The sequence below is a fragment of the Martes martes genome (genome assembly GCF_963455335.1).
Source record: "Martes martes genome assembly, chromosome: 7".
NCBI lineage: Eukaryota > Metazoa > Chordata > Mammalia > Carnivora > Mustelidae > Martes > Martes martes.
The window spans coordinates 113,635,219-113,920,682 of NC_137894.1; the positions used below are offsets into that span (position 1 = coordinate 113,635,219).

The 285,464-nt window shown below is 47.4% G+C and overlaps 5 protein-coding genes across 10 annotated transcripts; 3 read left to right on the top strand and 2 right to left on the bottom strand.

The window, feature by feature from the left end:
* Window positions 1-10,335: 10,335 nt before the first annotated feature.
* On the top strand, window positions 10,336-39,261 carry PLEKHD1 (pleckstrin homology and coiled-coil domain containing D1; the record flags this gene model as incomplete). Its single annotated transcript, XM_080808073.1, has 13 exons — window positions 10,336-10,484; window positions 21,235-21,328; window positions 21,661-21,750; window positions 21,980-22,056; window positions 22,912-23,003; window positions 24,017-24,069; window positions 31,629-31,723; window positions 33,145-33,238; window positions 34,875-35,053; window positions 35,609-35,741; window positions 36,081-36,225; window positions 36,660-36,809; window positions 37,048-39,261. 13 exons carry the CDS (start codon window positions 10,336-10,338, stop codon window positions 37,215-37,217), a joined length of 1,521 nt encoding a protein of 506 aa, XP_080664199.1. The 3' UTR covers window positions 37,218-39,261.
* Window positions 39,262-68,926: 29,665 nt separating this feature from the next.
* CCDC177 (coiled-coil domain containing 177) lies at window positions 68,927-71,065 on the bottom strand (the record flags this gene model as incomplete). The annotated part of the gene is made up of 1 exon (XM_080808644.1): window positions 68,927-71,065. The coding sequence occupies exon 1, from the start codon at window positions 71,039-71,041 to the stop codon at window positions 68,927-68,929; it is 2,115 nt and encodes a 704-aa protein (XP_080664770.1). The 5' UTR covers window positions 71,042-71,065.
* Window positions 71,066-104,652: 33,587 nt separating this feature from the next.
* Window positions 104,653-202,173, top strand: SUSD6 (sushi domain containing 6). Of its 2 annotated transcripts, XM_080808583.1 has the most exons (6): window positions 104,653-104,761; window positions 149,271-149,476; window positions 190,689-190,886; window positions 191,877-192,015; window positions 195,330-195,757; window positions 198,107-202,173. In XM_080808583.1, the coding sequence occupies exons 2-6, from the start codon at window positions 149,356-149,358 to the stop codon at window positions 198,130-198,132; spliced, it is 912 nt and encodes a 303-aa protein (XP_080664709.1). In that variant the 5' UTR covers window positions 104,653-104,761; window positions 149,271-149,355; the 3' UTR covers window positions 198,133-202,173. The 2 variants fall into 2 exon arrangements, with proteins under 2 accessions (XP_080664709.1, XP_080664710.1); XM_080808584.1 differs by lacking the exon at window positions 104,653-104,761 and having other exon boundaries at window positions 149,260-149,476.
* A 40,798-nt stretch (window positions 202,174-242,971) lies between these two features.
* SRSF5 (serine and arginine rich splicing factor 5) lies at window positions 242,972-247,848 on the top strand. 5 transcript variants are annotated; one of them, XM_080808248.1, is made up of 8 exons: window positions 242,972-243,109; window positions 244,007-244,151; window positions 244,424-244,494; window positions 244,619-244,717; window positions 245,020-245,089; window positions 246,323-246,396; window positions 246,835-246,945; window positions 247,039-247,848. In XM_080808248.1, exons 2-8 carry the CDS (start codon window positions 244,026-244,028, stop codon window positions 247,304-247,306), a joined length of 819 nt encoding a protein of 272 aa, XP_080664374.1. In that variant the 5' UTR covers window positions 242,972-243,109; window positions 244,007-244,025; the 3' UTR covers window positions 247,307-247,848. The 5 variants fall into 5 exon arrangements, with proteins under 5 accessions (XP_080664374.1, XP_080664375.1, XP_080664373.1 ...); XM_080808249.1 differs by having other exon boundaries at window positions 242,972-243,105; XM_080808247.1 differs by having other exon boundaries at window positions 242,995-243,234.
* A 2,689-nt stretch (window positions 247,849-250,537) lies between these two features.
* SLC10A1 (solute carrier family 10 member 1) lies at window positions 250,538-276,057 on the bottom strand. Its single transcript, XM_080808246.1, has 5 exons — window positions 275,425-276,057; window positions 265,812-266,022; window positions 255,575-255,753; window positions 253,408-253,604; window positions 250,538-250,863 (listed from the first exon to the last, which is right to left on the bottom strand). Exons 1-5 carry the CDS (start codon window positions 275,778-275,780, stop codon window positions 250,634-250,636), a joined length of 1,173 nt encoding a protein of 390 aa, XP_080664372.1. The 5' UTR covers window positions 275,781-276,057; the 3' UTR covers window positions 250,538-250,633.
* Window positions 276,058-285,464: the final 9,407 nt, after the last annotated feature.

Genomic DNA, 285,464 nt, shown 5'->3' on the forward strand with positions numbered 1-285,464 from the left:
ATAGGTGTGGTTGAATGAATTGGTGTTCCCTGAGGGGGCACTTTAACCCGAGGCCGAGTGGCACTAATCTGTAGCAGGGCTCTAGCCAGCGGCAGAACCAGCTGCCAGCCCTGCATCTAGCTCTGCCCACGCTCACACTGAGGTGCGGAGTCTACACATGGGGCTGAGTGTACAGGTGGGAAATTAACTAAGTTTGGGTTCCTAACCCACGACCAGCTAATGTTGGTGAGATGCTGTGTGACTGACTGAGGGACCTGAACATCTGGTTCCCGTTTTGGGCTCCGCTCCTCGTTTCTGTTGCAATGTTCGCCATTGCCCAGTTTTCTAAAGTTGGATAGGAATGTGAGGGAAGACCTGTCCCGTTCTGACTGCGTTCTTTATGGAGGGATCCTGACAAATACGAGAACCATCAGAGGAGGGAGCCCAGTGGAGACAGGATGAGAAGCCATAGCGTTTGAAGAGATGTGGAAGGAACTGAATGTTTGCCTTCATCTGGAATGTTCTTGGGGGACAGAACTTGGTAACCACCATCAGATACTTCACGGGCTGTCAAGTATACGAGAACACAGATCCTATTTTATCCAGAAGGTGGAATGGGATATAAGCTGAGCCCTACCTCTTCTCCATTTACCTCTTCATTAAGCAGCGTTAACTCAGCACGGAGCCCTTCCTACAGACTGGGCACTCGAAGGTGCTGAGTGTTCAAAAAGGAGTAGGGGTCACTTCCAGTCCATAAAGAGCTTCTGATTCCAAGAGGGATTCAAACAAGAAGACACAGTTGCCAGTGGACCGGGAGGCAGGCACAGGGTGCTCGGGGAACGCATGGGAGCAAGGAACCCAGAGAGAGGCTTCAGGAACGACATCGAGAGGGAGAGGAGGCTTGCGTGAATCACCGGTGGAGCAGTTGGGAACGGTTTTTGGAGCAGGAGGACCTCCGTGGCAAAGGCCTGGTGGCACAGGAGAGAGAACACGGACTCTGCATAGAAGGTGCCATGAACTGGCTGAAGGACAGAGGAGGTACCAACAGGTGATGTGTGACATGTGTCCATTCCCTAGGTGATGTCTGTGCTTCCAGTCCGTGCAAAATTGCACGGATAACTGGGCCTAGCCAGGGTCTCTGTGATTCCCTCCTTGCCGACAGCCATCCCAGGCGCAGTCCCGGCTGACCTCAGGAGTTCTGTCATCACTTGGATCATTCATGGACGTGGTAGTCCAGAGACCCTTGTGCTCCAGAGGCTCCTCTGGCCCCTCAGGGTGGAGCTTGGTGACTTTTTTCCTTCCTCATCCCTGCTTGTCTCCCCCATCCCCACCCCACCCCCCCATCCCACAGTCGAACGTCTATGTTAGTTACAGTTCTGTACAGAGGACCAGGTGGAAGCTCAGTCTTCCTTCCATCCTTTGGTTCTACCTCTCTGAAAGTCCTCTGCTACCCGGCACTCCGATTTACCCAAGGGCACATGTCGTGGAATCTGGCCCCTCTGTGGTCACTGTCTGACTGGAGTCTCCACTCTCCACCTCTTCCAGCTGTCCAGGCCCTGTGTGAAGGTGGAGGTGGGAGCAGGAGGGGCAGGAATGAGAGCAGATCCCACCCCCCTCCCCACCGCGCCCCATTCTCTTCCGCCTCTGACGTTGCCCTGCTCGGTATTTGGAGAAACCAGAAAAGAACATCTGCTACTGGACCTGGAGAAAGCATTCCAAGGGTAGCACGATGCTGACAGTTGGCGGGACCCCTTTTTGATACATGAAGCCGCGAGGTCTTTGATATATGAAGCCCAAGGTCTTTAATCAAGTACAGGTGGAGCCCTTGGCACCTGATCTAATGAATTGCTAATTTTGTTCCAGATGAAAAGCCAGCCCCTTGGCTCTTCCTCAGAGGTCCTGGGAGAGTGTGTAGGATTGTAACAAGAAATGGCTTTGAGCCTGTTGGCCAGACTGAACACATCCCTCTCCCCCAGTGAAATGTACTAGTTCTTAGAAGCCAAAGGAAAGTATACATTTTAATCCGCACATCACCCACAAGGGGGAGCACCACAAGGGGGATACCTTCAGGGTTCCTAAGCGGTGTGCTGCCCACAGCGATGGCCTTGGATGCCACGGGACCATGTTAGTGCCCCAAAGCCACTGGAAGGCAGGAAAGTAATAAGTCCTTGGGCCCCTCCCAGAAACACTCCGACATTAGCAACCTTGGGTGTGAGCCGTCTCCAGGCAGAGAGAGGGCAGAAGCCTGGCCAGAGGTTGACCCTACTGATGAGAACAGAACTGTTTCGTGTAATGCAAGAATCTGCCAGCTCAGGCCATCTCAAATGTGGGACTGCCGGGACCCAGGGCCATTGGTCTGTGCCAGCACATACTCTCCTTTGACTCCCCAAGCCCCTTCACTTGGCCTCCTGGCTTTGAACATGCATGTGCTGCCCTGTACCCCACTCCCCTGCGGGGGCAGCCAAGCCCTGTGCAGGCAAAGGAGCCCGAGACCCATGCTTGGCCTTAGAAAATGCAGTCATGGGAATGCAAGTTGGTGCAGCCACTCTGGAAAACAGTATGGACGTTCCTCAAAAAGTCGGAAACAGAGCTACCCTACATGCCAACACCCCTGGGTATTTACCTCAAAGATACAAATGCAGTGATCCAGAGGGGCACGTGCACCCGAATGTTTATAGCAGCAATGTCCACAAGAGCCAGACTATGGAAAGAGCCTAGATGTCCATCAACAGATGAATGGATAAAGAAGATGTGGTATATATATATATAATGGAATAGTATGCAGCCATCAAAAAATGAAATCTTGCCATTTGCATCGACATGGATGGAACTAGAGGGTATTATACTAAGAGAAATAAGAGAGAATTATCATATGATCTCACTGATACGAGGAATTTGAGAAACAAGACAGGATCATAGGGGAAAGGAGGGAAAAATGAAGATGAAACCAAAGAGGGAGATAAGCCATAAGAGACTCTTAATTTCAGGAAATAAACTGAGGGTTGCTGAAGGGGAGGGGGGTAGGAAGGATAGGGTGGCTGGGTGGGGAGGGTATGTGCTATGGTGAGTGAATTACATAAGACTGAGGATTCATAGTACCCCTGGAACAAATAATACATTATATGTTACTAGAAAAATAATAATAAAATAAAAATTAAAAAAAAAAGTTGCCACATTTCCCAAACACTCTTTCAATCCAGTTGTGACTAACATTTTGGAGAAATAATTCCTGTGATAAATTCAAAGCAGTGTTCAATGTGTAAGGGTTCTTAGAAAGTCAATAAATTTTTACTTAGAATATTAAAAAAATAAATTTTAAAAAGGAAAATGCAGTCAAAGTGGAATACGATTCAATAAAAAGAGGTAGGTGGTCTTCTAAACCTCAGAAGGGGAGGCGGGTGTGGCTTCACAAAAGATGAGTCATCCGAGCTGAATCTTGCAGTCGGGATTTGGGGGAGATGAGAAGAAAAGCACTCTGGACTGAGGAGCTGTGAAAGCTTGGTGGCTTCTCAGAATATCAGACCTGGCGTGGCTGGGGCAGCATTGGGGTCAAGAGTGGAGGGAGAGCCCAGACGACAGGTTGGGATGAAGGAATGTGACCCAGTGGGGCTGAGAGAACACTGAGAGAACATCGGTGATTGTCCTCAGTTCACACAACTGATGGCAGAGCCTGGATTTAAACCCCTCTTAACACTAAAAGCAGGCAACAAGTCTGCCATCTCCAGATTGTTTTTTCCTATATTCTCTACCACACCAGGATCCCCCTTTTTTTTTTATTGAGGCCCGGGGTGGGGGGGTGTCAGGCTCCATTTGATGTGCAAACAAATAAGAAATTGCAGCCCCTGAATGGGGCCAAGTAAAGACTAATGGATTCAGTAAGCGTTTCTTGAGCATCTACTACAGGCCCTAGACTCTGTCTGTTCTCAGGGATCTCACCATCTGGAAGGGACGCAAACACAGAGAGGAAAGCGCCAAAGGAGGCAGACAGACCTGTACTAGAATGGGAGGAGGGGCAGAGTTCCACGGGAACCAAGCAGAGATAACTCGAGTGATGGTGGTGCGGTTCCTGCTGAATTAGTGCCATACCTTGTGGAATCCAGGACTGGAACCCCAATGATGGAATTAGGGTGGGAGAAGGGAAAAAGTTTCCATGAGATCTGATGCTGCAGGGGGGCCTGGCCTGGAGCCCAGATCTCTTCCGCCTCTTCGGGTTTTTGACCCCATAGGGATGCTTGTGCAGGGTCCAGCTAGCAGCCTGACATCAGTGCCAGGGCAGCCTAGGGAACCCAAAATAGGCACATTCCTGGGTCCTTCACTTGGCACCAGCCTGGCCCACCTGCCTCAGACTGGGGTCGGGACAAAGAGGGCTGGGAGCTGAGGAGGCTGCCCTATGGGAAGATCTGCTCTTGTCCCGGTTGCTGGGAGCTTTTGAGGCCCGATCAGGATGTGACTCCAGAGAGACCCTTGTCACCCTTTCCTGAGAATGTCTTCCTGCCCATTCCTGACTGGAGTGGGTTAAGGAAGACTCTGGCTCACTCTAGCTGAAGTGTAAGATCAGTGAGCTGCACCCCGGTCAATATTCACACATTGCCTTACCATGGGCTAGTCACGTGTTGTGGCCGTTCCAATACCTGCTTCATGCAACAATGGTGAGTATCAAGTGGGTGTGCAGACTCTGGATAAAGACAACATCATGGTAATGTATGTTCTTTCATACAGCCAAGGAAATCATCAAAATGGAAAGGCAACCTAAGGAATGGGGGGAAATATTTGCAAACCATATATCTGATAAGAGTTAGTATCCAAAATATGTAAGGAACTCATAACTCAGTATAACCTGATCAGAAAATGGGCAGAGGCCTGGAATAGACATATGAGTACCGAGGTAGGGCTGTTGGTATGGGTGCCAACCGAGACGCTTATGTGCAATGTAAACACACCCTCTGATGATTTTAAGGGACAAAATATACGGTATCATCCACCAGGGAATATGCCTAATCCAGGGGTGGTATTAGCTCATGAGGACCAAACCATTATTGTGTTATTACTAAATGAAGATTTACCTAAAGCAAAAGCAACAAAAGCAAAAATAAACAGGTGGGACTACACTGAACCAAAAACCTGCACAGCAAACCAGCAACAAAATGAAAAGGCAACCTATGGAATGGGAGAAGATATTTGTAAATCAGTGATCTGATAGTGATCTGATCTAATATCCAGAGAAGACAACTCAATATTTTTTTTAAAATCCAATTAAAAAGTGGGCAGAAGAACTGAATAGATATTTTTCCAAAGAAGATATACGAATGTCTAACAGGTACATGAAAAGGTGCTCAGCATCACTAATCAGGAAAATGCAAATCAAAACCACAATGAGATATCATTTCACACATAGCATAGCTGTTGTCAAAAAGGAGATAGTGGGGCACCTGGGTGGCTCAGTGGGTTAAGCCTCTGCCTTCGGCTCAGGTCATGATCTCAGGGTCCTGGGATCGAGCCCCGCATCGGGTTCTCTGCTCAGCGGGGAGCCTACTTCCCCCTCTCTCTGCCTGCCTCTCTGCCTACTTGTGATCTCTGACTGTCAAATAAATAAATAAATAATTTTTTTTAAAAAAGGAGAGAGTAAGTGTTGGCAAGGAGGTGGAGGAAAGGGAACTCTCATACACTGTTGGTAGGAATGTAAATTGGTACAGCCACTATGGAAAACAGCATGGAGACTGCTTGAAAAATTAAAAATAGAACTACCCTGTTATCCAAGAATATGACTTCAGGGTATAATATTCCAAGGAAGTATCCTGAAGAGATGTCTGCACTCCCATATTTGTTGCAGTGTTATTCACAACAGCCAAGATACGGCAACCATGTAAGTGTCTACAGATGGATGAATAAATGAAGAAAATGTGGTTCATACATGCACAATGGGATAGTATTCAACTGTAAAAAGAAGGACTTTCTGCCATTTGCAATAACATGGATGAACTTGGAGGACCTTATGATAATGGAAATGAAACCAGACACAGAAGGACAAATGCCCTCTGATTTCACTTACGTGTAGAATCTTAAAAAGTCAAATTCATCGAACCAGGGAACGAGCAGATGTTGGTCCAAGGGTACAAACTTTCAGTTATAAAATGAGTAAGTTCTTGGGGCACCGAGGGTGGCTCAGTGGGTTAAAGCCTCTGCCTTCAGCTCAGGTCATGATCCCAGGGTCCTGGGATTGAGCCCCGCATCGGGCTCTCTGCTCAGCGGGGAGCCTGCTTCCCCCTCTCTTTCTGCCTGCCTCTCTGCCTATTTGTGATCTCTGTCTGTCAAATAAATAAACAAAAATCTAAAAAAAAAATAAAATAAAATGAGTAAGGTCTGGAGATTGAGTGTACAGCATGGTCTATAGTTAATAATACTGTATTGTATACTTGAAATTTGCTGAGAGTAGGTCTGAAGTGTTCTCACCACACACAGGCACTCAAACAAAATGGTAACTGTGTGAGGTGATGAATACATTAACTTGATTGTGGTAAGCATTTCCCAATATACACGTAGTAAGTCATGTTGAACAATCTAAATATTTATGTCAGTCATGCCTCACTAAAGCTGAGGAAACAAATAAAGGCCAAAATAAAATAAAATATACATTCCTGTCACTTCCCTCATTCCACACATATTTGAGGGTGTCTCATGCTCCAGAAATGACTAGGGGAGTAGTAGACAACCTTTTTGAAAAGTAATAGACAACTTTTTGAGCTTCATTTTACTCCCCTGGAGAATGAAAACTAATACGTACCTCATTGAGACTGTTTCAAAAATTCAATGAAATGGATAGGATGTAAACAAGCTTCTTAGATCATCAGCTCTGGGGCTGAGCGTCTGCCCTTGACTGGTCTCACCCAGTTCCTGGTTAAGATTGAGCAACACCTTAAATAAAATCTTACAAAAAAAAAAAAAAAATTAGGGGCGCCTGGGTGGCTCAGTGGGTTAAGCCTCTGCCTTCAGCTCAGGTCATGGTCTCAGAGTCCTGGGACCGAGCCCCACATCGGGCTCTCTGCTCAGCAGGGAGCCTGCTTCCCCCTCTCTCTGCCTGCCTCTCTGCTTACTTGTGATCTCTCTGTGTCAAATAAATAAATAAAATCTTTAAAAAAAAAAAAGAAAAAAAAAGATTGAGCAACACCAGCCCCTGCTGGGTCCAAGGCACTGAATTGTCACCAGCTTGTTTTGTCTTCCTCAGAACCATCTGCCTGGCCTTCAGCACTCCCACCAGCGAGGGCAGAGAACACAATGGAAGCAGAAACGGCTTCTCCCAGGGCTCACTTGGTACGATCTGGGCTGCTTAGTTGAGGGAAGCATGCCTCAACCATCACTTAAGGTCGGGTCAAGTGTCCTGTGTGTAGAGGGGACCGGCAAAGATTGGTTTCTCTTCGTCCCTGAAGAAACTTGTGCTCTGTTTGTTCCAGTAAAGACACTGGACATTCCCCAGGAGCCACTTGGGCTCATTCCGCCCGGCTCCTTGGGAACAGTTTCCTTAAGAACGATTCCAGGTATCCTGCCTTTCTTCCTCCTGTGGCTCATGAGCTCAGCACTCGTCCTTCACAAGCAGCCAAAGCTGGTCCTGACCTGATTAAGCAGAAAAGGAATTAATATATTAAAAGGACATTGGCAGGGCTAGAGAACTAGACCTGACCAGAGGTAAAGCTTCCAGGAACGCTGCCACGCTGAGGAAGCCCGCTGATGACAAAGCTGCCACCACCACAGAACTCTTGATGCTGCCGTCTGCATGTCACCTGCCCAGGACGGCCACTGCAGCCAGTGTGGACACTGCTTGCTGCCTGGGGGGATGCAATCTTGCAGCCACAGCTGCCGCCCAGTCACGTGCTCCTAGTACCACCTTCCCTGGAGACACTGATGTCTCTGCAGGCTTTTTTCTTCTTGTCTGTCACCTGCATCTCCAAGTCCTGTCCTAGTACCCCCAACCCATGCACTCCACCCCAAAGGCTTCCAGCACAAGTTTTCTAGCTTCCATCTGGGAAAAGCAGGACTCGTAAAGTGGGAAATTTTCCCACTCTGTGGGACACTCTGTGTCCCAAAGAGTCCCGAAGCGTGTGAAATGTCCACTCTGCCCTCTATTCTAGCCCTGTCTCTTCCCACTTGGTGGACCCGGGCCCTGGGCCGGACCTGACATGTTTCGGCAAGGGCATGTGCATGAGGTGGCACAAGGGGATTCAGATGCGGCAGTTTGGACAATGAGCACCAACGTATGCAGCCAGGGCTTGGGAACTCCAGAGTTCATTAGGGGAAGTTGTGGGAGCCCTTGGGGAGACCCCTTCTTGACCAGACTCATGGAATGTTAGACCTGGGAAGGCTGTGGGAGCACGTAGTGAGGATCCCAAGCTCAAATCCCTACAGGGAGGAGGTAGGCAGTTAATAAATGAGCATGACAAGCTGAGCAAAGGACAATAGGGCGTGGTGGGTCTGGAAGCAGGCCATTTTAGGCAGCAAATTTTTAAAAACGTTTAAAGGTGTGCAAATGTTGGTAAGATAAAGCAGTTGCTTGGGAGGGGGTGGAGGATGGCAGTTTACTGGACAGGTGCAGGTGGGAACTTTCTGGGGTGATGGAAATATTCTGCATCTTGTTTGGTGGTGGTTACTCTATGTACACAATTAACAAAATAAACTTGGCCAGATAAATATTTAAGGTCTGTACATTTATCCTGTAACATTTTTTTAAAAAGATTTTATTTATTTATTTGACAGACAGAGATCACAAGTAGGCAGAGGCAGACAGAGAGAGAGGGGGAAGCAGGCTCCCCCGCTGAGCAGAGAGCCCGATGTAGGGCTCAATCCCAGGACCCTGGGATCATGACCTGAGCCGAAGCCAGAGGCTTTAACCCACTGAGCCACCCAGGCGCCCCTTATCCTGTAATAATTACACCTCAATTTTTTACTTGGGCAAATTAATACAGTATATCTATAAACCGATCTGGCTCTTAGGCGACCCATTGGCAAACTTCTGTTCTAATCCGACTCCTTTTTCTTACACAGGAGGAATCAGAGCTCCTGGGGGGCGTGGCGGGAGGTGGTTTTTCTCAAGGGCACAGAGGTGGCTCCTCCGCCCGGGAAGGGTGACTGCAGTGTGGTCTAGCAGGCTGCCTCTTACTGCGCAAACTCACTCCCCTGCTTTTGGAGCGGTGCCAGCGGGCCGCGGGGTAACACAGCCTTTCCGTCCGGGGTCCCCAGATGTTGGACAGACGTCTGCCTCGGCGTGGAGGCCAGCGGGTCACCCAGAGCCCAGGCGGAGAGGAGCGGAAGTGGGTGGAGCGCCAGACCCCCGCAGCACCCGCCAGGAGCGCAGATAAATCACGGACGCAAACTGCACTGACGTTCGGCACTGGCACCGAGTGCCAAGTGCCGACGCGGACAGCCAAGTTCTGGGAAGAGGAATCTGATCCGGGCGAGGCGGCGGCGGTGCGGACTGAAACCCACCCGAGGGGCGCGAGGAGGGCGGGGAGGGCGGGGAGCCTGCTCTCCCTGCGGGTGCTCCGGGCATTTACGGAATTCTTACCTGGCCCGCGCCCAGCCCGAGGAGGCACTGGCATCTCCGCTTTACAGGTGAGAGAAGCAAGGCTCTCCGCAGCTCCTCGGAGCTGCGTGAGGACTCAGCTGGGGTTCCAAGCCCCGCTAACACCAAACCCTTGCCCCTTGCTCTCCTCTACCCAGCTCAAGTAGGTGTCTGCAGGAGTGACACAAGCCTATCACAAAGCACACGAGTTCCCAACTTTGGTGAGGCCCTGCCCGCACGCCGGAGGGAACAGGAGGTGGCGGTGCAGGGTAGAGCGGGACGCGAGGGGTGGGGGTGGGGAAACGCAGAGGCCGCATCCCCGGCCGAGCGACCCGCCGGGACCTTCCGGGCGCGCGGAGCCCGGCCCTCCAGCCGGAGCCCGCACTGATTGGCGCTCGCCGTCGGCCTCCAGCTAGCTCACCTGCCCCTCCCAGCCAATCGGGGCTACCAGAATTGGGACTGTCGCGGGGAGCTGGAGGGAGATGCTGCCGGCTGGAGGCTGAGCCGCCCTCCCCGCCGAGTTCCAGCCGGGCCCGCCCCAGCCGCGAGTCCAAGGCGCAGGCTGCGCGCCCCGCGACCCTTCGGCGCCGCGCTTCCAGCCCCGCGCGCTTTCAGGAAGCGGGTCCTGGCCCGGGCGGCTCGGCGCCTCTGCGGGCTGGAACGCGCCCCGACGGCGCCCGGAGCCGCGCGCCGACGCCGCCTCCCCGCAGCCCTCCGTCGCGCGCCCGCCCTCGCTGGGAGCCCCCAGTCTGTGCCGGCCCCAGGGAGTGGGTGGGCCCGGCCCGGGGCAGCCCCGCCGAGGCAGGATGTTCACGTCCAAGTCCAACTCGGTGTCGCCCTCGCCGTCCCTGGAGCAGACTGACTCGGACGCGCTGGACATCAGCACCAAAGTGCAGCTCTACGGTGTGCTGTGGAAGCGGCCCTTCGGGAGGCCGTCGGCCAAGTGGTCCCGGCGGTGAGTGCGCCTCCTGCGCCCCGTGAGAACCGCCTGGGGAGGGAGCCCGGGGCCTAAGAACCCTGTACCATTCTCGCTATTGCCGTCGGCCTCTGACTTCCTTGGTGACCTTGGCCTCGCCCTATTTCACTCCTACCTTGGCTGTCCCTGGAAGATGTGGATCTCAGCCGGGACCCGGGCCATCCCTGTCGGAGTGCTGGCCCACCTGGGGTGGTACCACTGGCCCGGGGACCAGCGGGGATTCCTCTATGGAATGCATCTAAGTCTGAGTGGGGAGGTAGGGCGTGGGCCGAAGAGGTCATGGCCGTGGTCAGCGCCCATCTGGGTCAGGTTAGGTCAGACTCTGACTGGGAGGCAAAGATATCCAGCCAAAGGTATCCTCCTGGGATCCCCACGGACAATTCCATCATCTCCACAAGCCCCCCTCTCCCCCACTTCACCCTGTGATAGCTCCACCGTGGGCTTCTGAAAGACTCCGCCAGGAGAGAGAGGAAGGGTGAGGAAAGGTCTATGTCTGCCCCTGGTGGCAATCATGTGGCAACCCCTCCAACTCTCCCTTGAACTGATTTTTAGAAATCTGAACCTTAGGGAAGAGTCTCCAGTGCTCCGGCACAAAAGCCCGAGAGGAGGAACTGAGCTGAGGCAGAGATGCGTGGAGACTGAGGGGGCAGGGGAGGGGATGGTTTGGTCCTGTCCCAGGGATCGATCTGTAGGAAGGGGTGCTAAAGAGGGTCATAGCAGCCCCAGCCCTGGCTTTCAGTGCAGGCTTCCCTGTCCACAACTCAGAGGGGACTCCCCAGATGCCAGGCAGTAGCCACTTTCCACTTACAAAGGGGCCCAGAAGGTGCTGGAGGAAGGGGCTTCTTACAGGAGGAAGGTGTTGGGGATGGCTCATAGCCCTGAACTTGCGGGAAGCTCCCCACACTGGCTGCAGGAACAATGGGCCATCTTCTGGACAGTTCCCACCCTCAAGCCAATCTCAGTTCTGAGATTTGCTATGAGAATGGTCGCTAGAGCTCAGACCCTGATCCAGCCTCTCCCTGGAGGTGTGACCCTGCGGGGAAAGGAGGAGTGTGTGCAGACGCTCTTTCCCATCCCCCTGTGAGTCTGTCCTGGAGCAGGGCCTCAGATATCCCACAGATCGCAGAGATGTGGCAGCGGTTGGTTCTGATGTTCTGTTTTGATGAATAATTTAATATTTCTATAAGACCGCAGAACAAAAGGATCCATGGAAGGTGTTTCATGATTTACGGAGCTGGTTTCACCTGCCTTTATTGGTTCTGCCAGGTTTCTCTCTGGGATTGATGGGAGATAGGTTTCTCCCATTCCTCCAAAATTAAACTTCTCTCTCATCCCCTAAACGGAGGCCCAGGGCAACGCAGAGGGCATCTTCTGGGGAGCTTCCAAGGTTGGGCTAAGAAGCAGTTCCTGGTCTTTAGCAAGGCACCCTGGTGGGGAAAGGGAGTGGGAAGGTTGCTTGTAAATTCAAGTACCATCATCGCAGTGACCCCCATGCCCCTCTCTTCTGCCTCAGTTGCTCCTGGCAGCCACTGGTCCCACCCCATCGGGTCTGGCTCCTGCCCTGAGTCTGGGTCTCATCCTCCAAGACCTTTCTTGCCAGCCACTTGCACCTGATCACATCTTTAGTAAATACTAGGGGCCTGTGAACCCCAGAGTCTATCTCCTAGCCCCCCTCACTTACAGTGGTGGGGACCTGGGCCCTGTACCCACAGTTGTTTTCAGGGTTGGGAGGTGTCAGGGGCAAAGGATCCCAGCTCAAAGCCCATTGGGGGCACCAAGGGAGGCCTGGGAGGCTTTAGCTCCCCCCACCCCATACTCTCCATCAGCAGCCCCCACAGCCGCTCCAAAAACCATCCACTCTCATTGAGAACAGCGTGCGCTCTGCAAATACAGCTTCAGCTCAAGTCCTCCAGCCTCCCTCTAAAGGGGTTGTCACCTCTGTTCCCTTCTTTTATAGGAATTCTGGAGCTGCCACTTTATAAAGAGTCCCCCTCCCCTGGGGTTCAGGAAACAACTAACAGCCCACCTGCCATTTGGGGGTGGGGGAGGCCTGATGCTAAGCTTAGCCCCCTCTTGCTTCCCAGCAGGGCCCCCTGGGCCCCAGTTCCCCATTTGTGAAATGGAGTCTGGACTTCAGCTAATTAGTGGCCACAGGAAGCCTTGGGGAGGGGGCAGCCTAGGCCCGCCCCTGCAGAGCCTTGCCATTAAGGCGATCGATGCCCTGGCTGGGGCAGCTAAGGGGAGGGGGCCTGGAAAGGCTCCCGCCGCATCAATAATGGGCAGGATGGAACCAGCGGTGGCTGGCTGGGTTCTATAAAGCCTCTTCGGCTCAGTAGCTCAGGACCCATCTCAGGGCCTTTGCCTCCGAACCATACCCCACCCGAGCAGCCCTGCCCATCCTGGGGTGGGAAGATGCCCTCAAGCTAAAGGATCCGCTTTCTCCCCAGGGGCAACCAAAGGGGAAAGGAATCAAAACCTTACTTAGAAGAGAGAAGAGAACCTGGGAGAAGTGTCTAGAGGGTAAGGTTGATGACTCAGTGCTCCCTCATCTGTGAGCAGTGGAGATGCAGAGGCTGTTGGCAAAGACCAGGAGGAAAGGTGCCGATAGTGCCTCAGCCTCAGCCAGTGTCAGTTGCCGCAGGTCTGGACCCACAGGCAGGCCAGCCCTCCCAGAGTTCAATCCTCTCCCCAGCCTCTAGTCCTTGTCCCAAACCCTTCTGAAGAAATGCCAAGGCCCAAGCCCCTGATGAGGAAGGCCCAGTCAATTCCTGCAGCAGGGCCTTCTATACAGCCCCGGGGTCCTCCTTCCCCCCATATAAGGTGGCCAGTGGGGCGAGCTAAGAGTCAGTGTCCACTAAGTGCCAGGGGAACCGTGATACGGTGGCCCCACTTCCCAGATCTCAGGGCATAACCTGCCCGGGTGTGGAAAGATCATCTGTGGTCACCGTACCAAAAAGATCTGGGGGAGACTCTATTCCCACAGGGATTTGGGTCTGGGAGTTTCATCAGTGGCCCCAAGTGCTGTTTTGTAGAGATGACGTCACCACGCGGAGCTGGCCTCCAGGCTGAGGGGAAGACCTAGCATGTTGGCGGCACACGCCAGGCTCAGGCTCTCATGGCAGTGTGACTTGGTTTCGCTTTCTGGCTGACACAGAACTCCGCACAGCTGGCTGCGCAAGGTGTCCCACGGGCACAGCTGTAGCATTATTGCTCGTCTTCTCCCAGCTGGAAGGTGCCTGCGCATTCCTCTTCTTCTTCTTCTTCTTTTTTTTTTTTTTAAGATTTTTATTTAATTTGACAGACAGAGATCACAGGTAGGCAGAGAGAGAGGAAGGGAAGCAGGCTCGCAGCTGAGCAGAGAGCCCTATTCGGGACTCGATCCCAGGACCCTGGGATCATGACCTGAGGTGAAGCCAGAGGCTTTAACCCACTGAGCCACCCAGGCACCCCTGCACACTCCTCTTCTTATCATCGACTTGGGTCCTTCAGGCTTCATCTAGTGCCACAGTGTGGTGGGAGGTGGACAGGGGGCAGCTGAGGATCTCTCCAGATCCTTCGGTCTGTTACCCCTGCCCCTTTTGGAGGTGGTGGCATCCAGGTCCCCTGAGCCCTTAGGTTAAGGAGGTGGGGTGCCGTCTCACAGCCAAACAATGCAATACCAGCCGTTCATTCCGGCTTCACTGACACGTGATGATTCACGGGGACTTCTTTTTATTTTTTTTTAACAAACATATAATGTATTATTAGCCCCAGGGGTACAGGTCTGTGAATCGCCAGATTTACACACTTCACAGCACTCACCGTAGCACATACCCTCCCCAATGTCCATAACCCCACCACCCTCTCCCAACCCGCCTCCCCCCAGCAACCCTCAGTTTGTTTTGTGAGATTAAGAGTTTCTTATGGTTTGTCTCCCCCCCGATCCCATCTTGTTTCATTTATTCTTTTCCTACCCCCTAAGCCCCCCACATTGCATTTCCACTTCCTCATATCAGGGAGATCATATGATAGTTGTCTTTCTCCGATTGACTTATTTCGCTAAGCATAATACCCTCTAGTTCCATCCATGTCGTCGCAAATGGCAAGATCTCATTTCTTTTGATGGCTGCATAGTATTCCATTATATATATATATATATATATATATATATATATATATATATATCACATCTTCTTTATCCATTCATCTGTTGATGGACATCTAGGTTCTTTCCATAGTTTGGCAATTGTGGACATTGCTGCTATAAACATTCAGGTGCACGTGCCCCTTCGGATCACTACGTTTGTATCTTTATGGTAAATACCCAGTAGTGCAATTGCTGGGTCATAGGGTAGCTCTATTTTCAACTTTTTGAGGAACCCCCATGCTGTTTTCCAGAGTGGTTGCACCAGCTTGCATCGCCACCAACAGTGCAGGAGGCTTCCTCACGGGGACTTCTGAAGGGAAGCGGTTACCAGTGCAAACGAGCCCTGCCTCCCTCAGCCCCCCAAGCCCAGGAGCTGGGCCTAGTGGCTGCTGACCGCCTGTTTGAAAGTGGGCCTCCCCGGAATAGGGGTCAGACCTCAAGCAGGACCCACGCAGGCAGTTCAGGACTTGGAAATATGAAAGCGACTTCCTTTGAGAGTGGCTCTGGCTGTGCTGGAAAGCAAACCTAGGCTTAGAGGCGGGTGCTCGGAGTTCAGGTCTGGGCCTGCGGGGGGTCAGCGGCTGAGCCAGGCCAGGGGCCCTGCCGCATCTCACCTCACGGGCCGCCGCAGTGGAGGTGGGTCATGCTGTGGTTTTTCAGCTGTGTTCCTTGGAGGACTCTAGAGATCCCTTGACCATACCACAACAGGGTGGGCCTCCCAGGCGCTGCCCACTTCACCCAGTGCCTCTGCACTCTGATCGTTGTTCCACAGTAACCTTGTCTTTACTGTATTGTTTGAAGAATTGCGCTACCATTTGTGAAAACTCCCTTGGTCTTGATGATGTCTGCATAAACTCCAACTTGTCATCCCTGGTGCCCTTCACAGCGAGGCTTCCTGCTGTCCTGCTGTCCACACAAGTGGCATAGGCCAGGACAAGCATCCCCGGAGCCCACCGGGCCACTCGGCATGAACAGAAAGGGTCGTACGCCGGGGCTGTGTCCTTTCTTACCTTCCTTCTGTCACTTCTGAAAAAGGACACTTCTGACAAGCTATCCTTCCCCGGCTCTAGGATTTACCTGGCCCCAAACACCACACACCTGTTCTCAGTGCCTGAGAGTCAGGGATAAGGGAGACGGCGTGCTGGTCTATTCTGGAAGTTTGTGCCCAGGGAAGAAGGGGCAGCCAGGCTGGACATCCGCCTTCTGGTGAAACGGAACCCATGTGTAGCTCACCTGATTACTGGGCTCTTGCTGCCCTCTTGAGAGTGAGTTAACTGACCCGAGTTCTGATCCCACATCCTGAGGAAATCCACACCTGCCCCAGGCCTTCTGGTAATTTCCTTGTTCATGGATTACTGAGCGGTCTGCTGCAGGTGGTCCTCGTTGCAGCAGCTCAGCTCATCCCTCCGTCTCCCCACCCCCCTTCCCCACCCCCGCAGGAACATACCCGCCTTTCACACAAGGTATTTGTGAGTCTAGTAGGCTATGCTGAAGAGAAGGTTTGGCAATGAAAATGACGGAAGAGGCATTTAAATCACAGAAGTGTGAACCCTGTCTCATTGAATGCTGGCTCCCTGTTTTCCCAAGCCTTCTAGACACCCCATCTTGCCATCCTCGGAGATGGGATTGTTCACCACTGTCTCTTGACACTGTAGGACCCAGACTCTCACATCTGCCCTGGGTCCTCTCTCCTCTGCACTCTCCCATTCAACCCTCCTCCCCACGGCTCTCCAGGATTTCCCCTGGCTCCAACTTGCTCTCGCTCTTGCTCTCGCTCTGTGCTCCAAGGCCCTTTCTGGCCCTGACTCCCAAACTTGACTTTTGCCTTTCCAAAGAGGAAGGAGCTCAGCAGAGTGGATCCCTTTCGTAAACAGGACCTGCCCAACTTTGAAGATACCGTGGGTCTAAGCGTACTGCCTGTTCTCTCACTTCCAACTGGATTGACCATGAGGTCAGTGTTGGCCATGAGGCTCTGGCTGAGCCCTTGTTGCATTCAGAGCACTGAGGAGGGGAGTAAAAGGTGGAGACAAAGCTTAGGAAATCCCTCCCAAGTTCCCTTGTTTGTACTGGATGGCACTGGTGTCCACCCTGTCACCTAAGCCGGCAGCTGCCCTCACGGCAAGAAGCAGCCCCACCCTGCTCTGGTCCCTGCTTCTCTCTTTGACCTTCACTCACCCCCTACTGTCCCTCCCCCACACCCCAGCCTACCCCTTTTCTATTCATCTGCCAGTAATACCAGACATGTTTTGTTAACCTTGAACACATGATTCTTTATATGTGCTGTTCCTTCTGTCTGGAATGCATTTCTCCCTTTGCCTTCCTCCCAGAGTCCTGAGATACTCCTATTCAGCCTTCAAAACCCTGCTCGGTTTTCACCTCCTCTCAGAGAATTCCCTTGGCTGGACACCTAAACCATCACTCCTCCCCGGTCTATACTCTTCTTGTACTTCATACGAACTGGCAATGTGAGTGTGTGTCTGCGTGCTTCACAGTGTCCCAGGGTGTGCTGGTGCTTAGCCACGTTGCAGTGCCCCCCGGTGCCTTATAATCATCCCAGCTCCCTCACTTACCAGCTGTGTGACCTAGGGCATATGACTTAACTTCTCTGTGCTCATTACCTTGCCTCGCTCATGTGAGGAACGAATGAGTTAACACACATAATGATGTTACCAGAACAGCGCCTGTCTCGAAAGAGAAGCTCGATAAGCATTAGCTGTTTTTTTTTAAAGGAGTGATTTCTACCCGGTCTCTCCTGTATTCGACTCTAAGCTCCTCGAGGGCTGGGAGTCAGAAAGCCCCAGAGCCCCGCTGAGGACTTGGCTGTACCCGGTGATTCATTAATGCCTCCTGACCTGAGCTGACCAGGAGCTTGCCATCCGTCCCCCGAGATGAGGTCTAGGAAGACAGCCACTGCAGGCAGGAGGGATCGGGAGGGTCAGGCTGAGCCATGAGGACGGGGCATCCCAGAGCACAACAGTCGAGAACATCAGCTGTGTCAGCGGACGGAGCCAACTTCCCAGTCTGCCCCTCCCTTGCTGCTTGATCTCCCTGTGCCTCCACTAACTCACCAGCATCCAGAAGCACGAATACCTCCATCTCTTAGAGTCGCTGTGAGAGATAGAAAAAGATAATGCCGGTGAAATACTTGCCAAAGTGAGCGTCCTGGCACCTTGCAAATGCTCATTTAGCTGGACATGCAAATACCATCCTTTAGGGCCTGAGAGAGGAGGCCGTGGCCTTGACCGGACCCTTCTCCTCACTTACACGCTCTGGGCTGCACCCCGGTGGCGTGGGGCTTACTGGTGGGGCTGCCAGGGAGAGGCCTGGGGCTGCAGACAGAGCTCCGGCCAGGCCTGAAGTTGTTCCTGGATGGAAGGGTGGGCCTTGGACAGGAGGGAGCTGAGATGCAGGGAGAAGCCCCGTGCTTGGAGGACAGGGGCTGGCCAGCTGGGCTGGAGGAGCCGAGGGCTGCTGCCTGTAGGAGCCAGTGGGGTGGCAGGGGAGATGGGAACAGAGGCCGGGGCAGGCTGCCGCAGACCCTAAAATATAAATAATAATAAATAATATTATAATCATATTTATTATAACCATAATAAATAATAACAGCAGTAATAAAACTAAGCATTTATTGAATATTTACCATGTGTCACAATACACTACGTCTTTATGCGAACAAGCTCATTTACTTATCCCCCAAACCCTAAGAGATATAGCTGCTCTTATTGTCCTCGGTCACAGTTGGACCTGAGGCCTGGAGAGACCAGGTGACTTGCCCTGGCCACACAGCTGGTACGTGACAGAGCTCTGACCCCAGGCTCCCCAGCCTCAGCACCTCTTGCCTCCGGCTGGTGGTTTCCTGCCCGGTGCTGGCATGAACAGAAGCGGCTCCGCATGCGGGGCGGTGTGGGAAGTAGGAGCAGGGACTGTGGTCTGCAGCTCCTGTCCCAGCCCCATCTATGCCCAAGCTGGGGGACTTTGCCCACGTTATTTCTGCTGTGGGCCTCAGTTTCCTCATCTGTCAAATGGGAACAAAAGTCCCGTCTTCAGGATTGTGACCTCGGTCAAATACTCAAGCACACTCAGAACGCTAAGCAGGGGAGCCAGCACACGAGAACAGCTAAATAATGGGGGTTGTCTCGGCCCTGGCATAGTCCGCCAACTCCACAGGGCACAGAAGGAGATGCCTCTGGCTCGCAGTCAGAATGAGAGTGTCTGGGAGCAAGGGGATTTTGAAGAAAGGGAAGGGAAGAAGAAGTGTCCTTCTGTGCGGGGTCACTCAGGTCCTGAGCTCTCACCTGCTGAGAGGAAGCTGGGCGTCATCAGCAGGAGTAGGGGGCTGTCACTGAGACAGGTTTATGAATGAAGGTGGCTCCTGGGACCTGGAAGTGTACTGGCCGAATGCACACTTTGTTGGGCGATACTCACCCCTGCCCGCTGTGAGTCGCTCTCCTCCAGGTTCATGCTGGCTCCTCTCCCTTGACCTTCACTCCCACCCAAACCAAGCAGAGCAGAGCTGGCGTGAGGCTGGGCTTGGCGTGCGTGCTGTGTGGGCCCTTTGTGGGCCCTGTTATCGGGTCTTGCTACAGCCATGCTTTGAGCCTCGAGGTTCCTTCCAGAGCCCCACACGCTTCTCAGGGCCTTTGCACCTGGGGCTTCTCTGCCGGGAGCATCTTCTCAAACGTCACCTTCATGATCAGGCTCTCCCTGAGCACCGTGTTTAATATCGAAACCCCCACCCACCGCTCACCCCGTTACTTATCCCACTTTATTTCCCCCCGAGCATTTGTTGGTATCTGGTACGTGGACTTTTTCTCTTGCTTACTTACCGTCCGCCCCCCCATGCACACATACTCAACTGTAAGCTCTATGTGTCTCTGCTGCCCACAGTTCGCTCCCTAGCACCGAGAACAGTTCCTGGCACACAACGGGAGTTTCAGCAATGAATCTTCATAGCAGCCCCAAGAGACAAATATTTGCACCCCTCATGTTACAGAGAAGCTTTGAAAGGGAGGCTGAGCAAGGTTGAGAGCTCGCCTGAGACCGTGGCTTGAGGGATGGGGACTGTTCGACACCAGAGCCCCTGTTGTCTCCCTGCCCATTGTGGCCAGTGACCATCCACCTGTTGTCCCTCCTCCCCAGCTGTACCCTCGGTGGGGAGGGGACTCCGGAAGTGTCAGGAAGAAAAGAAGCTATTTGTCTTTGTTAAGCTCCTGTAACAAAACACCAGAGACGGGGTAAATAGCCACTTAAACTGTTCCGGCTCTTCTGGGGTAGGTGTTATCATCCCCATTCCACAGGTAAATAAACCGACGCTCAGAGAAGTGAGCTAACTCGCCCAGGGTCCCCCAGCTGGGACATGCCAGGTCCATCTGGTGCCAAAGCCTGTGTTCTTAACTACCCTGTGAAGTCTCTCAGAAACCGACAGGGGGCCTCTTCCTTGGCCTGTGGATTGGAGAGGGCATGCCCCTGCCCCTCAGGAGCCCAGCATCCCCTCAGGACAAGATGAACACCTGCGCATATGGGTGCTTAGGGCCCAGTGCACAGCCAAGTCAGCAAGGACAGGAGGAGCTGGGATGGCACTGTGGGCTGGGCAGGTCCCCAAGGAAGGGGACAGCCAGATGTAAAGCAACAGGCGGGGCTTTCTGGGGAGGACGGCATAATCTCCTTCGCAGGACTGTGCAAAATGTAGTGAGGTGCAGGGTGGTGAGGTCAGTGTTGGCTTGGACAGAGAGGCTGAAGGGCAGAAGCAGTGGGAAAGCCACAGGGGTCAGGGGCTGGAGGGCCCAGACTGTCCCTGCACCTGGGCAGAAGGTGGTATTGGTGTCCTTTCTCCATCAGGGGCAGAGAGGCCTGGGGGAGGAGGGCACTGGCAGGATGTCCACAGCTCCATTCGGTGTCTGGCTGGGCCAAGAGGGTTGGTATAAAGAACAAGGGTTGGTGATGGGCTCACACCACAGGACAAAGCTGAGCTTCTCTTTCCTGGGGGAGGTGAGGTGGCAGCAGTGGGTGCCCCAGGGACCCTCTCCCTGCAGTTGCAGCCTCAGGAAAGGTCACGTGGCTGGTGGGCCTTCATACCCACATTCCATGCCATCACCAGTTTCATGATTACTTGTCAGAAGATGCATCTTGGGATCTTGCACAATCTGTTAGCAAGGAGGGAGGCCTCCCAAAGCTCTGTGTCTCCTAGAACAGAGAGGCTGAGAGGCAGAAATGATGGGAAAGCTTTCTTCTTTCCCTCCTCCCCCCTCTCCTGGAGGAGACCCTAAGCGACTAGAGCTGTGGGTCAAGGGGTTGAAGATACCGGAGGGAAGGACTACAGGTGCCCTCCTGTGCCAAGGGTGCCGGTGTGGCAGGATGGAGGTAGCCAAACCTGGAGGCCCATTGTGGGCGTCCCACTTCCGCTGCCCACTGGTGCGAGGGTCAGGCTGTTCTGACGGTGCTTGCCTGGCCAGCTGAGGCCTTGGCCCAGATGGGGAACGTGAGTTGGTGATGAGTCTGAGCTGGTGTCCCCAGGGTGGCAGGACCTCCGAGGCCTTCTTACTGTCCCAAGAAACCTCACGCCTTCCCTCCTGGTTGCCCCTTCTTTCCCACCACCCACTCTAGGTTTTTCATCATCAAAGAGAGCTTTCTGCTTTACTACTCTGAGAGCGAGAAAAAGAACTTTGAAAGCAATAAATACTTCAATATACATCCTAAGGTGAGGCATTCTCCCCCCAGGGCCACAGGGGGGAGGGTCTTGTACAATGGGGGAGGGTATCCTGTAAGGGTAGAAGACCTTCTCTTTTCTTGCTCTGGTCTAGCAGAGTCTGGAGAACAAATCCTTCCTGGGGCACAAGACTCCCTGCCTCTCCTGGGCTGGGCCCCCACCCTCCTGGGCCCCAGAGCCTGCCCCAGCCCTTCCTCTTCCTTTTGGGAGTCAGTCTGGCTCCCAGCCTGGGGTGCTGGGCAGACCTGGCTTTGGCTGAGGGCTCCCAGAGGCCTTGAGTGACCTGGGCGGGGTGGGGGCTGCCTATTCTGGTTCTTTCCCAGGGCGTCATCCCCCTGGGAGGCTGCCTGGTGGAGGCCAAGGAGGAACCCAGCATGCCCTATGCCATGAAAATCTCCCACCAGGACTTCCATGTGAGTAAACTCTCCCCTTAGCGTGGACTTAGCAAGGCAGACCAGCCTCTCCGAGGACCTCCAGAATCCCTAGGGGTAGCCTGTCCAGTGACCTGGCCTGGGAGGGTGTCCGTGTCCTAGGGACATGTGATGGAGGAACAGAGTTGGGCCTCTGGGGCCTTGTGGGCGGTCTCTGACGTCCCGGGAGTGGCCTCCCCTCAGGGACACCTGTGGCTCCTCTTCCTGGCAGGGCAACATCTTGCTGGCTGCTGAGTCCGAGTTTGAGCAGACCCAGTGGCTGGAGATGCTACAGGAGTCCGGGAAGGTGTAAGTGCTCATAGGCAGGGGGACAAATCCCGAAAGGGAATGGTTATGGGCTGGGTCCACCCTGATCTCCTTGCCTCTCCACTGGGTGGGTACTGAGACCCCAGGAAAGGACAGGGTAGGGAGAAAAATGGCTGGGCCTCCTTGGAAACAGAGCTGTGGTTGCTGGTTAGGGTGGGGAAGAAAGGCCAGGCCAGGTTTAGAGCATCTGCAGGGGAATCTGCTAAGTGGGCTTTGAGCCCAGTGAGCTTGGCCTGTCTGGAGTCACAGGTGGCAGACGTGGACAGCACTTGTCCTGAACTCCTGGGAGCAAATCCAGCATCGCTCGGGGGACTTGGCTGCCTCTCGACGCCCATCTCACCTCCCCAGGCCCACAGTGAATCCTGGCACAGCCTGACGCTGGCGCTTTGTAAATCAGAGTCCAGATCATAGAAACCTCCAGCCTAGCACGATCTGTTTATACATAAACCCCCGTCCTGGCACCTGCCTGTTCACGCCGGGTCATGCTTTTAGTTCAACAAATAACACCGAGTGGGCCCCACACCAGGCCCTGTGCCCGGGGGTGGCATGCAAGGGTGTGGAAGGAGCCTGGGAAGCAATCTCTTCCCCGCTCCGCAAGCGCTGCTGGCCCTGTCCACAGTGGCCCACTTCGCAGCCTGGGTCAGCCTCCAGGGACGGTAACCGATCGATGCTGGTGGCATGCCCAGAACCACGGGTGCCGGAGTGAATGGGGCTGGGATTCTGGAGACGGCATGGGCGAGCACAAACCATGCCCAGTCTCCTTCTCTGCCAGCCTAACGTTGTGACGATTTTGTGTTTCTTCTTCTCTTCTCTGTCCCATCTGCCCTCCCTCCCCAGGACTTGGAAGAATGCCCAGCTGGGAGAAGCCATGATCAAAAGCCTGGAGGCCCAGGGGCTGCAGTTGGCCAAGGAGAAGCAGGAGTATTTAGGTTGGCTAGAGGGATGGACTGGAAGCTGAGGCTCCCTAGGTAGCAAGCACTTTGGGGCCAGGGATTAGGGCCGGAGCTTGGCGGTGGAGCCGGGGGCAGGTCTTAGCGAGCTATAGGGAGCCACAGACCAGCCAGAAGCCTAGAGGCTTTGACCTTGTAACCTGTGTCCTTTTGGTCAGCATGACAGGGGGCAGGAGGACCTGGTGGCCAGGAGCCTGAGCTCTGGCCACAGTTTTGCCCCTTCTCTGTCAGCTGTGTGTCCCCACGCAGTGTAGCCCCCATAAGCCTCAATGTCCTCATCCTTAAAATGGAGATGAGAATAGTCCCTAGGTTTCAGAGGTGGCGGGGGGCCAGGGCAAATGAGAACATGCCTGGAAGCCCTTGTTTCTTGCCCATACGGTATGGGCCCCATAAATGGAGTTGATGTTATCCTGCCGTGGGTCCCCAGGTCCCGGATTTGCCCCTAATCCCTCCCACCTGCCAGCTCACTTTAAACCTGACCTTGTGCTGGTGACTGGCTGGCCAACATGTTCTGTTTGGGAAAGAAGGTGAGACTGGGGGGTTGATACTTTACCTGGGATCCTCTCCCCTGCCACCTCCTTAGGCACTTGGGTACTCAGCACTGGTTCCTTTGACAGCCCTGTCCCCCCAGGACCTGCCCTCCCCCACCCGCCAGACACTAGTGCAGAGGGGTGGTGATCTGAGGAGCAGCACAATTAAGAGCACTTCTAGAGGGGTACAGACACCCCCCTGAGCTTCTGAAGATGAGGCCATGCTTGCCTTGTGAACGCATGAACAGGGACAGTGAGTGGAAAGGCGGGCGGCAGCTGAGGCCAGCACGGCGGCTTCCAGCCCCAGGAGCTGGCTCGGTTCTCTGGCTGGCCTGGGCTTGGCAGGACGGACCTTTTCCCTGGGAGATCCTGGGAGTGAAGGAGGTTCCTGGAAGGCACCAGCCCCTTCCTCTCCAAAGCTGCAGTGACCTTTCTGTGAGAGGGTGTGTGCTTGCTTTGCAGACAAGCTGATGGAGGAGACGGAAGAACTCTGCCTTCAGAGGGAGCAGAGAGAGGTAGGCGCGCTGGGCTGCTCAGCATGGCTGCCCCTCCCCAGCACGTCCCACTCTGGTGGCCCCTTCGAAGACTGGCCTGTGTTTCTGGCATTTGGGAATCATGCCGGGGAGCAAGGCCCCCAGAGAACTCGCTGGAAAGTCAGCCAGGAGGAGCAGAGAGGCCATGGGGTGACAGTGCTTGGGGCTGGCTTGGGCTTCTTGTCAGCAGTGTATTTCTTCTTGCCGGTGCCCAGGGACAAAAGTGAAAAGCGTAGGTGACCACTTTCTAGAGAGAGTCATCCCCAAATTGTATGAGCTACGTCAGTAGGTAACGAGCTGCTTGTCACTGGTAATCTTCGCGGGAGGCTGGCATGGCCTCTGTGATTGGAGAGGGGCTTCTGCATATCGGGGTGATTGCATTGGATGATTTCAGGGGTTCCTTCCTTCTCTAAGTGACACAATGGAAGTACCAAAAAAGCCAAGCTAATGGGACATTAGCCTGGGGCAGCCTGTAGAGAAAGGGAGACCCTGGCCTCATTGAGGATAGGGAGCCACCGAAGTCCCCTTCATTTGGAATCTCCATGCAGCCTTGGGCCTTGCCTGTCCCGAAGGGCCATCAGCACCCTGAAGATCAGAGACGGGGAGTGTTTAGCGGTACAGACTTGGAGCCAGGCTGCCTAGGTCTGTGTTTGATCTTTACCGCTTCTAGCTGTGCAACCTTGGACAAGTTACCTACCCTCTCTGAACGTCCATATTCTTACATGAAAAATGGAGATCATGGAACCCATCTACTTAGGATGCTGTGAAGATTAAGTGAGATGTTACATATAAAGTACTTGGCACATAGGGCTGAGTGAATACCTGTGTTTGTTAGTGTCACGCTCAGGTTATTATTAACTAGGGGCCCATCCCGCATGTGAGCTGCCCGAGGCCTGAGGCTGCAGAGGGCCCCGCCCACAGGGGGAGCCCGATTCAGCCCACTGCTCTTTGCCCCCTTGCTTTTCCTTGTCCTCATGGGGCCCGTCCGTCAGCCCCGGCTCAGTGCCCGCCTCTGTGACTTTCCTCTCTCCAAGCACCTTTCCCGACCACCCCTCCCTGGGCTCTGAGGCAGACCCTATGGTCAGGAAGTGTCACCTCCCTGGAGCAGCCTGAACATTCCCTGGACCCAGCACCGCAGCTGGCCTGGGGTGAGAGCTTGATAAATGCGGGATGACTCAATGAGTGAGCGTTTTTGATTCTTATAATTTCACATTACATCTTGATTTTCATCCACTGGGACGATTCATCCTCATTTCTCTCCTTCCCAAAAATGGTATCTGATATTCTTGCCCACTCATCCTTCCAGCTGGACTTGACACTCACTTTGTCAATGCACAGCAACAGGAAAAAAACCAAACCAAACCAAACACAAAACAAAACCCCAAAGCCAGTGGGGATTTGTATTAGGATTGCGTGGATTTGAGGATTGGCCTCGTGACAGCGCTGAGCCTTCTCCCACCCGGCGGGTGTGTGGGCCTCCCTGTGTCCCTGCTGTCATCCAGGTCCTGCGTGAGACTCTTGGCATTTTCTTCACACAGTTCTGTCACTTTGAGAAGTGACACTTCCGGTGAGTTGTCGGCAACCTAGAGACAGGTAATTGAGGAAGCCAGAGAAAGGGACGGAATGACAGACACAGCCACCGGCAGGGAGAGAGACAGACTTATCCATCAGAGAGGCTAAATCTGGGGCAGCAGTCAGCCGGAGGAAAATTTAGACACTCTATCTAGGTCTTTAGGCAGGAAATGAGGACAGCGGAGACCCACCGCACGCCGGCCTCACTTAAAGCCATAGCACGTTGAAGGAATGAGGCCTGACAGCTGTGAACTCCCTGGTTTTGTGGCCCAAGATGTGAATGTGACTCCCTCCGGCCCGGCTGATTCCCACAGCAAAGGCAGCTGTGGGCGGGCAGAAGGGAAATGTCCGGGGCCAGGAGACTCAGGTTGAAGCCTCAGCTCCATCACAGACTGCATGGCCTGGGGGGCCTCAGTTTCTCCATCCGTGATGCTCTGGTAAGAGTTAACGACTGTGCCCGCCCAGCTCCTGGGTTGCCTTGAGGCTCGGTGACTAGAAGGAACAGAGTGCATTGGGGACACCCAAAGCCCTCGCAGGTGTGTGCCGTGCGTGGTGGGGCCACGCAATCCTCCATAGGGAAGGAAGGCCCTGGGACTCTAGACGTGTGAGCAGAGAGTGTAGGTGGACCCACGCCCCACCCCTGGGCTCATCTGCCCTGGGGCCAGGAGGCCATGCCCTTCCCTGGGTGCAGATCCCTCCGAGGTCCCTGGCTCCCTGTGACCTCATCTCTCTCATCCCCTGGAGCAGGGCAGCCTGCCTACCTTTCCTTCTCTGGCTGACCTCTGAGAGCTCAGCCTTGCCTGTGAGCAGGCGCATGGGAAGTTAGAAATGCCCAGGGCCTGTTAGGCAGGCATCTTGCCACCCAGGCTGCTCCTGGTCAGAACAGACTCTGTGTTGGAAAGAACCTTCCACTTCAGGGCGAGGCTCTCTGCTCACCTCCCTGATGCTGTTGTGGGTAACTCACAAGCTCTGGAGCTATTCTCTGCCTTGCTGCTCTGTTGTTTGAAAGCTCTTCCTTTCCTTGAGCTGAAATTTGCCTTCGGGTGACTTCTCTCCAACCCCGAGCTCCTGCACCTTAGGTCAGGCCCGGGGGGTCAGAGGAACAAGCCCTAGACGGTGAAGACAGGCTTCAGCTGCTGTAGGTAGGTTTTGGCTGACCTCAGCCTGTGGCAGGGTTGCTCCAAGTGCTCAGACCCTCTTGGCTGCAGGAACAGAAGGTTCTGGGTGCTCCGGGTTTATAGATTCTGCTGTCATCCAGTCTTCTCAGGCTACACCCAGATATCAGTTTTAGTTAAGACTCACACAGGTGAAGTGAAAGTGAGTGACCGGGAAGAGGATTCTGTTTCTTTGTCCTCATTAGTACGTAACCTTCTTGTTAACAGTAGAAATCATGCTCTTTGTAGAACAGCCAGAAAACAAACGTTATCCTCGATCCTACAGTCGACAGACAACTGTTGCCAACATTTTGGTATTTTTCTTCAGTCTTTAAAAATACATATTATTGTAGGGGTGCCTGGCTGGCTTAGTCGGTGAAGCATCCGGACTCTTAGTTTCAGCTCAGGTCGTGATCTCAGAGTTGTGAGATCGAGTCCTGCAGTGGGATTCACACACCGCATGGAGTCTAGCTGACATTCTCTCTCTCTCTCTGCCTGTGCCCCTCCACCTGCTTATGCTCTCTTTCTCTCTAAATAGATAAAATATTTAAATACATATGTATTATTCTTATATATATTTTCAACATAATAGGATATTCAGTTTTATTTATTTTTTTTAAGATTTTATCTATTTATTTGAGAGAAAGAGTGAGAGAGACAGCATGAGAGGGGAGAAGGTCAGGGAGAAGCAGACTCCCCACGGAGCTGGGATCCCGATGCGGGACTTGATCCCCGGATGCCGGGATCATGACCTGAGCCAAAGGCAGTTGCTCAACCAACTGAGCCACCCAGGTGTCCAAATATTCCGTTTTATAGCCCGCTTTTTCATGATACCTTCATTAACATTGTACCTTTAGCAAGTTTTCATGTCATTCAACATTCTTCGAAAACTTCATTCTTAATGACCATGTACCGATTCATCCGATGTGATGTTCCACTTAACTACTCTTCTATCTTTGGATACCTAGACTGTTTTCACTATTTTTTTTTAAAGATTTTATTTATTTATTTATTTGGCAGTGAGAGAGAGAGAGAGAGATCACAAGTAGGCAGAGAAGCAGGCAGAGAGAGTGGGGGAAGCAAGCTCCCTGCTGAGCAGAGAGCCGGACTTGGGACACAATCCCAGGACCCTGAGATCATGACCTGAGCCGAAGGCAGAGGCTTAACCCGCTGAGCCACCCAGGTGCCCCTAGACTGTTTCACTATTATAAATTATGGCGCAGCAAACATCTCTACACACTTAACTCTTAGTCTGCTGTCTAATTGTTTAGGAGAGATTCCAGTGGGGGAAATCACTGAGTCTGAGAAAGAAATTTCAAGACTCCTGATGCATATTGACAAATTGCTTTCCAGAAAATTTGTACCAGCTTTCACTCTCCCCAGCAGTGTGTGGCCATTTCCTTCTTGCTCTACGCTACTACCCGAGTTTGAGTCCTTCCTTCATTATTGACTAGCTACGGTGTGGAGAAAAGGGAGGAAGACAAGCATCACTTTGAACAAGTTTCCTTGACCTTTAGGTACCTCTGCTTTTCTCATCTGTAAGATGAGGATAAAAATATTATCCACTTTCAGAGCTGTTATGAGGATTAACTGAGTTAATACGTGTAAAGTACTTAGAACAGTAAGCTCACAGAGAATATTATCCATCATTGTCATTATTGTCACATACAAGACCTGTTTCAGAGTTCCCTTTTCCGTTCCTTTGAATTGCTGTCTATCCGTGAACAGATACCACACAGTTTTGGTTTATAATACCATCTGTCCTTTATTAAGCACTGACTATGTTGCAGACAATTTGCATAGATTAGCTCATGTGATCTTTCCATTAACTCTACAAGGTAGTACTGCCGATCTCAAAGAGTAGCCCCACACCCTCTCTTCTCTCTGCACTACATCCAAAGGCAGTCGAGACCACACCTCCGGCTTCATTTCCTGTGTGCGTGCAAATGACTGCCCCATTGACAGGTGCAGTCCCTTTTCTCTGCTGAGCTCCAGCCCCTTAATATCCAACTGTTGACATCTCCAGCTAGATGTCTCAAAAGTACTGCAAACTCAGCATGTCCAAGGGCACTCATGATCTGCCCCAGCTGGTCGTCCTCCTCGAGAGCTCCCTATCTCAAGGAATTCACCACCATCCATTGTTGGTGCAGACTGGAAACCTGGGAGTCATGCCTCTCCCAAGGTCTGATAGCGTTGCCCCCACAAGCTCTTGAACCTGCCTGGCCACTTCTCTACATATCACAGCCCTGTTCTGGCTCACGTTACCAGGTCTTGCTGGACTAAGCCAATGGCCTCCCACCTGGGTTCCTTGTATCCCTCCAGGCCCCTCTTCATCCCTTTGCTCCATGCTGCAGCCGGAGTCACTGTTCACAATGGAAGTCGGATTCTGTTGCCCGCCTTCTCCCCTGCTCCTTGCCCAAAACCTTGCTCTTGCTCAGGAAAAAAGACCCAAATCCCCAGCATAGCCCAAAGCCCTGTGTGGTCTAGACTCCTCCCACCCACCCTCACTCTGGGCCCAGCTGTATGAGTCTGTCTTGCTTCTTTCGGGGCAGGAGGTTTCCAAAGGGCCTTTGCACATTATGATCCTCCTTCCTGGCATGTTCTTCCCTCTTACTTATCCACCTTCACCTGTTTGCTCAAGAATCTCCTGCTCCCCCCACTAGTCATACCCTCCTTCTTGTCCAAGGCAGCTTTCCATAGACCTGTGTCCCGTCCTGCACATCACGGGCCTTGGTTTGTAAACATACTCTCGTGTGTACTTATTTTATTAGTTTCTGATTCCTCTGCTGAGCCGGAAGCTCCGTGAGAACTGAGACATGTCTGGTTTTGCTCATCTTCCCATCCTCAGTGCAGAGCCTGGCAGGTGCTTGGCAATATTAAGCACCCAATAAATATGTGTGGCATGAATGAATGAAACCATTAAAAAAAAATCTCATTGGGATTTTTACTGAAATTGCATTGAGCCTGTAAATTAACTGGGAAGAACCTTTACTATAATCTTCCTAATCAGGGGCCTGCATTCTTTTCAAACGCGTAATTACTTTTACTGGGGATTTAGAAATAATGCAGTGAAGCATGGTGGGCAGGGATTATCTGGCTTGGAGGAGAGGAGACTTGGGGACAGAAGAGCTGTCCCCAACACCTGAAGGGAAAACTGATCAGTCTTGTTCTGTGGATCTGAAGGGAGAAGCCGGACCTGCCGATGGAAGTTACAAGAAGACAGCTTTGGGCTCAGATGGCCCAGGTGGATGAAACGGGCTGCCCCTTCTCCTAGGTGTACTTGGAGGACTCAGGGTGTCCACAAGTTGGCTGTGTCCTTGGCTTTGCCAGTCTTCTGTTTTGCTAAGCACCGTTCCCCAGCTCTCCCTTTGCTGGCTGGGGTCTTCAGGGTTCAAGGCTGAGGAATGGTAGCTGAGGACAGCAAGTTCCCAGCAAGGGAGGCAGATGCTGAAGGGAGAGAGTGTGGTCCAAGGACAGAGGTGGCGACAGGAGCACTGGAGGGAAGCTTTGCTCCATGAACAAGAGTCAGCCCTCTCCTCTGAACCCCGTATAACTTGTGGCAAATTCTGGGCCCTTCCCCAATGCTTCTGTATTTGTAGCTTTCAGAGAGGGCCCATGCTGAGGTCGAACCCGGAAGGAAGAGCTGTGAACAGGTTGTTCTGGAGTGAAACAGGCTGTCTGAAGGGACGAGTTCCCTGTCATGAGAGCCACTCGAGCAGAACCCGGGCCATCTCTTGGCAGGGAAGCTGATCCAGGGATTCGAGGGTCTGATGAAGACTAATGCGCCTTCTAAGTGCCCTTGACTGTAGAGGGCTCTGATTCATGGGTTCCCGTTTCTCTGACTGTCGCCCAGCACTCAGTGTGGGCCGGACCCGTGGTTACGGACTCAGGTGGGAAAAGCATGTATCACACAGACCTGGGGCCAACGCAGGGAGGAGGGGTACGAGAAGCCAGATGACTGTTTGGCCGTGTTATCTTCAGGAGCATCGGTTTCACTCTCTGGTTCTTAGAGGCATCGCCAGGGTCTGCTGGCATCTGAAGTGCCAGAAAATTCTATCTTCCCGCAGTGTGAACTGTGGAGGAGCAAAGCAGTTGTCACAAAACTGCTAACAGCTAAGCTTCTCTCCAAACGCACCCTGCAATCCCACCTGCCAGTGAGGCGTGGGAAAATGGGGCCCGTGGAGGGCACATACTTGTTGGAAAAAGACGGTGCTGGCCAGCATTCCTGACAGCACAAGTCTGGCCCTGCCTGGGGGCCTGCCCGGCGCTTTCTGGCTCTCCTGTGCCCTTCGGGCCAAGCACAGGGAAAGTTGCAGCCACTGGGCTGCTTCCTAGAAGCCCCGAGGTAAAAGAGCCCTGATTTTCTGGCTTTGGGGAAATGGCTTTTCTTTGCCACCCTCCACAGATGGCACTCTAGGGATCTTTGATGGGAAGAGACACTCATCCCTTTTTCCTCTAGCACTTCAGAGCCGGCCAACATGCCTGAGGGTGTTAGCGACTGGAGTTGTCTGGCAGAGTAGATGTCTAGAATGATCTCCACCTCCAGTCCCAGGGAAACGACGTTGCGAGCCTTTCTAAAGCCTGGCAGCAGCATGCCAGTGTGTCTGATAAGGCCAAACCCCGCACAGACCTTGGGTTTGTTGAGACTGGGTGTCACTGAGTGGGAACAAGCCTCCTTGGGACTTGCCCCCAAGTTTGCTCCCATAGAGCCTGGCCTGGACTGCATCCCAGGGAGCTCCTGGACAAGAGCGGCGGTTCCGACCTCAGGAGTCCTTCGCTGCCCGAGACTCTTCTCTTCCCTCTGGTTCTCCTCAGGAGCTTGAACGCCTGAACCAGGTGCTGGAAGCCGAGAAGCAGCAGTTTGAGGAGGTGGTGCAGGAGCTGAAAATGGAGCAGGAGCAGATCAAAAGGTAGGGGTGGTGCCCAGGAAGGGGTGGGAGGGAGGTGCGCCTCAGACGGAGGGTGAGAACCCATGTTTCCCGTCAGGCCTGGGGAGCTCTCGGCCAGCAGAGCCTCACTACATGATGGCTTGGTTTGGGTCTCTCTTCCCAGTGCTCCAGGCCTTGGGTAGCCCAGAAGGAGCTGTAGACCCCACACAGACTGGACATGAGGCACGGGCAGGTGCAGACCAGCGCTCCCTCCCCGCCAGCAACAATCCCCTCTTGCCTCTGTCAAGCCTTCCTTACCCAGGGGCAGACGGGAGGTGCTGTTAGCCAAGACCCCCAATATCCCCTGTACAGTTTCTTCCCGTTCTGGCTAATTCTGTCCCTTGGGATCTTTAGTCCTGGGTATGGTTTGCAAACCCAGTCGCCCAGTTGCACATTACGATCGTGTAACAGAATGACAATCTCTTGAAGGTAGGGCCCAGAGAGCTATATTTTCAAAAGCTCTCCAGGTCACTCTGATTCATACTATCTAGGGATTTGGAGACTAATGCTCTGGGTTCTATTGTGGGGTGGTTGTCACCCTTCTCCTCATCATCACTACTGATAATCAGTGTTAGCTCAGAAAGGCTTTTCTTGCAACAACCTTATAAAAGGAAGTCAAGTAGACAATGGCTGCGGGGAGGGAGAAGCTCTAAGAATCTTAACAAGTAAACAGCCAAGCACCTGCTTATCTTCAGAATTGTGCCAGATACTGGAATAGAAGATAAGTTCTCTTATCTAAAAGTGCAGATAAGTTCTCTTATCTTACAATTTGGTTGAGAAAACCAGACTCACACCCAGGAAACATCAACACAGTAATATATAATCAGCCATTAGGAGGCACAGTGCAGACTCCCTGTGTCATCGGAATTAAGGTATACATGCGATCCTCGTGGGAAAAAGAGAGGTTCGATTGAGCTGGACCTTGAAGAATGGGTAGGTTTTCAGAAATTGGGCAAGAGGAAGGGAAACCAGGAGTAAATGCCTGAGGGGGCCCAGGCTTGCAACAAGGCGATTATCACCCCAGAGAGGGGCCTCAGCCATGTCCCAATTCAGAGTGAGTAGGGGTTCTAGAAGGGTCCGTCTGTAGAAGACAGGAGGTAGGGCCAGGATCCCTATGGTTTCTCCAGTGCTTCTCTCTGCCTGTGGGGTGGTCCTGGGTTTATCCCACCTGACAGATGCCTGTGTACCTGGAGCATGTGACTTCAACCCCACTTGGCTGGCATCTCCTTCTTTCAGCCCCAAGTCCCTACAGCTGCTGTCAGGACCCTGCCACACAGAGAGGGACTGGCCTTCCAAGGACCCCTCTGAGCCATATCGGGAGGTGAAGCAGAAGCATTTCTGTGTGCAGAGGGGATTGAGACGGGGGGGTGGGCACAGCCATACCCAGCCCTCTGTCCCTGCAGGGAGCTTGAGCTGACCGCAAGATGCCTCAAGGGTGTGGAGCAAGAGAAGAAGGAGCTGAGGCACCTCACAGAGTCCCTGCAGCAGACGCTGGAGGTGAGGGGCCACTGGTCCGATGGTTGGCCTGGAGCCAGGCTGGTTGGTTGGGCCATATGACACTATTTTCCCAGCAGCATTTCCCCAGAGGGTTCTCCACAAAGGGAACGGGGCATCATGGAGTGCTGATCTAAAAGGTTTCTTCTCTGTGGACCAGCGAGCCCAGGAGGCCTAATGCAGGACCCAGAGGAGCAAATTCAAATTTGTCCTGCTGTGACTGTGGCCTTGGGAAATCCACCTTCTTCAGTGTTCATGTATATATATATATATTTTTAATAAACTCTTTTTTTCTTTTCTTTTTTTTTTTTCAAGATTTTATTTATTGGACAGACAGAGATCACAAGTAGACGGAGAGGCAGGCAGAGAGAGAGAGGAGGAAGCAGGATCCCCGCTGAGCAGAGAGACCGATGCGGGGCTGGATCCCAGGACCCTGGGATCATGACCTGAGCCAAAGGCAGAGGCTTTAACCCACTGAGCCACCCAGGCGCCCCCAGTGTTGATATTTTGATACCAGATGGAGAATGACTTCTTGTGGCTCATTCACATAGCTGCTCCTAGGTGAAACTGATCATGAAGGGAAATCAACTGTCATGCTACCTCCACTTGATATACCACAGAAACTGTGAGGGGGAGGAAGGAGGTGGCATGTACCAAGGACCAAATGCCAACTCTGTCCCCAGCTCCTCCTCCTTTGACTTTCCCTTGGTTGTTCCTCCACACCTTGCACAAAGACACTCTGACCCCTCCTCCAAACCGCTGAGCTCATGTGTCCCCGGGGAAGCCCAGCTCTTTCAGATCCTACACCTTTGCCCAGGCTGTTCCTTCTACACAGAATGTCCTCCCACCTCTTCTCCACCTGGAGAACTCATCCGTCCTTCTAAGACTCAACTCCAGCCTAGCCACAGCCTAGCTTTCCTGACTCTTCCAGGCAAGGGTTTGCTCTGAGCTCTAGGCTCCCGTTGCACTTTGCACATCTGTTATGGGACACTAGGTTGTGTTTTCCAAACTGTGAAGTTCACTAGACTGTGTCTTAAGGTCTCTCCAAGCCCAGCACTTAGCAGGAGCCTGGCACATTGCTAATGTTTACTGAATTCATGAATTGCCTTAAAGGCTGCAAGGTTTCTCTTTTCTCTCCACTGACTGGGGCTTTGTTTCTGGTGCTTTTATTTGTTTATCTTTCCACTTCACATCATGATAGATGGTTCTCGTGGAGTGTTTCAACTCCAGGACTTTTGGGTAATGCAAGACCCCAGCCTGATAAATGGGGAAGATGTCTACTTCTGTTCTAGGCTCACTCCTCTTGGGTGTTCTTCATGAGCCCAACACACTCCATCACTCGCCCTTGGAGGAATAAAGACCCCCAAAAGGTCATGGTGCCCTTGGGCCCCGGCTCTACAGGTGTCAAGATCCCTGGAAGCTGCATTGGGCTCCTCCCCGAGTCCCTTCGTGGAGGAGTAACCTTACCTCTATGTTAAGGAGATCTTGCTTGACCTTTTATCACCAGGGAAGAAGGAAGATATTTCAGGAAGGTTGACTGAGGAAGGCACCACTCCCTGTAATTGAAAGGCAGATGAGGGCAGCCGTGGTGGAGAGCCTAAATTAGGCTCTTTATCTTCCCTCCCTCCCTCCATGCCAGGAACTCTCCATAGAGAAGAAGAAAACCCTGGCGATGCTGGAGGAGAATGAAAACCAGCTGCAGACACTGGCCAATCAGAGTGAGCAGCCCCCTCCCAGTGGGGGTCTCCATAGCAACCTGAGGCAGATAGAGGAGAAGATGCAGCAGCTCTTGGAAGAGAAGCTCCTGGCTGAGAAGCGGTGAGAGGCCCTTCAAGCCCTGAGTCCAGTGTGATAACGTTCCTTGAACTAAACACCCACATTCTTGAGTTCTAGCTGGCATTGGCCTGATAGATCAATTACTTCCTTTTGCCTAGGACTCAGTTTCCCCATGAGGCAAAGGCAAAGAAAACTTTCACTACCGAGAGCTGACTTGATCATTATCTCTTGCAGTGGTGGGAACAATATGGACAGGCCTTAGGGCAATCGAACAGTGCTTTGTCACAGGCTGGGGACGTCTTCACCGCTCCTTTGTACAAATGAGGAAACTGAGCCTCAGAGGGTTGATAGGACTTTTCTGAAGTCACAGAACTAGCAAGACCAGGACCCAAGACCCCAGTCTTCTGACTCTAAGCCAGGGGCTTCCCCTCACTAGCCATACCACTCCTCTCATCCCCTGGGTGACAGAACCTAGAAAGTTCTGGGGCTCAGGAAGCCTGGGTGTCAGACTTCTCCAGCCAGGTCTCCAGGAGGGGCTGCCCTCCCACTGGAAAGCCCCCTCCATGAGGAAGCACTGAGCACCCCTTCGGCCCGCAGGATGAAGGAGAACGAGGAGCACTCTCGGGCCCTGGAGGAAGAGCGGGAGTTCTACTCGACCCAGTCCCAGGCCCTGCAGAACTCGCTGCAGGAGCTGACCGCAGAGAAGCAGCAGGCCGAGCGGGAGCTCAAGGTGTTGGCCAGGGCCTGCGGGGAGCTGCCCGGTTTTGCACCTTCCCTCTCACATCCCTTACCCCGCCACTACCTCAATTATCTCTGCCAGTCTGACCCGCTAGGGGCAGGCGATGGAGCCACCCCTTGGGGAGCAGCTAGCCCGCGACTGGGGTGCAGAGGCTGAGTCCGGGCCATCTGGTCAAGGGCGCCTACCCTAGGCAGGATATGGTAACTTCCATCCAAGTCCAGGGGCAAGCAAGCCCTCTTGATCCGGGGGGTGACCAGGGAAGGCTTCCACGGGAGATGGCAACTGCTCCCCAGGACCCCTTTTCTTCTGTTTTCCCTCTCCCCGCCCCAGGCCGAGGTGAAGGTCCGCATGGACCTGGAGAGGCGTCTGCGGGAGGCAGAGGGGGCCTTGCGGAGCCTGGAACAAGGGCTCAACTCCAAGGTGCGGAACAAGGAGAAGGAGGAGAGGATGCGGGCTGACGTGAGCCACCTGAAAAGTAAGGCCCAGCCCCCGGTGCCAGCCTCCAGCCCTCGGGCTCAGGCCCCGCGGGAGTCCAGACCCTGCGGAGCTGGGATCCGGGCCGGGAGCGCCGCACGGGGCCCGGGGCGCATTAGGCGGTCCCGAGCTACTGAGGGAGTTTCTCCAGGCTCCTGCCGCAGGCGCGTCCTGGACTCGGCTTCCTGGGGCTCTCGCACCCGGGTGGGGGCGCGGCGGGGAGTTCCGTGCCCTGCCCGGGCGGGTGGGCGGGGGGCGCGTGTTTGCGGCTGAAGCGGAAGCCGGGAGCCGGGAGCCGGGAGCCGGGAGCGGGCCGGGCGGGAGCGGGGAGCCGGGAGCCGGGAGCCGGGAGCCGGGAGCGGGCCGGGCGGGAGCGGGGAGCCGGGAGCCGGGCAGGGGCCGGGCGGGAAGGACGCAGCGGCACTGCGGCCGCAGGGTTCTTCGAGGAGTGCATCCGGAACGCGGAGCTGGAGGCCAAGATGCCGGTCATCATGAAGAACTCCGTGTACATCCACAAGGCGGCCACTCGCCGCATCAAGAGCTGCCGCTTCCACCGGCGCCGCTCCAGCACCTCCTGGAATGACAGTGAGTGCGGCTGTCCGCGCGCCCCTGCCAGGGTGGGAAGTGCTGATCCAGCTTGGAGGCCGGACTGGGCAGCCTGGACCTGGCTCCCCCGGCCTGGCCTCGGGCATCTTCCAGGATTCCGGGAGCCCCGGTGGGTGCCGAGAAGCTTGTGGGGTGGGGAGCGAGGGTCGCCCGCTGGGGTTGGGGACCCGGGCGAGCCTCGGTGGAGGGAGGCTGCTCACGGCCTCCCTCTCCCCAGTGAAGCCGTCCCAGTCTTTCATGACCTCCCAGCTGGATGCCAACAACATGGAGGAGCTAAAGGAGGTGGCCAAGAGGCTCAGCCGGGACCAGCGCTTCCGAGAATCCATCTACCACATCATGGCAAACCAGCCAGGAGCGCCGTCGGTGGTTCCGCGGGGTGGAAAGTGATGAGTGGGCCTCCCCTGCCTCCCGGGTCTTTCCTCAGCCGCTGGGTGGGCGAGGGGGCGGCAGGGGGAGGTCTGACTCTACCCGGCACCTCTCTGCTCCCCTCTGGGCCAGAGTTCCACCTGCAGCAGCCTCACCCTCAAAGCACAGGGATGGCCCCTCGCTCTCCCCCACCCCAGACCCTGCCCTACCCTGGCGTTTACATCAGGCCCAGTCAGGCCCCAGCTGGGTGCTGCCTGGTGCTCACCTCGGGCTCACTTGGTGAGGCCAGGAGGGGCCTGGCTGCGCTTGGAGACCTTTTGGTTGGGGAGTGGCATAGGCCGGGCCCACAGCCCTTTCTTGTGCCCACTACATCTCTCTGTGATGCTGTCTTCCTATCCTTGTGTATAAAGGCCTCCCTCCCATCACCTTGTCACCTGCTTGCCCCTGGGGTTCCTAACCCTGTCTTTGCTTCTAAGACCCATATATATAACCTGAAGCCAAGGCCCTCACTTTTACTACATTGTGGGGCAGGGAAGAGAGGGGCCTAACACAGTGACTTTTGGGTTTGTGGCATACCACACTTGCCATGGTGTCTCCTTTCCTGAGGTTGGGCCCTGACGGAGGGGCTACCCGCTCGCTCCCCTCCTCAGGAGACTTCACCCACCTGCAGCTTCAGGTGGCTTGGAGGGTGATGTGACCCTGCCCCTTTCCCCCCACGTTCCTCCTGTTGGGTATCTAGGGCCCAGGGCCCTGACTGAGATATGGGGCCAGCTGTGATTCTGAGGGCTCTCCCAGAGGACAAGTAGTAAGCTCAGGGGGTGGGACAAGGTGTCATTGCTTACTCCTGGTTGGATAAGGAGGTAGCTGCCTCTGGCTGTGGGGGCCCTGTTGGTCTGTGGGATCACAGCTGCCTCCCTCTGAGCTGCTCCTGCTTTAGCCACCTTGCGGCTTCCTCTCCCTGCAGAGGCTTTACCCACTGAAGCAATGTGACCCTGGAAGATGAAGGGCCTGGACCTGTATAAGACCAGTAGCCATTGGCTGGCCCCATGTCATTGCGGGTGAAGCTGAAACATCTTGCTGGTGGTCTGTGGGGGGCATCCCTCAGCCACAGACCATCTGCTCCTCTCTCTTCCTGGCCACACTCTCCAAAGCTGCCTGGGTCTGTTGATCTCTCCAGAGAAAGGGGGTCTACCTGGGATCAAGGTGCTCATGGTCACTGTTGGTATTAAAGGTGCTGATCCTCTGCTACTTGGCAAACAGAACGAGGAGCCGGTCTGAGCGGTGCACAGATGGCTGCTGGGCACGCCCCAGCAGAGGTGCTGCCCTCTCCCCCCCACCCCAATGCCTGCATATCTGCTGGATGGCCTGCCCAGGCCGGGCTGCGGTGCCCTGCTCACGGTGCTCACGACTGCCCGGTGAAGCTAAGGGGGACTCAACTAAAGCCCTGGGTGGACTCTGATGGCTTTAGCCAGTCTCTGTGGAACCTGGGTGGGGATAGGGGCAGAGACACTTAGAATCGATGCGTCTGAAAAGGGATGAGTCTAAATGTAAAAACTGCAAACATGTAGAAACCTGCATAGACTTGGAACTCATTTATCTAATATCTATAGAGGATGGACTTTGAAATGAGGAGGAAGAGGTATACAGTCATGATTACCGTGTTTTTGGTTTTTAAAATAATTCTGTTAATAATGGTTTGCTCTTGGAAAAAGATCTTTTGGAAATTTTCGAATGTGTTTTTCCCCCAGGCAAGCTATTAACCAGAAGAGAAAGCGCTTTTCCGTGCACATTCACCAATCCTTATTTCCTCTCCTCCCATTTTACCTTGTACTTTCTATACCTCAGGCAAGTCTGGGTTATCTGGTTTATTTTCAACCAACTGAGCCGTCCATAAGTATTTATTTGTTAAAAGCTCACTATGTCCCTAACACTGTAAATAGAAAAAGAGCAACATCTCTATATGAAAATATATCACAGTGGAAATTACTTATTCAAAACGTACTGATCTGATTTTTAAAAACAAAACAAAACCCATACTCCTTAGCCAATTAAATGGGTTTCTTGCAGTAACGCTTCTGGTGTGATCATTGCTGGAGAGATGTTGCCCCCTGCAGGCCAAATGTGGACTTGTGCGATTCCCCGCATGTAGTCTTTTTTATTTTTATTTTTAATTTTCCATTAACTTAGTGTATTGTTTGTTTTAGGGGTACAGGTCTGTGATTCATCAGTCTTACACAATTCACAGCACTCACCATAGCACATACCCTTTCCCAGTTTCCATCACTCAGTCACCCCTTCCCTCCCATCCCACCCCCCAGCAACCCTGTTCATTTTCTGAGATTAAGAGTCTCTTATGGTTTATCTCCCTCTCTGGTTTCATCCCATTTCATTTTTTCCTCTCTTCCCCCATGATCTGATGCCCTGTTTCTCAAATTCCACATATCACCGAGATTGTATGATAATTGTCTTTCTTTGAGTGACTACTTTCGCTTAACATAATGCCCTCTAGTTCCATTCATGTTGTTGCAAATGGCAAGATTTCATTTTTGATGGCTGCATAGTATTCCACTCTGTGTGTGTGTGTGTGTGTGTGTGTGTGTGTGTGTGTGTGTGTATCACATCTTCTTTAATCCATTCATCCACTGATGGACATCTAATCTAGGCTCTTTCTTAGTTTGGCTCTTGTGGACATTGCTGCTATAAACATTATAAACATTGGGGTGCACATCCCCTTTTAGATCACTACATTTGTATCTTTGGGGTAAATATCCAGTAGTGTGATTGCTGGGTCGTAGGGTAGCTCTGTTTTCAACTTTTTGAGGAACCTCCATGCTATTTTCCAGAGTGGCTACAACAGCTGTCATTCCCACCAACAGTGTAGGAGGCTTCCCCTTTCTCTGCATCCTCGCCGACATCTGTCATTTCCTGACTTGTTAATTTTAGCCATTCTGACTGGTGTGAGGTGGTATCTCACTGTGGTTTTGATTTGTATTTTCCTGATGCCAAGTGATGCCAAACACTTTTTCATGTGTCTGTTGGCCATTCAGTTGTCTTCTTTGCAGAAATGTCTATTCATGTCTTCTGCCCATTTCTTGATTGGATTATTTATTCTTTGGGTGTTGAGTTTGATAAGTTCTTTATAGATTTTGGATATTAGCCCTTTTTCTGATATGTCATTTGTAAATATCTTCTCCCATTTTGTCAGTTGTCTTCTGGTTTTGTTGACTGTTTCTTTGCTGTGCCAAAGCTTTTTATCTTGATGAAATCCCAATAGTTCATTTTTGCCCTTGCTTCCCTTGCCTTTGGTGATGTTCCTAGGAAGACGTTGCTGTGGCTGAGGTCAAAGAGGTTGCAGTCTGTGTTCTCCTCAAGGATTTTGATGGATTCCTATCTCACATTGGGGTCTTTCATCCATTTTGAGGCTAGTTTTGTGTGTGGTGTAAGGAAATGGTCCAGTTTCATTCTTCCGCGTATGGCTGTCCAATTTTCCCAACACCATTTGTTGAAGAGACTGTCTTTTTTCCATTGGACATTTTTTTCCTGCTTTGTTGAAGATTAGTTGACCACAGAGTTGAGGGTCTACTTCTGGGCTCTCTACTCTGTTCCATTGATCTATGTGTCTGTTTTTGTGCCAGTACCACGCTGTCTTGATGACTACAGGTTTGTAATAGAGCTTGAAGTCCAGAATTGTGATGCTGCCAGCTTTGCTTTTCTTTTTCAACATTCCTCTGGCTATTTGGGGTCTTTTCTAGTTCCATACACTGCATGTAGTCTTAATAAGCCGGCACGTTTGAGGAAATACTTCCCACTGCTGCCCCTCCTGAGAGTGGCTTCTTAATAATGAACTGAAAAATCTGTTTGCCCACCCTGAGGTCCTGGCAATCCCCATGTAACTAGGACTATGAGCTATATTTTATTCTGATTTGAGCACTGACCAAAGGGAGCAGACTGCATGAGTGGGAATAGCCTCAGGGGAGGCAAAGGACACCTGGTTTTATGGCTTGCTGGTTTCAGTGTCCCACTGGAAATTGGCAGCATGCCTTCTCTGCTAAGGAGAGGTTTGTGCTTTTGTTTTGTAATCCTGTATGAGAGAACAAGAAATGGTAATGACTGGATTCTTCTCCTTTTTGGTTTGTTTCCTCCCTGGGGATGGATGATGGATGATTGATCATCATGCCCAGGACTCTCCCGGTTTATATTGTTTCCCAGCATAATTTTTTTTTAAAGATTTTCTTTATTTATTTGACAGACAGAGATCACAAGTAGGCAGAGAGGCAAACATGGGGGACGGGGAGCAGGCTTCCTGCTGAGCAGGGAGCCCGATGCGGGGCTCGATCCCAGGACCCTGAGATCATGACCTGAGCTGAAGGCAGAGGCTTTAACCCACTGAGCCACCCAGGTGCCCCTCCCAGCATAATTATTAATGGCTCCCAGCTTAGGTGATACTTCTGTGGTCATCCTGGTTGTAATACTGTTCCCTGAGAGTATGTTAATGGGTGAGGTAAGAGATCTTAAAGCACTCAGGTCCTGACCCACTGTCCAGCTCCCAGGTCCCAGCTCCTGGGAAGGATCCACTGCCTGTGTTTGTCTCTGGAGAGATGTCACCCCCTAATCCTATCCCACCCAGCTCTGCATGACCTGTGGGTGATCAGGTACCATCTAAGTAAAATTTGGAGCCCACCATGAGTGAATGATGTTGGTGGAACAGAGACTTAGTCCAGTCTTAGGGAACCAGCCTGTGTCAGATTTGGTCACCATGGAAAGTAGTCATTGAAACAAAAGGGCTGGCAGCCCCTGGGGAATCATGCTTCTGCAAGGAGCTGGGATGGGCCTGCTTAGACTCTGAGGCTGCTGCAAGGGCTCCTGAAAGTCGGAAACCCTCACGGCATTGATTCTTGGGAGGAAAGCTACTGGCTTCTTTTACCTCTCACACCCCTGGTGAGTAAGGGTAAGGAGTGTTCTGGTTTCGCTTCTGCGCAAGACTTGGTGATCGGGCAGAGAAGCTGGGTTGAGACAGGGTTGCTCAAAGGCAGGAGGCTCCGTGTCAGGGGTTCCAGAAGATTGCAGAGCCGGAGTCAGCTGCCAGGGCATTTGGGGGCTCATTCTCTGCACTCTGTCTTGCTTCTCCTGATGGATCTGATCCCTGCCTCTACGCTGAGGGTCCTGCTATGAACAGATTCAACCTGTCCTGTTCCCTGGGCAAACACGGGAGCTGAGGGGCCTTGGAGTGTCGCTGATCACAGGAAAACCTTTCCTCTAGCAGAACACTAACCTGGCCACAAGGAGAGAAGGGAGGGATGTTGGACCCCTTGCACTTGCTGTGGGAGTGGAGTGGGGGGTCTCTGATGGTGAAAGGTCAGTTCTCAGCTCTGTAGGTTTTAATAAGTCACTAGTTAAGATGCCTTTTTATAGGGGCATCTGAGTGGTTCAGTCAGTCAAGCATCTGCCTTCAGCTTAGGTCATGATCCCGGAGTCCTGGGATTGAGCCCTGCTGGGCTCCCTTCTCAGTGGGGAGCCTGCTTCTCCCTCTCCCTCTGCCTGCTGCTCCCCCTGCTTGTGGGCTATCTCTGTCAAATAAAATAAAATAAAATAAAATAAAATAAAATAAAATAAAATAAAGATAAAATCTTTAAAAACAAAATAAATGCCTTTTTTTTTTTTAGCATTTCAATTAACTTTATCGAAAGGTATAGCCCTGAGTACCAAAACATAATGGTAGTTGGCTAGGCTACCTCCGCCAACTCAGAATTAACACTGATGTAGTCAAATTATTGAAATATATCAGCCTTTTGGGAAAACTAAAGTTATCCACAAAGCACAGTTCACAGAAGTATAAGATACATTGTGGTTTTTTGGTTTCTTTTCCAGTGCACATTTACCCATAATGTGATATCAAAACTGGGTACAGCCATCGTGGATGGACTCAGGCTACTTGTTGCACTGAGTAATGGTTTACAACACGTCTGATGCTGTAGATCTCCTTACAGTCCCTGACTTCATAGAAAATCTCGAATACTACCTTAGCAAGTTCATTATTATGAAGATGCCTCCTTACTTCTTTAAAGACTTTCTTTTGGCACAGGAGGAGCAATTAATGAAAGCATATTCTCTTTCTTTAAAAAATTCTAAATTAGAAGCAATAGCAGTTTTTATAAAAACAGCCCTTAGTAAAAACTTCTGGAGTGTTAAATCAGCAAGTTTGGGGGGCAAAGTTATCTTGAATTACTAACACAATAAAAACAAATTTTCTTGATGAGATTAGATGGAGGCAATAGATACTGTGTAAATGTTATCATGGATACAAATATCACCTGTTTTTTAGAAAAAATATTAAAGATAGCTTAATATGCTAAAATGACTAAGACTGTAGTTTTGCTTTTATAAAATGTCTTCACATTTAAGTGTAGTTCCCAGGTATCAATAAAGTCTAATCTTTGGATTATCTATTACTTGCAGTACAGGTACCAAGGAACAATTTTATTTATTTGACAGAGAGAGACACAGCGAGAGAGGGAATACAAGCAGGGGGAGTGGGAGAAGGAGAAGCAGGCTTCCCGCAGAGCAGGGAGCCAGATATGGGGCTCAATGCCAGGATGCTGGGATCATGACCTGAGCCAAAGGCAGAGGCTTAACCCACTGAGCCACCCGCCCCCCTCCCCAAGGAACCATTTTCACATAAATCTCTCAAATCTCTCGAGGCTGCTTGGAACCTTTGCAGTTCTCAAGTTCTATGAACTGGGAGAACTGGGAACCTGAAGCTCTGGGGTGAACAGAAACACGGCTGCCGCTACCGGGGCTGATCACAGAAATATGGTTCTTAGAGAGGAAAGATGTTCTGGCTCAGGGTCAACTTGATGCCATGGCATTGTCAGAAAATTTTAGTGTTGAGAAGAGGAAAGATAACTAATTTATCACCCCCAAAGAAAAGGCAGTGGTGATTAATCAGTCGCTTGGAAGGCCATCCTAGGAAAGGAAAGATGTCCATTCTCATGTTCATCCTGATGTCTGAGACCACCTGTCAGGCATCAACAGATATTTATTGGGATGCCATGGCCTGAAGTCAAGCACCCACCGTGTGCTTATTATCTCTATCACTTGCTATTATTTCTTTCATTGTGCAAAATATGCATAACATAAAAGTTACCAGTTAGGGGCACCTGGGTGGCTCAGTCGGTGAAGCCTCTGCCTTCCAGCCTAGGTCATGATCCCAGGGTCCTGGGATCGAGTCCCACATCGGGCTCTCTGCTCAGCCGGGAGCCTGCTTCCTCCTCCCTCTCTGCCTGCCTCTCTGCCTACTTGTGATCTGTCTGTCAAATAAATGAAATCTTTTTTTAAAAAAGTTATCATTTAAAAAAAAAGATTTTATTTATTTCTTTGAGAGGCAGAGAAGCAGACTCCCCACTGAGCAGGGAGCCCAACTCGAGAAAGCCAAGCCCAGGATCCCGAGATCATGACCGGAGCCAAAAGCAGGTGCCTAACTGACTGAGGCACCCAGGCGCCCCCCATTTTGACCATTTTTAAGTGCACAGTTCAGCAGTGTTGAGCGTTTTCACAAAGTTGTGCAACCACTTCCAGAACTTTTCATCTTGCAGAGATGGAACTCTACCATGAAACAGCTCCGTTTCCCCCTCCCCAGCCCTTGACAACTACCATTCTACTTTCTGTTTCTATCAATTTGACTCCTTTAGATACCTCGTAAAAGCAGAATCATACGGTATTTGTCTTTTTATGACTGGCCCATCTCACTCAGGCTCATCTGCCTGTCTTAAAGGATAAGAGAGTCACAGCTGAGGGGAAGGAAAGCTGGGTCCCTGTGCTTCCCTTTTCTTCCAGGTGGCTCCTCACAATGGCCTGGTCTTCAGGGATGCTGTGGAGTTCACTTCCTCCTTCTTCCCACCAGATGGCAGCATGCTCTGCTCTGGGCTGGCAAAATCTGGGGGCCAAGTGAGCTAAGGCTCCCAGAGAAGGGGGAGGGCTTGGGGACGCTGCTTGGTTTCTGCGTTATTGGTGATGAATCTCTCGGTTGTTCTCCCTTTTAAGATGTGACACAAAAGGGGCGCCTGGGTGGCTCAGTGGGTTAAAGCGGGTGGCTCAGTGGGTTAAAGCCTCTGCCTTTGGCTCGGGTCATGATCCCAGGGTCCTGGGATCGAGCCCCGCATCGGGCTCTCTGCTTGGCAGGGAGCCTGCTTCCTCCTCTCTCTCTACCTGTCTCTCTGCCTACTTGTGATCTCTGTCTGTCAAATAAATAAATAAAATCTTTAAAATAAAAAAAAAAGATATGACACAAAAGTCTCTGCTTCAGCCATCATTTATTAAGTCTGTTCTACATCACGTGCTCTCACATTCATTTGTCTTTTTGTCCTCACAACATTCCTCTCCTTGAAAGCCAGAGGTTAAGGGAGTTTGGTCTAAGGTCACATAGCTTCTAAGTGGAGTTTCAGGTATCTGAGTTCATGGCCAGTGTTCTTTCTAGCATATGTAAATATGTAAAATATCATATGTAAATAATTCCATGTAAATTATTTTTAGTGGTTTTCTTTTCTTTCCCCCTTCTTCCCCACCCCTGCCACTCCTTCCCTCCATTTCTTTCTTCCTTCTGTCAGCGAATATAAATATACTGAGTTCCTCTGTGTTCTAGGCGCCAGAGTCTGCCCTCAAATTTTTCCTATTATGCGTTCTTCAGGGCTTGACTCAACTGTTTGGTGACTGAGAGTTTCCTGAGAATTCTTCCATTCTGAAGATGTTAGTCCAACATAGCAGGCCCTGAGGGTTGGAACTTCTCAGCCTAAGAACTTTATAAAGTAACCAGGCCTTCTCTTGCTGCCTCCAACGCCTTCCAGGCTGCCAGTCTCTTGCCCTTCATCCTCCTTTGCCCTCCCCCACGCTTCCCTGGCCAGTGTCCTCTGGAGCAGAAGCATCCTCTCTGGGAGGAGGCAGCCAATGGGAAGCCCCTGGGCTGGAGATCTAGAGGGTCTGTGTGGTCCTGCAGAATCAGGGATTAATTCCAAGAGAGGGCCAAGCCATTTGATGCCCCCTTGTACAATGAATTAGATGTGGAATTAGATGCTCTCAAGAGCCTTCTACAATACTGGTGATCACACTTCTCTGCTGGGAATTGCCTTAGGGGTGGGCATGGGATAGCAAGGAGACTGGTCCTTACTGAGTCGTCACTGAGTTCACCAGTCCTGGGTCTGCCCTCTCTCAGAACTTCTTGTTATGTGATCTGACTTATCTTTTCTCATTGTTTAGGCCTTTTTGACTGGTTTTTCTGTTATGTTCAAATAAGAGCTGCCTCATTAATAGTCACCTTAGCTTTTTCAGAGTTGTTGTGTGATCCCCAAAGACTGAGAGTTCTTTTCCTAAGGAAATCACAACATTTCCAGTCATGGACTGGGAACTAGAATTCACCTACTCATCCAGTCAACAAATGTTTGTTGAGAACCCACAAGCATATTTTTAAAAATTCTAGACACACCCCCTCCACAACTCAAAATCTCTGAAATCGGGGTACAATTTAAATTTTTAAAATCTTCTTATTTTTTAAAGATTTATTTATTTATTTGCGAGAGAGAGAGAGAAAGAGAGCTCAAGCTGGGAGAGGGGTGGAGGGAGAGAGAGAAAGAGAATCTCAAGCAGGCTTCATGCTGGGCTCGATCCCAGGACGCCGAGATCATGACCTGAGCTGAAAACAAGAGTCAGCTGCTTAACTGACTGCACCACCAGATGCCCCTGAAATTGGGATATATTTCAGATTGCTACTGGTCACATGGCCATCTCCGTGAGGTTGCCACTGCCTTTGCAGACTTCAGACATCCCAGCATCACAAGTTGTAGACTGTGTGTCAACAGTTTGGTGAAAAAAATCCGCAAATACTCATGGAGCATACTCTTCATAAATAAGGGTCATGTGGTTGTCGGGGAGGTGCTGAATCAGACATGTTTGGGGGCCCAGAATCGTAAAGCTGGCTGCAGAGCCCAACACCCATGACACTTCGTTCTTTTATGGATTCTTTTGAGAAAGGCTGCATCATCAAGACTCTTTTTTTTTTTTTCATCAAGACTCTTGATACCTCAGAGGAAGAGACGGTCTTGTCTTAGTCAGATTCTCAGCCAGAGAGAGAGGAATCAGATTTGGAATGAGAAGCCCTAGAAATACCTTTGCCCATTATTTCACTTTTATTTCCCGATTTTATTATGCACAAGTGTGATTTACGATGAAAGTCCGTGACTCATCAAATCCAAAAGGACTTTTTCAATAAGTGTAAAATAAAAATCCAGAGTGAAAGCATCATGTCATAGTTTAATTGGCAGCACTTTTAATTTCTCAGTGGGACATAAAATAATGGTATGCCTTATAGTCGATGATGTCTTAAATTGGAGAATATGTACTCTGGGCCAACCTCTGTCCTGGCACCAGGAGATGACTGTGAACAAGACTCAGAACCCCCGGGGTGCCTGGGTGGCTCAGGGGGTTGAGCCTTTGCCTTCAGGTTGGGTCACGATCTTGGGATCGAGCCCCACATCGGGCTCTCTGCTCATCAGGGAGCCTGCTTCCCCCTCCCCCTCTGCCTGTCTCTCTGCCTACTTGTGGTCTCTCTGTCTGTCAAATAAATAAATAAAATCTTAAAAAAAAAAAAAAGAGTCGGAACCCTGGTTGTTCAGCTTGGCTTTGGAGAGTCCTTTCGATGTCAGTCAGGGACCTATAGGACAGCCACGTTTCTTTCTTTCTTTTCTTTTTTTTTTAAGATTTTATTTATTTCTTTATTTGAGAGAGAGAAAGAGAGTGAGAGAGCCCAAGCATGGGCAGTGGCAGAGAGAGAGGGGGAAGCAGGCTCCCCACTGAGCTGGGATCCCCCCCAGGACTCTGGGATTATGACCCAAGCTGAAGGCAGATGTTTAACCGATGGAGCCACCCAGGTGCCCCTGACAGCCGCATTTCCCCTATCAATTTGTGGCTTCCAAGGTTGCCCTTGAGATTATAGTCTCCAGCAATCCGTAAGAATTTCCCTTTTCTATTGTGCCTGGAAGGAGCCCTAGCACCTCTGTCCTCACTTAATTGGTAGAAACTCAGTCACATGGCCTCGTCCCCTGCAGGAGAGGCTGAGCACCCAGGGTAGAAAGTGACTAAGGATGGAGGCTAATGGGCAGCCAGCAGTCTCGCCGGGCCCTGTAAGCAGCACTGTGGAGATTGGGGAGAGTCGAAGCAGCCGAGAGCCTCCTCAAAGGAATCGAAAACACCAACGTGCCCAGTGCCCATCCTGCCGTTGGGTCTCTGGGGAGTATCAGGCACATCATTGCTTAGGAAGGTGTTCCCGACTCAGGATATTAGCCCATTGGTAACCGGTTTTTGACAGCTCTGATTACCCATGGGAGCTAATGAGGTTAAAGGAGTGTGTAGTGCTTCTCCTAAACCATGAATCTCTATTTGAGATATTTTTGAGCAGAAGAGATTTTTTCGGGAATGCCTGTATAGCCCCATCACTTAGCACTGCCAATTCCGCCTCTCTGCCTGCTGGGGGCGGGGGGGTGGTGCTGGTGGGGCTGAATGGTTTGCTCACTGGAATGTTTGCTAGTGACTCGGCCTGCAGGGCTCCAGCCTACAAGATACAGAACAGAGCAGGGCGCCTGGGTGGCTCAGCGGTATAAGCCTCTGCCTTCAGCTCAGGTCATGATCCCAGAGTCCTGGGATCGAGCCCCGCATCGGGCTTTCTGCTTGGCAGGGAGCCTGCTTCCCCCTCTGTCTCTGCCTGCCTCTCTGCCTACTTGTGATCTCTCTCTCTGTCAAATAAATAAATAAAATCTTAAAAAAAAAAAAAAGATACAGAACAGAGCAATGGTACTAAGGCCATCGGATGTCCTGGGGCAGAGTTCGGGTCTCACCTATTCCGTGCTGTGTGATTTGAGCACATTCCTTAACATTTCTGGGCATTGGATCTCTCCGTTGTGAATGTGCAGCCCACAAATGTAACTGTAGCAGCAGTGCCTGCCCTTACCACCTCACGGGGGTGTTGAGAGGATCCAGAGACCTGCTGTAAGGGAGAGCTCTGTCATGTGTAAATGCTGGAAGAGCTCTGTCATGTGTAAATGCTACGTACAAAGTGTTGGCGAAGAGAGCACGGGGTGGGGTGTGCACTGTGGGAATGCTCCTTGGGTGAGCAATGGTGGTCTGGCTCACTCTCTCTGATGGGACATTGGTTGAAAGCCTCTCCCTTTCCTTACACACGCGCGCGCACACACACACGGAACTTGTTGTGTTTGGTATTCAAGGTAAAGCCTCTAAGTCAGGGCTGAGGAACTGAGGCCTAACATTCGCGGGGAAGCCGGGGCTTCCTCTCCATGGCTGCCTCTCCCCTGAGTGGGAACTGAGTACATTTTTGGTTGGCAGCTGGGGCTGGCTGTGAGTGCCAGGAGGCGCCCATCCGTATGCCCAGGTTGGCACAGCGCACAACTTTGTCTCCCCTCTCTGGCCAGCTCTGTGCACAGGCTCCTTTCTGTCTCTCCACCTCTCTTCAGCGTGAACCCTTTCTGTCATCCTCTGAGTTCTGGGACACGTTCCCGAGTTCCGGGGCCTCTGGAGCTGTGCGATCTCCTCTTCCTCCGCTGTCGTTTCCTAGATGAAAAGAGGTTGGGAACAAGATGCTTTCTCTCCTCTTGAGAGCGATGCGAATCAAGACAGAGAAGGGAAGGCATTTCTTCAGATGCGGCAGAGAGAGGATGGGAGGCAAATGGGAAGAGTTCGCTTGGAAGGAGGGAGGGGCCGTCAGGACACTTCTGTTTGCCCCGAGAGAACATGCCGGCTCATGAGGCTGGAAATGTCTCTGAATCAAAGGACAGGCCTCGGGGCTTGGAACTGGAGACCGTGCCACCGGGGTGTTGGTTCTCTCTCTGCTTCCCCTGGCTTCTCTTCATGTGTTCACCTTGCCCTGTCTCGCTGCAAACATCTGGGAGAAGACCTAGGGCAGCCACAGGTTGGCCAAAGGAAGGAGAGAGCGCCTTCCTTGAGGCTGGCCATACTCATCCCGGGGAAGGGATAGGACCCGCAGCTCAGGTCCTGTGCCCGCTGCTTGGCTGAGCTGTACTTTCCCAGGCAATCCACCGGTCCAGAGCTGGGTGGGAAGGATGTATGCAGAGGATAGAGGTGGCGGTGTGTGTGCATGTGCGTGCACCTGTGTGAGTGTGTGTGTATGTGTGCGGGTGTGTGTGGTGCAACCTGTCTGCCAGGACTGTGGCATGGGGGAGTGCAATGCCCCAAGGGGAAGCAGCCCCGGCAGCAGCCGGATCACGTCCTCCCCGGGCTCCAGCGGCTTCCTGAAGGCGGGTCAGCAGCCGTCGTCATGGCAACAGCCTTGTGGGGAGGATCTTAAGGAAAAGACTGAGGCTGGAATGTTGAGAATATTTGCCTACAAATGAGTCTGTCTCTTGCTAAGAGCCAAAGAGAGACAAAGCCCAGCTTTTTGGGCATTCCAGTCTGAGTAGAGCGGTGGGCGGTGGTACAGGTGGGCTCAAATCTGAGTTTCCCTCCCTGAGATGGAGGAGGACGGAGGATGCCAGGGACTGGAGGACTCTTCTCTCTGTCTCTCTTTTTTTTTTTTAATTAAAGATTTTATTTATTTATTTGACAGAGAGAAAGATAGTGAGAACAGGAACACAAGCAGGGGGAGCGGGAGAGGGAAAGCATCTTCCTGCTGAGCAGGGAGCCTGTTAAGGGGCCCCCAGGAGCCTGGAATTGTGATCTGAGCTGAAGTTGCCGCTTAACGACTGAGCCACCCAGGTGCCCCTCTTTGTTTTTAAGATTTTATTTATTTATTTGACAGAGAGCCCACAAGCAGGGGGAGGGGCAGGCAGAGGGAGAGGGAGAAGCACGTTCCCCGCTGAGCAGGGAGCTGGACACAGGACTCCATCCCAGGACCCTGGGATCATGACCTGAGCTGAAGGCAGACGCTTAACCAGCTGAGCCCAGCTGTAGTACTCTCCTAACACAGTCGTGTGAATCCCATACCTCCTGCCTGCCCCTGTGCTGGATCATCTACCACAGATTATTGTTCTTCAAGGTGTGACAAGAAGGTTCCCAACTAGCATTCAGGCAGCTCGCAGGCAAGGACTGGTTTCATATACCCTGAGCCCCTCCCAGCGAGCCTACTGTTCCCCTGGGTATGCTCACTATCCATCTCCAGTCCAGCGAGGGCTCGCTGGAGTAGAGACTGGCCACATCAACAAAGGTCACCCAGATTGTGAGGCTTCTTGCTATAGGCTGGTTTTTTTTTTTTTTTTAAATTTAAAAAAATTTTTTTTCTTAAAGATTTTATTTATTTATTTGACAGACAGAGATCACAAGTAGGCAGAGAGGCAGAAAGAGAGAGAGTAGGAAGCAGGCTCCCTGCTGAGCAGAGAGCCCCATGCAGGACTCGATCCCAGGACCCTGAGATCATGACCTGAGCCCAATGCAGAGGCTTAACCACTAAGCCACCCAGGTGCTCCTTTGTCATAGGCTTTTACCTCCACTGGCTCAGCTTTCCTTCCAGTCAGCCCTTGAGGAAACAGCTGGTGCTTTACAGTTCTCATTTTAAAGATGAAGAAACAGGAAGCCTGGGTGGCTCAATCAATTGGGCGTCTGGCTCTTGGCTTCAGCTCAGGTCATGATCTCGTGGTTGTGGGATGGAGCCCCACGCTGGGCTCTGCACTCAGGACAGAATCTACTTTGGATTCTCTCTCCCTCCACTTGTGCACATGCTCTCTCTCTCTCTCTCTCTCTCAAATCTATAAAATATTTTTTTAAAAAGGTGAAGAAACAGTGGTCAGAGAATGCTGGCCTCAAGAGAAACCTGAAACCCCACCCTCTTCTCCCATCCTAAGGAGCAGGATAACACCCGGCCTGACTGGTTATGTGGGGAAGGAGGTCGTGTTCTAGGCCTGCATGATGGGGAGGGGTGCCCAGGGACTTCCCTCCCTGAGTAAGCGTGAAGGTGTGGAATGAACCTGCTTTGCCAGAATGTTGGACAGAAATTTTTGCTCACTTGTCCCGGGCATGCTTTTTGTGGTACGCCCCTTTCTTTACTAAGGGAGTGTTAAGCTGTTCTGGGATTCAGGAGAAACGAAAAATGGCCCCCTAAGTGAGCCCTCAGCCTACATTAAGGGGTCCCTTATATGGAACAGCCTCGCCTACCAGGGCAGAGATACTTCAGTAATAAAGGGCTTGCATTTCACTTGCCTCGGGACAGGGTAGGGCTGGAGGATATGAGGTCTCTGGCCAGATCCCGTTATCCTGTCACACCACACAGCAGCCATCCCCTCAAGGACCCACTGCCACAGAAGGTAGAATTGGGGCTGGAGCTCAGCCTTTGGACCCAAGTCCCCATCTCTTTCCTTCTGCCTCTTCTAGTCTTGAGACAATGCCAAGCCACAAGGGAGATGGTCGTGCAGCCTTGGGCGTCCCCGGGGGAGCTGTGCACACTGGTTCTGGGTTCCTGCTTGGGATCACCAGTCCCCGGTGGACGAGCTCCACACTAAGTCATCACATTCCTGCAGCTGCCCTGGGAGACCAGGGACATGTCACCGCGGGAGTGATTATGACTCTCTCCCCAGAGCCTGCCACCTGGCATTAGCTAAAGTCCTTGTTCTGAGATTGCTTGAAGGAGGCAATTTGTTCTATCACTAACTTCCCTTCTGCCTCCTCTCTCTCTCCCTCCCCGTCCACCTTCCTTTTATCCTTCCTTCCTTCCCTCCTCCCTCCCATCTACTCACTCAAATTTAAGCAGATGCATCCCCAAGGCGTGCTACCCACTGTCTGTCTCCTGTAGGTTAAAAAGCATCAGAAACCAAATACTTCCAGAGTTGAGAGCCATGCTGAATTATTCATAGACCAAATCTACAGCAAATTTCAGAGTGACTTTTATTCAAGGTTGAGGTTGTGAGGTTCCGGGTGAAAGGATTGATGACCACTCCCGACACAGCACAGCCCTCCCCGAGTCCATCCCAAGTCCTTCGTATCTTCTCTTGCCTCTTGCCCTTGACTGTGGTATATGCATAGACCATGCCCTCCCTGCTGTGATGGAAACTTGTAATTGTCCACTAGTGTCCATTCTCTTCTCTTTTCTCGTAGTTTTAGCTTGACAGATGGCTAATTAGTTAGAGACTATATTCTCCAGCCTGCCTTGCAGTCGGGAGTGGCCATGTGACTAAGCGCTGGCCAATGAGGAGGAAGAAAACCGATGTACACAGCATCTACAGGAGGAAACTGTTTGCCTTCTAGATCTTCTTTTTTCCTGGAACACGGAGATGGTGCTGGTGAGTTAACACTGATCGTGCAAATGAGGAAAATACCCTAGAAGACGGCAAGGTAAGACAGAAGGAAGCAGGACAACGAGTGGGATGGGGCCATCTACCCAGCCCGGACCACCTCCCTGCCCAGGCACTGGAACGCAACAAAAAAATAAGCCTCTGCTCAGCCTTGTGCTCATCCCAAGGCCTCACCTTACATGTGAGGTATAGGAAGCCATTTTTCCTAGGAAGCCATCTTTGAACCTCACTGGACCAGCACTTCCTGGGAGCTTTCCCCCATGCCCTCACTGGAGCACACACCAGAAAATCCTATAAAGGCTTGTCGGCTTGTTTGTAACATACACCGTGCACCTGGCCCAGCCTGGGAGTGCTTTGGGGCAGAGACCACAATCATACCCGCTCCTTTTGCTCGGGATCTGGAATACAGTAGGTGCATAGTAAATGTTGACTAGTTCGATGGTAGAGCTTTACACCTGCATTCTGCCTTAGTTCTCACCTACAGAGATTTGAAGCCCTTCAAGCCCAAACTGAAGAACGGTTCCCATTCTTCTGTCTTCCTACAAACACACGCAGGACTTTCCTCCATGTCCAGTCAGCCAGGCCAGACCCCAGGAAGGGCTGCTTCCCAAGGGGGATTGTTGACGATGGCCAAAGTGCAGCCCAGTGCTAGATCCCAATCTATGACCCCTGTTATCAGATGTGCTTCACCCAAACGTGAGGCCTGGCAGTGTTTTCAGTAGGTCCCTGACTTATAGCAGGATTCACCCTTCCTTGATTATCTTTGCCTTGAAAACCTAGGTAAAAGTTGTGGGTGTTGTGGAAATCAATGTATCACATTTGGTTGGAAAAGGTGTGCAAATTCTTTTATAATTTGTTTTCAATTCACACAACGATGGAGGTCTGTTTACAAATCTGGGATGGGGCAGCCCTGATAGATTTCTCTGGTCACTACATAGATGGAACCATGCACCATCTGACAGACCAAGGATTTGGCAGCTGCTCTGAGAGCTGGGGCTCTGGCCTCCAGCCAGCCTTTCCTTGAAGACACTTCCCAAGAGCATTGACCTTGGTAGCACTTAGATGTTGCTGCTTCCTTTCCTTCCTTCCTTCCCTCCCCCTCTCTTTCTCCTTTTCTTTTCTTTTCCTTCTCTCTTCTCTCTTTCTCTTTCTCTCCTTTCTTCCTTTCCCCTTTCTTCCTTCCTCCCCTCCCCTCCCCTCTCCTCCCCTCCCCTCCCTTTCCCCTCCCTTCCCCTTCCTTCCTTCCTTCTTTGTCAGACCATTCTTTGGGAGTTCTTTGTACAAACAGCAGTTTTCACTGTGGCCTGAGGGTTCAGAAGAGCACCGTCTGCCTGCCTCACCACCCCCAACAACCTCAGTTTTGGGGACCAAATGCACAGCATCCTTACATTCCCAAACAAACCTCCAACATACACATTGTGATCCCACTGCCCAGAAGGCTCAGAAATAGCGTCAGCTTTCCAAGGGCTCAGTGGGTCTAGTGATCTTCAACCGGGGGTATAAACAGGTCTTCAGGAATTGAGTTTGCCCCAGAGCAGAGGAATGTATCCTTGAGCCAAAAAAGAATGAGACTGGTACTTTTGACAGGATGGGCCATTGGACCCCGCATTTGCCTCAGGCATGTTCTCCACCGTGACAAGGCAATTTTAGTGGTTTCCTACCCAGCGTTTCAGCCAGCATCCCACGCTTTTCTGGAAAGTTATAAAATGCTGAGCTCCCTCGGGCACAAATTCTGATGCGCGATGCTCCCGTTTGCTCCCTAGTGGAGGACGGGGTGAAGGGCGATGGGAGGGGAGGCCACCCTCAAGTAGCCATCAAACAGGGGAGTCCTCTGGTGTCATTAATCCCTTGAGCACACCCCTCACGGGGTCACATTAGCTAATCCAAGTTCACCATTCCGAAGTTCATGTTCACCTTACTTAAATGTGTTCAGGTGTCATAAGATGTGGAAGGCATGCATCTTTGTGACCTTAAGCTTTAAAATACTCAATACATGTTGGCTTTCAATGGTCACACTTTTATACTACATTCCAGCATAGATATCCAGAAGCATGCGCCCAGGCCTTAAGGAAAACATCACTGGACATCATCTAAAATTAAGACAGCTTTATGTTTCGACTTAATTTTGTCTGTGAATTAAGACAAAAACTGCCTTTATTCAGTTTGAATGGATCACGGACACCTCCTGCCAGCCTTTCGGCAACCCTCCCAGCACTTTCTCTCCGAGCGAAGTTAAGAGAAATTGTTCAGCTAATGGTTACCTCTGTTTCAACAGAATTCAACCTTTAGAGGCCACTGATTTTTAAAAATAATGAGATTAATAATAAAAGCTATTTATTGAGCTCATGCTACCTGCCAGGCACTATGCTTTTTTTTTTTTTTTTTTTAGATTTTATTCATTTATTTGAGAGAGAGCAAAAGCAAGAAAGATCACAGAGGGAGAGGGAGAGGGAAAAGCAGACTCACCGCTAAGTGAAGAGCCCAACTTGGGGTTCGATCTCAGGACCCTGAGATCATGACCCGAGCCTAAGGCAGACACTTAACGACTGAGCCTCCATGTGCCACTTCTCTGCATGCTTTATCTCATTTTCAGGACAACCTGTCAGATATTTACCATTATTGTCCCACTTTACAGATAAAGAAACTGAGACGCAGAGAACTGGTATAATTTACCTAAGGTGACCCAAAGTCCAGGCGTGTTTGACTCTCCAGTTTTGTTTTGTTTTTTAAGATTTTATTTATTTATTTGAGAGAGATGGACAGCAAGAGAGGGAACATAAGCAGGGGGAGTGGGAGAGGGAGAAGCAGGCCTCCTGCTGAGCAGGGAGTCCAATGCGGGGCTCCATCCCAGGACCCTGGGATCATGACCTGAGCCCAAGGCAGACGCTTAACGACTGAACCAACCCAGGTGCTCCATGACTCTCCAGTTTTAACCACTACACAGTTTTGCAAGAGGGCTGGACCTCAATGATATGGGCAGACACCAGGTTCCCTCGCTTTGGGAAACGCTGTGTGTCCTCCCATCCATATCTGATGGTCCTAGAATAATACTCCCAATCCTTGCATTCTGTTGTAGGGAAGGATTCGGACGGGAACTAAATTTAAAAAGACAACAAAATAAGGTGTCTGAATTTCTGTCTCTTGACTACTACAAGTCTAAAAGTTTGCAATTCTAAAAGTCCTAATCGCCCTCAAAGTTAAAAACTTCAAAATTTTATCTCCTGGCATTGGGTCTACAGCCTCTTCTGCGAAGGGTAACAGTTTGGCAAATCCAGCTCGAGCACCTCGTGGGGTCACACGGGGCCCTGCACTTTGAAAGGCTTGTGCGTGGTTCAATGCTCTGCTGTAGCTGTCTTGAAATTGTTAGTAGTATTTACATTTTCCCTTTGCACTGGGCACTGCAAGTTGCATAGCAGGCCCTGTAATTGAGGAGATAAAAGTAATGCATTTTTGACATCAACTAGCTGCAGCCATGAACTAGTCCCGAGTCAAAGCTGACAAGCCTTTGGCACTCCCTCGTCAACATGCTCCTTGTGTGGAGAGTAAGTGACCAGAGGAAGCCACACGAAGGAAATGTCCACTCCTCTGCCCCACAGCAAGAGAGGGTGTTGACGGCAGAGCAGGAGCTCAGCGCTGACCCCATCAGAAGAGTAGAGGGCAGTTGAGAGGGAGGCACCCCTGATCCTATTTGAAAATCCCAAGAGAACAGGGATAGAGAGCTCTGGGTGCCCTAAGTTTGGGTTTGCCCGATGCCCTGACTGGAGGCAACTGGCCCGATTTCAGTGCCTCTGACATGAGTCTGTCCTTCTGATCTCCAGTTGGAGTTGGGGGCCCTTGCTACCCCCTGTTTTGAAACCCAGCTGTTGAACTGCCATACCATTGGAAAGGCTCTGCTTAATTAGGTGGGGTGAGGCTGGGGTGGGGTAGAGTATGCACACCTGGTTCCCCGCCAAAGGGTGCCCAGAGATCTGGAGGTCCTGCCTCTGGGTTAGCCACAGTGAAGCCCAAATTGAAGGGCAGGGTTGGGAAGGAGAGTTGATGCCATCTGGTTTGGCACCTGTCTTCACCCCTATTTCCAGCTCGCATATACGCCCCTACATTGCCTGTTTGGTTTTCTCACTTGTTTATGATTTTTCTCGATCCCCCGCACACTGCCAACAGTCAGCTGTCTCCTAGAAAGCATCTCTGTGGGTGCTGGGTCTCAAGGAGCCATCCCTGCTGTGCTAAGGTGAATGCTGTCATTAAATATTAGGGAGGGGAAGCAGAGATCCTAGTTCTTAGGCTCTGGCCACCCTGCTAGCAGCAGGGGCTAAGGGTGATATGGGCCAGTTCGGGGAGGCAACATCTGTGAGACACACCATCTGGACAACCCTGGAGATTTATAAAGAATTTATCCAGTCACAAAGCACCGGCAGCCCATTCTTTGCTGGATTCTCAGGATTTCTCTCCTCTTGTTCAGCTGTAACAGGAAGAAAGATTGTCCAAGCTGCCCTGAACTATTTGGCTTCAGTGCCAAAGTCAAGGTTTATGAGTGATCATTGCTGGGCATCTGGAGACATTTGCTCACTGCTTCCCCAGACCCCTTTCCTAGAGTCTGGGCATTAACTCCCAGAATGCAGTGCTGTTCGGGCCGACTTTTGGCATCCCCCACTGCCCTGAGCGGTCTCTCTGCCATCTGCCCTTAGGGCCTTTCTCTGGCTAGCTCTGAGCTGGCAGCCTGCTTGTGGCCCTGTGTTGTCATGGAGAAGGTTTTAGAAACATATTGTTGGATTGTGGGGCGTATATCTGCCACCTGGAAACAAGTGGGTTTGTAGAAGAGCCACCATGGAGGGAGGGAGAGGGCTCTTGGAGGGCGGAGCCGGTGCCAGAGTAGCCGGCTGGGGCAGAGGGACAGGAGCCCGCACTGCTGCTGGCTGTTTGGTATTCTGGGCAGGAAGCTGCATGCCGATCAGCTTGCTTCTGCAGGGCTTCTGGGAGCGAGCATCAGACAGAAGGCTGCAGACTCTGCAGAAAAGTTTGCAGATTCTAAGAAAATGCCCTGCGGTGCAGCCCACTGCTGTGGTGGGGGAGGCCAAGCGAGCTCCCATTTAGACACACTGATGTAAATTTTTGCTTCCTGCAGGTAGAGAAGCTGGCCTTTGCCTGTGCACACAAGCGGGCTGCCCTTGACCTCCCCGGGACAACTTCTGAATTCAGGGACATCTATTTTTGCATGAGACCTGGACACCCCAGCCATCTGGTCATAGCCTTCCTACCTCCACGCCCAGTTCCTGAGGGGCTTCTGACAGCCCATTTAGGGCACCAGTCACCTTGCTGTTTGCTGCTTTGTAGGTCAGAAAACAGTCGAGTATTGGCAATTTCATACTGTTCAGCCAAATTGAAAAGCTGCAGGGCAATCTGGCACCTTTCATCAGGATTGGACAATTAAGAACAGTAAAGAAAATCCATAGTAGATTTTCTCTTGCCCAATAAATACAATCTATTACTTTCTAAATCATTCTAAACTCCAGCACTTTGTGTACATCTCAAGTCTTCACCTTCCCAGTGATGCACTTTCTACCAAACATGACCTCACAGTTACGAAGCATACTGGCTTTGCCTTGAGCTTTTTTTTTTTAAATAAAGATTTTATTTATTTATTTGACAGACAGAGATCACAAGTAGGCAGAGAGACAGGCAGAGAGAGAGGGAAGCAGGCTCCCTGCCAAGCAGAGAGCTCGATTCGGGGCTTGATCCCAGGACCCTGGGATCATGACCTGAGTGGAAGGCAGAGGCTTTAACCCACTGAGCCCCCCAGGAGCCCCTCCCTTGAGCTTTGTATACTTTTTCTTCTGCTACTTGAGGTAGAAACTAGATCCATTCTGGGGCCTCTGGATGGCTCAGTTGTTAAGCGTCTGCTTTCAGCTCAGGTCATGATCCCAGGGTCCTGGGATCGAGACCTGCATCGAGCTCCCTGCTTCTCCTCTTCCACTCTCCTGCTTGTGTTCTCTCTCTCGCTATGTCTCTCTCTGTCAAGTATATGAACAAAATCTTAAAAAAAAAAAAAAGAAAAGAAAAGAAAAGAAAGAAAGAGACTAGATCCATTCTGATGCCCACGCAGAGAAGAGGCATCTCAAATGTACCTTCTAATGGATTCCAAGGATTTGTTAACTGCTTTAGTCACTGGCAGAAGAAACTGTACATGTTTCCATTACTTGTACATTCTTTTTGCTAGAAGTTTCGGCAACTTGAAGTCAGCTTGCCTACCTTTATCTATGTAGATCTGACATCTATGAACTATGACTGCATTTTGAGTCAGGACCCAAATAGCAAAGCATCAGTGTCTAAGGCACCTGCCCTCTCCTTTCTCCTCCCTGGGTCTTACTTCTGCTGCCTTAAGATGGTTCCAGTGAGGGGCTTCGAAGCATCTGTTGAAACATTGACTTATTTAGCCATGTTCAGACTCACAAGATATATATCCCGCCTTATTTTTCTGCCTATGGCTTCACTCTAGTGTGCTCTAGCCTCTCCTCCCTTCTTTTTATTCCTATTATTTCTAGGCCCTCACGGCATGTCATAGTGATGCTTTTACTTATTTTAATAACCCTTTCCCAGGCAGCCTTTTCTCCTCTGAAACAGTTCACTTCCCTCCCTCCTTGTTATTTGTTTGCATTTCTTTTAGTGGCTGCAGGAAACGGGAGTCCATGCAGAATTCTTGACCTGCTGATGGCAACAGAGGCAGACCCTGGAAAGTAAGTCCAGAAATTTTGGCTGGGCCTGTACCAAATAATTAAATGGCTTCACTCTTAATATCCTTTTTTTTTTTTAAAGATTTTATTTATTTATTTGATAGACAGAGATCACAAGTAGGCAGAGAGGCAGGCAGAGAGAGCGGGGGAGGCAGGCTTCCTGCTGAGCAGAGAGCCCGATATGGGGCTGGACCCCCGATCCCAGGACCCTGGGATCATGACCTGAGCCGAAGGCAGAGGCTTTAACCCACTGAGCCACCCAGGCGCCCCACTCCTAATATCCTTTTGTTGTGAATCTCAACAGGAAGGGCTGGTCTGATAAATGATAATGGGTGTATCAGGTGCGGTGAAGCCCACCCTATTGGATGCCCCTTTGCAGGAAGGAAGCAGGTAAACCACCAGGCTTTAGCACTCAAACCCCTAGCTTCACAAGACAGTGAAAGCAAGCACTTGCGCCTACGTGCAGGAGTAGCTGGTTGTAACTGGGAATGGTTGGTACAGGCAACTCCCAGAAAATAAAACACGGAGCTCGCAGCCCGGAGATGGAGGGAGCAAAGGAGAGAGTTTTATTGTTTTACTAAACTGCTCTAATAAGTACCTTTTTTTTTTCTCCTTTTTGGCAGGGCAAAGTCTTCTAGAAAACCACGTGCTTAGGGATAATTGGGAAGCCAAGTCCTTGACACCTGCAACTGTCCCAATAAGACCAGAATGAGTGGAATGGGTTAGAGCGGGAAGCCCCAGCAGAAGGTCTGACCAGGGCAGGGGACTTATTCACATCATTCAGATAGAGAGAGGGATGGACGGTGTCTAATTTCCCTTTGAGTCCTGAAATATGATCCGGTGGCCTAGGAAGTGGAAGCCTCGCCCCAAACGACCCGAATTTGTCAGGAAGGAAAGAGCTGCCTAGAAACAAGGAGGTGAGGTGGTGGGAGAATTTACCAATGGGAGTTAATCACACCTGCAAGATGAACTGGACTTGGGCTTGTCTTCCAGAGCAGTGGCTGTCACACTTTAAAGAGCAGCACATTAGGGTGCCTGGGTGGCTCAGTGGGTTAAGCCTCTGCCTTCGGCTCAGGTCATGATCTCAGGGTCCTGGGATCGAGCCCCGCATCGGGCTCTTTGCTCAGCAGGGAGCCTGCTTCCCCTCCTCTCTCTCTGCCTGCCTCTCTGCCTACTTGTGATCTCTCCCTCTGTCAAATAAAATAAAATAAAATAAAATAAAAATCTTTAAAGAGCAGCACAAATTAACTGGGAATCTTGCCAAAAAAGCAGCCCGATAGAACTTCCCGTGATGATGGGCACGTTCTACACCTCTGCTGTCCAATAGGGTGGCCAGCGGGCACGTGTGGTTACTGAACACTTGAAAGATGGCTAGTGTCACTGAGGAGCTAAATTTTTAGTTTCATTTCAATGTGACTAACTTATATTGAAACAGGCCGATGTGGTTAGTGACTCCCGAATTGGAAAGCATGGGTCTACAGCAGTCGTTCTCAAACTTAGGTGCACACAGGGATCCCCCGGAGGGCTTGTTAAAACACAGATGGCAAGGTCCCACCCCCACAATAGCTGATACTGATCCTGCTGGCCTATGACCACCCTTGGAGAACTGCCCTGGAACATGCACTGAGCTTCACGGTCTGCATGAGAATCTCTCATCTTTGCTCCAGGCAGCAAGCCTCAGTCGCACTCTCAGGGTCAGCACACCCGTGCATGGCACAGTGAGTGGTGAATTCAATGGCTGGCTTTGGAAGGCTCCAGGAGGGCCCCCTTTTAAAAAATATCTTTCCCACTGATGCCCGAGAAGTGATAGGACTAGACGAGTTACAAGCATTTACTGTACAGCCAGATGAACTGAAGTTCAAGCTTGGTTATGCCCAACACTAGACTTTGTGACCTTGGGCAAGTCACTTAAACTTTGTGCCTCAGTTTTCTCATCTGTAAGATGGGAAGAATAATAACACTTACCTCATAGAGGCCTGCTGAGGATTAGGGGCTTAAAACAGCCGCACAGTACGTGCTCAGTATGGATTAGTTATCACGATCCGCAATCCCAGCGTTCATGTATCATTCACTCCGGCTATGTATGCACTTTGCTCACCCTGCAGGCTCTCTTCAAACAAGAAGATACTCCTGGGAGTCACCCTCAACCTACCCTACTATTTTGCTGAGGGCTCAGGAAGCATGTAAGATCCACTGGGGCCTCCCTCTAGGGTGCCCAAGGACAGAAGAATGGTGACAAAGCAGGAGGGCACCTCGCTTTCTGACGTACATGTGAGAGCTGGCACGGGCCACTCGGCTGTGCACTGCTGTATGTCCAGAATGCGGACTTGACTTCTCCAAGCCCAGTTGTGCCACCAGCCCCCAGGCAGCTGTGTGCAGGGCCAGTGGGGCAGGGAAGGATAGCATTTTTCTGCACCTTCTTAGGAAAAGTCATCTGTTGAAGATGAAGCAATGAGAATATACACCCACCTCTCGCCTTCTGCTCCTACATCTGTTCCTACAGTGAGCCATCAGCACTTTCCCAGGCTGAGCTTGTCCCAGACCCCGTTTCTCATGCCCACGTGGCCATAGCAGAGACGGCAGCCCATCCCAGAACTGCTGCCAGGCGCCACAGCTTGCAGTGCCGGTGCACCTCCCACCTCCTCTTCTACGTGGTTCTGCTAAAGATACTCCTGTGGAATCTGGTACCATGACTGAAACATCCTTTTCCCCAAGAAAGGCGTACCCATTTAAAAACATTCGGTCGTCTTAGCCATCATTTAGGAAGTCTTAAAATAAAATTTTGAGAATTATCACCAGATGTCAATTTTATTGCCAAACATTTGGTAAACAAGGTAATCCCTCCCTCCCCCAAACCTAGCCTACAGCACATCACTAGGGGAACCGTTACTCCAGAGCCCCTTCCTTCAGATTTGTTGGGGGATTGTCACACAGCAAGGGATACAGACAAACGCAAAGGGCTACCATCGGAGCCTGGTGTCCGGTGGGACCACTTGGCTGGTGTTCGACCTACCTCATTCCTTCCCTTTCTACCCAAGTTCAGAATAACAATATCCATGAACTGAGTGTTATTTCCCAGGGACTGAGCTGCTTACCAAGCATTAACTCATTTAACAGCCGCCTACCATGTAGGATCTGTTGTCCTCGTTTTACAGATGACAAGAGGGGCCCATGGAACAGTAGGTAAGAGTCTGAATAAGTCAAGATACTTGCTTCTTTGCCAAACTCTTTGCCTTGAAGCTATGGCCGCCACATGGACTGGATGTTCAGAACTTTGTAGATTTTAGTCATCCCATCATGCTGACATGTTCTGAATGTCAACATTTTGGCATCCAAATTCCATTTCCCAGCCAGTCTGCCACACTGAGTAAGGGAAAGAAGTATGGCGGCAGTATGAAGATGCTTGGTCACCCGCGTGGCTCATTGCTGGGCTCTGGAAATATGGACACTGTGCTTACAGGCTGGAGCCTGAAGTAGCTCTGAAGCTGGAGGTAGGTGGGATCAATGGACCCCTACCCAGGGGCAGCTCAGTTTCTCCAGAGCTTAGCTTTCCCTGGAAGAATACACCCACCATTTCCCTCCCTCTGAAGGAACGCGGATGCTGGGACTGGTAGGTATGTGTGTGTGTGTGTGTGTGCGCGCGCGCGCATGTGCTCATACAGACACACTCAAACACAGGAGTGGGTATGGATCTACCCTCTGACAGTCCTATGAATTGTGCAAGTGTCTGACACAAGAACATGCCACCAAAACTGTACACGTGGAGAGGAAGAAAGGCATGAACACTTCAAAATGGCAGCTAATTTAAAAATCACTTTGGACTAAGTCTGTACTCACATGGGACACGACAGTATTTGATGAATCAGGAAGGAACAACAGGGCAAACAACGATCATCACTCTTTCTCAAAAGGAAACCACCCTCCCCTCTATGTCCTAACATTGGCTACTAACCCCACCTTCTGTCCCAGCCCTGACCTATGGGAAGCCTAAGCAGCACCAGGGCCCAGTCTGAAGGGACATGTGAAGGGATGGCTGGGGCTGGGAAGAGGTGCACCCAGAGGGAGCACCAGAGCTCTGTGGAACAGCAGACACAGGTGAGCAGACCAGGTGCTCTTCTATACAGTCCAGTAATGAAAGCACATGATTGGTCAGAATACAGCAGGTGTTGCATCAGACAACCGAAGCCAAATGTGGATCTCCTATGGGGCCCAAACCACATTTCTAGAACAGAGAGTTATCTGCTGGGTCCCTGAAAGCTGCTTTCCAGGCCCTGTCAAGAAACGCCAAGTTTCCCTGTGTTCATCTGCCAAATGTTTCCGGGGGACGTACGGGCTGGAGACGGCAGATGTATGGTGGAGAAAAGGCAAGTCTACAGAGCAACCTGCGGGCAACCTTCATCACCTGGAAGTCTTAAGAAGAATATTTACTTCACTAACCGTTCTCATCAATTTAGTATTGATCCGAAATCTCTTTCTGTTGGAACTTTTAAGCTGGAAATGCTTCCGAAATGTTGAGTTTCTGGTCTCAGCACCAACAGTTGAATGATGAAGCTGGTACCCTGTTTTGGTGATCTGGGACTCTGCACGGCCTGAGGCTCATTCTCTGACGATCATTACCTTTCTTTTTTTGACGATCATTGTTTATGCTGTCTTTGTTAACGTCATGACAAATAACATCCTTGAAGGTAATTATTCTCACTCTCTCTTGACTGTAATTTAAAACTGATTAAGTACATGACCTTATGAATTCGACCTGATTAATCAAGGCTCCTTGTTAATCAAGGGAAAGAGAACAACAGGGACTGAGTGCTGGTGTCATGGTTGGCAGATGGTGTGTCCTCAGAAAACTGAAAAACCTTGAAGTTACTGCCTAAGAGACCATCAGATCTGCCCGTGGATGGATACCAGGGTGGGAAGGTAGTTAACCCCAATGAGGACATACAGATAGATGTCTGCTCATGACCGTGAAGCATCAATGGTCCCTAGGGTCAGGGATGGGACTTTGTCTTCCCAGCATCAAAAGCAGTGCCCGGCACACAGCAGATGTTCAAAGTAAATTTGTCAAATGAATGGAGGCTTGTCCAGCCAATCTATCCTTCACAGATTTCCTCGGATCACCAGTCAGTTGTCCACCAGCCATCTACCATCTATCCCTCCCTCTCTCCATCTAGTGTTTATGTGTATACCATACGTGAGATGCTAAACTGTGAGCTAGAGGGGATTTGACGCTAAACAATATACAGCCCCTGATGCAAAGTCAGGCACCCCTGTTTCAAGGGACTTTTTAAAGGCGAAGAATGATAACTAGTGACCTTTACAGAGGAGCTTGAACACAAACTGCATTATGATATGACTTCACTCCGCCATCCACTCTTCACGTTTGGCAAATCCCTTGAAGATTCAGCCTGTGTGCTTCTGGAGGGAAACGTCCATCTTCCTGTCCGGAGGTGGTGTAGGCACTGGTCATTGCTTGAGCAGGGCGCTGGGCTAGCTTCACCGAGGTTTCTACCTGAAACAGTTTGTCCTGCTTGTTTCCTCGGTAATGAACCAAACAAAGCCTTCTTCCAACCCTTCCCACTCCTTCTTATTCCATTTCACGTTTTCTCTTTTCAGGGCCAGGGGACGCTCCAAGAAGGCAAATATGAAGGTCTGAGACGGCTTTGGGGCTGCAATTTCCTGGATGGTGAGAAAACTTCCAGCATGGTGCTCTGAGGTCAGTTCTGGGCACTTGTTAAAATGTTTACATTAGGAGAAATGCACCTTTCTCCACCCACCATCCCCACTGCCCCCCAACCCTCCAACTGTCCCTTGCTGTGGTTCAGAATAAGAACCACTTCTCTCTGGTATCATGTCAAAGAGAATATAAATGAAGGGCCCAACAAAGGATTCTGGAAATTGCTCCTCCTCAAAGGGCAACATGACCATTTATCCTAGGATACAGAGATGGGTCTATATTCTAGAGGATGGTCTGAAATTTAGAAGAATCATTCTTTACGATGACTATGTTTGGCTTCTGTTTTTGTTTTAGTTTTACTTAGCTGTGTGGATCTCTCTCTCTTGTTTGTTTTTGGGATGTTTTTGTTTTTGTTTTTGGAATCCAAGTTTTTTTTTCCTTTACACGGTGCTCTTCTCTTAAGTGCAAACCTCTAATTTGGTGACATTCAGATTCAGACCTGGGCCTTTGCGTCACATGTGACACTATGATCTGCAATTTGCTTTCTTTTTTTAAGCTTTATTTAAATTCCAGGTAGCAGCAATGTGCTTTTTGAGACCATTCTTTTCTGCACTAGATCACAACAGTACGTTATACTCTCTGGGCATAGTCCAGTCACATGATCCCTTCTGTCTGGCCATTGCACCTGCAGGTCTAAAGTCATAGGGCTGAGAAACCACTTGATTCTGATTCATCTTCACAGTGCTGAGGAGGGCCGAAGTCATGATACCCATTCCACAGGTGGGGAAACCAAGGCACAGAGAGGTGATCTATCCAGAGTCACTCAGTAAGTCAGCAAACAAACTGAACAGAGGGCAAGGTAAGATCACCTGTGTACCTTTCAGTGCGTTATCCAGAAAATCAGATTTTGTCCTTCTTAAATGAATGCACATACTTTGGAAGAAAGTAGTTTGAGGTGGAATTTTCTATTCAGGTTTCAAAAGCTCTCTAGGAAATCAGGAGCCACAGGTAAGAACCAGTAAGTATCAAATTAACCTTTTAGTTAAATGCCCCTGACTCACAGACAATACCAATTATTCCAGCTAGCTCACTGATAATCTGGTTACCGACAAGAAGAAAATCAGAGGAGAAAATTCAGCCATTCAAGAAATAAACCTTGGCACAGCTTCTGTGTAACACCGAAATATTGCTCCTTTCTACACAATGCTTTTGCACCTGCTGGCATGCAACTGGGGAAGGGGGCTATGGATGAAGTGTGTGTATGTGTGTGTGTGTATAATACCAGACATCTCAGGGACAATTCTGTCCAGCAGAATATACACGAAACATGTCTAATATAGTAGTTCTCTACCCTGATTCTTTTCTTATTTTTATTTTTTGGTAACTTTTATTTCCTGATCCTGATTTAATGTAAAATGTAATGTTTTCTGTGATGAAGGCAGAGTCAGCGGGTGGATATGGCCGGGGGCTAATTTCAGCTTCAAGGGGAGGAAGCACTCTAGACATTAAAGTTGCCTGAAGACAACTGAGTGGGACTTTTTGGACCAGGGAGTGGCCTGGTCTTGCAAATATTTTTCCCTAGAAGCTGAATGATTATCTGTTGTGACGCACTGCCCCTTCCAATGCCCAGGAATTCATGTTCCCAGAAACGAACTAGGCCAATGGCAGCCCTCCTGCCTCTCTACTCCAGGTCAAGAAAGGCACAAGGGAGACCAGCAAATAATACTGAGGCGGTGCTTTGGATCCAGAAGACCTTGAGGTACCAGGAGAAGAGTACTGACAGCCCCGTCTGGCCAGTGGGGAAGGTGAGGCACGGAGAGAATGATTCGACACTTTCAGCAAAGGTGAGGGGCAACCAGGACCTTAAGGGGGAACATTCTCTTTTTCCTCATGTGAGGGAGGAGGGCAAGCTATACTACCAACCATAGCGGCCACAACTCTCCACAGCAAAGCGGCAAGGCTAGCTACCACAGATTACCCTGAGGGCAGCTGGATGGTTCCTTCACCGAGGGAACCTAGCTCCATGCTCGCTGGGCCCACCCTCGGGACTGCACCCAGGGCTGGAAACTGAGGCAGGATCGGCCTGGGCAGGCACATAAGGTAGGTAGCTCTGCTTCGTAAGGCATGGCTGCTGTCTTTCGAGGAGTGGGCTCCACACTGGGAGGTGGGCATCAGACATGACCTCCCCTGAAGCTACCCTGCAAGAAAACAGAATCGGGGGGAATGATGCTGCCTAGGGAACTCATCGCCCCCAGGGGCTGGGGGCTTCCACTACAGCCAAACAGCATCACCAAACCAACCGATTTCTTTTGTCACTGGGGAGAATAAGGGGGGGGGGGGACACAAATGGATCATTATTTGCAGATGATTGTCTAACTAGAAAGCCTAAGGGAATCAACCGAAAACCTATCATAACTGAGACCAGAATTTGCTCAAGTGGCAGATTAAAAGTCAAACATACAAAAACCAATCACTTTTGGCGTCCCTTGGTGTGGTCCAACACCTTGGAAGAGCTGTGCTTTTCTGCGAGGCCTCTGAGCTTTGTGCAACTTGCCATTATTTAAAATGATGGAGGGGAGCCAAGGCCAGGCCACCTCAGCTGCAGACACCAATGTCACCCCAGACAACAATATGCGGAAGGTGCCTAGGCTGACTGCTGCAGAAGGCGGCGGCCACCGCTACACCCTCTCCTACAGAGGCCCTCCCCCACCTTGTCCCCACTCAGCCCCCCTCTCCCAGCTCTTTTTCTATTCCAACCCCAAAGACACACTGGGAAGCATGGCAAGGGCCGCTGCGGGAGCCACCCACGGTGGATGTGGTTAAAGATTGTGCTCTGTCATTTTCAAATGAAGTCCGTTTTTCTAAAAGGCGGTGGGCTGGCAGGTCTCTCTGTCCTGTCGTTGCCTCACTGGTCAAGACCCTGGCGAGGCTGGGGTGTTGAGCTGCAACCGAAGACTCCCCTATTCTGGTCATAAACGCCAAGGGAGGCCCCGCAGGGCTGAGCCTGGCAGCCTGGCCAGCCCAGGGCGGTGGTCATTTGCGGTCCAGGCTGGCGTGCAGCTGGGCTTCCCGCACCATGCGATCAAAGGAGCGCGTGTTGGTCTCCTCGCGTACCTTCTCCCGCACGTGGAAGGAGGCCCGGGCCGTGGAGCGGGCGGTCTCCAGTGCGCTCCGCCGCTCCCGAGAAAGCTGCTCGCTCCGCTCCAGCTTGCGCCCGATGGCCTGCAGCAGCTCCCGCCGGCGGGAGTCTTCGTCCCTCTCCACCTTCTCCTTATTGGCGCGCTGGGCTCGTTCCTTCTCCAACCGGCTCTGGCCCACGCGCCTTGCTTTCTGCTGCACAGCTTCCTCGGCTGCCTGCGTAGCGTGCTGCAGCCGCCGCTCCCCGGCCCGGGCCAGCGCCTCCAGGTGCGCCTGGTGCTCGCGCCCTTTGCGCTCCGCCACTTCCTTGGCCCGCCGGCCCTGGAGCTCCTCCCGCCGGGCCCGCTCCCGCAGCTCGCGCGCGCGCTGCTCCACCAGCTGCTCGTAGTTCTCCTGCGCGCGGCCCAAGCTGGCCTCTAGGGAGCTCCGCAAGCCCTCTCGTTCCGCGCGCTCCTGCCGGGCCCGGCCTTGCAGCAGCGCTTCGTGGCGCGCGCGCTCTGCCCGGCTCAGCTCCCGCTTCTCCCGCAGTAGCTGGCCCTCCTGCCGCTGCTTGGTGCGGGCCGCGCGCTGGGCGCGCTCCCTGCGGACCAGCTCGGCCCGCTCGCGCCCTTCCTGCAGGCCCTCCTCCCGCTGCTTCAGGTTCTGCTCCTGCTGCAGCTTGCGCAGCCGATCCTCCCGGGCCGCGCGCTCGACCCGTTCCCGTCGCAGCAGGCCCTGGCGTTCGGCCAGCTCCCGCCGCCGCTCCTCGCTGCGCTCGCACTCCCGCTGCCGCCGCCGCGCCTCCTCGCGTTCCTCGCGCCCGCGACGGCCGCGCCGCTCCTCCACCTGCGCCGCCCAGGCCCGGCGGCCCTGCTCCAGCGCGCGCTGCTTCTCCCGCTCCTCGCGCTCCCGCCGCTGCTCCGCCCGCACGCGCTGCTGCTCCCACTGGCCGTGCGCCGCGGCGCGCTGCTCCAGCAGCAGGCGCTCCTCCTGGTGGCGCGCCAGCATCAGCGCTGCGATCTTTCGGTCCCGGTCCGGCACCCCGCGCAGGCCCCGCTCGGCGCGCACTTGGCGCACGATTCGCTCCACGTGCTGAGCCGTCTGCGGAGAATGGCTCAGGTCACCTAGGCTGAAGCTGCGGCCTGTGAGCGGCACCAAGGCCAGGGCGGAAGGACGGCCCAGGGGGTTGGGGGCGGAAGACGCGGAGCCCGCCGGACAGCTGTTCCTGGCCGAGGCCCGCGGAGGCCAGCGCAGTTCCCGCAGGCTCTCCCCGCTGTAGGAGGACGACGACGCGCCAGACTCAGAACTGAGGGCGCCCTCGCGCCGGCGGGACAGCGAGTCTAGCGAGTGGCTCTTCCTACCTGCCCGCGAAGTCGCGGGCGGTGGTTGCGTCCGGGCCGGAGATGGGCTGGAAGAGGCCTTGCGGGTGGCGCGCGGCGCGGGCGAGCCCGGGAGGCTGGCGCTGCTGCAGCTGCTGCTGCTGCCGGCTGCACCGGGGACCGAGGCGGCGGTGGCCGCAGTCCCCAAGGGCGTGAAGAGGCGCCGCTTCTCCTCGCGCACGATGCGCTCTCGCTCGGCCCGGCACTGCTGCAGCTTGGCGCGCCGCTCCGCCTCGTAGGCCTCATACAGGCCGGTAGCCACTCGCATGGAGCGGCCCGGGGCCTCGCGCACCAGGTCTGCCAGAGCCCGTGGCAGCAGCTCCACGGGCTTGACTGCGCAGCGGGCGCAGGCCTCCAGTGAGCGGGGACTGGTCAGCACGTAGCGGCTGCCCTCAGCCTCCGGACAGTCGAAGTTGAAGAGGTCCAGGTGCAGCAGCGGAGACTGCTCTCGCCGCCCGCCTTCTTCCGCTGCGCTCGGGACTTCAGCCTTGCGGGGCGCCGCCGCCGAGGCCGAGGCCGAGGCTGAGGCCGAGGAGGCGGCGGGCTGCTGGGCCCCCTGTGCCTCGGGGGGGCCAGGTGCGGCGGCTGCGTCCCCATCCGAACCTTCAGGCTCGGCTCCCTCCTTTTCCTCTTCCGGCACCGGGTCCACCATGGCTGAGTCCTGTCCTTTTGTGGAGTCCCTGCGCAAGACAAGGTAGGGACATCGAGGAATACATGAGAGCAGTCCCCCCCCCCCCCGCCCCATTCACATAACCCCACCCCCAACTTAATCAGCTTTGGGATTAGGCTCAGAGGCCCGGTGGGAAGCAAATCATAATACCAATGCCCTGAAAACCCAGGCGAAGGTGGAGGGGGGTCCGGGAGAGGGGTAGGAGGGATGAGACTGTGCAACCGGAAAAGCCTCAACCTTCCTCAGCCCGGGCGTGCGGGGCAAGGGCCTGGGGCCCGGCTCCCCAGGGCGTCTGGCCCGCTGGATGCATCTCCTTCCTGCTGCAAGTTAAGATGAAAAGATCGCGGTGCAGGCAGTAGCCGGCCAGGGAGGCGGTGGAGGATTCCCGGGAGGATTAGTGTATTTGTTTGTAGCTTAGGCGGGGACCGGGGATGCAGCTTTGCAGGAACAAAAAAAAAAAAAAAAAAAGGCCTGTTCATCCTCAAAGTGCATGGCTGCGAGGACCCCATTTACCTAGGGAAGAAGTTTATTTGGGATTAGGCTCAGAGGCCCTGTGATTTGTATGATTAAATTTACATGATGTATATTACATGATTGCCCCCTGCCAAAGGAGACCCAGGCCCCGGTGCCCGGGGCTGATGGAAGGGCTGAAACAAATGCCTTAATTACAAAAGGCCTGCCCGGGAGAGGTGTTCGATTCTTGTTCTGTCTTTTGAACAGAGCTTGCTGGGAGCTATGCTGGCCCCCCTACCCCCACCCCCGGTGTTTGCTGGGGATGGAGAAGGCGCCTGGGTCCTCTCAAATGCACCCGATCTCCTCCAAGTCTGAACGTGCTAAAGGCACCATTCACCCCCATCTAAGCTCCGACACCTGCCCCTGGATGCCCTCCGAGTCCCCCTACCGTATCGCAGCGAGGTGGGCTCTGGGGACTCAGCTAGCCCGGCCACGCCAGTGCCCGCCGCTCCCGGGTCTCAGGGCGGGTTCACTCACCGCACGTCCGGGGCTTGGGCCCCGCGCCGAGGGCTTTTGTTCGCAGCTCGCCGCTCGCCGCTCTCCCTTGCGCGTCTTCAATCCCCGCGCCCGCGGGGTCGGATTACCGCCGGCTGCAGCCGCGGTAGGAGCCCGAGCTGCCACCGCAGCCACCGCCAGCGTCTCTCCATGGGGCCCGCACACATCCCAGACGCTCCCTACCCGCGGGAGGGGGAGTGCGACAAGGTCTCCCTAAAATAACGCGGCTCTGCTCCTTTCCCTCACATTGGTTCTTGAAAAAGGAAGCCGGGTTCCATCGCTGCTGCATCCCTCGCGTTCTCTCCAACGGTGAAGGTACCGCAGGTCTGGCGACGCCCCCGGCGCCTCCTGGTGGACGTTCAAGGGTGTTGGTTTGTTTGCTTAGAGGGCGAAGAAGAGAAATACATGTATATTTGGTGGAGATGGATATATATGTGTTTGGTGCGGATGGAGATCTATCTATCTCCATATATATATACCTCCAAATATATATATTTGGAGGAGGTGGATCTATATATATTTGGTGGAGATGGATATATATGTATATATATGTATGTATGTATATTTGAGGGGAGATGGATATATATGTATTTGATGGGGATGGATATATATATATATATATTTGGAGATGGATACACACACACACACACACACACACACACACACACACACACATACGGTGGATATATCTGCTGAAAAACCCTATTCCATAAACACCGCAACTGGGTAGAATGAAGGAATAGCTTGGCTTGTTTCTCAAGGGGACCCTGAGAGACATATAAACTTGATAGTGAATAATTGCATAGAAATAGGGTTCCTGATCCAAACTATGATTTTATTTTTTCAAGAAAAATTAAGAACGTTCAGGTAGGTTTGAGACAGTCAGAAAATGTGTGACTAGTGTTTAATGTAAATTTGGAGGACTTTCGGGTTCCAGGTAACACGCATTAGAACCAATTAGGGCTGTTTGATGAGTGTTATTCTGAGACACCTCCTCCCCACCTTTTTTTCCCATTTGGAGTGGCAGTGGCCATAGAAGACAGATGGGAGGAGGACTGGAAGGAGGAGCTCGGCAGGTGGGTGGGACATGATGAACTATGTTGTTAATAACCTAGCTGCTGTCAGATAGGCAGTGAGGAGCAAGTGAAGGATTGAAAGCAGGGAAACAACATGATTGGATTTATATTTTTGGAACATAACCCTAGCAACAATGGAGTGAAGGCTTTGTTGGTGGGGGGGGGGGGTCAACAGGATGCAGGAAGCCCAGTTAGCTGGACACTGTAGTCACCCAAGGCAGGAAAGATTGGGACTTAAGGGGGAAGAGTAGGCGTGGGTCTGGGTGACCTGGGGCATGTACAGATTCCTGAAATAGAAAAAGAATATTCAAAGATAGTTTGGCCCTGGGGGTGTGAGAAGCAGTGAAGGGGCAGAGGTGACTTCCTGGAGCAGCGAGGTAGCTGGGTGCCCCCCAGTGAGAGCATGGACCCAGGAGGGAGGATTAGTTGATGGGGAGGGCCTGGGAAGGAGGGGTTCCTTTTTGGACCACTTGAGTGTGAGACGGAGCGGCCAGCAGATGGAGCTAGAGTTTAGGACATCATCCCTGTGTACAATGTTCCTAAAACCAGCAGAGGGAGTGAGATCACCCAGGAAGGGCGAGCAGCGAGGGAGGCAAGAAGGATATTGATGAGGCTGCTCAAGGAGAAGGAGTCCAGGAAGGAGACCAATAAGGGCAAGCATGAAAGCCATGGTGACATCAACAAAAACAGGTTCAGTATGGGTATTGGGGTTGATGCCGAAATGCAGGAGATTAAGGGAAGGTGGGAAAATGAGCATTAGTAAATCTTAATTTTTTTCTTTTTTTAAAAAATGATTTTATTTATTTATTTGACAGACAGAGATCACAAGTAGGCAGAGATGCAGGCAGAGAGGGAGGAGGAAACAGGCTGCTTGCAGAGCAGAGAGCCTGATGCGGGGCTCGATCCCAGGACCCTGGGATCATGACCTGAGCTGAAGGCAGAGGCTTTAACCCACCGAGCCACCCAGGTGCCCCTAAATCTTAATCTTTTAGTGGGGGCTACTAGCAAACATGTTCAATCTTTACCCCAGAGGGAGGACAATATCTTCATCCTCCTGGACAGAAAGCAAGTCTTCTCTGACCGGGAGGGAAACTCTATCTCCCAGGGATGTTTGCTGTACACACTTCCTTGGAAAAATGGTCCAGAATAAAAGCCTTTACAAGACATCCAGAAATGCTATGGAGAACTACTCTCAATAGGGAAAAGGCGCAATCAGTCAGGTGGCGGGGGAGAGGCGGGGCTGGGATTTGGACGAGGCTCTATCTGATCCTGAAGGGGCCACCATGCTTCGTGTTTCCACAAGTAAAGTATATAGAGATGTGGATTTAGGTGCAGGTGAGAGGGCAAGCCAACCTCTCCAAACCTTGGTTTTCTCTTTGCACAGAGTCCCAGTCCATTGCCTACCTCAGAGATCAATAATGTCTGCTATGTAAATGCCACCTTTGTCACTGAGTTGGGACAATAATTGCTGCCTTCCAGGATTGTTGTGAAAACTGGAAAGATATAGGCACAGTACCTAGACCAATGTACTGTCAATAAGCAGTGATAAAAGTTACCATTCATTTTGATAAACCTCATAAACGTGTTCAAAATCAAGAAAGTAACAGGTATAGTGCCTGTAAGTTTTAAGGGGAAGCCCCACGAATGTCCCATGTTTGATTAAGGAAGGATTCATCAACTGGGAAGGTCACAGAAGGAGAGAGCATGGGAAGGGGACCCTGAAATAGGACACCAATCTTTAGCCAGCCACTTCAGCAGAACTGACTTGGCCAACAGTGTTGGTGGAGGCGGGGAGGGGGGAGGTTTCACCACTAAACACCCAGATATCTCTCATCTCTCATCTTGAAGTGCCTTGCACATTTCAGGAGCTGGGTTTCAAACAGGTTAAGTACTGATTTCCTTCAGGTTGGGAGTTCTAGCCTGCCCAAGGTCAAAGGTGTTAAATCCAAGTTTATTATGGTACCCAGTAAAGATAGGAGCCCAGTTTGGGAATGCACGCCTGCCCCTTGTGGGTGAGGCAGTGGACACGGTGGTGAGGAAGGTTGGCTTAAGAGTCATACAGACTGCTCGTTCAAATGCCAGCTCAACCAAGCTGTATGATTTTTTTTTTTTTTTAAGATTTTATTTATTGGGCGCCTGGGTAGCTCAGTGGGTTAAGCCTCTGCCTTTGGCTCAGGTCATGATTCCAGGATCCTGGGATCAAGCCCCATATCGGGCTCTCTGCTCAGCAGGGAGCCTGCTTCCCCTCCCCGCTGCCTGCCTCTCTGCCTGCTTGTGATCTCTCTCTCTCTGTGTCAAATAAATAAATAAATCTTTAAAAAAAGATTTTATTTATTTATTTGAGAGAGAGAGAAAGAGAGCATGAGAGGGAAGAGGTCAGAGGGAGAAGCAGACTCCCCGCCAAGCAGGGACCCTGATATGGGGCTCGATCCCGGGACTCCAGGATTATGACCTGAGCTTAACCAACTGAGCCACCCAGGCGCCCTGAGCTGTATGATTTGAGACAAGTTTCTTAGCTCCTCTGAGCCTCAACTTCTCAAAAGAGGAGGCCACAATGGAGACCGTTATTTTGCCTTGCACAGGCCTTTAGAGATGATGATTTGTTAAGTACCCTGTTTGATCCTTTAATATCCTAGCTCACGGGCAGTCTGGGGAGCTATAACAAATTACCTCGCACTAGGCAGCTTAAACAACAAACGTTTCTCATAGTTCCAGAGGCGGGGAGGTCTGAGATCAAGGTGCTGGCAGATCTGGGGTTTGGAGGAGAACTTCTCTTCCAGCCTTGCTCATAGCTAGCCCCTTGGGTTGGCTCCTCATAGCAGAGAGAGAACAAGAGGGCGCAAATTCTGTCCTGTCTTTTCTTATAAAGACACAAATCCCATCATGAGGACTCCATCCTCATGTCCTAATGACCTCCCAAAGGCCCCATCTCCAAAGATCATGACATCAAAGGTTAGGATTTCAACATTCGAGTTGGGGGAGACCCAAACATTCAATCCATAGCTCTCACTTAATTTGGACCAAAAAATCCTCCAACAATGTAGACATTATATCTCCATTTAAATTCGTTTTTCTCGGTGCCCACTACCAACCTCAGCTCTGTGCACTTGGGTTATCCCTTTTCTTCTCAATATAATTCTATTCACAGAACAGGGATTATTCAATCTAAAGCTCTAAGTCAAGAGTTGGTAAACTATGATTTGTGGGCCAGATCTACTCACTGTGTGTTTTTGCACATAAAGGTCTATGGAACACAGCTATGTTTATTTGTTTCTATGTTGTCTATACTACCGGTTGTGTGACAATATCGGAATTGAGTAGTTTTCACAGAAACGGTATGACTCAGAAAACTAAAATATTTACTATTGGGCTCTTTGCAGAACAAGCTTTCCAGTCCCTGTTCTAATGACTGAAAATAGCTTGTGCCCAGTGATCAATTTATTGCCTTGCACCTCCAAATTCACTCTTCAGGACCTGTTCTGGGAGAGGGGACTTGACGCATTTTTCTACCGGAGAGTAAGGACGATGCTGAGGTTTGCCAGTAGAGGGAGCTGGAGGGACGTTGCAGGAGAAAGGGGCTGCTCTTCCCGGTTGCTTTGGGCTGATTTGTGCTTTTACTGGTACCAGCTGCCTGATGAATGGGGCGGACGACCATCCTGCGACATCCTGCAACACCTGCATGCCCAGAACAGTCTGTGGCTTGCAGCTGGAGCCCAGGCCGGGGGAGCGCTTCTGGGGCAGACACCATCATTTCCTGCTTTGCGTGGCATCTGAGGAGCCGCCCCGCCCCAAACTTCTCTGCCATCCGTGGGCAGCAATCACATCCTTCCCAATGAGCTCTGAATCCCAATTGCCAGGCAGACCTTCCAAATTGCCCTTCCTGAGAACTCTAAGACTGTGTTAGGGAACCCTTGAGAGTTCTCTCCATATCTCTGTTTTTACTCTCCCTTTGTAGCTAAATGCCTCCTTATACCAGCTTTCTCTCTTTAAATTACGGTATCGTTTCTTTCTCCGAATTAGACCCAGAGTAATACACAGTGTAAAATGTAACCATTCCCAATTCTTGAGACTAAAGCCTGAAAGGGAAATTTAAGACACAAACGAGCAGGTAAAAGGTAAAATCTGTTAAAAATAAAGTATTTATTTTGTACTTTGTTAGGGTAATAAATGTCCATCACAGTAGGAAATGAGAAAATACATGGGAAAAAAGCAGGAAAAAAAGAACCTGTAGAAAAAGAATTGTCCAAAGACTACCAGCCTGGTTACAACTTGGTGTGTAGGTGGTAGGGACTTGTAAGTTGCGGGAGGAGAGGTCCGTATCTGTTTCTGCTCTCACTTGCTTAGGGCCTGGTCCACAGCAGACCCTCCTGCTGAATGCATCCACAAGAGAGGAGGAGTCCAACCGGTGTTATTTTGTTTGCCATATATACAAGGAAAGTGGCCTTGTCAGAATATTTTGAGCCGTTAAGCCACTTTGATGAGTCACCGGCGTTCAGTATGGTGAACAGGTGATGGTCATGTTTGAGAACTGTCCTGTGGGATAGTGGAGATCAGCCTGCCCTAGACCATGGAGGTGCATCAGCATGGGAATCTAGAGGGAATCTCACAGTGAATGTGATGGGGTTTTCTCTCCCTTCTGGAAGAGCCACACCTCATTCCATCTACCGCCCACCATAGCACTGGAGAAGTGCCCTTGTTCCTGAGTGTGACCATGCCCTGGGGGCGCTGCCTCAAGGGCATTTTGTCTCTGAACAAAATGGATCTGCTCAAAAGAGCAGGCGGTTGTTCACGAGCTGGCCTTTATTCCAGTCTCTCTGCCTATCCCCTGGGTTGTCTGTTTCTGGCACGAAGCCACTGCTGATCAGCTCTTCCACTTCAAAGGGGTTACCCTGCACTGGGGCGCTGCCCCAAGGGCAGAAGTCACAGCTTGTGTTCCCCCAGGCCTCTCCCCTCACTCTCTGCCCCCCCCCCACACCCTCTTACATATTCCTTGTTTTAAATGGACAGTCCTAACTTCAGATGTTGTCCACCATTACTCTCATAGGGTCTTAAACCAGTCATCCTGACGTTTATGTTCAGAGATTCAGAGAAAAGTCATATTCCATTACCGGAGATGGTGACCCCTTTTTGCACGTTTGTCTTGCTATTGGGCTCCGTTTAACCCATCCACATGGGTCCATCAATCACATAAGAGCAAAGCAACAAAGGCATCGAAAACTTCTTGTTACAAAGCCCCCAGCGGGGCTGGGAAGCCTGGGGATACTGAGAAGGGTGAGACAGGACCCTTGCCCCGTGCGCCAGTGGAAGTAACAATACCCAAACATCCCAGAAGTTCCATAATAGAGTTCAACCAGTTACAAGAGTCGGTAACCAACAGAAGAGCAATCATGAGGCAGAATGTCATTAATGTGTAGTAACAGGTGCATTACTGATTCTTGTACAGCGTTAGGTGAATTCTTTAACCTCTCTGAGTCTGACTCCCTTTCTGGATTGAATCAGTTTGCTAGGGCTGCTGTAACAGTTATCTCGCAGACCAGTGGCTTACCCAGCAGAAATTTGTTGTCTCATGGTCTGGAGGCTGGAAGTGCAGGACAAAGTTGTCATCTGGCTTGGTTCCTTCTGGCATCTCTCTCTCTCTCTGGGACATCTTTCTGTGACTCAGTCTCCTCCTCTTTGAAGACATCAGCCCACTCTGATGACCCTACTTTAACCCCTTCCAAGGCCCCATCCTCAGTCACATTCAGAGGTGTTGGGGGTTAGGACTGCAACATCTGAGCTATGAGGGGACACAGCTCAGCCCACAATATTGATGAAGTGGAAACAAGGGTTCCCGGCTATCTTCAGTCACTCAAATATTGATTGAGTGTCTATTGTTTGCCAGGCACTGGGATCACATGAACAGGGCCCCATTGGCATGGGATCTGTGATGGGGAGATGATTATGAATCAGTTACACCAGGGCTGGGAAGGAGAAGGGCTGCTGGGAGAGCATCAGATGAGGCACAAGACTGCCATGGCCTGAACTAAGGCAGCCACAGTGACAGGGAGGATAGAAAAATGTTAAAGATGGGGCCTGGGTGGCTCAGTCAGTTAAGGGTCTGCCTTTGGCTCAGGTCATGATCCCAGGGTCCTGGGATCGAGCCCCGCATTGCGCTCCCTGCTCAGCAGGGAGCCTGCTTCTCCCTTTGCCCTACTGCATGCTTTTGCTCTCTCTCAAATAAATTTAAAAAACTGTAAAATTCTAGAAAAATGTTAAAGGTATTTATGAGAAAGAATCAACAAAATTGGTACATGATTAGGCATGGGTCAAAATTCCTAGGTTTCTGGCCTGGACAACAGATGTGCAGGGAAGGTCATAGTATTTGCTGAGTAAGTTCTGGCAAAAATGATGAGTTCCACTTTAGACCTGTTTTTAAATTTTATTTTAATTTATTTTTCATCATGATAAGTGCAGTTTAATCCCCATCTCCATTTCCCCCATCTCCCACCCACCTCTCCTCTAGTGACCGTCAGTTAGTCTTCTATAGTTAAGAATCTGTTTCTCGGTTTATCTCTCTCTCTTTCCCTTTATTTCCTTTGCTCATTTGTTTTGTTTCTTAAATTCCACAAGTGAGTGAAATCATGTGGCATTTGTCTTTCTCTGGCTGACTTATTTTACTTAGCATAATACTCTCTAGCACCATCCATGTCATTGCAAATGGAACAACTTCATTCTTTTTTATGGCCGAGTAATATTCCATTGTGTATATATATCACCTCTTCTTGATCCATTCATCTATGACACACACCTGGGCTGCTTCCATATCTTGGCTATTGTGAATAATGCTGCTATACACATAGGGGTGCCCATATCTCTTTGAATTGGTGTTTTGTATTCCTTGGGTAAATATCCAGTAGTGTGGGATCTATTTTTAAGTTTGTGAGGAACTTTCATGCTGTTTTCCATAGTGGCTGCACCCATTTGCATTTTCACCGCCAGTGTAAGAGCTCTTTTTCTCCACATCCTGGCCAATGCTCGTTTCTTGTGCTTCCCTTTGGCCTGTTTATTTATTTATTTTAAAGACTTTATTTTTTTATTTATTTGACAGAGAGAGACACAGCAAGAGAGGGAACACAAGCCGGGGAGTGGGAGAGAGGGAAGCAGGCTCCCCCACCGAGCAGGGAACCCCACGAGGGGCTCAATCCCAGGACGCTGGGATCATGACCTGAGCTGCAGGCAGACACCTAATTACTGAGTCACCCAGGCGCCCCACTTTGGACCTGTTTAATGGCCATAGCCATCAGGTGTCTAACGTAATAGTTGAGATCATGAGTTTCTGAGTCTGCAAATCTGGGTCCAAATCTCAGCTTGTCCATGTCCTTGCTGTGTGGTCCAGGAGAGCAACTCAACCTCTCTGAACTACCATTTGTTTGCTCTAACCTGGCTAGCTCAGTTGGTGGAGCATGTACTCGTACTCTTGATCTCAGGGTTGTGAGTTCAAGCCCTACGCTGGGTGTGGGGCTATGTAAAATAAAATAAAATAAAATAAGGCTGCTGCTGAGACTTAAGATGAAATATGTTCAGCACATAGCACAGTGTACCTGTGTACCTGGTGCAGAATAAGCACTCAATAAGTAGCAGGGCATTATTGTTCCTAAATTTGGATGAGATGATGAACAAATCCAAGCTTTCTTCTGGTTGATTTCCTTTGCATCTGTAGATTATGTCTCTAACTTAGATTTCCGTTCTTCTGCTCCCTTTGGAAACATTGCCGTCCGCTTATTTTGCCTCTTGTTCCTGGAGGTGAGAGGATTTCCCTGATGCTCTGAGAGAGCAGGGGTAGAAGACAGGATTGTTTTGTTTACCCAGGCCAGTTTGAGAAGGGACCTCAACGATCACTTCACCTTCTGACCTCCAGGTGGCGCCGCTCCTCTGCTTAACTCGCGGAACCCGCGCTAATCCTCTGAAGTGAGAAACCAGGCAGGAAAACACCAAACGGAATCCCTAAAGCCCAGCGGAGTGCTGAGTGCCCTTGAAGGACAGTTTCACAAGGCAACTTGAAGACGGTGCCTTCCCCATTTGGGCTGTAGGAATTGACTCGTACGCACACTTCTCTAAGCAAGCCGTGGTATTTGACGCTTCCGCCTGTCTGCAAGTACTTTTTGCTGTACTTTTCCCATGCTACTCTGCCTCGTGAACTCCTTGCCTCACACGTCAGCTCACACGTCCCCTCCTCCGTGAAGCCTTCCCTGATTAGACCTTCATCCTGGGTTGGACACCTCACCACTGTGCTTTCACCACCCCCTGAGCATTGCGTTTGGATGGAGCTACAGTTATATCTATATATATTTTTAACACTTTATTAGAGAGAACTTCAAATATTAAAAAATGGAATAAGTGATCTAATAACATCAGTCTTGCTGATCTGTAATTTCGAATTTTCTTATATGGTTCCCTCGCTAGGCAGTGACCTCTATGAGAGGATCTGGATTTTATAGCATCTGGCCCCAGCCCCTGTGCTTGACATAAATATTCAATAAAGATTTGAGGAATAAGAGGAAGCATCCTTGGTCCCATTTCTCTAGTCTATTTCCCCCCTTTTCTTTTTGGGAGGCTCTTCCCACCTTGCCTTTGGTCTTCGAGGTGAGCAGGGAGGGGGCTGTGGGCATTGCCAGCGGCACACAGGACTCAGTGTGGCCCTGCTGTGACTCCCTCCTATATCATGTGACCAGATGTCAACTCTGTCTTTTTTAATGAACATGACAGATTAATGTCTCTGAGCCTCAGTTGTGTTATTTGTAGAAGAAAGAAAAGAAAGAAGGAGAAAGAAAGAAAGATAGGAGGAAAGAAAGAAAAAAGGAAGAAAAAAAGCAACGATGTTTGCTTTGCAGGGTTGTTGTGAGAATCAGATAAAATACCCAATTACCCAATAGCTTGGTACACGGTAGGTATGCCACAATGCTACTTTCCTTTCCTGTGGGTTTTATGTTGACTCGAGGGAAATGACTTCATCCTTGGGAAAGAATGGTTGTTATTCGTTATGCAGCAGGAACAATGGCAACAGGAGTCTTCGGGAAACACCGGCTTCCCCTGCCTGGCATGGGAAGTGGAACGTCAGCCTTCCCGCATGGCCAAGGCCTCCGTATCTGACGGGGGAGGCCAGAGTGGCCAAGGCAACATGAGGAGGGCAGCAGGCACCCTGCACTGTGCCCTCCCAGTTCTGTTTGTCCTTTCTTCCTCCTCCATTCATCTGACGCCCAATGTTCTTGAGTGCCTTCTGTGTGCAGGCCCGGGGCTAGGTGCTCAGGCTGTAGTGAACAGACAGACTTGACCATGCCCTCACAGAACCTGAGGTGTCTATGGATGGGGTGGAGGGAGACACAGGTGCACATTGCAACGAGGGATAAGGGTGACGAATGGAAAGTGTGGGCTAGGAAAGAAAATGACAGGGGGATCTAACCTAGTCTGGGGAATAGGAGGCTTTCTTGGGGGAAGTGACACTGCAGCTGAGATATTAAGAACAAATGGGAGTTAGCCAGGCCGAGCATGTGGGGAGAACAGAACCTATCCGATCTCCCAGCTTGGGTCATCTCTCCAGGTCCACTCATGCAGTGCCCCATGTGTGTGCCCCACCCAAGAGCTCCCTGTCTCACAGCTCTGCTTACTCTGCGTCTCCCCCAAGCCTCCTAGTCTGGAGTTTCCTTCTCACCAAGGAGGTCACCCTTAGACAGCAGCTGAGAAATGTTTCCTTCAAGGAGCACTTGTCTTCTGCTCAAGGATGGTAACAGAGGGACGGTCTTTCAGGAACAAATTCCGAATAGTGAGAATCGCAGGTACTTTCTGGCCAATGTTTTGGGGGAATCACAATTGGCTGCAGACTCTTTCCTGAGCACAACCTCTGCCTCACGGAGCAATCTCTCTGGTCTCTCTCTGTCACCGCAGCCCTTAGCTTCTGCCCATCAGAGCAATGTGGCAAGACCCAGAGCCCGTCCTTCCTGATTTGGCACTGCTGGAGGCTAGGGCCCAGGGCAGGCCAGGGGATCTGATGAGGGCAGGTAGGTGTTCTGTTGCCAGGCAACAGGACCCAGCCCAGCTCGGGGCAGAGAGTGAACTTGACATCAGCACTGGGTGAGGTCAGCCCACAAAATGGTCTGTGAACCTGAAAAGGAAACAAAAGAGCACCAAGAATGGAGCTAGTCTGCTTTCATTTCCTCTTCTTGACTAAGCTGGAGATCAGGGCAACACTGGCAATGGAAGGCGAGATCCTGGATTCCCCCTGTGGATTTAGAAGCATGTTCCCCATCAGACGATAGCCATATGGTTCATCTCTAGTGACCATGCTGTCCCAAATGTGGTGCCGTTCAAGGACTTTATGTGCAACTTGGACGTAGACAGCATGATCAAGCATGATGTTCATCTGGGCAGGGGACCATAAAAATAATTGTTACTAGGATTTATGTGACAGACACTTTTCCCCGTGCCACATACTTTTAACTTTTATTTTTTTTAAAGATTTTTAAAATTTATTTGACAGACAGAGATCACAAGTAGGCAGAGAGGCAGGCAGAGAGAGAGAGGAGGAAGCAGGCTCCCCGCCGAGCAGAGAGCCCAATACGGGGCTCGATCTCAGGATCCTGGGATCATGACCTGAGCCGAAAGCAGAGGCTTTAACCCACTGAGCCACCCAGGTGCCCTACTTTTAACTTTTTAGTGGATGCTCACGGTGACTCTAAAATGTGGGGATTAGCCAGTCGACAGGTGACACAGGAAGAAACAGATTGAGAGGAATTAAAATGCCCAAGGGAAAAAAAAATGCCCAAGGATACACAGCTGACATTGGTGAGACAGGCTTGGAAAACCATCTAAAGCCCTTCATCAGCACTGAGAAACTCCATTCATTCATTCAATCATTCATTCCCCCATTCGCCAGAAATTTACTGAGCTCCTTCCATGTGCCAGGCAGTGTTTGAGGTAAGACAAAATCCTGCCCTTATGGAAGTAAATCCTGGCAAGGAGAGTGGGAATAAAAAAGTAAACAAATTAAAGAGATGATTTCAGGGACACCTAAGTTAAAAACTTTTAATCTCAGGGTCGTGAGTTCAAGCCCCCCATGAGGCTCCACACTGGACATGGAGCCTACTTCAAAAAAATAAAAGTAAAAAGAGAATTTCTCAGAACTTCTATCCAAAATGAAGTGGGCTAACAGAACCATTTGGATGGAATGGTCAGGGAAGGTGTCCTTGAAAAAGGGACATCTGTGTCAGAAGGAGCTGCCGTAGGGAGGATCTGAGGGAAGGTCCTTAGGCAGGAGAGGAAACAGAGTACTGGACATTAATGGGTTCTAAGGGAGCTGTCATTCTAGACTGATTTTCAGGAACTTGACTGGGATACAGTAAGATCCAGTACTTGGGCTCAGAACAACTACCTAAACAGACATGGTAGACCTGTGTACACTGGCTGGGTGGACAGGAGCTGGAGGGTCAGTGATCCGGGAGGGTTAATGTAATCTAGAATCACTCTCATCAAAGTAGGGTCTAGGGTGGGGTAGGGGATGGATCCTCTCCTCCGAGCAGGTTACAGCCCACCTGGAGATCTGAGCATACTCTGGGCACTGACTGCAGCGTAAGACACCGACAGACAATAGTTAGATGGTCTCTGCGGAGGGCGGCCACACCAGGGTGGTGAGCAGGGCCAGAAGACCATTTATTCCAGGTAGAGAGCTGCCTCCAGAAAAATCTAGGATCGGCTGGAAGGAGTTACAAGGAATCAGATTTCTTTTTCTTTTTCTTTTTTTTCTTCCTGCTGATAAAATGAATATATGCAGACAATTCCCAAAGCAGAGAAAAAGTATAAAGGAAAAGGAAAAGAAATCACTTTATTCCCACTATCCAGAGACAATCACAGGTCATATCTGATGTAATTCCTTCTAATATTTTTCTAGGCTTTAAAAAATGTAGTTGAATCAAAGTGCGCCTATCCACGGTTTTGTCGGTGCATATGTGTGTGCATAAACGTTGGGAGAGGGCGCCTGGGTGGCTCAGTGGGTTAAAGCCTCTGCCTTCGGCTCAGGTCATGATCCCAGGGTCCTGGGATGGAGTCCCGCATGGGGCTCTCTGCTCGGCAGGGAGCCTGCTTCCTCCTCTCTCTCTGCCTGCCTCTCTGCCTAATTGTGATCTCTGTCTGTCAAATAAATAAATAAAATCTTAAAAACAAAACAAAACAAAACAAAAAAACGTTGGGAGAAGCGACGGAACAAGCAGACTGGTCCGAGGCTGGGCTCTGGAGTTCTTAGCCCGGGCTTCAATCCTGACAATGTCCCATATCAGCTGTCTGACCCATCCCACCCCCTATGCTATCCCTGTCGCCTCATCTGTTAAACAAGGATTATATTACCCTGCCACATAAGGTTGTCCGAGGTGTAAATGAGCTAGTATTTGTAAACCCTAAAAATTGTGCCTGTAGACACCTGCTGCACAACGCTTGCTAAGGGAATACTACCCTTCTTTTGTCAAATGTTACATCATAACCATTACAGTGACACGAGATGTTTTATGGAAACATCTATTGCCTGAATCAAAGTCCATCCTATATGTTCACTATAGCAAATAGTCCCCTTGTGTTGGATATGGTTTATTTCTGACGTTTCAGATGGTGACCACCTGGAACTAGTCACTGGGTCTACACTTCCAGTTGGTTTATGTAGATGGAGTCACAGAAGGGGATTAGTGGGTTAAAGGACATGGACTTTGTTTTTTGCTTTTTTTTTTTTTTTAAAGATTTTATTTATTTATTTGACAGACAGAGATCACAAGTAGGCAGAGAGGAAGGCAGAGAGAGAGGAGGAAGCAGGCTCCCTGTGGAGCAGAGAGCCGGATGTGGGGCTCGATCCCAGGACCCTGGGATCATGACCTGAGCCGAAGGCAGAGGCTTTAACCCACTGAGCCACTCAGGCACCCCTGTTTTTTGCTTTTTAAGAAAGATTTATTTTTAGGTAGGAAAACATCCAACTGCTAAAAAATTCAAATAGTACAAAAGAGATTACAGTGAGAAGGACTGCTGTGACTCCTGTCATCCACTTTCCTGCTCAGGGGCACCAAAATTGGTTTCTTGTTAATGCTTCTGGAGCTGATCAGTAGAAATAGCAGCTATATCTCTATCTCTATCTCTATCATCTCTAGCTCTATCTCTATCTGATGTGCATTTTTAAAAAATTGTTATACTACTACCAGTGCATCTTGCCCTTTTACCTAGTATGTCTTAGAGACATTTTCTATTGTTACCTAAAGAGTTGCTTCATTTGTTTGCATGCCTGTGAAGTGTTTCGTATTAAGGTTAGGCAATAATTTAACTAGGAATAGATGCAGGGACTTAAAAGTTATTTGATGCATATCAATGTATCTTTTAAAAGTGTGCTCTGGTTAGCACCAGATAAACCCTATAGCCCTGTCTCATTAGTGGAACCAGGATTAAAATCCAGATCAGCTCAGGGGTGCCTGGCTGGCTCAGTCAGTAGAGCCTGCAACTCTTGATGCTGGGGTCCTGGGTTCAAGCCCTATGTTGGGCGTAGAGCATACTTAAAAAAAAAAAAAAAAATCCAGATCAGCTCAAACCATGTTATCTCTGCAAGGGTCTTCAAAGACTAATTAATAGTGGTTGTCTCTAGGGAGGAGAACCAGTCACTGAATACCCTCCCTATGACCCCCCAGAGGAAATCTGACTAAAAATGAGCTGGGCTGACTTGTGAGGTATAGGGCTCTCCATTTTTATTTCTTTTTATTTTACTTTTGAGAGAGAGAGAGAGAACATGAGTGGGGTGGGGTGGGGGGTGGGGCATGGTGAGGGGCAGAATGAGAGAAAAATTCCCAAGCAGGCTCTATGCCCAGAGTGGAGTCTGACATGGGACTAGATCTCACAACTCTGAAATCATGACCTGAGGCTCTCAGTTGTTTTTTTGATTGTTTGTTTATTTTTTAAGATTTATTTACTTGGGGTGGGGAGGGGGCAGAGGGAGAGGGAGAGAATCTCAAGCAGACTCCCAGCTGAGTGGGTAGTCAGTGGTTAACCAACTGTGACACTCTATGAGTCTCTCAGTTTTTAAAATGTTCAGACATCAGCCAGGTGATTTTATCTTCTAGCATGTTCTGGCATTTCAGAGTTGGGGAACTATGGCTGCATGAGAACCGGCAGGCACGTTCTACCTAAAGACACTCCGTTCAAACACCTTCGTACTGAGGTGCTGAGCACACCTCAGTTTTAGACCTCCAACACAGCCCAGAGATGACTAGAAGGGCTGACTCTGTGCATGCATGTGCCTGGCGGGCTGGCGGGCTGGCTAGGGGGGACACAGACTCCGTCTGAGCCCCGAGTCAATTCCAAGGCCTGATTCTTCTTACAAATGCCCTCAGGTGTGGAATGGAGAGGAGGCAACACTCTGAAAGCCTCATGGAAGAGATAGGGAGACAGGTGGCCCACAGAGGGCCTTCCTGTGGGGACAGAGCGTATCTCGGCCTTTTCCAGGGCCAGCTGCATGGGATGAGACCTGTGCAGCTTCACGGGACCCCACATTCAGTACAACCCTGCCCTTAGTTTAATGTTCTTCTGCTTTCATCTTGGAATTCTATTTTTTAAAGACTTTATTTTTAAGTAATCTCTACGCCCAATGTGGGGCTCGAACTCACAGCCTGATCAAGAATCACATGCTCCACGAACTCAGCCAGCCAGGTGCCCCTCAACTGAGAATTCTTAATAGTTTGTAAGCAAGGGGCACCCTATTTTCATTCTACACTGGGCCCGGCAAATTACGGAGCCAGTCCTGTCCCTTTTGATTACAGGAGAATGGTGACATGATTTTTTGCTGCCTTAATGCTACAAAGGCAAGAACTGGGTCTCCCTGGAAACCTCCTGGCTTCTAGACCCAAAGCGGAGATGTGGACGCCAGACGGCTTTGCCTGGAGAAGAAGGGGGAAGAGGACAGTGTGGGGGGTACTAGAACTCTGGAAAGGTTTTGAGGCCTGCCTGTCCTGACATGTCACCTAGTTACTTCCTCATTACACAAGAGTGGATCTCCAGGGGAGAATATCCATCAGTGGCCAGCACGTGCCCGACGTTTAGAGCCTGGGCCCCGCTGTGTTTCAGCCTGACCTATGACCAGGAGGGGAGGGGATTAGTTGCCTGCTTGGGCTGGACTCTGGGGTGAGCATGTTATCCATACGAGCTACACAGATATTGTATCTCCATAGATAGATAGATAGATAGATTGATAGATCTATATATCTTGACAATGTATACCTATAAAAAATATTGTATGTTTTACCAAAGACAAAACAGAGGGTTAAATAATCGGCATAAAACCACAAGAATATATAAATAGGACACAGAAGGAAAAATAATCACTTTTTTTTTTTAAAGAAACCACTTTTAATCCCATTTTCCACTGGAAACACTTGGTAATTTCTAAATGAGGAGCTATCTCTGGAAAGACACGTGAAAAAGTCACTGCCATTGTCTCTGGGAAGAACTGGCGAGAGACTAGTTTTACTTCCCACTTTGGTATGTTTTGAATTTTGTACATTGTGCATGTAATGCAAAGATGTGTTATTTTATATAAATAATGGTGAAGAGTAGGCGCTTGGGACTGTATAAGAAAGAAATTAGTACTCTAGTCATTTGGAGTGTTTGTAGTATGTGACTTAACATGACCAATTTTTATGCCAAATTTAGGGGGAAAACGCAGTTTTTAGAATTCTGGGATTTTAAAATTTTCTTTCTTTATTTATTTAGAAAGATTCTATTTATTTATTTGACACACACTCACACACAGATCACAAGTAGGTAGAGAGGCAGGCAGAGAGGGCGGGGGAAGCAGGCTCCCCGCTGAGCAGAGAGCCCAACGAGGGACTCAATCCCAGGACCCTGAGATCATGACCTGAGCCAAAGGTAGAGGCTTAACCCATTGAGCCCCCCAGGCGCCCAGAACTTCTGGGATTTTAGTTCTGAATAAGAAACTGGTAACCCTGTATCTGCATTTTATTTAGGAAGAAACCATGGCTCTTCTTCTTTGGAGAAGTTAAGTAACTCACTCAAGGTCATACAGCTTTAAATGGTGAAGCCAAAACTAGAATATAGGTCTAATTCCAAAGCTAGTGCATGGTGGGGGAGAGAGGCCTGTAGGAATTCAGCTTCCTATGATGATGCCCAGAGCCATGTTGAAAGAACACAAGAGTGCCTGCTTGGGGGTCTGTCCAGGGAAGTTCTATTTAAAGCAATGTTGTATAAATACATTGTAAATTCACTATGGATAAGTTTCATTGTAAAGAAGCCATAAGTTATATACTCCTGACCTGGACTAAGATGAAGTCATAGATAGTTTTAAACATTTCGCCACAGAAAGGTGAATGTGGGCTGCCTAGTGCTGTAACCAAACACCAGTAGGGATGTTACAGAATTTGCACTAAAGGCCCCATATCACCTTTATAAAATCCAAGCAATTCAGACTTCCAAAACACATCCAGCCCAAGAGTGACAAGAAAGATAAGGTATTAAAAAAGCAGTAGGCAGAGATTGCTAATTGCTTATCCAATATCCATTCTTACCATCTTATTTAATATAGAACTCTAACTTTCCTGGGACTAGAAGTGTGCCCAGCTAAAATATTCCACTTCCCAGCCTTCCTTGCAAATAGGAGTGGCCAATAAGATGTAAGTAGTTGAGTGGGGCTTCTAAGATAACACCCCCTTTTCTCCTGGCTCTTCTTCTTACTACTGGAATGTGGATGTGATGACTGGAGCTATGGCAGCTATAGTGAGTATGTTACGGTAGTTAGATCTAAGATCTAAGATCTAAGCCACGGTAGTTAGATCTCTGTTAAAGGTAATACTAACTGAAACAATGGCCCAGTAAAATGCCTGAGGACCTATAAATGTCATAAGAGTCCATAAGTGCCCCTCAAAATTGATGTGGTGCTCATGAAGATAATCTGATGATGTTAAGGACACCCACAACAGGAAGGAGTGAGTTGGCAATCCCTCAGCTCCCTTTAGAGCCTGCGTCCCTGTCATCAGAAAGAAGCACTCAGGAGTCTCATTGGTGCTCACTTCTTCAACCAATGATGTCAGTTTCAGGGAGAAAGGAATAAGGCTTCTCGGGTGTGGGTATAAGAGACTAGGAGGGGCTTTGACACCCCCAGAGGGTGTGTGGAAAATGATCAGTCAGTGGTGATGGGCTTTCACCAAATCCTCTTCCTGAACCCAACATGTCCTGAGAGAGTCTGTCCTATGAGGGTTGGGATAGGATGGGGTGTGGGGTTGCTAAGAACCTTGGCTCTGAGGGGCTCTGGCGTGGAGTGGACATGTGTAGGGGGGTTAGAGTCAGAGGGCGGAGGCTGAGGCAGGCTAGAGGACAGTGTATTTGGGGTGGGCAGGAAGAGAACCCTGAGCGATCCTAGGATGGTTTCACAAAGTAAACACTCAGTGCTGCTAGAAAGACTACAGAAGGCCCCACTGGGAAAGGGCAGGGGGCTGGGACTGGGGACAGAGGGGAAGGAGTGCCTGGAGAACCTGTAACACGTCTCAGGGGTCGAAGAGGCCATGGGGATCTTAGATCCCTGAGTTAAGTTGTTTGTTGGGCCCTGGAATTCACTGGAATTCCTGGAATAATTAATTATGTGGCTTTCTCTGCAAAATTGCTATGACCACCATCAAAACATGAGACATTTTTGAGCTTCTGTGTCATCACTTGTCACAAAAGCCTTGTCCTCTTCCAAGGCATGTTATAGAGCACCACGCTAGAATCATCTGAGGAGCTGGGGAACTCAGAGGGCAGTGCCACAGAGAGAGCGTCTTTGTGAACACGATCACAGAATATTTAAATGCCCTGTAACTAGGTGAAAAGGTACATTCCCAGACACCCCTCTTAACTCCAAACTCTACAGTCCACTGCTAGAACTGACAAGTATTTCTGCCTGAGGATTGGTATCAAAGTTGAATCTGAGGGGCACCTGGGTGGCGCGGTCGGTTAAGCATCTGCCTTCGGCTCAGATCATGATCTCAGGGTCCTGAGATGGAGCCCTGAGTTGGGCTCCCTGTTCGATGGGGAGTCTGCCTCTCCCTCTGCCTCTGCTGCTCCCTCCACCACCTGATCATGCTCTTTCGTTGTCTCTCTCTCTTTCAAATAAATAAATAAAATCTAAAAACAAAAACAAAAACAAAAAAACCAAACCAAACCAAACCAAACAAAAACAAAGTTGAGTTTGAAATGCATAAGTCACATCTGTGGGCTCCTTGAGGCTTTGGGGGCTGGGTGGAAGGTCTGGAGCCGGAGCAAGCCCCTGCAGGCCTTCCTGTCTTCTCAGCGTTGTGTCTCCTCCCTCCGTCCTCAGCCCTTCCCCGCTCCAGGGACATCAAAGCCGCTCCCTAGACCATACAAAGCCCTTGCAGGAACAGCCACATAAGCGCAGCAGCTCTTTGCTGACTGGGGCTGGGAGCAGTGCCAGGCCAGAGATTTGGGAAGGGAACGCTTCCAAATGCTGGATTAAGCCTCTGGAGCAGATGTTGCCCGTGGCTGGCCAGCATTCAGAGAGCTGGGCAGGCAGCAGGCTCGGCCTGGGATTTGGATCGCTCACAGAACTGTCGAACAAAGACCCGTACACATGGCACTGATGGGGAGGCCGAGAGAGGGTCAGCTGTCAGGGGTCCCCGGGGAGCCTGCTCAGTTCTCAGGACACTGAAATCGCAGTGAGTCATTTCAGACGGAAAGAAAGGGCATGGAACAAGTGTTCCTGTGAACATTTCCTTGACACCTCGCCTACGTGATACTCAATGGATAGTCCTCCCTCCCCCAGCTCTACACTCAGCCTCCCCATTTTAAAAATGGGAACAACTTAAGGCCTGAAATTTGCAAAGGAGTCAGGCTTTGAAACACAGTAGGAAAAATGTCGGCACCAAATCCACAAACCCGTTTTTGCACACGAAGCCCAGATGCTGAGACAGAGCTGGTCTTACCCCCCTTTTGGAATAGGTGATGCGAGGGACCAGAGAGGTATGCCAGCTAGAGAACGGGTCTCTCAGCAAGGGCGTATTCCCATGCCTGAAACGCCAGCACTGCCAGCGTGAGGCACTGGGTAGCTGAGTCAGGGCAAAGAAGAGAGCAAAGCCGGGGGTTTGAAAAGACATAGTGAAATCTACCCTTTGCTGATTGTGCAGATTTGTCGAAGGGCAGGGTTGGGGCAGAGACACATTCTCCCACAGTGCTGAGAAAAGAACACTGGATGTGGAGTCATGCGGACTGGGGTTGGAGTCCTGGCTCTGACACTTACCAGCTGGAGGCTCTGAACTACTGGACTCCTGCGTCCCTGTTTCCCATCACTAAGCTGACTACCGAGTCCTGCCTCATAGGGTTGTTGTGAATGGGAATGCGCTCCTTTACCGGGACCTTGGGCACACATGTCATCTATTAGAAGCCGCAGCCCCAGGGACATCCCTGACATTGGGTATCTGGGGCCAGAATGTTCCATCAGCCAAGCAAATTCTCTGTTGTCATTGCTCATCTCAGCCCCAGACCCAGGCTTGTTCTTGGGCGGTGACTTCAGAAGCTGCGGCGACATTCCCTTCGAGCTGCTGGAGGCTTGGATTTCACCAAAACCTTCAAAATGTATCTGCGTTTTGAGGCCAGTTTCCTTTTGTCATATTTTTTCCATTTGTTCTTCGCCTTTGGGAGAAGCTTTCATCCTTCTAGGCTGCTCTGAAATTAATCTTTGTCTGGATGTATTTCTTACCACCGAGGGAGATCTGGGCCTGCCCCCAGACAGATTTGCAAAGGGGGCAGGACAGAGAAGGGAGAGGAGGGAAATGGTTGGAGAGAGAGCAGTGAAGAGAGAATGTGCAGGAAATGCAGTTAGCAGTGATGGGGGGAGGGTGTGCTTGAAGTTAGCGGTAGGCGCTCCCTAACGAACTGTGGGCACCAGCGGTCCCCTGGGACATGCTCTGGAGTACAGAGCTGCCTGCCCCACAGAGCCCGAGTGGAGCCATGCGTGGGAGGCCTATGTTGATTCTAAAATCAGTGCCACACTGCAATTGCCCTCAGAATCTTCAAGCCCAGCTCCCCTTTCCATCCACCCTCCTGCTGCCTCGGAGAGGCCCCTGGTTTCTCCTGGAACTTGCTTTCACTAAGCCCAATCTCTTGCACTGCTACCCGGTGTGGGGCAGGCTTCCTGGGTATGCCGCCTGTGTCACTGAGCGAGGCCCTGTGCTCAGAAGGACCCAGCCTGGGTGTCAATGCTATGCTTCTGTCTCAGTCTTGAAATTCTTAATAATTTTATCTGTGAAATAGGTTACGCGGGTGTTCTGTAAGTGAAATCCAGTGGGTCCATGGAAACTGCACGAATAAGGAACCTGGGCAATGCACACAGCAGGACAGGTAGCAGACATGCAGAGCAACGGGCCTCGTGGCCTGGCACACGCACACAGTCTTGGGACAGTCTACAGCACCACTGGGCCCCGAGGTGGCCAGGCCAGGCCCGGGGTGGACCGGGACAGTGACAGCAACAGCAGCCACTGCAGGAGGGAGGAGGAGCTCTACAAGGGGCAAGGACCCCAGGCGGGTGGCCCATCTGCATTCCTGGAGCCCATCCTTTCAGCGTCTGTACCAATATGAACTCTTGGATCAGAGACCCCGGACAGGTGCTGCTGGCACCCGGGCAGTCAACTTTGTCAGTAGATTATTACCCAATTAAAACATATGCATAGATACTGCAAAGGAACCTGTCAGGGAGTTATTAGAATTCATCAAGGAGTTTAGAATCTACAATTCTGGAAACTGCTACAAAATGGCAGAGCAAATATTCATAGGCCGAGAAAGAGAAATAAGATTTAAAGGTCGTCGCATTCACTGGAAAAGAACACTCTATTCCCAGGAAGCTTCAGCTAAACCAGTTATTAACAAGCAAGACAAGTTCAAAATTAATCTGTTCTTGTAATTGAAGATACAATGAAAGAACGCGTAAGTAGGTGTTTTAAATTATGCACAATAGCTGAAGTCACTTTCGGTTTCTGGTATGACCTCCACAAGTTACAGGAAATGTTAGCAGAAACATTCAAAGGCCATTGTGTAAACTTACATTTAAGATCAAATTCAGACTTGCATGAAACTGATTTGTATGAAGAATTAAATCTGCTTAGAAAAGTTGTTCCACAAGAATTGTCAGCTCTAAGTGCCCTGAACTTTATATATATATATATATTTTTTAAAAGATTTTATTTATTTATTTGACAGAGAGAGAGAGAGAGAGCACAAGTAGGCAGAGAGGCAGGCAGAGAGAGGGGGGAAGCAGGCTCCCTTCGGAGCAGAGAGCCCGAAGCAGGGCTCGATCCCGGGACCCTGAGATCATGACCTGAGCCAAAGGCAGAGGCTTAACCCACTGAGCCATCCAGGCGCACCTGAACTTTATATTTTGAAATAATTTATCAGAAATGCTTTCCAATGTTGTCACAACCCATCAAATATTCTTTACAGCTTCAGGAACAGTTATGTCAGCAGAAGATTCCTTCTCAGGATTAAAAATGATTGAAAATTATTTGCGATCTTGCATTTGCCAGGAGCAACTAACATCACTCTCAATTATGGTGATTGAAAATAAAGTAGCTAAAATTATACATTTGGATGACCTAATCAATGAATTTACAGGAAAACAGGCTGGAACATCCTTAGGATTATTCTAGATCTAACATTAATAAAGTATTATTATTTATGGCAAAATGATACCCCAAATAATTTTTTATGATTTGTGAGTTTATGTTATTCCTAACATATCCCTATCATCCCTATTATGTTTAAAAGTGATGAAGTATTTCTAAAGGTAGAAGCTTTATATTCTAGTGCCTTTGGCAGCACTTTTGTCCTGCTCTTTGCTCAAGAGCACCCATATTTTATTTTGCACCAAGCCCCGCAAATTATGTGATCTGCTCTGCCTCAGTGCCTTGAAGTTTCTCTATATTTCAGTAAAACCCATAAACATATAATCTCTTAGATTTTAAGAATTCACAGACACCCTAGAGCAGTGGATCTGAACAGAGAGCAGTTCTGATCCCCCCTCCTTCCCCCAGGAAACATGTGACAATATCCGGAGGCATTTTTTGTTGTCATGATTGGGGGGTTACTACTGTCCTCTGGTGGGTAGAGATCAGGGATCCTGTTCAATGTCCTGCAATGTACAGGACAGTCCCCCACGACAAGGAATTACCTGGTCCGAAATAGCGATAGTGCCGCAGTGAAAAAAACATAAACTAGAAGCTCCAAGCGTGGTTTCAGACTAGCAGAATAGCATCCCTGGTGGGTTGTTTGAAATGCAGAGCCTCGGGCTCCATCCCAGACCTGCTAAATTGGGATCTGCATTTTAACAAGATCCCCAGGTGATCTGTGGGCACACTACATTCTGAGAAGCACTGAGTTAGGCTGTGAATGGTGTATTTCAGGCCCCCTTCAATCATGTGGTATTAGGCCAGCCCCAGGGACCACCCTGTTCCCACCACTTTCTTCATATTTCTTGCATATCTCCCAAGCTCCTCCAACCTCCAGGCATGTGATAGGCAAGCCCAGGTGCAAAGACACTGCGGGCAGTGTCTGACAGCACCTCACCCTTGGCACTCATTCTTAGATTGAACTTGTACCTCTGTCAAGCAAGTATGCAGAGAAAGCAGTCTGGTCTCAGGCCTGGGAAGTTCAAAGCTCTGGCCTGGCTCCCAGATGCTCCCAGGCCTCCCTCGGCTGCCATGTGTCTCCATGGACCCGAGACTCGAGTTCAGACACGGCACTGTTTTCAGAGCATGGCCTTTGAACATGCTGTGTCCTCCATGTGCCCTGTCCCCGCTTGAGCTGCCTCCCACTGAGCCGTCAAGCCTCACTCCTCTGGCCTTCTTGGAAGCTTTTAGTTTTCCTCAGGGTCCCCATAGCTACCAGCAGATGGATCTGTGACAGTGGCCCCAAGCTCCAGGGTCTTCAAGGGAAGAAAGGAAATGCAGGTCAAGTCAGGGTTGTGGCAAATACAGGGCCCCCGGCCACACACACGAATGCAGGCCCAGTGTTTCTAGAGCTTTGCATTTTTAAAGAGAAGCCGAAAGGCTGGGTATTTTATGTGAAATATTCTGATTTTTCAAATACTGGCAACTAAATAAAAAAATTAAAACAAACAAACCACAAGGCAGATCGAACGCCTTGGCAGCAGGCTAGAGCCAAAGATAGACAATCTGTTGCTGCTGGGCTGTGCAAACATTTGTCACAGTGTGCTGTTGTCTTTTGTGGACATCTTTTTCTCCCCACTCAGCCTGGTGGCAGCTGGAGGTCGAGCCTGGAAGAAAGCCGTCCTCAGCACAGACTCGGTGAAGGAATGAACACATGAATGGGTGAGTGAGTAAGGGAATGGTATTGCATAAGCTTTGGTCCAGCAGGGTCTCAAACCATGGCTCGCAATGGCAGGGTCACCCCCTAGGGGTTGTCTGGACACCTGTAGGAGTATTTTTGGTTGTTACAATGATTGACAGACCCACTGGCATTTAGCAGGTAGGCAGTCAGGGTGATAACAACATCAAGCACTGATTTTGTGCTCACTGTATGCAAGACTCTGTTCTAAGAACTTTATTGAAGTGAACTCCTTTAATTTTCATGACAGTCTTACAAGATGGATATTGCCATCATCCCCATTGCACAGGCAGGGGCAGGGGCCACTGGTCAGTCTGCAATGGACAGGACAGCTCTGCAGGGCAAGGAACCACCCTGTCCTCTGCACACTCTTGTATGCCCTACTGGATGTCTATGCAGGAAAAACAACATGTTCCTAATGATCCAAATTACAAATATCATGCAAATTGCTAAAAGGGTGTGTTTTATTTTTCAGGATTTTACCAAGAGCTCACCATTTCACAAGAGTCATGCACCAGGCAGATATATTACACAAGGCACTTGAGTTTCTAAAACTGCATACCTATATCCATCTGCATTTAGAGTTGCCAAAGCCATGAGGATTCTAGGTGCAAGTGTTAAACTAATTAACCGATTTTGCTGGGTATACTTTTTTAAAAAAGATTTATTTATTTTAGAGAGAGAGAAAGCACGAGCAAAGGGAGGGGCAGAAGGAGAGGGAGAGAGAATCCCAAGCAGACTCTGTTCTGGGCATGGAGCCCAATACAGGGCTCGATCCCAGGATCATGAGATCACGATGTGAGCTGAAACCAAGAGTCAGCCGCTTAACTGACTGAACCACCCAGGTGCTCTGCTCGGTAAACCTTTTATTGAATAACTACATACTGTAAAAAAGTGAGCTAATCATAATTTTGTACTCTCTGAACTTTTGCAAAATGAACACACCTGTGTAACCTGTACTCATATCAAGAACCAGAACATTCTCAGCAACTGGGAGTCTTTTCCTGCTGCCTGCCTGCATGGTTTCCCCTAAAGGTAACAACACTATTCCAACTTCTAACACCCTGTCTTAATTTTGTCTCTCTTGGAACTTTATATAAGTGGAATCATATGGTGTATACTTTTTTTGTGTTTTGCTTCTTTCGATCAAAATCACATTTGTGAGATTCGTCAGTGTCGTGCGTGAATTGGAAGCTTGTTCTTTCTCATGGCTCCCTAGTGGTCTGCTGTACGCCTCTACTACACAATGTATTTATCTGTTCTACGGTAGGTGGACTTTGGGGTTGCTTCCAGCTTTTTGCTATTGTGAATAATGGTGCTGTGAACATTTGTGCTGATGTCTTTTGGTGAACATATGTATGCATTTAGTTTTTACAGTTATATGTGTAAGCAAGTTATGTTATCTGTAACTTTCATTTCAGACAGTAAGGGGTGCTATAAAACATTTGCTATCCAAAGGAGGCATAAGTTCTGAGCGAGTAATTGAAATCCTCTGGTCTGATGCAGGTGCTTCTGTCCATGGTCCATTTGTCTGTTCTACAAGGACTGTCCCAGTGCCTGGTGCTGGGGAGCATCAGGGCTGTGCTTCGTGGGAGGAAGAGAACCTCGTCATAAGGTAACAAAGCAGAAGCCTGCATTCTCACTCCAACCAGTAGAGGTCAGCATTCACAAGGGACTCCGATCTGCCTCTCCTCCTTCCAGGCAGGCTGCTTCTCAGGTTCCTGTCCCTTCTTCTCCCTTGGTAAATGGAGATCCAGCTCTACCTGGGGAAATCTAAAAAAAGAAAAAAGAAATCTTCACAGTGCACCTCAGTGGAGGCAGATGGAACTGACACACTGGGGTCTGGCTGTCTCCTCAAGGTACCCACATGTTCCCTACCCTCACTCACCCTACTGGCTTTGCTGGTATGTCTAGCCCTGGGCCACCTATGCTGCATTCTGCATTCCCACATGGTGGCTTCTGCAGACACAGGGGCTGGTAAGTGTTTAACAACTTGTTCTGGGCGTGGGGTCTGATTGGTAGCTTGGCTAATTTCTGTGATGTAAAAAATTCTACCCTGTGTGATTTCAAGCTGTCAAGGAGGTGTTATCGAACATGGATTTGGGAAGAGATCCTAAGTAACATAGTACATGGCATTCCCACCGTAAGTATATAATTGATGTAAATAAACTCGGGAACATTATTAGATAAGGATACAATGTAGTAAAATAATTGGGAAGTGGTAAGTTTTGAGTATTTATTACTTAAGATACAATTTATTTAATTTTACATACATGATTTCATTTTTAATAAAGTCTGTGTTTAATAGCTGGCTTACAAAAATCTTGGCAAGTTCACAGTTGGTTCTTGAAAGACAGTCCAGGGAGGTTCCAGCACTGCAGGGAACGGGCTGTGGTACCCCTTTAAAAATCATATTTGGCGGCGCCTGGGTGGCTCAGTTGTTAAGCGTCTGCCTTCGGCTGAGAGCATGATCCCAGGGACCTGGAATTGAGCCCCGCATCGGGATCCCTGCTCTGCGGAAAGCCTGCTTCTCCCTCTCTCACTCCTGCTTGTGTTTCCTCTCTTGCTGTGTCTCTGTCCGATAAATAAATAAATAAAATCTTTTAAAAAAATTTTTAAAATAAAAAAAATTTTTTAAAAATAAAAATCACAATCACATTTGTCTTTCCCACTGCAAATCGCAGTTGTATTCCCGAAGAGGTTAGGTAGGCCTTTCCTCCTTAGTAACTATGGTCTCGGCCTTATCTTTCCCTCTCTGTACCTCAGTTTCCTAATCTGTAAAATGGAGATCATAGAATTCACACCTTCTTTAAAGGTTCCTGCAAGGATTGCATGAAATCACGGATGGAAAGCCGTTAACACAGTGCCTGGCAGACAGTGTGATGTAAGCTGGCCAGAACTTCACAGCTCAGCCTCCGTCTCTTCAGACAGTCTGAAGGAGAGGGCCGCTCACAGTCCTGCATCCCCCTGCAGCTCGCTGAGCCAACTCCCCTTGAAGTCACCTGAGAGTGGAATGCCTGGGCAGTCTGGAGGAAGAAAGTCATCAAGGGAAGGCAGTGTCAAATGACCAGGAGCCATGTGGGTGTGGTTTGTGTCTGCTAGAGCCTCAGGCCCTGGGGCTGCCCCCAGCGCCTCCTTTCTTCCCAGCTGGTTGACTCCCAGAGTCGCTGCCCAGCCCTGGGGCAAAGGGCAGAAAATAGAAACAGGGAAACAGGGTGACTGGAACCTGTTGAGGGGGGAGCTGGACAGTTATCATCTGAAGACAGAGCAGGTAGACACTCTCTTTGCTATCTTGGCTTTTGCTTGAGTGTATAACCCAGCCAACGCTTTCATCCAGTTCACCTGATTTTTACCAGATAAAAATGTCAAAGACTTGTCAGTGTTTCAGAAGACAGGAGGGGTTTTGGTCACTCTCTTAGACTTACTGACTGGGCAGTATTAGATGCACACCGCCTCAGGTGTCCTTTTTCCCAGGACAGGGACTCCTTGTCTGAGCAGCCCTGCTCTGACCTCTGACCTCTGCAAAGCTCCCTGACTAATGGCCACCAGGGCCAGGGTCACCAAGCCTGGTCACTGAGAATGACATGTCTGGGTCATAGGCTCCTGAATATCTGAGGAAGGATGATGGCACAGGCCTATGTATTCAGACAACCAACCACCTGACCTCAGAATCTTCCTCCCCAGGGTGGGAACTGCCCCTCAGATCTGCTGGTTCAGCCCTGCCTGGCCCACCCATCGTGGACTCTGACTCCCTGGGTGAAGATAGCTGGAAGAGTCCAAATCCTCTGGGGGCACTGTCATGGGGCTTTGGAGACTACCCAAAGAGTCTTGAATCAAAACAAGAAACTCCACGCTAACTCCTGTGTGAGGTCAGACAAGCTGGTAACCTGCTCGGTGTCTCAACTTCCTTGTTGGTCAAAATAGGGGGTTAATTAATGTCTCGTTTTATGGGGATGTTGTGCAGATAACATAAGCTGGTATGCAAGAAAGCACTTTCAAAAAGATCGAGAAATATGTGAGAACAATTTCTGGCATTATTTGTTATTTTTATTGGGGGTAGGAAGGGCCATATATACATATGACGTATTTGGATAAGTACAACTTTTGGAAAACAAGAATGAATTCTTGTTTTGCAACATATATGCTTTGGAGGTTTTTTTTGTTTTTTTTTTTGTTTTAAGATTTATTTATTTATTTCAGAGAAGCAGGGGGAAGGGCGTGGGGCAGAGGGAGAGAGAATCTCAAACAGACTCCACACTGAGTGCAGAGCCCGACACAGGGCTTGATCTCACAACCCTGAGATCACAACCTGAGCAGAAACCAAAAGGGTGCTCAACCGACTATGCCACCCAGGTGCCCCATGTAGTTTTTAATGTTACAAAAATCTCCATGAGACTGTTTCCTCATGTGTAAAATGGTGATGATGATACTTAATTTGAAGGATTGTTGTCAAAATTAGTGGCTACATGTATAAAGTTGTGCTTACCAAGTACCTAGCACACAGTAGGCTCTCAATAAATGGTAGCTGTCATTCCTGCTGTTAAACATAACAACGACAGCAACACAGATACCAAGTATTAATTCCCAACCTTTTATCTCCTTTACTTCTTGCCCTTTTAGTGATGAAGGGGAAGCTCCTCGTTGGATTCCTGAAATAGGGAGAAAGAAAACCATGCCCTGTGACTCATACGAGTGACCAACTCATTTCAGTTTGCTAGGACTCTCCAAGTTTTAGCACCAGAAGTCCCAAGTCCCAGGGACCCCACAGCCCCATATAAACTGGCATGATTGACTATTCACCACCAACCTGAGCTCAACTCTAAGCCATCTTCCAATACCCAGGCTTAGAGTATTAAGATTTATACTGGAAATCTGGGAGGCCCCAGGAATACTACCAACTCCAAGAGCCAGTTTAAGTCCTTTTAGAACAGGTAGGGTCTCGATAAATAAATGAAAATAAAAAATTAACTCTGGCCTTTAAAAGTCATTATGGTAGCCATAAGATACAAAAAAATTAATTCTGAAGACCACATACTATATGAGACATTTATATGAAATGTCTGGAATGGGCAAATCTATAGAGGAAGATAGTAGCTTATTGGTTCTGGTTGGGAGGAGCGGAGGGGGGTAGGGTGTGCCTGCTGATGGGTTTAGAGTTTCTTTTTGGGATCATGAAAATGTTGATTGTGGTAATGGTTGCACAACTCTGTAAATATACTAAAACCCATTGAACTATACACTTTAAATATATAATTAAACATTTAAATTGTGATTATATGGTATGTGAACTGGACCGCAATAAAGCTGTCAAATTAAAAAAAATTGAAAACAGTTTTTAATTAAAAAAATGGTTCTTCCCAAATTAGAATTTCTACATCTAAATTATTATTATTTTTTTAAAGATTTCATTTGTTTATTTATTTATTTGACAGACAGAGATCACAAGCAGGCAGAGAGGCAGGCAGAGAGAGGAGGAAGCAGGCTCCCTGGTAAGCGGAGAGCCCAACGCGGGGCTCGATCCCAGGACCCTGGGATCATGACCTGAGCCGAAAGCAGAGGTTTTAACCCACTGAGCCACCCAGGCGCCCCAGCATCTAAATTATTCTTAACCCTCATTTTAAGAATTATCTTTTCAATGGCATAAAAATATTTAACCTCAGCCAGGAAATATCACCCCAATGATTTGTTGCAGAAAAAATGAGCAAGACCCATAGCAGAATGTAAAGAGCCTTTTGCTCAGTTCTATAGGAGGCCAGTGGAATTCAGGCAGGCAGGGAAATGGGAGGAGAGGAGAGGCTGGGGAGCCAGTATTTACAAAAGGAGAAAAGAGACTCACCCCTGACCCTGCAATATAACACAGAAGGAAATAGAAGCTAAACTGAGGCTTGTCCAAAATGCCACAGAAAGGAAGGAGAGCTCTGGAGAGGTTGCAAAGTGTTGTTGTTGGAGATGACATTCCAGGCATAGGGAACAGTGTGGGCACAAGCTCTGAGATGTGAAAGTAGGTGGCATGCGAGAGGTTAGGACACAGGTGGTATGTGGGGTGTGTGGAAGGATGGAGGGGACTTGGGATGGATTTTGGAGAGCATTGGACATAGCCTTTGCTTGGGAGTTGGGGTTCATTCGGTAGACACTGGGAGATCCCAGGCGAGGATTTTCAGGAAGTGAGTTGCAGACCTGCGATGAGAGATGATGGGTCTTGCATGAGGTCACTAAGTTGCTTAGTGGCCAAACTGACTGTAGTACAAAGCCAGGGGCTCAGATGCCCAGCCTAACCCCTATTCCACTACACCAAGCTGCCTTTGTGGGTAATCTGCCCACCTTTTCTTCTCTCTATTTGTTTTCTCTACCCTTTCCCTTGTCCCCTTCCTGGCATTGGGTGTGCCTGGGGTGTTCCTGCAGCCCACATAGGGTTGCAGACCCAGGCCAATCTAATACTTGCTTTCCAGCCCCCTGGTGATCTGGGCCCTGCAGCCCCAACAGAGAGGGAAATGAGCAGGATGGGAGGGATGCCCAACAGGAAGCCAAGGAAGAAAGAAGGCAGAGCAAGGACAGACATATGGAAAAGGTAGCTAAAGCCACAGGTTCTGTAGGGTCCATGAGGGTTAGGTTCTCTTGGGGATGGGTGCCTGAGCATGGGCTCTGGTTTTAGCTACCTTAAGGACATGCCCTGTTAATTCACAGCGCTTTTCCAAGGAATCTACTAGAACTAGGTTAGGCAAGAGGCCCTGAGAAGGGAGTATCCTGTCCAAAGGGCATCTGGGAGGAGGGGCCTGCCTGGCCCAAGCTGCAGGAAGACGAAGTCTGTGGGTCCAAGGGCAAACTCGGCACTGATTCTCAAATAGGAGCACTTCTGAATAGGCACTGTGCAAGGTCCTGGGGCACAAAGATAAAGTCACCATCATCGCCATCAATGGGCCACAAGCCCTGTAAACACACAAATGGAGGACTACCTCCGAGGACTGCAGTGAGATCACCAACAAACGGTGTAGCGATATGGTGCACAAACCGTTCGCATAGTATATCCTGGAAAACAGCCCGAAGAGGCAAGGCTCAGGATGGGAGATAAAGTTAGGGGTATGGTGTGGTCCTAGCCCCCACTCTGCCGATCCTTGCTCTTTGCTCTTAACTACAGTTTTCTCAACCTTGAGATCGGTCCAGTGCTTTCGGTGTGCTGAAAAATCACTTCGGAATGCCTCTTCTTTTCTTTTTCCTTTCTTTCTATCTTTTTTTTTTTTTTTTTTAAGATTTTATTTATTTGACAGAGAGGGAGACAGCGAGAAATGCTTCTTAAAATAGATCCCTGAGTCCAATCCTAGTTTTCCTGAATCAGAATGGCTGGAGGCGGGATCCCGAATGTGCTTTTTTACACGCACCCACCCCCGTGGGGCAATTTCAAGCTCGGTAAACTACACTACACAGTTTGAGTACTCCTTAAAAGGGAGATAACGACCTGCATCAGTCCTAGGTCTGGCAAGCGATTCAAGAACTAATAAGGCAACATGCGTGAAAGCGCCCTGTGAACCTGAGAACAAACTAATTATTTGCAAATAATAGTAATCCCATAATCCAAAAAACATCCAAAAAATCCACAAAATAATAATAGTAAAAGAAATAGCGCACGGCAAACGCGGCGCGGGCCGAGCCCGTACCACAGCCCGGGCCACTCAAGCGCAGTAGGCGTGACTGTCCCTTTAAACAGTCCCCCACACCCCGCCCCCCAACGTCCGCCCTGCCCCGCCCTGTCCGGGCTCCGGGCTCGCCTCCCGCGGGGCGTGCGGCTCCTCCGGCGGCGCGTGCGTGCTGGCAGTCGTCGACCGGCAGGGCCTCCCAGAGGGGCGGTCCCGGCGGCGCGACGCCGGCGCTTGTTGCGTGCGCGCCTGACCCCGCCCCTTGCCCGCCCCTTCCCCTCCCCACTCCGCGGTTCTCCCCCGCCCGCGCCGTACAGCTGGGCCAGTGACGCGGGAGCCGCTGCTGCCGCCGCCGCCGCCGTCGTCGCTGCCGCCGCCGCAGCCGCCGCCGTGTTCCATTCTCTAAGCCGGCGACAGCCTCGCCCCCCGCCTCCCGCCGCCTCCTTCCGTAGCACTGGCCAGCGCCAGCCAGACAAGGGCACTCAGGGCCTCGCCTAGACCCGAGAGGGTTGCGGGCGCGCGCAGGCGGCAGAGCGGATCCCAGCGCCGCGGAAGCTTCGAGCGCCCCCCCTCGCGGAGGTCGCCGCGCGGTTCCCCGGGTGAGTTGTCACCGCGGCTGGGGGGCGGCGAGGCCGGGCATTGTGTCACTGGCGCGGCCGACAGGCTGTCAGGGGCGCGGGGTCGGCGCGCACCTCCAGGGACGGACGCCGGGGAGCGCCGGCCGGCCGCCCAGCGTCGGCTGCTGTGTGCGCCGGCCCCGCTGTCACCCGGCCGGTAGCGCGCGGGGCCGGGAGGGCGGCCGGGGAGGCTGAGCGGGCAGCGGCGTGGGCTGTGCGCAGGCCGGGAAGAGGACCGGACGGCCGGTCTGCAGCCGGGAGCTGGTGGCCGAGACCGAGGCGCGCCGCCTGGCCTCGCCCGGCGTAGGGGGTCGCGCTCCCTGGCCGGGAGTCAGAGCGGAAACCAGACTGTGCGGGTCGCGGGGGAACATAAAGGCGGAGGCCCCTTTCTTATTACTGTTATTTTTCCCCTCCGGCCGACCAAAGCTGCGGATGCTACGCGGGGCAGGGTGGCTTGGCGACGGTGGGTTTCCTGAGGAGATCTTGGAGTCCGTGTGTGGGAGCAGTCGGAGCTTTCTGGAGCCCCTGCGCCTGATCTGCTCTTAAATCTCAAAAACTTTACTTATTATCCGGGATGAGGCTCACCGAAATCACTTCCTGTTTATATATGTAGACTTTCTTTTTTGCTTCTGGTTTTTAGGGACTCCAAATAATAGTGTAGGTGTGACCCTCTCTCCTGGTTTGGCTGTGGGGCTGCTGAAGTGGAAAGTTACCTGTAACGAGATTAGCCATCAGTGGGGGTGGGACTGTTAAGACCCAAGAGAAAAAGGCGTCAAAATCAAGTCTTTGACTCATTAGGGGGAAGTTCATGTCCTGGCCCGGAGGCCTAGTACTTGCTGTTCCCACAGAATGTACTCTTGGTAGTGGGGAGCTCGCTGCTTTGTTGCTCTTGCTTACTGGGCTTGTGTGTGCTTTGTACAGAGGTGCTGTAGAACTACCCAGTTCAATTAACTGTGGGCCTTTCCTCCCCGTTTCTAGATCTGCAGAGGTAGAAGTGTGTGTTTCCGTCCTTTGCAGTGGTTAATTCATTTTTGCTCTTTTCATTCCTCTGGTTTAAAATGTGTGTATGGGGGCGCCTGGGTGGCTCAGTGGGTTAAAGCCTCTGCCTTCGGCTGGGGTCATGATCCCAGAGTCCTGGAATCGAGCCCCGCATCGGGCTCTCTGCTTGGCGGGGAGCCTGCTTCCCTTCCTCTCTCTCTGCCTGCCTCTCTGCCTACTTGTGATCTCTGTCTGTCAAATAAATAAATAAATAATCTTAAAAAAAATAAAAATAAAAATAAAAATAAAATGTGTGTATGTATGAATGATGCGCGCACACACACACACACACACCTTTTCTGTTTTGGGAATTCCACACCCAAATTGTCACCATCTAGTGGAGGCTAGTACAGACATGTTCTTGGCGTTGAGTTCTGAATTTTCTGGGCTTTGCATTTTTAGCTAGATGCATATTTAAACAGAAATGAAAATTTTCACAGTTGGTTGGGTGGAGGGGCAGGAGTAGGTCTACCTCCCCCTTAGTAAAGAAGGTATTTAATAAAGCAACAATAATAGGAACAGTTCTTGGGAAACGTGTACCAAGCTTTATGCCAAGAAGTTTACTTTCTTGATTTCATTTAATAACAGACTTTTGTGGTGGATATTGTTATGATTTCCTTTTTTTTTTTTTTTTCCAGTTGAAACTGAAACCAAATAACTTGCCTAGGGTCACAAAAATAGCTCATGGTGGAGACCACACTTCAGCTGCTAGATTATACTATTAGCTTCTAATCTGCTTACCATTTAATAAATTTGAAGCTGGAGTCTTTCTAGGAGTTTTTCAAAGCACTACTTCTTCAAGCCCTTTTTCAGATCTTAAGCATCCCTAATTCTCCAAGGTACACACTTTGGGCATGTGCACAATATTGAATTGTTTATTCATTCTTTCATTCAGTATTCCCAAGTATTTAAGTAATGTGGAATGTATGTCAGGCACTGTGCTAGGTATTGGGGATACTGCAATGAATAAGACAGAACACAGCCATGCAGTCATGGAGTTCAGTCTTCTAAGTCAGTGTATTTTGGTTTATGTTGTTAGTTTTAAGTGGTGACCATTTGCTGCTTAAGGACCTGCTGTCAAGTTAATTAAATTAGAGGACACTACTGGTATGAGGACTGATACTTAGGACTTCCTGTCTGCAGAGTGACTTGGATACTGTCATACTGTGTGCTCAGAGTAGGGCTGTCTCCCACCCCACCCCGCAAACGTTTAAACCCTGATATCAAACCCAGTGTCAGTTGGCACAGTTCAACTTATTTTTCGAGGACTGGACTGCCTTCTCAAAGCCCAGAATTTAGGCAACAGAAAGGAGAAGAAATGTAGAGTGAGGTGTTGCAGATGCGGGCTGGTAGAGAAGAGACCTCAGCATTGTTTGGTTTCCTGGCAGGTCTCCATCCTGTGGTGACTGAACTTGTGCTCTTATGTAATGGTGCGTTTCCTGGCAGGGGATTTCCTCCTTTGCTGTTGCTGGGGCCGCAATTTCTTCAGCTACCCTCCCACTCCATATACATATATGCATCCTCCAAAGGTAATCATTCACCTGGCTTTTTAAAAGTAAGAACTTATTTCAGATTTATTGCTGCTAAGCATTATTTCATTCCCTCCATGCTTCCATGCTTTTCTGTAGCCCAGAGAAAGACTTGCTTTATATTTTACATCATTCCTTATGCACTCTTCCCATATTCTCAGCTGTTTTGACAACCAGGTAACTCCAGTTGACTCTTAAAGAACACAGGGTTAGGGGCACTGACCCCTATGCAGTAAAAAATCCACATATAACTTTTGACTTCCCCAAAACTTTGCTAGTAGCCTACTGTTGACAGGAATCCTTAGTGATAACATAAACTGCTGATTAACACTTATTTTGTATGTTACATGTATTATATACTATATTTTTACAATAAAGTAAGCCAGAGGTAAGAAAATGTTCTTAAGAAAATCACAAGAGGGGCACCTGGGTGGCTCAGTTGTTAAGCATCTGACTTTGGCTCAGGTCATGATTCCAGGGTCCTAGGATCAAGCCCCACATCGGGCTCCCTGCTCAGCAGGGAGCCTGCTTCTCCCTCTGCTTCTGCCTGTTGCTCTGCCTACTTGTGCTGTCTATCTCTCTAACAGATAAATAAATAAAATCTTTAAAAAAAAGAAAATCACAAGAAAGAGGAAATACATTTATAATACTGTACTGTAAAAAAATCTGTGTGGGAGTGGACCCACGCAGTTCAGACCTGTGTTGTTCAAGGTCAACTCTCCTGGTGTCTGGCTGTGGGCTCAGAGGATTACAGTATCTTTATTTATTTATTTATTTATTTATTAAAATTAAACTTTTTTTTTTAAGATTTTATTTATTTATTTGTCAGAGAGATAGAGAGAGTACAGGCAGGCAGAGTGGCAGGCAGAGACTGAGGGAGAAGCAGGCTCCCCGCAGAGCAAGGGGCCCGATGTGGGCCTTGATCCCAGGACGCTGGGATCATGACCCGAGCCGAAGGCAGCTGCTTAACCTACTGAGCCACCCAGGCATCCCTACAGTATCTTTAAAAAAATTAGTCACACAAGCTTCCTCATTTCTGTACTGAAAGAAGTGAACTGTGGAGAAGTCTTTAGCAGAGCTGCTTGTGGGTAGAGAAGGAAGACCAGAGAGCGTGCTGTTTTTCCCCTCTACTTCCCCGTGTACAAGTGACAGTTCAGTGAGAGGCGGCAGGACTATAGTGCCCACTTAGAGGCCTGCAGTGCCCACTTGAAGGCCTGAATGTCTGCAGGTCCACTGGTAGTGCTTGTGTAATTGCCATGCATGAAGCATTTTACTGAGCTCCTGAACTGACATGTGATCTCCTAGCTGAAGCTGACAGGCAGGATTCATTTTCCCTCTTCTATCTTCCTGGACAGTAAGGAAGTCTTGTTAGGGATCTTCCCTTAAGCAGTAGGGGAAAGAATAAATAGAGGAAGAAGCCCAGTGCCTTATTTTTTTTTAATATTTGAAAGCAGATATTGCTCAGGTGCAGACCTGAGTGTGGAGTATTAGGACAGTTGGGTTAAGGGTAAACACTGGGACAGATGCATATATGATAGTAGAGACTCTTTATCCAGATTTCTCCTCAAGATGGCTTCAATCTAGGGGCCACCCACATATCCCACCTTAGTGAGATTTCGTTTAGTGGAATGATTTCTAAAAAATTAATATTCTTAAGTTATGTTGCCACATTGCAGAAGTCTTGGAAACTAGAGCAGTGAGAAATGATGCCTGTAATGTGGGAGAGCTATTTTCATACCGGTGGGAATGAAGGATGCAGCTTGAAGTTTGGGGCGGGGGGTTTTGTGATGAGTATTTGAAGCTGCAACAGCTGTGAATCTGAGACCAATGAAGCAATTCCAGGACAGCATTGGGGTGACTGTCCTTGAGCATCAATATCTGTTCACTCCCACTCTCGCTGGAATTCAAGGCCACAGCCATTGTTCCCTTGGATGCTTGTAAGTTCTTTAGTGTCTGTGTAAAACCTTTATTTGAAAAAGTAGAGGCACTGGGGAAAGAGGTACCTCTTACAGGGCTTAGGTTTTAGCAGTAAAACCTGTCAGGCATCTGTGGGTGTTTCCTTTTTTTGTGCTCATGTGTGTCTGTGATGGTGTCCTTTTTCTTTCTCTTTTAGTCCTTTGGCCTAGAAACCAGCAGGGTTCCTCTGTTTGCTCTCTCATCCTCTGATTCTTCTAAGGGTGGAAGCCTCCACTCTGCTGGTAGACCTTCAGTGGTGCTGAGCTGGGTCACTTCGGCTGTGAAAGGCCACCTGTGCTTCTGTCAGGGCTTGGGGACACTTGAATCTCTGTGAAGGTATTGGTATAGCAACAGCAGAAAATGCCCCAACTGTAGTGAGACTTGGACAGATTTCACGGGCTCCTGTGTGGCCTGTATTCTCCTTCCTGGGCCCTTATATCTCAGAAAAGGAAAATAGCACCCCTGAAACATCTGAAGGCTGCATGCCAAGAATTTATGCAGTATTCTAGAAACAGGGTATTATTGAAGCGTTTTCTCAAGCAGAAACAGATGTAGTTCTCTGTTACTGTTGCCAGTGTTAGTAGATCCTTAAAATTACCTGATAGCAGTGTGCCCTTAAAGGTACTCTCCCCTCCCACACATATGTGTATGTGTTAGTTTTTGTTTTGTTTTGTTTTGTTTTGTTTTTGTTTTGGGTTTTTTTGTTGTTGTTTTTTTGTGTTTTTTTTTTTGTTTTTTTGTAGGTCCCCATTGCTTGATTTGGGGAAAGTTAGCCTGGGTTCCTGATGACAGTAATAGATTCTCAGGGCTTTGCAGACAGCAGAGGTGGTGACTGACAGTTCTTTATTACTCAGAAGAGGATCTTTTGTGGTGAAAAATTCAATGACTCAGGATTCTTTTCTCCTGTAGTTGGAGATTGGACATAAAACCTCAGAGAAGAGGTATAAATAGGGACTCTTTCCCAGACTCCTCTTTCTTACCATCCTTTCTTAAGGATGGGGGAAAGTCTCATCTTTCCAAATCCAACCTCCTGCCAGCAGTGACTTGCCTTCACCCACAGAAGTTTAAGATCAGAGCATGGAGTTGGCCAGTGTGTAGACTCTCTCCACTTAGATTTTTGGCTAGACTAGGCTTCAGCTTCTGACAAAGCCAGTAAAATGAAATTGGCTTCTGGGAATGGATTAAGACTGTTTATCCCATTCTTCCTTCTTTGGGCCCTTCTCAATTGATCTGAGTAAACTAAGTGGGTGGAAGTTTTAAAAAGGGAACTTGAAAAAGAGAACAAGGTGATTTAGATCATTTTGCATTTTAAGTGGTAGCCTGGTCTCTCAGAGGGAAGACTGGGGCTACTTTTTTTTTTTTCCTTTACACAGTGGGGACAAGATTACAGAAAGCTTGGAGAATGGAGGGGGAGAAAAACTCACCATGATTCTACCATCCTACCACAAACATCATTTTCGTCTGTTCTGTGCTTTCTTTCAGTTGGGAATCCCTGTATATTCATTTTTGTATTTTTTTTTCATTTAGCATTATACCATAAATATTTTTCCATAATGACATATAGCCTTTATAATTATTTCTAATGGCTTTGTAATATTCCATCACTAAATCAGCTGTAGCTGCAGCTATCACCATATTCTAATTTTCCTACATTTTCATCACCTCAAAAAGAAACTCCATTAGTAGTCATTCCCTGTTCCTCACAATCCTTGTAGCCTACGGCCACCACTAATCTACTCTGTTTCTGTAGTTTACCTATGTGGACATTTCATATAAACAGACTCATACAACTTGTGGTCTTTAGAAGTTGTTTTCTTTCACTTAGCATAATGTTGTTGAAGTTTATCCATATTATAGCATGTGTCAGTACTTTATTCCACTTTGTTGCTAAATAATCTGTTGTATAGATATATCACATTTTGTTTATCCATTCATCAGCTAATGGACATTTGGATTATTTTGTTTTTTGTTATTATAAGTAACGTTGCTGTTAACACCATGTGTAAAGTTTTGTGTAGAGATATGTTTTTATTTCTTAGGGAGGTATTTTAAAAGCTGCATCCGTATTTCTAGTTTGGAGCTAACGTTTTGGTTATGCAGTTTGTTTGGGGAAGAACAGTGTTAAGGCAAAAACTTTTGATTGTGTGTTGTTGAGGATATTGCCCTGAATTAAGAAAGATGCTACCAAGAAAAAGAAAAAATGAAAGGAAGAATTATGTGTGTAAGAATACAATAGCATGGTTTCCAAATCTTTGGTGCTGAACTTTAAATTTTTTTTTTTTTTTTAGATTTTATTTATTTATTTGACAGACAGAGATCACAAGTAGGCAGAGAGGCAGGCAGAGAGAGAGAGGGGAAAGCAGGCTTCCTGCTGAGCAGAGAGCCCGATGCGGGGCTCCATCCCAGGACCCCGGGATCATGACCCGAGCCGAAGGCAGAGGCTTAACCCACTGAGCCACCCAGGCGCCCCTGGTGCTGAACTTTAAAGAGTAGTGGGAGTTTACAGATGCAATAGTGCCTACATTCAGTGCCCATGTAGTGCTGCTTAAAAAAAAAAAAAGATTTTCAGCATGAAGCCTCCGTTCTAAATCACGTCATTGTGTTTTATGGAGTGAACTTTACCATGAACCCCACAGAGCCTTCCTTATCAAATGTAATTTATAGTTCTCAGAAGCTTTTCCTTTTCTTATGAAACATTCCATGCCAGGGTTCTGTGCACCTGCTTAGAAGTTTTGCTAGGCTGGGATGGAGAGCCAACCGTCAAGGTATGGGGGAGAGGGGCCCTGAGTGTGGTTTAAATGTAGGTCTGTAAAAGACTGCTCTTCAGAGCAGCTTTTATAGGGCTCTTACTGGTGGACCTCAGGTGCACCTGAGGTTAAAAATATAGATCATGCCAGACACAAAGAGGAACAGATGGTATTGCTGGGAGTGTCATTTCCTCTACAGGATATGCTCCTGGCTGGTTTCTCACCATACCAGCCATATTACTGAAGTGCAGAGCCTCCTCTTGCCCTTGTCCTAATTGGAACTGCTAGCATTTGTGAGCAATAGCTGCTCTTGTTTTTCTTACTCCTAGGTCACTTACCAAAATCTCTTGAAAGTGTGTGTGTGCAGGCCACCTCATTCTTTTATTAGAGGATCAAGGTGGTTCTACCCCAGAGAAACGTGGGGTACAAGGCACATGGGCTTTTGTCCAATAAGGCAGACAAAAATTAGTAATTTGAATTATCTTCTCCTGTACCTGTATTACTTTCTCTTGTAGCTGGAGCCAAGCCCAAGGATCAGTCCTTCCAGAAAGTTCCTGCCTCTGTGTGTGTGTGTGTGTGTGTGTGTAAATGTGTATGAATGCTGCCATAACTTCCCTGACAAAGTTTTAGAGTATTGGAGTGTGCTCTACCTGTTCATGCAAATTCTCTTCCCAAGTGCTAGAGGGTCTCAAAAGGCAAAGGGAGGTAAGATAAAATTCTTATCTGACGATTCAAATTCTTGGGCATAATATACAGGTATTATTCAGACTTCCTGCACAGTAAACGAAGTATGTGATGAGAGAGACTCTAGGCTCATTACATGCTAGAGTTGGAAGATTGTGGCTTTGGGGTAATTTCCTCCTACCTCCTTACTTTATGGAAAGTAAAGTATTCTTTAGGAAGAATGGGAAATGGATGCTCAGAGCTGACTTCCCTAAGGGGTGACAGGGCTAGTAGAGAAGCCAGGGCTCCTGATCCCTAGCCTAGTGCTCTTTCTGCCAGTGTATGATCAACTTTTCTTTCCTCTGGGCTTGTCTCAGGGAAAGGGCATTGGAGCCCAGAACAGTGTGTGGTTTATGTTGTTAGGAACAAATTCATGTCCTTTCTGGTTGTAGGTTTTTTTGTTTGTTTATTTTTGTTGTTATTGTTGTTTTTTAAGATTTTATTTATTTATTTGACAGACAGAGATCACAAGTAGGCAGAGAGGCAGGCTGAGAGAGAGGAGGAAGCAGGCTCCCCGCTGTGCAGACAGCCCGATGCCATGCCAGGCTTGATCCCAGGACCCTGGGACCGTGACCTGAGCTGAAGGCAGAGGCTTTAACCCACTGAGCCACCCAGGTGCCCCTTGTTTGTTTGTTTGTTTGTTTGTTTTTAAAGATTTATTTATTTATTTATTTGACGGACAGAGATCACAAGTAGGCAGAGAGAGAGAGAGGAGGAAGCAGGCTCCCTGATGAGCAGAGAGCCGGATTCGGGGCTCGATCCCAGGACTCTGAGATCATGACCTGAGCTGAAGGCAGAGGCTTAACCCACTGAGCTATCCAGGCAGGCGCCCCTCTGTGATTGTAGTTTTGAATCTAATAATGAAATTACAGGGAGGAATTAGTCTTTAAGTTCAGTTCTTCTGAGGAAGAATTGTTGTTAAAATGGACACTGTTGTGCTTAGGCTGGGCCTGCTTAACTTTTGTATCTCTGTATTGTGCTTCCTTGTGACCCATAAAACACCACCTGCTGCAGGCCAGTGGGATGTGTTCTCTGAGTCCTTTTCCCCATTGGGTCCCTCTTGCCCAGATGGGACAGTGGCAGATACTGGTGGCATCCTAGATGTAGTAGGACTAACTGATAATCGGGAACATGCTGTCAGGGAAGGCTGATGCTCCCTCCCCCCAACCCTGTTAGCAGTCTACAACCCTTCATGGCTGCAGTGTGAACACACATCTGTAACGGTCTCTAATCAGTCCGGAAGGAACCAGGCTTCTTGGGCTGAGGTCATATATGCTAGCTTTCTCCACCCTGGAGAACCAGTGAGCAGTTTTGTGCTCAGTGGGTAGTGCTTTTTCAGTTGGCCCACTCAAGACATTTTTAGAGAATTAGCAAGTGGTATGTTAGCTTTATCAGTCCTTGATTCTTATCCACCTGCCAGGTGGAAACTGCTGTGGGAAGGCCATCCACCTCCTCGTTTCAGTCCTGTGGGGATTTTGCATGTTACACAGTGGGGTGGCAAGAAAAACAGGCTCTGAGTTTCATGAGAGTTCATTGGGCCATCTTTTTTTCCCCTTTACCTGCACCTTCAAGTCATAATAATTTGTGAGCTGATGCTCCGGTTGGACTGTGACATCAGGCTGGTGGGAGTTTAAATGGTTGGTGTAGAAACCAAAAGGAAGTAAATCTTACCATTTCTTTAGCAAGTATTTAGTGAATGCTTGTGGTCAGTGTTAGGTATACAGTTGTAAACAAAGAACAAAATGGACACAATTCTTGCCTTCATGGCCTTAACAGTCCAAGGAAATACCCATGGGTTATCTAACTTGAGAGTAGTATTAGAGGAATCTGTTGTATAAAGTAGACTTTCAGTTAGATACTCTGAAGGAGTTGCTCTGTTTTCAATGACGTCTGTGCTCTAGTCCAGCTATCACCCTGGAAGGGAGGTGGGCTGGGAAAATATCCTTGGAGAATCCTGGCCTTCCAGGCAAGAAAGCAAATTGCCTTTCTCGACAGAGTAGACTAGGTCTAGGAGTTTGGTCTGGTGTGAGAATTCCTGTTTACTGGCTTTATTTAACCAATCAGTTTTTATTGTAGAAATGTTTTCTGACCCTGAAATTTCTTTTCTTTTCTCTTCTCTTTTCTTTGCTTTTAATTAAGAGAGGAAATTAGGTGTGGGTTCCACAGTGAGAAACTGGGAGAAGGGAAATAGGAACAGTAGTGTGAATTCTTTTTTTTTTTTTAAGATTTTATTTATTTATTTGACAGATCACAAGTAGGCAGAGAGGCAGGCAGAGAGAGAAGGGAGGAAGCAGGCTCCCCGCTGAGCAGAGAGCCCGATGCGGGGCTCGATCCCAGGACGCCGGGATCATGACCTGAGCCGAAGGCAGCGGCTTTAACCCACTGAGCCACCCAGGCTCCCCAGTAGTGTGAATTCTTTAGGGAATGTTTTTTTCTCCCATCTTCCCCAGGCTTCAATTTTAGATGTAAATGTTGACTTGTGATATCTCTTTTCTTGAACTGTCTGTGGCTTTATAACCCACTGGGGCAGCAAAGAACCAAAACAGTACTGGCACACATAAGGCTCCCAATTTGCACACAGCCCCATATATTTTACTTCAGTGGGCAGCCATCTCTGTCGGACCAGGTTCCAGGCTGAGGTTGGGAGTCGCCTGAGGTCAGTCAGTGACAGTCTTGTCCACTTCTTTGTACTCAGCCCCAGGATTATTTGGTTGGTTGATAAGTTATTGACCAAGGATAGAGGATTAAAGTCAAAAGGTTGAGAGGGCAAGGTGACCTTGAGGCCACGAGCTGTGAATGACAAGGAATCAAAGAGTGGTATTAGTGATGAAATTCTAAAAAGAGGCATTTGGAGGGAAGGCCTGGGTTGAGTGAAAAACAAATATAAACAGGGTGAAGAAAAGTGGTTAACATTCACCAGCTTCACTCTGTCTGGTAACAGGAAAAGAAGACTGCTCAGAAACCATGGAGGCAGGGGGAAGTGAAGCAAAGAGAGGGTACCAGAGATTCTTCCACATGTTTTAGCAAGGCCGGTGAAAACCAAACTACAGGGTCCCTTAAAAATTTGGATTCAAGACCAGAGTTCCCCCTGATAATTTTCAGGCCCAGGTTTTTGTTTCTGGAACTCTGTCCATGTTTAAAAAACTTCAGGAGGCATCAGTCATACCCTAAATCCAACCTACAAGTGTGTATCTACAGTTTGACCTTATTTACTTAATATATTTTTAATATCTACTGTGAATCTGTTTGCAATCAAGGAAGTAGTAGTAGGATGGCTTGTTTCTGTTTGTTCTCCAGAACTGAGCTCTTTTGGGAGTGGTTCTTTTGCTTCTGGAATTTTAAAGTGTAATTGTGTGGGTCATCTCCTTTGAAGGTCTGTGCATGCTTTTGAAAAATCTCATCTTTGAAAGAAGGGCAGCTCTCTACAAATGCTCACTGCTTTTCTTGGATATATGTGAGCAACAGCAGAATGAACAGATTTCAGAGCCTCTGGTGTTAGTAAAACTTTCTGTGAGTAGCAACAAGGTATGTATTTTTCAAGCAGTGCATCTGAATTCATTTATTAATTGAACAAGTATTTATTGAATGCTCTTTCCCATTTAATCATCTCCCCACAGGGATTCTTTGCCTCGCACAGCCTAACAAATGTTCTCCAGTATTTATTTTGGTTTGTCTTTTCCACTCATGGATTTTAAGCCCCTTGAGGATGGAAGGGCTGGTTTAAGTCTCCGATGTGTTTACTATGCAGGCTGGGCATCCATATTAAAGCAGTACAGATTTCTCCATTTTACAGAGTGCTTTCATGTAAGATATCATGTCATACCGTGAGGAAGATTTTAGTGGGAAAGCCATGGCCTTTGGTAACCAGTAGACATTTAGCAGCCACTGCACTTGTAGATAGTAACACTGAGTCAGCCCAGGGCTGGCTGAATCAAACACTGGTACTGCATGCTGGGAAATAGGAAACCTCCTAGAATTGCAGACTTGATAAATCTTAACTTTCTCATGAAAAACAATACAATAACCCTTTCCTGTTTCCCCACCCCATCTCAGCATAGGTACTCTCAAGGTCAGTATGTTTTTGTATACAGTTGGGACAAAAATATGGAAGTGTACAAAATCTGAAAGGCAGCTTTCATTTCCTAACTGAGGAAAAGCATTCTTATATTGTCCGAGGGGCTTTTATTTTTATTTTTGGAGGAGGGGAGCGGCCATAGGGTCAAAACCTTCGTATCTAGAAATCCATGCAGTTTGGGGATTATTAGAAGGTCCATTTGGGGATAAGCCAGAGAAGTTCCAAATTCTCTGGGTCTTAAGGACTTGGTGGTGGGGATTTTGAGCAACTCTGTAAACACTGTTTCTAAAGGGGAACTGTCTTTGACTGAGACCTCATGAGGACTCCTTTAGGAACATCCTACCTTTTTCTGCAGACAAGGGAACCTCGAGGCTCCTGTAGGTGAGGCTTGACTGCCTCTTCCCCATTGTCCTGCTCTTGTTTTCAGAGGAAGTTGGAAGTGAAGGTCCCGTCTCACCCAAGACAGCTTAGATTTGGAGAAACATGAAGCAGTATTGATGTTACTGGGGCAGGGTGTGCTTAGACGGCCCTGTTTTTTTCCATGTGGTTGGGAAAGTTGAGGAGTAAGATTGGCTGTGGGCCAGGCACAGTTTCCCCCTTTCCTGTGGTGAATGAAAATGGACGATTGGGACGCCTGGGTGGCTCAGTTGGTTGAGCGGCTGCCTTCGGCTCAGGTCATGATCCCAGCGTCCTGGGATCGAGTCCCACATCGGACTCCTTGCTCGGCGGGGAGCCGGCTTCTCCCTCTGCCTCTGCCTGTGCTCGCTTGCGCGCTCTCTCTCTCTCTCTCTAACAAATAAAAAAAGAAAAAGAAAATGGACGATTGTTTTACCCAGCGGGTACTGAGTGGGAGGCAAGTAGAAGATAGCAGGCCTTGGACTCAGATTAACCCTGCTTCCACTGTCAGCTCAGCTATTTTTCAGCTCTATGCCTTGAGCAGTTTTAACCTCTCTGGTCCTCATTTTTGTCATTTGTAAAATGGAGATGATATTGTTTTAACACTACCTGTCTCCAGAAAGGTGGCTACCAAAATATCAATGATTACTTGCTATGGGGGATTTGAGGGTGATGAAGGGTAGCAGGAAAACTATAACTTCTTAAACTTTCTTTTCATGTCATTTGAATTTTTGACTCTTGGCACTATAACTTTTTTTTTTTTCTTTTTTAAAGATTTATTTATTTATTTGACAGACAGATCACAAGTAGGCAGAGAGGCAGGCAGAAAGAAGGGAGGAAGCAGGCTCCCTGCTGAGCAGAGAGCCCGATGCGGGGCTCGATCCCAGGACCCTGGGATCATGACCTGAGCCGAAGGCAGCGGCCTTAACCCACTGAGTCACCCAGGCGCCCCTTGGCACTATAACTTAAAAGTACCCCCTAGTGGGATTATTATGAAGATCAAATAAAATAGAATATTTAAAACCAGGTACAGTGCCTGACAACTAAAAAATATGCAATTGGCAGTTTATTTGGGAAAGAAGTGATATTAATATTAATTCATGGTCAGCCCTTGCTTTTGTAGTGTTAAATTTTCAGTCTGCCTTGTGTGGCTTTGGGTAAGTCTCTTTGTTAAGCCCCAGTTTCTTGAACTGAAAATGGGGGTTTATAGTAGTATCTACTACATACAGGGGGTTTGAGGAGACATAGCAAGCGGTTAGCCTGGTATCTGGTATGTGGTTAGTGCTCAGTAAATAGTAACTCTAACCAGCTGTTATCCTCACAGCTATGCTGGAAGCGAGGTGGAGTTATACCCACTTCACAGTTACAGGGAGTGAGGCACAGAGTGGTCTGCTGCCTTGTGTTGAGGCCGTGTTGAATCAGCAGCAGAAATGGCCTTCTCTGTTAACTGCCCTCCTGCTGGAGTCCACACCGACAGCCTCACAGCCTGGAGTCTGGAAGGCCCTCCTTCATCCTGGAAGGCCTGCCCAAGGATGGGCTCAGCCTCTCCAGGGGAAGGCCTCGCTCCATACCACTTTGGTTTGGCCTGTGACTTCCACCTGCTCTATAAATAACTCTCTTCTGCCTGTTTGTGGGACTGAAGGGTTGTGCTGAAGTTAGACTTGGTGGGAAATAGGTTTTGAGCTTTGTGCTGTGGGCTTCTGTTCTGTATATTCACAGTTAGCGGGGGGCGGGGGAAACCCTGAGTGATTTCTACCCAGAGTTGTTTCCAGAAAGTGGGAGATCCTCCTCATCAAACTTAAGGGGTCAGAGCTGATGCCACCAGTTTCTCCCCTTGGGTTTGTACAGTACAGGTCTCACCGTTGCCTCTTTGGTTCTCTTCATCAGACTTTACAACATTTGCCTTGCCGCCTTCTTCATAGGGGTCATGAAGTACTTACCATCTGGTGAAAAATACAGGCAATGCAATGTCAAAAGTTATACCCATCTAAATTTGCCTAGTGGCCTGGAAGGAGTATGAGTATTTATACAGATTTTTGCACTTCATAGTTTTTTTTTTTTTTTTTTTTTTTTTCCGTGTGTTTCAAATACACCCTTTTCCAAATTTGCATTTAGTGGTGGCTGGCAAACCTTGTATTCCTTCTTTTTGGGAATATATGCTTGCTGTAGTATTGCATTTACATTGTATAATTCCACATCAGGATCTGAAGGGCCCTGCTATTAAGGCAATCATTTTTCAGTACTTAATACCAGTCAAGTCTGTGCACCTCTAGACGAGTCTGCTGATTCCCAGCCTGCTTTCTTTTCCTTATTTGTGGCTGCCTAAATACCTTTAGTGAAGTACATCAAAGTGGTTCCTGTTGGCTTGACAAAAGGAAGATCTTGGAGGAGCTTAAAGACCTCGTGGTAAGGACCTTCTTAATCTTAGCTAATCGCAAAATGAGACTCTGCAGTGGAGAAGCCACCCTCGCACCCACTTTATGGAAACCCCTCTAAAATACAAGTTGTTCAGGCTGTTTGTCATGTTTCTGTAGTATTTTTCTGGTTTTTGAAAACAGACCGGCTTAAATTAATTCTGGCTGAGGTCTGGAAGTGAGGTGGAACGTATGCCCACTTCAGAGTTACAGGAAGTGAGGCACAGAGTAATTTGATGACTTCTCTTAAGGCCATATGTTGAATTAGCCAGGGTGATGCCTGGAAGATTTGAAGGAGATATTTATAAAAGAACGAAGCTCTGGGTTTATTTCAGGCCTAATCGTGAACTTGCAGGAGCAGCTTCCGAGCACTGGGGAGAGAGGAATGGCACACTGCCTTGGAGCTGTCATCTAGGATGCCACCTTTTGGGAACCATATTGTAGGCAGTCTCTGGCCTATGTGAAGTCGTGCCTGGGCCTTATCAGAAATGAACCAGATGGTGTTTCTAGTGAAACTGGCAGCTGTTCTTGCTGACAGAATTAATTAAACATTTTTACATGTAAATGTGGAATTATGGGAAGCTTTCTTTTGGAGTTTTAGTTGAATATGAGAGTGCTGCCCTTACATTCCAGAGGCCTTAAAAAAATTTTTTTTAAATTTAAATTCAATTAATTAACATATAATGCATTATTAGTTGCAGAGGTAGAGATCAGTGATTCATCAGTTGCATATAACACCCAGTGCTCATTATATCACATGCCCTCTTTTATGTCCATCACCCGTTTACCCCATCCTCCCTGCCCGCACCCCTCCAGCAACTTTCAGTTTGTTTCCTGTGATTAAGAGTCTCTTATGGGGGATGCCTGGGTGGCTCAGTCAGTTAAGTGTCTGCCTTTGGCTCAGGTCATGATCCCAGGGTCCTGGGATTGAGTCCCACATCAGGCTCCTTGCTCAGCAGGGAGCCTGCTTCTCTCCCTACTTTTGCTCGCACGCTCTGTCTCTCTCTGACAAATAAGTAAATAAAATCTTTTTTAAAAAAGTCTCTTGGGGCGCCTGGGTGGCTCAGTGGGTTAAAGCCTCCACCTTCGGCTCAGGTCATGATCCCAGGTCCTGGATCCCAGCCCTGCATCGGGCTCTCTGCTCGACGGGGAGCCTGCTTCCCCCTCTCTCTCTGCCTGCCTCTCTGCCTATTTGTGATCTCTGTCTGTCAAATAAATAAATAAAATCTTTTAAAAAAAATTAAAAAGTCTCTTTTTAATTTAATTTAAAACAAGATTTCATCTTGTTTTATTTTTTCCTCTCTTCCCCTATGGTCCTCTGTTTTGTTTGTTAAATTTCACATATGAGTGAAATCACTTGATAATTGTCTTTCTCTGATTGACTTATTTTGCTTAGCATAATACCCTCTAGTTCCATCCATGTCATTGCAAATGGCAAGATATCATTTTTTGATGACCGAGTAGTATTCCATTGTGTATATATGTGTGTATAACACATGCACACACATACATACACCACATCTTCTTTATCCATTCATCTGTCGACGGACATCTGGGCTCTTTCCATAGTTTGGCTATGGTGCCCCTTTGGATCACTACATTTGTATCTTTGGGATAGATACCCAGTAGTGCAGTTGCTGGGTCGTAGGGTAGCTCTGTGTTCAACAGAAGTCTTTATTTATACTTTGCTTCTGGCCATAAGTGACCCTCAGCTCTGTGTCTTTCCCCTTTGGTTACTTTCTTCACCAAATGGGCCATTTATGGTGGGGAGGTATAAGGTAACCAGTCTTCTCTCTAGTGTAATTTGAAGGTTGCTGATGGGATCTTGTCCCAGAATGTACCTGCTACATGGGTAACCTTGGTGATTAAATATTCATCATTTGAGTCCCTCCTTTGGGTTAAGACATTTGGATGTAGCACATATGATACCTGGGAACAGTGACAGAGTCATGAGACCCAGGAAGGAAAGAAGAAAAATGTGGAGTCGGACAAGGCAGGAAGTACTGAGTGCATGCTGTGTGCCAGGTACTGTGCTAGGTGCGGTAGTCTGGTGGGCTTATCTTTACTTCCCAGATCAGAAAAGTTCTCAAAAGTTAAGGGCTGTAAATTACTCTGTTGGGGGTAGAACCAAGGTTGGAGTGATTCCAAAGCCTGTGTTTTTCAGGGCAGATGTAATATATGTGGGTTAGGAAGTTGGGGTGGAGGATGGGGTGGTGAGGGAGACAGAACAAATCCTTAGAGAGGAGGTCAGGGCCAGGTGGGAGCTGCAGTGGTGGGGTGCACGGGAGCGGGTGGTCCTCAGGGAAGGTCTGGGAAGGAGGGGTCAGTGAGCAAAAATAAACTGAAATGGAAAGAAAAAAAGGTTAAGGTATCACTTGGTGGGGGGGTCTATACTGTTGGATGATGGCAACTTTTCCCTCAGGGAAACTGTGGGGTTTGTTTAGGGCTGGGAGACATGATAGTCTCTGCATTTAGGCAGGTGGCAGTTGGCCCCGCAGGAAGCCTTTTAATTCCTGGTATTTATAGACTGTCCTGTACTCCACTGAAAGGCAATTCCCATTTCATTTAGGGAAGACGGCATTATCTGCCTTTGAGATGCCGCATTTATAGATCTCCGTTTGGCCCAGCAGGAGGGGCTGTGTAATGCCTGGTTATATTATCCTGGTTCCCTGCTGACTCAGAGGTTGTGCAGGGACACTTCTGCCATTTACCTCTAAGTGACCTCTGGCTGCTCCCTCTCCTGCAGTTGTTGCTTTTCTTCTCAAAGATGAGTTGGAATCAGGACTGGGAAAGGTAGCTCTCTTGTCTCGGTGTTTAGGGTAGCCAGGAATTCCCTATTATAGTGATTCTGATTTGTTCCCTAGCCCTTATCACAAGGCTAGGATGACTCTGTTGATAGCATGGCCAAACCCTACATTCAGTCCAGTTCACCATTGATTTATTGATCGTGCTAGTGTGTATGGGGGTGGAGTACAAAGATGACTGAGACAGGTCTCCAGCTGCAAATCTAGGGGGATAATGAGTAATGAACTCCCATTTGGGGTCAAGCTAGTTCTTCCTTATAGCAGGAAATGCTTATACACTTGCGGTCTTGTCTGACTTAAATCATTATTGTGAGGAGTAATTGTAGCAATAATCAATTGAGATTATATATATGTGTGTGTATATATATATGTATATGTGTGTGTATACATATATATATCTAGATTCATGTGAAACTTTCTTAATATTACAAGGTAGACTCATAATAAAAGGTAACATGTGTGGAGTGCTTTTTACATGGGCATTGTTCTAAGTGCTTTGTTTGTATTAGCTTATTTAATCTTAACAGCAACTTTGAAGTAGGTTGCTTATACCCATTTTATAGTTGTGAGAATTAATGCCAAATTGGATTTAAAATAAAACCCTTCTAGGATGGCATGGCTTGTAAGTAGCAGAACCAGCGTTTGGTAAGACCCTGAGGAAATCCAGGAAGACAGGGCCTCCCACCCCAAGGGGAGGCCACAGCCAGGACTTAACCCTCAGAGACTAGAAAGGAGCAGGGTAAGGTCAGCCTGGTGCCCAAGAAAACATTAGCATTTCTATACAACTTAATTAAGTTACTGAAGCCGTTCTGAACTTGGAGCCATGTATCTTGTATAGTAATGCAATTGAAATAGGTAATATAAGCCAAGGAGAAAGGACAAAATTGGTAGCTCACATGTTTGGATGGGCACTTAACCGACAGACTAAAACACAGAGAGGCCAACCCTAATGCCGGTATATCTTTATTCAGTTTACAAATGAGTGCAAAGACCTAGGCAACATGCTTTGTGTTGGGACTTTTAAAGAACAAACATTAAAAAAAATAAAAAAAATCCTTCCCCTCTCAGCCTTTTTCTGTTGAAGTTTCTATTGAGGATATCTGAATTTGATCACTAATACGCACTGTATCCATCTGTGGCCGTTATTTTCCAGAGAAATCAAGCTCACTTTTGAGGCATCTTCAGGCCAGTTTATCTCAGCTGTGGAAGATTGGGAACAAACATACATGCACATCGTGGAGAGGACAATCTCTCTGTTAGCTGCAAGTCTATAAAGGGAGCTCTGGGAGTTAATGTCTCAGAATTCCTGTTTCAGTCCACTCCACTCTTTCAACGGCTTTTTTAACGTGCGGTGCCTGTCTCATTAGCAGTTCAGGGGAATTAGCCTTCAACATCTAATGACCTAGTTCCCAAATTTGCAGCAGCTTCAGAAGTTTCTAGAATGCTCCAAAGCCGTGTTTCTCAAAGTGTGCTTAATTAGAATCACCTGACCCACCTTACATCTTGGGAATCGGCTCCCTTGTGGGTGGGGTCCTGGCATTCACGTGTAAAACACATCCTTCTGCTCAGGTTCTGAAGTAGAGCTTCCACACCAAGTCCAAGTCCACCTCGAGAGGCTATAGAGCTGCCAGCTGCAGCGTGAACAGTCTTCAAGGCTTCCTGTTTTCTTTTATAATGAGTGGGAATTTTGCCTCCTATTCCATAATACATCCAGGATCATTTTAACATTTAAAATGAATTACATTAATCTAGTATGGAATAAATGTGAACCCCTGTGCTTTGGGATGAGACTGCTTAGTTTGTAATCTTGGTGTCATGAATTGCTAACCGTAATGACCTTGGGCAAGTTAACTTCTCTATGTCTTGTCTAAAAATGGAGATAGTTATGATACCTACCTTTTAAGGTTGTTGTGAGGATTAAATCAAATATTAGATAGAAAATGCTTAGATCCATGCACAATGATTAAGCAGTCAAGTACCAGTTAATAATGATGCTATTTTTTTTAAGATTTTTATTTATTTATTTGATAGATCACAAGTAGACAGAGAGGCAGGCGGAGAGAGAGAGAGAGGAGGAAGCAAGCTCCCTGCTGAGCAGGGAGCCCGATGCGGGACTCAATTCCAGGACCCTGAGATCATGACCTGAGCTGAAGACAGAGAGAGGCTTTAACCCACTGAGCCACCCAGGCACCCAATAATGATGCTATTATTACTGTTTTGAGCGTCCATGTCACTGGGAGTCTGACCAAACACCCCCCCCCCCCCCGTAGCTATAGAAACTGTTGTTTCAGATTGACAAAACTTCCCTGTCCCCATTGACACAGCCAGGCCACAGGCTTATAAAAAGGCCTTTTGCCATCCTTAAGAAGCCTAAACAGAACACTGGGAAAATGCTTTGCCATAACAGATCTTCTCAGGTCACACCCTAGTTTTTAGTTGTTAGAGGTCCCTGTGTGAAGCATGACTGTGCTCAAGCTGTCAGAATCTGGCATGGATGGGAGGGAAGTGCTTGTTTAGAAAATGTCAGAGAATCCACCAAGTTGCTTTAACCAAGTGTTCTTCATTCAGTCTGCACTTTCCCCCCTTTATTCTTGTTTAATAGGAAAGAGGACTAGATCGCATTTTTCCTTTGTAAAGTACACATCTCAAATTTCCTCTGTTAACTTACTTCTTTTTAAAAAATTTGAGAAATCTCAAGTTGTACTTGTTTCTTGAAAAAAGTTCATGAAGTGCTGATCTAGCAGTCATGGAGGGAGAAAATCACCTGTGATTTCCCTTCCTCTTCTCACCATTGTTTACCTGTTAACTGTGCTGCTTCTATCTAGGATAGTCAGGGATGGCAGAATGGCCAGCGGAGTCCCGGAGAGAAGGGCCACATTTCTGGGAGCCAAGGTGGCCCTCACCTGGCTCAGCCTTACAGTAGGCAGCCCCACTTTGGGGCAAGCACTTGGCCGCACCCTCATCCCCAAGTGTTCTCTCCCCTTCAGAGCAGTTATGTGGAAGTCCAGGTCCTTGTTTCCAGTGTGCCATGTGTTCAGGCGTTTGTGGCCTGGTTTATGTCAATTCTGCTCTCCTGATCTTGTGCTCATTTTTCACATAGCCAGGTGCTGAGGGTTTTTGGGCCTCTTTCCTTTGTAGGAACTATTATTGGCTCTCAGGGCGAATGCTTCTCTGTCTCATCCCTGTCTCTCACTAAATGCAGGTTGAAAGATGTGTTTTACACATGAAGTTCCCCTAGGAGGAGAACTTGGTTGGGTAAAGAGAACACTGCCCCAGGGCTCCCCCCCCCCCCTTTTAGGGCTTTTTAAACACAATTCTTCCTCCTCCTTTTCTCCTCTTCCCAGAAGAAGAGCTGCCAGTAAAATTTTAGTGCCGGACTGTTGAGATATATTTATCACCATTGTGATGGACAGAGGATTTGACAATTCCTTTCCTTATCGATCCCCTTCACCTCCTTGTAAATGGGAATTACAGGAAATCACAACTAGCTTAAAAGATGGTGGGCAGATGGGAAGGATAGAATGTGTAACCCCCATTCCCAGAAATAGGAGAATAGCTGAGCTGATTGACCTTAGCATTTGGTGGTCAGGAGGAGGGTGAAAGCATGGCTTGAAATAATATCACCATCTGGGAATTGAAACCCAAGTCTTCCTGCTTTCTGACTTTTTTATCATCATGATTCCCCTCTCTGATCCCTTCCTTTCTAGTCAGTAACCAGCCCCTGCCATTCTTTCTTCTGTTGGTCTCCGTCACCACCATCTTGACCAGACCTCCTCATCCTGTCTGACCTCTTAGGCTGCTTTAGTCTCTTGGGCCAATTTAATCTCCCATGAACATTGTTCTTTTGTCGTGAGATTAGGTGAGAGAATGAAGCTCTGTGTGTGTGGGAGGTGGTATTAACCATCTCTTTCCATGGTGACAGTGCCCTCTGAGGGCAAGGAGTCAGTGTTCTGGTGCCCCTCACATAGTAGGCTTTTATTAAATACTTGTTCATTTGGCTTAGGTCATGTTTCCTGCTCAAGCACTTACTTTCATTGGCTCCCACTACCTACTCGTCAAAGCAGAATCTCTCTGCCTGTTTTTCATGGCTGTACAAACTGGCTTTACTAGAAGTATTCAGCTGAGTACGTAACACTTTGTGGAGTAACGAGTCTGCGAGGGATAGATCTAGGGATGCGCTAAGAATTGTCCCATGCCCTGGAGGATCTTAAACAGGTTTTTTTCTTCCTGTTTTTCCCTGATTTTTGGCCTCTCTCCCTCTCCTTTCCCCATGTCCTCCTCCACCCCCCAATTTTTTTTTTTTTAAGATTTTATTTATTTGTTTGACAGACAGAGATCACAAGTAGGCAGAGAGGCAGGCAGAGAGAGTGGGGGAAGCAGGCTCTCCATGGAGCAGAGAGCCCGATGCGGGGCTCAATCCCAGGACCCTGGGATCATGACCTGAGCCGAAGGCAGAGGCTTTAACCCACTGAGCCACCCAGGCGCCCCTCCACCCCCCAATTTATATCTTGCTTACTTCAGCCTTTCAGCCTGAGAAATTCCTTCTTTCTCCATATTGTATTCAGCTCTCCAACTTTTCAGGTCGGATCTCCCTTCCTTCTTTCTTTCTTTTTTCTCTTTGTTCCTCTCTCTCTCTGTTTCTCTCTCTCTCATTTTTGTTCTAAGATTTATTTATTTTTAGAGAGAGTACACCTGTGCAGGAGAGGCAGAAGGAGAAAAACAGACTCCCTGCTGAGTGCAGAGCCCCACGTGGGGCTCAGGGCTCCATCTCATGATCCTGAGCTCTTGACCTGAGCTGAAGTCAGAAGTTGGATGCTTAACGGACTGAGCCACCCAGGCGCCCCTCCCTTCCTTCCTTCCTCTTAAGGTCCTCTTTGACTGTCTTGGTTCAGACCCTTCCTGGTTTTCGTTTGTTTTCATTATTTTGTTCTTACAAGTAGCTACTGCTTGTTCTTCCTTATTTTCTAGTTATTCATACCTCGGGATTTAGCATCTTATTGCATCCACATGGAATACTGAAATAGATACTCCTGCCTTTCTGTGTGCCCTGATTGTTTGCTGTCTGGGTTTACAGCCTCCCCAGCTACCCTGAAGGTTCCAGGTGGGGTGGGGACTGTGCCTTCTGTGCTTTTTGCAAGCTGTAGATGAAGGACTGACAGGAAATGATGCTGCATGGGGTAGACAAGAGGTGACCCATTAGAGGTGAAAGGTGGTCTTACAGTGCTTTGAGAGTGTAGTTCCTAGCAGAATTCTATAGGTTCTGGAGCAGAATAGGGATTGGAGGCTCAAAGACCATCCAGTAGGTCTAGGGCTCTGGAAACCAAGACCTGGTAGGGTCAGGCTTGTCCCCCAAGAGTTTGTCTCATTCTGAGATTCACTTGAAATCCTGGTTCACATGGAAAATGTGCTCATACTCGAAGATTACTAGGGTTCTTGGGGAGTTGTGAGGCCAGATTGCCTGTGTGGTGTATCTTCCCAAAAGGAGGATGAAAGGGACCTGACTATAGGAAAGCTTATAGCTTAAGAAGACAGACAGTGAGGGGCAACAGTGAACAGACCTGTTGGACTCAGGATTTGATATATTTGTGTTAATGACACTTGTATTGATTTCTCTGGGAAATTTGGTTGAGTATGAATGTATCCTGCAAGTACAAACATTTTCTTTGCTTTGTCGCTGATGGGGCTTATAGCTTATGTTGCAGTTTTCCTTCTGACAATAGAATCTTACATGAAATTAAAAGCAGTGTCTTCCTTTTCTGCCTTTGTCAGAATTTTAAACATCGTGCCTACTCTCTCCTCAATCCGCCTTTTATTTCTCAGACCCACCTAGGACTCTGAAACAGTTAGTTACTATTATGGATGTGGGCTGGGACCAGTTTTAGCCAGCTGAATGCCCTGCAATCCAGTTTAAGTCTATGGGGCACATCTAAACTTACTGGAATTCCAGGTAGGAAGTGTGGTTGCAAATGCAAAGCCATTTAATTTTAGCTTGTATGAAAATAAAACCAGTTTGAATTTTCTTCTCACAAACTTTCTCTGAAACACCTCTTTAGAGCTTTTATTTTTGGCAAATGGGTTTCGAGGTGACAGCCTCTTTACTGTTGGATGGAGGGATATAATAAGCCAGTGGGTGATTTCCCAGAATTCTGAGCCTTTGAAAAATGCTATTCTTTTTGGAAAGTAATAAGTGCAGAAGCCAGGCTGCCTAAAAACTATACTATGCCTAAAAGCAATGGCTTACATTTGCTTAAATTTCTCTAGCAGTTTGGAAATGAAGTTTAGCCCTTTGATGATGACAATGATGATGATGATGGTGATGATGATAGGCACTCAGGAGTGGATACATTGAGTTGTGAGCTAGTTCTTTCCAAGATCCTGGGAAGAAAATCACTCACCCATTTTATATGTGAAAGTCATGGTATTGAGTGGAGGAAGAAACAGCCTTGGAGTACAGAGAAATCATCTGCCCAAAGGTTATACTTTAGAGAAGTACTTTGAACGAAGTTGTGTGTTTTCTATTTGGATTGGGGGTGTGTGTGTGTGTGGTTTTTTGTTTGTTTGTTTGTTTGTTTTTTGGAGAACGCTTTTTACAATGGTATAAATGGTTCCTCTGGAACTCATAGCAGGATTCTTTTTCTATCCTCTCCTGTATTTACAGCTGCTTTTTCCCTAGGGGAACATTCATCTGTTTTAAAAAGCAGAGAGAGAGAAAACAAGAAGTTCTCTCAGTGATGTTTGGAAATGAACTGCATTTGTCTTTCAGGAAGGCAAGTTCTTAAGAGTTGCTGTTTGGATGAAAGAAAAGGAAGTCTGGCTACAGTGTTATCCCCCAGTACACCATGCGCATGAGCTTGCACACACACATGCACACAAACCCCTCCTCTCAGAGGCTCCTTGTGACAGATACTAAGGGATTTAGGATACAAGGTCCCCATTATGGTCCCTTTGTTATATTAGACCAAAACATTGCTTTTCAGCCCCTGAGTAAGTCAGTTTTTCTGGCAGGCTACTTCTTTGCCCTGAGTATCCTTGTGTAGGGTCCTGGGCTGGCACTGGCACTCAAGCCCAGGACTGTACTTGGATGTGAGGTCAGAGGCAGTATCCAGGGGGCATTTAGGACAGGAAAGAGTTCTGATCTTGAGGATGTTTTCATCATACTGATGCTTTAAGGCCTTGGAGTAGAGGTTTTCCAGGCATCTAGATGAGGTTAGTAAATGGGCTTAACTAAGTGCCCCTTAGCCTCTTTCCACAGTTTCTACCAGCTAGCTGGTTGTTGGCATGCATCTTTGTTTTGTTATGAGAAGAAGAGGAATTCTGTTTTGCAACTAAGTAACTGTGCCTTCTATTTGGATTCTATGGATGGTTACACTAGAAAAGTTAATGAGTACTTCCACGCTGCACACACTGATCCAGAGTGGGTGGATGGCAGGCTGGAGGCTGGGTGACCTTCATAGAGCACGTGCTATTGAAGGCAGATACTGAGATGACACTAAGGGCAGCTGTGCCCTGAAGTTCCAGTGGCTTGGCCCCCTGTCTGCTGGTGCATCCCCCAAGGCTAAGCCAACAGAGTCCTTTAGCTTTTCTGAAATGACTGCTTCTCACAGCTCCTTTAGTGTCATCAGCCAGAGGAGGGATGTTAAAGGTAGGACAGTCTTAATTAAGCTTGCCTGGTTTGGCAGTCACTCAGGCTCATCTCCTGTTTCGGTGTTGACTGATAGTCCCCTCCAGTTTTCCAAACAACCCTTCTTTATTTCCAAGGGGGGAGGCATTTTTCCTAAACCTTCCCTCAAAAAAACACAAAACACAAAAAACAAAAACAAAACCCACAAAAAAGCTACAGCCTACCTTGATTATTGGTGTGTGTGCCTTCTGCCTCTTTCCAGCAGAGGCAGGTGGCCACTCTTGCTTTTTCATGAGTTGCTTCTACCCCGTTGGAGTTCCTGGAGGTTGATGCTGTGCTGAACTTCCTTGTTGGGCAGAGGCCTGGACATGAGCCCATTCTTGGGTGCTCCGAATGGACAGAGCACAGTGGAGAACAGGGCTGGGGCTGGCACTAGGTCTGAGGGAGCTAGTGGTTAGATTCTGATTGGGGGATATTTGAGGGAACTCTGTTTAGTGAAGAAGTGGGAGAACTGAGTTCTGGTTCAGCCACCAGCAAGTCATGGCCCCTTTCTGGACCTTCGTTCCCCTCTAAAATGGGTAGATTGGACTTTACAAGATGACCCAAGACCCGAAGTTCCTTTAGACAGTAATGTGTTAACAATCCCCACACAGATCCCTGAGTCTGCTTGTGGTCAGGGTGACCAGAGGTCAAAAAGGCAGAAAAACTTGCTCTTTCCAGTTCTCCTTTGCCTCCAGCCTTTTGCACATGCTGCTCCTCTCTCTGGAATGCTTCTTCTTACAGTCAGTGTCCGTTTAGACCACTTCTTGCCCCCGTGCTGGTGGGGTGCCCCTGCTCTGTGCTGCTGTATCACTCAGTGCTCAGCACTTATCCCACTGTGTTAATGTCTGTTACCTTGTGCTTCCTGAGGACAGAGACTGTCTGCTGTCACCACTGTACCCCCAGTTGGCCGGTGCTGTGTCTGGAATGTGGTATGTGCCCGCGAATGACCCCTCGGGGCCACCACACCCAGTGCTCTCGGAGTTGTTCTGGGTTTTCCCCGCCTTACCAAGCCCTCTTTCTGATGAGTTGTATGTGGGTGCAGGAGAACTTTGGATAATGCTGAGAGTTGTTTTCAAGGTTCAACTCAGTGTACCAAAGTGTGGAGTGATGTTGCCATCCCGCCCTGGGGGTGCTCTTTCTAGGTGTTGCTTAGACCTGGGAAGAATCTGGACTTTGCCCTGCTCATCCCCATCTGCAGCCCTGAGGGGGGGGCAGGCTGGCACCCGCAGATTGCTTTTGCTGCCAGGTGCCTGGGGCTGGGCCATCTGCTGCTGGTGACAGTGGGTGGGGTGAGGGGTGAGCAGCAACCTAATCTCCTTCACTGCACAGACTACTCAGCAGAGTCCAGGCCCCTTTCTCCCCACATTTTCTCTTCTGTTCCAGTGCTCTGTAATGTTACTCTTCATTGAGGTCTTGCTTTTGTTCCACTGCTGCTCCCCCACCACTCTGCTACGAGAACGCTTGCTGCGTTTTTGTTTACTCTGTGTGTGTGCCTTGCCCTTTAAGAGCCTGAGCCCCCAAGAATCTTTATGTAATGTAAGACAGCAGCAGCAAAAAGAAAAAAGCAAAAAAAGCAAAAACCAAACTTTAGAAATGAAACCTTGGACCCCTGTTGGTCTCTGTCTAGATGTAAATGATGAGACTCTTCCCATCAGAGTTTGTACCTTTGGGTTCACCACCCCATTTTCTATTCCTCCTCCCAGGGAATCTTTGAACAGCGGGGGTGGGCTGAGTCACTTACAAAAGCTCTCATTTTGCTTGCGTTTTAAGCCTTGCCTTTTTTCTGGCCTTGTGAGGACATAGGAAAGAGCCAAAGAGAAAGTAAGTAACCTTTCCCGTCACTCTTTATGACTCTGGGTTTGGAGGTTTTGAACTGCGGTGTGTGCACGCACATGCGTATGTGCTCGTGTGTGTGTGTGTGTGTGTGTGTGTGTGTGTGTGTGTACATGTGCACAAGCTACTCCAGGAGGTGGGATTGGGGGGAATGTAGACAGAGTCGTAAAGTCATCTTTACCAAGTGAAGTGGTGACAGTGCAGAGAACAGAAGGGCAGGACTTCTCAAACTTTAACAAGCATAGGAATCACCTGTGGAATTTTATGGTGATGCAGATTATGATTCAGGAGATCAGGGATGGAGGCTGGGATTCCATGCAAGTTTGTAATAAGCTTCCAGCTGATTGCCAGTGCTGCTGTTCAATGATCCATAGTTTGAATAGTAAGAATAGTAAGCCGCCTTCTTCCTTCTCCTCCTCCTCCTCCTCCTCCTCCTCCTCCTCTTAAAACTGATTAAAGATTGACCTGGGGAGGGCAGGAGGGAGGCTAGTAAAGGACTTCCATATTTTAAACCTGAGGGCCTGGCCTGGCCTTTCAGCCAGTGTTTACAAAGCCCTTTCCCATGTCCCTTCCTCGTGCCTGAGTTCCTGGCTTTTCTGGGGCTCCCCTTGGCCCAGTTTGGTTTCCATGATATAAGAACCTCTGTCCTTCAATGTGGGTGTGCATACAGTAAGACTGGATCTTTCCCCTTTCTCTTTGACTTACTGTAAATAGATAAGGCCAAAACTAGTGTTTTGAATAGAACTTTTATAACTGCAGGAACTCTTAAATTATCTTTTCCAGTCCCTCTAGTTTACTGAGGAGGAAACGGGCCCAGAAAAGTTTTGTAACATGTTCAAAATTAGTTAGTGGCAGAGCTAGAGTTAAAAGCCAGATGCCTGAATGCCTAAGCTCTTCTCTCTAAGGGACTCTAGCCCGAGTTAGGGACTGTGGGAGGATCAGTGTTGTTTTGGGGTCAGGTGTTAGGACAACAGTCCTTCTAGTGGTGTGAGGGAATTTTACACGACATGGGACACTCAGGTGGATCTGCTAGCATCTGCTATAGCTCAGCAGCCATTCGCTTATGCCAGGGTTCTCAACTGCCGCACTGTTGACATTTGGGGCCAAATAATTCTTTGTTACGAATTCTTTGCTTTCTTTAATTCTTTGTGAAATTTTAGTGTTTAGTGGCCTCCCAGCCTCTCCCTACTAGATGTCAGTAGCATCCCCTCCCCTGACATTATAGCAATCAGAAATACTCTAGCTGTTGTCAGATACCATGGGAGAGGCTAAAATTGCCCCCGGTTTAGAACCTGTAGTTCCAGCAACAAGTATTTTGGGGAAGAAGTTTGCTCTTGGGCACCTGTGCTGGGGTTTTTTATGTGTGGTTTGGTTTTTGTTGTTGTTGTTGTTTTTAGTGTACTTTGGTCTCAGAGTTACAAAGAAAGCATATGGCCGATGAGGGGGCCCCAGCCTTCCTGGGCACTTACAGTTTGGTTTACAGTTGAGTGGGGAGACCCGAGCAGCCAGTGCATGGGACAGACAAATTGCCATCTTAATGGTTCTTCCAGGATGCAGAGCTACAGGCTGGACTCTAAAGATTGTGGTGCCAGCCCAGGGTACTTAATGAGGAGGTTTTGCTACCCTGGGCTGGATTGCATGGCTAAGAATTGAGTAATTCTCATTAATATCTTTAGTTATTCTTACCTACTTCTGTGCAAGCAGCACTCTTCTATTCTGAAAAAACATTTCATCTGAATCAGGCACATTAACCAGCAGATATGTATGCTTGAAGGTAGGAGAGCCTACTCAGACCTGATGCTGGTAAGGCTAACTCATTCCTTAATGAGATTTACTTTTTACTTCTAACTTGATTTTCTTTTGCTATGGGGTGAATCCTCGGATAGACCTTTCTTGTCTCTTTACCATTGTGTTCAGCAATATTGACATAAGACTACATAAGGACTACAGACTGTAATGTTCTGAATATATAGATAAAAAAACATGGTTAAGTGCCCCTCTGTGTGAACCTAAGAAAGGGTCTTTACCTCTTTTTATTCTTCACAGGATACCCTCTCCATCTTATGCTCAACACAGGCCTTCATGAAAAATGTTACTTCAGAGCACAAAAAAGCATTAGTGATGGGAACTTCATAGTTCTTGTCAATTTTTCCTTAACCAGTGCCAGACTGTCGCTTTTCCCCAAGACTTCCAACATGATACTCCATTGCCTCCTGGGTTGCATTGTTTCTAATAATAAGCCCACTGTAACCCTTTGGTTTTTTGAATGCAGTATGTCTCTCCTTCCCCCCACCTACTGTGGGTGCTTTTAACATTTTCTCTATCACTCGTTTTCAGCATTTTGACTGTGGTGTGCCTTGTGCTCCTTTTTGTCCTTCTTGGGGTTTGATGAGCTCTTGGATCTGTGGGTTTATAGTTTTCATCAAATTCGGAAGATTTTCTGACATTATTTCTTGAAAAATTTTTTTGTGTCTACCTACTCCACCCCCAGTACACACACACATACACGTACACACACATTATGTGTATATATAACATATATACATATATGTAAGGCTGCTTGATATTGTCCCACTGCTGACTGATGTTCTGTGTATATCCTTTTGGATAGTTTTTGCTGTGTTTTCGAGTTCATGAATTTCTTCTACAGTGTCTAATCTGTTAATCCTATCCTATGTATTTTCCCTTAAGATACTTGTATTTTTCCTTTTAGAAGTTCAGTATGGGTCTTTATTATCTCTTCATTTCTTTCCTCATCATGCTCATGCCTTCCTCTTCTCTCTTGAACACATGGAGTATATTTATAGTAGAGATTTTAACATCCTTGTCCACTAATTCTGTCATTGGGTCAGTTTTATTCCTGTTTCTTTTGTTTCATTATTCTTCTAGTTATGGTCATATTTTTCTTCCTATTTGCATTCCTGTTATTATTTTTTTATTCGAACCTAGATATAGTGAGTTTTATTTTTCTGGGTGCTAGAACGTTTTGTATTCCTTTCAATACTTTTGGGCTTTGTTGTCAGAAGCAGTTCAGTTACTTGGAATTTGTTCGATTCTTTGTTTTCAGGGCTTGTTTTCTTGCTTTTTTAGGGTGGGGCCAGAACAGCCTGTAGTCTAGGGTGGGGATGGTCCCACTACTAAGGCCAAAGCCTTCTGAAGATTCCATCTGATGCCCTGTGTATTAGGAGATTTTTCCACTTTGGCCAGTGAGAACATGAATATTTCTGGCTCTGTGTGAACTCTGGGGGTTATGCCACCTACTTCTTTCCTTTCATTCTTTCCCCAGCATTGCTAATTTCCTCACACATATGCACAGATGAGTACTCAGCTGAAGGCTCAAGGGGATCTCTCTACAGATCTCTGGGTTTTTTTCTATTTGTGCCTTCTTTTCAGTTTTTTTGCTCTGTAAATGCTAGCCACGTTGGTGTCCTCAAATTCCCAACTCTGTTTCAGACTCAGTGAGATTGTTGAACTCTTTCAGATTTCTCCTCTCTACTCTGTGTCCTGGCGGTAGGGCACTAGTAGGGTTCAGTGCATTTCTTTCCCTTTACTCAAGGGTCACTGCCCTCTGCTGCCTGTTGTTGAATGTCTGAAAACTATTATTTAATATATTATATCTGGCTTTCTAGTTCTTTAAGGAGAGAGAATAAATCTAGTCCCTGTTACTCCACCATGACTGGAGGTAGAAGTCCCTCAGATTGTCAACCTCAGACCAATTTTTAACCTTGGATGTCTTTTTCCTCTTGTGTTCACTTGTCAAAAAATGGATCCATTGAGACAGATTTTGAGAATTCAGCCAGATTCCGGTCATGTCAATTTGCCACACAGTTATTGGACTCCTGTGTCCAAAAAAAATAGCATGGTTCAATATCGTGCTATATATGGTACAGTCTATAATTTTACCTGTATTGTAATGCTGCACTTCCTAGCAGAAGGCTGGGTGTGTGCTTCCAGGTGTTATCCTAACATGAACATGCACATAGGCACACACTTTGAGTCTCCTCCTTGCACCTCCTGACCATGTTCCCATTTAACCTGGGCAGCTAACTGAACTGATAGGCACAGTGGATGAACAAAGAGCAGGGACCCAGCTGTGTGAGCATGAGTTAGGCCCAGATAGCCTTCTGTGGGGAAGGCAGGAGCATTAACTCTCCATGTGCAGTGCCCTTCCACCTTACCTAGTCAGACTCTTCCGGATACTATTGTACACTCTTCAAAAACATGTGAATCATGGACTCTTTGAAATTCTACAAAACAGGTATTGTTACCTCCATGGTGTATGTGACAAAACAGAGGCTCACAGCAGTTAGAACAGTATACCTGGCACCTGTAGGAACCCAGAGGCAGAATCAGGATTTGAAGTCCCTTTTGTGTAACTCTAAAACTCACAATGAATGGTCTTGTAAGTAACAGTTTCATTTCCCTCTTCTGGGATCCAGCTTACTTACATGTTTTGTCTTCAGCATTTTGGCTATATATCACCCATGTGTTTTCACTTTCTACCTCATATTGTGGTTATTTCTGTATGTGTCTTATCTCCCCCAGTAGACTGTAATCTCTTATAGGGCATATGCTTTTCTCCATCTTTGTACCTTTCATGGAATCTAGAATATGTAGGTGCCCAATGTAAGTGTTGAATGAAGCCAGTAAGTTCCTTAAGAAAGATATTTTTGAGGAATGAGTCCAGATGCCTTGTCTGGAGGGAAATACCAGATTTCCTCATTAATTTATGGTGTTTCTTTCTCATCTGCTGTGTTTATCATACTCTCTTTTAACATCTTCCAGGATGTAATCTGGACTTCATGAAGTTCTTCATTGGTACCTCTCCCTGAACTTTGACTAAGTTGAGGTTACTTTTAGAGTGTGTGTTTGGAGATTTAAGGGAATATCTGTTGTGAATTGGATTCCTTTCTTCTCAGATCCTGATTTAGAGCCCCACATCTGGAGAACCAGAAGTATGATTGGAGCTAGAACTGGAGCTTGTAGGCCTTGGTGGAAGGTGTAGGTGGAGGCAGGGGTGTGGAACTAATCAAAGGGGAAGGAACAATACGCAAGTTCCTATTTCTTATTTTTTGCTTGGGGCCTCACAGTCCAACCTTGATGGCTTACAGGAAGTTTGAGTAATTTGCAAGGGAGAGGACAGGAAGAGTCATGGTTTGGTTATAGATTCACAGGCTTCTTGGAATTTACACAAGATGGAGGAGAACACTTGGCACCAGAAGACAGTGTCTTGTTTGGCTTAAGTGCATACCTGATTCCTGCTGTTGCTGTTAAGCTTCAGGAGATGGAGGTAAATAACATGCTCCTAGAATTCTGAGCCTGAAACAGAACCTCAGAGGAAAATACTCAGGTAGATATTTGAGTAGAAAGGAGGAAAATGGCTGGAAGAGGGACCATATTTATGGAGAATCTTAAGGCCTGAGAGACACAAGGAAAGGTCACTTCTGGCCCTGCTACTAGGTTGACCATTTCTTTTCACTCACGAATCTTACAGATGTAACAGTTTTGGGGTAGGGGTGATGGGATGGAGAGGCTTTTTTGTTGCTGTTGAACACTAAGGAAGCAGGCAGCTCTTTGATACTCATCCCGAACTTCTCCCTAGCTTTGGCCAACCACAGCATGTGGGAGTGTCAGTTCAGAGCGACTCTCCAAGCTATCTGGGCAATTTAGGAATCTTAACTAAAATCCTTGGGTTAACTGAACAGGCACAGTTTATAAGATACAAATGCTTTCTAGCCACCCTCCAGTCTTTCTTCTCCCTTCTTTTCCAATCCCTTGCCCCCAATAGTTTTGGCCTTTATGGTGTCCAGTTTCTCACTTTGAATTCATGTTAAAAGATCAGTATGATCTACCCTCACCACTCAAATGAAACTGCCCTTGATGGGGTCATTAATGTTCTTGGGACCAGAGCAGTCTTCATCGTACTGGACTTTCACTGTCAACTCCCCCTACATCCACCTTCACTGTCTCTGTCCCTCCCTTAACATCTTTGATGCACAAGGCCTGGTTTCCTTTTACTTTTTGGGGTATCTTTCATAGGCTCGCATTCCTTGACATGCTCCTTTAAAAAGTTATTGCGCTTCCCAGGATTCTGTCCTTGACTTTCTTCTCTTCTCACTCTAACTCTCTCAGGTGAGTCCATCTATACTACACTGTTTCAGCCATTGCTTATAGGCTGCAAACTCCAAGCTCAAAGTGCTCTGCAGAACTTCATACTCATTTCTTATGTAGGGGCCATGCTAATCTGCTCTGGATTGTTCTAATTTTAATATATGTGCTGCCAAAGCGAGCACCATACTTATTTCTGATTTGCCTGTTAGACCTTTCTACCTGAGTATCCTTCAAGTGTATGTCCCAAGAATAACCTGAACTCAGTTGATTACATTCTTCACTAAAATCTGCTGGTCCACCTGTGTTCTTTCTCCTTTGGTAGCTTTCACCATTTACCCTATCACTTAGGCCAAAAACCTCGGCACCACCCTCTATTGTTTTGACTCATTCCATCCTATTAGTTTTTGGCATCTTCTGCAGCATTTGGTACATCATGGACATCAAATGAATAAATAAGAGGAAAAGTTTATTAATTTCATCTGAATTTAATTATAGTTTAGCTAGCACTGTGGCTTTGATAAAGTGGAATAGCTGTGGTCTCACTGTAACTTTAGGGAAGGGCATTTGACTTTTGGCAACATTCATATTATATTAAGGAGAAGGCACTTTTTTATTTAAAACAGGAACACTTTGTGGAGGGATTGGTCATTATTAGAAATGAATGGATTGGGGGCTCCTGGGTAGCTCAGTTGGTTGGGCGTCTGCCTTCCAGCTGCCAGGGTCCTGGGATCAAGTTCCGAGTTGGGCTCCTCGCTCAGAGGGGAGCCTGCTTCTCCCTCTGCCTGCTGCTCCCCCTGCCTGTGCTCACTCTCTGTCAAATAAATAAATAAAATCTTAAAAAAGAAATGAATGGATTGGATTGACCACTGTGCTGTCTTTCAGGGCTGGCCTAAGGAGCTGCTGACAGTTAAAGAGAGGTGGGTGAAGTCAGATTGTACTGGCCCAGAGGGCCTTGTCGTTGGTGTTCATGGGAGTAGAGTCAAGGGTGAACTTGCCACATGCTGTGGGTTTAATGCAGGAATAGGGAAGACGTTTCCATTGGGGAGGGTAGTATGCCCTCTTTTATTCATGATGGATTTCCTAATTGTATCCTCGTGTTTGTAAATGCTGAGGAGGTGTTTGTAACTGTCATGTTTTGCCAAGTTTATTTTCCTTCCTTTCTATTTAGCCCCTTAAAAAAAAGGAGATGGTGACTTAAAATCATAGGATTTTGGAGCCAGAGAAGCTCTTCAGGTAGTGGTCTTCTAGCTCAACCCTTACATATTCAGAAAATAATGATAATACTAATGATAGGTGGTAATAGTTCGGATACGTACCATGTTCAATGACTAAGTGCCAGGTGTTATGTTAAGTGCTTTATATGTGTTTCCTGGTATAATACTTACCCATGAAGTATCTTTTATTAGTGCTATTTTAAAGATAAAGAAATTGAGGTCCAGAACGATTGGATAACTGCATTGGAGTTAGGTATGCTGAAACAGCTATTGTGCAGAAAGATGAATTGTCTTGCTTGCTCAAGGTCAAGCTTTCCAGTTAGAGGCAGAATATGAGTAGAATCCAGATCTCCTGACCCTGAACTCAGCATATATTTTTGTTTTGAGCTGAGAATTCATTCTTTGTGGTCATTTGTGTCTCATTTCTTGCTCAATCCCTTTTAATTTTAGTGAAATTGAATGAAGTAGAGGAAAGGGTGGTTTAGAGTTGGGGTTTTGGGTGAGTTTTTTAAAGTTTATTTTTAAATAGGCAACCTTCCCAGACTGACTGGGAATGTAGCAGAAGGCCTGAGAACCAGGAAGTGACACAGACCTGTTTATACCATCCCATTTGGGGCCTTTGGGAAGCCATCCACAGAGATGGTAAAAAGTAAACATAAGTGCATCAGCCAGTTCTCTTGGGTTTGCTATTTTTGACCTAGAGGAGGTGTTTCCTGCACAGCTCTGAGTACTTTGGAAACCAAAACCTAGCACCTAAACATCTTGATTGAAGGGATATAGATAGATATTTATTTCTTGTTACCAGACACAGCATTCAGTGGTGCCTGGCAGACAAAATTACCACTTTTTTTTTTTTCTTTCTCTCTGCCATCCTTTTGGTGAATTGCTTTTCTCCATTTCTTTTTCTTTCTTTGTAATTAATTAGCACTATGCATGCTAATCTATCCTGAGAGCCCACTAGGTCTGTGCATGATTTTCAAGGTCCAGTTCAACGTTTCTCTTTCACTTCCCCTTAGTCCCACTCAGAAGTCTTTGTTCCTATCTCCTCTGCATTCTCACAGCACTTAAAAACAAAAACAACTCTTCTGTTGGACCCTCCTAACACTTTCACAGTGTTATATAGATAAACATATAATTCCTCTCACGTAGGTTGTGAATTCCTTGAGAGTAAGGAATTCATGTCTGTGCTGCACTTCATCTCTGTGATCACCCAAGCCTTGCACTGAAGACAGCCAGTAAATATTTGCTGAACTGCAGCGTAGTCACTGCAAACACAGAGCCCTAAAAAGTCAGATTTAGCAAATCAGCTTCCCAGACTTTATTTGCCCAGTGGGTATTGAAGCCTGCTCCGCTCAGCTCTGATGGGAACCAAGCAGAGGGGTATGATGACAGATATATCTCTCGGGTCTAGGAACGAATTACAGCCCCTTCTGCCAAGCACGTGTTTTGCTACCTGGCCAAAACTTCAGGATTTATGCCCCTTTCCTCTCCTATTTTATGTCTGCTGCGACTTCACTTTCTTGCATTTCCTACACAAATTATGTTTTTTGGGTTTATCTCTTTCCCCCCTCCAGTGAACAAGTAAATGTTGTGCACTTTGGGGTGTAGAGGCAGAGTTGGTGGTCTCTGCCGGAATTTACTACCTGCAATAAATGCAGCGTACAGCAGTTAAGTAACTGTGAGCAGGCCCTAGGGAGGGATATGATTCGTTGTCCCATTCATGGTCCAGGGAGTAATGCTTTGGGTTCAGAAGGGCCTTCCATGCTTATGGGCTGAATTGATGAGTTTTCTCAGAAGAGAAGTGGCTAAACTTGACCTTGTATTTGGAAAAAAAAGATCAGGAAGCCCTTTGCAGTAGGAGAGCGGGAGAAGAATAGATTTTGGCCCTTTGGATTTCATTTATCTGTAAAATGGGGGTAATGACACCTATTTAATGAGGTAATAAGTGTGTGTGTATACACACATATATGTATCAAACATGTAAGCTGTGTGCCTCATCCTTTCCTACAACATGTTCAGACTAGAAAACCTCCTAGGTCTCCCTGAATACAAATACTGCCTTAGTATAGTCACATAATTATTATAATTTGGGGGGAGGGAATGTGAAGTTCCTTTAAAAAATACGTTTTTAGAACGTCATAGGGAGAACCTTGGATGTTTACTTGTTTGACCTGTTGGCTTTTCTTTCATTTAAACTGACTGTGTTTTGAGCCTTGGCTCAGGGCATATGTTTCTAGCCCAGCTGAAACAGTGCCCTTCAGGAATCCAGTGGGTGCTCAATTACAGCCTTTTAGAGCAGGAAGGGACCTTAGCCAACATTAATTTGAGTGCCCACTGCCCCATACACCATCCTGCATCCTTCATGTTTATCTGATTTCCACCTCATGACAACCCAATGAAGAGTGGGTATTGTGTGTCCAGTTTATAGATGGGAATTGAAAATAATTTACCCTAGACTACCAACTCATACTGTCCAAGCAGAGCAGAGATTCTGGCCCAGTCTGCTAGAATCTTTTCACGATCCCAGCCTCCCTGAGGAACAATTAGTTGAACTGTTTCATTTTACTGATGAGGAAACAGAGGCCCAGGAAGGCGGTGTGATTTGTCTCAGTTAGCCCATCAGTCATCGGTGAAGCTGGGACTTAGAGAAGAAGTGGTTTCCTGCCTTCAGGGTCGGAAATTTATGGCCTGAGCCAAGTTCCTGCTCACAGCCACTCTGCCTTCGTTCTCCTTTTTTTCTGTCCTGTCTTGAGTCTGTGTTGTTTTGTTCTCTTCTGTCCTCTCTTGTGTGTTTTCTCTTTCTCTCTGGGCCTACAGCTCCTGCAGTGATTGTGTGTGCGCGCATGTGTGCGCACGCACAGAGGCTAGGGTTTTTTGTTAGATGTTTGTTATTTTTGGAAAGCACTTTAGGAACACTGTGTACGGATGGCCTATACAAATGGCTGATGGATTGATTAAGCTCTAAATGGGAAAGTGGAGTTTCCTGAGATGCAGTGCAGAGGGAGATGGATGCTGAGATGGGTCTTGGGAGAAGAAGGGGTAGAGGACTGCTCATGCAGAACAAAGAGGATGGGTTTAACATTTCTTCCTTCCAATTAGAACTTTTGTTGACATATGTTTTCAGAGGAAATATTTCTGGGCCCCTCCTATTCCCTAGAAGACATTCCAGATTCCTTAGAACTGAAAGGGCATTTGGGGATCATCCAGGCCCACCCCTTGAGGACCAGGAAGAATAATTGACTTGCCTGAGGCCAGTCCACTGTTGATTGGTGGAGCTAGGACTTAGAGCTGTCTTGTGCATTTAGGTCCATGCCTAAATGCACAATAGGTCCTAAATAGGTCCTGCTATTAGGTTCTAGAAGAGATGTTGGAGACTTAGAGAGAGGCTTAGGGGTGGGGCGGGGGTAGTGTCTCTGCTGATGTCACTGCTGTCTGAAGCTTGAGGACTATGGTAGAGGTAAAGTGTGACAATGGGAGGACGTGGGGAGCAGTTCTGGGGAAACCAGACAAAGATACAAAGAATATCAAAGCAATTTAAAAAAATAAAAATAAATACTCTTAACACCTGCCCTACTCTGACTTAGGTGGCTTACGAGGAAAGCTGAAGGTTATTTTGGGATTTCTAGGAGCTGAATTTTAACAAGAGTTTGACTTTGTCTTTTGGGCTTTGGACCTGGAGATAAAAAGAAAATGGATAAGGCATCATTCTGGCTGTTGAGGATCTCCAAGTCCAGTAGAACACTTTGTGCCTGTTGAAGCCCTCACATGTTAGTGGCACAAAAGAAAGAGGAAGATATAGAGGTTAAACAAGACTGGAAGAAGTCACAAGGGGAGAAAAAAGGAAACTGAAGATGTCTAGAAGTAACTTCATTTTTTCATTTTGGAGGGAAGAGTGGGAGGCATTAAGATCTGATTAACATTTAGATATCTTTTGCTGCTTTGGCCAAGCTGTTTCAGAGTGAGTAGGAGGGAAGTGGAGGAGACATGGACGGGAAGAAAGGGAGCAGTAAGGGAGACCTTCCTGGCATGTTAGTCACTTCTCTTATCATGCCCTCTGGGAGACTTATCACATCCTCACAGAGTTAGGACTTCTTATCTTTACATTCTGAAAGGTAATTAACTGGTTAAATTCTGGTCACATTTCACAAACTGTTCTTTGTCTTCTTCCATCACATGGCAGCATTGGGGTTGGTGAAGATGACTAATCAAAGGAACAGACTTTCTTGTTCTAGACTCTCCACTACCACCGTCTCCTTTCTGGACTAGGTCTGAAGCAAGAAAAGGACTTATGTTGGTTTTACCCATCCAGTTCCTTCTCTTAACTAACAGAGAGAGGGGTCACTGTTTAGGAAATAATCTGTCCTGAAAATTACGTGTAGACTGAGGCTGATTTCACAGAACTCTAGAGAAACCCACTTTGTACCTGGGAGCCGAGTTTGGCAGAGTCAGGACTCTTGTCTCCGCAGAGGAGAGCTCAGTAGAATGCTACATGATCCTGCTACTCCAGCAGGACCGAGGCAGCCAGGCACGTGGGCTGAGGAGATCTGGGCCCTAGCTGTCTCAGGGACAGGGTGCCCTAGGTGTTTCATAGCTGGCCCCACCTGCTGCTGCTGCTACCCTAGGCTGTGAGCCATTTTTGAAGGTGACTCCCAGGATACCTTTAATCTTTTCAGGCTCTTTGGTTAACCTGGAAGCATCTGTGGCAACAGTAAGCAAGCAAACCATTTGGACTTTGGGCTTGTGTTACAGGTTGTCCTTTACTCCAGAAGCGTGTCATGTTTGCATCATCATTTTTTATGGGCAGATAAAAAATGCCCATAGTTAGCTCTCTGCTGTCTTGGCTCCTAGGCCAAACTGTAGATAGAAGGACCCGAATTTTGCCAGTTTACAGAGCTGTCCTTTGTATTTTGTCCTTTTTGAACCTCACTACAGAGTAGGGAGATAGTCAAAGCAAGCAACAACCCCATTTTATAGATAAGGGTATAGAGGCAGAGGTGAGGTAAGTGGCTTCCCCAAAATCGGAGCCATGGAGCCTCATAGAGGATTGTTCTGAAAGGAAATGAATGTTCATGACGTTCAGCAGAGCACAGTCACCCAGCTTTTAATGTTCTGACTTCACAGAGGTGGGAGAGACCAGACGCTGACCTTGAGGGCCAGACATTCTAGCTCATGAAGTCTCTCTTTACCACATGCTATTGGGGCAGCAGCACCAGTCCCAAGGAAGAATATCAGAAGGATGAATCTAGACTTTCCATGACTCCTCCTGACCCCATATTTTAGAGGGGAAAGCAGGCAGAGTTGTATTATATGCAGAGAAGCTCGGATGTTGTGGTGAATTCTCTGGCTGAGAGAGACCTTCAAACCTTTTTTAGATATGGAAATGGAAGCCAGGGAGCCTTTGTGACCAGCCAGCTGTTTGGTGGCAGAGAGGGGACTGACTTGCAGCCCTGGACCCTTTCCTTTCATCTAACCTCAAAGTTTAAATGTTACATGCCTTGTGAGGATGGATGAGTGCCAGCTTTGAACATGAGGCTTAGTTCCAGGCTCCTCTTTAATCATAATTTTTTTCCAAAATTTTTTGTGGTAAAATACACATAAAATGAAATCAGTCGTCTTAACCAGTTTTAAGTATGCAGTTCAGTGGCATTGAGTGCATTCACACTGTTGTACAGCTATCACCTCCATGTGTCCATCTCCAGAGCTCTTCTTCTGGCAAGACTGAAACTCTGTACTCACTAAACACTAACTGTTCTTTCTTCCCCCAGCCCCTGCCAACCAGCATCTACTTTCTGTCTGGGGAAGAAAGGTACCAAAGGAATACTCAAGGGAGAGAGATTCTTCTCCTTCTCCTCCTCCTCCAAGTTTTTGTCTGTGTGTTTCTCTAGGAGTAATGAATAGTTAATTTGTTCTGAAGTGTTTTTCTTTTCACTTGATCTAAAGTCACAATTCAAGGATACGTTTTATTTTTTTAATTCTGTGTTCAAAGCAGATCCCTTCTTAAAATGAAGAGATTTGCATGGGTAACCCTTTCTCTACAGTAACTGGTCCCATTCTGAGCAATACCTGGGGTTGTAGGGCTTCCCTTTTCTCTGTATTACTTCGGAAGCACTAACTCTTGGCCTAGCCTTGCAAGTAAACACCCTACTGACTACCCTCTGTTCATCTTTTTTTCTTTGTAGAGCTCCCATTGTCATTACCCCCATCTGTTCTTCGCTTAATCAGGTCTTAGGCTTCGTGGTGGAATTGGGCCTTTGGCCCAGGTAGCTGCCTAAACAATAAGGGAGGAGTCAGTTGTTTCTTTAAAACAAAACAGGAGCTCATCTGTATGCATTTTCTTCCCAATATTATATGGGCTCCTCCCCACAGTATTCATGAGTTTGGCAAGCATTTGTTTCCTGCCTGTCAGGTGCCAGGCCCTATTGCCCTCTCTTTTCCTAAATCTACATAAACATGTAGATGTATTAACCTGTTAGAGGTATAGTCATAGCAGGGTGCCCAGGACACTTGGGATGTAAGAAGGGGGTTAGTCTTACTGGAGATGGGCATGGTGGGAAGTATCAGAACTCCTTCAGGAGATGCCCGGTGTGCTGAGCCCTGGAAGTGGCTGTATTCCTGGCAGGAGGAGCAGTCAGGTTTATTTGAATGTCAGTTTGTTGAGGGAGGAGACAGGTGGTGTACAAGAAAACCTTGCTACATTAATTTTATTTTACATTTTTATCTATGAATATCTATGAATAGGTAATACATGTACACGGTACACGGCTCAAGGAGATTAAAGGGGAATATGTACAGTGAAAAATGAGTTCTTTTCCTGTTAATCACTCACTTCTCCTCTCCGAAGGCAATCGTTAGCTACCAATTTCTTATGCATCATTCCAGAGAGAGATTTTCCAGGCATGCATGTGTGTATTTGTGTATCCCCTTTAAAAATACATGCATAGGGGCACCTGGGTGGCTCAGTGGGTTAAAGCCTCTGCCTTCGGCTCAGGTCATGATCTCAGGGTCCTGGGATCGAGCCCCGCATCGGGCTCTCTGCTCAGCAGGGAACCTGCTTCCTCCTCTCTCTCTGCCTGCCTCTCTGTCTACTTGTGATCTCTGTCTGTCAAATAAATAATAAAATATTTAAAAAAAATAAAAATAAATAAAAATAAAAAATAAAAATACATGCATACTCACAAATGGTTTTCTTCAGGTGCTAATTTTGGAAGTCATTCCATATATGAGTACAGACTGACCTGTCTAGTTCTTTTCAAACCAATGCATAGTATTCCATTACATGTGTGTATGACAACTTGTTTAACTCGTTTCACTTCAATCTTTTGCCAGTACAAAGGATGCAGTGAATATCTTACATCTACATCATTGCTCATGTGATTTTTGAGGACAGGTTCTAAAAGCAGAACTGATAAGTTAGAGAATATGTGCATTTTGGGGACAGATGTCAAACTGCCCTCAAAAGAGCTCCACATTAATTGTAAAATACTATATTTAAGATCCTTTACCACTTGGTGCCCCCCCCAAAATCCTTGCCAGAGTGATCTTCCTAAATGAATTTGGTCTTATAACTTCTCTGTTTATAATCCTGTAAGCGCTACATAGTTTTCACGGTAAAGTTTAAATTCCTTAGCCTAGCCCTTAACTGTGTCTCTGCCAAGAGTACTGTGCTCCCATTGTTCTGTTCCACTTGTATTTGGTACCTTTTTTCTTCTTCTTTTTCACTAACACTAGCAGTCAGCATCATTTCCTCCGGGTAATCTTTCCTGATTGCCTTCACTTGTGCACAGAACATCTAAGCACCACTCTGATCCGGCGCCATCCATTCACTACAGAAATATTTGTGCACGTGTTGTGATGGGGCACAACCAGGTATTATTATTCTCAGTGATCCGTGGGCTGTTGCCTTGAGGGGATGATGACTACTTGGTAGAGCTGCCTGCTGTCAATGAATCAAAAGTGGCAGCACCAAAGGGCCTGTTGCTAATTGGCCATATTCTTTAACCTCTTCTGATCTTGGTTTTGGCATCTATCAAATGAAGAGGTGAAACCTGATGACCTCTAAGGTCTTATTAAGCTCAGTCCTTATTAATAATTACAACAGCAATAGCAGGCAATGTTCACTGAGGACTTGTAAAGTGCCAGGGACTTGCCAAGTGTTTTGTCTGATAATCTTTACATCAAACCTATGAAGACATATGGTTAGTATTCCCATTTTACAGATGAGGAAGCTGAGGCTAAGAGAATCATTTGGTCATGTGGTCATAATAGAGAAAACAGATTTGAATTTTGACATTCTAACTCTATTGTTCTTAGCCACCTAAATGTATACACGTTCCACAGTACACAGTTTTGTGTACTGTTTTGGGTCACTTACTGACTCTACCCCCAGACTTCTTTAGGAACCATCCGTTTTCTACAGCTTTAAAGGCTCAAGTTGGAGCCTGGGTAAAAGCTGTGGACAGAAGACTGCCATAGTCACAGCTGTGGTAGTGAGTAAAGTTAGCTCTGTTCTTGAACCCCTGGCTCATGCTCATTGAAGACTTTCATAGCTTCTTTTCCTTCATACTGAGACAACTCATGCTGCTGTTTGGAATAACTCTCTTTAGCAGGGGATGTAGGCCTGAGTCAAGACTTCAGACACAGATGGAAGGCAGGGCTGGTTAATATCCCTGGCAGAATCTCAAGGGCATCCTTTATTAGGGTTGTAGATGGCAGGCTCTCTTATCTATTTACATGAAGCCTTATTAATGGAGAAGGAGGTATGTGTATGGAATTTAAAAAGGAATTTAAAAATTTAAATTTAAAAAAAAATTTTTTTTTTAAAGATTTTATTTATTTATTTGACAGAGAGACAGATCACAAGTAGGCAGAGAGGCAGGCAGAGAGAGGAGGAAGCAGGCTCCCCGCTGAGCAGAGAGCCCGATGCAGGGCTCGATCCCAGGACCCTGGGATCATGACCTGAGCTGAAGGCAGAGGCTTTAACCCACTGAGCCACCCAGGCGCCCAGGAATTTAAAAATTTAAAAAGGAGTGTAATCTTATTTGGAATACCTGTTATAAACAAGGATAAATGAAATCAGATGAGTTAACTAAAATATAATAGGCCTGTATCAACTCTTCAACTTCTCTGAAGGCATGTAGAAAATAATAGAAAATAATCCCTGAAAGTCTTGACCCCTGATTTTTTTTTTTTTTTTAAAGACTGGTTCCTAGTCTTAAGTCATAGTCTGAACGAGGTGGAGGGGGGCAGTTAACAATTATAGACCGTCCTCCCTCTAGAGACCGTCCTCCCTCTAGTTGTTGTCAGGTGCAATCAACAAGTGTGGCCTCTGGGGTCACAGGTGTGTTGGGTGAGCCTGGATTAATTGGTCCATTTTTGAGAGTCATCGCTGTGGAGTCAGTGTCAGATCCTCAGGGGCTTATCCAGCCTCTGACAGTTGAGCAAGCCTGGCCAGGGCTCTTGGCTTCCGCTGCTGCATTCCTTCTGTAGGCGGTGTATTTCTCCCTTTAAGACACGTGTTCTCTATTTTTTTTTTTTTTTCCTTTTGGTTGGTTGAACTCGCTCTGAGTCCAAGTGGCAAAGGCAAAGCCTGACTCAGGGGTGTAGCACTGTGTGTCAACAGCTGCCTCTCCCCTCCTCTCTGCTGGAGGCTCAGAGGTGGTGGGGCAGAGCAGGGGCAGTTTCCGAAAGCTCTGCTGTGCCCGACAGATCTCCAGATGAGCCTGTGCTTGTGTCCTTGTCCTGTTGCAAGGATCTGGCTCCTGGCTGTGGACGCTCGTGGCAGTTTGCTGCAGGCCTCGGCATTTCCCCCAGACACACGCTGAAAAGCCACTTAGGTGGCTGTCCTTTCTTGGCAGCAGGAATTCATTTACTAGAATTCTTGAACTTTGTGTGACTATAGCTTCCTTATCAAAGTGTCTACCTACAACAAACTTAAGGCTGAAGCTTTCACTTATGTCTTTGTTTTTTGTTGTTTTGTTTTTTTTTGTAGGTAAATCTACCCGTGGCTGACTTTAGAATTCTTACTTCTGGCTTTTAAATTTTTTTTTTTTTTTAATAACTTGGACGGATAAAAGATGTGCCATGGCAGGATAGCACCAAAGAGCACCGCAGCGTTGGCCGTGGCCTCCGTGGGACATGGAGTGTTCCTTCCGCTGGTGATCCTTAGTACCCTCCTCGGAGACGGCCTTGCCTCAGGTGGGTTCGGGCCTGCCTCTCTGGGGGGGAGGGAAAAGGCTCACACCATTGTTTCTCCCAAAGCTGGGATAGGGGACTCTCCACCTAGAAGCCAGTTGCAGGGAGCCTTTTGTGCTGTGGTAAAGCAGGGGGCCAGTCAAGGGGGTGTGGCAGTAAGGGGCCTCCTGAGCCAGCTGAAGGGAGGGGTGTGTAGGAATGTCCTGGGGATGACGTTATGAGCTCTCTCCCTACAGCTGGAGTCACCAGGGAGGATGGAGCTGTAGCGTTCAGAGCATGCTAGGCAGCAGGTTTGGGAATCAGACTGCTGGTGTTCTGAGTCCAGTGCTGCTGTTGCTGGCTCCGGGATCTGAGCAAATCTCACTTCTTTAAGCCTCAGTTTCCTCAGCGATAGAATGGGGTGATACTAGTCCCTACCTGGGGACTAGTCTAACACAATTGGTGCTTCATGATTGTTAGTTCGTTCTCGTTTGTTTCTTGTCTTTTTATGTTTTCTCTCAGAAAAAGTAGAGTTGAGGTCTTGTAATGTAGTGAAACCAGGACCTGGTCACTGACACTCTAAATTTCGTGATCTCGGACAAGCCACTTAGCCATTCCGTGGCTCAGTTTCTCCATTTATCAAACAAAGGGGTTGACCCAGATACCTTTAAGGTCATATCCAGTTCCCTCCTTCTGTATTTTCGTGATTCTGAGGACTTTCTGATTGAAGCCGGTGAGGTGCAGGAGTCCTAGCAACACCTGGAAATGCAACCGTGAGCCTTTTTGAGTTTGTATGATCCTTATTGTCTTCCACAGTGCTCTGAAGACCTTTCCAGGTTCTGTTTATGTGGTCCTCTACACCTGGCGTTCTTCTAGGAAAGGGTAACGCTAGAGAACCTCCATAGAGCCTCTGTATTTGCAAGCACCAGTAGGGGTGTCAACTGATGATGAGTTTTTTTTTTTTAAAGATTTTATTATTTATTTATTTGACAGATCACAAGTAGGCAGAGAGGCAGGCAGAGAGAGAGGAAGGGAAACCGCTGAGCAGAGAGCCCAATTTGGGGCTTGATCCCAGGAACCTAGGCTCATGACCTGAGCCGAAGGCAGAGGCCTAACCCACTGAGCCACCCAGGTGCCCCTGATGGTGATTTTTTTAAAAGATTCTATGTATTTATTTACTAGAGAGAGCATGCATGAACACAAGTTGGGGAGGAACAGAGGAACAGTGACAAACATACTGTGCAGAGTGGGGAGCCTAATGTGGGACCTGATCCCACAACTCTGAGATTACGACCCAAGCTGAAATCAAGAGTTGGACGCCCGACCGACTGAGCCGCATGCACCCCTCAACTAATTATGATAGTAATGTGGCCCCTACCAGACTTCATTAGATATATACAGATGGTAGTTTTCTTTGAACAGCATTCCCTAGAGAGGGATCTTAGCTAGATTCTGGAAGGGGACTTTGGAAGGATAGGGGCAGTGTGGTATAGTGCAGTGTATAGAGTCCCCATAGCTCAGTGCTCTCTCTCATTCTCTGTCATCTCCCACCACTCAGTTACCCAACACGTACAGATAATGGTGCAGTCTCTTCTACGATTTTTCTTCTGAGCTGCTGGGAGAAATAGTGACGCGTCTGTTGTTGCACTGTAGCCTTCTCCACCACCCACGTACCAATCTCCTTGTCCACTGCCTCCTCTTCACCCTGCCCTGACACTTAATTTAAACCTTTGCCATAAGCCTAAGACCTCTTTGGTTGTGAGGAGCTCCTAGCACAGTCAAGGAGGCCACTAATGATTGGGACCCCACAGTGTGGGCATTGTGGCTATATGAAGTTCCAGAGGAAAAGGTGGCCAGGATCCACCAACATATAGCCAGGTGAAGCAGGGCTTATGTTCCCAGGGCTTGCAGCCCAAGCTAGAGACGCTCTCTAGAAGTGGTAGTCACAGAGCCACAGGATGTGAAGACCCTGTCTTGTTCACCACTGTATGTCTAGAGTAGAAGTTGGCAAGCTATGGTCCCTGGACCAAGTCCTCTATGCTGCTTTTGTATGGCCTGTGAGCCAAGAATGGTTTTATATTTTTAAATGATCAAGAAAAAATCAAAATAATATTTCATGTATATATAAAAATTGTAAGATCACATTTCAATGTCCATAAATAAAGTTTTATTGGAACATAGCAATATTCATTCATAATATATTTTGTCTGTGGCTGTGTTTGTATTATAGTGGCAGTGTTGGGTAGTTGCGACATAAACTGTGTCACCCCCAAAACCTAAAGTATTTAGACTTTAAAACATTTGGCCCTTTATTGAAGAGATTTGCCGCCCTGCCCCTAGCCCAGAACAAATGGTTCTCAATAAGTATGTGCATAAGTGGAATGACTGTCGGAGCTAGGATTTTAGAGGTCATATACTCACCTAGGGTCCTACAGCCAGGATCAGAACCTGGCTTAGCGCCTGGTATGCTACCAAGACCGTCTTCCCAGGCTGCACTAGGGGAGCTGTCCCTTTGTGTGACCTGGCAATAGTAGGGTGGAACGTCTGCCTTTGGTTTCTGAAGTCTTTAGCCTCTTTAGCTTCATTAAGCCATTCCACCTACTGCCACCCTCCTTTTTATGGGCTCCACCCCTGCCTCCTCCCATTTCCCACCCCATTTTCCAACTACCCACACCTTCCCAACTTTCCATCCAAGGTCTGAATTCAATTATCAGGGACTGATGGTTTCAGACTGGCTGGATAAAGGGATTATTATTCTCCAATGTGGAAAAACGTATGTCTGTAGTGTGGGCTCAGAGCAGGATGGAAAAGTTGGCTCTGTAGTTTTTTTCCCTCCCCCATCTGCACAGAATCCTCCCTCCCCTGCCACCCCACCCCCAGGTCTTTTCTACTCCCCATAAAATGTGTACTAGCACAGAGCAGGATGCAGGCAGGGGAAGGGGTGGCCCCATTACTTAGATCCAGTGCACCACGGCGCTGCCAGTGTGTTTCCCTCTCTGCAGTGGCTTCTCAGGGAGGAAGGCACCCACTCCTTGGCCTGAAACCCGAGCACACCTGTATGGCTGTGCCTGCCATAAGCAGCTTGCCAGACAGGCTTGCCAAGAAACCAAGACTTTCAGATACTCTGAGGTCGAGGAAAGGCAGTTCAGTTCAGGAAAGGTCCCCCTTTCCTCTTGGTATGTTATCTACCAGCTCCTATAGCTGCACCTGAACACCTACTCTGGAAGCATTTTAAAAGGATGTGCTTGTAAATTACACAGCCTTTGTTACCCAGTGGGCTCTAGTAGACCTTGAATGTGCTTGTGTGCACATGTGCACTTGTGACTGGGAGAGTCCCACTGGACATAGGGAAGTGGGCATCCTGTAGGGGGGGCAGTTCATCAGTGTAGTCTCTGGTTATAAAATACCCCAGTCACCCTTAGTCTTGGTCATAATTGCTCAGGTGTAGAAAAGAATCATGTAGGAGCAGGCACTAGAGAATTCTGGTGCAGAGTTATGCCATGATCAAGGTTCAGTTTTCCATCTTGGTTTCCAGAGGCAGTAGGTCCAGCTTCCCCTTTGGTCATTCCTTAAACAGAGATGGAGAAAATTATTAGAAGTCTCCTTTTGGGGAGTGGCAAAAGGAAGCATATTTTATCTTCACACCTGGTTCACACTGTGTAGGCAGACCAGAATTTAAAAAAAAAAATATATATATATATATATATATATATATATATATGTATATATATATATGCAGAGTACCCAGCTTGCCTCTCTTCTTGGGCTAGAGAGGAATTAGGGTCCCAACTGTGTAGCAGCCTTTCTCAGATCTCACAACTCCTTCCCTTTACCTGTGATTCTTAAAGTTGTTTTTTTTTTTTTAATTTATTTATTTGACAGACAGATCACAAGTAGATAAAGAGGCGGGCAGAGGGAGAGGGAGAAGCAGGCTCCCCGCCAAGCAGAGAGCCCGATGCGGGGCTCGATTCCAGGACCCCAAGATCATGACCTGAGCCGAAGTCAGAGGCTTTAACCCACTGAGCCACCCAGGCGCCCCTACCTGTGATTTTTAAAAAAATATTTTATATATTTATTTGAGAAAGAGCATGAGCAGGGAGAGGGCCAGAGGGAGAGGGAGAAACAGACTCTTTGCTGAGCAGGGAGCCCAATGTGGGACTCCATCCCAGACTCTGGGACCACGACCTGAGCCGAAGGCAGATGCCTAACTGAGCCCCCCAGGTGCCTTTACCTATGATCTCAAGAAACTTTATCTAAAAAAAAAAAAAAGAAAGAAAAGAAAGATGTTTTATGGCCTTAGGCAAATCATTTGACCTCTTTGTGTCTCCTTCAAAACAGAAACAAAATCCTTAAGGATGTGAGGTTGGTGTTGTGTAGCCTAATAAAAATGATTGGAGGATACTTGGCATATAAAATGTGTGGTGTAATTCCCAAATAATGACAACAACAGAGTTGGTATGTGACCCACTGTTGAGTCATGCTGGGCAGGAGATTTTTATGCAGATGACATCCTTTGCTATCTTTAAAAAAACAAAACTAAAGATGCAAAGTCATTTTTTGTGTTCAGGATAAGGAAGTGGGACCAGGTGTCTGACTTGACCAGTTGAGGAAGGATTGATCTTTTTGAAACCCCTTTGCCTTCCAGAAAGGTCTAGTGTGATGGTCTCAACCCGGCTGCTCGCTGACTCATGTGAAAAGCTTTTGATTTTCATTCTCTCCCTTTCCTGAGGGGATTTACTGGAATAAAACTCTGTATTTTACTTGTTTCTGACTTTTAATTTTTTTAAGATTTTATTTTGAGAGAGAGAGAGAGAGAGAGAGAAGAGCGAGGAGAGGAGGAGCAGAGGGAGAGGGAGAAGCAGAATTCCCAGTGTGGGGAGAAGCAGGGAGCCCAATGTGGGGCTTGATCCCAGCTCTCTGGGATTATGACCCAAGCCAAAGGCAGACAATTAACCGACTGAGCCACCCAGGTGCCCTTGTTTCTGATTTTTCCCCCCTTAAAAAGTGTTTCCATGACACTCTAGGCCATGTTAAACATCACACAAGCACCTAAAACAATTTTTAAATGGCAGGGAAAACAGCCATCTACGTTTCTGTGCAGTAGAGTGAGAAAGCCGAGCAGTTAGTGTTCACTGATGATGGAAAATGTTGAGAACAAAGCTCTCAGGGGTAGGATGTGGCTTTGGCCCTTGACTTTGATGTAGCTGAGAGAGGTTGACAGGTGGCCCTGGCTCACCATCGCCATCTCTGAAGGGATCTGGAGTCAGAGATAATGTGGGGGGAGAGGACAGGCTGGAAGCTGATGCATACAGAGCATCATTTATGTGTCGGGCTCTCTGTGTATTATCCCATTTGAAGCTTTCAGAAAGGCTGTGTGCTGGGTGGTCATGTAACCATTTTATAGATGAGAAACTGAGGCAGAGAGAGGTTACATAACCCGCTCAAAGACAGGCAACCATCAGGGGAGAAGGTGACTAGGATTTGTGCCCAGTCTGTCTTAACTCTGCTGCCCAGGGTCTGCTGAGAACCACACTGCCTATGCTGAGTGGCAGGCTTCTCTGAGACCCATTTCTTGTGTCACCCTATTGGAGCACTCAGGACAACCTTCAGAGGATTCTTTTGACAGAAAGAAAGACGCCATCTGTGTTTTCTCCCCTGGATAAAGGATGAAGGAGTCATCACTGGGTTACCATGTTTGCCTCTGTGGTGATTTCTGTTCTCATCTACAATGGCCCTTAGTTGTTTGGTTCCCAGTTTAGGCACAAAGTTTGCCAAGGCAGTTCTATTCTTGGAAAAGAACAATAGGGACCACAGCAAATTGTTTGCTAAATGAGGATGTAGTTCCCAAAACATCCGCACAGCATCTTCCTGTCAGTTGTAAACACTGCCAATGAAGTGATGTAATCTCTCCATGGTGTAATTACCTGTGACTATAAAAAGACTTGAGGATTGTGGGAGGAGGCTGGGTGGGTCATTATGGGGCTTGCTGAAGGGTGGCATCAGGAAAAGACATTGAGAAATTACCTTCCTCAGGCTGATTGTTGTGCCATGTTGAGAACACTGCAGACACATGGCATCAGCCTTGCACTGTAAGTTTTGAGGAACAGAAACCAGGAGTCCAGTGAACTGAACATCTGAGTGGGTCTCACTTTGGTTAAAGCCCTCAGTCAACACAGATTCCACTTTCTTTTTTTTTTTTTTAAAGATTTTATTTATTTATTTGACAGACAGAGATCACAAGTAGTCAGAGAGGAAGGCAAAGAGAAAGGAGGAAGCAGGCTCCCTGCCAAGCAGAGAGCCCGATGCGGGGCTCGATCCCAGGACCCCGAGATCATGACCCGAGCCGAAGGCAGAGGCTTTAACCCACTGAGCCACCCAGGCGCCCCCAGATTCCACTTTCTAAGCAAAGGTGCCCTACTACCCAGGCCTAATTTGTGAGCGAGGATGTTATCCTTAGCTGCCCAACTCCTTCTGCAAAAGGGGCCACAGGATGCTTTAAAAACAAAACCGAAAAACCTAGGGCCTGCTTTCAGAGTTCTTAATTATTCTAGTAGGTTTGCAGGTTGATTCTTTTCCTTACCTCTTAGCCTCTGGGAAATTCCTTTCCTCTGCCTCACTCAGGAGGGTGAGCCTGCGGAGGGTCTGAGCAGCCCTCCACTTCCATTCTGGGTGGCTGGCTGCCTGGAGTGTGGCCAGGTCAGGAGTGACCTTGGTCTGACTTGTGTTAGCTTTGAGGCCCAGAGGGACAGCAGTATTTATTTATTTATTTATTTATTTAATTTTTAAAAGATTTATTTATTTATTTGACAGAGATCACAAGTAGGCAGAGAGGCAGGCAGAGAGAGGAGGAAGCAGGCTCCCCGCTGAGCAGAGAGCCCGATGCAGGGCTCGATCCCAGGACGCTGGGAACATGACCCGAGCTGAAGGCAGTGGCTTTAACCCACTGAGCCACACAGGCGCCCCAGGATAGCAGTATTTAGAGACAACCTTTCTATGCTGCTGCATGAAAAAGGGTTGCTGGCTGCTGATCTCTCCTAGCCCTGTTTACCTGCCTCACCTGAAGGCAGCCTAAAGCATGAACTCTGAATGTACTGGAAAATAGGGTGAGATTATAACTATTTTTTTAAAGATTTTATTTATTTATTTGACAGAGATCACAAGTAGGCAGAGAGGCAGGCACAGAGAGAGGAGGAAGCAGGCTCCCCGCTGAGCAGAGCGCCCGATGTGGGGCTCGATCCCAGGACCCTGGGACTATGACCTGAGCCGAAGGCAGAGGCTTTAACCCACTGAGCCACCCAGGCACCCCAATTATAACTGTTTCTTTAAAAAGTTAATTTGTTTATTTAAATAATCTCTATGCCCAACATGGGGCCCAGAGGTCAAGAGTTGTATGCTCTTCCAGGTGCCTGGGTGGCTCAGTCAGTTAAGTGTCTGCCTTCAGCTCAGGTCATGATCCCAGGGTCCTTGCTCAGTGGGAAGTCTGCTCCTTTTCCCTCGCTATTGCCACCGTTTGTGCTCTCTGACTCTCTCTTTCTCTCTCTCTCTGTCAAATAAATAAAATCTTAAAAAAAAAAAAGTCGTATGCTCTTCCAACCAAGTCAGCCAGGTGCCCCTAGATTATAACTATTAAAAAAACATTGTCCCCTAGCATTTTTTCACAGAGCTGTCTCTTGTTAGGTGGGATAGGATTCAACGCATAAACACCTTAGAATAGTAAATACCACCCGCAGCTCTCATGGGGCCATTGAGGCCACTAGTACAGCTCAGTGTGACATCCGGCTGTCATTATTCTTCAGGCATGCCCTTTGCGTGTTGTTTTTAATTCCAGCGTAATTAACATATGGGGTTATATTAGTTTCAGGTGAACAGTATAGTGATTCAGTAATTCTGTATATTAGTCAGTGATCATTACAGTTAAGTGTACTCTTAATCCCTTTCACCTAATTCACCCATCCCTCCACCCAGCTCCCCTCAGTGCGTTCTCTGTGGCTGAGAGTCTGGGTTTTTTGTCTCTTTTTTTCTTTGTTCATTAGTTTTGTTTCTTAAGTTCCACCGATGAGTGTAAACACATTGAATTTGGCTTTCTCTGACCCCAGCCTTATTTCACTTATGTCACGTGCTTCACTTAGCATTATATCCTCTAGATCAATCCATGTTGTTGCGGATGGCAAGATTCTTTCTTTTTTATGGACTCCTTGTTTTTGGAGAGGCAGTGTATTCTGATTAAAAGCATGGACCTTGAAGTCCACTTGCCTCAGTTTGAATGTGGCCCCTACTTGTAGCTATCTGTGTTACCTTGGATAACGTTCCTGACCACACTATCTTTGTTTTGCTAGAATGGGAATGATAATAATGTCTACTTCATAAGATGATTGTGAGAATTAAATAAGATTGTATATGTAAAGCACTTAGGACATGGCCTGGCATACAAAGAAATAATTCCCAGGTTGAAAGATCAGATTGTAGCATCATTTGTTACAGCCTACACCTCTGATGCCACATCTGCTTAGTTCACACAGACTCAGGGTGGGAAGGTGTTTCTTGCTTCTTCCCATGTCTCGGATTCTGTTTGATTCCATCCAGTACGTACTGTGTAGAGTTGGATACATACTGCATGACTTATCCATAATTCGTAAGTCCTTAACTCAAATACTGCGTGTTGGCATCCTACACATGAAGACAGGGAGGAAAGGGCAGCAGTGCCCCTGTGCGATGTTGTTGCTGGGGTGGGGGAGAGGGGGTCAGCTAGGTAATCTCACAGTAAGCCATTCCCTTCATAGAGGCTGTCTTGTTGGCATTTCAGAGTCAGGGTTCCTCAAAGCTGCTATTTGTCAGGAACTTTTGGAGTCATTTTGCAAATGCCAAGGGTCTGCTCTTCTATTTTATTTTATTTTTTTAAAGATTTTATTTATTTATTTGTCAGAGAGAGGGGGAAAGCACAAGCGGGGGAGCAGCAGGCAGAGGGAGAAGCAGTCTCCCCACAAGGAGCAGGGAGCCCAGTGTGGGACTCTGTCCCAGAACCCTGGGATCATGACCCAAGCTGAAGGCAGACACGTAACCGACTGAGCCAGCCAGGTGTCCCAGATCTGCTCTTTTAAAGACATTTTTCATTTCATCTGCACAATGATGTGGTTGACCAAAGGATTAGATTTTAAAAGCTTTGTAAACACATCTGGGAAAATACAGTGTCAGAAGTAAAAAAATAAGAACTCTCTTGTCTTCTCTCCATTTGGTAGTCCCTTTGCCTTCTCCTACTTTTCTTAGCTCTATATGATAGCATTTCTTCTTTTTTTTTTTTAAAGATTTTTTTTTTTTTTTTTTATTTGACAGAGATCACGAGTAGGCAGAGTGGCAGGCACAGAGAGAGGAGGAAGCAGGCTCCCCGCTGAGCAGGGAGCCTGGTGTAGGGCTCAATCCCAGGACCCTGGGATCATGACCTGAGCTGAAGGCAGAGGCTTTAACCCACTGAGCCACCCAGGCACCACAGCATTTCTTCTTTTAAGAGCCTTTTTTCTGCCTAAATTCATTTGCTTCCCCTGAGATGGAGACTTTCCACATGTTTATCTTCTGGGACTTGTTAACTCTGCCAGTAGGCAAATCTCTTACAGTACAATTGTTTAATCATTCAGAATTCTGGGAAGTAGTAGAGGGAAGATAAACAGGTTCTCTTCAAGGTTTCTTTGCAAAGCTTTTTTTTTTTTTCTTCCTTTTTTAAGTTCACAAAAGTATTTTAGGCATTTCAACCCAAGAGGGGAAATGTGTTTCAGGAAGTTATGGCCAAGTACAAACAGGGTTATAAAATAATTCTGCTGTAGCCTTTGTTATTCTGAGTAACCAGCAACACTTCATGAAATATGAAAGGACCTGACAGTTCTTCACATGTAGTAGACACATATCTCCTTGGGAGAGGGCAGGACCTATGTGTCTGTTGTCACAGGCTCAACTTCTGACAGTTGGGCCTTGTTGACTCTGGCTGTGGTGGAAGGCACAGGAGAATGTTGTTGGGTTCATCAGCCACCAGATGAGGGCTGAGTGGACCTGAGGAGCAGCCCAGCAATGTTTGCTTAGCACTGGTCATGGCACAGTGAGTTGTGTCAGCAAACAGGAGAGAGGCCTTGGTTATTTCTGCTTCCCAGTTGATCTTACTGCTTTGGAGACCAGATTGTAAAGGACCCAGTGGTGTCTTAAGCCAGTGCAGCCCCACTAAACGTCCTGACGACCATGCATAGTTGCTCAGAATTACTGATTAATGACCTCTGAAGTTAGCTGGTGACATCACTACGCCGTGTGGCTCTCTGCTTCATACCCTTTCCTCCGTAGTAGACTCCTTCAGTCTCTGATCTTTGAGGTCCTATACATGTCTCTCCATCTCAGTTCTTGGCATATGTTTGCATATAAGTTTCTTGAAGGCAAGAACAAATTTGCTCCTTTGCTATAACCAGGCCAGTGATCATTCCATGTGGACCCAACAAGCATATCCTGGGAAGGGTACCCAACGGGGTGAGGAGTCCCTTCCAGCAGGATTGTACAGAATCACAGCTTGTCCTGCAGGTAAGGACAAGGTAGTTAAGTACATGGCACCTTGTGGACCTCTGCACTGATTTATGGTTCCCCATAAGATTCCATCCCCAGCTTTCTGGGGAGAACTGAAGAACCATGTGAAAGTATCTTCATATCTTAGGGGATGCGGGTGGTGAAGCTCTTCTGAGGAGAAAGAAGTGGGACTGGGAAGGCTGCCTAGAAGAGTTCATTTCAGTATGCGAACTTCAGCCAGGGTAAGGAACTTCGAACCGGGTGTGGGTGTGGATCCCCTTAGATGGTGGGAGGGAGGGAAGATCACGAGGAGGAATGCATGTTGGCTCTAAAACATAACCTGACACTGGGGAGGAGCTGGGGAGGGACAGCTTGAATGGGTTTGGCTCCGCTTTTCCCACCCATAATTCCCTCTACTCATCTCTCAAGTCAAGGCTAAGGGGACTCCTTTTTCCCCTTTTCCTGAACATTAGCACCTTCAAAGCCTATTCTCACTATTCTTCCAGTGGCTAGATTCCTGTGGCTGGAATTGTGCCTCTTCCCCTTCCTCCTAAACCTGACTCTTCATCCTTCAAAATCCAATTCAAAGTCACATCCTCTATGAGACACCACTCATCCCCTTACTACTAGAATTAATAGGGTCTGGGGGAAGGAGAGTAGGCTTTGTGTGTATTTCTTGCATGGAATTAGTAGGAGCTCCTAGTCCTTTCTCTTGAGGTTGTCAGAGGTTTTCCAAAGAACAAGTTTCCAGTTCTGGGAACCTTGACTATTTTTGATGGAAAGGAATCAGACAGCTTGTTAAGACTTCTGGGAATTGAAGGGGGTACATGGGTGGTCAGTCGGTAAAGTATCTGCCTTTGGCTCAGGTCATGATCCCAGGGTTCTGGGATTGAATCCTGCATCGGACTCCTTGCTCAGTGGGGAGTCTGGTTCTGCCTCTACCTTCCCCCACCTCCCCAGCCCCACCACTGCTCATGCTTTCTCTCTGGCGCTCTCTCTCTCTCTCTTCCTCAAATAAATAAATAAAATCTTAAAAAAAAAAAAAAAAGCCTTCTCTGAATTGCAGCTTTGGGAAGCCTGAACCCCTTGTTCTGCAGACCATGATACACACACCCTATAGACTTGCTCCAAGACCTAATGACTCTGGGTTGCCAGGGTTGCTGTGGTACCTACTGGGTTTGGTATTTTCCTAAGCAGCCTCATTTAGCAAGTGTGTGTTGACATAAGGTGGGCAGGGAGGACAGCAGGAAGTATATAATGCCATGGAGGGCTTTCTGGGGCCAGGCACTGGACTGGATTGTGGTGGAAGGTCTCACCTGTAGTTGGGTCCTTGTGGTATGTCCGTGAGAGGAGGGCAGCTGCAGCCAGGGCCAGTTGCTGTACCTCAGCAGGAGCACAGAGTTGACGGACGGCTCCTCTGATCCTCTGATGTACTTGGTCACTTGCTGACACCCCTGTTGCATGCCAGGACTGCACCTGCTGTGGTTCTGTGTGACGCATGCTGTGGTCAGGGCAGGCCCTGGACTAGAGGATTGCATGTAAGAGGGGTTCCTGACTCGGATATGGAGGGCCCTGGTAGCTTTTTTTGAGGGAGAGAAGTCTATACCCAGAGCTGGGGAGGCAAATGAGGAGCCAGCGAGTAGGGGAGACAAGATTTCATAGTAGGATTAAGAATGCAGTCTTTATATGATCTCTCTGATATGAGGAATTTGAGAGGCAGGGCGGGGGTCTTGGGGGCTAGGGAAGGAAAAAATGAAACAAGATGGGATCAGGAGGGAGACAAACCCTAAGAGACTCTTAATCTCACAGAACAAACTGAGAGTGGCTGGGGGGTGAGGGGGTATGGAGAGGGTGGTTGGGTGATGGACATTGGGGAGGGTGTGTGATATGGTGAGTGCTGTGAAATGTGTAAGACTGAGGATTCACAGACCTGTACTCCTGGAGCAAATAATACATTATATGTTAATAAAAATAAAATAAAAAAAAAGAATGCAGTCTTTGGGGCCAGACAGGTTGGTTTGAATCCTAATTCTGCCACTAACACATAATATCACTTTGAGCAAGTTTCTCAAAGTTGATGTCCTTCAGTTTTCCTGTGTGCGACATTGGGATGGTAACACACTGGCCATGTAAGGTCGCGGTGTTCTCTCATCGTTGTTGTTCTGTGGCACCTCACCAGTGGCAGGGACAGGCAGCATGGTGGGGGCAAGTGTAGGGAGGACAGGGAGAGAGTCGAATGTAGTGTCTGCTCTGCTTCCTTGACCCTTCCTTTCGAACTTGCTGTGCCACTTCTGTTGAAACCTTGGAAGTCCAATACACGCTGTCCCCTAAACTGGTGTGCCTCTCGCCGTGCTGGGTGAAGGGGTGGTCTCTGTCTTGGTGGAGCAGGATCAGAAGCTGAGGTTTCAGAACAAAAATAAAGTTAAGCCTTAGTCTGAGAATTCAGAGATGGGGCTGAACATCACCAGCAGCGCAGGGTGGGGGAAGCATCTGGGAGGTGAGAAGCTGCTGGTGCAGCTAGTGCCTTTCCTGCTGAGTTGTTCCAGTTGAGGAGGAGGAGGAGAGGGAGTAGGAGAAAGAGAAACAAGGTCTGGGCTGGAGTGTCTTAAGGATCAAAGGGTTTAAGAGAAAACAAACACCAGCTAATAGATTCAGGGTTGGATGAGTCTAAATAGGGAAATAAAGAGGACTGGAGGAGGGTGTTGGTTTTGGTACAAGTTGTAGGAAAAGTTGGGGCTGAGAAGAATTGGTAGTTGTACTCCTATTTGCCTGTGGGAACTGAAAGTGACCATCTAAGTGAGACCCCTTCCAGTCTGCTGGAGGGGACAGGGTCACTCAGGAAAGGCCGCTCATGCTATGCCTCAGCCCAACCAGCCCGTGGGAGGTGTTTCTGACAATGACTCCTTCTTTCAGCCAGTCTGACTCATAGCACAGTGTCCCATGGGGGTCTAGCTCAAGTCCGGAATCCCACAGGAGGCTGAAGGGTGGAGGAGGCTCCTAATTGATTTGGAAGGGAGAGGAGTGGAGGAGCAGCCGGCATCTGGGGTGTGCGGATATATTCTAGGAGTCTTCAGCTTGGATCGGCACTGGGGTAATCGGAGACGCTGGGGTGAGGACTGTCTGTGATTTGGTGTGCTTGGGGCATAGAGAACTTTTGTGACTGCCAGCCCAGATATGTCTCGGGTTTCTTTAGAGTGGCTCTCGGCAGAGGAACTCATTGTCCACGCTCTTGTTCTCTCTACCTTGTGGTTAGGCAGGGCAGAGGTTTTGAGGTCCCTCTCCCTGGTATTCAGAAATTCTGTTAGCAGTAATGGCAGACCTGGCCTTGCAGGAATAATTAAGACTGTGGATAATAGGATTAGATGAGGTCATATATGTAGAAGTGCTGGGTGAACAATAAAAGTCTATTCTAATGGAAGGGATTATTATAATATTCCTTTTTTTAGTTGGCGTCTCTTTTCCGAATTGCTCAAAGCACTTGGTTAACAGTAACTGGTTAATCCTTCATTTATCCCTGGGTGGGAGGCTGGCATTTAGTGGCCCCTTTTTATACAAGATCAAACTAAATTTGCCAACAGAGCCCCAAATCTTGAGTTTGAAGCCTAAATCTGTGGAGTCAAAATCTAAAGCTTGGATCTCTGAATGTGGTGATGCCTCATTTCTGGGAATAAAGAAGGTGGAAGGAGAACAGGGGGCATCATTTAAAAAATATTTGTTTTTCTTCACCATCAGGTTAGACAGGGTTGTCATAGTCAGGACTTTGGGAGACGTGGAAGTCCCAACATCCATTTTTCTCTAAGAAGCCACAGAGTCCCTCTTGAGAATAAGGCCCCGGGATAAGCTAGAGAAGCAGAAGGCTAATCAATGTGGGTTTGGGACAAGGACAGAGAGCGGGAGCTGGCAGGGTTGTTAATGCTGTTCTCTTAAGGCTGTGGTTGGCAGTGTCTGCAGTGCCAGTCATGCACCCCAGTCCCACCTTCCTGACACACACCCCTGGAGCCTCACGTGCTGCTCCATTATGTCCCAGGAAGTGTCAAGGGACCCATAGTAAGTGCTTGTTTTCAGTCTCAGGGTGAAACCCCATGGAGGAGGTTCAGAAACCTCCTTGAGTTTCTGGCCCAGGCCAGTTTTACTGCAGAACAAGTACCTGCAGTTTGCATTTGGTGGGATGGCATCTGGGCAGATCAACCTCAGGTCAGTGCCACAGTCAGGGAGAGGTCTAGGCCCACTGAGCCACCTTTCTCCCTTCTGAAAGGTCTCACTAGTCGGGAGTTGGTGAAGAGAGGTCCTACTTTACAGTTCGCATTGCAGGGTCACCTTTCTCCCCATGCCCATGCTTTCCTGCCTCTGGTTAAGGCTTAAAGGACAGTTTATGTATTTTCTTGCATAAGGTTTTGGACCCTGGAAGCAAGAGAAGAATATGCTGAGTTGGGAAGTTTCTCCTTCTAGTGGCAACTACATGGACTCCTAGGCTTGAGATTCTAGAGGTCATTCAGGTGTGTCATTTAAGAGTCACATATTGGGAGAGAAGCAACAGGTTGAACTTTACAGGTTATATGCTCCATTGGGTCTCAAATTTGAGCATGCATTAGAATCCCCTGGAGGGCCCAGATCGTTGGGCTTGCCTCCAGAGTTTCTGACTCAGCAGGCCCAAGATTTGCATTTCTGCTAAATTCTTGCATGCTGCTGCTGGTGATCTGGGGATCACATTTTGGAAACCACCAGTTTACACTTGGGGTGAATAAGCCCATCTGATCTTTTCAGAGCAATTTTTGGTAAGGTGGGGACAGAGGGATAGAGAGGTCTTGAACCCATTGTGGGGAGAAGTGGTTCAGAAATAGGATGTTGCAGGCAGGCCCATGTAATTTGGAAACTAGGAAAAAGTTAAGTGAGTAAGGGAAGAAGCTCACAGGTCTGTCTCTGACCTTCTGTGGGCTGGTTCTGGTCCTTGCCCACCGTCCTGCAGAGAGAGCGCAGGAGGGGGTGTGGGGTGGACCTTGCGAGCCTCTGGCTAGGTCATCCTGGGCATCCTCTCCTCACCCACTTCTTACTCTGCCCTCTTAGGCAGTAGTCAGCCCTGGAAGTCTGCATTTTAGGAAGTCTTTCCACAGCTCAAGGTCTGGGGTGTGAAGAGTATGAAGAGCAGAGCCCCGAGCCAGGGATCCCGGGCACTGGCACTGGCACCAGCACCAGCACCAGCACTGCTTCTGAAGAGCAGTGACCGAAGGCCCCTTATTTGCTCAGCGGTGGGGGGAGAGGTGGACTAGCTTTCCAGGGCCCTTTGAGCTCTAACACCCGGGATTCGCTAATGCTTCTTTTGATAGCTTCCCCCACCATGCTCAGGAACTTCTGCGTACTTGTTACCTGCTTTTAATGTTCTACGTATGGGAAAACTTCTGTTGATAGGCAGTACTGATCAGAATCCTGTCCAGAGACTGCCTTGCCGAAAGTGAAACTAGAGAATAGTTTGGGAATTGGAGTAACTTTTCTTTCTAGAGAGTCTCTGGCCTGTGCCATTATGCTGTTTCCATAAAACCTGTGTCCAGAGAGGAATGACTTAGCGTGATCGACAGGCCCCAGGCCCGTTACTGCACATCGTCACACCTGACTGCAAGGTTTCACAGGCTTTCTGTTCCGTTCTTGTTTCCAGGGTGCTCAGGATTGTTACTCCACTTCCTCCACTGCCAGGCCTGGTGCTCCTGGTAGGCCTGGTAAATATTTGCTGGGTGAATGGCATAGAGGCTTGTATCTCTGTACCTCTTTTCCTTTCCTTCAGTTTCTCCCTTCCTTCTTCCAGCTTGGCATAACTGTCCTTTGCCCTCCTGCCTTCCCTCCCTCCGGACATGTTTCATCTCACCTGTGCGCTGGTGGAGCTAGCCTGCCCTGTTTGTGTATTGACTGTGGTGGGGGTTGGGGGTGTCTGAGGACATCACAAAAGGCCCTACTCAAGCCATCTGTGTGAGGGGGGCACCTCCTGAGCTCCCCGGTCTTTTCCTTTTCCCTTTGCCCGTTTTTCTAAGGTACCTGTAAGTTACAGAATGTTTTCCCCATTCTAGAGGGATTTACTGTTCTTCCGATTGAGTTTGACCCCGTTTTCCACCTTTATTTCCTGATGTTTGTATTGGCAGTCTAAGAGACTCCTGGCTTGGAAAAATTAGCTCCTTTGCCTCAGAACTATTGTCTGGTCCTGTATCTCCTGTCTGCAGGGGCAAACAGAAGATTTCCCAGCCTTGGCTAATTGTCACTTAGTCCCTCTGATCCTGCCTGGGCGGCTTTCAGGAAGCTCAAGAACTGAACAGCCCAGGGTTTTTATTGAAACAGGGAAAGATTGAGATTGATTTAATTCATTTTAAGTCAAATCATCAGCCTTTTGATGATTCCATTAATTTCCTCCCTTCTGAAAACCCTCCTGTTAGTGGTAATTGGAAATCTTGACTCTGTTTCTCATTTTCCCCCCACTACCCTGCTTTAATCAGAGGCAGCTGGATACTGCACTCTGCTTTTCATTTGCTGGAAGAGTGGTTTGAAGATGATTTTAATGACAGGCTTCGACAGAGACTCTGGCTACACTGAAGTTCACACCCACTTGGAGGCCTCAGTCTAGTTCACCTGCTCCTATAAAATATTACTTAGTTCTTGCTGTACAGATGGGAAGGAGTCCCCATGGCCTCTCATCCCAGGCAGTAATGCAAACTTTTCATCACTCAACGTTTGTGGACTTCCTGTGGTATGCCAGACACCGTTCTGGTTGCTGAGGGTTTCCCTGGCACCTCCTCCCTGCCCAGTGGGGGTGCAAAGGCCCAGGTAGGTGAGGTCTAGCTGGCCGGTGGCTGCCCACAGACCTTGGGAACTGTGGCCTCTGAGGCTTTATTTCTCTGTGTTCTTATGGTTTCAATCCCTGTTTCTGTGCTTTTCCTTCGTGGGCTGGAAAGAGGAATAAATAATACAAATCAGCTCTTGAAATCAGAGAAATAACGGTAGCAGTAGCTGCAAGAGCTTACACTGTTGGCAGGTGACAGCATGCAAAACACTTTCTCATGTATCATGTCATGTTGGTGTCCTCACATTAATGAACTCACAGCCAATCAAGGATAAAGCTGGGATCTGAGCCCAGGTTATCCCAAAAAGCAGATACTTTTATACCGATTTTGTGTGTATGTGCATATGTGTGTGTTTTAGTATTGACTTCCCTATGCCATTGTCTTTAGCATTACGTCAGCCATTTAAGTGTTAAAAAGCTGTTATATATACACTGGGCCCTCTTCCGGGAACTGAGGCCCTCACATCTAACTGGGGGAAAGGTAAGAATACATTTTCATCCCCCTTGAGAGCTATTAAAAGGAAGAGAATTCATGCTGACATCGTCCAGGAAGGTTCTTAGAAGAGCAGGAACTTCCACTGGGGCTGGTGGGAAGGGATTGCTGGGAAGGGGAGTTTGGTTGGTATTTGGCTGCCTGAGGCTCTGGGATACAATGAACATGGTACAGTTTTGGTCCCTTTATCAGACTTAGGAAACCAACATCTGCTGGGGTGATGCTTTTCCAACGTTACTGTGCTTTTAAAAATTGATTTGGGCACCCCGCGCCCACAAAGAATCATGTGGTCAGTCTGGGGTGCAGCCCTACAGTCTTCATTCTCTTAAGAGTTTTTCCACAAGACAAGCAGTCTTAACAGCCTTTCAGTTCTCCTCAGGGAAGAAACCAAGGGTGCAGTTATTTCATTATTTCCCTGCCAGAGGCAGAAGCTGTTTAACCAGTTGTCCCCGTCATTCTGTCACAGGTTGGCGGGGGTGGGGGTGGGTGGCCCACACTTTGAATAACACTGTACCCTAAGGGCATGCTCGTGCCTTCCATGTTGCAACGAAGGGGACCTGGGTTTGGACATCATAGAGATCCCCCTCCTATGGACTAAGCTTTTAGGTAGGATAAAGTAAGGAAGAATGGGTGGAGTGGAGGTTAAATGATGAAAATTGACTCTCGGGCTATCTGGCTGCTCCCTTGTCTTGAAGGCAGGTGGTGGGGCTGTTGAGGCTGAGAAGCCTGAAAATGAAGTCCATGATCAGAGTTACTGCATGTTCCTCTGACTGTCGAGAAAAGCATTTTTACAGATGCTATTTGGTAGCTTAGCTTTCAGATGAGTGTGTTGGGGTTGGGGGTGGTGGTCAGGGGTCAGTCATTGGGTGCAAACAGGTCTGGGATTCAGGGTCCTATACACTGAGAGCCCAGGAAAAGGTAATTCCAGGTCTTCCATAGGATTTAGCAGTCTTAGTGAATCTTGGGATTTCTGTCTATATTTTGGGACCAAATGGGACTTCTGGTGGTTAAGAGGATTAGATAAGTTACCAAGTTACCAAATACCCCTGTTAAGAAATGATATATATGCCTTAGTTTGGGATTGTAAAATATTGACACTTAAGTGTGCAGTAGGTTCCAGGAGGTAGCCACTTAAAATCTATTGTCTCATTTTCAGTGTTTCAGTGAAAATTTTCAAATGTTAAAAACATTAAAAAACTATGGAGACCAATATCATACCTGGGGCCTTGCTGCCCAGAGGTATTATTTTGCCATATTTGCTTGAGAAGTGTCCTAAATTCATGTGTATCCTTCCAACCATGTTTGTATGTGTTTTTGCATACTTACATGTGTATTTACATGTGTTTTATATATTACATATACAGATTTTGCATATTTATACTTCGATTCCTAAGCAATATGGAATATTGTTTTATATGTTTTGAAATGTTTGTAATTTCCCATAGCACTCCCTGCCTTCACTCAGCATTGTTTCTGAGATTTAGCCATATTGATATGTTCATTTTACCTGCAGTATTCCATTGCATTGTGTTAATATACCAAAATATTTGTAACCATCCTCTCATTGATGGATATATAGGTGACTTCAGTTTTTCACTGTTAGGAACAGTACTGCAAGGAGCATTTTTTTTTTTTAAAGATATTATTTATTTGACAGACACAGCAAGAGAGGGAACCCAAGCAGGGGGAGTGGGAGAGGGAAAAGCAGGCTTCCTGCCGAGCAGGGAGCCTGATGCCAGGCTCGATCCCAGGACCCTGGGATCACAGCCTGAGCTGAAGGCAGACTCTTATTAATGACTGAGCCACCCAGGCACCCCAACAAGGAGCATCTTGTACATGTGTCATAAGCATGTATACAAGATTTTCTCTAGCATACATATCTAGCAGCAGGGCTGCTGGATTAACAGAGGTGTACATTTCCAGCTTTCTACATGTTGCCACATGGGTTTCCAAAGTAGTTGTATCCATTTCCACCACTACTGATGTATAGGAACATCCTTAGTTCTCTACCCGCTCTGTAATACCTGATATTGTTAGATGCTAATTTTTGCCAGTTGAAGGGCATGAATCTCCATGTGGCTTTAATTTTGTATTTCTTGATTACCTTCTCTTATTTTGTAGATTTTAAAAAAGATTTTATTAACGTGGGGCTCAAAACAACCCCGGGATCAAGAGTCACATGCTCTACCAACTGAGCCAGCTAGGCCCCTCCCTTTCTTTATAGCTGAGGTTCTTGAGGGTCCTTAAGACCCTTTCAGCAGGTTGATAAGGTTTGAAACTATTTTCATATCAATTCTAAGATGCTGTTTGCCTTTTCTGTACTCATTCATTCTTTCACAGGCGTGGGGTAGAGTTTCTGGAGGCTACATGATATGAGTTAACATGATTGCTGTGATATTTTTTGTTGTTGGTTTTTTTTTAAGATTTTATTTATTTATTTGACAGACAGAGATCACAAGTAGGCAGAGAGGCAGGCAGAGAGAGAGAGGGAAGCAGGCTCCCTGCTGAGCAGAGAGCCCCGATGCGGGGTTAGATCCCAGGGATCATGACCTGAGCCCAGCCGAAGGCAGAGGCTTTAACCCATTGAGCCACCCACGTGCCCCTTTTGTTGTTATTTTTTAAATTTATGAATACACAATACAGATTTTTTTAGTTTCATTTTTGTCTATGATATACATTGATAGATGTAGCACATAGATAAATCTTTGGGGGATCTTTAATTTTTAATAGTATAAAGGGGCCTATAACAAAGAGTTTGAGAACCATTGCTGCTTTCAATGTCAACGTTATTAATATTTTTTCCCTTCTGGAATGTAGTGGGTTTTTTTAAAACTTATTTAAGAAATTCTTTCCAATTTTCATAAAGATGGGCTCTTATATTTTCTTCTAGAAGTTTTGGAATATATTTTTATGAGTGGCATCTGCTGTTTCCCAGGCTCTTCAGCCACGAGGAATAGTTTTTAAATTTCACACCCTCTTAAGAAACTTTTACATAGGTTGAATAGAACATTTTCCGCAAAGATCCTCACAATGGAATTCTTTCTTTCTTTCTTTCTTTCTTTCTTTCTTTCTTTCTTTCTTTCTTTCTTTCTTTCTTTTTTAGGGGGAGGGTGAGGGAGGGGATGGGGGGAAGGATCAGCAGGGATTTAGGCACCTTCTTCATATCCCTTTCATTCAAGAGAGTCTCCTAGCATTTTGCAAAATAAAGTAGTCTCTTGTTGAGATGGTGTACACCCTCATTTTGGATCCTTGCATTCATTAGTTCATTGTAGCTTGCTGCCCAGGGAACCAGAACTTCCCAGTGACTGGGATTCTGGAAGCATACCTCCTTTTCAAAACCCCCACTTTCCACTGGACACTTGAGTTTGTTTAGCATGGAAGCACCAGAGCTCTTCGTCCTGGTTGTGTCTGCGCTGGGCGGGTGGGCAGGCAGCTGGTGTGCTAACTGTAGTCTGGGGTATGAATGATGGCCCCTTACAAGAGAAAACACTGCTGACATCCAAGGCCTCATCATCTCTCTCCACACTCATACTGGTTTTTTCTCCAGTGTCTTCCCCACTTCCCTCCCCTCAAGTCTGTCTTCTACCCTGCTACCAGAGTAACTCTAAGAATTTCAGACTTAGAACCAGCCTTCTCTCCTTAAAACAAAAGAAGTCAAACTCAGGGCTCACTCAAGGACGTACATTAAGGTTCATATGCCTTAGCAACGTAATCCTCATCTGTGCTTTCAGCTTCCTCTCTAGCTACTTCCCTATCCTGTGCTCTAGCCTGCACTTTGTCATTCCCATAATAAAAATCCCTATTCCCTCCATCTCAAGTGTTGCTCTCCATTTGTGTGTTAGAGGAGAGACCGCACAAAACTCAACGAGTATGAATTCGGAGAGGATGCTTTCATTTTCATCTTTGTCTTCCCACTGACTCAGTCTTTCCAATTAAAACGAAAACTCGAGGTTAATTTCTGTTAAGTCTTTGTTTCACTTGTGGCTTTAAGGCACAGCTGCTAGGTCTCCATCCCTTCCCCACAAGTTCCTTCCCCATAAATTCTGTTACAGGATTGGCCCGTGTCATTTTGCAGCCCAGTTGTTCAGTAGCTGCAAGAGAAGGGGATTTCTTTTGTGGTTAAGGAGCCTATGTAGACATCCTAATAAATCTTCAGCACATCCTGCCTGCATGAAGAGGATGCACTGAATGAAGAGGTTGGAAACACCTAGTCCTTAACTCTCCCCACCACTAATTCAGCCGTTGCTTATTTTGAAATGTAGTAAATGGACTGGTATATTTAAAAAGTGCTACATGAATTGCGTGTACGTGTTATGCTGCTGGTAGAAGGGCTGTGCTCGGAGATGGTACTGGGTGGTGCTGCTTTTCCCATTTAGACACACCCAGCCTCCCACCTCCACTTCACAGCCTAAAAAATAAAATTTCATGAAACCTGGAAATCTGTTAGAGATGCAAATTAGGAAGATTAACTTTTTATTTTCTGAAAGAGCTTTATGACGGGAGTCCACAAGGTACCAAGAAAAGGGGCTCCTTCTGCTTTGAAAGACTGCCAGCCTAAGTGGCCTTGCTAGAAGAGGGGTGGGGGTGGCAGTTAAGACAAGGAAGACCCTGCAGGGGGAGCTCAAGGCAGAGGCTAGCCGGTGGCAGGCGCCTTCTTCACCTTGTTACTGCATCTGAAAGGAGTTGACTTTCTTTGGCAGTTTGTAGTTTATTGTAGTTCTGGAGAGTGGTCTCTAGGTAAGTGGGGAAAGTAAGACAGCACAGGGGAAGAGTTATTATTCCTTGGGTTATGTTGCTGATAAGGGCAAAGCTAAGATTTGCTCTGTTGCACACTGCCTTCTAATTTATGCAGACAGGCTAGGTGGATACGAATTCTCAAGTTCAGGAGAAGGGGCTTATGCCACAGGAGTGAGGTCTGAAGGCTTACAAATGCTGTGTTGCTAGCTGTGGAGACATTAGGTCTTTATATGGACCTGGGCCTAAGAGGTTTCCTTTGTGGTTAATGCTTTTCTTTCTTGTTACTTAAGGAGCAGTGCTAATGTTGCTGTCATGTTTGAGTGCTAGTAGCTACAAAAGTGAAATATTAGGAGTACCTAGATAAGGCTTGCAGATCAGGCAAATGATAGGGGTTGTCTCCTTCTACCCCAGTTTGTCCACGCCTCCTTGTCTGAAACCCAGGCACTCTGGAATACATAAGAAAACAATCCTTATGTAATCAAACCAAATATATGAAATACAAAATTACCACCCCACCACCTCCGCCGAAAGTGGTTATTGCCAGAAGATTTGCCAACCACTGAAGGTGTCTCTGTGCAGCTGTTTTCAATAGCAGGTGTCTCTGGTGGCTGTAAATACGGTTGCATTCACACCCAACCTTTTAGGGTCACATTTGGTGTTGAAGGCACCTGAGGGAAAGAGGTGGTAGGGGAGCTCCCAGTGGCACCTCAGTCAGTATCAAGTGAAGCATTAGGTTGGGCCTCTGGCTCTGAACACAGTGCTGAGTCCCACATCTGCCCATTAGGATCTGCCTCCTTTTTCTCCTGCAGCTCCTGTTTCCTGTTCGCTGCGCAGCTGGCTCCTTTGCCAAGCATGAAGAGTCTAGATGTCAAATCCTTTCTCTCTGTCCTGGCAGGAATGCTGTTCTGTTTGTTTTCCAAGAAGCCTTTTTACACTTGGGGAATTTTTTTCTTTTCTCTTATGGGAAGTTGCTTCATCATTTCCCAAAAATATACCGCACCTCTTGCTTAAACAGGGTGCCCTTGAAGAGCTTTGGAGCCTGAAGGGGGTGGGGATGTTGTGAAATCCTTTGTTCGAAGCTTTGATGCAAGCCAGAATACTGGCTGTTTGCAAGCAGAAGTCTTGGAGTTTGCCAGGACTGGGTCCAGCAGTGGGATGTGGGCAGGAGAGACTCTCAGGGAAGCAAGAGCTGGGGTCTTCTAAAGCAATTAATCAGTCCATGTTGTAAGAGGTCTCAGCCCTTCCAGATACAGCCTCCATCAGGTGTTTGTCCAGGGCCTTAAATGTGCCCAGGTGGGTAAAGGCAGATTTTGTGTCCTTTTGGGATGTTCACAGTACCCTGGAGAGACAGTATCAACTCACATGTAGCAACAGACGGTATGTAACTGTGTGCTAGGTTGTGTGGCCGTGGATGTTTTAGCCCAGAGGAAGGAAGTTCCTGTAGGAGGGAGCACTGAGATCAGCCCTGCACAGGAGATTGGGTTTGAATTGGGAAAAGTGGAGGATAGTGAGGAGAGGGGAAGTTGAGAAGAACCAGAGGGCTGATCTGAGGCCATGGTCGTAGGTGAGTAAGGCCAGTGCAGGTAACCTCGTGGGGCTTGGTATTGGAGAAATGGGACAAGTCAGTTTGTGGAGAGCCTTGCATATCCAGCAGAAACATTTCTACTTGTAGAAAGAAATTGGCAGGCTTTCGAAGATTCTAAGAAGAGAGCATTGGAAAAATGTGGGTTTTTGTTTTGTTTTGTTGGAAGATTAGTTTACTAGGGTAAACTAATGGGAGGGGTTCCCAACTCTATCCATAGTTCTTGGAATAAAGTCATGCAGTTAGGTTCTGGAGGGGAGGGAATGGCCTGGTGGAAGTCTCTTATGAGCATGGTCCCAGGGGCCTGTGCCAGTAGCCCTTTGTATCTCCCCTAGGACGGCACAACAACTCCAGCCATGAGGTCATTGCTGTCTGAGTAAGTAGGACTAGCTGTTGAGGGCCACCCTGAGTAAAGGTTTTTCCAACCAGGCCCTGCTCGGTGTAGAAGGGATGTCCCCTGATAGGCCCTATGGGACCAGGCATAATGTGCTACAGGTTCAAAGCCTCCGGCATCATTGTAGAATGTGAGTTACCAGGGATTACTGCTCAGGTCCAGTTGGCGCGAGTCACATCATGCCTAATGAGCAGTAAAAGTGCTGTTTCCACACCCTTTGCCAGTGTTGCGTACTCTTACCTTCCGCTGTACCTGTACCCCCTTAACAATTTTAAATAAGGAATTTGGGTAACTTTGAATTATATGTAAAAGCAAAAAGGTAAAAACATGCTCTTCCTAATAGAGTATCTATCTACTAGTTGCTCTTAGTGAAAAATGAAACTTGGGAAAATAAATTTTGTTGAGAGATTGTAGCAGTTGAGGACAAACAAGCATAAGCAGGTTATGCTTATCGCAAGATCTATTAATTTCCAGTGGGAGGGGAAAGCGAGTGGTTGCCAAGGGAGGTACTGCTCAGTTCTCTTAAGTCAGGAAATGAATGACAGTTTCAATAGCAGCTGCTGGGCCTGGGCTGGGCCTGACACTCCCAGACGACGCAGCCCAAGCTCCCTGGCACAGACCCACAGCATGGCCAGTGTAGGCATTGTGGATGCAGCCCTGGGCAGCAAGCAGTTCCTCTTTGAGGATCACCCCAGCCTGTTGGCAGGCCAGGCAGAGGTTCCACTGTCAGCCTTGGTTCTCTCTGTCTAGGGGTCTGCGTCCCTGGCCCAAGGAGAGGTCCTAGGGGGACACTTGGCTGGAGCCTTACATCTTCAGCTACCACTTCATATTATGGTCTTGTAAGACCAGTGCTTTCTTCCTGTTTTCCCCAGGTACTCTGCTCTGGATTGCTGGTTGATAAACTGCTAAACCCATTCTGAGTAACCACTTCATTGTAGTTACTGGGAGAAGGTCTCCCTATGGTTGTGGGAGAGGGTGCTCCCTAAAACAGGGCTTGACGTTCAGGGTCCCTGCCCCACATTTGGGGAGGGTCTGGTGGTCTTTATGTTTGTTTTTCTCTGTCCTTCTGAGAGGTGAGGCTAGATCGAAAGATTGAGGGAGACGGGGAAGAGAGGAAAGCAGCAGGCCTGGAAACTTGCTCTGCAGTTTTGGGGTGTATGGTTTCATTTGATTTTGCAGAAGGGCTGCAGATACACGTGGGCTAGCCCCAGAGGACAATACGCACTGGCATGGAGATTGTGAGGCACACTGATTCCATTTCCCACAGGCCAAGTTGCTCTCTGTTGGGGAAGGAAGGAAGTTCTACTAACTTGTTCCACTGCAGGGTCTGGCCAGAGACATCTGCCAAGATTGTAAGGCTCCCTGATTGCATGTGTGACAAGCCTTCTCTCTCAACAACACATAGAGGCTGGGGAAGCCCAGGATGAGCTGTCATCCTGAGGAACAGGCTTGGGGCAGGTGCTGATGAGCGCAACTAACCCTGGTGCGGCACAGACCTCCGCCTTGGATATGCAGCTCTGGCTTCTTTGTAGAATGCAGGTGTGTGTGTTGCTGGGCCCAGGGAGCCTGGATCCTAGACACACTTCTCATTTGTATCTGGGCCTACCTAAGAATTTACTTTCTCTGAGTTCACTGATAGATTGTGGGCCTCTGGGGCCAGGGGAACGAGGAGGCAAAGAATGCAAATTTGACACCTTATGAGATGATTCTGAAGCAACACTGAGCCACCAGCTTTTAAACATTTGTCTTTGGCACAAAACCTGTTCTTTGATCTGTTGGAAGCTGATACCAGTTGCCTTTGCGTGATGAATTTGGACTTTTGTGCAGCAGTTGAGGAAGAAACTCTTGAGCAGCCACGAGTTGTGGCTACGTGCCTTGAGTGCCGTGCCCTGAGCACATACCCTGAGCGTGTGTCCTGAGTGCTGTGCCCTGAGCCAGCCCCAAATGCGCAGCCATGTGTGCTGGAGCGGGACCTTGAGTGTTTTGGATCTTTATTTTGCAAGGGTGAGTTGAAAATGGAAAAAAGACATTGCTAATTGTAGTTAGAAGAAGGGTAGCTCTTCTAACATTGATATAATTGAGGAAAAGCTTTTGAAAATTCAATGGGCATGCCAGAAGTGGGGAATTGTTCGCGTCAGGTGAACACTCGCTGACTGAGTCAATAGCCCTGCGTAATTGTGAAGACAAATAAACAGAATTAAAGAATAATGTATAGGGGCGCCTGGGTGGCTCAGTGGGTTAAAGCCACTGCCTTCGGCTCTGGTCATGATCTCAGGGTCCTGGGATTGAGCCCCGCGTCGGGCTCTCTGCTCAGCGGGGAGCCTGCTTCCTCCTCTCTCTCTCTCTGCCTGCCTCTCTGCCTACTTGTGATCTCTCTCTCTGTCAAATAAATAAATAAAATCTTTAAAAAAAAAAAAAAAGAATAATGTATAAAACTGCCAAACTGTATTGACCAAGATCGTATCTAAAAGGCAGAGTATAATTAGGCATTTTACAATCTTGTTTGTCTCTGAGGACGTGACTTCCTTATAATACATATAAACCTATTATTTGACTTTGGGGGGGCCCTTTCAGGGAAATGGGGGGACTACCTATAACCAGCTTCTGGAATAACAAAGAGTTATGCAAAAAATAAAAGCTTCTCTGTAAGTGTGCACGACCCTTCCAGAACTGAGAGTCTGTCCTTTAGAATCCATTCTTTGTTGACCTACTCTCTGATGTATTAATGCCTTTACCCCCTCACTGTATTTATTTCTATGCTAATGTCTACCATCTCTTTTCCATTTAGATACATTATGATTTTAAGCTGTCAGGTAGGCTTCTATTTTAAAAGACCTGGCTGCTCAAACATTGCCAGCCTCCTCTCACTGGAAAAGCCCCAAGTTTAGGGGGCGGGGTGGAGGTAAGAAGAAAACCACCACCAGAATAAACCAGCTAGCTCCTAGGCTGTGAGCTTTTTCATATCCTCCAGTCTCCGCCTCTGTCTTTCCATGTGGAGTTGCATGTGTGTGCTTGAAGCAATACAAACGACACCCCACCTCAAGTGCACTATAGTAGAAAGAGAAAAACTCTTTAATTACCGCAGTGTTGCAGGCTTCTCCCATGGCTGGCTGGCCACAGCATGGAGTTGGTAAGCATACAGTGTCTTTCATACTTGCCATTACAACATGTTAATTAAGAGAATTCAGCTGTGGCACCAGCTGGGGATGTCTGGCTTTGTGGAAGATTGCAATTAGATGCTTTATTTTCTATTTTCTTTTTCCCCTTTCAACTTTGGTGGAATGCCTTTGAGTAGGGGCTTTTCGTCTCAGCAGTATAAATACTTTAATGTGCCTAATTATGTAATCGTACACTTACGCTCCTCTGTGTACACACACTTGGTTTTATGGATTTTTATCCCCTTTTCTCATACATGAAACACCCTGCCTGCTTTTTGGTTGGTATGGGAGAGCCAGATTCTTTCGTGCATGTCGGGCAGGAAGAAGAGGAGATCAGAGGCAGTTGTGACTTTCCTCCACTTATAATCTGTCCCTCCTGCCCCCCTCATTGACCCATTGACCCTTTTATGGGCAAGTCCTTTATCTCTCAAATAGTTTCCTAGCAAAGTCAAGGTAATTTAAATAAAATTGAACTTACAATACTGTGTCTTTCCATTAATTTGCAAGTGCCGGCTTCCAAAGCGCGTAGTGTTATTTTTCCCAGTCCTCTGTTCCAGGCAGGCATAGGGCATTAGCCTGGACATGAGAGCGCATGCATGAAGGCACAATGGAGCCCATTGATTTCTAGCATGCAGCCTGTGCAAAGAGGTCCTGTAACCCCAGCTGTTAGAATCAGGACCTGGGAGCAGCTGCTTTCTGAGATCCACTCCTCTGTGGATAGGCCATCTGCTGCCATGTGAGTGAACCCTGGGAAAGAAACTGACCACAGGACACCTTTGTGTTCCCTTTCTCTGCTCCAATCCCTCCGTTTCTTTCCTGGCATTCTCCCCCCCACCACACACACACACACACACACCCCTAGGCAAACTTAGGCAGCATGATAAATCTGCACCAGAAAACTCACATGGTTTTCCTCTCTGTCCTTCCCTGTCCCGACTCCACCACACCAGCATACCCTGCTCCGTTGAAAAATAGTTTCGAGAGCAGGCAGGTACGTTTATATGGCTGGCTTCTTCTGCTGGATTAGTTCTAGAGAGCAGGCTTTCATTTTATTATTAGCAACATCACTTTGCATTTTAGAACTGGAAAGGTCCTTAAAATCTCATTTTATGGAAAAGGAACCCAGTATTTTTTATTTCTCAGCTTTGTATTCAGGATCTTTCCTGTTGTGGTGCCAGCCTGATTTTCTAAATGTCCAGCAGTCTCCGGTTGAACATGGGAGCTTCTGCTGCTTTCCATATAGACCTCTTCTTGCTTCTCTGCCTGTGATGGTGCTCTCATCTCCCCCTTAGATGTTCTTCCTGCTCTCCTTTATCCCATGGTCACAATCCTGCTTGCCCCAAAAGTCAGAGTTCTAATACCATTTGTTGCATCCTTTCTGACCTCTTCCTCATTAGATAGTCCTTCTTCAGAACTTCCTGTCCCATGCCATGTTGATTTCTAATGTGTGTCCATTATGGTTACGTACTAGACAGTAAGCTTTCAGAGAGGGGAGTCTATGTCTTTTTCATCTGCCCCGCTCCTTCTCCCCTTGCCTGCAACAGTGCTTTGGGACTTAGTAAAGACTTGTGGAAAGAATGAATGGATAAATGTAATCCTTATATGAACTCTAGGAGATAAGCAGAATAAATATTACTATTACTGTAACCTGGTTGGGGATTCTTATCGATGTCCTCAAAGAGTCTAAAGTCTTCAGGGACAGAACTATGTATTATTTACTCTTGAATTTCTAGCTCCAACCTGGCGCCTTGGTAGGTAGGTGTTTAATAGATATTTGTTAAATTACTGAAGTGCAATTCCTATTAGGAAAGTAAAACCCAGGGAGATTAAGAATCAACACTTGTAAATGTTTTTCACTCTCTTCTGGGTGAAAGTTATTAAAGCCGCTTTTTGGAAGACAAAAAGTTAAAGGGTATTTTCTGTTTACCTGTGTGATATCTGGACATAATTACCTACTGACACATAGAATGGGCGAGGCTGCAACAGGCAATATGTTCTGACCAGGGATCTTGGACTGGTCACTCAGAAATGACTTGGCAGAGTCAGGGGTCCAAAGACCAGGAGAGATGGAGCGGTGGGGGACTGGTGACAGGAGCACAGGCCTCAGCATGATTAGTAAGAGCAGAGTTGACATCCTACAGTGACTCTGACCTGGTCTGGGCCCAGCCTTTACTAATCTGTTCTGAGGACGCTCTGCTTAGTGATCTAGGAGTTTCCACACTGTGCTGGAGCCAGGATGGTAAATACAAAGCTAAATCAAAGGGGAGGCAAGTCCCAGTCTTGTGGAAAAGCGCCTTGAGAGCCATGTGCCCTGCCTTGGACCTCACAGTGGATTTTAATGGATTCCCGCTGTTTTTAAAGTTTCTTAAAAGAGGCTTAAATAGGCCTCAGAGAGTGGGGCGCCTGGGTGGCTCAGTGGGTTAAAACCTCTGCCTTCGGCTCAGGTCATGATCCCAGGGTCCTGGGATCGAGTCCTGCATTGGGCTCTCTGCTCCGTGGAGAGCCTGCTTTCTCCTCTCTCTCTGCCTGCCTCTCTGCCTACTTGTGATCTCTCTCTCTGTCAAATAAATAAATAAAATCTTTAAAAAAAAAATAGGCCTCAGAGAAAAGCAATTGGGAAGGATTTGCCTCCCGTGCTTGGGAGAAGGAACAGAGTACCCTGGGCAGGCCGCCTCTCCATTGACCTCAGTGGCCCCCTCTGGTCCAGAATTTTAGAAAGACCCAAGTGTTAAAAGGTAGAGAACAACAACAACAACAACAACAAAAACCCTTGGGAGAGTTTGACTCCTTATTATCCTTGATCAGCTGATGGTGGCACAGGGTGGTAAGTTCACTTTCTAGGAGGTACAAAGGAAACCAAGAAGTCTTGATAAGCTGTGTTTTCTGTGGTGGCCATGTGAGACAGAGTGGTTTAAGATCAAGTGTTTCAAGAAGAGAATCCCATCCCCCACAAGACAGAGGAGGAAGAATATCCAGATCAGTGGACTTTATAACTGTGGATTCCCATCTGCCTATGCCCATTGTCACTGTATGCCTTATACCTATTGGTTCAAAGGTTGTAAGAGCTTCATTACCCCCACTCCCCCTAAACAACAGCAACAATAAAAAAACCTTTTCCTTTTATATTTCCTGTCCCTGTCTTATGGTAAAGTCAAGCCCGGCTTGAGCCCCCACAGAATGTACAAGGCTTACTTCATGGCGTGCCTTTGTTAACCTTAAAAATAAAGTCCTTTGTTTTACCAGCAGAAATGGGTTTACTTAGGAATAGCAGAGAATTGCAATTCGGGACATGTGAACTATGACAAAACCATAGAGATAAGTCCAACAGACAAAATAGAGGAACTTTATTTTATGGAGGAGGAAGTTGGGAGGGGTTGTTTTGAACTAAAGTCCGTTGGAGAAAAGCAACAGTTCATGGTGATGACGATTTCTCATTGACTGAGTTGTAGGAGTAATCAGTTTCTTGTAGGAGATGCAGTATGCATATTTCCCTCCTGGGGCCTATAAATGAGGATTCTTTCCACTGAGATGCTCTGCTAGGGGTCTGTGACTGATAGTTCTTTGGGTAGTGGACATTGAGTGGTCTGGCTGTCCATTCTGTCCTCTCCTTCTAGTCTTCTGAGTCTGCTTCAGTGGGATTTCCCTTAATTCATGTTTACAGCTCAGACTCAGTCTGTTAGTTACGCCTTATATGTCATGAGGAGACCCAGTCACATCTTTCTTTAGAAAGACCATTCAAATCTTTGCCCCTCAGTTACTGGTGAGTGGTTTTCAGGGAACTATGGTGTTTTGTTGGTTGATTTAGTCCACACCTGCTCTCTGTCACCATCTGTAGTCAGAGTTTATACCGATTATTTCCTTTTATTCTTTGAAGTTGGGTAGGGCCATAGTAACAGTGTTTGGTTGAGCACCTTAGAGAAGCAGAACACTGCCCAAGTCACTGTTTGGTGGCACATGGCAGAGGCTGATTATTTGGGGCTTTGGCAGAGATGCCCCAGTGACTCTTTGTGTTCCAGGAGCTGGCCCAGAAATCAGCCCACTGTCTAATTCTAATTCACCTACCTGTTCTGTGTTTAGTGACAACCTTCCTTTCATACATCCTTCTAGGAAGACTGCATTCTTAGCTGAAAATGCCCCCATACCTTCTCCTCTTGCAGCTCTGGTAACTGCAGTCCCTAAATAGCTTGTTTGTCACTCTCAGGGATTAGTGAAGGAAACTGTCTTGCCTTTCCCCCCGCCACTGCTCCCGAAAAATGTGGGCCCACTTGAGATTTGAGCTGAGTCCTCCGGGCACAGGTAAACTCGCCAGTTCACATTCTTCTCCAGACAGGACACTGCAACTTTTGTCAGTCCTACCCCACCCCATGTTATACCTTTGTAGGTCTTGGGGTAAATTTTTCTGCTCACATCTGTAATCAAGGAGCTTCTGTGTAAGAGCGAGAAGGGCAAACTAGAGTTTGAATCCAGACTTGTAATGCTTAGTAGCCAGGTAACCTCAGACATTACTAAATTCTTCAAAGCTTCCGTTTCTTTGTCTGAACAAACTGAGTATTCTACCACCTTCCTGGTAGGACGGGAGAATTAAATGGGATGGCAGCTTTGAAGTGCCCAGGGTGGCAGCTGGTGATACATGTTCATTCTCCTCCTCTCTTCTACTTCCACCCTGCTGGACAATAGAAATCATTAAATCTGTCTTAAATTTAAATTTATGTTTCTTGAGGGCCTACTGTGTATGCTTGGCACTGGCCTTGGCATTAGGAGTTACGAGTAGAGTTGGAAATGAAACCCCAACCCTGATCTTCGTGCCTGAGTTCAGCCTTGCTTCAGACTCCAAGCCAGAGAGCTAATTATCACCTGCTTACCAATGACCCTTCTGGAGCTGAACAGTGCACTAGGCAGCAGACGAGGACCTTCTTCCAGAGGACTAGCCTGCATCCTCTTGGAGATGGGGGATTCTGAGCGGGGAGAGCAAACACATGTACAACTTAGTTAGATGGTAGGGTGAAGGAGGTGAGACCAGGAAGTAGCAGTTGGTGAAAAAAAAAAAAAAAATCATCTTCTTTCCCTTAACCCTTTCATCACTGCCGCTGTCAAGGGATGCATAGTAACATTTGTTCATGCACATGGAATGGCTTGGCTTGCCAGCTCTGCTGTCATCCCACTGTCATGTGGGCTTTGCTCTGTAGGTCACTGCACTGGGTGATGCTCCAGGCCTGGAGGGAATAGGATGAAGGCCAGTGGTCCTCGTGGCTGCCCTTCCTTTAGCACTCATGACAGTAGGAGGGGGAGTGGTGGGGGCACGGCCATAGCTGGCAGCCTGTTCCCCTGAGTCCCTGAGCTGCAAGAATGGGAGGAGGTAAAAGGGTAAGAGGCCATATGGAGGCCATTTGTCAGTCAAGAGAGCAGCCCAGACTGCTCTGCTGAGAAGGCAAGTGGGGAAAGGGGCCGGTGTCACTGAGCTGGAGCAAGGGGAAAGTAAAGCAACACCCCCCGACCAAGGGCTCATCCTGCTCTTTTCTCAGCCTGTCCTGTCTCCAGAGAGCCACATAGTCCTCCAACAACCTGTTTTCTTATTTTTGCCAAAGCCTTTGCCCTACCCCATTCCAAAAACCAGAAGTAAAGGTCTGGTTTGCTACGTGAAAATGAATGTAAAGTTTATCAGTTCCTGATATGTGCCAGACATCATGTGAGTATCATTTAGGTCGCATTTTTATCCTTCCTCTTAAACACTACTTGTGGGTAGGAATGACTGTCAAGGAGTAATAATACTCAAAACAGTTCTGGCTGTTGACAGGGTTGCAGATTGGGCTCCTGGGTCAAACCGAAACTCTTCTGGGTGACATCCAAGACCATGCTCTGCCCTGTCCTGGCCCTGATCCTGTCAGGTCAGGAGGAAGTTTTCATGGTATACACCAGATTTAGAGAACATGAGCTGTACCTTGCAGGGGGAATTCTCTTGGCTGTTACTTGTCCTTGCCTCATGTCAAATCAGGAACATGACAGTGCCTTGAAATGTGGGCAGAATTTTGCCCACACAGTCAAAGCAGTTTTCTACCAAGCATCTTCTGTCCTCCAGATTTTGTGCCAAGATCTGGGGATAAGAAATGAGCAGAACAAATACTTGCCCCGGGGCTTGGATGGGTAGGTGTGGGGGCCGGGGACTGACCTGTGAGAAGGTAATTGTTGCAGTTGATAGAGAAGAATGCAGGTGTTATGGGAACACAAAGGAGGGTAATAAAGCTGCTGTTTGTTGAGCACTTAGTATATGACAGACCTGGTACCAGGCGCTTTACCTGTGTACTTGTGACTCATGCGCACAGCTGCCCTGTAGGTAGACACTGTGCTTTAGGCTCCCTACTTTACAAGCAAGGGAACAGGAATGGGAAGATGGGGCCCAGCCCACACAGGGGTAACGGTTAGCAGTGTGACTCCAGTGCTCTCATTCCAGACCTGTGCTGGTGAGTGCTACCCTGTGCTGCTCTGTTCTCCCTGGCAGTGCTCTTTGGAATGGTTTTCTGGAGCTGGTGACTTGGGACTCAATCTCCAACGACGGGTGGGGTTCCAGATGATCCATGTGCTTTCAGGTGAGGGTTCCCTGCAGGGGAGAGAAACACCCCTTCTTTCAAAACAGCTGAGGGCTTTGCTGGCTGCTTCCAGGTTCTAGGAGTTTCCTCTCTGCAGCAGGGTGCCGTGAAGATGGTCCTCCTCACTGGCTCTGAACCCATGGCTTGCATCTCCCCTTTCCTGTGAGGTGCGGGGGGGAGAGAGAGGCGGGGAGGGACCCAGACCTAAGACAAGACTGACAGACTCTGAAACCAGTCCCACTTCCCTAGGCCTCTGTCGGGGAAAATGGGGGTGGGGGCCTGGGAGAAGCAGTAGAGGCAGCCTAAACCATGGGTGGGTCCCCCCTTCTCTCCGGTGCCCCAGCCCTAGGGCCACACCCCGAGAAAGGCCTGAGCTGTGGCAGTCTGGCCCTCCCCCAGCGCGTGGGAAGTTCTCATGAGAAAAGGGATCCCAGCTGGACAATGGCTTCCTGTCTGAGTGCTGAGAAGTTTTGTCTTCCAGGAGAGGAAGGTTGCAAATGGCATGAGAAATTGTCTGTGCCCTCTTGCTGCCATCGTTTGAGACTTTGGACTGTTTGCTGGGGGGGGGGGGGGTCAGGAAGGTAGAAAGCTGGGGGATGCCGGGGACAGAAGCAGCCCTTGGGTATCACTTGAGTAAGAGAACTCTTCTCTTGCTGTTTTCCTGTTCCCACTACACACCCGAGGCAGGAATCTGCCCGGAGGGGTGCAGAGGTTTCTTCAGGAGAAGCACCTCATACCTCGTGCTTGGCTGAAAACCACCCCGGCTACAGGACTTTGACAAAGGAACCTTGGGTAGGGGTGAGGCCAGCCACTCAGCCAACTTCAGACAAGTTTGCAAATGTCAGAAGAGACCTCAGAGGACATCTGGTTCAGTCCTGTTGTGTCATAGAGCCCACTGTCCACAGGCAGTACCCAAATTGTCTTTGTCACTGAGCTCCCTTTCCAGGATGTGGGTATGGGAGGAGAAGCTGGGCTCAGAGACCCTCTGTTTCTGCCCGGTGCCGTGCAAAGGGAAGTCAGCCTTCCTGGGTTCAAATCCTGACTCTGCCCCTTTCTGCTTGGTGCCCTTGAGCAAGTTTCTTAACTTCACTCAATTTACTCATCTAATAGTCTGTATAGTAATTATGTTTCTTACAGGGTCTTTGTGAGACTTAAATGAGTTACATATGTAAAGTGTTTGGACTGGTGCTTGGCATTTAGTAGTTGGTCAATAAATGTTAGTACTGAGTTGTTTAAAGGCTGCCTCAGAAGAAAGCTTTTAACTATAGTCAGATGTGATCACTAGTCCCCCACCCCTGCCTCTACATTTGTCTGGAATGTCCATTCCAGGGAGGTTTTCTTTCTTGGGAGGTTTTCATGGCACCTCTGTATGAGCTAGCTTTTTCACACTATAGGATGACTTGTCCTGTCACATACAGAGTAGCAGGACGTTCCAGAAGCTTGGGCTTAGCATGTTGGGACGAGCCGCAGAACGGCACGCAGGCGCAAGAGTGCCTGCTGAGCCCACCATCGTCATTTACTAATGTGTGATCTGTGGCAGATTTCTCAACTCAGCTGAGCCCCATTGTTCTTAGGAAATAATATAGCACCTGCTTCGTGTTAAGAGACAGCTCACAAGAGTGCCTGGCACATGTAATAGGCTATCTGTTTGCAGTGATTATTACTTTCCTTGTTTTATGTCAAAAAAGAAAAAAAAAAAAACCAAAACACCAGACTGCACATCCAAACACCTTTTTGTCTGTTTTTGCCTTGATTTTTCTCTGGCTCCTCAGTGCCCGGGGCTCCCTTCATATCTGCTGCATCATCTCTTATCTCCTACCCTGGGGCGTGGCTCTGGACCCTCCCCACAGCTTTCCCATCCCCAGACACCTCCTCTGACTCTCAGACACAGACTCTCCTCCACAATCTGTCCCGTACAGGCTCTGAGCCCCATGTGGCTACTGAGAGCTTGAAGTGTGGCTAGTCTGACTTGAGATGGACTATAAGTGTGGACTTAATAATGAAAAAAAAATTAAATATCTCATTAATATATTTGTGTATCGATCACATGTTGAGATGTAATCACTAATGTATTTTACATATAGTAGGTTAAATAAAATAGATTATTAAAATTCATTTCATGTGTTTCCTTTTACTTTTTCAATGTGGCCCGCAGAAAATTTTTAATTACCTGTGTGGCTACATTATATTTCTGTTGGACAGTGCTGTGCTAGATATGTGGTGTCCATCTGGTCCTTCCTCCCCTCCTTATTTTTTTGATCCTGTTTTTCTTTGCCCTGGGGTCTTACCTTCCTCCAGCTGCCACCAGTACTCAGATGAGTAAGAGGTGTCAGGCTAGTAGAAAAGCTAACCTTTTAACACTTCCTTCTTTGATTTACATTAGAGTTGGATACATGTGAGTCTGTCTTCTCTAAATTCTAAACCTTTTGTGGGTCACAAAAGGCTGTCACATGGTCCTGTCACATGGACATTTATGGCCCTCCTAGGGTGGCTTGTGGGGAGAGGTGAGCTCCAGTCCTTTGATGAAATCACAACCAAATAGGGACATTTACAGTACTGCTTCCAGTGGTGTCCCTGATGATTGCAGCTGCTGGGTTTGTGTGCTGGGTTTGGGGGAGCCTTTTTCTTGTCCCCTGAATTCCCAGGGAAAGCTTTTCTCTGGCCATCCTTTCTTTGGATACCTTGATTAAGCAGCTACTTCTCTGTGCTCAGTTGTATTCTCAGTGTTACTCCTCTGATTTAGTCTAAAGCATTATTTCAAACCTGGAAGTGAACACTGACAGTTTCTTAAGCCCTCAGTCCCAGTGTTTGGGAGTAGGGTGTTTTCTTGAGAACTGACATCAGCCAGAAACCTCTTTTGTTGAGTCTTAAAATTCACATCTCTTTCCCCTCCTCAGGCTGGCGGTAGTACTCCTTCCTCCCTACACCGCCCTTTGCAGGGGCTCAAGTGCTTGTTCAGTTTGTTAAACTGAACAGTTTGATCCTGGGCCCCTTCCTGGAGCTCCCTTTGATTTGCTTGTTATAGAATCTTACAGAGTTTGCTTTGTTTATTGCCTCTTCCTCCTCCTCCTAAGAGGCTGGTCCCCACAACAACAAAAACAAAACCCATTTAGAAGGGCTGATGGAGGGTTCTTGTTTTCTACCGAGTGTTTGAGGCTGCAGTGACTTGGAGTGGAAGATCAGCCAGCTTCCTCTGCATCTACTGCATCTGTCCCCTCCCCAACCAGTTGGATGGCCTTTCCCTGAATGACTTGCTGTGCGCCAGGCACTCTGCAGCCCCTGAAGAATTACCTCGCTGCTTCCTGTGCTCACTGGAGGCCTAAGTGGCTGTAGGAGATAATGGAAAGCAGAGAAGGAAGCTAAGGAGAATTAATTGATTTTTTTCCTGTAAAATTTCTATCTTCTGGCTTTCTCGCTCTCTTTTAAAAATTATGCAGCTTTGCCAAATCAGATGAGTTCATTGTCTTCTTGCGGTTGAGAACAGAGCTTGAAACTCCCTCTGTGGACCAATGGTTGTTAGAGAGAGAGCCTGATGCATAGAGTAAGTCAGCCTCCTGCCCAGAAGGGTGGCTTCCAGAAGACTCTGGATGATTATTTGCTCTTCCTGATGTTCTTCCCTTTCTTGTTAACCCAGGCATCACTGAGAGGGTCCTCTGGAACATCTGCTCTTTGCCATGACTCTTCTGCTCTCATGTTTGACTGGGCAGCAGGGCAGTATTTTTTTCTTGTGTTCCTGGTGTTTTAAAATGACCTTGCCTCCACCTACCCACCCCTTTTCGTTTTTACTTCTACAGCCTCCTTACTTCCTCGGACCCGGGACAGCCTCTTTGCAAAATGCTGAGCCCGATGCATTTAGCTTGTCCCCTTTGACCGTGATAGGTAACATAAAATAAGTGCGTGCACTTACCATGCTGGCATTGCTCTACTGTTGACCTACTCTAAGGCTCCCTTGAACTCTGTCCGTCTTTGATCAGATTCAGCTTCTCTTGTAATTCTGCCCTCTCAAGACCCCTCAAAAGCTCCCTTTGTCCTTTGAACATAGTACAAACACCTGTTGCAGTCAAGGCCCTCTGCAAGATTGTTTCGTTGCTTGTCACTTTTTTCTGAATTTTGTTGTATTGTGCAACCTAGCTAACTAGGGCTGCTTGATATTATCTAGGCTTTACCTATACTTTCCTATCTCTCTGCATTTGCTTAAACCTTCTTTTGATGAGATAAAGCCCCACTTGAAATGCTGCCCCCTCCCTGAACTTTGCTTGCTCTCTCCCGCGCAAGATGTGTTCTCTCCTGCATTGTGCTCCCTGTCTTGTGGCACTAATCATGTTCTTTGAGGTGTATTAGAATGTCTGTGTATGGAGTATCTTTGGAAGAATATGAAAGAAATGGGTGCAGTGCCTTTGAAGAGAGGAACTGAATGACTCAGAGGCAGGAGAGGGTTTATATATCATGTGTATGTATTTCCTATGTTTTTTTTTTTCCCTCATAAAATTATTTACATAACAAAGACCCACTCTAAAAAACACTGAGGGGTACGCGTATAACCTCAGAGAAGGGAAAATGTCCTTTAGACACAAAACCCAGAAGCCATAAAGAAAACAACTTTTAAAATATATGTGTATACTTATTTGTCATATCCTTATTCGGCTCCAGGTACCTGAAGTGCTTATCTTTTTTAACCTTTTTCAGAGCGTAGCACAATGACCCCTACGTAATAATCAATAAATACTAGTTGAATTGAAATGAAATTAAATTGCAAGTCACTTCTTTGTAGACCTCATTCTTTTTCACTAATCAAATGAATGCTCGGTGGTATCCAGGGTTCCTCGCAAAGATTCGTGCAGATGTGCGCTTTATGGGCAGGAATACCAGCAAAGGTGGAGTGGCTTCAGAATGAGCCGTTCTTCCTCTGAGACCACCTTTCCCCAGCACACTGGACCTGTGAGTGGGTCCTGCCTGCTTCACGGAGCTGCCCTGCAATGCTCAGCTTTAATTATGCCTCGGAAATGCCCCAATTAGACATAGTGCTAGGAGAGCCAGGGGATCTGTGGCAGGCTTGTTGCCCTGAACAAAAGAAGGAGTGTAAAAAGTAAAGCCATTTGTAGAGGTTTCTTTGGAAATCCAGTTGGCCAGCTTCTTTGAACCAGTTGGCTAGAGTTGGAGGAGGCATCAGAAGGAGTGTGGTGGGTCTGTCCTCTTCCTGTTCAAGACTTCGGGTGAGGTGGGTGGCGTGGGAAGAATCTGGAGAGGGCGTGTCCCTGGCTTATTTAGTCTTATCTGTTAGTTTCAGAGAACAGAGAAGCTGCCCACACCTCTCCTGTGGATCCCTGGGCCACCCACCCTGGCGTTGTCTTCTAGTGAATCTTTGCAAATGAATCTTTTCTCCCCACCTCAGCAATAAGCCACTTGTAGGCAAGGAGCTATCAGCTCTTCTTTGACATGACCACCCCCCACCCCCACGCCTGGCTGGCAGTCAGTTTGCTTACTAGCAGTTTGCAGGTTGAAGGGAAGTGGTATTTGGTGAGAGACTGTGAGGGCATCTGTGTGCGAGGGAGCGGTGGGCAGGCCAGTGAACAGGATGGGGCACAGTCAGACTCCAGGTCTGTTAGAGGAAGTGGGGGAAAAAAAAACAACAGAAAAACCAGCAGTTCTTATTTTCATACAGATGTTCTTGTGATAGTCAGGATAGGGGCAGGGTATCTGTCAGCAAAATCAGATGTCCTTCGGAAACCTTCATCTTTTTTTTTTTTTTAAGCATTTAAAAAAAATATTTTTATTTATTTATTTGACAGAGAGAGAGATCACAAGTAGGCAGAGAGGCAGGCAGAGAGGGGGAAGCAGGCTCCCCACTGAGCAGAGAGCCCAATGCGGAGCTTGATCCCAGGACCCTGAGATCATGACCTGAAGGCAGAGGCTTAACCCACTGAGCCACCCAGGCGCCCCCCCTTTATCTTTCTTGTATTAGTATGGCTTTTGGAAAGTTGAAGTTCATGGTACCCGGCCATCCTGCCAGCACATCTTCTCCCGCAGCCCAGCCTTCCAAACAGCACTTCCTTTTGTGCCCCTGCTGTGTCCCTCCTATTATAGCTAGGGACACCCCCCAATCCATTCTGCAGCATCTGTCCGGGATTGGAAGGGCAGGCCATGGCATCAGAGTCCCCTTCTTCTCGAGCTACTCTGACAGAGTCGACCGGGTAGGTCTGCCCTATACGCTACCTTACGCTTGGCTACAAGTCATTTAGCTTCTGTGGGCCAGTGTGCTCATCGACAAAGGGGCGTGATGATCCCCATCTCCTGGAGCTGTCAGCATAAATAGGATGGGAGGGGAAGGTATTTCTAAAGCTAAGTAGTCCTACCTGAACAAAACATGTGGCTTTTACTATAAGTAAAAGTACTATAAGATAAGTGCTGGCAGTGAGTACTCCAGTCAGAAGGTGGGGGCTTGAGAGGGGGCCTAGGAATCCATCAGATATCCCCTCTCAGGCCATGAAGGCGCATTTTTATCACACAATGGACTCCTCGCTCGTATTGATGCTGGAAACAAGGGTAATGTGTCTCCTGCCCAGGCTGACCGTATTTTACCACCTTTTACTCTGATTTCTTTGTGTGTCCCAGTAGGTTTTATCAAAACCATATTATGTGCTAGATCTCTGTGAGTTCACAACTTTGTCAGAGTCTGTCACTCCCTTATGGATGCAGTCCTCTCCAGGCACGTGCCAAGGGAAAGCGGCAATGTTGCAAGCAGCCAGACTTTCCCTGTGGCCAAACGTGCTTCCCTGTGTCCTTGGCAACCTGAATTTCCAGAGTTTGGCCAACAGCCTTTCCAAGGGAATGGCTCTTGGTTCCTCCTGTGGAACTATCCGGCTCATCGTCGTGGACGGGATTCCCACTGGAAAACCCCAGCACTATAGCACTGTGCACTCTCTCTGTCTTTGCAGTGTGTTCGCTGCCCCCAGAGCCAGAGAATGGTGGCTACATCTGCCACCCCCGGCCTTGCAGAGACCCCCTGAATGCGGGCAGTGTCATTGAGTACCTGTGTGCCGAAGGCTACATGTTGAAAGGTGACTACAAGTACCTGACCTGTAAGAATGGAGAGTGGAAGCCAGCCATGGAGATCAGCTGCCGTCTCAACGAGGGTCAGTCTGGCAGATGGGAAGGGGGGCTGCTGGGGTTCTGCTTCCTGTAAACTGACAGGCAGTGATGCCTACTTCCTCCAGAGCACCTGTGCCACGGGGCAGTATAACTCCTTTGATGCCCAGCGGCCTCCCTTCCTTTGGGATTTCATGTCTTTGTGCAGGACATCTGGGGTTGCTGGTGTGTGTCCTGCTGCATTTCAGCTGAGCCACCTAGGGGCTCTGTAGCTTTACTGAGGCATCTGTTCTGCTATGTAAAGTCCCTTTGATGCTCAGCATCTCCTGTTTGCCCAGCCAAGTGCTGGTGACCTTTGACCGTGTTCTGCTAACACCTTCTGGAGTGTCTCTTTTATATTATTTTACTTTGAATGGAAATGGACTGTTTTGTTATAGAGCTACAGTCCAGCTGGACAGAAGACCACTCCCCCTCCTGCCTCCGCCTGTCGTGCATGACAGGAAACTCCAGCTGCCTGCAGGAAAGCGTGTGTCAGACAGCCGTCTTTGTGCTTCACACTCGGGCCCCAAGACCATGACACCCCAGAGAAGGCTGGGGACCAGCCTGAGATTTACAGCTGAAGTCACGGGATCTTAGAACCGGGTTATACAGCCCCGTTCTTACCAGTTTTCCTGCCACGTGCGGGAAACATGGGCGGGACCTCAGACTGTAGAAGGCCGGGGACATGGAAGTGGTAGATGTCCACCAGCCTGATGGTCCTCAGGGCAGCCTCAGGAGGGGTTCGTAAAGGCCAGATCTCGGGGGGTTGGGGAAGTTAGGCGTGAGATGGCCCACACAGGTCTGAAGTGAATTTTAGATTTAGAAATAGGATGGGGAAATGGCCCCTTTCCTTGTATGTAAACACTTTTCCTCATGTCAACTTCTAAAGGGGCCCGAGCTGTGGTACCAGGCAGGGGACCTTGGATGAGGTCAGCTGTGGGGATTCTGTGTTCTGGGTCTGGGTATAACATATTCCTGACGATGGTTTATTTCTGTAGACAAAGATGCCCACACGTCCCTGGGGGTCCCCACGCTGTCCATAGTGGCTTCCACTGCCAGCTCTGTGGCGCTCATTCTCCTCCTCGTGGTGCTGTTTGTGCTGCTGCAGCCGAAGCTGAAGTCGTTCCATCACAGCAGGTAAGCCCCTGTGGGGTGGGGTGGGGGGGAGGCGTGTCATGGGGTCTGGCCTCTGACTGCACAGGGGTGCTCGCGAGCCCAGCAGCCTCTTCTGCCGTATGTGCCCTGGGAAAGGGAACACCCTCCTGTGTGTTCGACTCCTGGATGTGTCTGGTCCTGTGCTTATCACTTTGCCCACATTAGATTTATCCTCACAGGAATATTGCAGATCAGGAAGCTGAGGCTCAGAGAGGTTAAGTCAGGGTCATCCCTCTAGATGATGACCACCTGGAGAGTTAAATATGTCCAATCCCTGAGCCACGTCATTTGCCCTACATTGGTGGTTCTCCAAGTGTGGTTCCAGTGGCATTGGCATCACATGGGGGCTTATTAGGCATAGAGATTTTCAGGCCCCACCCCAGACCAACTGAATGAGAAACTCGGGCTGAAACCTAGTGACTGAGTTTCTTAAGCACTGCAGGTAATTCTGATGTAGACTCATGTTTGGGAGCCATTGCCCTGTCCCTCTATCCTAATCCTGGCTGCACGTAGAGGCATCTGCTGGGAGTTAAACACAAATACCAACACCTGGGCGCCTACCCCCAGACATTCTGATTAATTTGGTTTGGAGTGGGAGCCTTGATATTAGTGTGTTTTTTTTTTAAAAACTTCCCCAGTGGTCCTAACATGCAGCTAGGATTGGCAGCCACTGCACTATACCGCACTAGAAATGGGGGAGTTTTGCCTGCCTTTGTTACTTTTCTTCTTCCATGAGTGCATTAGCCACAAGTCATCCTAGACTAGGTAGATGAGATGGCGGGGTGGGTGGCAGATGGTCAGGGGCTGGCCCTGCGTGTATCCCTTAGGAGGGACTCCTCTCCAGGGCTGTCCTGGCCTCTGGGGTTGCCTAGCTTGGCCCGGCAGCCCCTCTTTCCCCTGAGAATGGTTTGTGTGCGCTCACAGCCGTTCATCAGTCCCTTTCGCCATCCACAGGCCCAGAGGAGCAAACAAAACTGTTTTAAATAAAATGCTTCCTGGTCTGGAATTTACAGACCAGGCCCAGGCTAAGTCCTGATGTTCTAGGTGTGATTTTTCTGTCTCCTTTTTATGTTTCGTTTGGGGGAGCAGGTTGCAGCTATTTTTTTTTTTTCAAGATTTTACTTGTTTATTTGAGAGAGACAGAGATTGAGAGAACAGGTAGGGAGGGGGAGGGGCAGGGGAAGAAGCAGACTGTCCGCAGAGCTGGCTGGGAGCCTGATTTAGGGCTCAGTCCCAGGACCCTGGGAACAGGAGCAGAAGGCCCCAGCTTAGCCTTAACCGATTGAGCCCCCAGGCACCCTGCAGCTTTTTTTTTTTAAAGGTTGTTAAACAATTAGTAAAATAAAGAGGATCTGGAGGGGACTGTTTACTTGAAAGAATCGGGTATTTCCACATAAAGTCAAGCTGATCTGCTTGTCCAGTCATTCAAATTAGGGAGTATTTTCCTCTTGTAGTTATCTGGTAAGTGTGTTAAAAGTAATGGGCTGATTTTTCCTGACTTGAGTAGAAGAATGATTTGGTTTTTAATAGGGACTCTGTTTAAATTTTGTGCTGTGTGCACATACTAGGTTTTAAGCAAACAAACAAAAAGCATTTTAAGTAACAGGAGTTAAGCACATAGCAGAATACACACTGCTTTCTCTGCCCCCTTGCCATTAGTTTCCCTTCCTTCCAGAAACCCCCACGCATTTCTGAGTACCACTTCTGTCATCCTCACAGTGTCTGCGCCATTTGAATTGGGCGCCACAGATTTTGTTGCAGGTACAGATGAGGAAATCCAGAGCTAATAACAACAGTCCAGCCCTTTACCTTTTGTGTCGTTGACATAATGCACTGAGAAGGACACGCATCGCAGATGACACAGTGTTCCAGGCAAACACTGACTTGGGATCTTCATCCCAAGGAAACAGTTCAGTCCAGATTGTGGAACAGTCTAGGAGAAACAGCCTGGACCCTACAAAAAGTGTCAGTGTCATGAAAGAAACTCTAGAGTGGACTATTCTAGAAGAAAATAGATGAAATAGGACTAACAGCAATGCATGATCCATAATTGGATCCTCAAAAAAAACAGACAAGACAGCAGCTGAAACATCTCTTTTAGGGTAGTTAGAAAAATGTGTATTACAGTCTTAGACCATTGTTCAATTTCAGGGCTGTAATGATGGTGCAGTTACATAGGAGAGGATGTTCTTGGGAGGACTGTGCCAAATAATGTTTTATGTAGCAAAAAAATAACATACTTTCAAAATATCGGAGGCAGGGGGATGGGGTGGAAAGTGTGTGTGTATCAAAAAGTGATCCCAAGAAAGGTGCTTGCATGAATAAATCTCATACACATCAAGCTGAATAAAAGAAGCCAGACACACATGTACACGTGTACCTGTACATATGTACACACACATTCATTGTATGTCCCACTCACATCAAGATTGAAAATGTGCAGAACTTAGTTGCGGTTTTGAAGGGTTCATGTTTAGGCAGTAAAACTATTGAGATAGAAAGCAAAGGAATGATTTTCATGAAAGTTAGGATAGTGATTAATTTCGGTGTGAGGAAGTAGGAGATCAGAGGGACAGCGGGAACAAGGGTGTCTGGGGATGCTGGCAGCATTCTCTGTCTTGACTTTAGTAGGGACTATACTCCAGTTACCTCTGGGATAAAATAAGAAGCTGTATATTTTTTCTATTTTTGTGTGTTGTTTGTGTTATAATTTACATACAATTAAGTTTTTTAAAAAAGGACAAAGTAACTGAGTCAAAAGAACAAAATTCCTTAGATTTCAACTCCAGTGTCTCAGAGTGCTTCTTCTCCCTCCTTTTTTTAAAAACCACTTTATGGAGCTTTAATTCCCATGCCATAGAGTGTATCCACTTCAAGTCTTCAGACAGTGTATCTGCAGATAGATGCAGGCATTGTGCTCTTATTTCTACAACTGTGCTGAATGATGGCATTATTTTTAGGTCTCTAGATTCCTAGTTTCTGCACAGGTCGAGAGGGCTGGGTACCTGTGCCCAGAGGGTAAGAACAGAGTCTCTGGAAGCAGACGGAACTGGATTCACATCCCAGCTTCCTCCCTTACCTGCTGTGTGACTGGGCAGGTTACTTGACTTCTCTGAGCCTCATCTGCACTCTTAGTGAATCTGTTCCCAACAGGGCTCAGGTGAGGGTTCAGTGGGATAAAGCACTTAGTGCTGTGCCTGGCATACTATATGTGCTCAGAAATGGTCGGTGCTCTTGGTGCTGTGGCATCTAGTTGTGTATTTTAATTCTTCCTCTGTCTTTTCCTTTGGCTGCAGGCGCGACCAGGGAGTATCTGGCGACCAGGTGTCCATCATGGTGGATGGAGTCCAGGTTGCGCTCCCGTCCTATGAGGAAGCTGTGTATGGCAGTTCCGGTCACTGCGTGCCACCTGCTGACCCCAGGGTGCAGATCGTGCTGTCAGAAGGGTCTGGGCCCAGTGGGAGGAACGGGCCAAGGGAGCCGCAGTTGCAGGACCAGGGGGCCTGTTCCTCTGCTGGTGGAGAGGAGGAGGCCCCGGGCCAGTCTGGACTGTGTGAAGCCTGGGGTTCTCAGGGCTCTGAGACTGTGATGGTGCATCAGGCGACCACCTCTTCCTGGGTGGCTGGCTCAGGGAACAGCCGAGTGGCATACAAAGAAGCCCCAGATTCAGAGAACAGTGACATACAAAGCCTTTTATCCCTCACGTCGGAGGACTACACAGATGGTAGGTGGTCTGCACTGAGCATGAATTAGGAGCCGCCTGGGGGCCTTGTGGGGAGTGAGGAAGGACTGTGAGCCTCTCTAATAATGGGGTCCTGGGGGCAAAGGAAGCTAATACCTGGGGGGCTAGCCTATAAAATAAGGTCTCCCCCTCATCTCCTGCTGGGGCTTTGGGCTCTGTATAGGAGACTTTTGACTGTTTGTGAATCTTGATAGTTTGGAGTTTCCAAATTATTTGTGGCTACAAGGCTGTGCTAAATCAAAGGGAGGACAGCTGGTTGGAGGCGGGAGCGGGGTTTGTTCTCCTGTTACAATTTCTATGTTCCTGAAAGCCTAGGAGTGACAAGGAGGTATGGGGTCATATTATAGTGAAAATTGGAGCTGGTCTCTCTCCCAGGGCGTTCAGCAGTTTCATTTGAAACAGGAGTATGCCTCTCCTGTGTGATCGTTCTCCTGCCCTATCTCAGTTAAACCTCACAGTGATCATGACAAGTAGGTGTTACTACCATTCCTACTTTACTGATGAGGAAACTGAGGCCAGAACATATGTCACTTTCCCATTGATTTGTGACTGAGCTGGCATTTGAAGCTGGATGGATCTGGCTCTGAAGCCTGTGTTTATAATCCACAGTGCCATGCTGCCTCACAGGTGACTTGGGCTTCTCTGTGGCAGGCCATCTGTGAGGGAAATTGCTGCTTCCTGACCTTTTTTTGGAACCTGAAGCGTTGAATATCAGGAATGACTCCATCACTTTAAACAATATCTTTACATGAAACCCCAGTGTGGTTCAGGATGAGGCCTAAACCTAGCTGTTTCCCTTTGGACAGGGCAGCTTCTGCACTAACCAGGCTCCTCTGAAAGCCAGCGAGGAAACTGCCCTGGGAGTCCTGGGCCCAGTTAATGTCTGAGGCTTAGAGTATCTGAAAGCAAAGAAGTTGGAAATTCTTGAATGCAGATCACGTTTAAGAGTTTCCTGAAGTCAGCAGCATGCCTTTTCTCTTGGTGGGATAGAGAACTAGGAAGGGGTCGCTAGACCTGAGTCTAAAGGTGGAAGCCAGTGACCCCGTGGAGAGCCAGCTGTACAGGTATCATGTGTCTGCACTTATGGACGCCTGTCCCCAGTGCACTTCTTGGCCCTCACCTTTCCTCAGGAGCCTGGACAGGGCCTGCTCTTCTCCCTTCTTCTCCTTGCTGCCTTTCTTTGTTCCATTTATTGAACAAGCATTTTTTTTATAAGATTTTATTTATGTATTTGACAGACAGAGATCACAAGGAGGCAGAGAGGCAGACAGAGAGAGAGAGAGGAGGAAGTAGGCTCCCTGCCGAGCAGAGAGCCCGATGCGGGGCTCGATCCCAGGACCCTGGGATCATGACCTGAGCCGAAGGCAGAGGCTCAACCCACTGAACCACCCAGGTGCCCCTTGAACAAGCATTTTTGAGAACCCATCCACACCAGTGCTAGTTAGGTTTCTGAGGGGATAGAAAGTCTTGTGAAACCTGATGTCTGCCTCCGTGGATGGTCAATCTTTTGGAGAGATCAGGCCTATATTTGCAAAATAACGGAACCAAGAGTTTTAGTGCCCATGTCGGAGTGATTGGCACATAGTTTATCCAGCTCGTTGCTGGCGGACTGAGCTGTCAGGGCCTGACAGCACCAGAGAAAATCAGGACCTCGAGGTGTTGGTGTAACCCAGTGGACATAAAAGGAGACCAAGACCCAAAGAGGGGAGTGAATTACTCAGTATCACACAGCTGGTGGGTGGCCTGAAGGAGGAGGTGGGACCTGAGCAGGGGTCTGCAGCCTCATAGGGTGAGATTAAGGATAGAAAGAGAAGCAACTAGACCAGCAGGGTCAAGGCAGAGAGGATGTCCAAGGTGGTGAGACCAGAGGGGATTTGAATACTAGACTGAATATTCAGATTTTATTAAGCAGGTGTAGAGGGAGAAATGAACAAGGAAGGCCTCGAGAAGGGGTGAGGGGTTTAGACTTGTTGGAAGGGTATGAATGAGGCTTTTTTTCCTTAAATTTTTAAATTTATTTTAGGGAGAGAGAGAGAAAAAAAACGTGAGTGAGGGGAGAGGCAGAGGAAGAGAGAGGGAGAGGGAAAGCAGCAGACTTGCCATTGAGTGCAGAGTCCCACGTGGGGCTCAGTCTCCTGACTCTGAGATCATGACCTGAGCCAAAATCAAGAGTTGGGAGACATTTAACTGTCAGAGCCACTCAGACGCCCCTGAGTGAAGCTTTTTATGTCTTCAGACCAGGCCTGCATGGAGACCCTGAAGTGGGGTCAGATGTGCCGCAGAGAGCCCCAGGGGGGTAACTATTGTGCTTTCCGATCTTTCTTCCTGCAGATATCCCACTGTTGAAAGAAGCATGAGCGCTGCCATGGGCCTCTCCTCTCTGCGACGGTCCTCTCTGCCCTTCATCCCTCTCCCTGTGGGTTTGAGCACCCTGTACTCCAGCCACCCTACCCGGATACCTGAGCTGCCACCTGTGTATCTGTGTATCTCTGTATCTCTGAGGGCCTCCACGCCCACCTTGCTGGAAACTCAAGGAAGATTCTCGCCATCTGCCTGCTGGACAGCTGGAGGAGCTGGCATTTTGCCTAGCCTGGCCTTCCCATCTGTGTCGGGGACATATTTGAATGTGCTGGACAGAACTCTTCCTCTCCCTGAGCCCTCCGGGTCCCCTGCAGCCAGCTCTTTGGCGGCAGACCCCACCAGCCCGCGCGGGCCTGAGAGCCGCTGTGTTTACTTGTGCCTTCCCCCACCCCTGACCCCTCCAGTCCCCCTGTCATGCAGGCTGGTTGCTGTCCTGCAAGCCTCAGTGGCTGCACTGCTGCCCTCTGCCGCACAGGGTGCCGGGCCTGGGGCTGGGGCTGGGGCTGGCCTGGCGCCGCTGCCCTTAGCAGGAGCAGATCCAAAGGTGGCTCTGATTAGGGCGAGAATGTGGGTCCCTGGCCTGCCCTTGGTTGATACTGGTGGCACATTTCTTTGGCTGAGGATGGAGGATGTGGAAAATCATGCCAAAGCTCTCCCAGCGCCCAGCCGTCCAGCTCAGAGGTGCTGGATCCTGGCCCTGCTGAGGTTCCAAGAAGCATGGAGAAGATGCTGAGGGAGGGAAGGAAGGTGGCTGAGAATGATTGTCTTCCTAATATGCAAGTCCTCACTTCCTACTTCCAGCACCGGCCTTCCTGGCCTTGGTTTTCTCTATTTCACTGGAGTGTAAGGGGAAGTGTCCTGCTGCCTCCTGGGTTGGATCCTTGGCAACCTCCGCTTCCTTGCTGCCCACAGGGGCCTGCGTGAATCATCGCTGGGACGGGAGAGTTGCTGAGGTGCTGCGGAATGCCCGCGTGGCCACTGGCATTGGGGGCAGTTGCCCCATTCTGGGTTCGCGGTGACGAAGGAAGCCTGAGAGGCACAGACCGAGTCACCAGGCAGCTGCAGGCAGCTTCGCCCCAGTCCTGAGGGTCCTCGTCACCACAGTCACGTGCCTTAGTAACTGTGCCCAGGAAGCGTGCTGCTGCTTGCTGCACTGCTGCTTTTCCTAGTCGTGTTTCCCCTGCCACCCTTCCACGTGTCGCAGCTGATGGACGACTCCCCGCTCTCCCCGCGCACCTGGAGAGGGGCTGACTGTCCTAGACACCCCACCTTGCTGCTCTGCGGTGGGTGAAAGCTTGCCAGGCAGCCTGGCCCCAGGGCTCTGCCATTGAAGGGGGTGGGCTCCATGCTCCCTGATACTTCTGCCAGGGGGCTCGCGCTCAGCCGCCTGTGGTTGCTGACCAGGGCCAGGGTGGCAGAGCTCAGCCAGGCTGCTGCCATCTGCAGAAGATGTGGCATGGAGGAGTGCTTACTTCTGTTCTGTTTTTGAAGCACTGGGGCTGAGACACTTGTCACTGACCCCACCTGCACCTCTGCTTGTCCCTGAGCCGCTCTGTTTTGGGTGGTGAAAACAATAAAGAACCCCTATATTTTCAGTACCTGACAGAACAGGGTAGCTCCAGGCATGAGCGGCCACAAAAATGAGGGGAACGGCCTCCTCTCAGCTTCCTGCATCCCTCTCACACGCACTTTACTGCCCGCTCGTTCCCAGCCTCCTGGCACCACTGTAGTCTTCCTTTGCTCAGGGTAAGGGCAGTGCCTGCTGGGCCTGCGGGCACCCCCATGTCTCTCCCCTTCCCCCCCAGGAGCCTTCACATGCTGTGTGTAAAGCCCTGGCCGGCGTGGTTCCATCTGGAGCAGGTTGGCAGGGGTGCTGGGATGCAGGCCTCTGAGGGACCTGCAGAAGACCGGGGGCCTGTCCTTGGCCTCCAAAGAGGCTGTTTCCGGAGACATGCCTGCCAGCAGGGGCTGGCACGGGGCCCATCTGGAGGGTGGGGTCCCTACGGACCCTAGTTGCCTCATCACACATGGGCTCTCCTTTACCTGCAGGGGTGCCCTTGTCTTCCTCCAGAAAAGAAAGCAGGGACAAATGGTGGAGGGATCCAAAGTCTCACTGTTGGGCTCACAGCCAGAATAATCGTCTAGAATATTTTTTAAAATGGAAGCTCTTACGCTTTTTTATATCATTACTCTGGGTTTTCCCCCCTGAGAGATTGTGCTGTTTATTTTGGGTTTATTCAGCCACATGGGTGACCGGCTTAGCCCTTGGGGGAAAAAAAAGGAAAGCCTTCTTCCACCTCAGCCACCATTAACACCATCCTAGGGATCACAAGCCCAGACTTGCCTGCCTGGTAGGAAAGAAAGTCTGGATAAATGGGAAGTTAGTGTAAGCACTCTCCACCCCCCCCCACCCCCAACGTCATTGGCTTTGCCCAGGCCTCCCATTCATCTTGCACTTCTCTGAAGCAGTTTCTCAGCCATCAGCCAGGTGCTGATGTTTCTAGGGCTTCCAGGCTTTGTGGATTAGGGATTCCACAGCTGCCTCAAGGTGGAGCCTGGCGGAAAGACAAGGGTGGTGGCAGGTGGCAGGCTGTTAGTCAGGAGGCTGCCAAAAGAGCCTAGAGTGGGTGGGAGAAACTGCCCAGGGCCTGGCTTTCCAGGGCTCACATCTAGGGGAGTCCAGCAGAGGGCTTGTCCAGGAGAATGGCCCACACCAAAGGACTAAAAGTGTCTTTTTGCACACATGAGCTGACTCAGTGCAGGTTTTATATCCTGGTGACTTGCTGTCACAGGCCAGAGATTTTCAAGGGCCAGTATGTGGTGAAAATCACTTAAGATTTCTGTCCCTTTCAATGCCTTAGTTTAGCAGATAGGCTCTCTGTTTTGCCATTTCTGAATTTTGTGTGCTGTGTTCCTGTTTCACTGGTGTGAACTGTGAAATGGGCTGAGTCCTAGCCACTTTGCAGGTTCTTTTGGCTTTGCAAGGCATTTCAATGTGCATTCTACTAACACTCCATTTGCAAATAGAACTTAAGCTCATGTTGTCTTCCCCATTCATCCTTTCCTCCTCCTCCTCCTCTCCCCTTTCCACCCAGCTTTCAAGTTCTGTGGAGAAGCCTGATGGCAAGACAAAGGTAGACTTTTCCTGCTTCTTTAGTGCTGGCATAGGGATCCACAGGCACTCAGCCTCTCCCCTCCTAGTTCTGCCTGAGCTCTCAAGGCACCTGCTTGCCACACAGCAGTGTCTCTTCCACTCGCAGGGAACATTGTCACATAGAGAATGGGATATGCTGCAAACACTTCTACATCCTTGCCTTTCTTTCCTCCTCACAGAGAATAAAGGACCCAGAAGGGAAGTGGTACACAGGCTTTATAGCTTAATTCTAGATGTGCTTGCTGAGGACAGTGATGCTGGGGGCTTCTCTCGGGGGTGCTGCTGGGTCCCCTGGCTCTCAGCAGAAGGCCAGTCATTACCGGTGCCTATGGAGGGGCTGGAAGAGATTTTGCTTGGCAGAAGCACGGACCGAGTGGTAGAGTAGCTGGTTCCCTGGACAGGAAAAGGCAGCAGGCTCAGCTTTGCTGGGAAGCAGCTCCTCTCAGTCTCCAGTTGAAAACCTAATCAAATTTTTGAATGAAAACCTCCAGGTTGAGGCCTCTGTTGGGCAGCAGAGCTAGCCGGAGGGCATGTAGGGGCCAAGCACTCAGATTGCCAGGCAGGAGGAGAGATGGACGCGGGTTGCATGGCAGCCCACCACACCCTGCCCTGGCTTCTTATCACACCACTATGGAATCCTTTGCAGAATGGTACTCCTATATAATGGTTTCAAACGACACGTGCATCATTGACTGTGCAGGATGTCACTCAATCAGTTTGGGTTTGCTTTATTTTATTTTATATATATATTTTTTGGTATCCTGTACATTGCAGTGGGTGTGAAGATAGTATTTTAATATTTGTACAAAGTTTAATTTAATTTTAATTGTTCTATGTATATAACTGCATTTCTAAATAATAATTAAAAAAATGTTCTTATGAAGGCAGTTGTGAGAGATGTGATCCTTCCAGACAGTCTTTGCAGAAACCTGAGATGGAAAAGAGCATATGTGGTGAGAGCTCATGATGGGACGAAGCCTCAGCTCTAGGGGAGGGGTCCCTAGCAAGAGGAGACGGGACAGGGAGTGTGCTGTTCAGGGACGGGAGAGCACAGGCCTTGCTAGAAACAGATTCCGTGTCTCTTCAGACGTCCTCAGTACCACCACTGTGCTGCACTGGGACTCCGCGGAACCTGCGGCGGGAAGGCGGGCAGTTCCAACAGCGTGCCTCCGTGATGAGGGAAGCTATGCCCAGGCACAGTCAGGGAACATCCTTTAGATGGAAAGGGCCACACAGCCAGGCTAAGGGGCGGGACACCACACGTGCTTGTGGGTGCCGAGGCAGCAGAAAGCAGGTGCGGGGTTGGGGGTAGAAGAAAAGGAGTGGGGCCCAGGGCTGAGGGAAGGAGGGGGCAGAGGCTGGGCGGCCCAGGCCCTCTGAGCGAGGAGTGGCGAGGTTTGACTGTCTTCTGTGTGGCTGGAAGTGGTCTGACAGTGTTAAGAAACAATGGTTAGTGAGCTCCCCTTTTCTGGGGGGACATGCTCTCCATCTCCTAAGAGGAATGTCAGGGGGATAAAACACACTGTACCCGGAGACCACGTTAAGAAGCGAGCAGCCAGCAACCCTTCTCTGAGACGGGGCGATGGAAGGCACGGTCTGGGGAGGGAAAGTGACGGGGAGATCCTAGGACCAGGGGGCAGAGCACATGGAGGCGGAGAGGCCGACTGGATCCGAGCAGCTACGACAGGTGGTAAGGGAGCGAGAAGAGGGAAGATGGGGAACTTGGGGATAAAAAATCAGGCCACTCTTGAATTGGCTCTGGGTTGGTAATTAATGGGCAGGATGTGTTTTTGTAATACTTAGCGTCAGGTGGGAAAACGTTTTAGGAGCATCCATGCCAAGTCTCCCCACTTAGTAGCCCCAGTCCTCAGGTCGGGTCCACACAAACATCACTGCCCTTTATTGCACGGAGGTGAAGGGAAGAGCATTTCACCAGCTTCTCAAAGTCACGGTGATACCGGTGGATCTGTCCAGGCGCTCACCCCGTACCAGGCAGAGCTCTGGCACTCTGTGTGTGTATCACTCAGCACTCCAACGCCACCTATAATGAAACTGAGGCATAAAGAGGTGCATTAACCTGCCCGAGGTGGGGCTGGGATTGAACTTGAAGCCAGGTAGTTCTGCGGAAGTGATACTCCCTTCCATGCGCCATATCCCAGCCCCGCAGATGCCGCCTGCCTCCCAAGGCCCTCACCGTCCTCCCTCTGCCTTTCAGTCTCTGTTCCAACCAGGGAGCTGCAGGCACAGGAAAAACCAGTGTCCTGGCAGGGAAATCACACCATTCACTGGGGGAACAAAGGACTCAAATCTCGAAGAATGGGAAGTGCCCAGCACGGTGTAGGGGAGGAGGCATTTCAGTTGTGCCAACCAGACCGTGATAAGAAAATTCACAAAGCAGCAGGAGTTGCTCCCCCACAAGGAAAAATGTATGTAAAAAGGAAAGACTGCTTATTTCCGCGAGAGGTAAGTCTTCTTTTTCGCTGGAGAACAGGCAGAAGCATGTCCCATCAGGTAAGGAATGCTGGGGAAGGCAGCCTTGTCAACTTGGGGTCAACCATGGGCTTGTTACCTTTCTCTTGAAGACTGATGAGGGGAGGACGAAGGAACAAGTTCTGGGGGAAGGGCTGGCTTTGAAGTGCCCCCCTCAGGTGGGGAAGGGTGGAGGGGAGGAGAGAAAAGGAATTTCCCTGCCCTGCAGCTGGACCCCCACCTCCTAGTTTGGAAAGTGGAGACCAGACCCCTAGACAACAAAAGTAGTCATCTCTCAGGGAAGTCTTTCTCAGACCACTTAAAAATATTGTTAAATACACCAAAGTAACACGTACTCATTTCAGGAAATTTAGAAGACTAAATTTAGAAAACTAAAATCTTTCATAATACCACCTCCTACTGGTAATGTTGGTCTTTTTCCTATGCCTAAATATAGTCTCCTCTTTTATTTTTTTTTTAACTTATTTATTTGACAGAGAGAGATCACAAGTAGGCAGAGAGTCAGGCAGTGAGAGAGAGGGAAGCAGGCTCCCCGCTGAGCAGAAAGCCCGATGCGGGACTCGATCCGAGGACCCTGAGATCAGGACCCGAGCCAAAGGCAGTGGCTTAACCCACTGAGCCACCCAGGCGCCCCTATAGTCTCCTCTTTTAAAACATCATTTGTAAATAGTGTTTGGGTTTTTTAAAGTTTATAATCCATTACAATCCCATGGAACATCAATCTATATCATTTTTAATAGTTGCATGGTTTTCTATTGGTAATTTGGGCTTGTAGATTGCCAAAAAAATTTTTTTTTTACATTCTTATAAACAAGGGTTTGACAGCATTTTAAATTATTTCCTTGGAATACATGACTGGAAGTGGAATGCTAGATCAAAAGAAACACATATTTTAGTGGCTTTTGCTATATCTCAAATCTCCCACCAAGAAGGTTAATCCAATTTGTACTCTCATTCCTGCAGCCCTACCAGCATGGAGAATTTTTTTTTTTTAATTTTTTTTTTTAAAGATTTTATTTATTTATTTGAAAGAGAGGCAATGAGAGAGCGCATGAGCGAGGAGAAGGTCAGAGGGAGAAGCAGACTCCCCATGGAGCTGGGAGCCTGATGCAGGACTTGATCCCAGGACTCCAGGATCATGACCTGAGCCGAAGGCAGTCGTCCAACCAACTGAGCCACCCAGGTGTCCCAGCATGGAGAATTATTTTTAAAAAATAGTCCAGTTGAAAGAAAATGGTATTGTTTTGATTCACACTCGTGTCATTATTCCTGAAGTTGAATTCTGAGGAAGTATGGTTTGTCTACTCTTTATAACAAAAGGCATATTGAAAATTGGGCAAGTTGGATGTTTAAGATGTCCACGTTTGAGATGAAAAGTCAAAACTGTGATTTCCCCTCTAGATCCAATAACACATGATAGATGGATGCACTGATACATTGATAGTTCACTCCTGTCAGCTCCTGGGTGGCAGAGGAACATCTCAGGGCTTGGGGACCGTCCCATCCCATGCCACTCATGGGGTGAACAGTTTCACTGTTGGGCATTTCAGATTTCCCATGATTGCCCCAGTGCCCTCAGAAAAGAAAATTTCATAACCTAGGATTGTCTGGAGCAGCCCTGCCTGGGGCAGCTTGAACTGTTCATGAGCCTGGGGTAATAGATGACTCTCAACTTGGCAGGGCACTGTGGAGGGTTTGGCAAGGATGGGCTTCCCCACACACAGCTTCCCTGGAGGAGCAAGTAAGCAGCCCTCAATAAGGGCAGCCTGTTTGCAGGTGAAAGCTGTGCCGGCCAGGGCTGACGCTCTCCGGTGATTTGGGGTGTGTGAAGGAAGGTCTATGACTCAAAACGAACACCAAGCATGCAGCCCGCTCTGACTTCTGGGGTGGTCCTGAAGCCCTTGAGCCTCTGGGTTCCAAAGACTTAGAGGGACTTCCCGTGCTGTAGCCTGACTATGGGAGGGAAGGCCATCCCCACTCCGGCTCCAAGCACTTATTTGTTCATTCATTCAACAAACTTTTTTTTTTTTTTTTTTTTAAAGATCTCGATCCACTTTATACAAAGCCTGGTATTGGATTTCAGGGGCACAAAAGGGAATAAGACTTAGTCTTTGACCTCAAATAGTTTGCAGACGAATAGGGAGAAAGAGATTAAGCAGCTACCTAAAACTTAAGGCAGAATTTAAAGAATGTCTAACACAGCACCAGCGCAGTGTCTGGGTAGTGAAGAGGGAGGAAGAGTTCATTTCTTAGGGGATGAGCGAAGATTTCCCAGGGAAGGTGCCATTTATTTATTTGGCATCATGAAGACTGGATCTTCTTGCAATACTATAGGTAGGGAAGTAAGAGAACAAGGAACCATAGCATGGGAAGCGTGAAGAGGACTTTTTGGGCCATAGAGACCTGTAGGAGAAAAGTACTAGCATATACAATTATGAATCATCCCAAATTGCCGTGTTGGCAGGTTAATAAAAAAAGGTCAGATGTGGGCAATTTCAACCTAATACATAGTGGTTTTAAGAGCTACCAAAATAAGAAATGCCTTTCTTCTTCTTCGACTAAACTTTATTTTAATCACAAGAAAGCAATTTCAGCACACCCACAGACAAGTGCATGGAGACTTGCTGCCCCAGACTCTATTCTGCACAAAAATGGAACTCTGAACAGAGGGGACTTCCTGGTGGAAATCCACCAGCGTCTGGCCCCTGCCAGCAGGGGGCGTCTTCAGAAATCACAGGATTGATTCAAGTCTCCAGCACGTAGGCCAGTTCACTTGCTCTCTGGGGTGGACAACGGAAGGGAGACCGGCTGCTTGCAAACAGGTTTCAGCCAGCAACAGCCAGGTAGCGATTCCAAAATTAAGAGGTGTTTTTGGTTTTGGTGGTTTTTTTTTTTTCTTTTTTTACCCTTTTGAATTGTTTCCTTTAAGACAGAGATTGAAGAACAGCAGTAGCATCCAACGACAACACTCCTTTCTTGTCAAGTGCCTCTATTTGTCATTAGAAACATTAAAAAATGATCAAGCTGGGGCACCTGGGTGGCTCAGTGGGTTAAAGCCTCTGCCTTCGGGTCAGGTCATGATCTCAGGGTCCTGGGTGGGATCAAGCCCCGCATCAGACTCTCTGCTTGGCAGGGAGCCTGCTTCCCCCTCTCTCTCTCTGCCTGCCTCTCTGCCTACTTGTGATCTCTATCTGTCAAATAAATAAATAAAACTTTAAAAAGATGATCAAGCTATCTTATAATGAAAGTAATACATGTTAAAACATCAGAGATGACATTTCCCACCTATGATACTATACTGGCAGAAGAAAAAGTTTAAAAATATCAAGTGGGAGTATAAAGTGTACATTCTCTTTGCAAGGCAGTTTGGCAATGACCATGGAGTTACAGTGCAGTTCCTGGCCCTACTCTTGCTGAACAAGTCTGTTCTAAAGCCATTCGGTGGGGGCAGAGTTACAAGCTCAGAAAGAGCCACAGAACAAACAACCCTTCAGGAGCAGTTTGGAATTGTAGGTATGTGTGTGCACTCCTGGTTTTCGGTCTACTTAAACAGATGCAGAAATTAATAGAGGTGTACTGCATGCTCACACGTACACATACGCACAGATATTCCCTAGCTCTCCCCAGAGGGCTTGGGAGCACACCTAGAATTCGGATCTTAGCTTTTAAATACTATTTTCCACTAAAAGGAACCAGGGGTCCTTGGACAAATGTCTGAATTCGGAGCTAAGGCAGGAAGATCACGTGATGGGCCTGAAAGCAAGAAAGTGTTCAAAGAATGACGAGTATAGGCCCGAAAGACTCCCACCTGAAGTTCTTCTAGACTAAATCAGGAGCAACATGAGCATCAAGGTAAATAGGGATGGTAATGGATTATAATCCATCGAATAAAACAGGAGGCCATGAGTCCATGTAGATAAACAGAAGCCTGGTAGACATTACTTTAATCAAATGCAAACAAATCAAAGTCACGCACTGCCTGATGGGATGCAAGGAGAGAAACCAGCAACCTTTCCGTGATGTTCACACTGAAATGCAATGAAAATCCAAACGTGAAAAAAATGAGACAACCCAAATTGAGTAATACGAAAGAACTGGCCTGTAATCTTTAAAATGTCAGGGGCATGAAAGTCAAGGAAAGATGGAAGAATTGTTCCAGAAGGAAGGACACAGAAGAGATGTGAATAAAAAGAAATTCAAGGGGCGCTTGGGTGGCTCAGTGGGTTAAAGCCTCTGCCTTCGGCTCAGGTCATGATCTCAGAGTCCTGGGATCGAGCCCTGCATCGGGCTCTCTGCTGTGGCGGGGAGCCTGCTTCCCCCTCTCTCTCTGCCTACTTGTGATCTCTCTCTCTCTGTCAAATAAATAAATTAAATGTTTAAAAAAAAAAAAGAAATTCAAGGCATCACTAAACTGGACAAACAATATTATCGGAACTTTTGGCAAAACTGAAATGGGGTGTGAAGGTAACACAACCATGTTAATTTCCTGATTTGTTGCTTATATTGTGGTTATGTAGGAGAAGGTCATTGTTTGTAGGAAATACATGTTGAAGTCTATGGAGGGGATTGGACAACATACTCCCAAATGATTCAAGAAACAAAGCTGGTGATTGTTTCTAGATGAAATTATTTACTTTAAATATATTGCGATACACCCTTTGACCTAGAAATTCTGATTTCAGGATTTTTTTCTACAGATATTCTTGTTCATATATCAAATATTTTATGTGTACAGGCTAGCCACAGCAAGTGTCTAATAAAGCCAGAATTAAAAAAAAAACACCCTAAATAATCGCCAATATGGAGTTAAACACGTATGATACGTCCAAGCACAAAACGGATACGGAAAAGAGAACAATATAGCTCTGGACCAATCTACACAATACATTGTTGTATGGAAAAGGCCAAGTGCAGAACAAGTGTATGAATGCTATCTTTGTGTATAAGAAAGCGATACAAATAAATGTGTCCAAGTGCATGTTTCTCTATGTACAGAGGGTCCCTCCTGATCCAGGCAGCACAAGGTGCCCCTTGTGAAGGGAGAGTCACTGGAGGAAGCTTTATCTTTTACACCTTTTGTAATTTTGAATTTTGTAGCAAGTGAATACATTACTTGCTTAATACATTATTTCTAAAAATGCTAAATGTATGTTACTTGGGATCGGAAGGAATATTCACAAGAAAATTTGCAAATTTATCTCATCTTTTCTCTTGTTCCAAATCAGTAATCTGCCTTCTGGAAAGTGCCCCCATAGTGCCATGTTTAAGGACAACAAGCAGTACACATTACCTGTTATTTCCATCTTCTTTCCCTGATAAAACAAAAATGATTTTGTGGGATTTTTGGTGTTCTGCATTGGACTGTCTTCCCCTAAAATGCATATGCGGAAATCTGGAGGTAGTGTTTTTATTTTTATTTTATTTTATTTTTTAAGATTTTATTTATTGGGACGCCTGGGTGGCTCAGTTGGTTAAGCGGCTGCCTTCGGCTCAGGTCATGATCCCAGCGTCCTGGGATCAAGTCCCACATCGGGCTCCTTGCTTGGCGGGGAGCCTGCTTCTCCCTCTGCCTCTGCCTGCCACTCTGTCTGCCTGTGCTCGCTCTCTCTCTCTCTAACAAATAAATAAATTAAAAAAAAAAAGATTTTATTTATTTGGCAGACAGAGATCACAAGTAGGCAGAGAGGCAGGCAGAGAGAGGAGGAAGCAGGCTCCCTGCTGAGCAGAGGCCCCCGACGTGGGGCTCGATCTCAAGACCCTGAGATCATGACCTGAGCCGAAGGCAGAGGCTTTAACCCACTGAGCCACCCAGGCACCCCCAGAGGTAGTGTTTTTAAAGAAGTTAAGTAAGTTCAAATGAGGTCATTAGGGCGAGTCCTATTCCAAAACGCCTGGTGTCCTTGTAAGAATAGGGAACTGGGACATAGACACGTTCAAGGGAAGGCGGTGTGACGGCGCAGGAGAAGACGGCCGTCCACAAGCCCAGGAGACAGGCCCTGGGACACCGCCTTCTGTCGGAACAGTCCCTGCTGGCCTCTTGATCTGGACTTCTGGCCTCCAGATCTGTGAAAAAAAAATACAATTCTGTTGTTTAAGCCCCTGGTCTGTGGCACCTTGTTCCTGCAGCCCTAGCAAACGAGCACATCCAGTCTAAAATGGGGGTCTCACCAAGACTCTCCCCAGCAACGGTGACTTCTCCAGGCAAGAGACAGAAGTCCGGCGTGGAGGGAGCCGGGGAGGGAAGCAGTGAGGGAGGCACGCCAGCACCCAGCTAGAGCAGGACTTTTTCTTTTAAGATTTTTAGTTTATTTATTTGATGGAGAGAGAGAGAGCACAAGCAGGGGGAGAGGCAGGCAGAGGAAGAAGCAGACTCCCCACTGAGCAGGGAGCCTGAAGAGGGCTTGATCCCAGGACCCTGGGATCATGACCTGAGCCCAAGGCAGACCCTTCACCCACTGAGCCACCCAGGAGCAGGACTTCGAATGCCATACTAGGGATGTGAACGTGATTCCATAGGCAAGTGAGGGCTTTGGAAGGATCTGAAGACCAAATGCTGTGCTCTGAACATAATACATTAGAAAAGAACTCAGCGGGGGCGCCTGGGTGGCTCAGTGGGTTAAGCCGCTGCCTTCGGCTCAGGTCATGATCTCAGGGTCTTTGGATCGAGTCCCGCATCAGGCTCTCTGCTCGGCGGGGATCCTGCTTCCCCCTCTCTCTCTGCCTGCCTCTCTACTTGTTATCTCTCTCTGTCAAATAAATAAATAAAATCTTAAAAAAAAAAAAAAAAAGAAAAGAAAAGAACTCAGCGGACAGCAAGTTGGAGTGAGAGCCAAGCCAGAGACCACTGCAGGCATCCTGCTGAGTGAGGAGGAGGGGCAGGCCTTGGGTGGTCAGAGCACAGGGGGGCTTGAGTCCATCTGGGAGAAATGGGAAGATTGTTCACGGGTTTGGGGAGATCATTCAGGTGAAAAGGTCTGAGCTCTGTGTTTGACCGTATGAAGAGAAACGGACAAAAGGGTCAAAAAGACTGTACATCTCTATGGCGAGGAGAGGAAAAGGGGAACCAGAGAAATGAAGGAAAGCTCTGATTGCAAAAAGCGTGTCGGGGGCCAGTGCAGAAGGTCAAGGAATATGGGACTGAGGGGCCAGGACCCAAGGAAGTTTCCTTACCCTTGTTTGGGGTAGGGAACACAGCCAGGGATGGCTTCTGGGGTGAAAATAGAAGTAGCTGCCCCCATAGGAAGTTGTAGAAGGAGCTGAAGGATCAAAGGACAGCCCGCCTTTGAGGGCAGAACCCGCTAAGCAGTGACCCAGCCCCTCCTACTTCTCCAGGTAGCAACTTGAACACTAAGGCTGCAAAGGCAAATTGGGATGGGCAGGACAGTGTGCAGAGAGAGGATCTGGTCTCCTGGGGACACAGCCTCTGTGGCTCTACTGGGCCTGGATGCTGGCTTGGTTCTTATAATCCTGGGATGGAGAGTCACAGTATTTCTGGAAACACAAGCACTCACCCACTCGTGGGTCTGCTCTGACACGTCCGTAATTAACAGTGTGTGTTGAGCACCTACTGTGGGCCAAGGTCTGTGCTGGGCCCTAGGAATACAGAGGGGCACAGATCCACACGGTCCCTGGCTGTGAGAACTGGTCTGGTCAGCGGGATCAGGAAGAGCTCCCTTTTAGGAAGCCATAAGAGGCAAAAATGCATAGGGGTGAGCTAGGCAAGGAGGGTTCCACGGAAAAGGCCCAAGGCGTCAGGAGCTCTGAAGTAGTAGGCAGGGCTCGGAGCCAGAAGGAGAGTGGTGTGAGACCGTGCTGCAGGGCTAGGCAAGTCTGCTAGGCCATGATCGAGACCTTGCCCATTGCCTAAGAGCACTGAAGCCATGGAAGGAGTTTCTCAAGGAACTGAAATAATCTGGCGTATCTCTAAAAGGTTCGTCTTACTCTGTTGGAGATGGATGGAGGAGGGTAAGGGCAGGTGCAGAGAGATGAGTCAGCACCGAGCCTCAAGAATCCTCGGGTCACATGACAGCAGCTTACAAAAATGTAGATCAGGATCCCACAGGCCTGGGGTGGGGACCTGAGACCCCGCGTTTCCATGTTCCCGGATGGTGCCCATGCTGCTGGTTCACAGACCACACTCAGCAGCAAGTGGCTGGTCCAGGTGAGCTGTGTGGTGGCCTGGACCAGAGCGGGGCAGGAGAAACGGAGATAAATGGAGAAATCTCAGACATCCATTGGAGGCAAACTCTTCAGTACTTGGCAACGGATAACACGCAGGGGCAAAGAGAGAGGAAAGTGTCAAAACAGGCTCTCAGATGCGGGCTTCTCTGAGAGGAGGAGACCACAGAAGGATTGATGGGCCGGAGGGACGTCAGCCACTGCAGATGTCAAGCTGGGAGGAGAAAGCAGGGTCCCGGGAGCCCGAAGGGGGATTGACACCCTGTCTTCCCTCCCACAGCCACCCGTGTGCTGAGATAGCGGTCCTCACACCCAGGGCACCCCGGCCGGCCTGCTCCAAATCACCATCGCGAGGCCTGTACTTGGGGCAGGAAAGCCCGGCCCATCCCGGGCACGGCCTGCGCTTGGCTCCCAGCCCCGGGCCCCACCAGCCTCACCCTCAACAGGCCGCTCAAACTCAGAGGCCGGGAGTGGGGAAGGGCGAGTTGGGGTTGGCAGGACAGTTTGCCAGGGAGAGGATCCGATTTCCTCTGTGCGTGAACAAAAGCCGCTTTCTCTGGAAAGAACTTAAAGGAGTTAGACGTCTGATGGGCTCGGATTTGCAGAGTCCCTTCCGCAGCCCTCGGTGCGCCGGGAGCGGGGACGGCTCAGTCCGCTGGCGCCATCTAGTGTGGATGGGGCGGCGGTGCTCTGCGGGTCGGAGCCGGGAGGCTGAGGCCGGCATCAGGTGGGGGGAGATGGACTGGAAGAGCCTGGGACAGCTGCGGCCTCCCAGGGCAGCGGAGGGGGCAGGCTGCTCCGGAGTTTCCGAGCAATGAGTCTTGGGCTCTGTATGGAGGTTTTAAAGTCTGCTCCTAGGGCTGCCCGAACAGGGTGGCTTAAAGCAACAGAAATTTATTCTCACAGTTTTGGAGGATAGAAGTTCAAAATCAAGGGGTCATTCACCCTCGGAAGGCTCCCGAGGGGGACATCTTTCCTTGCCTCCCCCTGCTTCTGGTGCTGCCAGCAGTCTTTCCTGTTTGATGGTTGGTTCACAGATCACTCCAATGCCTGCGACTGCCTTCAGTCTCCCCTGTGTGCCTGTGTCCAAATGTCCCTCCATTTATGAGGACACCAGTATTCACATTGAAACCTACCCAACCCAGCATGACCTCATCCTAACCTGATCACATCTGCAAAGACCATATTTCCAAATAAGGTCACACTCACAGGGACTGGGGGTTCGGACTAGAGGGGATCACTTGGGGGACACATGTCAATCTAGAAGTGACTCCTCTCATCCAACAGCTGTCCCCTGAGCATCAGCAAAGTGCCCCCCCTCCCCGCCGCCCCCGTGCTGGGGGCTGATCTGTCCAAACTGACGAGCTGACCTGCTCCTCCTCCCTTGAGGTTTTCACGGGGGGCTCTCTAAGTCTCCTCACTGATCTGCCACCTCCCAGTTCACCTGTGACTCCTCAGCACCCAGAGGAAAAGGATGTAGGAAAGGAGGACAAGGAAGGGTAAGAGGCAAGAAAGGCTGCAGGAATGATGAGGAGGGGACGACATAGGGGAAAAGGCGTGCAGAGCAAAAGCCCAGAACTTTGCTGAGCACATGACATTGGAGTTGGGTCTTGAAGCAATAGGAGTTTGCCAGGAAGGAAAAAGATAAACAAGGGTGGGGGCCTTCTAGGCAGAGCTGAAAGTGTGGGCCATGGGCCATGGCGTAGAGGGGTGACAGAGGCTGTGATGTTGGGGAGCGCGGAGGAGTCTGGTGTGGCTGGAAATGAGGGTGTGTGGACGGAGGGGTGCTGCCTGAGGGCATAGCCTGGAAGACAGTGGCTCTATGGGGAAGGGTTTTGAGGACCATCCTCATGGCTTTAAATATTATCCTGTAGGTGGAGAGGTACCTTGGAGGGTTTCTGTTTGTTTGTATCTTCATGTATTACAACATTTTTTAATAGAACATGAGAACATAAATTACCAAAAAACAAAGCCAGCCATCATCCTTTAACCATAAAATGAAATGAAATACTATGCAGCTGTTATAAATGAGGGACTACAAACTTACGTAGGGGTAACTACACACTAAATTTTTTCTAAGTAATTTACTCATGTGACCACATTATAAAAAAACACCACACGCACAACTATACATGCATATATCCTCAAGCAAATGGGTACAAACATTCAGAAATAACTAGACCCAGTAAATAGTTTAATAACTTTATGTAATTTTATGTTCTGAGAGCATTTTGTATGCTAGAAGCAGGCATTCATGTTTTTTTATCTTATTTTATTATTTTTTTAAGATTTTAATTTAGAAAGAGAGAAAGAGAGAGAGGTGGGTTGGAGGGGTGCAGAGAGAAGCAGGGAGAGAAGGTAAGAGAATCTTAGGCAAACTCCCCACGGAGCCCAGAGCCCCACATGGGGCTCGATTTCATGACCCTGAGATCATGACCTGAGCCAAAACCAAGAGCTGGATGCTTAACTGACTGAGCCACCCAGGCAACCCTTTTATTAAGTTTATTTTTATTTATTTATTTAATTTCTATACCCAATGCGGGACTTGAACTCAGGACCCTGACATCAAGAGTCATATGCTCCACCAACTGAGCCAGCCAGGTGCCTCCCCCCACCCCACCTTGGAGGTTTTAAAGTCTGCTCTAGGTGTCATAATTACCAGGGGTAGAGACTGTGTAGCAGGCAGAGAGCCATGACAAAGGTCCAGAGGGTCTCCTAGGTAAAAATTGAAATATAGTATTACCCCCACTTTATGGTAGCCACTTGGTCCAGAATAAAACCATGTTGCCTTGAAACTTCCCCAAAATACTTCCCACAAGCTCCTGGTAGCATTTCACTGAGGTGTGCAAGCTTCCCTGGTGGCCAGTACCAGGAAACCTGATCTGTGTTAGTTTAGGTCAGTCCCTCATAGTCTGGCTCTGGGCATCACCATAGTAAAGGAAGTATCTTTTAATCTCTAGTTTGCTGAGTGTTGTTAAAAATAAATGAATGAGGGGCACCTGGGTGGCTCAGTGGATTAAGCCACTGCCTTCAGCTCAGGTCATGATCTCAGGGTCCTGGGATCGAGCCCCGCATCGGGCTCTCTGTTCAGCGGGGAGCCTGCTTCCCCCTCTATCTCTGCCTGACTCTCTGCCTATTTGTGGTCTCTCTCTGTCAAATAAATAAATAAAATCTTAAAAAAAAAAAAAAAAATAAATGAATGATTTCGGCTCAGGTCATGATCCCAGCGTCCTGGGATCGAGCCCCATATCAGGCTCTCTGCTCGCTCGGCGGGAAGCCTGCTTCTCCCTCTCCCACTCTCCCGGCTTGTATTCCCTCTCTCGCTGTGTCTCTCTCTGTCAAATAAATAAAATCTTAAAAAAAAAAAATGAATGTTTGCGGGTGCCTGTGTGGCTCAGTGGGTTGGGTCTCTGCCTTTAGCTCAGGTCATGGTCCCAGGGTCCTGGGATGGAGCCCCAGGAGCCCCACGTCGGGTTCTCTGCTCAGCAGGGGGCCTGCTTCTCCGTCCCCCTCTGCCTGCTTGTGATTTCTCTCTCTGTGTCAAATAAATAAATAAAATCTTTTTTAAAAATGAATGAATGTTTAATTGTATCAAATGCCTCTTCTGCATTTATTAAGAGGGTAACACGTTTTTCTTTAATTGTTAATTATTTATTTATTAACAATTCTTTAATTGTTAATGTAATGTATTGAATATTGATAGAATTTATTCTTATTGAACTATCCTTATGGGGCACCTGGGTGGCTCAGTTGGTTAAGTGTCTGACTCTTGATTTCAGTTCAGGTCATGATCTCGGGTGGTGGGATCGGGTCCCATATCGGGCTCTGGGCTCAGCTCGAACGAGGTTGGCTTGGGATTCTGTCTCTCCCTCGCCCTCTGCCCTTCCCCTGCTCCTACTCGCTCTTGCTCTAAATAAATACGTAAAATCTACAAAGAAAAAAGAAAAACTATCCTATATCCTTACTAAACTCTTCTTGATTATGATAAGAACACGTGAGCATATGTGGATGTGTTTTAAAACACAGCAGTTTTAAATGTATGCCTCTATGCTCGGTAGTGAAAATGGTCTGTAGTTTTTCCTGTCCTTGTTTGTTATCAGGGCTATCCTAACTCCATAAAATGAAAGAGCTAGCTTTCTTTTTCAGAATTTTCTGAAATAGTTTGTAGGATATAGAGTGAGTTTACTGGTGTCTTAACAGTTGCATAAAACTGACCTATAAAACCATATGTACCTGATGTCTTTTGATGGAAGAGACTTTTGATTACCAGTTTAATCTCCCCAGTGATTGTTGGTTTAGTTAGGTTTTCCGTTTTATTAATTTCGGTGGGTTTTTTGCTGTGAAGTTATCCGTTTTAATATTTTTTCAAATTTGTGTAAAGAGTTTTTTTATATTTTTGTTATTTGTAATCAGATCCCTTTTTCCCTTTCTCAATTCCTAAAAATTGTTTCAATATCATCAGAAGTTTATCTAGTCCATTAGTTTTGTTTATTTTAGATTTATTAACGTATGAATTTATATACGGTAAAAGGCACCCCTTCTAGTTTTTACTTTCGACACTCCTACAACCATGTCACTACCACCAGGATCAAGAAACGTTCCATCTCCCCCCAGATCCCTGTTTTCCGTTGTAGCCAACCCCTCCCCCGCCACAGCTCCAGGTAACCACTGATCCGATTTCCGGCTTTATAGTTGTGTTTTTTACAGAATGTTGTATAAGTAGAACCATACATCGCTTTTGGAGACTGGCTTCTGTTACTTCAGCACAATACGTCAGACTTTATCCACTTGATGGCGTGTATCAGTAAGTCCTGCCTTTTCGTTGGCGGACAGTGTCCCGTCACATGGCTGTCCTACTTTGTTTTTTCACTCCCCTGCTGAAGGATCTTTGGTTGTTTCCATTACGACTAACGACATTGAACATCTTTTCATGTGCTTCCCTGACATCCATTTGTCTTCTATGGGAAAGTGTCTGTTCAAGTCCTTTACCTCTTTAAAAATTTTAGTTATTTGGGGGCACCTGGGTGGCTCTGTGGGTTAAGCCTCTGCCTTCGGCTCAGGTCATGATCTCAGGGTCCTGGGATCGAGCCCCACATCGGGCTCTCTGCTCAGCCGGGAGCCTGCTTCCTCCTCTCTCTCTGCCTGCCTCTCTGCCTACTTGTGATCTCTGTCTGTCAAAAAAATAATAAATTAAAAAACAATTTAAAAATTTTGGTTATTTTGTTTATTTTCTTCACACACACAAAACACACACACACACACATATATTTGTTTGTTTTTAAGTAGGCTCCACATCTAGCACGAGCCCGATGTGAGGCTTGAACTCACCACCCTGAGATGAACATCTTAGCTGATATCGAGAGTTGAACGCTAGGGCACCTGAGTGGCTCAGGTGGTTAAGCCTTGGACTCTTGATCTCTGCTCAGATCATGATCTCAGGGTCATGAGATAGAGACCCACCCGGGGTTCCACACTCAGCACAGTCCGCTTGGGATTCTCTCCCTCTCCCTCCTCCCTTCCTCCTGCCCCCACATGCACTCTCTTTCACAAGGAATAAATAAATCTTTAAAGATATATAAATAAATAAGGTTAATAACTTAAAAAAATAACTAGTTTTGGGTTTTGTCGGTCTTTTCCTTTCTATGATTTTATTGTCGCTTTCTATTTCATTACTTTATTATCTAATTTTTAAATTTCCTTCTTTGTTCTTAATTTAGGGCTTACTCTGTATTTGCTTTTGGCTTCATGAGTTGAACACACTTATTTGTTTCCATTTGTTTTTCAGTAAATCTGTTTAAGGCTACACATTTCCCTCTAAATGTTACTTTAGTTACATCTCATGAGATTTGATTAGTAGTACAGTTGACCCTTGAACCACACAGGGGTTGGAAGTACTGAACCCCACCCCATGCACATATAACCTTTGCCCCCCCCCCCAAGAAAACTTAATAATACCCTACTGTTGACCAGAAGCCTTATGGATAACATAGTGGATAAACATACATTTTCTATGTTATGTGTATTACATACTGTATTGTTACAATAAATTAAGCTAGAGAAAAAATATTAAGAAAATCATAAGAGGGATGCCTGGTTGGGTCAGTCGGTTATGCCACTGCCTTTGGCTCAGGTCATGATCCCGGAATCCTGGGATCAAGTCCCACATCTGGCTCCTTGCTCAGCGCGAGTCTGCTTCTCTCTCTGCCTCTGCCTGCTGCTCTGCCTGCTTGTATTCTCTCTCTCTGACAAATAAATAAATAAATAAATAAATCTTTCTCTCTGTGTGTCAAATAAATAAATAAAATCATTTAAAAAATTGTTTCTTTTTAATTTAGTTGCATTGCTAGTAGAGACTGATTAGTATAACAGATTACTTGAACTACACTGAGATTTTCTTTGTGATCTTCTAACTGGTCAATATTTGTGATGCTCCTTTCACATTTGAAGGAATGTTTGCTCTCTATTTTTTATATGTGCAAGTTTCTAAATTCAAGCACACAATACTTTGAATGGTGCCTGGCACGTAGGTTCTTAGTAACTATGAGCTAAGAGTATTACTATCTTCTATTTTCCCATTTTTTTTTCTGCATGATCTATGCATTTATGATAGAGGCTATTACAATCTCCCACGAGGCCTAGGCATTTGTCTATTTCTTCTTGTCATTAAGGCCCTTCTCACTTTCTACAACTTGAGGCCATTTTATCAATTATCTGTTACTATATAACAAATTACCCTCCCATCCCCAAACTTAATGGCTTAAAACAACACTACACTTGCATAATTTCACAGCTTCTGAGTCTGAGATTCAGAAATGGCTTAGCTTGATGGTTCTGGTTTGGAGTCTCTCTGTGGGGACACTGTCCTCTGAGGGTGTGCCTGGGGCTGGAGGACTGGTTCCAAGTTCACGCACATGGTTGGGAGGTTGGTGCAGGCTCTCTCCCTGCCAACCCTCCCGGGCTGCTGGAGTGTCCACATGGCATGGCAGCTGGCTTTCCCCGGAGCAAATGATTCAAGAGTGCACGAGGCAGAAGCTGTGATGTCTTTTATGATGTAGCTTGGGTAAGCTCAGCCCATATTCAAGGCCGGGAAGTTAGGCTCCACCTTTTGAAGGAGAGGGGGTTCAAGAATCTGTGTGCATATTTTAAAAAGTGACTCGGCTATGTTATTCTATCTACCAAGATTTTTGCTGTCCTCTTTTCTTAACGGCGTATTCCTTTATTATGTACTGTTCCTCTTCATCGTTTATATTAATTTTTAAAATATTGTATGGTTTATTTGCCTATGTTTTGTGGTTAAGCCAGTCTTTCATCCCTTTATTTTCAATTTCTTTTTGTGGTTTTGTTGTAGGTCTCTCTCATAAGCAGTGTTTTATTGGATTTTTAGGACTTTGATCTGATACATTCTTTTAATGTCTGAGTTTATTCTGTTTATCTTTCTTATAATTATTAATACATTTGGATTTATTTCCACTATCTCATTTTGTATTATCTTTTTAAATATTCTTCCCTTTTACTTTGTCCTTTTTTTGTCTGGATTGAAAATGTTACCAATTTTCTATAATCTCTTTTTTTCTTGCCTAGTTGGGAAGCCACGAGATGGTATTTCCATTCTTTTAGAGGTCACCACGCTTTGCTTTCAAAAACTGAAGTTATTATTTCCATTGCCCCAAATATTTCATAGAACTTTGCCTGTCTTGAGATTTTAAAAAACTCCAGTTATAAATGTCTAATTTTATTGCTCTGTCATCAAAGACTACAGTCCGAATGGCAAGGATCCTTTGGGATTTGTAGCTCTATGGCTTACTATATTGTTTTAAATGTTGCATCCCTCAAAAGGAATGTGTATTTATTTTTTCCAGGTACGGGAGGTTATAGATCGCTAATAGGTCAGTCTTATTAATTATGCTGCTTGACCACAGAGGAGTGTGGTCATACTTCAAACTACAATTGTTGTCCTACTAATTTCACTCTGAAGTGTTGTCATTTGTTGCTTACCCAATGTCAAGATGCTCCCCTGTGCTATCACAGACACATGACACATTGATTTTTCAGTGCATTTATTTAATTTTAATGTCAAACTCTGTTCTCACTTGTTCCATTGGGATAGTTTGTTGCTCGGGCATATTCAAATTGCAATAAAAACGCTGATCAAGGTTGGCAATAGGTTTGGGTTTATTAATCGGTGGTCAGGAACTGATAATGGATTTGGTAATGAGGAACAACCTGTTTCAAGAACCTTTGAAGAGCTTTCTAACTTTTGGGATCTAGGTGAGCTGTGGAGAGACTACGTGCAAGGCAATTTGTCCACTAGGTGGCGCACTAAACATATACTTCGGAGCTCACTCATCCTCATCCAACCTGGGCAAGAAAAAGATTCCCCCCAAGAAATTTAAGGAAGGGGGAATGGGGGATTTTTCAGTGAAAACGAGAGGTCTAAATCCAACAGTGTGTGCGCGTGCATGCGTGTGTGTGTGTGTATGTCTGTACCAGGATAGGAACTTACAATAACAGAATGTGTGATGATGATGACAATGATTTTCTTTTTAGCAGCGATAATCGATTCAGAGAATAAAACAAATGATTTGGTCCATTGGCTCATGTGTTTGCTCATTTATTCATTCATTTGGAAACATTTCTTCTTGTGTTTTCACCCTTCTTGTAAAAAAAAAAAAAGCCAAAAAACCCCAAACCCATACCCCAACATTGATGTAATTAAAGAGTACTTAATTTATTACTTCTTTCTGTAATGTAGTATTTGTGTTTTTTTTTCTTAAAGGTTTATTTATTTATTTGACATAGAGAGAGAGATCACAAGTAGGCAGAGAGGCAGGCAGAGAGAGGAGGAAGCAGGCTCCCTGCTGCAGAGAGCCAGATGCAGATACGGGGCTCAATCTCAGGACCCTGATATCTCCGAAGGCAGAGGCTTTAACCACTGAACCACCCAGGCGCCCATAGTATTTGTATTTTAACAGAGATGACTTTGTATTTCTGCTGCTGGGAAATGTCTTGCATTGCTTTAGTTGTTGAAACAAAAAAATACTGAGTAATGTTTATCTTGTCGCACCCCCCCCTCCTTGCACTGATGTTCATTTGGTAGACTTCTTGTTTGTCCCATGTAGCCGCTTTGAACCATAATTATAAAGATTTTATTGCCATGTTGGAAATGCTTATAATATGGCAGGCAACAAAAAGAAATCATAAAAATAGAAGATTTTCTGTCATTAGAGCCCTGGAGAGATATGTGCACATATGGTTGTAGGCTGTAAGTGGATGATGGAGAAATAAACACGTGATTTTTCTTAGGAGACTGGAGTTGTGTATGGTTTTTCTCTCTTACAAATCATATGCTGTTGTTATAATAATTTGATAAGGAATAAAAAAGGGAAGCCAAAAAATACATATGTTTTGATATAAGGGTTTTTTTCAATTTAAATTCAATTAATTAACATATAATGTATTATTTGTTTCAAGGGCACAGGTCTGTGATTCATCAGTCTTATATGACACCCGGTGCTCGTGACCTCATGTGGCCTCCCCAATGTTCATCCCCGCCGTTACCTCATCCCCCGGTCCCCCTCCCCTCCAGCAACCTTCAGTTTGTTTCCTACGATTAAGAGTCTCTTATGGGGACGCCTGGGTGGCTCAGTTGGTTAAGCAGCTGCCTTCGGCTCAGGTCATGATCCCAGCGTCCTGGGATCGAGTCCCGCATCGGGCTCCTTGCTCGGCAGGGAGCCTGCTTCTCCCTCTGACTCTGCCTGCCACTCTGTCTCCCTGTGCTCTCTCGCTCTTTCTCTCTCTGACAAATAAATAAATAAAATCTTTAAAAAAAAAAAAAAAAAAAAAAAAAAAGAAGAGTCTCTTATGGTTGATATACAAAGTTGAATACAAGAAAAACTTCCCTGTGTTTCTTTTCTGGCCCTTTTATTATTTGTTTCATTCCATGATTCTTGATGAAAATAATTTTGTTGTGGAGAGGAAGATGTTGTGAAAAACCGATCTGCTCTGATGGTCAGATGTTCTGGGTCGGCTACCCTCAGCCGCCTGGGTTTCTCCTCTCACAATTCAAACTAATAAGAACAGGACTGTTTGAGGGTTAAGTTAATGATTCGTATTAATTAGCTGAAATAATCGCTTTACATGTATTTAAACTTTGATGCCGTAAACTAAGAAAGCCTGGCAAAGCAGAGGGGCGCATCTCCCGTTTGAAAGTGCGAGCCAGACTTTTCTCTGAACGACGCCCATAGCCGAAACCACCTGCAGGGGGGTGGAAACAGGGACGGCTTTGTTGCTGGTGCCAGGGGTGGCTGTTGGGGGCGGCACCTCCTGGCCTCCCTCTCTTGGCCTCCCTGCAGCTGTCCCAGCAAAGGTGCTACTTTTTCTGCCACCTGCGGCCTAGAAACGACAGGATAACTGACTCTCTGTGTCCATTCAGCTTGAAGTCGAAGCTGGAAAGGAAGGAGAAAGTCGAAGGCTTCAGAGGAGGGACGGCTCAGGGTAGCCTCTCCCTTCTGGACAGAGACGGGTCTGGGCAGGCAAGAGCTCTGCAGGTGTTGGCCAGGTGGGCTGGGCGGGGCCTTGGGGTTTCCCACCTGCTTGGTTTCATTGGCCACGGTGCCCTCTCTCTCAGCCAGTTCCCGTGGGCTTCTCCTGAGGGGCTTCTCATGAGGGGAGGCCCATGTGGGGGTCTGCTCCCGGGACTTCTTGTCCCTGTCAGTACCGCCTTCTCAGAGAGCTCCCCAGGCCTCTGCGCATGACCCAGATAGGCTTGTCTTCCTCACCCTGAGGATGGAGAAAGCCCATCTTACAAATGAGGAAACTGAGGAAGGTTATTACCTTCAGGGTAGGAGAATGCCCTCAACCAGCATGGGGTTCCTTTCTGTGGTACAAATAGCTTCTTGTTCTGGAAAATGCAAACAACACAGGCCTCATTGAATCATTGAGTGGGAGCCTTGGTTTGAAGAGGAAGGACTCATTGTGTCAGTGGTTAGACTGTGAGCTCCCTAAGGAGGAGGACTGGCAGGGTCATCTCTCTCCCCCGGGGTTCCACACAATGACTGTCTTGTCGTCCTTGGGAATTAAGAGGGAACAGTAGCCACCATTATGTCGGAAATTGTATGGGAGACCTTCCATGCATTTCTGTGAAGCGATGCTCTATTTCCTTCCTAGATGGGCAGCTGGGGTCTAGAGAAGTCAGATAATTCGTCTAAGGTTGGTGAAGGGCTGAGGCCGGAACTGCATCTTTCACAGGCATCTGGACCGGTTCTGGAACAGGTGGCCCCATACCTTGACAAATACCGTCTTAAGGGAGGGGGCCGTGGGAACCTGGGAGTTTCCTTTCTAATAAGTCAAGAAGATGGACTTGGTTGGGTCTACTGGTCCCAACCCTTAGGCAAGGCAGGCGGCCTGGGGTCAGGAACTACAGCTTTTCCTTAATAGCTAGCTGTGTGACTTTGGGTCACTCGCTCACCTTCTCTGACCCTGAGTTTCTTTATCAGTAAAATGGGAGGATTCGCCTAGGTCAGCCATTCTTAAGGTGTATTTATTTATTTATTTTTTAAGATTTTATTTATTTATTTGAGAGAGAGAGAATGAATGGGGTGGGGGGTAGAATGACAAGCAGACTCAGAGCCTGATGCGGGGTTCTGTTCCAGGACCCCGAGATCATGCCCTGAGCTAAAGGCAGATGCTTAACTGCCTGAGCCACCCAAGATTTTATTTTTAAGTCATATCTACACCCAACACGGGGCTCTAATTCACAACCGCCAAAACCAAGAGTTGTACACTCTACCCACAAAGCCAGCCGGGCACCCCTCCAGATGCTTTTAAGCAAGTCCCCAAATACAAATTTTTAGGGGAAAGCCCCTAATTAAGAATTACTAGCAGGAATAACTTTGGTCTTAGACCCAATATTAGAAATTGATTATCCTGGTTTTTCTGATTATGTTTTAAATATTGCACAAGCAAAATAGAACGGAGAGAAACAAAAACAAAACACACCAAAAGGCCTGTAAAGCCAGAAATTTCAGTTTTCTGTGTAAATGATCAATCCTTGCTCTCGTTGCCACTGCCGTTTGGCTGTTTGCTGGTTTTCACCTGCGCTGGCCTGTCCTACGACAAAGCAGCACAGCCGAGCTGCTTGGCCAGGAAGGCCTGCGTGCAGAAGAGGTGGCACGTTGGCTTCACTCACCAGCGGGCCCGCTTTGAGCCCGAGCACCTCTCACTCACATCTTCGGGCTACAGGGCAATCCCACGCTCACAAGTGGGGGTGGGGAGGGGGCGGGGAGCAAAGGCTGCCTAAGGCAGGGGTAAGCAGAAAACGCTCCCACTGCAGAGCAAGGAGCATCGTGGGGGCGCTCAGAGCCTGATTCTAGAAGGGGCAGAGGGAGTTTCTCCCACAAGGCTCAGGTGCTAATGATGGGCCAGGGCACCCAAAGCCTGAGCAAGAGGCAGGAAAGGGACTAGGCTGGTGCCCAGAACAGTGGGCTCCTGCTCTGCTTCCCCTCCACAGCACTCTCTACCCCACCCCCCAGGCCTATCACCTTATAGTAGCTTTTCTAGAGTGAGGACCTCCGGCCCTAAATCTCCTTATTGGTCTTCTTTTCCAGGCTGGCCACTGACCTCAAATGCACTCGAAGATTTGTTCATCGCCCCAGCCCTGGGGTGCGGTCTCAACTCAGGTCAGAGGGTGAGAGCACGCGAGAGACTGTTTTTACCCATTACCACCGGCTATTTCAAACAGGCTCACAGAGAGACTAGTTCGACAGACTAGTGTCTTTGGAGAGACACACAGCTGTCACAGTCTTTAAAACATTTTGCAACCCACTGTTCACCTGCTGGATGTGGTGTTTCTGGTTTGGAAGAACACATCATAAGGAGGAAAAACCCCACCAGGTTTTCAGAAACACATTGAATTTATAAATGATAAGCACTCTCTTAAAATCATGACTTCAAAGTCTATTTGAGTAAGATGTTTGTGGTATATTTTTGCTAAGTGCAAAACAAACAAACAAACAAAAACCCAAAATGTTATAACCCTGCCAAAGGGTGATCCTAATTTGGATTTTTTTTTATTTTTTTAAAAATATTTTATTTATTTATTTGACAGAGAGAGAGAGATCACAAGTAGGCAGAAAGGCAGGCAGAGAGAGTGAGAGAGGGAAGCAGGCTCCCTGCCGAGCAGAGAGCCCGATGTGGGACTCGATCCCAGGACCCCGAGATCATGACCCGAGCCGAAGGCAATGGCTTAAACCACTGAGCCACCCAGGCGCCCCCCTAATTTGGATTTGACAAAAGAACATATGCGTAGGGAGAAAGCCAGAAAGAATGCTGCCATGCTGCTAGCGTATGTGGGGGTCTGCTTGTGGTGATATTAGGGTTATTCTTGTTTCTCTGCAGAGCTGATTTTTCTTTTTTCCCCTGAGGCCATGCATATAGAAAAATAAGCAGTTTGTTTAAAGTAAATTAAAACACTCCAAGTGAATACAATTTTATATTCGGAATCCCAGTGTTATTGCATTTGAAAGCAAGAAGGGCGACTGGGTCCCACACTTGGAGGAGGAAGGTCACAGAGCTGGAAGAACCAGTCGGACAAAGCCACTGCACACTACGGCGTTTCCTCGGGTGTAAAGGAGAGTGGAGGTGGGGGTACAGCATTGGGGTGGTGCCCAGGAAACAAAAGAGCCCGCGGAACCTAGGGCACCTCAGACGTTCTGTGTGCCCACGCGTTCGGACGCACAAGTGACATTCTCTAGTGCAACTGGGCCGACACATGCGGCGGCCTCCTGATAACATAGGATCCCTTCCCCAAGGAGCTGAGGAGATCTGTCCATGAAAAACCAAATGAAGTCCAGAAGTGACACCCAGACGGCAAAGCAGAATTCTAAGGAAAGGAAGGCTGTGCTCCCTGAGGAACAGAGAGCCTCTGGCTGAGGACAGTGTTAGAACCTGGGCGGCCTGCCCCAGGAGCCTCTGTCGGACTTTTTTTTTTTTTTTAAGATTTTATTTATTTATTTGACAGACAGAGATCACAAGTAGACAAAGAGGCAGGCAGAGAGAGAGGGGGAAGCAGGCTCCCCGTTGAGCAGAGAGGCAATGCAGGGCTTGATCCCAGGACCCTGGGATCATGACCCGAGCTGAAGGCAGAGGCTTTAAGCCACTGAGCCACCCAGGTGCCCCATCTGCCTGCCAGACTTCTTTAATGAGCAATCCAGCGTGGGCTGAGATTTCCATGAAATACCGTCGTCCACCTTTCAGTTGGCAGCGGCCCATGCGGCAGAAGGAAAGGAATGTTTTAACAGGAAACCTGACAGAACAATACTAGTGCTAACACTAATACCATCACCAACCCTAAAACGAGTAAGAGCAGTTGCCATTTATTGGGCCCTTACTAGGCACCACACGCTTAACTCTTGTTACAACTATGAACCATAGGAATTGATTGCAAAGGGCACCTGGGTGGCTCAGTCAGTTAAGTGTCTGCCTTTGGCTCAGGTCATGATCCTGGGGTCTTGGGATTGAGCCCCGTGTCAGGCTCTCTGCTCAGCAGAGAGTCTGCTTCTCCCTCTGCCCCTACCCCCACTCATGCTCTCTCTCTCTCAAATAAATAAATAAATAAATAAAGTCTTTTAAAAAATTGATTGTAATATTATTGAACACCAAGGGCATAGGGCTGAGAAATCTTATTCTTTAGAATCATAAACTATGAGAAACTTCCCTGCTTGAAATCTTTTCCACAAAAGGTCCTGAAGGTTCTGAGTGATGCAGGTCCCTATGACACATGGCAACCTTGGTTTCCAGCCTCACTGTGGAGCTCCTGAGAGAGGGTTTGGGGATGTGACATTCCACAGTTAACTTGATTTCATAGTGAGGAGACAGAGTCCTGAATCCACTCCCTAGCCTGGATGGTCATCAGACTTAGAGTTTCTTTTTTCTTTTTTTCCATTTTGTTTTGTTTTGTTTTGTTTGTTTATTTGACAGAGAGAGAGCGAGCAAGAGAGGGACACAAGCAGGGGAGGTGGGAGAGGGAGAAGAAGGCTTCCTGCTGAGCAGGGAGCGCGGTGTGGGGGTCGATCCCAGGACCCTGAGATCATGACTGAGCTGAAGGCAGATGCTCAACAACTGAGCCACCCAGTAGCCCCAGACTTAAAGTTTCTAAGAGAGCCTAAGCCAGTTTCTAAGTGGGTGCGGCCAAGGCCATACAACCCCTCTTCTTTTGAATCATTATAATTCTCTTACCAGTAACACCCTCATTCCTCTTGCCTCAGACAAAGATTCCTGAAAAACCCAACCACCAAACTGTTCTTACTTCCTGATGATAGTGCAGAGCTCCTCCTGCTTACCTCCTTGTTTGTTCCCCGAATCATCTCGCAAAAGCCCCAACCTGTATGAAAATCCTTTCCTACTGTATTTGGTTGAGATGCCCATGGCTTGCCATGGTCTGCGTACTCCCTTAACCTCTACCCTTGTCACATGTAGAGATGGTCTAGTGGACTTAAGCATAATTATCCCCATATTTAAAGATGAAATCTTGAGGTCAAGGAATGTGTCCAAATCACATGGCTTTTAGATGGCAGCACTCGGTTCTGAAGCCAGGTGACCTGAAAACGGCAGCCACCATTACTGAGCCTTTCCAGGTACAAAGCACGTGCTCAAGGCCACTATGTCTGGGACACGTAGCAGGGTCTAGACCCAGGAGTCTGTTGAGGTCCATACCTCAAGAGAAGTACATTCAGCATCTCTACAAGCCATTGTTTCTGGAGTATGAGAGAATTTGGCCAACAGACAGGTTCCCACAAAGGTGACTAGGGAAGGACTGGCCCGGACTAGTTAGAAGAGCAATCCAAAAACCAAAGTGTACCCAAGAGTCACCAGCAGCTGTTAAAATGCAGATTTTCCGACACCTCTCTCTGGTTAAATCAACGTTTCAGACACATTAGTTACAAACATGTCCAACTTTCTTTTCAAACTCGCTGCAAGGGTGAAGTCTTTTCAAACAAAACAAAAACAAAAACAACAAAAACAAAAACAAAACTGAATTCAAAGACTTCCTTCTTGGCAGGGACATTTAAAGAAGAAGCCATGAGAGTGTTTAAATCTCTACTGTTTAGCCCGGGAGTCACAAGCCACACGTGGTGATTGAGCACAGGCCACGGCATAGGTCTGGCAGAGGTGAGCTGTACGAGTAAAATACCCACCAGACTGTGAAGACTTAACATGGTAAAAATTGTAAAATAGCACATTAAGAATGTTTATATTGATTGCATATTGAAATGATAATAGTTTGGATTTCTTCAGTTAAAAAAATGTTGTGAAAATTAATCTCACCTCTTTTATTTTACTTTTTAAAAGACACGGCCACTAGCGTTATATTTCTATTGGATGTGTGGGTTTAGGTAGTCATTGTCAGACTGTGGACAAAAAGAGGGAGGAAGAGGGCACCTGGGTGGCTCAGTGGGTTAAGCCTCTGCCTTTGGCTCAGGTCATGATCCCGGGGTCCTGGGATCGAGGCTCCCATCGGGCTCTCTGCTCGGTGGGGAGCCTGCCTCCCTCTCTCTGCCTGCCTCCCTGCCTACTTGTGATCTCTCTCTCTCTCTGTCAAATAAAGAAATAAAATCTTTAAAAAAAAAAAAAAAAGAGGGAGGAAGAGTGTCAGGCTAAAATTGTCAGAACAACCTTGGTTTAACATTGGTTAAAGCCCTTTAGGCTTCTCCCGTGCCTGTCATAGGCTGGGTAAAGTTCCCAGAAAAGGTTCTAAGGCCAGTTAAAATCTGTCCGAAATTGCTCAAGTGTTTTCTCAGCAATGCAGTTTTTCTAGGAAGGAACAACTGTTCATACCAGACAGCACTGTTCACACCAGCTTGGGCCAGGGGCAGTTTCTTTCTCAGAGACCATGATTCCACAGGTCTGAGAAGGACCCAGAAATCACATTGTCACCCAGGCCCTTCGAGGAGTCTGATACTGAGTTTCAGAGCTGCTGACTCTAATGGTGTTTTTGTTTTCGTTTTGTTTTAAGATTTTATGTATTTATTTGAGAAAGAGAGACAGTGAGAGAGAGCATGAGAGGCGAGAAGGTCAGAGGGAGAAGCAGACTCCTTGCTGAGCAGGGAGCCCGATGCGGGACTCAATCCTAGGACTCCGGGATCATGACCTGAGCCACAGGTAGTCGCTTAACCGACTGAGCCACCCAGACGCCCTCTAATGGTGTTTATAAAGGCTTGGAACCCCACAAGAAGGGAGGGGAAATGGCCTTTGAGAGCAGCCCTCTGCTTCCCAGAATGTCACCCGATGGAGAAGCAGGGAACAGAATTGATCGTGAGGCCAAGCCTCCAGTCTCTCCCTGAGGTGAGGTCATTCCCCCTACACTTGCCCTTTTGAATCTACCTTCTTGTGTTCACGTGTGGAGTTCTGTGGCTCAGACCTGTGGTCTTCTGACCTCACTGTTCACCTTGCCTTTAAAAGAACTTGGAAAAATGATGGACTTTTCACCACATTTTTAAGGTGACAGCTAAAACTTTTCATCATTGACTGACATAGTTATAAAGGACGTGATTTCTAGCACATTTTCTGCAGCAACATTCCAGAACAAAACTATGACATCACTCTTAGGCAAATCCATTGAGATCTGCATACCGTTGCAATTTGATACTATCCTGGTCGTTTTATTTTATTTTTTAAGATTTTATTTACTTATTTGGGAGAATAAGAGAGAGAGGGAGAGCATGAGAAGGGAGAAGGTCAGAGGTAAAAGCAGACTTCCTGCGGACCTGGGGGCCCGATGCAGGATTCGATCCCAGGACTCCAGGATCATGACCTGAGCTGAAGGTAGTCGCTTAACCAACAGAGCCATCCAGGCGCCCTATCCTGGTTATTTTAAAACAAGGAAACCGGTTCTCCTCCCCCACCTTCCTCCTCCTCCTCCTTCTAAAATATTTATTTATTTATTTATTTATTTATTTGAGAGAGAGAGAGAGAGTGCGCGAGCTCACTGGGGTGAGGGGGGGAAGGGCAGAGGAAAGAGTCTTAAGCAGGCTCTAGGCTGAGCACCGAGCTGGATGTGGGGCTTGATCTTACGACCTTGAGATCACAACCTGAGCCTAAACCAAGAGTCAGATGCTTAACCAAATGTGCCACCCAGGTGCCTTTTAGTTCTTCAAAGACAGAAATTTGTATCATTCCTTTTCTTTTTAAGACCCTTTCCATTCCTCCACCCCCACAGAGTTTAACCTTATTATGTTTTTATACCTGAAAGTATTTTTAAAGATTTTATTTATTTATTCCACAGAGATCACAAGTAGGCAGAGAAGCAGGCAGAGAGAGAGAAGGAAGCAGGCTCCCTGCTGAGCAGAGAGCCCGATGCAGGGCTCAATACGGGCCTCAATGCGGGGCTCATCCCAGCGCCCTGGGATCATGACCTGAGCCGAAGGCAGAGGCCTAACCCACTGAACCACCCAGGCGCCCCGGTATATCTGAAAGTATTTTTAAGCACTTTCTTATTTCTATGCATCAAAATTGGGTATATAAATGGAAAATTTCAGGGCACCTGGGTGGCTCAGTCAGTGAAGTGTCTGCCTTCAGCTCAGGTCATGATCTCAGGTTCCAGGGATCCAGCCCCGCACTGGGAGTCTGCTCCTCCCTCTCTCCGCTCATGCTCTCTCTCTCTCTCTCTCTCTGGGTCTCTCTCAAATAAATAAATAAAATCTTTAAATGGAAATTTTAAAATGTTCAATTGCCTGTCATCAATACAACATAAATGTAGAGGCTGCTTTTAGGCAACAGGCTTGAGGGAATAGAAACTTGAGCAAGGCAAAAGGGCCCACAGTGACCGCGGAGCTGAGGCATACAGGTTCATTAAGCCAGAGGCTCCAAAGGGTCAGTGGGCTACTTCCAGCCAGGCACAGATCCCAAGATTACCAAAAAAAGGAAAACTCCATCTGTCCCTGTATTCCCTCACTCTACCCCGTAAATACAGCCCCTCCCCACCCCCTCGTGGCCGTTTCTCCTTTGCTGTCCTGCCTGCTGCTCCCTTGAGGTATACTCAATAAAATTCTATTTCTTTTGTTCTACCTCAGGTGAATTTTTTCACCTTCTATACCCCACAATAAATATATTACAATTTCTTTTTAAAGATTTTTATTTATTTATTTGACAGAGATCACAAGTAGGCAGGGGGGCAAGCAGAGGGGTGGGGGGAAGCAGGCTCCCTGCCGAGCAGAGAGCCCGATGCGGGGCTCGACCCCAGAACCCTGAGATCATGACCTGAGCCGAAGGCAGAGGCTTAACCCACTGAGCCACCCAGGCACCTGAATATATTACAATTTCTGATAGTTATTCCATTTTGAAAGTAACTTTACTGGAGAGACATCTTTGAATGAGGTGGATCAGGCTATTTTCCCCCATATAACCTTGAATGAATATTATTTATTCATTCATATTTAATGAATATTAAATAATATTCATTGCAAGAAGGAGGCATTTACATATGTAAGTGCTGAGAAATGTTTACATAAACATATGTTAACATATGTTTACATAAACATAAATATTTACATAAACACAAATGTTTACATAAACAAGAAATGGGAATGGATGGAGTTTGTTAGTGATGTCACACAATTTGTAAAATTCCTTGTGAGTTATACATAAAAAATGATTTTATGCCTGATTAAAACTACACTTTTTTAAGATTTATTTATTTGAGAGAAAAAGAGAGAAAGAGCACATGCACATGGGAAGGGGAGGAGGCAGAGGGAGAGGGAGAGAGAGAATCCCAAGCAGACTCCTCAGCGAGCGCAAAGCCCAACTCCGGGCTCGATCTGATGGACCTGAGATCATGACTTGAGCCCAAACCAAGAGTCGGACGCTTAACCAATTGCCAACCAGGTGCCCCAAAATTACACTTAATAAGGTGTTGGCTGGCAACTTGGTTATAACCTCCTCCAATTTAGTTAAAAGCAAAAGATTGGAAAGGAGGGTTGTTAGGGACTGAATGCCTGTATCCTCTCCCCCTTCATATGTAGAGATCCTAATCCCCAATGAGATTGTGTTTGGAAGTGCGGCTTTTGGGAGATGATCGGGTAATGGGATTAGCGTCCTAATAAAGGAGATCCAGACAGTGCCATCACTCCTTCATCCATATGAGGGGACATCGAGAAGATGGCTGGCTCCCCTATGAACCAGGAGGTGGGCTCTCATCTGATATGCCATCTCCTGGAGCTTTGATCTTAAATTTCATCTCCAGAACCGTCAGAAATCAATGTCACTGTTTATAAGCCACCCAATTTAAGGTGTTCTGTTACAGCAGCTCAGACTGGCTAAGACAAGCATCTAGAACTACAGGTGGGTCCCTTAACATGGACTTGAATGCACAGAAATCCCTTAGAAAGTCATGGTGTGTCCCCAGGGGTTTGCATAGCTGGGCGGCCCTGTGCAGGCCGGCTGGATGGAGCCGCTGCTGCAGCTTCGGACTCCAAGTAAGATAACCTTGACCGCCCACGGGGAGGTGGAAGCTGCATTCTCACAGGGTGTGCTTCCTGGCCAGTCACACTCAGAGCTGCCTGCCCCTGGCCTTGTCTTCCCTCTTGTGTGATCGCTTGTTTTCTGAAACTCCCCTCTCTCTCTTTCTAACTCCCTTTTTTTGAGCAGGCTCCACGCCCAGCATGAAGCCCAGTAGGGCTTGAACTCACAACTCTGAGATCATGACCTGAGCTAAAATCAAGAGTCGGATGCTGAACCGACTGAGGCACCCAGGTATCCCTGAAACTTCTCTCTGGTCCTTAAGTTGTCCTTGCAGACTTACCCTGTATTTACTTTTCGTCATGGCAGTGTCACTTAGAGCCCTGTGAGATGACAGGCTCGGGTACCCATGCTCGCTTGTTGGGTGATCCCTGAAAGTTGCTTCCTCGAGGTCTCCGTCTCAGTCATCTCTAATGAAAACTTGGTTTGTTTTCAAAAGTGATTGAATGCGCGCAAGATCTGGGCAGCACAGCGTCAGGAACAGTAAGCACTCAACACATGTAAGCGGTTATTATTATTATTTTATTATTATTATCGGCATTGCCCTAAATTCGGCCTCTTTTAAATCTTCCTGGGACAGGCAATACTCGTAAAATGTTTTGAGACCCAAAAGATAAATTATCACACAGAATCTCAAACCCTGCTGTTAGCATCATATTATTGTGTTCCTTTTTAGGCCCATTTTCCTGGAGGAGGTTGGGTCAAAGAGGCAGTGTGCTGAGGGAGGGCTGGGGGGAGGCCAGGACAGCCCCTGAGCCAGAGCTCTGTTCCACTCTCAGCCTATTTTCCAAGACTCCACTCTGCCCACCTCTCCATTCCATACTGAAACTGACCTTGGCCCAGTGGAAAGCGCAATATGTTCTGCCCGAATTGTAAAGTGAGTTACTCATATTCCTAGAACCCTTGGTCCTGCCCAGATTGTAAGCATCTGGTCGGCCTATCTCCCCCCAACTCTCATCCCCATAGTGTTCGTGCTGGGGGTCCCCTGGACTCAAAGCCCTTCTTCCACTGGTCGCTGGAAGCCTCCTTCCAAGGCAAATACAGTATGTATGTATGGATGGATGGATGGATGAATTTAAGATTTTATTTATTTATTTGTCAAAGAGAGAGAGCAAGAAAGAGAGCACACAAGAGGGGGAGTGGCAGGCAGAGGGAGAAGCAGGCTCCCTGCTGAGCAGAGCTCGATGCGGGGCTCCATCCCAAGACCCTGTGATCATGACCTGAGCTGAAGGCAGACGCTTATTGAGTAAGCCACCCAGGCACCCAAAATATAATTTTAAAAAGTTTATTTTTATTGATATATAACTGACACTCAACATTATATTAGTTTCAGGTGTATAATGTAATGATTCAATATTTGTATTTATTGCTAAATGATCACAATTCATCTGCTCACCACACATAGTTACGATTTTTTCCCCCTGCGATGAAAAGTTTTAAAATCTGCTCTCTTAGCAACTTTCAAATATGCAACACTGTGTTTTTAACTGTGGTCACCATGCTGTACATGACATCTGCAGTACTGACTTATTTTATGGCAAATACATTTTTTTTAAAGATTTTATTTATTTGTCGGAGGGAGCGTGTGCGGGAGTGTGAGTGCACAAGAGCAGAGGGGAGGGGCAGAGGGAGAGATACAAGCAGACTCCCTGCTGACCCTGGAACCCAGGGCAAGGCTGGATCCCAGGACCCGGAGATCATGACCTGAGCCGAAGTCAGACACTTAGCTGACTGAGCCACCCAGGCGCCCTGCGCCAAATACATCCTTAATCTGTCCTCAGAATGCTCTCTCCCCATCTTGGCCTCAACAAAAACCTGGGTGACTTCATCTATTTTCACTGTCCAGCTGTCACATCTCTGGGGAACCCTTTCAACTGGATCTTAAAAACCGCTCTAGGGGTGCCCGGCTAGCTCAGTCAGAAGGGCACACAACTCTTGATCTCCGGGTTGTGAGTTTGAGCTCCACGTTGGGTATAGAGATTACCAAAAAAATAAAAAGATTAAAAAAATTAAAAAAAAAAACCCAAACCTGCTCTGGCTTAAACTGTGTCCTATGCTTCAGACCCTATGCACCCACTGCCTGCTGGCATCTCCTCCCAGAGATTCCAGTATGTGGCTGTCCCATGGACTTCCAACTCCAAGAATCCGAGGGAATTCGTGGGCATTACCCCTCAATCCTGTACTCCGTGTCACGCTCATACTACAGCCTGGAGGTGAAATCTGATGCTTACCTCCCCCTTACCCACCCTGTCACATCCCTCACCAACGTGGTGTAACTTGCCTTCTCAGCATTTCTGTAATTCGTCCCTGCCTTTACCACTGCCCAGTCAATCCCATGACTGACAACTGTTGCTTTGCCATCTCTCTTCGTGACCTGCTGTGTGTGACAGATTACCCCAAAACTGAATAGTTGGAAGCAAGTATGTATCGTGTCGCACAGTTTCTGAGGTTAGGAATCCGGGAGTGGCTTAGCTGGGTGGTTCTGACTTAGCATCGCTTAGGGGGGCTGCAATCCTGCTGTTGGCTAGGGCTGTGGTTGTCTCAAGACTCAGTGGGGCTGGAGAATCTGCTTCAAGCCTACTTGTGTGGTTGTGGTCTGGGCTCCTTCCTTGTGGGCTGTTGGCTGGACGCTTCAGTCAGCCTCTCCTTAGGTTACTGGAGTGTCACCACACTGCAGCTGGCTTTTGTCTGAGGTAGTGGTGTATGTGTGTGTGTGTGACAGAGAGAGAGAGAGAGAGAGAGATTACTCAATATGGAAGCCGTAGTCTTCTTAAGCCTAATTTCCAATGCTTTCACTTCTGCCGATCACATTCTAATGATGCTACTGATTTATTGATCTACTGATCTACACATTCTTCTGATATTCTGCTGATCGCATAGACTAAACTTGGTATGCATCGGACAGAATGTGTGAAAACCAGAATGTGAGGATCCTTGAGGGTCATCTTGGGAGTTGGTTACCACAACATCAATTTATCCCTTTAAAAAAAAAAGATTTTATTTATTCATTTGACAGAGAGGTAGAGAGCACAAGTAAGCAAAGCGGCAGGTAGAAGGAGAGAGAGAAGCAGGCTCTTAACTATGTGTTAGCTGACTGAATTAAAAAAAAAAGAAATATTTTGGCTTAGGAAAGGTGAGATGGGGCATTTTGACAAGTGACAGAGGTTAAGAGGAGGGTTTCTTTAAAAAAAAAAAAAAGTTTTGGGCACCTGGGTGGCTCAGTGGGTTAAGCATCTGCCTTAGCCTCATGTCATGATCCCAGGGTCCTTGGATCAAGTCCTGTATTGGGCTGCCTGCTCAGCAGGGAGTCTGCTTCTCCCTCTCCCTCTGTCCCTCCCCCCTGCTCATGTTCTCTCTCAAATAAATAACTAAAATCTTTAAAAAAATGTTTTAAAGGGGGAAACCATTAAGGATCAAAGACATAGTGGAGAGGATGGAACTTAAGATAGAAAGAAAAGGAGAGAGAAAAATGATGCATGGAGCAAGGTCTGGAATCTGGTGCACAAAAACCAAAAGGCTTGGACAGAAATTAAACCCCTTGTTTCTCTGGGATGGATGAGAAGAAGATGGGTGAAGATATATGTAATCTGAAGATGGAGTGGGGAGAGATGGAAGCACTGGCAGCCTGATAACTTCAATTCTTTTTTCTTTATTCCCAGATAATAGAAGATAATGTCTAGGGACACCTGGGTGGTTCAGTCAGTTGAGCATCTGCCTTTGACTCAGGTCATGATCCCAGGGTCCTATGATTGAGTCCCGCATCGGCTCTCTTTTCAGCAGGGGAGCCTGCTTCTCTTTCTCCCTCTCCCTCTATCTGCTGCCCTGCCTACTTGTGCTCTCTTCTCTTTCTTTGAATAGATAAATAAAATCTTAAAAAATAAAAACGAAGAAGATAATGTCTATTTTCTTTTTTTTTAAGATTTTATTTATTTATTTGACAGAGATCACAAGTAGGCAGAGAAGCAGGCAGAAGTGAGGAGGAAGCAGGCTCCCTGCTGAGCAGACGGCCTGATGCGGGGCTACATCCCAGGACCGTGGGATCATGACCTGAGCCGAAGGCACAAGCTTTAACCCACTCTGCCACCCAAGCGCCCCAATATCCCAGGACCCTGGGATCATGACCTGAGCCAAAGGCAGAGGCTTTAACCCACTCAGCCACCCAGGAACCCCGATAATGTCTATTTTCTGTGTGACATAGGAAGCATTGTGGTAGTTAGTCTTTGATGATCCCTGTCATCCCCTCCTCCTGGTTCTCATGGCCTGTGCAGCTCCCTCCCACATTGTCCACACTGTACTGGGGTTGGGCTCTGTGACCAATAGCATACGGCAGAAGACCAATAGCATATGGCAGTGTTCTGGGTTGAATTGTGTCTTCTGCAGAAAGGTGTGTTGAAGTTCTAACCCCCAGTGCCCCAGGATGTGATCTTAGTTGGGAATAGGGCCTTTATAGACACAATTAAGTTAAAATGAGGTCATTAGGGCAGACCATAATCCAATATGATTGGTGTCCTTATCACAAAGGGGAAATTCGGACACAAGTGCAAAGAGACAAACATGCAAGGAGGGACAATGATGAAGACACACAGGAGGAGATAGCTATGTGACTGGAGTGGTGCATCTGCAAGCCAGGAACCCCAAGGACGCCTCACAAACACCAAACATTAGGAAGATTTAAGAAGAATCCTCCCCTAGAGCTGCTGGACGAAGCACAGCCCTGCTGACACGTTGAGCTGGGACTTCTAGCCTCCAGAACTGTGACACAATACATCTTCTATTGTTGTAATCCACCCAGTTTTTGGTATTTTGTGATGGCAGCCCTAGCAAACTAATAACACTATGGTATGCCATTTCCAAGATCAGGTTATAAAAAGACTGTAGCTTCCTCTTTGGTGCACTCTCTCAGATCCCTCCCTCTTGGGACAGTCAGCTGCCATGTCATGAGGACATTCAGGCAGCCTATGGAGAGACCCTCATGGGAAAGAACCAAAGCCTTCCATCAATGGCCAGCAAGGGCCCGAGGTGTGTCAAGAGTTGTGGACGTGAACTTGGAAGTAGATCCCCCCAGTTGAGTCCTCAGATAAGACTGCAGCCCCAGCCAACAGCCTGACTGCAGTTTCATGAGAGACTCAATGCTGAACCACCCAGTCAAGCCATTCCTGGATTCCCAAATCACAGAAACTATGATATAGTAAATCCTTTTGTTTCAAGTTGTTAACTTTGGGGGTACTTTGTTATACAGTAACAGATAACTAATACACCTGCTAACAATGAAGGAGACAAAATTGCTTGAGAAGAGGAGAGAGAATATGGAATGGGTGCTGAGATCATGAGAAAGGGAGCCGCGAACCAACAACACAGGTCTGATTAGTGGATGCAAACTGTAGTTCAGAACCTTGATGAAGGTGCCAGTTAGATATTTAGATTCCTGAGTATGACATTCCTGAATCGGGCTTTTCTCTGGGAAAATGGCACTGGCAATCTACTATTGGAAAAGTGCCCAAATGATTCTTTTTTAAAGAACCATTGAGTTAGGAGTGCCTGGGTGGCTTAGTTGGTTAAGCGTCTGCCTTCTGCTCAGGTCATGATCCCAGAGTCCTGGCACTGAGTTCCTGCTCAGCAGGGAGCCTGCATCTTCCTCTCCCCCATCCCCACCTCATGTTCTCTCTCACTCTCTCTCCCAAATAAATAAAATCTTAAAAAAGAAAAAAAGGAACCATTGAGTTAGAGGATAATTGAGAGCAGAGGTAAAGAAGATGGAGCTAGATGATAGATGGATTTTATGAAGAATAAAAAAGTGAGCTCCTCGACCTAGTTCAGCATTCCTCTCAGACTCCTGGTTGAGTATCAGAAGCACCTGCAGCCCTTACTAACAAACTCGGTAGGGTTCCAGCCCAGACAACTGAATCAGAATTTCTGCTAGTAAGGACCCAGGCAACAGAACATTATAAACACTTCCCAGATGATTTTAGTGTATGGCTGGTGTTGAGAAATATGGCTCTAGGTACTGAAATTAAAGTAGTGGGTTCACAGGTCTTTTAACTATTATGCACTAATTAAGCAACGATAAAAAAACCATGATGTAGCAATAAAAAGAAGTCAGATAGGGCTGTAGGGATAAATCAGTCAAAAATGAAACATTTTTAAAAGCCATAAATTTCCAAGAGAGATTAGGGATACCCTTTCAAAAAAATCTTTGGAATTATTAGCTAGAAGCAAGGGAGCAGCACTTTTTCTTTGTGTTGGAAATTTTGGATAGGAATTTTTAAGCATCTGGTGTTATTTAGTACATTTTCAGAAAAACAGAGTTACTGATTGGGATGAGAATTTTCCCCAGTCATGTGCTTATGTCATGTTAAGTGGAAAAACAGACAAAAATTTGAATACATACTTTTGTTCATAAATATATTAAAGAAACATGAAAAATGCCCATGATTATGTTTTATGAATAAAAACCCCTCATGAAACCAAATTCTATATATGAGGATGATTCATATTTTGGAAAGGCAACTGTGCTTTTGAGAGGAACACTACAGAAAAATTATTTAAAAGGCCAAATAGGTATCCTTCAGGGTTGGGAATAAGGATAGCATTTTTTTTTTAAACTTTTATTTATTTATTTGACACAGAGAGAGAGAGAGAGAGATCACAAGTAGGCAGAGAGAAAGGGGGAACCAGGCTCCCTGCCAGAGCAGAGAGCCCGATGCGGGGCTCAATCCCAGGACTCTGGGATCATGACCCGAGCGGAAGGCAGAGGCTTTAACCCACTGAGCCACCTAGGTGCCCCCTAAGGATAGCATTTTAACATCTTTTAAAAATCTCTATGGGGGAGCCTGGGTGGCTCAGTGGGTTAAAGCCTCTGCCTTCCGCTCAGGTCATGATCCCAGAGTCCTGGGATCGAGCCCCGCATCGGGCTGGCTCTCTGCTCAGCAGGGAGCCTGGTTCCCCCTTTCTCTCTGCCTGCCTCTCTGCCTACTTGTGATCTCTGTCAAATGAATAAATAAAATCTTTTAAAAAAATAAAAAAAATAAAAATCTCTATGTTTTTTGAACATGATGATGTATTATTTTTGAATTAGAAAATAAAATATGTATTAAACACTCAGGAAAGAAAACACAAGAAAGAAAAACAGCGAACCATAATCTGAGGTTCACTGGGTGAGCTGGCTTCACAAGTGTTCTCTTCTTTCAATTATCTCCCCTGTTGCACATTTTTGTGATAACGAGCATATAGATATTTTTATAATTGGAAAATTATGAACTCTATTTAAAAATAAAGATCAAATTCTCTGTCCTTGTTTACAGTTTTATCTGACAAAGGGAGTTGGCTGGAGCATTCACGAAACTGTTTAAAGTTTAGGAATCAGTTAGCTCAGGGGTTGGCAATGTTTTCTGTAAATAGCCAGATAGTCAATGTTTTAGGTATCGTGGTCCACATGGCCTCTATCGCAACTATGCAGCCCTGCTTCTATGGCAAGACAAACAGATATAGACAGTAAGTAAATGAACAGGAGTGGCTATGTTCAAAAAAAACTTTATGGATACTGACCTTCGAATTTCATCTCATTTTCATTTGTCACGAAATCTTCTTTTGATCACCTTCTCTCAACTCCAACCATTAGAAATGTAAAACCATCCTCAGGACACACAAAAACAAGTGACAGGCTGGATTAGGTCCACAGGCCATAATTTGCTGATCCCTGTGTTGGATGAAATCAGGAATGTGATGAATGAAACATCCCGTGGTTGTGCTGAAAGACCCCAACAGAAATGGCCCATAAACTGTGTTAATATTTTAATTTTATTTTATTGTGTTTATTTTAATCTGTGATTTCCCTGCATCTTTTTCCCCCCTTTTCTAAAATTTGCAACTCACTTGGATGTCTTGGGAAAAAGATGCTATGCCATTCTGTCGAAACATTAATATAGGAGCAGGATGACTTGGGGGAAAAATGATGCTAATGTGAATCCAAGCTACCGAAACTTTTCTGTGCTAGGCATTTCAGGGAAAAAAAAAAACATATCATGTATCCATATGCAGGAATTGTAGATTAAGTCACTAGGCACACTAATGAAAAATTACCTTTGTGGAAATCAAACCATTTTAACAGTAAACAAATCAAGGAAAAGGCTTTGTGAAAACTAATGAAGACAAAACTTACTAGAGTCTGGGGGCTCTAGTGGGAGCTAAACCACACATCTGCAGTTACAGGAATAAATGTCAGTTAACAGACCCCAAAAGAAGAAACCTCAAGAAGAAAGAATCATCACAGTCTCCAGCATCGAAAAGGTATACACTGCATTTCCTATGAGAGAATGACTACCCCTGGGGCCTCTCAGTGCATCTGACTCTTGGTTTTGGCTCAAGCAAGATCTCATGGGTTGTGGGATTGAATCCCTTAATGGGTGCTGGCCTCAGCAGGGAGTCTGCATGGGATTCTCCCCCACTGCCTTTATCCTTCCCCACTAGCACACTCTATTTCTTTCTCTTAGATAAATAAATAAATCTTTAAAGAAAAAAAAAAAGAAAGAAAATGACCACTCTTGTACTGAACAAATGAGAAGACATGCTTTTCTCCAACAACCTTTGGACTTTCCTTCAAAACAATCCCTCTAATTTCCTCCTTCTCCATAACATGTTCTTCTCCTTGTTGGACTTGCCTATGGTTTTTCTGCAGCTTATATGTCTTGAATTATAGTTCTCTACTATTCCTGAATAAACTCATTTTGCTGGCAAAATAACGGTCTTCTTTTTAAGATTAATAGGCTTTAGAAAAAAAAATTAGTCCTGAAGAAAATCACAACACTGTGTGCTGAAGACAGCAACATTTTTCATGATATACAACACCATCAGGCTTGTCTTTCATTCCCAGTAAACCTTCTTTAGATTACTTTGTTATTGCAGCAAAAATAACATTTAGAGAGTGAAATCACAAGTGATTGCTTCTATCATAGTCAATAGAAAAATGTAGAAAATAATTGGAAGGCCAATTTTTCTAAATTATGCAGAAAGCGAACAAATGTAGCGAAATAAGTACTGGTTTGGGACATTTTGTACATTACAAGATGCCAGTATTTATTGGGCTATTAGCTAACGGTATTTTCTTATAACAAACTTATTTTCTTTTAAATCCATCCTTCATTTCCCACACCACAGATGGCCTAAATTCACAATTTTCCAACATATCTACTGATGCTCTTCTTAAAATAAAGAAATGTATAGGGGCACTTGCGTGACTCAGTCCATTGAGTCTCTGCCTTTGGCTCAGGTCCTGATCCCAGAGTCCTGGGATGGAGCCCCATGAGGGGCTCCCTACTCGGCGCGGGTGGGGTGGTGGTGTTGGTGGTGTCTGCTTCTCCCTCTGCCCCTCCCCCCATGCTCTCTCTTGTTCTCTCTCAAATAAATAAAATCTTTTAAAATTAAAAAAAAATAAACAAATGTATAAATGGATGAACTCATCCCATTAAAAACTATCAAAATTCAAACCTAGAGTTTCTAAGAGGTAGGTGGTCAGAGCAAGGGTCTGTACCTCTGCAGTTTCTTGAACTATTCTAGCTCTGTGTAACTTTAGTTGCAAATAGCAACCCTAGATGCCCGACACCTCTGGAAAATGGGGTGCCTTGGGTTCCACCTAAAAGCATTAAAGAAAAGTAACCTTTTCACATTCTCTTTATGCCTGGATTGCTAAGCCTGACAACCTTGCTGGGAAAATGTGGAGCTAAGGATGTAGAAGGCTGTTTCACCCACATTTTGAAAACATAGTCTTTTGTTTCTGAAGAATAGTATACTTTTATGTGTTATGTTACAGAAACTTAAATAGGGAAGGTTAACCAAATACCATTTGGGACTTTAAAAGTAGCTTGAAACCTCTTCCAACCAGCTCAGCCCTAGTGCAGAAATCTGCATTCTGGCTTCAATTCAAGATGGCCTGCTAGCTGCAGTCCCAATTTCAATATTTCATCATGCAAGAACCTTCCATTAAAAAAAATACTGGAGTTCCTTAGTCTTCTTAGTATAAACCACACGTCCATGGTATGACAGTATGGCTAAAATATTCACTTGTGCATTAAGGAGCATCTGCCAAAGCACAACCATAAACAGCAAGAAGCAAGGGGTCATAGATGGCCGAATATTTTTGCAAAGCCTGAGTTTCCTTCGCCCAGTACTTTTGGGGGTATCTTTAAAAGACTTCAGATAAAAAAGAAATGTCATTGGCTCTAGCGTATCTTCACGAGGCAGACAACGATGAACAGCACTCCACGGCCCAGTTGACGCAAACATCTTCCACCGCAGCCCTTTGAGCGTGCGGCACCTGACGGCCACAACCACGCCAGTTCCCGCCCCTCGGCCCCGCCCATCCCGGGTGCAGGTCTCTGGGGCGGTCACCGTTAAGAGGCTCCGGCCCCGCGTAAACTTCCGGCTCCGCGGAAATTTCCGCCCTTAGATCCAACGGTGAGGTCCCAGGGGCGGTACCGGAAGTGACGCCAGGGCGCGCCCTCCATTTTGTGGGACGCAGGAGCAGCTAAGTGCGTCAGTTGTGGAGAGGCGTAGACGAGACTAGTCCTGGTCTGCGGGGAGGTAGACGGCTCCGTCGCAGACTACGGACCTCTCTGGTCTCAGCTGCCAAAGACCCTGTCCGGTAGGTGAGTGGCTCACTTTGAGGGAAAGGCTTCTCGGATCGAAGCTTCTTCATGGCCGTTCAGATCGTGAGTGGCCAGGGCTGCTCTCTTTGCGGAGGACGGCGTCCAATGAGTGCAGTTTATTCGAGGTGGGCGCTGGGGCACGTCTCCCTTTGGGTATTGTTTGAGGGGAACTGACGGTGGAAGGGCGGTTGTGGTTATGGTCGTTTTCACACGGGGGTCGTGTGCCCCTCCCTGCCTCCTTACCTCTTCACTACCCGGACCCTCCCCGAGTATTGGGCTGAGGCTTTTGCTCGGGGCGTGGTTAGGGCTTTCTGCGGATGGGCACAGTGACTCCGGAACTGTGGAGTCCCGGGAGGGGGGGAGGGAGAAGGGCGTTTGGCACGCGCGGCTCACCCCACCGCTGGCTCGGCCGCCGCCATTTTATGGCTGCCAGCGTCCGCCCGCCGCCGTCTGCGCAGGCGCGGCGGTGGCGTCGCGAGATTCCGGCTTCCACCCGCTGTGACGTTCCTGGGAGGCGGCGACGTGCGCGCGGCCCGTCGCCATTGGGCTGGCCTTGCGGAGGGCGGGGTCGGCTCCGCCCGCACTTCTCGGCCTTTCCTAACTGCGGCAGATGGGAGGGGGCCAGAAGAGCCGGGGAGAGAGTGCGGCTGCGCAGTTCCAGAGGCGGCAGTGGGCGTTGCGGTTGCTGCGGTCTGGGCCCAGGGAAGGATCGTGTTGGGAGCCGAGTTTTAATTTTGTCTGCAAGGGACCTGGCCTAATAAGAGGCACTCTTGGCAATCTTGTTTATAACATCACCGGGTAAACATTTTATTTTATGCCGTTTATGTTTTTGACCCTTTGACCAGGCATTCTTCGGACATTCACCGGTATTGTCTCAATTGAATTATTTTGTAACAGGAAATACTAGCCGGACACCATGAGTGGTTGTCGAGTATTTATCGGGAGGTTAAATCCAGCGGCCAGGGAGAAAGACGTGGAAAGATTCTTCAAGGGGTATGGACGAATAAGAGATATTGATCTGAAAAGAGGCTTTGGTTTTGTGGTAAGTATTTACAACTGGTTGTTTAGAACTGCTGTTAAGTCGGTAAAGATTTTGATAAGCAGTGTTTTTGATTTTTACTGAGCGTAGGGTATTTTTAAGGGATAAAAACCTGTTAGTTGGAGGGAAACCATTCCTGATTCCATTTCCGTTGAGCTTATGTGTATGGGACTGTCATTAAGATACTCATTCTTGACACGGTTTGGGTGCTTTTACTGTTGCAGAATACACTTTAAAATCTTGTTAAGAGCTGTTTTTTCACGTTCGCATTTTAGGAATTTGAGGATCCCAGGGATGCGGATGATGCTGTATATGAACTCGATGGAAAAGAATTGTGCAGTGAAAGGTGAGAACCTTAGTTTTGTAACTAGTTAGCACTGTAAGGTAGAACAGACTAGGTCAGTTGGGATATTCAAATTAGCTGTCAGGTAGCTTGTGTGGATAACAGAGCCTTCTTTCTTTTCCTGTAGGGTTACTATTGAACATGCTAGAGCTCGGTCTCGAGGTGGACGAGGTAGAGGACGCTATTCTGACCGTTTTAGTAGTCGCAGACCTCGAAATGATAGACGGTACGTGATGGATCGTGAATGGCTGCTTTGAACAATCATTACTGCAGGAGGAGATTTTAATGTTTAAGAACAATTAGCGATAAGTGGTTTTTTGCTTACTGTATGATCATTTCTATTATTCCTGTGGTAGTCTGCTGTTCTTGATTAGTGTGTGTAATAAGTCCTGTAAAATAATTCAGAAACTCCATGGAAGTCATTTGAATGACTTGTTCTGTCTTATTGCTTGAATCTGCCCACAGTCGAACACAGTAGGTACACACTGCTGCATTTCTTCCATTGTGAGTACTCATTTTCTTCCTCAGAAATGCTCCACCTGTAAGAACAGAAAATCGGCTTATAGTTGAGAATTTATCTTCAAGAGTCAGCTGGCAGGTTTGTTGAAACACAGTTTTGAGCTATTTTAATGTGGCTTTTTAAAAGTTAATGGGTAGTTAATGTTTTATTATGTTTTTATTAAAAGTAATTTTATCTTAAATTAAATTAATGGAATTAATTGTAATTTTAAAATTTTGATTAAAAGTAATTGGGGGATATTTAAAACTTTAATTAATTTGATCAAATGTTTAATGTTTTGAGGATATTTTTTCTTGTTTTTTAAAATCAATTTTAACCAAATATTAAACCCTTTATTTGCCAGCCTATCTGTGTCGTTGGCCTTATGACGAGGAGTGCCTGTGGGTTATCCTAATCGTTGTCTTGGTCACTCTTGGTTGGGCCTGGTTGACTTTGCCAGTCAGCTCCTACAGTGATCAGTTGGCCACCTCTAGATCTGTGTTTGCCGGTCTAGACGTAATCGGGGCACTTACTTGAAGTGCCAGGTTGCAGCGATCCCAGAGCGTTGATAACGTGATCTGATCCCTAATTGAGAGCTGTCTTCCTGTAACGCTTCCGAATAAGAGGTCCTGGTCGAAAAGAGTTGAAAGATTCGAAATTAGGTGGTCGTTGGAATCCTGATCGCAGTAAAGTGGTCCTTGGTAACTGCACAAGAGTAGAACGTGCCTGCATCCGCCAATAGTCTGCTAATAGGGAGGGCTGTGCGATTAAAGGCTTCCACCGATTGGGTAGTGTCCTTCAAGTGGGTGGCGAAGAGCCAGTCGGGCATATGTCATGAAGGTTTCTCCGACCGATTAATGGTTTGCTGCTTGACTAGCCTAGGGAAATAATAATAAAGGTAAAGTAAACTTTTTTAATGACATATGGGGCACAAAATAACTGGTGTCTTGTAAATGTTCTGTTTCTTTTTTTTTTTAATATAAAATCTCTACTTTAGTCTTTAAAAATATGTACTGTTCTTTTTGTTTTGTTTTTTTGTTTTGTTTTGTTTTGTTTTCTTCCTTTTGTATTGAGCTCAGTATAGACTAATACTACTTTAATGTTAAAATCTGAATTTTCCTCTAGCATTTTGCTTAAAAGCAATATGCTTTTTGCTTATTTCGTGCCCTGGCATAGATAATTTTTGAATTCTGATAGAATACAAGTGTGGTAAATACCATGTTTGTACTTTATCTAACATCTTCTCTTCCAGTAGTCTTGTTTTTTATACCATGTGGTTGTTTGTGTGTCAAGTTTCCTTTTCTTCGCGTGACACAATTGTCTTGTGTTAAGGATCTCAAAGATTTCATGAGACAAGCTGGGGAAGTAACCTTTGCGGATGCACATCGACCTAAATTAAATGAAGGGTGAGTGTGTTTTGAAGGTCCTAACAGCCTTTTGAAAACTGAATGTTTTCAGAAATCTTAGAATTTGTATATGCTGGAGTGTGGTGGTTCTCATTTAAGGATGAATTTGCTCTGTAAGGGGCATTGGACCACATTTTTGGTGGTTGTAATGGGTTTAGGGTGCTATGGGCATCTTGTAGGTAGAGGCTGGGATGCTGCTAAACATGGCTACCAAGCATAGGCAAAGGCCTCCACAACAAAGAACTGTCTAGCTTAAAATGTCCGTGGTTTGGAGGTGGAGAAACCTTGTAATGCTGTTTTTAAGACCTGAGATTCTTAATATAGCAGTAGCAGAGGGTATTTAGAAAAGGTAATCTTGATACTCTGGATTGTTACACGTAGTCTGAGACCGGACTATCAGATGTATATAATTGTACAAATGGCTTTTTTCCATTGTAGGGTGGTTGAGTTCGCCTCTTATGGTGATTTAAAGAATGCTATTGAAAAACTTTCTGGAAAGGAAATAAATGGGAGAAAAATCAAATTAATCGAAGGCAGCAAAAGGCACAGGTATCTAACATATTAAAGACAAAAGTTTTAGTTGGTGGGTTTGTAGGTCCTGCCACTTATATTGCATTTTTGTTTGTTCATTTTCCTCCCTAGTAGGTCACGGAGCAGGTCTCGTTCCAGGACCAGGAGTTCCTCTAGGTCTCGTAGCCGGTCCCGGTCCCGGAGTCGCAAGTCTTACAGCCGGTCCAGGAGCAGGAGCCGGAGCCGGAGCAAGTCCCGTTCTGTTAGTAGGTCTCCTGTGCCTGAGAAGAGCCAGAAACGTGGTTCTTCAAGTAGATCTAAGTCTCCAGCATCTGTGGATCGCCAGAGGTCCAGGTCCCGATCCCGGTCAAGGTCCAGATCAGTTGACAGTGGCAATTAAACTGTAAATAACTTGCCCTGGGGGCCTTTTTTTAAAAAACAAAACCAATTCCCAAACCATACTTGCTAAAAATTCTGGTAAGTATGTGCTTTTCTGTGGGGGGGGTGGGATTTGGAGGGGGGGGTGGGTTGGGCTGGAAATCTTTGTAGATGTGGACCACCAGGGGTTGTTGAAAACTAATTGTATTAAATGTCTTTTGATAAGCCTTCCGCTCACATTTTTGTGAATGTCTGAAGTGTATAGTTTGTGTATATTGAGAGAGCTCTTTTATAACTAAAGCAAATTTAATTTTTTTGTACTAGAAAAGATTTGAACATTTTAGTTCTTGGTTATTCAAATATGTTAATTCAGAATTAGTTTAATGCCTCAATTAAACTAATTAATAGCTTTGGACATTTAAAAGAGCTCTAAATTTGCTTGTATATAAAGGCTTGAGTTTTCCTTGTTAGGGTCAAGGGTGTCCTCCCACCCACCCTTTAACAGCTGCCTGACAAAGACACGGTAAAGCAGCTGTTATTGATAATAAAACATTATAAAAACTGCTTTTGTCTGTTTGTCTGAAGGATGTATGCTATTATTTTTCTCTATCTATGTTCAGCACATTTAAAATACCTTGTGGAGAATCTTGGAATTTGGTTGGTGGATTGTTAAAGGTTTTTTGAAAATTTAAGTCTTAAAAATCCTTGCCATTTCTGGTCTAGTCAAAACAAGGGCAGAGATGTCTGCAAACTGTTAAAATAATGATGACAGTTAAGTTTCCTGTGGGTGACTGTACCAAAGCTCTTTCCCTTTATCGCTTTATTGTATTGGTATCAGGTTATTTAGGCTTCCGTAGCCAAGAGAAGAATAATTGGAGAACGGTTTTTAAAAATGTTTTATGCTTATTTCAAAGGTAACAAAATTTTGAAGGTTAGATTATTATATAAAGCTTATTTAAGTCCACGCACAAGAATGCTTTAAGGGGTTTCACATGTTTTTTTTTCATTGATGAGCTGTGGATGCGACTATATATTAAAGGGAAAACTGCTTAAGGTTTTACATCCATCTTTGTTCTGAGCGTTCCATACCTGTAGATGATCTTTATTGTCTCCTTGTAATCTCAGAAACTACCTAGATTTTCTTAGTCCTCCATAGGAGTGCTCAGTTGGATAAATGTTTGGTAATGGTGAATGGCATGTAGTACTTAGATAATGTTACAAATATCTTCCCTTTATGCTTGCTGAATCTTCACAGCTACTAGGAACATAATCATTTTACAGGAGGAAAACTCAGGGCCAGAGAAGAGCCAAGTAAATGGTGGATTGGTACTGGAATTGAAGAAGTCTAGTTCCCCAGAACCTGAAAAGCTCATTTTCTTTCATCTGCCCCAGTCTTGGATGGGTTTTTTGAGGAAAGAAGTACCAGAAGGATTGCTTTTGGCTTTACAAAAGTATGGGGATTAGGTGGTAGGACTCCCATTTGGGGGTAGGTTTGAGAAGTTGTTGGTATATATTTTTTTGTTACATCCGAGATACTAGAAGTTCATGCAACAAAAATGGGGAAGCTGCTCCCTCCTATGAAGGGCCAATTCTAGGGGGAGTTTGAGTAAATTAACATTTGTTAATTTACTAGGGCGGAGGCTGATGTAAAGGAGTGGAACCTAAGTGTGTGTGTGTAGTTTGGAAGGCTGGAAGTGAGCCACAGTTGCTACCAAATGGAAAGGCAGTTTCTTCCCTTAAGTTTTTATATGTTGGTGGTACGATGTACATACTTTATGATGTTTTACCAGTTGACTTTATTTTAGTTTTTCACGTTTCTTCACCTCAGGTAGGTAAATGTCAGTGGCTTGCCAATTTGTCATTACAAATAGTTGTCATACAGTGAAGTAATAAAATAAGGCCCTTTGAGCAAATGGCAGAGATGACTGGGAGTTGGTTTTAACTAACCTTAATTGCCCCATCGAGGACCTGAGAAATAGAAGTCTGAGTATAATCCTAAGCAAAGTTTTAGAACCAGCTTGTGTGTGAAGTAACGTTAACTTTTTTTTTTTTTTTTTTTTTTTTGTATTTTCTCTAGTTCTCTTTTGAAGGATAATTTGAGATCACTAGATCTCAAGTCTAGCTCTACCTCCCTGAGAATACTAATGCTCTTGGTTCTGTTTAACTAAGTTTCCTGGCAGGTGATATTTGCTCTGAATGGTAAAATGAGTAGATAGGTAAATAAGGGTATAATTTGTCAATAAATAAGGGTATAATACGTCAATAAAGTAGGCGGGTAGATATTTTCACAGGTCTTTAACAGTATTAGTGACCCAAATTGGTAATTTTTTTAAGTAGGCTCCATACCCACAGTGGAGCCCTGTGCTGGTTGTGAACTGAACCCAGACCAAGACCTGATTTGAGATCAAAAGTTGGATGGACATTCAACTGACTGAGCCACCCAGGCGCTCCCTCCTCCCCCCAGTTGGTGATTCTTAAACTTGCTCTGGTATCAGGAGTACTGGTGGTCCTGGCCATTGGGCAACTGATGCCCTAAAATTGTCCTTTAGGGTTTCAGTTGAAGTTAAACATACTAAATGGTTTGAAAATCACAAGTAATTGGGCAGTCTTATTTGCAAGTATTGTTTATTAATCTGCCTAATGCTTGTCTGCATATGAGCAGTGCATAAAACATTTGTTTCATTGGAGAAAATTTGCAATTTTAGAATTCTACTTTAGAGAAACCACTCATTTTTCCAGTAGCTTGCAGTACTTGAGTTCTGAGGGGGATAATACAAAAACCACTGTTAGCTAATGAATTGATGGGATAGATTAGTGAATAATTCTGTGGATATTTGTGTTTTCTTGTTTTCCTGACTTTGCTTCTCTACTGATTGTGTTCTCCAGAAATGTCCATTCATTTCATTATGGCTGATTTTTTAGTAGTACTTGTTTATAATTGCTCTTGCATTTCATGTCTGCCTTTGTACATTTAGTGTCATGTTGGTGTTCTCAGGAACTTTAATCCCAGAAATAACAGAAGGGAAATTTTAAGGTTAGAAAGGACTTGAGGTGTTTGAAATTTGGCAGTGCTCTGAGCATTTTTTTTTCCCATTTTCTGTCAAAAAGGTTGGAATAGGATTCGGATATTTGATTTTAGGGTAAAAGGCCCCTATTGATTGCCTGGTTCCGAAGTTGGGTGTGTCTTACGTGCCTGTGGAACACTTCTGGAAATGCAGGGACAGAAGGCACTTTTGGTTTCTGCTTTCATAGGGCTGTCGTCGAACAAGTCTTTATTTCTTAAACAAGTATCTGTCTCTAAGCTGGGGATAGGTGAGGCTTTTCAGGTGGACCCTCCAGGCAAGACTTGTCAGTTCTGGTAGTCCTGCTGGCAGTCTGGAAAGACTCTGTCTCTGGTGTTCCTTTCATCTTTGCTCTCTAGTTGATCACACTGAATTGCTTTCTGACCAGAATCCAGGGCACTTGGGGAAGGCTGGGCTGTGCAAGGGGAGCACTCCTCCCCTTTGTGGGTGCCATTTCCTAGAGTTGCTGGAATGGCTTCTTCAGTTGCAGCAGCTGTGTAGGTCATTTTTGTTTTATCTGGAAAGTTGAAAAGGGAGTGGAGAGGGAGAGCAACCATAGTTAATACAAAGCTTGTTCTGTCAAAGAACATCCTAGGTATTAAGTTGTATTCTGTGGGGTTTTGTGAGGTCCCCCTCCCCCCAGTCACTTTACTACCTGTCCTGCCATGACTTAAATTCTGGGGGAAGGATTTTTTTTCCCTTCAGCATCCCTAATGGTACTACTACAAAATAAGTCTAATATTTATTGACTCTTTAACACTTCCTCTCCCAACTTCTCAGTACAGGAAGTGTGTTCAGTAGGGTCAACTTGCATTTGGGGAGAAATGAGAGGCAGGGAGGAAAGAGTAACTTTATGGGGTCTGCTGAGTGGAGTTTCCATGCTCCTTAAGTGTTATTTGGTCATCCCTCTTTCTGCCTGTATAGAGTTGGTGAGTTGTGATCATAGGAGTCAGGGTTCACCTGTCTTGTCCCCGTTTTTGTAGAAGGGTACAGGGCTCAGAAACACAAAAACAAATCTTGACCCTGAGCACAGCTGCTTCAGCCCTTACAGTGTGTATAAGCTCTTAAGGTCTCCTGAGCTGCTTTGTAGCCCTGCAAACTGAGGAACCTGGTTGATTGTTTAGAAACTTCCACCTCACACTAGTTTTGTAAGGTAGTGGAGACTTCATGGGCAGTTGCCTTCAGGTAAGCATCAGACCAGATTCTTTTCTACAACTCCACTGTGATTTGGTTTTGTTTTTTAAGATTTATTTTAAAGATTTGATTTGATGGGGGAGAGGAGGAGCACATAAGCAGGGGGAGTGGCAGGCAGAGGGAAAAGCAGGTTCCCCTGCTGAGTGAGGAGCCCATTGCAGGACACTTATCGCAGGACGCTGGGATCATGACCTGAATTGAAAGGAGACGCTTAACTGACTGAGCCACCCAGGCGTCCCTTTAGATTTATTTTAGAGCATGTGCTCCTGAACAGAGGGAGTGAGAATCTCAAGCACACACTACTGAGCTCAGAACCTGACCCAGGCTCAATCTCCTGACCCTGAGATCATGACATGAGCTGAAGTCAAGAGATGGATATTTGACCAACTGAGCTGCCCAGGACCCCTTCCACTGTAGGGTTTCGTTTGTTTGTTTTTAAAGATTTATTTATTTGACAGATCACATGTAGGCAGAGAGGCAAGCGGGGCGGGGGGGTGGGGTGGGGTGTGGGGTGGGAAAGCAGGCTCTCTGCTGAGCAGACAGCCTGATTCGGGGCTTCATCCCAGGACCCTGGACCCTGGGATCATGACCTGAGCCGAAGGCAGAGGCTTTAACCTACTGAGCCAGCCAGGCGCCCCTCCACTGTAGTTTTTTGTTTGTTTGTTTTGTTTGTTTTTTAAAGATTTAGTTATTTATTTGACAGACAGAGATCACAGATAGGCAGAGAGAGAGGAAGGGAAGCAGGTTCCCCGCTGAGCAGAGAGCCCGATGTGGGGCTTGATCCCAGGACCCTGAGATCATGACCCGAGCCGAAGGCAGAGGCCCCAATCCACTGAGCCACCCAGGCGCCCCCCTCCACTGTAGTTTTAAACTAACACTTGAAGTTCTGAAGTATGGTCATCTACTTAACTGGTTTCTTTTTGACTGCTTGGTAAGATTATATCTTAATTGTAAATCCACATTTACTATTATGCAGTAATTCCAAGAAGGAGATTGTCTCTTAGGGTCTGAGTCCATCCCCAGGGTCTAGAAACATCTTGAAGGAGCCCTTCAGGTTCATGAGAAGTAAGTTCCAGTTGAAGAATTTGATTATATTGATGTATAGAATTACAAAATACTGAAATAGCTTACCAAGTAAGGTTTTCTGATTTGGAAAAATGACATTTGCAGTTAAGGTCCACCTAGAGGAGAGGGCCTTAGTGGTTTCCTTGAGGTTGATAGTTTAGAGAGAATAAAAAAGTGCCCTGAACATGTTAGAGGTGCTGTGCTATTGTTTAGAAAGTGATTTAATAGTGATCAGACTAAGCTGTCAGATTAGATTATTGTGATAATGTTTAATAAGCTTATACTACTTTTGTTTACTCTGTAACCAGAGTTGGAGTTTTGGGTCTTGGCTTATTAGTCTGTATTGCTTTAATATATTTTCTTTCATAAAGGAGTGCCAGTGGTGCTGGGGTTTAACCTGATTCTAGGACAGGAGCACCTAGCCTGAAGAAAACTTGAGTTTTCCATATTGTGAATAGGAGCCCATCACACAACTATCACCTTCCAAGCTATCTAATATCTAAGAAAAATTTGCCCATTTATTCTGAGTCTTCCATGGTCTCCCTAGTTAAAGTCAAAATTGCCTTACTCCCATGAGGGCAAAGTCTATCCACAGATTCTTCCAGCTAGAATACCACTGGAGTGCAGTTTATGGAAATAGCCCTGGCTCTTTGAAGTCCTTTCCTACTTTTGGTGCTCCCTGGTTTCTCATTGCTTGATAAGAGTTGAAGGCCCAGCTAAAAGGTCCCTGCCAGAGATCTCTTTGCTGGCAAGGATCAGATCCAATATGGGAGAACAGAGAGGAGAATGATTAAATACTCACCCTTGGAAGGCTTCATTTTCTCATAGCACCGAAAGATGAAGATAAGAAGAACCCCTTCTCCAAGCTGGAAAATCATGTAGAGGAGAGGGAAGAAGAAAAGTGGTCCAATGTCTTCAGGGGGGAATGTCACATTGAGAATGGTGGAACAAAGTTGAACATTTTGACATCCAGTTTCCATACTGACAGTGCGGCTGCACCTGCGTAGGTTGGAGGAAAAAAAAAACCTCTTTATTCCCTCAGAAGGGTCATGAGGGTGCAAATTCACTTGTCCATCTTACTCCTTCCCAAATTACTTAAGACTTATTAAATTAATTAAGACTACTTTGTTGAACGTTGGAGTGTGTGGTGACTAGTAGGTTCACTGCAGGGTTACCAAATTAAAATTTGGAGAGCTGTCTGGCTGAAGAGGGAGGAAGTGTGAGCCAGCATCATTCATTGGCTTGTTCTATGGTTTACATAGTTGCAAGGTGAACATAAAGTAGAAGATTGAAATGCCTGGGGGACCGTGTCCTGTACCTAGTTTCTGATTTGAACATCTTTAATTCCAAAGCCGCAATGACTTAAAAAACTTGACGGGGCGCCTGGGTGGTTCCATTGCTTGAGTGTCTGACTCTTGGTTATGGCTCAGGTCATGATCTCAGGGTTGTGAGATGGAGTCCCACGTGGGGTCCTTTGTTCAGTGGGGAGTCTGGTTGAGATACCCTCCCTCTGTCCCTACCCCCGTGCTTGCAGACTCCCAAATCTTAAAAAAAATTTTTTTTTATTCAGCCCCATTTTCTATCTATGGAACATAGAACACATTCTTGCTCTTGTTTTACGGACTAAAGAATGGGATGTTTACATTTAGTAAACATTTAATTCATTGAGTTGTAGCATTTTAAAGTAATGATTAAAAATTCTGGAAGCCATCTCCACTTTTTTTTTTTTTTAAACTCAAGATAGACCAATGGACTTTTTTTTTTTTTTTTTAGATTTTATTTATTTTACAGACAGATCACAAGTAGGCAGAGAGGCAGGCAGAGAGAGGGGAGGAAGCAGGCTCTCTGCTGAGCAGAGAGCCCGATGCAGGGCTCGATCCCAGGACCCTGGGATCATGACCTGAGCCGAAGGCAGAGGCTTTAACCCACTGAGCCACCCAGGCGCCCGATCTCCACATTTATTATGGGGAACTGACGACTCTGATTGGCCCTTGATTGGCCATTTATTGCTGAAAATTGACATCTAGTGGTCATTGACAGTCTTTTAACTCTACTATGTAGCCACATGTTATATCCTATAATTTGTTCTTTATTAGTGTGATTTTTTTTTTTTTTGAAGATTTTATTTATTATTTGACAGATCACAAGTAGGCAGAGAGGCAGGCAGAGAGAGGAGGAAGCAGGCTCCCCGCTGAGCAGAGAGCCCGATGTGGGGCTCGATCCCAGGACCCTGGGATCACGACCCGAGCCGAAGGCAGCGGCTTAATCAACTGAGCCACCCAGGCACCCTTATTAGTGTGATTCTTAAAATGGATAGCTTTTTAAGCTGCATTTTTAAAGCAATTCAGTTTGGGTGGGGGCAGAGGGAGGGCACTAGGGTGCTACTAATGATTAGACTCTTGCATAAATATTTGTCTATAGCTGAAAAGAGGCAAAGTTTCTGCAATGTACTGCCATGTGTAGACAGTGTGTCTGATTATCGCACACCAGACTGTCAGGCTAACTCCCTGAAAAGAGCCCCTGAGTCTATAAATTGGATTAAACTACAGCAGAGGTCCACAGCCACTTTGACTCTTCCCGCCACTTAGCAGAGCTGTTACCCAGTGGTGTCCTTGTCATGACTAAAGCCTTGGCAGCCAAGGAGGAAGTGTGGAAAAGGAAGATGATCGTCAACACTTAGCCGTGATGACTTGGAGGCACTCCAGAGTTGTTTAGCTACCAGATTTCAGCTCAGGAGGGAGCACTTTGTCATGAGCTGTTGCTCTTTGGGTTATTAGATACTTTTGTTCCTAAACCATTTAGTAACTTACCCCAGTGTTTCTCACAGTCCAAAGTTTCCTTGTTCAGTTGATGCATTTGTACATACTGCCAGAAAAATGCCTCCCCCGGGTTTTGGATTTTACCCTTTTCCTGAGAGACGAGGACAAGAATGAAGCCCATGGGACACTGAGATGTAAAATAATACCTACCGTCCATTGAGGCGGAAGAGGGTAGAGAGGATGTAGCCCAGCAGGAAGCCGACGAAAGGCATCAGGGAGGAGGTGGCCAGCAAGTGTGGTGTCATGACAAACATGATACTCTTGCCCACGTTGATGACAGAGAGTGCTATGATGGCCACACTTAACAAGAGCATGATGATCATCCCTCCCTGTAAATGAGGACAGGAAGAAAAAGGAATTAGAAAGGTGGTAAGGGATAGGGAGGAGCAGAGAATCTGAGGAAGCATGGGTGGGTATTAAAGGTGGAAAACATGTTAATGAAAAATTGGTACCTGAAGAGGAAGGGAGTACAAAAAAGTTTATCTCCCATCTTTTTGGAATTTTTACGGGTAGCTAGGAAGCATCTTGAATGACATCTAAAATTTTGGTTACTATCGACTGTTAACAAGATAGCCAGATAATTGCCAGCAAAATGAATTTATCTGGAAATAGAGGAAGTACAACTTGGGACAAGTAAGCTGTGATGAACCATAGGCAAGTGCTCAGAATAGGCAACTATGCATTTAGAGAGGACAAGCTGGGAGGGGCTGTTTCACTAAGTCCTCACTGGCAGGGCTATTGCTGGGCAAGGAGAAATTCTTCCTCCTGCTGTGGTATGTAAGGCAAGCTTCTTTTGGCTATTGGTAGTGCAGGAGAGCTCTCCCTTCAGGGCTTCTGGATTCCCCCCCCCCTTTTTTTTTTTTTAAGATTTAATTTATTTGTTTGACAGTACAAGTAGGCAGAGCAGCAGGCGGTGGGTGGGGGGTGGGTGGGGAGCAGGCTCCCCGCTGAGCAGAGAGCCTGATGTGGGGCTTGATCCCAGGACCCTAAGATCATGACCTGAGCCAAAGGCAGAGGCTTAACCCACTGAGCCACCCAGGTGCCCCCTGGACTCCCATTTTAAATGAGGTTTTTATTTTTACATTTCTCCCTTTTGATCAAGGTCTTTCTTCAAAAGCATTGCTGATCCAGAGTCAGGTTTTTTTATATGTAGTGCCTCCATCCACTAAAGTGGTTTTGTTCCTCAGTGCCAGGAAGGACTTTCCCTGGTGGTCGTGTCCCATGTTGGAAAGTGCATAACTTGGAAACTGTTGAGGCTACATTAGAGTAACAAGGAAGGGTATGAGGGAGAACTCTCAGGCATTTCCCATCTGAGGTCTATAACTTGTCAAGATTGTAAGCATTGGAGATCATCTTGGAAGTCTTTGAGCTAACATCTCTCTATTGGTGTGTAATTTCTGTAGAGATTTGATAGTAAATAAGAAGTTTGTGAATATCTAGCAGAACAATGATTTGTATGTGTAATAGTCCTAAACTAGGATCCCAAGCCTTAAGGCATCCAGCTAAGGAGGTCAAAGAATTGGGATGCCTGGGTGGCGCAGTCAGTTGGGTGCCTGCCTCCAACTCAGGTCATGAACCCAGAATTCTGGGATCAAGTCCCACATTGGGCGCCCTGCTCAGTGGGGAGCCTGTTTCTCCCTTGGCCCGCTGCTCCCCTTGCGTGTATGCTTGCTCTCTCTGACAAATAAATAAAATCTTAAAAAAAAGTCAAAGGATTGATGGTTATGGTTGGTGAAAGTTTGAAACAAGGTCTGAGAACACCTGGCCCTAAGAGCCTAACCTGATAGGTCTTGCAGTTATAATTTGGGATAAAAGAGAAATTGGTTACAGGTAAGGAATCTTTGACCTCATGAACAGATTGCAATTTCTGGTGACAGATCGAACAGTTAGAAAGTTTCTCCCCTTTTTTAATAGATTGAGCCAAGAAAGGGAGGAAATAAGGTTAAGAAGCAATATTGAAAAAAAAGGAATACAGGCCTAATATCTTGGGAAAACTGTCTTCAAGTGTCATCTGCTTCGATTCCTAGAAATCATTATTTTTAGGTCATGAATTGGTGTGCGGGTCCAGTCAGGGTTTGATGCTTTCATTAGATGATCCAAATGTCTGTTCCTTAGTTTGGTGGCACAAGAGTTAACAGTACCTGTTTGGGGCATTTTCAACAGGGTTGAGGGGAATTCTGAGCTGTCTCTTCCAGTAGGCGAAATCTCTGGACTACAAGGTGTGATGGTTAAAGTCTTCATCTCCTGGGAGCACACTATGGAAAGTTGACTAAAGCAAGTTGAACAATAGACGATAGATTTCGAAGGATTAGTGGCAATGCCTTTGGCCATGGTATTTGAAAGGTCTCTACAAATTTTGCCAGTTGAGTCTTAATGATGTTAATGTGTTCAGCTAGCCCTGAAGATTGAGGGTGGTGAGCACACTGAAAGTGCCGTAAAAGTAGCTGAACTGGGCAGACTTGTCAAAGCCCTTGACTGGTGGAGTGAATTTCCTGGTCACTATGAAGTTCCCGGGGGCTTTGATGACCTTTAGTGGGATTTTAGCCATAGAAGTAGCAGTAACCTATCTACAAGGGAAAGCTTCAGTCCAGTGAAGAAGCATACAAACCATTACCAAAACACATTTATATCCATGAGGTGGAGGAAGCTGTATAAAATCCATTTATCAAACTTCAAATAGTCTAGTAGGTAGTTTGAGGTGTGGGGGGCAGTGTGGACACGTTTTCTTGAATTGTGTTTTGGGCAGGTGGGGCAAGCAAAATAGGTACTCTCTGGGACCTTGTTAATATCTCCTCACTGGTATTGGTTCATGAAGGCTTTCCAGTCGTCAGTAATGGGAACTTTGTGTCTCGAGCAGGACTAGATTATTATTATTTTTTTAAAATTTTAATTGACTATGCCTTTTTTTTTTAAAAGATCTTATGTATATCTTTGTCAGAGAGATAGAACAAAAGCAGAGGAGCACCAGGCAAAGGGAGAAGCAGGTTTCCCACTAAACGGGGAACCTAATGCGGGACTCGATCCTAGGACCCTGGGATCATGACCTGAGCCAAAGGCAGACGCTTAACCCACTGAGCCACCCAGGCTTCTTCTTATTATTTGGCCCAAGCCAAATAGATTTTGGCCCAAGCCAGAGTTTTGTTTTGTTTTAAATTGACTAGCAGTTAATTGTTTTCTAATATTATTTTTCCTTCTCTGGGACCAATTGTTAAGCATCTCTGGTCAGTTCTAGATTATCATTTGGGGGAACATCCTTTTGGACCATGACAGAGGTTTGGTTATTGGTTCCTTTGAAAGCAGCATTCTTTGCAGAAATATCAGTGAGCTGGTTTCCTTTAGGTTCCAGGGAATCAGGTTTAGGATTCCCAGGGACCTTGATAATGGCCAAGTGGCTGGCAAGAGTATGGCATCTAATAATTTCTGGACAGAAAGGCCATTTTTAATTCTGTCCCTGCTAGAATTGAGGAAGCCTTACTGGTTCCATACCATTCCAAAGCCACAAGCTACACAAAAGGTGTACCTATTCTCAGGAGAGTGGTAGTCCCTTCAGGGCTTCCCAACTGCATTTTGAGTGAGATTTCCTTTATTTTCACATTACTAAGCCAGCACAGCTTCTAACTGACCTCTCTGGACTGCAGGTATTTCAGTGACTGCTATGACTCTGAAGGCACGAGACTATTCAGTCCTCCCACAAGTGTTTAGTTTTCTTACAAAGTCATTATCTCTGGAGCCTGTATACACATATCTACCATATTAGGATCGCTCGCTCCGCATATTTAGGAACTCGGAAGTTATTCTTGGAACCTGTCCTACTTGTCTCAAATACCTCCATTACGTGTAGGGACTGCCTCTGTTTTAGGATAAATCTGATTTCTGGAAGTTGCTAAGAATCATCTGAAGTAAAGCTGGTAAAGATTGGTGATTGAGCCAGGTAATGTGATTTTAGACTCCAAATTGATTTATATCCATAAAGGGGCAAGCCTACTTTCTTGAGTGACCTGCAGATTGGATATGAAGGAAGTTACCAAAAGAAGTTTCAGGAATGTTCTGGGTAATAAGGCAACATCAGAAACACTGCAGGTCTACCCTGTCCCAGGTGAGTGCCTACGAAAGCAATATTTGTTGGGAACAGTGGTATGTTTTCATTTATTTTAGAATTTGCTTTATTTTAAAATTTGATTTTATAGTTGCATCTTACATACCATTTTATTTTTTGAAAGATTTTATTCATTTATTTGAGAGAGACCAGAGCACAAGCTGGAGTGGGGTGGGGTTGGGGGCGGGAGGGAGAGGAAGGAGCAAACTTCCCACTGAGCAGGGAGTCTGACACAGGGCTTAATCCCCAGACCCTGAGATCATGACTCATGCTGGAGGCAGATGCTTAATCAACTGAGCTCCCCAGGCACCCCCATCTTACTTACCATTTTAACTTTTCAATAGGTGAATTTATGATGACATTACAATAAGACTTTTTAGCATGTAACATAAGAATGAAAGCTTTCAAACTGCACTCACATGTCTGTTCATTTTGGAGAATGACACACCAAACTGATAAAGTATATGCATAAATTTAAGGCTCTCTATCCCTTTAATCTTTTTTTTTTTAAGATTTTATTTATTTATTTGACAGAGATCACAAGTAGGCAGAGAGGCAGGCAGAGAGAGAGGAAGGGAAGCAGGCTCCCCACGGAGCAGAGAGCCCGATGTGGGGCTCGATCCCAGCACCCTGGGATCGTGACCTGAGCCAGAAGGCAGAGGCTTTAACCCACTGAGCCACCCAGGCGCCCCCCTTTAATCTTCTGAGTAAAGGAATATATAACAAACTTTTGTTGAACGTACCATGTTATTTTCTAATATTTAGGTGTATTTCTTCCAGTTTCCAATTCATTCATGTGACATATTTCCTAGTAATATTTAGAAAATTGTGGTAAGGGGCACCTAGGTGGTTCAGTCGGTTAAGCATCTGCCTTCGACTCAAGTCATAATCTTGGTGGGGTTGGGCGGGGGGGTGCTGCTCAGCAGGAGGTCTGCTTCTCCCTCTCCCTTTGCTTCTCCCTCTGTGCTCTCACATACTCTCTCCTCTCTCAAATAAATAAAATCTTTTTTTTTTTTTTTAAGATTTTATTTATTTGCCAGAGAGAGAGAGTACACACAAGCAGGCAGAGAGGCAGGCAGAGGCAGTGAGAGAAGCAGGCTCCCCGCCGAGCAAGGAGCCTGATGTGGGACTCGATCCCAGGACCCTGGGATCACGACCCGAGCCGAAGGCAGCGGCTTAATCAACTGAGCCACCCAGGCGTCCCTCAAATAAATAAAATCTTAAAAAAACAAAACTGTGGTAAAATGTATATAACACAAAAGTTGCCATTTTAACCATTTCTTAAAAGATTTTATTTATTTATTTGACAGACAGAGATCACAAGCAGGCAGAGAAGCAAGCAGAGAGAGGAGGAAGCAGGCTCCCTGCCGAGCAGAGAGCTTGATGCGGGGCTTGATCCCAGGACCCTGGGATCATGACCTGAGCCGAAGGCAAAGGCTTTAACCCACTGAGCCACTCAGGTGCCCCCATTTTAACCATTTTTAAGTGTACAATTCAGTGGCATTAATTACATTCACAAAGTTGTCTTGGTAACATTTTAACATTTATTTATATTGCTCAAATTTCAGCTGCACTGTTTTGCATTTCTGTGTTTGAATCCACATTGCAATGGATGTGGCCATTTAAAGATTTTTATTTTTTATTTGAGAGAGAGAGTGCATGAGCAAGGGGGAGGGGCAGAGGGAGAGAGAGAAGCAGATTCCCTGCTGAGCAGGGAGCCTCGTGCAGGGCTGGATCTCAGAATCCTGAGATCATGACCAGAGCCAAAGTCAGATGCTTAACCCACTGAGCCACCCAAGTGCCCTTTGATGTGAAAATTTAAATGTCACCTGTACTGACTAGTGGTCCTACCCCAAGATAGGAAGGACTTTCACAGACCTCATTGATAACCACATTTCAAGTTGTATTGGAAGACTTCACTGATGAGCTGTTAGTTTGCATTTGGATTGACTTCTTTTGGAGTTTTTCCTCGATTCAATGACCAAATAGATTTTGTCCCCATCAAAAGAGTGTAATGGGTAATATAGGGGTTACTGGGCTACTGAAATTGTCCATGAACCCAGATATCCTCTTCTTTGTGGGCATCTGCTCTCATTCTCTCACTCTGGTTCTTCTGGGGTTGTAGAGTGGTTTGGAGCATGGACATTGGTGCGACCCTGGTGTGAAGGCTGACTGCCAGTCTCCAGGAGCGTAAACATTGCTCAGCCACTCCACCTTTCTGAGTCAGTGGACAGCACAGCACCAGGCATGTAAGAACCGACTCACTAAATTGTAGCTCCTCTTCTTATTCACGGGTTAAGGAAAGGAATTGAACATCCCAAAGCTTCCTGTCATCTTGGTCCTGTCATTTGTTCACAACCTCCTGCTGAGACAGGCCAGCGGTAGGTGCTTCTCCATGTTTTCTGTACCACCTGACTTCACTGCTCTGTTCAAGCTGACGGAAGCTGTGAGCAGCCTCCATTCACAGCCAATCCATCAGCGTGCCAGTGACTCCAGAGATGATTGGCTCACTTTTCCCACAAAGGTGGCATACACGGGTTGCTGAATGACCAAACTAAGAAGATCCTCTCATTTAGGGGGCTTGCAGAACTACAGAGACGGAAGCAGGAGCAGAGGCAGGCCTTGAAAGCAGCGTAAGCCGCAAGTTGGCAGACACCATCAGATGGAGGTGGGGCGGTAGCAGCAGGTGGGGGAAAGCTTGGGGGAGTGGCTGAGGCACTGTAACAGCAGGACCCTTATTTAAGGGTGGTGGGTGGCTTGTGGTACAAGTGGACCAGGTAATGCTGGGGTTCATCAAACTGACCACATAGACTTGCATGGGTAAGTTAGAGTGTTTTACTTGAATTGCCATTCCGAATAGAGCATCCTTGAACTTGTATCTTGGCCTGTCTAGATGTGACCTCCCATAAGATAATGCAGGTGATGGAGCAGAATTTGAGCAGATACCTTCTGCCAGAGCTAGTTATCAGAAGTTGGGTAATTGTGATTGGAAAGTCTCTAGAAGGGTTATGTGTGGAAAAGGGCAGGGATGAGTGTTTGCTCAATTTTCAGCTTACTACTCTATCTTTTTTTTAAAGATTTTATTTATTTATTTGTCAGAGAGAGAGAGAACTAAGCAGGCAGAGTGGCAGGCAGAGGCAGAGAGAGAAGCAGGCTCCCCGCTGAGCAAGGAGCCCGATGTGGGACTCAATCCCAGGACCCTGGGATCATGACCCGAGCCGAGGGCAGCGGCTTAACCGACTGAGCCACCCAGGCATCCCACTACTCACTCTATCTTAACACAAGAGGGAGATCTCACTGGACTCCATTCCTGCTGTTGAATTGAGTGGTGGGTATGCAACAACCAGCAACAGGAGACTGATTAATAATCCTAGCTCTGCCAAGTGAGTTCCGGGGCCTCAGTTATTCCTTCGGAATAAGGCAGGAGACTGAACTTTATCTTGAAAGCCTTGCCAGCTGTAATATCTGAGATTGTTTCTGCATCTTCAGATGAATATTTTTAATTAAAGTTATTCTGAGTTAAAAAGACCTACATTCTTACATTAGTTGTGACTGGCATTATAGTCCTTGGCTTTGTCACTTATAAAATGGGGAAGAACAGAGTTGCGTTAAATGATACCAGGGTCACTTCCCACTTTTTTTCTTTTTTGTCACTTCCCATTTTTTATTTATTTATTTTTTTTTGCATTCCTATACTTCTACAAACTATCTGCAATAACATTAAATGATAGATGCAAACATGTCTGGGGTTTTTGCCTCTGCAAATGTGGGAAGTGTCCCAGGTGGAGGGGAGGACATGTGCAAAGAGAAAAGAGCTGGGACTGGGGAGGTTGGGGATAGCAAGTCGAGAAGGGCCTAGAAAGCCACATTAGGGAGTTCAAAGTTTATCCTCGAGAACGGACAGAACCGCCGAGGTGTTTTAAGCAGTGGAGAGACACAGGAAGTGTTCGTACTGTCCATCTCCACCCTTGGGTTAAAACCGATCAGGAAGCCAGGTTAGAAGGCTGTTTCAGTTGTCTTGTGAGAGAGGACAGTGGCCCGAGTAGATGATAGTGTTCTCAGAGATGGGGCAGAGTGGATGGATACAAGCGACACAAGGCAGAATAGACAACAGATGGGTGGGAGAGGGGATGGAGAGGGGACACAGAACGATTTAATGATTTTGTGGCTCCAGCAGGTAGGCACATGGAACACCGTGGCTTGAGATAATCACATGGGGGAAGAGCAGGCTTGGGGAGGAGATAGTTTGAATTTAAGACATAATGAGTTTTAAATGCCTGACATATATTCAGGTAGAAATATTTGGCAGTTAATAAATGGATTCTGGAGTCAGGAGAGAGTTGAGGGCTGGAGGTGGTGTTCTGGAAGTCATCAGCTTGTGGATGGTCATTGAGATGGACCAGATCTCACGGTGGGGAGATCCTGGGCTTAGGGAAATCTGGCAAGAAAAGCAGAAAGCTTGGGCTGAAGGCAGAGAAGTAACTTTTACCAGGGAAACTCACTAGGGAGTCCAAAAAGAAGTGCCCGAGAGGTGAGAGGAAAGCAGGAGTGCCCGGTCACCACAGCTAAGGGGGAAGGCTTCTGAGAGAGAAGCAATGGTCAGTCATACCAAAGATTGCTAAAAAGTTAAGAATGAACCGGGAAATGTCTGTTGGATTTGGCAAAGAAAGTAGATCATCATGTTGAGTGGGTGGGAGAGAGGGAGGAGAGAAGTGAGAGATTCAAGTAGCTGAGACTAATTGTTGAGGGCTTGTCACTTGTGAGAGCTGCCCTGGTGGGTGTGGTGGGAGTGGAAGGTGGGGGGGGGGAACACAGGTGTAGGGAGGGGTGTTTCTTGAAGCATGGGTAGGGGAGGAAAGGCAGCTCTTGGAGCCCAGGAGGGAAAGCTTTTGTTTTGTTTTTTAAAGATTTTATTTATTTGACAGACAAAGATCACAAGTAGGCAGAGAGGCAGGCAGAGAGAAAGTGGGGGAGAACAGAGAGCCCGACGAGGGGCTCGATCCCAGGACCTTGAGATCATGACCTGAGCCGAAGGCAGAGGCTTAAACCCACTGAGCCACCCAGGCGCCCTTTGTTTTTGTGTTTTAAAGAGAGGAGAGAAGTGAACCTGTATCAAACTGATTGTGAAGAACCAACCGAGATGGAGACTTGAGAAATGAGAGCAGAGGTGCGGGAGGCTAGGGGACCCGGGGGCCATAGTCACTAAAAGCAGATCTCTGAGAAGCAAGAGTGGAGAGAATGGGTGATGCCACCCAGAGCTGAGGTAGGGAAACTGACCGTGGACCAAGGAGAAAGGACTTTTCCAGGTCTGTCAACGGAGTGGGAAGGACAGCTAAAGCCACTGCGTTAGGACTGGGCCAGGCGATGGTAGTGTGAAAACTGAAAAGTCCTGAAAACTTGCAACTCCTTTGTCTCAGGCCCAAAGCTGCTGCCAAGGCTTGAGCTTCTAAGCAGCAGGCCCTGCAGGCTGGGGTGAGGCAGAGTCCTTCCTGAGGACAGAGTCCAGGCCTTTGGGGGGTGAGCAGTGAGCTGGAGGGGGAGACTTACAGGGACTGAGCTCCAGGGTTACGAAGTTGGTGGGGGGTCCATCGCAGCACTCCCAAGAGTCTATGTTTCTTCTGAGGGCAGGGCAGTGGCGTGATGGCCTGTGTGTGACCCCAGTGCTCCTCCAAGCCCCCTGGGGCTAGTCCCCTCTCCTTCCCATCCCACACCTGAAATGCTGGGAGTGCGCACACTACCTCTTCCCCTGTTCTCTTCTCCTCTGGCTTCTTGTAAAGTCAGCCAAGTTTGCCCTCATTCCCCCTGAGTTCCTCTATTCAGGCTCCCCCCGACCCAGGCTGACCCAAATCCTACCCTTCATGGTCTACCCCTCCCGATCTTGCATTCAGCCAATACCTAGTTGTGCACTGGATTTGGTCTTATTTCTCATGTGTTCCTCCACTGTCTGCTAATATTAGACTCATTGAGACAATGAAGCCTCCAAATATAGCATAAAACTTGGCATCTAGTAGGTATATAAGACAAGTTTTTTATTATGAAAATAGTGAAAATAAAAATTACGAGAAATAATCATCATATAATTGTGCATGGTGTTTTACTTCTTTCTCCTTACTTTTCAAAAGTATTCTCACATACATTACAAGCCCATGAGGTAGGTGTACCAATAGTCGACCCTTTTACTTCTTCCAATAAGGAAGGAAACAGACACAGAGAAAGCCGTGACTCCCCTCAAGCAATACACTGAGATGATCGTGGCGTTCTTGCTCCCTGTACAGGTCCCCAGGTTCTTACCTTGGTGACATAGCGTACATATTGCGGCCGTTTGGCCTTGAGGAAGATCCCAATGGTGCAAGGAATGAGAACCAAGATTAGTGATATCACGATGCCTTTGTAGGGTACCTTGTCCTTCAGATCCCCATCATAGATCCCCTTGGAGTAGACAAACAGGAGGAGGGGCATCATTCCCAGGGCAAAGAAGGTGGAGCAGGTGGTCATCACGATGCTGGGAGGGAGAAGCAGAGAGAGTCCAGAGTGAGCCCATTAACATAGACTGTTCTGTTGATTACCTGCTATGTGCCAGGCATTGTGCTAAGCATTTTACATACATTTAATTTCTTTTTTTCCAGTATGCTTAGGAGATACAGGTTGCAGGTTGATATTCTCAAGTTCTTTACTTCTGGTTTATCTTTTTTTTTTTTTTTAAATTTTATTTATTTATTTGACAGACAGAGATCACAAGTAGGCAGAGAGGCAGGCAGAGAGAGAGGAGGAAGCAGGCTCCCGGCTGAGCAGAGAGCCCGATGTGCGGCTCGATCCCAGGACCCTGGGATCATGACCTGAGCTGAAGGTAGAGGCTTAACCCACTGAGCCACCCAGGCACCCCACTTCTGGTTTATCTTTACGTTATTTTTGATAAGTAGAGTGTGAGTCCCAGAGCCTGAATAATATATCTCTGCTCTAATCTGTATTCTAATTGTACTATTACCATTTCCATTTGGACTCCACTACATATTAGTCCTGTATAGGGAGAGGCCTTCTAGAAAGGCTAGTTGAAAGAATAAAGAAGCTAGAAAATATTGTTGGATTTGTGGATATTCATGTGACCATATATGGCTCTAGCTTCCATTCTTGTGGGAGGGTTGGGCATGAGGGGTTGGCAAGACCCTAGGAAAGCCCCACTAAGTGGGTGTTTCTCCTCCCCACAGCCCTATTCTCTATCTACACTGGTTGTTTCCATAGCGGTGAAATATAGCTTCAGTGCACATCAAGCATGGCCTAGGTCAAAGGGTCCAGAGTGTAGCCATCAAGGACAGCAACAGGTAGAGGTATTACTAGGAATAAGTAGCTGCCAGAGGTGAGGAGAGACCCTCAAAGAATATTGTGAACTAAATAATGGGAAAATCCTTCTTCCATGAATATCTAAAACACCTAAATACATATTTGAGCTTGTAGAAAAGTTAGGGAGTTTTCCAGGTACCAGCAACAGAATGCAAAGGAGTTGGTGGGTGAGCTTATGCTGAAGCGGCATGGTGTGGAGTGGGTAGGGGGTAGAGTGTTAGTCTTGGTAATCTGAAGGCTTTGGTTTTCATGATAAAGGGAGGGACCAGAACTGAGGTCTATACTTGTGAAAAGAGGAGAGCTGAAACCAAGAAATCAATAATAAAAGAACTATTGGAGAAATAAAGTAATAATCCCATGTGTCAAATATAAAATCATAATGGAAAAAATATTGGGGACAGAATAATAATGAGACACGTATTTGAAAACACATGGGATATGACCTTGGATTGCACAATAGTTTCCTAGAAATGACATCTAGAGCACAAAAAAAAAAAAAAGGAAAAAAATAAATCAGAATTATTTATCAGAATTAAAAACATTTGTGCTTCAAAGAACACTATCCAAAAAGATAAACCAATGGCCAATAAGCATACAAAAAGATGCTTGACATCATTAGTCATTAGAGAGATACAAATCAAAACCATAATGAGATCAGCACACTCACCAATATGGCTACAATAAAGGTGATGGCTAATCAGTCTTGGAGAGGATGTGGAGAGATAGGAGTCTAACTGCTGTTGATGGGACAGTAACCATTAGGACTCGGCAATTCTACCAGATACATAGTCAAGAGAATTGAACACGTAAGTTGACACAAAAACTTGTATACTAATGTTCAGAGCAGCAGCATTCATAATAGCCAAGATGTGGAAAACAATAAAAATATCAACTGATGAATGGATAAGTAAAATATGGTGTATCCATACAAGTAAATATTATTCAGCCACAAAAAGCAATGTATTAAGTACCGGCACATGTTACTAGATGGGCGAAACTTGAAGACAAAATGCTATATGAAAGAAGGAGAAACATAGAGGGCCACATATTATGTGATTCCACTTCTATAAATTCTATGGAGACATGGAATAGATAAGTGGCTGCCAGGGACTTGGGTGAGTGAGGAACATGCAGTGACTGTTAACTGGTTTCTTTTTAGGATGATTAAAATGTTCTGGAATTAGACAGTGGTGATAGTTATACAACCCTGTCAATATGCTAAAAACTATTGAATTATACAATTTAAAAGGGTGAAATTTATGGTGTGTGAATTATATCTGGATAAAAATGATTAAATCTGGGGAGCAGCTAAAATAATTCAGAGAGGAAAGTCTTTATAGCCTCAAATATTTATATAGGAAAAGTGGAAGACTTGGGGCACCTGAGTGTCTGCTTTCAGCTCAGGTCATGATCCCAGGGTCCTGGGATTAAGCCCCTGCACCCTTGCTCAGTGGGGAGCCTACTTCTCCCTTTGCCTGCTGCTCCCCACTGCTACCCCTGCTTGGGCTCGCTCGCACTCTCTCTCTGATAAATAAATAAATAAAATCTTAAGAATAAAAAGGAAAAGCAGAAGACTAAAAATTAACTGAGGATCTTACTCAGAAAATTAGAAACAAAGTAAACTCAATGAAAATAGAGGGAAGAAAATATTAAAGTTGAGAGAAATCAGGAGCACCTGGGTGGCTCAGTGGGTTAAAGCCTCTGCGTTTGGCTCAGGTCATGATCCCATGGTCCTGGGATCGAGTCCCACGTCGGGCTCTCTGCTCAGCGGGGAGCCTGCTTCACCACCTCCCCTCTGCCTGCCTCTCTGCCTACTTGTGATCTCTGTCTGTCAAATAAATAAGTAAAACTAAAAAAAATTAAAAAATGTTTAAAAAAATAAAATTTATATAAATCAAGAGGATCAATTAAACCAAGAACAGCTTGTTTTTTGTTTTGTTTTGCCAAGTCCAAGAAAACACACCTCTGGCATGACTAATCAAGGAGAAAGAAGGCACCAATTGATTATTTTGGGAATGAAAAAGGGTACATAATTAAAGACACATTAAAGATTTTAGGGAGTTATAGAAAAAAACCAAGGACCGTTTTGTACTTTCATTTTTCAATTTGGATTGAATGAACAATTTCCTGGGAAATGTAACCTATAGGAATGAGCTCAAAATGAAGCTGAAAACCGGAATCAACTTAGAATCACTGAGGACATGAAGTAGGTAGTGAAAATCTATTCTTCAAACCCCACATGACATTCATAGTTTCACAGCAGAGTTCGATTAGACAAAGTATAGATAGTCTCAATATTATATAGAGAATACAAAAAGGAGAAACATGCCCCAATTTATTGTTTGTGAATAGTATGATTTTTTTTTTTAAGGTTAATTTTGAGAATTTAAATTCGATTAATTAACATATAATGTATTATTAGTTTCAAAGGTAGAGGTCAGTGATTCATCAGTCTTATATAATACTCTGTGCTTATTACATCACATGTCCTCCTTAATGTCCATCACCCAGTTACCCCATCCCCTAACCCCCTCCCCTCCGGAATAGTATAATTTTAGAATCAAAGCTGCAAAAGGACATTATGAGGAAGGAAAGTTAGGGGCCATTCTCACCCATGAACAAAGAAGGAAGAAAAAATAGAGTATTAGCAAATAAATCTAACAATGCCTTTACAAAATAATACACAGAATAAGATGAGTTTATCCCAGCAATGTAAAAATGGGTAAACATTAGACAATCCACTGACATATATCACTGTATTATCACATTAGAAAAACACATGGTATGATCCTTTCATAGCTAAGAAAATTGTCGTTCAACAAAATTCAGCGTTTGTGCATTAAAAAATTAGCACACTAGCAACAGAATGGAATTCCTTAACCTAAAAAGGGTACCTATCAAAAATCTACAGCAAATAGTAAACTTTGTGGTGAAAAATTAGAAAGTTTCCTCCAAGAAGAGAAATAAAGCAGGGATACGTGTTACCATCACCTCTATTGTAAATCATATATGTATTTATATGTATTTGCTAGCACAGGAAAACAAGAAATAGAAACTATACGAATGGGGAAAAAAGGAAATTAAACTTTCATTACATGCCAATGATTGGACTGTCCACAGAGGAAATGTAAGTGAATTTCCATATAACTAGAAAGTAAAAGAAGCCATGAGTTTTTTTACATCAGCAATATGAAAAAATCAGTTGTGTCTGTTACTCTAGAAAAAGTAACTGGGACATAGTTTTTTTTCCCCCCACCCCACTCCACCACATGCCAGGACATAGATTTTTTAAGAAGAGATACCATTTAGCAGACTTACTGGTGGTGAGCATTTTGTCATATATGTAACTGTCAAATACTATGCTGTACAGCTAAAAACTAATATTGTCAACTATACTGCAATTTAAAAAAAGAAATGAAATGCCATTTATATTATTCACAAAATCTATAAAGTATTTAGAAATAAATCTAATGGAGACATGCAGGATCTTTACAGAAGAAATTATAAAAGTCCACAGAAAGGTATAAAATAAAGTCCTTCCCCCGAAAAGAAAAGCTATATCATTTTCATGGATGGGAAGCCTCTAAATTTGTAATCTATTAATTTAATGAGGGGCGCCTGGGTGGCTCAGTGGGTTAAAGCCTCTGCCTTCAGCTCAGGTCATGATCTCATGGTCTTGGGATTGAGACCCACATCGAGCTCTCTGCTCAGCGGGGAGCCTGCTTCCCCATCTCTCTCTCTGCCTGCCTCTCTGCCTGCTTGTGATCTCTGTCTGTCAAATACATACATAAATAAATAATCTGAAAAAAAAATTCCAGAAATGTTTTTTGTAGACTTGAGTCCTAATCCCCCAAACCAAATCAAGAGTTAAGGGCAAAGAATAGCGAACTCAATTTTCTTTCTTTCCTTTTTCTTTTTCCCTTTCTTTCTTTGTTTTTTGTTTTAAAAATTTTTAATTTATTTATTTGTGAGGCAAAGAGAGCCTAGGGAGGAGCAGAGGGAGAGGGACAAGCAGGCTCCATGCTCAGTGTGGAGCCTGATGCAGATCTCCACCCCAGGACCCTGAGATCATGACCTGAGCCGAAACCAAGAGTTGGATGCTTCACTGACTGGGCCACCCAGGCACCAGGTGTGGAGACTTAGCTTTCAGATATCAAGACTTACAAAGTCATGGTAATTAAGAAAATGTGGTGTAAGGTGGCCACACAGACCAACAGAAGAGACATTCCTAGAAACAAACCCATGCATATTGGTGAATTTTATCCACATGAGAGATGGCATTACCAATTACTGGAGAAAAATTCACTCAGTGGTACCAGGAATTCTCTCTCTTCATTTGGAAAAGATAAAATTAGATCACACTATACATAAAAATGAGCAATTGAAAATCTCCATGTGAAAAGCACAACTTAAAAATTTTCAGGGGCACCTGGGTGGCTCAGTGGGTTAAGCCTCTGCCTTCGGCTCAGGTCATGATCCCGGGGTCCTGGGATCGAGCCCCGCATTGGGCTCTCTGTTCGGTAGGGAGCCTGCTTCTCTCTCTCTCTGCCTGACTCTCTGCCTACTTGTGATGTCTGTCAAATAAATAAATAAAATCTTAAAAAAAAAAAAAACCTTTTCAAAGAAAATATAGGGGGAGTATCTTCATGACCTTGAGCCTAGTCAATGATTTCTTAAAGGAACCCTCTCCAGACACAAACTGCCAATGAAAAAGATTGGTAAATTTGAGTACATTAAAATAAGCACGCTGTATTATAAGACATCAACATCAACCTATAAAGACCAGCCCCAAACTGAGTTGACCATTGCAACACACAAAAACAACAAATACCTACAATTCAGTAAGTAAAAACATCCAAGAGGACAGTCCAAGAGAAAAAGCAGCAGAGGACGTATTTCTAGCAGAGGACCGATGGTGACCGGGTCATTGGCCAAATGGCCAATAAACATGTGAAAAGGTGCTTAACATCCCTTGAAATCACATTTAAAACCGCTGCGACCCATTCCACGCTCACCAGATGGCGCCAATGACAAAGTCTGACAATTCTAAGGACAGATGACAGCAAGGAGAAAAAAGGAAAAGCGTGAAGGGTGAGGACTACTCTGGATACTCATTTGTAGGCGTGCGAACCCCATGACCTGGCAGTCCTGCTTTGATGTTACACACTTTCTCCCCGGGAGCACGGGGCACAGGTACAAGACTGTTCACAGCAGCAGAACGTGAAATCCACATAAATAAATGTCTGTCATTAGAACAGATGCATTCTAGCAAACTACACTGTGGGTCAAGGGCACTGAAGAAGCTGTTCTGCACATATGCCCGTATCTCAGAGAGGCGAGTTGTCAAGCGGTCTGGCCAGCAGGCTACTGTTTATATAACATTTGAGGACATGCAAGTTCAATGATGGGTCCTGCTTAGGGATCCATGCAAGGAGGTAGTAAGAGTGTAAAAGGGTCTGTGCTCCCTTGGGGTGGGTAGAGCAGCCCCAGACTGGGGAGGGACACAGGGGGCTCCGGCGCTAGCTATGGATCTCTTTTTGGGAGAAAAGCCACACACAACTTGTGTGCCTGTTTTGATGCCCTTGGGCAGAGGAGTCATGCTTACTCTGGCTTGGCACGTCAGAAGTTCTGGAATTTGCTCTGGGATGTGGTGTGCCTTGGGAACTCTGGTGGATGGAAAGCGTGCCCCAAGACCTCCGGGTACCTCCTATCTCATCAGTATCTCTGACTGTCATGATCCTCCCTTTATCCTGAAGGACGGGGAAGGACTTGTCCAGCCTCTAGCTCTGAGATGGGGGCTTGTTTCGGCGGAGCAGTGTGGACCTGGCTGCCTCTGGGGGAGGCACTGGAGGCTGAAGCTGAGGGAGCATGGGGGAACCTGACAGCTTCTGGGGGAGTGTGAAATTCCTGGAACGCCTTTTGTCTCCTACCTCTCCGGTGGGGAGGGGAAGGCCTGCGGGCTGGTTGAAGGTGTGAGGCAGCAAAGGCAGTCAGAGGGGCTCACGGCCCTGAATAGCCAAGCTGCCTTCAACTTTGAGGGCATCTTCCCTTGCCTGGGGTCACCTGCATTCTGGGGAGCGCGTGTGCGGTGGCGCCCTCGAGGAAGGAGCTGCCATGCCTGCCCTACCTGGTGGCTCAGCCTCCTAGAGCGTGGCCTCTGGCCTGTGATGGCGGTGACCCCAGACTCACTCCAGCCGTGAGGAGCAGTACGGGCGGGAGAGCCTGGGACTGGCTCCCGGTGTGACTTTCCCGCAAATTCTGGGAAACCTCTGGCAAGTGTCTTGACTTCAGTTCCTCATCTCTAAAGCAGAATCAGGGCCACAGCTCCGCGTAAGGAATTGTCCAGTGCTGGGCTTAAAGAGAGATCCCGCCCGGTAGCCTCCCAGCTGCAGTGGCTGGCTCCAAACAGGCTCCTTTGGGCTTGCACAGGGTTTTAAAAAGACGTTAGTGAGTTGTCAATATGGAAAACTTTGGAGCTTTCAGGTAAAAAAGGGAGATTCGACCTTCTCTGGAAAAGCAGGAAACAGTCGGCGGTGGCTTCATGCTCCCATGGAACACCCATGGCAGGGACACATGGGATCCACCCTGTTCAGGGGACCCGCACCTCACGGCTGGCAGGTCACCGCCAGTCACTGTGTTCCTTTCTACTCATGCCTGGCCCTGAAGGTATCTGAGTGAAAGGACAGTATTTGGAGCCTCCCAGGCCTCGGACACATGTATTAGCCTCTCTGTGCCTCAGTTTCCTCATCTTTAAAATGGGACTCCACCCAGCACCTCCTCCCAGGATGCTGTGTGCGGGTTTCCTGCGAAGTGCTTGCCGCAGTGCCTGGCTATTCTGTATTATCAGAATCATTGCTCTGTGATACGTGGAAGGAGTTGTCCCAGATGAACTCCGACTGTGATTTAAAGTCTGGTAGCCCACGAAGGTAGGTGATGTGGGATCGATCCATGTTCGGCTGTGGGGGTCTGAGGCATGGTTCAACACGCAGGGAGGTCTGTCTGCGGGAATGGGCTTTAAGGCAGAAGGTGGGCATCCCAGCATTTTCTTTGCGGGGTCTTGGGAGAGGTGAGGGTCCTCAGGAGCCCAGACCAGGAGGCCGAGCAGGAGAGCACAGGGCTCATGCTCCTGCATCGCTGGAGACTGGGCTGGAAGGGGGCTCGACCCTCACAGAGACTTCACCGGTGCCCACCGGCCCCTGAGGCTGGGACATCGGGTCACTCACACTTACGACACCCCTTCAACACTGGAATGAAGCTACAGTCCGGGTTTCTCGGGAAACAGAGGCTGCAATGCGCCTTGTCCACAGGGCAGACTGAAGACGGAGGGCTGGCTTTGTGGCAGGAAGGATTTGGATCAGGTAGAGGGAAGAATTTCCTCACAGGGAGCTGAACGTTGAACGTGTTCCCATGGGAGACTGTGCAAGCCAAACCCCCACTTTGTGCCTGTCTTCCCATCGACTGCCTCAGTGAGCGCTGAGTCACGTGGGTAGAGAGTCCAGAGCTCAGAAGGTAGGTCCCAGTAAAGACCCACTCACTATTGGTTTTTCATTTAAAGTTCGGTGGCCTTTTTCCGTACCAGCTTTCTTGGCTGGTGTGCTTAGTAATGTTCAGCCGGGTGCTGGCCAGCACGAGCCGGTGGACCGTCTGCGCCCACTGCCCTGCCTGGCATGGAAGAGGGTGTCCACCGGGCACTGAACCTCAGAGGGGGCAGGCTGGACACGGAGACTCACAGAGAGGCCGGGGCTTTTGCTGGTGATTTTCCCTCAGCCAGTGCGGGCTGCTGCTAGGGCTGGAGCAGGTCTGAAATGGCCTCACTCCGGCAGGCATTCTAGATCAGAGTCCCGCCTGTTTGGAAGGACAGGTGTTCAGCCGGCCCCTGCAGAAGCGAGCCCTGATTTCTGCTGCGATGCTTTGGGTGAGGGGATATGGCTGCTCTGCCCCCTCCCAGTGTGGCTCACGGGCATGTGGCCCAGCACGGCCTGGGAAACTCTGGGATCTGCCTGGCTGTGTCTTTGCACGGATATGTTCCTGTGCCTGATGGGCCCAGGGGGTTTAGGAGAGGCCATCCCATAGGCCTGGATAGTTGGAAGGGTCTTTGAAATGTCCTGTCTGTTCGACAGGGATTGGAAGGGCTCTTTGGTTCTAAGCCACCTTCATCTCCCTGAAGAAGTCTGGAACCCATGTACACTTCCTTTCAGATCTCTGGCCTCAAGGCAGACAACCTGCCCACCATGGTAAGGGGGCAGAGCTCCCCAGAGGCCTCTCGGGTTTAAATAGTACTCCTATAAGTCGGTTTCTGTGGCCCATCCGAAACACCTCTGGAAGTAACGGGGTCTTCAAGAGGACTCTGGACCAGCTGGTCCCCTTTGACTTGATGCTTAAACCAAGATGTACCCCAACTCCTGTCTGCAGCCCAGCGTAAGCCCTGACAGCAGTTCCCCCCCCACCACCACCCTAGCCTCCACCTGGCCCCCACTCACTGCCTATCCTGACTTTGACCTTGACTGGGACATCTCCCATGTGGCTTCCATTCCCCAGGCAGCTCCCTCCTCACCTCCAGTCCTACCTGAGGTTCATGTCCCCCTTCACGGCCAGACTGAAGATGTTGGACAGGGTCCCGCCAGGGGAGCAGCCGCAGACGAGGATGGCCAGGGCCTCGATGTTGTTTAGCCGGAAGACCTTGCCCAGAGTAAAGGCAGTGAGAGGCATGATGCCGTACTGGGCCATCAGGGCGATGGCCAGTCCCTTGGGCTTCCAGAAGTGAGCCTTGATCTTGCTGAACTCCATGGTGCAGCCCAGCGAGAGCATGATTATGAGCAGCAAGAACACCAGGATGACACTCAGGGCCTTGTCGGTGGGGCGCTTGCCGAAGTTGGGCGGGAGGGTGAAGTTGAGCGGGGCCGTCCCGTTGTGAGCCTCCATCCTCCTGTGCAGCCACACAAGGCCTCGGGACCCAGCACAGCCCTTGTGCGCTGCGGACTCCCTTCCCTGTCCAGTCTTTGCTAGGTGCCTTCCTCAGTCCCCTCTAGGGCAGAAGTGTGGCTCCGGGCAAATAGAAGGATTATGCAACTGGCAGAGCTGTTTTTCTGGAGGCGGTCCAAAGGGGAGAGAACCCGGAGCCTTCCCTGCCGGCTCGAACTCTGCCTCTGCAGCCTTCTCAGGGGGCCCTTACGCTTCCCTCTCAACACTTGGCTACCACTGGGCCAAGAGAGCCGTGTCTCTCCTTCGCCGCCCACTGAGTGCGTCCCACATGCGTCCTGCCCCTGGGGACCTGTCCAGGTCCTGCACCGATCCAGGTCTGGTCCTCCCTGTTCCCTGTTCAGTCCCTGATACCTCCACTCTCATTCAGGGGAAGACGCCCTCCCCATTCCCCCAAATCTGGGTGGTGAAACAGCGGAGTGTCCCGTTTCCTTGCGGGACCGAGGTAGCAGATCTCAAGGGGCTGTGGGACAGGGGAGGGACAGGCGTGCAGCTGGCTTCCAGGAAGCGATTTGTCCGTGGCTCTTCTCCTGTAAGATGACAGGGCCCCATGTCCTTCTTGCCTGTTCTGGGAAAACCCTTATCTTATTCCCAAACCTGGACAGAGCAGGTCCTGAGAGGTGACTATGCTCTGCAGAGGGTAAAGCCTGCTGGGGCGGTGAGGGGCTCTCAGGAAGGTTGGGAGGCTTTTTCCTTGAAAGGGAAACCCTGCAGCAGAGATGGTTGTGCCCCCATTTCCCAGCCAGCAGCAGCCGGAGTGGCCCCATCGCTTGGGAAACTTGCAGAGAAGGAAGCAGGAGCGCACAGGCTTTCCTCCCCGATTTCCTGACTGTTCTACTTGCTCTCTGCCCGTGTGTCTGAGGCTGGGAGCCAGGTTCTGCGTGGCCCAGAAGAGCGGAAGGAGAAAGAGGTGGGGACGTGGGGCAGGGCACACCGTGTGTGTGTGGGGTGCGGGGAAAGGCAGTCCTGAGCCTCCCCCTGATGAGGGAACAGAAGGCTGGCTGAAGCCAGAACGCAAGCTGACACTCCTGGGTGGGGCCCCTGTGATGTTCTTCCGGGGATCTCCCAACTCTCTTAATGTCAATACCTTGCTAGAGCAGAAAACAACTTCAACAAAGGCAAGACCTCATTATCTTGCACGTCCTCTTTAGCATATGAGAGCTCTTTTGAAACTTCCCTTTTCCTTACTTCCCCCAACTCCCCACTATATAACCAGCCACTCCTCAGGCCCTCACAGTGCCTCAGCTCTTTCTGCCCATGGGCCCTGCCCCCGAGCTGTAATAAGACCGCCATTTTGCACCAAAGATGTCTCAAGAATTCTTTCTTGGACGTTGGCTCTGGACCTCACCCCATCGAACCTCACCTGTATTCCAAAAGCACATCAAAACCACAGCACCTCCGTCCCAGTGGCAGGGGTAGGACAGAACAGACCTCTTCGCTGGGTTGGAACCCACGAGGCTTGGGTGGTGTCTCACAGTTTCATATTTGCCGAAATGGGATGTTAGGCTTTGTCGGGGGAGGGTCTCAAGAGCAGGGCAGGGACAGGTTGTGAACCCCTTCGGGGGAACAGATTTTGGTTCAGAATGAGGAACCACTTAAAAATGGCCCCGGGGCGGGGGGTGGGCACCCTGATAAAGGCTGGGGGACCGGATCCACGCCTTTTCCACCACACACAGGAAGGTGCTGCTCCTTGGAGCTGAGAAGAGTACAGTTTGTAGTCTGAATATCGTGACCTTGGGACAGGAACTTGTGACCTTGGGACAGGAACTCGAAGCTGAAAGAGGATTTCATCCACCATCACTTTGACCTCAAACTTTCTAACTGATTAAGATCTTCCTTCCGCCTAATGATTCACACACCTGTACCCCGGGGCTAATAATACATTATATGTTAATTTAAAAAAAAAAGATCTTCCTTCCAGCTCACCTCAGGCAAAAGACCCTGTGGTCAAGGCATCCCCAGAGGGAACAAAACTACCCCCTTGAGCGATAAGGGCTGCCCTCTGAGCCCCCAAGATCCCACCCATGACGCTGACGACCTGACCTTTCCTGCGCTTCTGAATGTACCCATCAACCTTGACCCCACCTTTTCCTTGTATAAACCTGGACATATTTTCGGCACTTCGGAGACCACCTTCGAGACACTAGTCCGCGGTCCTCCCGGTGTTGCCTCATTGAAATGAACTCCTTTCTTGTTTCACCACCACTACTTTCTCTGCCTTTGGATTTTGTCAAGGGCAGGTGGCCGAACCTGGTCTCTTTGGGATCCCTCTCGTGCCCCGGTGCCCTGGGCAGGATGTGGAGAACAAAGGCAAAGTAAATGTAGATAAAATTAAATTTCCTTATAACCTGCAGCCCTTTGAAAAATACTTGAGACAGGCAGAGTATGACATTCCTCCAGAAACTCCCAACTGTCTCAGTCTTAATGCCTTGCTGGAGGGAAGAACAACTTCAGGGTGACAATAGCTAGGCCTCCAGGATCCTGTAAGTCTTCTTTAGCATATGAAAATCCTTCTGGAAACTTCCCGGGTCTTTACATCCCCCCAACTCCAAAGTATGTAATCAACCCTCATGTCCCTGTGCTTTAATAAAACCACCTTTTTGCACCAAAAACCTTTAAAGAATTCTTTCTTGGCTCAGGAACCCTACTTGCAAAGCACATCAGCTACAGAGCTCCTTTCCCTCTCAATGTAGGAAAGATATTAGGGTTTGAAGCTGAGAGCCAAGAAAGAATTCTTTTTTTTTTTTTTTCCCCCAAGAAAGACATCTTTGGTGAAAAAGGTAGTTTTATTAAAGAACGGGGACAGGACCTGTGGGCAGAAAGATCTGCACAGAGGTGGTGAGGAGTGAATGGTTCTATTCCAACTTTCAGGTTGGGAGGGGGTTAAGGACAGTGTTAAGTCTCCAAGGAATTTTGGAAGCAAGGTTTCTAGGACCTCAAGGGGGCTAGCTGTTGTTGGGAAAAAGACATTTATTACCGTCTAATAAAACCTCAGTTGTGAGACCCTTCAGATGTGTATCGGTGGGCCATATGCTTGGGGGATGATTGCCAATACGTACCTTGGGGGGTTTAGAGACAAAGGAAGTTTCCAAAGGAATTTTTATTTGTTAAAGTAGGCTTAGGATCCCGGGGTTCAGGCTAAGATTGCCTTTTGCCCTTGGCAAAGTATTAACATTGAGGCAGCTGAGTTCCTAGAGGAATGTCACTCTACCTGTTTTAGGGACTTGTCAGTGGGCTGTGGGTAGTAAGGACACTTAATCATTTTTCTTCTGCCTTTGTTTCCCACATGACTTGGATTGAGTGTACCTGGAGGGTCAGAAACAGGCCAAGAGAAGGCTGCTTCCTCTCATGGGAGCAGGTCAGAAGAGGCCCCCAACAGAGTACTAGGGCAGAACGATCACAGGCACTCTGGGAATATAAAACACTCTAATACATGTTCTTGCCCTCAGGGACTTTATAGTCCATAGAAGACCATACGTGACCAGATGGTTACAATTCAAAGCAGAAAGCAAAAAATGTCCCAGGCCCAAAATGTCACTTGGGGCGGGCCAAGTCAGGAAAATGGGGCTTCCTACCTAATCTAACTGCAGTTCCAACCTCCCCTCCAAATGTAGCCTTAACTGGTCGGTCAGGAATTTTCTGATAAGCATCAGTGAGGTCATCTGTCACACGGGCCTTCTCCATACCCCCCCCCCCCCCCGCAAAGGAAGATGACGTAAAAAGACAGTCTTGTCTCACTTTCCTTCCTATATAAACCTTCCGTTCTGTACAACTTTTCAAAGTCACCCCCTACTTGCTCCACGGGGTGGTGCCTGATTCATGAATCACTTAATAATGCCAGTTAGATCTTCAAATTCACTTGGTTGAATTTTGTTTTGTTTCGTTTTTAACATGTGCAACCATACCTGGGACCCTGATGCCAAAACATTACTTTTTACACATCTGTCTGATGCCTAAGGCCGTGAGAGTTCATCAGTCAGGCCCTGTTAGAAGATCGGTTAAAAGCTCCCCAGGATGTGGGGAGGCATCTACTGATGGATGACACACAGAGAAAGAGCAGAGCTCCCACGAGCGTTGTAAACAGGATACTAATTCCGCTACTCCACATTTCTTAGGAACCCGAACTTCTACCTCCCACTCTGGACTCTTCCCTTTGGGAGAACATACTTTCTTGCCCTCCCCTCCCCCCGGCCCCATTCCATTCTGTTTGCTCCCAGTTATGTGCCTTTGCACCGAAAGGAAAAAATCTAGGAAACTGACAACCTCCATCCTTTTATCCGTGTTTCCTCTGTTCCTCCTCTGATGCCGTAACATTTGGGGGATGGAAGGGTCTTCTGTGTTACATTAATGACATCGGACAGTCGCCTCGCATGTGCTCTGCAACGGACACTGTGATTGAAATCACGTTTCTTCTTCGGTTCTCACAATAACCTTGGACCTGTTAGGTACTGTTGCTATCCTCTCACAGATTAGGAAAGCCTGGCTCAGAGAGGTTAAGCAATCTGCCCAGTTTGCGTTGCTATGGGTGGGGTTCCTGTGCAGACCCCCGTCTGAGAAGCTCATCTTCCCAGCAGCCTGGCTCTAGGCCCCTAAGTGCTCTCTCGTGTTGCTTTGTGCTGCTCCTTTCTTCCGCCTCTGCCTTCTGAAATCTCCAATGTTTGAATGGAAAAACTCATTGATGACATAGTTTTTCCAAACTGGACTGGACCAGTTCTTTCACAGGCTAGTTAGAGCCAGCAACGCAGCACCAGAACGATTTACGATGGGTAGTGGAAGCCAGGAGAATCTGCTTAAGGGGCAATGTTGCTTCAATTCCAGCAAAATGGAGCTGTTGCCCCATATTCTGTTGTGGCATAAAAAGCCCTCCATCAACCATTGCCTTTGCCCCCCAAATCCTACTTGTGGAAAATTCTCCTGCAGAAATACTTGTTCGAGTGCACAAAGGATCTAGGTAAAGGGATCCTCACTGCAGCATCGCTTGAAACAGCGAACTGTAGGAAGCAACCGGAGTGTTAGCCGGTGAGAGGTGATGGTGATGGGCACCTGGGTGGCTCAGTCAGTTAAGCGTCTGACCTCGGCTCAGGTCATGATCCTGGGGTCCTGGGATCGAGTCCTATATTGGGCTCCCTGCTCAGTGGGAAGCCTGCTTTCCCTTTCCCGCCCCTCCCCTCCCCGCTTGTCTTCCTGCTCTCGTTGTCTTTCTGAAAAATAAATAAAATCTTAAAAAATATATATATAGGCATTGAAAATCTAGTAGGGACTCATGATCTGAAAGTGTTTGTGGAATATGGTGCCTAACTGGGATGCCTTTCGATCGGATGGGGGCCCCCAAATGTGGGGTAATGATGGGATGGAGGCCAGTGGCACCAGAGGTGAAAGAATTCACCTGAGGCAGAACAAAGGAGATGGAAGTTGATTCAATCCACCAGGGAGTGTGGGCAGGACGGCAGAGGCAGTGGGTGGGGGCTATTCTTAAAGGGGGAAGGGAAGATAAGGCGCCCTATGGAATCTTCCTTGTTCGGGACCTAGCCCACTGGTCAGTTAGGGTCTGTGGCTATTTTGAGGTGTGTGGCCGGCTGGCCCCTGTGTATTCGGGTGGGGGGGGAGGTCACTGTGGCCCTTTCTATATTCCATCGCTCAAGCCTATTTGCCTAAAAGCGGCCTCTACACAGAAACCATGTTTTCCTCTCTTTTCTTGGAAATCATTCAAAAGCAACAAGAAAAATGGAGGGAAAATCCCACAGACTATATATATACTTAAAGTTTTCATCCATTCATTTATTTTTAAGTAATTTCAACACCCAACATGGGGCTTGAACTTAACAACCCTGAGATCGAGAGTCTCATGCTATTCTGACTGAGCCAGCCCGGTGTTCCCCATACAGACAATAGTTTTTTCGTTTTTTAAAGATTTTTATTTATTTATTTGAGAGAGAGAGGGAGAGAGAGAGAGCATGAGCAGGGTGGGGTGCGGCTGAGAAACAGTAGAGGGAGAGGGAGAAGCAGAATCCCCTCTGATCAGGGAGCCCGATGCAGGACTCAATCCCAGGACTCAATCCCAGGACCCCGGGATCATGACCTGAGCAGAAGGCAGACACTTAATCCACGTGCCCTCAGACAATAGTTTTTAATGGAAGTAGGGGACAAATACAATTTGCAGACTCCAAAATATGGGAAAAGGCTGCCCAAGTGCCTGAGAGCAGGCAGAAGTGACAAAGGAAAACGTGACAGGAAGAGGAATGAAGAGGAACAGACAGGAAGGCTCAAAGAAGATGTGAGAAAGTTCCAGAAATATATGTGCCCTCTGAAAGTGAAGAAGTCAATTTCAAGGGATATCCCTTCTTTGTCACAGCAGTTCTGGGGACCGGGTGAGCAAGGCTGACAGCAGAAGACACTTTAGACCCCAGTGAGGTCCCAGCAACCAGTAGAATGTTTCTGTTATCCACTGCTGCATAACAAAGCCCCTGCGAACTTCATGCCTTAAAACACCAACTTAGAATCTTTCACAATTCTGAGATGCGGCAGTCTCAGCTGGTTGGGGTTCCTTATTATAGCTGCTGTCAGAGGGGGCTAAGGTGAGCCACGGGCGCCTCCTTCGCTCACATGTCTGCTGCCTCGATTTGGCACACTCCTCTCTCTGTGAAGCATCTCCATGCGGCCAGGATGGGTCTCCTCAGAGCTTTGTGGTCTCGGGTTAGTCCGACTTCTTATGTGGTCGCTGACTTCCATCAGAGCCATTGCTCCAAGGGGCCTGAGCCAAAGCAACCAGGTGTCTGTGGCCCAGTTTGGGGAAACCCCACGCTGTCACTTTCACCACATCCTATCTGAGGTAGAGTAGCAAAGGTTCTGCGGCTGTCTTGAATCCTTCACGTAAAGGTATATAAAGCAACAGACGGAAGAGCAGTAATTGTAGGCAGCAGCCTGTGTCTCTAGTTGACGATGGTGGGGAAAACCAGCGAGCCTGGAAGGCTCCCCTGGCCTCTTCTGCAGGAGCCTCAAGCAAATTACGAGCCCATTCAAAGATGAGTAATACCCAGCAGCAAATTAAACCCACCGTAAAATGAAAGAGGAAGAGAGTAGGAAAAATTCCCAACACTGAAGAATACTCATCAGGAAAACATGGCCATAGAGCAGAAGAAAGCAGACCAAACATTACGCTGTTGAATTCTAAAAAGTGAATCCCGTCATTGTTATGAAGGAAAACCACAAAATAGAAATATGAGAACACAAATAGTTTTTTTGAGTCCCCATTCTGGAACCCTTAATGTAATAAGTTGATTCAGGTAAGAATTCTCAAGAAATGGGGCGCCCAGGTGGCTCAGTGGGTTAAGCCTCTGCCTTTGGCTCAGGTCATGATCTCAGGGTCCTGGGATCAAGCCCCTCATTGGGCTCTCTGCTCAGCAGGCTCTCTGCTTCCCTCTTTCTCTGCCTGCCTCTTTGCCTACTTGTGATCTCTCTCTGTCAGATAAATAAATAAAAATTAAAAAAAAAAAAAGAATTCTCAAGAGGTGCCAAACCCTTTGGGTAAGAGGTAACTGGGGAATAAGATATTCATACGGTGATAAAGTATCATCCTACAGATTAATTAATAATTATAGAGAGAAGATATATCTTTTCACCTTGGTGAAACTTGGCAGTTACCCACCTTAACCAAGTGATCAAACTGTGAATTACTAATCATGAGACAAGCTGACGTCATATGTCTCCTGACGGAATGCAGTCTGAAATGCACAATGTAATTATAGCAAATATGTTTAATATGAATCTAATTAAATCTTTAGACCTAGCTCATAGCTCATTGAAAATATAAGTGCTACAAAACAAATGAAATATAAAGAACTAACAAGACAAATCTAGAATATGGGAAACTAAAATATGGGTGTATGTTTAAAAAAGTAAATATAATGGAAGTTGGGGGGCTGTTCTATATTAAAAGAGGATGAAGAGACAGAACAACCAAATGCAATGTATGATTGGATACTGCTTAAAAAATATCTAACATGGGACGCCTGGGTGGCTCAGTGGGTTAAAGCCTCTGCTTTCGGCTCAGGTCATGATCCCGGGGTCCTGGGATCGAGCCCCACATTGGGCTCTCAGCTTGGCGGGGAGCCTGCTTCACACCCCCCTCCCCTGGCTCTCTGCCTGCCTCTCTGCCTACTTGTGATCTCTGTCTGTCAAATAAATAAATAAAATCTTTAAAAAAAACCTAACATTTGGAGGTGGATTGAGGAAATTTTAATATGGATTACATATTAAATGATATTATGGGATTATTGTTATTTTTTAAAAAGATTTTATTTATTTTTTTGTCAGAAAGAGAGAGAGGGAGAGAAAGAGCACAAGCAGGGGGAGCAGCAGGCAGAGGGAGAAGCAGGCCCCCTGCTGAGCAAGGAGCCAGACACAGGACTCCTTCCCAGGACCCTGACCATGACCCAAGCTGAAGGCAAACGCTTAACCGACTGAGCCACCCACGTGCCCTTATTGTTAAATTTGTATTGCAGTTATGTTTGCAGCCTGATGTTTTTATGGAGTGTCATGATGTCTGCAGTTTATTTTGAAATGGTTTGGAAAAATGTGTTTGTGTACTGTGTGTGTGTAAAGAGAGGGCAAAAGTTCAGAAAGATAAGGGGCAATGCTCACAGCCGGTGTATCTATGGGAAAGATCTGTGGATGCTCATTGTAGCATTTTTCTAACACGTTGTCAGTTTGCAATTCTTCAAAATAAAAAGTTGAAGAGAGAAAGAACACAGAGATGTTGAGGTAACAGGAGGAGAGGAAGCATGGGCAGGGAGAACCCACAAAAAACCAAAGTATCAGAGAAGTAATGATGAAATGGAAGGAGGTACAGGGCACCTGTGTGGCTCAGTCAGTTAAGCATCTGCCCTTGGCTCAGGTCATGATTCTGGGGTCCTGGGATAGAGCCCCACATTGCGCTCCCTGCTAAGCCGGGAGTCTGCCTCTCCCTCTCCCACTGCCCCTCCAACTGCTCATTCTCTCTCTCTCTCAAATAAATAAAATATTTAAAAAAATTTGTTTAGAAATGGAAGGAGGTACAAATAAGGGGCAATTGAAAAAACCATAGTAAGGGATGTGGAGGAGAGACACCAGAAAGGCAATAAAATTGAGTGAAAATAGAGGATTTAGAAAAGATGAGAGAAAAATTTTAGAAAGAGAGAAGATGATAGATCTAGAATACAGGCAAAAAGAGTCAAGACACATAATTGCAGCCTCCAAAGATGAACAGCAGAACAGTGGAACAGATTGAATAGAACTATGATTTTCTGAAGCAAAGGAGACTTCAGTTTTTACCATCTGAAAGGGGAAATTAGCCTAGGAGAGTCACCCTAGAGATATAAGGTAGTAAAGGTGTTGTTAGACCTTTAAAGACGATTAAACAAAACCATCAAGATGCTTAGAGGGAAAAAAATCGGGCTGGCCTCCAGTCCTCTCCAGCAATGTTCAAGGCCAGAAATGGTGTAGCAATACTTACAAGGGGAAAGAAAAGTGTTACCTAGGGATTTTATATCCAGCCAAATTACCCTTCAACTATAAAGTCTACAGATAGTCTTGAACATGAAAAAAATCAGAAAATACTGATTCTGTGGACCTGTCTTGAGAAAACTCCCA

Bases quoted from the DNA above. Each gene is read 5' to 3' on its own strand.
- SUSD6 (XM_080808583.1), top strand. From the start codon at position 149,356: ATGTGCCATGGCAGGATAGCACCAAAGAGCACCGCAGCGTTGGCCGTG. The intron at 190,887-191,876 runs GTCAGTCTGGCA...TTATTTCTGTAG, and splicing joins CAGCTGCCGTCTCAACGAGG to ACAAAGATGCCCACACGTCC. The intron at 192,016-195,329 runs GTAAGCCCCTGT...CTTTGGCTGCAG, and splicing joins AAGTCGTTCCATCACAGCAG to GCGCGACCAGGGAGTATCTG.
- SRSF5 (XM_080808248.1), top strand. From the start codon at position 244,026: ATGAGTGGTTGTCGAGTATTTATCGGGAGGTTAAATCCAGCGGCCAGG. The intron at 244,495-244,618 runs GTGAGAACCTTA...CTTTTCCTGTAG, and splicing joins AAAGAATTGTGCAGTGAAAG to GGTTACTATTGAACATGCTA. The intron at 244,718-245,019 runs GTACGTGATGGA...TTTCTTCCTCAG, and splicing joins AGACCTCGAAATGATAGACG to AAATGCTCCACCTGTAAGAA.
- SLC10A1 (XM_080808246.1), bottom strand. From the start codon at position 275,780: ATGGAGGCTCACAACGGGACGGCCCCGCTCAACTTCACCCTCCCGCCC. The intron at 253,605-255,574 runs GTAGGTATTATT...CAACCTACGCAG, and splicing joins CTCTTCCGCCTCAATGGACG to GTGCAGCCGCACTGTCAGTA. The intron at 250,864-253,407 runs GTGAGTATTTAA...TCAACTTTCCAG, and splicing joins GAAAATGAAGCCTTCCAAGG to ATAAAACAAAAATGACCTAC.